This window comes from Aythya fuligula, chromosome 4, assembly GCF_009819795.1.
Source record: "Aythya fuligula isolate bAytFul2 chromosome 4, bAytFul2.pri, whole genome shotgun sequence".
Lineage (NCBI taxonomy): Eukaryota > Metazoa > Chordata > Aves > Anseriformes > Anatidae > Aythya > Aythya fuligula.
The window spans coordinates 47,339,216-47,627,573 of record NC_045562.1 but is presented as its reverse complement, the minus strand read 5'-3'; the positions used below and the strand labels follow the sequence as shown (position 1 = coordinate 47,627,573).

Genomic DNA, 288,358 nt, shown 5'->3' with positions numbered 1-288,358 from the left:
AAAAAAATAAGTGTGGTGTAGATGCATGCTTTTTGTTTTTATTAGGAATTTCACAGGTACAAATATTAAAAATACATAGAATGGGTAATGATAAAGATAAATTGAATTATTTTGGAAAGAAAGTAGGATTTAGGATTAAAAGTATTAATGCTTCTGCATGACAATTTCATCATTCAATTCATGACACTTGCTGGGAAAGTTTTCGTCTAATCTTGTCTCTGTTCCTCCGAGACCCCACCTAGAATAGTGTGCTCAGGTCTAGGACCCCCAGCACAAGAAGAACATGCACAGATCTAGAGGAGCACCTCTTCTGTGAACACATGCTGAGGGAATTAGGGTTGTTCAGCCTGGAGAAGAGAAGGTTCCGGAGAGACCTTATAGTGGCCTTCCTGTATCTAAAGGGGGCCTACAGGAAAGTTGGGGAAGGACCCTTTGTCAGGAGTGGAGTGACAGGACAAGGGATAAGGGCTTTAAATTAAAAGAGGGTAGATTTAGATTAGACATATGGAAAAAAAATGTTTACTGTGAGGATGGTGAGGCCCTGGCACAGGTTGCCCAGAGAAGCTGTGGATGCCTCATGCCTGGCAGAAACCTGGTCTGGTGGGAGGTGTCCCTGCCCATGTCAGGGAGTTGGAACTGGGTGGTCTTTAAGGTCCCTCCCAACACAAATCATTCTGTGATTCTATGACAGAATCTGATCCACAGACCATGGAGCTAGATGATGCTAGAAGAAAAATATCTGGCTTTTTTTTCTTCTTTTCCCTTCCCCTAACTCCAGGGAGTATTAACTCCAGCAAGTATTAAAGTGCAACTAACTAAAGAAATATATCACATCACAACTGGTGGTTGGTACTGAAACCTCAGAATGATGGGCATCAGAAATCCATCACAGGCAAATCCATTTGCTTCGTATACCCCACTACCTCCCTACAGCACTGTTTGAGGTAATCTAAGAGTAGTTTCAAAATACAAGTGTGCCAGAAGCACAGAAAGCAATGACTCAAGTGTGAAAACATTATCATAGTCTTTCTAGTTATCAGATGGCAATTAGAAGGACACTGTGATGAAAACAAAGAAGCCATCAATAGCTGCAGCATTTTTTTTTTTTTTTTTTTTCCAAATATCTTCCAACAAGGAATAGGACAGGGCTCTACAGGGACAGTGCAAACACTTAATGAAGATTCTGTAAGAGGATCAGGGCATACACTCACTATAATAGATACAAGGATAGATATATCTGCAACATGAATGCCAAGTGGATTAGGAGATCACAGCCATACACTGCATACCAGTGCAACCACATTGCATACATCTCAGCTTATTGTTGAACTATGTATTTCTTAGAATAGCTTTTTTATTATTTTTATTTTTTCAAACCACACACACACAAAAACATTTTAAATGAAAACTAGAGACTTTGGTGGTTTCCACATTAATCTGCTCCCAGATCTCATTGTGAAAATAAAATGCAAGTAATGTCTTCATGATCCAAAACAAAATATGAAACGTAACTGTTCTGATAACTCAGAATTTATCGTTTCTGCATAGCGTTTAGCTAGTTCACTAATTCTCCCAAACGGCAAGTTACTCCATGAACAGCATGGGTAATTAAGTCTGATTTTCATTTCCATATAGTTAGATTGTCACTGTATAAAAGGATTTGAGCTGCCATAGAACTATCTCTCAGCAGCATTTGCTCTCATTCAAGTTGCTTTGTGCCTAGTATTCCTAAACTGTCAGCAACTAACCAGTAGATTCAAAAGTTACACAGGACAGACTTACTCAGAGTTACACACATCTTGCTTATTTAAGAAACTGACCTTAAATAGAAAGGGACTTGAATGAAAAGCTAGGCCAATACAAGTTGTTTTTGAAAACAAACAAACAAACAAAACAAAAAACACAATGAAGATTAAACAGCAGAAACGCATTGATAGCGTCAGGAAAAAAAAGCTGAAAAAAACCATCCATGTTTTTCTAAAATGAACATTAGGATTCTTTACTCCAATTGGTCTCACTTTTAAGGAATCCTTCCATATTAGTTTTTTACATTATTAGCAGTTAAATAGAGATGTTTTGATTCAATTCATATAAAGCGTTATGCCCATACAAGTCCTCTTCCATTTTTCTTTTCAAAACTGCCACTGAGCTAAGACCATCAGATATTCACAGAGCTTTTCATGTAACACTTACTGCACCAGTGTGTACTTGATCTTGCGATCTATTTAGTCTGGTCTTGGACCACAGTGCTTATGTCTACATTTGTAAGTAGTGTAAAAAAGAGTAAACCTGTAGAGGAAAATAGCTGAGAAAGTGAGGTTTACATTATATGCATTTCAGAGGTTTGTTTCTTTGAACTAGTGCTGGTCGGGTACCCTGAGCTGAATTTATTAGGTATGCTCCATGCAGTGCAGTTTAGTATCATTTCCAAGTGGGACATGCTTCTTGAGTCTGCTCTGTAATGCAACCCAAAACATTGTGAATAAGGATGACTGGAAGATTTGCATCAAATTATGCTCCTGATTTGCACTAACCTGCTAGTGTAGATGCACCAGAAGTGGGAGGTGCTTGGAAAGAAAGAAGCTCAAGAAAACTCAGTAAAGGAATTTCTGAAATAAACTGTCTCAATGGAAGACTTGTTCAGGGAAGAAAGAGCTTACCCTTGTTGATCTTGATTGGACATTAGGGTGGCTTGCTAATCTGACTTTCAAGATGCAATTTATTAAAACCATTATAATTACCATTATAACAGTTCTTCACTAAAATTGCATTGCTAATTCTCTGTAGAAAATGTCACATACTGCTTTAATCTTGAAGAGTTTCCGCTTCCATTTCTGTGGAATAAATATTCTATTCATCCTTTGCTGATGCTTTCTTCCTCTTTCCATGATATTTTCATTGGAAATACTTGGTTCTTGCATGGTATTTTAAAATAGAATATATTTCTCCAAATTTAGCTTAGTAAGACATTTTTTCCCCCTCTCTCAGATTCCCTACTTTTCTTACTCTGACTACCTTTATTGTTCAGAGCTTCCCAGCTGCTAGTCCTTCTAGAAATGGCAAAACTGACAATGATAAAGACTGTTTGCACAGCAATTTTTTTCCAAGACTGTTTGTTTAACTTAAGCAAAACCAGGATACTCACAACAGCAGGTTCTGAGTTTTTGTAATACTTGAGGAACAAATGACTCTTCCTCCAAGAGGATTGATCTCAAAATACAAGGGGAAAATAAAATATTGGAGAAAATAACAGTATTGTCTCCAATTTATCAATTTATTTCTCAGTAAAAGTATGAAACTATTTAGAGATTTGAAGGCAATGGAAACTTCAGATAAATAGCAAAAATATCTGTCCAACTCTTATACTCCATCATTTATAATAGCAACTCCAAATAGTTTTTCTATATAAACATTAATATTTACATTAAAATGAACCTCCCAGCTCAGCTACTTTGATAACTGTAGAATTTGGTCTTTCAAACAGAAATTTGTATTGATAAAACAATCCAGATTAAGAATAAAATGACACTGGCACACAATGCAACTCAGCATTGCTTGCAAAATCCTATTTTATTTTATATAGCCTATCATTAGCTGCTTTATTAATTAGATTTCTCTGAAGGACAAAACAAGCAAGGAAAGGAAAGGAAAATACATTATGCTGTGAAAGTGGGGAAAATAAAGATTGTATCACATGGCTTGGGACAAGATAATTAAAAGATATCTGAGAAATGGTAAAGAACTATACACATCAGATATTTTGAAGGATGATCAACAGCTAACACATAGGGGAAAAGATTATAGTTGCATGTTTTTAAAAAGAACCTAGATGATCGTAAAACAGAAAGGAAGGGAGAAGGAGCATATTCTGTGTTAAAATCCGAGGACTTCACCAGTTGTGCTAACCTAAAACAGGCCTGAACGCAACCTGAAGATTCAGCTGATGACACATTCAAGGTAAAGCAATGAAACTATTTTCGCTCTGCTTGCCATAGCAAACCAATGGTTAAAAGAAACATCAGAAGATGTGATATGCTTTACCCATAAGTTAAATTTAACCAAAAGGAAAATTTTAGACATGTTTTTGTTGACCAAGTAGTTAAAGAAGAATACCGCAAGATTATTGGTTTGATAGGTCTACTTTCATGCCCTGTACTAGATTTTTAAAATTAGTTGAAATCTGATGGCTTAGATCCCCACTGAAGTGAGCCCACACCCTCTACAAACTAAAGAAAATATAGATTAAAAACGGCTAGTATTAAATAGAATGTGTGATTTATAGTTTAGTAATTCACGGAAAATTGACAAATCTGAATTTTTTTTTTTTGAGGCAAATATTCCAAATAACACAAATCCTAAGATTTGTCAGTCTTAGAAGTTCAAGCTATGCTCTTTAGTAAGGGGGAAACAGAAAAACCTTCTTAAGAGTCAGCTCAGTGGTTGTCATCAGGTACCATAATGCTTGGAAGACTCTCCTCAAACAGATGTAGCCCCTTTATCATTTCTGATAGCACAACAGATAATTTTTAAATCTAGAAAGAAGAACGCAGTCTTATACTATAATTTATTTATATCACAGTTATAAACTAATGCAGTAAGTGATTTACAGGGACTACTACTCACAAAAAAAGTTTTAAAAACAAATCCAAAATATTTTAAAGTAGATTTATTCAGTTAACAACATACTTACCTGAATTTAAGCTTGTACACTTACAGTTCAGAAATTTAAACTCAGATGGAAGCAATCATTTATCATATGTGGTCTGAGACAACCTGAAAAATGAGCTGGTTTGCAGGACAAAAAATTTTGAGAACTGATTTGTTACAAGCTCAGCAATTGAGGCCAATTTCTCAGCTCATGAGCTTTTACTCACACTGCAGTAGGATTTTCCTATTCCAATGAAATCTGAAATGAAATTCAGCACGTATAAAGCCTGTTTATAATGGGAAACTTCTGGAAGACTTGGAGATTCATCCTGATATATAGAAGTTAAAATGAACTCCCAGTATTTTCTCTTGACAAATGGCAATTTCCAGGAAAGCTTCCATTCTGAAAGTTTTTTTTCACCTTGATCTCTTTTCTTTGTAGGTTCCAGATACTGCTATTCGCTGTTTAGAAGATTAAGTCTCTGCTTTTTCTAAGAATTAAAGTTTATTCATGAAAATACTCTGCAGTTTGCTTCCTTGCTTCTTTTATCCAGTCCAAAGAGGCCCTTGCACTCTCCTCCCTCTCAGTAGTCACAGCTGCTTGTCCTTCTTCTTGCACAAGCAGGCTGAGACCAGAATAGATGGAGATCTGTCTCCATTGGTGACTTGACTTCTGCAGCCTGACAAATCAAGATGCTGGGTCAGCACAGAGCTTAAGCAGAACACAGGAACAGGGTAGGAACATTAAGGAAGCTCCTTCAGTCCTCAGGGTTAATTAACAATGAAGGGGCAAAGACAGAAGCTCTGCTCTTTATGGACACTCCAAGGATTAATGAGACACACTACAGAGGATAGGGCATGGGGTCACTCACTCACATCAGATGCACCTGCAGATTATAATTTCCTCTAGTCATTATTTATACCATATATTTTATACTGCAAACAGATTGAGGAAGGAAAGCCTAAACACACCAAACCATAATTACTGGAAATAGATACCAAATGTACATCCCCTCACCAGAACTTTTTACCCATCTAACAGTCATGCCTTGGAATTATTGACTTGTTTCAAGATCCAAAATTCATATTGGTACAGCGTGCTACATTTACACATCCTAAAGGCTGGGTGCCCAGCAAACTTAACAGAGGAATGTAAACTATGTAGAGGTATGTTGGATTACACCCAATAATAAATGCAGATTCCTAGGACAATTTTTTATTTTTATTTCTTAAATCAAATGGGGTGTAAACCTAAGCCGGGGCTTTCATTGTTAATTCATGGCCTGATGTGGTGCAGAACAGCTGTGATGCTGGCCCAATTTTACTGAAGAAATTGTTAAAGCTCAAGTATGTAAGTAGCAGCTGTCTGAGAAAGTACATAAATTGGAGCCATGCAAGACATGAGAAATAAAACTCAGAAGCATAATTGTTTTACTAGTTAGCAGCTTGGGGATTGAATAGCAACAATACTGACCTAAAAATGGATAAAACTCTATGCAAAACCAAGAATCTTTGGTCAGGTGATCATCTCCAGAACACAAAGGATCTAGCTGGATCAGAGGAGCAAAGACCACTTCCCCAGTGCTGCCTGATAATTACTTTGTTTGAAAAAATCTTCTGGTTTCTTATCAGGGGGCACAACCGCCATACCAACAAAACTATAAGTACATACTTTGTATATTAGTGGAAAAAAATAATTTCTTTACACTCTTCACTTGTAAATATTCTTGTTGCAGGGTCTTTTGTTACTAGAGAAAGATACTTTAGAGTGATTCAGTGACATCAATCCCACATTTCCAGTGAGGTTTATGATATTTCTTTTTGTGATCAGTTGTCAATTTGGCACATATTCAGCAAAGAGGACGTAAAGGTAAACACCTTTTGAAAAAGAACACAATGCAACAGTGCAAATAATTATACATTATGCACTTTAATAGATCGCATAGATTGCACTTGTCATATCTTAAAATATATTTTCATGACTTTTTCCACAAAGTTTTCATTATCATTCAAAATACAAGGTTAGGAACACAAATTAGAGTAAGGTATCATTACCAGTTTGGGAGCTAAACAAAATCTACAGAGTTCAGTTATAGCACAACATGTAGTGTTTCATCTATCTGCATAGTTTGTTCTATTACTAGAGCTTTTAAGAGAGGTAAGAACAATAACTACGTAGAAGAAGATACTGTTAGCAATGATTCAGGCCTAATAAGGTAATTTCAAAAGGAAACATTTTCCTATTATAAAGTTTAATTACACTAAAGACCTACAGCAGCAGTTCTATGCAATTTTCTTATTCAACTGAAATTGTCTGTGGAAGAGTATGTTCCTGGGCCATTTAGGAAAATGAATTAGTTATTATTGCAAACAAAAGGACTATGCATAGACAAATTAACTAAAATTGTGTCTTCACAAGCTTATCTCCATGACCCATGCTTTTTAATCACACAAAACCAACATATATAGCAAATGGGTACAATACATAGAATAATGTTCTGTAGCTCTGCCCCTGAGTTAGAGTTTAGTATTTGATGAGTTTCCTGGTAAAGCTCTGCTGACTGAGATCTGTGACAAGATGAGTCAGTGACTGATCCTAAATGAAAACTTGGATAACGTCAACTGGTATTTCTGTATGTTAAGGAGGCATAAGAGTTTGATGAGGAAAAGATTAGAGAGTAAGAGTGCCAAATGAATACAACAGCCACAAAAGCAAAACCAAGTGAACAAGAAGGGTTTGGTCCTGAGGCAAAAGTAGAAGGGTTTCAGGAAACACCTGTTTGGTAAAAGGTCTCTCTCAATAGATGCTAACTTGTCTTTTCTCTTGGATTTTCCTGCTTATCAAAGATGCTTGACTCAAGAAGAAGAAGTCAAAGATAAATTACAAAAAATGGCAATTAATACTTGGTTCCATTCTTATTTCCTATCAAAATTTCTGTGGCAACTCCAAACACACATTACTAACATTGGTCCCAATTAGTATCAGCTGTACTAATGTTGTCAACAATAATGCAGGTTAGTTACACTGAACCCTGCTATTTTTTCAGATTGTTCATAAGAAATCATCATGAATAATGTTCACATCCAATACTTTTGAAAGTAATTATGGAATGGTGCATTATTTTTTTTGCATTAAACTTGCATTATGAGAGAGTTTTAGCACATTGTCACCAATCATTAAAATGACTATCGAAAAAGATTAATGCCATTTTATAGTTTTGTCCACTGTGATGGAACATCTGAATTGTGGTGCATGACTAACAGTGAGACTTGAACATTATAATGAAAAGTAGCTACTATCAGGCATTCACAGTTGAGAGGGAAAAAAGCACACATGCAAAAAAAAAAAAAAAACAGCACACAGAAAACAGCCCCTGCTCCCCTCAGCACATTTATTCCAAGAAGAGCTTTAATATTAAATATCCACCCTTTAAGTATGCCAGTGTGGTTTTGTGGTTTAATATACTATAGTATATGAAAGGTGAAATAGAACTATTGCAAATATTTGTCTGTATGCTCACAAAAAGTTAAACATACCTAAATATAACTGCTTCAGTAAATCTTCCAATCACTGAAAAATACTGGATGATGAGCTCACTCACACATGAGCTTTATATATATATTTTCATTCCCCCCAAATTCCTGCAATTCGGACTACAGGAGCCCAAAAAGCTCTTGTACAAGCAAAACATGGGCAGTGCCCCTGCTCACCATGAAGCAGCACATACATCTGTGACTAATATCCAGGTCATTCTATTTGTTGGACCCAGGACAATAAAAACAGCAGATGAAGATTTTGTTGAGGATTTGTGGGTGGCCAGTCAGTATGACTAAAATACAGGCAGTTTCTAATTCAAAGAGATTTCAGTCTGACTGGTCAGAGTCCCTGTGGCCAGCAGGGAAAAGTGGAAACCACCAAAAAAAAAAAATAAATAATCATACATTAAGCATGTTCCCAGTCATACAATCAAAGTAGTGGAGAGTAGCACTAATTTAGCATTTTTTGTCCAAAAAAATGTTAGCAGATTGAAGGGAATTCAGAGAAAAAAAGGTAAAAACAAAGGTAACTTGAAATACTATGAGAAAATCATAATATGTATCTTTGCTACATGACAAATGCATGAGTAACATATCTATAAATACTAGCAACAAAAAGCTAAGAAAGCATAAGGGCGTATTCCACAATGATTATTTATAAGTCAATTTATTAATAAAGGTGATGACCTCAAGAAAGATGGAAGCCAGGAATAGACAGACACCTATCATAAATAAAGTAGAAAAATCTGAAGCTTCATTCTCAAACTAGACAGCCTACTATAATATGCCACAGTCAATGCTGTTGTAATGATGCAGTTGGCATTTGAAGCTGAATTACCCTGAAATCAGCAGAAAGCTCAAACTGATTACCCATATGTATGCCGTAACACTTCAGCTGCTCTGCAACTACACCCCACAACCAGAAATCACACAGGAAAAAAAAAATATTCTAATTATATTAAATTAACATGAATATTTAGACAGCCAGGTGTGTGCCACCCAGATTACCTTCAGTTCAGGTATCAGTTTTAACATCCATTAATAAATCTGAGTATCTGAAAGTGGAGGAGACATGAAATTGGGATGAATTGATGTTTGCACATACTGCATGTCTTCCAATGGTTCTTTACATCCCTGTGGAATGGATTAATCTACATACCAGTGTAGTCTCTGCTGTTTGGGAATCAATATATTTGGACATCACCTGCTTGTCTACAGTCAGGACAAAAAAGCAATGAGGGTACCTGTTCCAAAATCAAGCATAAGACTTCAGATTACTCTGCAAATGCACTTTGTATACTTAACTGCAGATAAATTTCCACACAGCCTAAGAACAGTCAGATTCAGTAAGCTCCTGAAATGAAACAGAACAACCAGAATAGATTGAGAGAACTGCTAAAAGGATGGAGTCACAACCAGGTTATAATTTATTGCCAAATCAAAAGCAACAATTTGAACAAGGATGAGAATCTAGCCTTAAAAATGTTCACACAATCCACCCACATTAAGATTTCGCTGTGAGACACACTGCAGGTTGAGGTTTGGGCAGATATTACCAATTTAGGCAAAGGAAGAAAAGACGAATACAGCTTCTCCTGACTCTGAAGAAGAAAAGTTGACTAACGGCCAAGACTTCTTTGCTATGCATGAGACTGTACCATATAGCCCAAAGTGGACATGACTACCCAGTTTCCTGGATGTGTCAGCTAGTAGCTATTTATCTTTTGATTTAATAGACTTTATAGTAAGTAAGTGGTATCCTCTGCTAAGGGAAAGCCTCTCATTTACTTTTCCAATTTATACTCTGAGAATTACCACATTGGATTCCACACGGTAAAAATAACAACTCGATTGCAGGATTTATATAGAATCTAGTTCTTCCTGTGTACACCAGTGCCTCTGCCTGAAACAAAAGCCAGCTTTATAAAGCTCGCTAATCTTTTCTTACCTGTTTTCCTGTCATTTCTACAGCAACTCTGCTGTGCTCCCACTTTTTCACTGACAAACCTCATAGTAGTAATTTATTACTGCCTTGTACATCCTATCCATCCCTTTCTTTTTATCAGCAAGCTCACAGTTACACCATCTTTTTGTTGCATCTACTCAAACAGGACCACAAGATGTGTTTTGTGCAGAACAAAAACCAGTTTTAGGTAGTGAGCTTGGGAACTACCATTTTACAATATCCAAAAACCATGACAGAATCCCTCTAAATATTTTTTCTTGCATGCCATAACTAAAACATTTCAGCTGTACAATATCTCTCCACCCCAGTTCCAACTATAGAACTTGCATTTGCATTATATTCCTAATAAAACTCTGCTTAAGAAGCCTGCTTAGAACTGTAAGATCTGGTTGCACAAAACTCCAAATGTCTGAAATAAAGCAGTTCACACATTGCTCTCAGATTTCACCAATATAACTGTGATTGTTTTAAGAAAAAATTATGCATTACACACAAAAAGCATGAATGAGCATGTTAAGGATTTTTTTCATTACTTCAAATAGATTGTGATGCCCTTCTAAACATAAGTATCATCACTAGGACCCTATGTCTACTTCAATACATTTGCTGTGAAGCTCTGTTCAGCCTTCCATGTATCTCAATAAATTTTCAAGTATCTTGTCATCAACTCTTGAAAGCTCCTGGTGAAGTTTAACTTCTTGGTGAAATAGTTGTTTCTCTTAACCTGAGTTTGCCAAGGACTGTACAAAATCCAGTCCCTGTTCTCCCTTTCTCAAACAAAACCCTTGCCAAGGAGCTATTAGGAGATGCAGACAAACTGACCAGCACTGTATCGATAGGTTACAAAAGACAGTCAAAACTCAGACATCTAGAGGTTATATACAGAATTTACTGCACCAGAGATTGAAAGCATATGGAAAGCAACATATTGCTTTCAGTCTCTCACCATTAGGAAATTGTTATGTGACAACTTAAGGCTGAGGAGAAAACTGTTAAACAGAGTAATCCATGGTAATTATTTTCTCACCTTACATAGGATCCACACCTAAGTAGTTCACTCTGCCACGATTTTTATCTTATTTGGCAAAGTAGAGCATCTTTACACAGCACACATGCTAGAGAACTATTCTATCAAGTGGTAGTCATCCATCACATCTACTACTGCCTCACGTATAAAGGAGCATGGAACTGCCTGTCCATTTGACATTAGGACACTGTAACTTCTGTGAGCCCTCATGCTCAACAATGTTACTGCACAGTATACCAACTACTTGCATTTCTAAAGCAAGGTTTAAAACAAAAAGACAAGCCTAAACCTCCTGTGATGGGTCTGGCTTGGATGGAGTTACTTTTCTTCACAGCAGACCATATGTTGCTGTATTTTGGATGTGACTAAAACTAGGCTGATAATACACATCAGTGTTTTGGCTGTTGCCAAGCAGTGCTTTCACAGCACTGAGATATTTTTTCCCCACTTGCCTCCATAGTGAGTAACTGGTGGTACACAGTTGGTAGGGGACGCAGCTGGGACATCTGACCTGAATTGGCCAAAGGAATATTCCATGCCACATGACATGTTCAAGAATAAAAAGCTGCAGAAAGTAGAAGGAAGGTTGGACACTTGTGATAATAGCATTTATCTTCCCTACTAACCATTATATGTGCTGCTGTCCAGAAAGTGGCTAAACATCTGCCTGGTGATGGGAAGTAAGGAATTAATGCCTTATTTTACTTTGCTTGTACACTCAGCTTTTATCAGTAAGTTCCCTAAACATAACATTACATTTGTCTAATTCATCAGTTTCCATGGATCAACAGCCTGTTTCTATGTCTAACCCATAGCCATTAACTTACTGCTAATTAGACCATCCCCAATTTCCAGCCCCACTCCATTGAGTAGCTTTTAGCATAGCAAAGGTAGACAGTAGGAATTGGTTCCATGCTTTTGGAGAGGTCTTAAAAGTAGAGAAATTAATAATAGAAGATGCAAAAATGTCTTTAAAAGATTGTCTTGAATTCTCAACTTGGCCATAAGAATAAAAAGCACTAATGGAGCAAGAAATACATTCCTTATTTTGGTATCTAACATATGCTAATATGCAAGTGACTTGGGTCAACTGCAGCTTCCCACCCAGAATAGGTGTAGGTGCATTCAGAACTGCAGCATATCAGATGTTTCACAGAACAACGCAGTCCATGCAGAGAAAGTACAGGAAAAAAACAGAACATTGTTTAAAATGCTTTGCTTTCTCCTGCATTACTTCCTCTAGCTTGTTATACCAATCACCTGAAGCATAAATCTGTCATCTTCAACATCTGTTTTTTCTTCTAAAGCAGTTCCCCATTGCCCTTGACTGTTTCTCTTGTATACAATTCTTTATCAAACGTAATTGGAAACAGCATTGAAATCAATGCTCATCATCTTCCCAGGCATACTGCTTAACCCTTTTGCATCCAGAACAGTGTTGAACATTGCATAGGATAGAGTAATCCATTGAAAAGCAAAGGATTTTCTCAAGTGATGAGCTAGCCTCCTCCTTACCTGAGGCTACGGAGTAATTTAGGTGTCCCATGAAGAAAATATTAGAACTTCAAAGCTTCTAGGCTGCCAGCTATGAACAGAGATAGTAATGTCCTATAACATGAGATATTAAAGAGACAACAAGAAAAAATAGCAGAATTTGGTTTCATATCAAAAAATCATGATCACCTACTATGACAGGTGTGAGTGTTGAGGGAATAATTAGAGACATTCCTTGGAAATAAGGAAGTTTCAGCTAGCAGGGCTCATACCCTAGAGTTTGATTCCAGCTCAGGTAGAGTCCCTCCTCCCCTTTTAATTCTAGCACTGTCATTAGTTATGGCAACATTGCAAGAAAAATAAAGCATTTTGTTGCTGTTTGAAACATAGTAACAGGATTTATTTTGCATAAATTCTGAGTTCAATGCTTGGCAAGCATAACTGATACACAAGGTGCACTGCAGGATACAGAGGAAGCACACTGCTTTTCATTTCCAGGCATCAGTTTGTTTTTGTTTTTGCTCCCTGATGATACATCTAAATCTTTAAAAGCTTTAGATTTTGAAAAGCTGAAGCATTAAATGTATTTAAAGAAGCTTCACACACCTTTAAAAGCAGATATTTCATGGTAGAAATAGAATAAGCTGTATTTCTGCAAAGAACAAAATCTTTGTAAATGAAATGACACAAACCTTCTAATTTCTTGATTGGTTTAGAGGTGCAACAGTATATTGTCATTACGTGCTTGATTCATTTTTAGGGTATTGTACGGCCAGGTACACAGAAATCCAAAATAATTTTTTATAATTTCAAAAACACATGTTTTGGGGCTACATGTTGTATTATCAACTGTAATAGAATGGCAAATAACTGATTTGCTAAGAAAGCAAGTTGCTCCCTTATAGAGAAGTCAGTCAATAAAATTTCAATTCACTTTCATATGAATATGAAGTGCCTTAAAAATGACTCATAGAAACCAACCAGCTTTTCAAAGTCAACATTAGAGGTATTCTTAAACCACAACTGCGGATAAGTCTATGACAATATCCTCCAGAAATTTATAATTTCCCTCAATTCATGCATTACATCAGCTCTAAGATATTCCTATAGGAGCTTAAAGCTTAACTAATGACCAGAAAACTATTCACTTTCTCCAAATCACATATTTCTGCTCCAAATCCCAAGTGCCAGATATTCTGAATGACAGAAATATTTTTAAGGCAAAGCAAACATATTAGAATTAGAGCTATGGTGGGTCCAATTTCCACTGTAGCTTCAGCTCAAAACCATTCCTTTTCAGTGTAAGCTACAGAAATTTGAAGACTAAGAATATATGGATATACGGATGGTGGTTAAACCTACAGTAGCGTCTCTGATGAACACAACGTATGACAAAGCTCAAAATATGCAGGTACCAAGAGGGTTACTAAGAGCTATAACTGTTGTAGATACCTAATAGCCTTCTGCTTGAAATGAGACAGAAGAGACAGAAATGAGGCAGAACACAAATATTCAAGTTCTCACTTTATTGCTTTAACAGGCTATTCATTATGTCCTCACCAGTTATACCTTAAGCATCGTTTTGACACCTTCTCCTGAACAAGTTTCTTCCTCAAACGTTTAAACATCTAGAAAAAGTGATATTTAACACAACATCCCGATTTCTACCCACATACCTGCAGGTTACATCTTTGTCTCTGCTTGTATGTATATATTCATATATATGTGCGTGTATATATATATATATAACCATATCACTCCTTTAGATATGAAAATAATTAATCAAGTTCTTCTGAACTCCTTTCCCCACATTCATACATCTAGCTTGCTCTTAACATGACATATAACGGATATTTGATGCAACAAGCCCATTGGGGATGTATTTAATGGAATTAGACATGTTTAGTTGAATAATCAAATAAATATTTCACTTAAATCACATCCAAGGAAGGAATTTATCTATCTCAAATTCACTCAACTAACAGCACCTAGTCTTCCACTGCATTTCTGAGAGGGGGCTGCCACAGAAGTCCCATGAAGTACATAGGAGTGTAAGTCCAATGTTAGTTTCCTTGTGTTTTCATGACTGCTAAATTGAATTGAGTATTAACAAGCTCCAAAACATGCATTAATTCAGACAGCTTTCTCGTGTTCTCACCAGAACTAGTGACTGGCCTTATCCTAATCCTTGCAAAAGTTTGTACTCCAAGAGAATTTTGCACACCTCTGTTCTCACACCCAATCCAAACATTCTTCATAAACATAGAAGTTCTTATAATTTTCTGTTCTAAAGTTAATTCCAGGTACATTGTCAAAACTATGAATGTAATTCAGTGATTTTCCAGCTTTCCAAATTAGGGTCAATATAATCTTAGTTCTGTTCTTAAAATTTAAGAACACACCTGGCTATACAGATAGATAAGAAGTAGCAGCATGACATTGTACCTGTATACCAGTTGCTCTATTTTTAATAGTTTTCATATTTCTTCTTGTTTAGGTTAAAAAGTTTGGACAATATTTTTGTCTGTTTCCTAGTTAGAAGTTGTTATAACACTTTCTAAACTTGATAAATAATGCATAGTGAAGCAAGCTTATGGTGGGTGAATATTAATGGCAGGAATTAGAGCACAGAAACTAATCTATAGTCAAAGAACACTGAAGCACAGAGTACTAAGTGACATAAGTAGGCTAATTGGATGCTTCTTACAGGAACTGCTTTTCTGCAAGCTTGAGATTCACCTGGCAGATTTACTTGATAACTCTTGGCAGGAGAAAGAAAGAAAGAGTTTCTCTTTTGTGTCAGATCTGAATCTTGAAATAAAGGGGAACAAAAAAGAGATGTACATAGTACCTTAGCAGCATATTATTCTCCTTCATTTATTTCAAGAATTAAAATCATCATTCTTACTGTTTCACTCCCTTCACAATCCTTTTCTCAGTCTTGACAAAAACAACTCAGGTAAATGCTCTCTTCTTATTGTGAGGTACAAAAATAACGACAGAAGTTTCTCCCAACTTTTTTGCTTTACATGTCTCCAGTGTTTGCACATGCTAGGCATTCTAGTTCAAGCAGAATTTAGTTGCCAAGAACAATTCCAGACCCACAAAGGCTGGAATCTGCTTTTGATTTGTGAATTTATTGACTTTTTAAGAATATGATAGCTACATCTTTTTCTGAAAGAGGTACTATAGAACTGTAGATATGTACTAGTTAGCACCACTACCCACAGATAATTTACAGCAATCTGGGTGCCTGTATGGCCTGTGAGTCTTAACTGGGGTAGAGTCCTCAAAGCTCATTCAGTTTGGGTGACAGAAGGAATACTGAAGCAGCAAGGGTAGATCCAGAGTACTTCCTAACTAAAGGTAGGAAATGCATTTGTAACATTTGACATTTAGCAATGTGCCCAAAGGATTTCCCACTCAGCCTGATCAAAGTCCTGAACCAAGCTGAGATGGAAGAAAAACTCTGAGGGAAGACCTTAGTACTGCAGTGTCAGCATAAGTGCCAGGAGTAAGCCCATGTTGTGCTGCAGCTTTGTCAAACAAAATCTGGCAATTGTATGCTTGATAAAACTCATAAATAACATGACTGGCAAATGCATAAAATCCAGTAATATATTTAATAGCCTCAAACCACCAACTTAGTCTTACACATAGCTACATCCTCTGTAGCACTCAAGAGTTCTATTGTCAACAGCTATTACAGAGAGAATAGAGAGTATAAGTTATGTTTACATTACTGAAACTTTTGGAGGCTTCCAAAATAGAATAGGAAAGTGAGGTTGAGGCACAGAGCCACCTCAGATTAAATTTATGAGCAAAACAGCCATGCTGGCAAGTGTTTTCATTTACTGAAAACCTCTAGATAAAGGAACTTTAGATTCAGTTACTTACACTTGGGCATCTACTGCTCTTTGCGATGCCAAAAGGTATCTGAAACTTTCCAGGAAACTCACTTCCCTTCTGGAGCCCTTCTGGTCAGGCAGGACACCCTTGGGACCACCAACCGCATGCCTGAGATCAAGCTCTTTCACCAGTATAAAGTTCTGGTACAAAATCAGTATCAGAGATCTGGCAGAAAAATATTGCCCTAGTTTATTCCAGTTTCTAGTGAGATATACATAGTACCATTTTTATATTTATGTGACTTTGTTGATATCAACAGAGCTCTCAATTTAGAGAATGTAAGCTCATAAAGGTGGATGTTTCTCAGTAGCACTAAGGGATAACTTCGAGGTGCAATGTGGAAGCCAAAATAAAATTAACTGTATAGATACCTTATCCATAGCACTTCTGTAGAAATGGCTGTTAAAACTATTAAGTCTTTTGAGAAGACTTTACCATAGGGAAGTTATACATAAAGTAAATAAAAATATATGGGTGAAGCGCTGCAAGTACACTAAATGCAGTATGTACATAATGAATAGCTAGCTCATTGCTCCCGCATGCATCAATACAGATTGTGATACATTAAATATCCTTTCAAAAGCACATCTTACTTAAGCAGCATTTAAGCATTGCATTTCAAGGACATCTTTGCATTTCAAGACTAAAGATTTATTCTTACCTTATGTAAACACATGAAAATTATCATATATAAAATAAGTTAGAATTTTCCATAGAAACATGAGTTGATACCTGAATTCATAGCTTCATACTTTCCCATGCTAATGTTTGCACTGCGAAAACAAACTAGAACTCTACATACATTTGTATATGTTTTAAATAGAATACAACTGCTTCTAAGCTTGCCAAAATACACCTGTTTATATATCTATATTACATACAAGGATTAATAAAGCTTAGGAGACAAGTAGCTCATTAGCTTACAGATGATTAGTAAGAAAAACAAGTGCAAAATCCTGTTGTAGACTTTCCCAGTCCTTTAATTTTCAGTGAAAATAAATCACCCATAATAGAAAATTTAGCCCTTCCATCCTAAAACAAGAAGAGATTTTCTTTGGTTGAAGTTGTTAGAACTCAAGTAATGTGTTTAGTCTCTTGATGCATATGCACATACTTGTACTATATGAACGTTTTTCATCGCACAAGAAAACTTTCTTAAAAGGACAATCAGTATTACTACTTCAAACTAACTGGTATGAAGTTGGCTCATGCAACAAAGAAAGGAGTAGGTGCCTGAAGTAGGAGGAAGAGGGGTCAAAATCCATTTGTATTTTCCTCACTGCTTCCTACTTATGACACTACATGCAGTAGTCAACTACAGGGTTATGTCTTATTTTACTGACAGTTTCCACTTTTAAGGGAGAAAGATTCCACAAAATATGCTTTAACTACATGCTATACCATGCTCTTCTACATTACTCGTCTCCTTTGGCATCAGAGGATGGTTTCTGTATGAGAAAACCCACTGCATTTCAAAGATAGATCTTGTCTCAAACTCTTATAAGACAACCAGGTATGAAAAAAAATACTCCATATTTGCGCACTGAAACTCGTGCACAATTAAAATACTCCACACTTGTGCAGATTTACTTGACATGGGTCTGGAAGTCTCCAGGCATCCAGTAGCTAATCACTGCATTTACAAGTACTTTCAGCTCTATCTTTGCTGAAATAATATATTGCAATATAATGCAATTGCATTATTGTCTCCCTAAAGATGAATCAAGCAAAGGGCATATGGTAGTAAACAACAAGACTGAGCCAGAGCAAGAGCAAAATGCTCCAAAAAGTGTTGTTTTTTTTTTTTTTTTTTTTTTTTTTAAATCCTAGATTAACTACTTTCCTAATTTCTTTACGAAAAAAAGACTTTTGGGAAAGGATTGTATAGTAATTTCAGATATATAAAATGGAATTCAGAATATTCAGCATAACAAATGGATTTATTTTTTTTCCTGGTGGCCCGGAATAAACATATTTGCAAGGACAAATTAGCCATCGACCAACCAGTTTGGACTGGTTAGCCATCGACCAACCAGTTTGGTAGAAACTGAGATGTGTTAAGATACCACCATCAATATATTTTCTTAAAACTGCCTGCCCTCGAGGCTCTGCACATGAACTACATCAATAGAATCTGTATTACTATAATTTCCTCCAGCACCTCCACTTTTCACACGACAAAGCTAGCAACAGGTTCTTTCTTACCAAGCATGAAAGTTTTCTCACTCCCCATGCAAAATGTTTGCAAACCCCCATGAAGTCACAGAACTTGTCTTTTCACTTCACAGTAACTCTTTTTGGCCAGAGCAAAGGACAGCGAAAGATGTGGAAGCAGGCATGTAGGAACTCACATTTTAACAGCTTGGGAAAAAAAAAAAAAAGTTATTTATAAGTGGGATAACTTCAGTTGTGGGTACAAGCCACAAGAAGGCTCTTCCTTTGACTTCCGCTGTTTCCTCCTCCCCCACCCCCACCCCTTCTGTTCCTTACTCTGGAAAGCCATCTCTGGTCCAAAACGTGCAAGGCACTTGTGTGTTGTCTGCTTTGTTCCACAGAGGAGGGTGGAGAAAATTTAGAGAATAAAGCAAAAAACATACAAACTTTTCACAGATTTTGGATATGGATGGCACTGAAGTGTGAAAAAGCAAAGGACAGGTTACTGCTCATTGTCAAATTTCCAGGGAGAGTTTTTATTCCACTGCAGAACTGTGAGATAAATATTCCCAAAGCTTTCTTACAAGATATAGGAATGGTGGGAACCTACCCAGTCACAGCTGTGCTGAGCACTAGATTATAGTACAATGAGCTATAAGACCCACAGGCTAAAGGCTAAGAAAAATAAAGTGATTTTGGCAACAGACAAAGCATGATTGCAGGATAAAGCCTGCTAAGGCCAGCACGCAGTCCTGTTGGTGTCAAATATGTCCAAAGCTCTACATAATTAAGAAACAATGAATACCTTCTTGCATATGCTAAGGGGCATCCCTATTAATATCAGATTCTGTATGACACAGAAATATATACCATGCTCTTGACTGGTATCTCTCTGAAAATAAGTAGCTGAAATGTATTCAGCCCATGATCAAGAGCCTGGGAGGCAGAGTTAGATATGGTAATAGTAACAGAGGTTGTTTGTTTGTTTTTATCTAAAACTTGTACAACCCCAAAACATACTCAGAATTCCTGTGCCAATAGCCATTTTCTGAACTTTGGTGTTACAAGAGAAACAGTTACTAGGTCCTTATCAATATTTTTTCCTATGGAATATTTAAACTGATAAAGTGAGTTATTTGTTTTTAATCAGAGAGCTGTAGTATACCAATGATGAACTGTCTTCTGGATTTGGTATAAATTAATATCTAAAAAAAACACAGGCAGCAAAGCTAACCTATGCATCATAGGCTGCCTGGCATATGCTTTATGCCACTGCACACTCTGAACCATAACACGTTTGGACTGGTCCAGAAAAGGTGCTAGGTTTCAGGGGTGAAACTAGGGCTGCCAAACTGTTTGGTGGCTTAGATTGTCATGAAACATGGCTGCCACCAAGACAATCCCCACCATGCTTTGAAGAGACACTGAAGGAAAACCGCCAAAAATCATAACAATTAACTTGCACCCCAGCCTGTGTCTTCAGGAAAGAGTCCATGGTATCACAGCATTAACTTTTAACACAGTAACATCAATATTATGACAAGCCCTAAGAATTTCTGGAGCTCTGTTGCTGTTGAGTACTAGAGACCACTTGGCTTTAGGTCCAGGCCCTTATCAGTTTAAGTCTATTTCTTTGTAGTCTCATTCAGATCTCTGTATTACAATTTTATCTGTTTTGGGCAGAGGTTCATGCTTGCTTGCATGGTGTCTTCTGCTTCTTCACTGTATCACCAACCCGAGGTAAAGGAGGTCACAGTTACCTCATGCCAAATGATCCAGATCATAACATAAGTGCCTGGACCACTGGCAACATGCAGTTCCTTGCTATTTCTCATGGCTATCATTTCACTGGACATTGGTTGTGACATTTGAACATGAGTTACGTGAGTTAGTGACTCCATCTATGCTTCTGCAGCTGAACAGCAGTCTTTTCTGAATATGTTCCTCTCCTTTCCCCACTCTGAGAAGAGCTTGAATCCAGACTTTCAGGGTGGAGGAGGAGCACTGAGAAGCCATGACATGGGCCAGAACTAAGTGACAAGTACAGGCTCTCATCAAGTGAGTGTGCAAGGTTAGCAGTTGAAAATGAAGGTGCTTCTAATCACTAACAAGAGACAGGGCAGCTGGAGGAACTACAGGAAAGGCAGCTGCCTTCCCAAACTTTTAGGAAACATGGATCACGTGAACATTAATTGTTAAATCATTTCTCATGTCAGAATGCTAACAAGAAAACTAATTTGTAAGCGTCTAGACCTTATTACATAGCATTCTATACATAACTAACAATGACGTCGTATACACTTTAGCTGATTACTTACACAAAGAAACCTGCTTCACTAATAAAACCCTAATAAAACCTGTATTTTCCCTCATACAGCAAGCAGTGTCTGAAACATGGAACATATTTAATAAATTGAGCTACTTCCCAGCATCCACTCACTCAGCTTTTAGAATTTGTGAATAGAAGAACATTTCAAGTGCAGGTTAAAGTGATCTTCAAGTCTCTTACAGTTACAAGTAGGTGCACTATACATCATATTGACAACTTAAATCTCCAAAGTATAAATGTCAAAGACCCTTGCCCTGTCTAAAAGCACCGTGCTGGGATAAAACCAGGGAATTTCAATTAAAGTAATTGCACATTCATCCTTAAGGAAGAATAAAACCAAACTGTCCATTAGGAATATATGAGCAGCTGTTTAAAAAATGCTGTCCGTTCATTCAATTAACTTCCAGCCTTGAAGGCCACAGATCATTTCATTTGTCACCACATCGATTAGGCAGCTCTGCATTTTGAGAGAGCTGCTATGCCATTATGTGGTTAGATCTGGCTAATTTGTTTTCTTAGATTTACATGAATACATCCTGCACATTAGCTAATTAAGAAAGTTGAAGATTCACATCAACCTCTTTTTATACACATTGCAAGTTACTATTATTAAAATACTGATGTAAAAAGTGTATTTATTTTTTGAGGTAACGTACAATGAACAATATTTTAAAACTGAAAATTGTCATTTTAATGCTGCTATGAAATTACAAGATAGAAATAGAAACCAAGGAAGCAATGTTGAGCAACAAAAAACCCTTAAGGACTCCCTCAAAATCATAAAAAAATAGCATATGAAGTACAAAAGCAATCTCCAGCATTCTTACATGTTTTTGAACATATTTCTGCTCCAAACAGTAAAGCAATCTTCATATCTATTGGTTGCTTGAATTGGAAATATAATATTTCAAACAAGATTTTTTTTAAAAGTAAATGTAGGTTTAGAGTTTTAAAGAGATGCCTTTTTCATAGAAACTGAACTGATAATACAATACCTAAAGGAATATTATTTACAGAAAAATAAATGAGAAATGCTTTCTTATTTTGTTAGAAGGTGTATAAAAATCATGCTCCTACCTTAGTCAAAGATGCTTGCTCCTGACTGACTGGAACAATTTTACTTGCATTCTAGTAAACTCTTGAACAGTAATCCTGTTATGTGTCTACAGCAGTTTCATAGGGGTGGGACTTCTGTGTAATAATGAATTCACCAGGGAATCTTCCTGTTCAGAGAACACTGCTGCAGACAAGGAAAAACCACTCTACATTTGCTGTCACAAGCTTTTGGATGATTAGGTTAAGGTGCTGGGAGCAAGTACATGTACATACATATAGTGATGCAAAATCAAGTATTTTGTATATAGTAACGCTGACAAATATGTTGAAAAATGCATTATGCTTCACAGGGGAATGTGTGCATATGTGTATATACACACAAAGTAAATTAGAAAATTGTTCATCTAGTCTGTATGGATGTGATATACCAACATGATTGGCATGATTATTATTTCTAACCATTTAATCTGAGAAGCAGAATCTAAAAATCATACTTTCAAATGCAAATTCATACTTTAAAACTTATTTTAATATTTCTTAATCCTAAATGATGAGCTGCATGAAAAGCAGATGCACATCCGCCCACTGGCAATCACCATTTCCTCCTGTACAGTGGCAGCACAGATCTAATGAAGAAAACCTATTCTGTGTTATGGTTATTATTATTAAGATTTAAGATTAAGATCTATGAGCAAGTAACTGTGGAGAGTAGGTGTGGTCAATTAGAACAGACGACAAACATGTGAGAGCAGATGTATATGACTGCTGAGAGAGAGATGTATCTGGCAAGGTTACAGCAGTGAATGACAAAGGTCCCAGTATCCAGTGGCCCACTTTAGTGAAGCTCTAAGTAAAAAGGTCATATGAACCCATTATGGACTAAATGAGCATATCTGTCTTTATTAAGTTAAAATCAAACATTTCTCTTATCTCATTTACAGATTACAACAGCTACAAAAGCAAAACAAAGCAAAATTTATGTCTAGATGTAACAACAATGCAAAACAAGTTAAGAAATGGACTTGGATAGATTTTAATACACCCAAATTAAAGCCAATCCCCATCCACAACCTTTGCTAATGTCTAAATCACGAAAACCTCTAAATAACATGATGTAAATACATTAAAGTTGCCTACATAACTCTAGATTTGTACATATTCATGGATGTTTGGTGGATGACAAGGTTCAGAGTTTTACCAAATAGCTCTTTCAAAATGTGGAGGTGGACCAGAAAATAGCTTTCCCTACTAACAATCATATGTTTCTTCCGTATCAATTCCTCCGGTACAATATTCATTCAAGGTGCAGAAAACAAATTCAGCTCCCCTGCCTTCAACTCCAACTTCCCAGCTCTGTGCAAGTGCCCTTAACATCAAGGTCATGAAGAGGTCTGAGTGTCTACCACATCGTCTTTTGAAACTGTCCAAACAGATTCAAGTAGCTCAGATTGAGTTTTAAGACAAACCAAAAGAATAAACCACATACTAGAAAGTTTGAATGTGAGCATAAGCTTAATAGCAGGTAAGGACCTTACCTAGAGGTAGAGTTGAGTTTTGAGGATTTTATTTCAAGAAAAGTGGAAGGAATTTACAGTTATTTTAATCATAGAGCAAAAATTGAAGAAGGAGCAGGGAAGGAAGAGAACATACTGAGCTACGTCAAAAGTCAGAACACAGTAAAAGGAATATTTTGTTCCCATCCTTAGAGCAGATTAGATGACATGGAAGGGGTTTAAGTTGTAGGAAGACTTTTTCCAATACATATTTATGGATCCACCAGTAACTACAGACTCTGTGGTCTGTCTGTAGCTTGACAGAAAACCTTTAAGAACAGATTGAACAAAACAATCACAAACAATCTGGGTGCAATTGGTTTTACATTCTACACAGAGATTTCAGTAAAAGTTTGTGTACTTAGCATGCAACAATAAAGAATGGATAAAATTATTTTCAATAAAAATGAAGTATAGAATATTTTTTAACTAGTTAAAAAAGTTCCAAAGAATCATCTGTATGAGTATCACGCTGCTGATAAGCTTAAGATAAAATGATAAACAGGTGTCATATTGCTTTTAATATCCTTGCTTCATTTATTCAAAAGCATTTACCTTCACTTTAAAATAGCTAAAAAATGAAGCTTACCTAAATTAACCTTGTTCTTTTCTCAATTTTATGTAGAAACCTGGACTCTGAAACTGATTCCCATAGCTCTATTCCCATAGCTCTGGGAAGAAAATCTTCATGTCAGGTGCAGTACTTTTATTCCACTCTTTGTACAAAGATGTAATTGCACCCCAGTAGATCCTAGAACTTAATTATTCTGACTTAACAGACTGATTTTAGTTAAGACCTTCTTTTATTGATCTACTATACAGTTGAAATGTCATTTCACCTTCTGGCTTGTACAGTGCTTGTATTAAATTACTGTCCAACTGTTTTTCATCTACTTTACAGATTACTTTGTAGAAAAAGTGATCCCAGAAAGCACAGGCATTGTCTTTTAAGGAAAAAAAAATAAATGCAGTCTCTTTGTTACTGTTGTATATCCAAATATTCAGTCACATTTTTGGTCTTTGTTACAAGTCCCCTCTATAGCTGTTTGTTGAATACATTAAATTGTATCACTTTGTACGTGGAATGTTTCCTTAGAGAAAATTAAATTTCATAAAACATATTTTTCTGCAAACAGAGATTTGATTTACAGGTACTATATTGGAGAAAAGTAACCACTGTTTAGCTATACCTGCACAGCATCAAACCAATCAATGCTTCAGTGAATGACACATAGCACTTCAGTTACTAGAAAGTGCATTTAATCAAGAAGCTGTAAAGAGAGACTCCTGCTGTCAGAAGCAAATTCAAATACAGTTTTCATTCAGTAGCATTTAACAACACTAAAGGTAACACAGGAGAAGGCTTATCTGCTCTTTTCCCCTTATCAGTCAGGAGAGGAGCTGAATATGCATCTATAGAAAACATGCAAGATGTTTAACAGTTTTCTTTACTTTTCCAAGCTGAAGTACAGACAATGTGGGAGACTCACACCCTAGACGAAGCTCCTGTGGACTCTAAATAAAATATTGACCAACCAAAACACACACCAAAACATTGGTGTGTTTTCTGTCGCTCCATTTTGACTATGTGTAGACCCCATAAAGTCTATCAGTAGAAAGACAGCAGAACTCTCTCCACTTCCCTGGGAAAGAGTGCTGGTATTTGTGAGGAGCCCACTTCAGATTTCCTTGTAGCAAGCGCTCTCAGAAAGTAACTTAGAGGAGTCTGTACAGTCACCTTGGTGTTTCTAACTAATGAGATTGCAGAACCTCACTTGAGTCTTCTTGAAAGTGCTTATTCAAAAAATAAATAAATAAATAAAAATCTTGTTCTACAGCAGAAGTACCTTAAAAAAAAAAAAAAGGATATTTTCTCTGCAGAAGTTTGGCTACGTAGAATGCTAAGCCTAACTAATGAAGTCTGTAAGGGACAGAAAGAATCACAGAATCGTTTAGGTTGGAAAAGACCTGAGATCATCTGGTCCAACCTTCAACCTAGCACTGCCAAGTCCACCATTAAACCAAGTCACTAAGCTCTATATCTATACTTATTTTTTTTCTTTGAAGACCTCCAGGGATGGTGATGTAACTACTTCCCTAGGCAGCTTGTTATATTAACAGTTACCATAAACATGATTTCTGTTAAAACAATTTCAGAAAGTCATAATTATAGGAAGGAAAATAAAGGGACTGCAAGACAGGTGTATTCACTACACGTACACTGGAATACATCGAAGATTGATAACAGTATTATACAGGGAAACATTTAATACCACTGTGCATATTTACTCTGTTCAGAGGAATCTTTTTTTTTTTTAAATTAAAAACTATACTCTGCTGACTTGGTCTTACTTTAAGAAAAGAGGTTTCAGATAGTTATATAAGCTGCTGCAGAGAAAGCTAGCATAGACTTCATCATTTTACAGATGACTTACACAATTGTGTATGAGTATTAGTTACTACCAGTCTAAGATTCTTAGAAATTTCCTCAAGTTAAAGACACGCTTTGCTTTCTACAGCATTTTTCTGGAGATGCATCACTGCACTAGCATCCTGCTAAATACAAACCACTTCCTCAACATTTATTATGCAGTTTTTAAGCCAAAATTTCAGTGTAAATACAACCCTTAACGCATGCCTGTTGCTATGATCAGTTCTTTTACAGCTCACAGATGAGATCGCTTATGCATATTTCTGAGGACACCCATTTTTCCTATTGACTAAAAAGTTGTTTTAAACTTTTTACCCTGCATGCGTGGGTAGTACTTCCTCTCTGCTGATCACGTGTAGTACTTCAAGGGCAGCATCAGTTTTTGCCAGCACCAAGAACATTGCACTGGTATTCTATTTGTATTCCAAGAATAAAAATTAACACCCTTTCTGAAAACTAGGGACTAAAATGCCACACGATACTTTACTGAAACTTCTTTCTACAGATGAGTTTAGTCTCCAGTGTCATTAGAGGAAACTCAAAATCTTTTGTTTAACTAAAAAAGGCATAATATGGCTCAATAGTCATTAAAACGAAGGACAGCTTTTCTTCTTTTAAGTGTGAATTGCCATAGAAATCATCTTTTTCTACCAACCCAAAGGAAAGCACATTACAGAATCACAGAATTTTCTAGGTTGGAAGAGACCTCAAGATCATCGAGTCCAACCTCTGACCTAACGCTAACAGTCCCCACTAAACCATTTCCCTAAGCTAGTGTTAGGGAAAATTAGGTGTCAGACTAGTAGAAAAATAACAGAACACTGCTGTCTTAAATAGCACAATGCAATAATATAATAGATAAAATATGGAAGAGTTAAAAAATATCTTTACTTATTAAGAACTCTGAATTTGAGTCGTTAAGTTGCTTATATTATTTGCACAAAGCTGACATTTAGTTACACTGGATTTATTTTCTTTTATTATAATCACTCAACATTTCAACACGGAACCACTTTGCTTCTCTTGGCACTAAGGAGGATCACCTTCGAAATGTTCCAAAAGTAGCTTCCAGGAAATCATCCTTACTACCACAATCTACATAGTACATTCTGGTGAATAAGGTAGGAAAGGAAAAACACAACAGGGAATGCCAAATCTCATGTTTACTTCTATTTTTTTTGCAGCTATTTCTTAATTAGAACATAAACCAGAACAGCTGAAAATTGCCAGGTACAGAAAAAAACAATTTCATATATAGAAGTATTTTTTAAAGACCAATGTTAGACAAAAACTTATTTCAGAACATTTACAAATCTAGAAATTAAAACTTTTAGTAGTGGAGACTCCAGATCAAAGGATATAGTTTAGATAGGCATCAGAACCTAGATTTCCTGTTTTCCTTTCATCAAGGCTGATGAGCCTAGACTAAGGTTTTCTTCAGGCAAGAGGCACTGAATATAGTAAGAGGGATCTGTCACAGCCACAAATCAAGGTTTGGGAAGTTCAAAGTGGAATTTAGAAAAAAAGGCTGCCTCCAAAGGGTGTGGCAGGTGGAACACTGGAGCAGGTTATCCAAGGACACTGCATAGTTCCCATCCTTGAAGTTTTCAAGCCTGCTGGATAAAGAATCCTATTCAGGCAAACACATTCAACTAGATAACCTCCAGAATGTTCTTCCATTTTTTTTTATTATTTTTTTTTGTCTGATCTAATTCTTCAGGTGAGAAAAGCTCCTAACTCAAATGAGTTTGAGACATACACTTTACAGACTACAGCTCTATCTGATCAAGAATAGAGTCAGCCAAGACACATCACCCTTTCTGCAAAGGAAAAAAATAATAATAATGTTTTCAGGCTGTTTCTTTCCCAGTTTACATTTCTGAGGTGATAATCACTAAAAATCTTTGCTGAGTTACACAAGATCTAGATGCACATCATGATGCAGAAAGTAGATTGAAGTCCAGGTCATCTAGCAAAATGAATCTTCAGACAGAAGTAGGGGAAAAATAAACCAGATATAATGTGGAAAGATAGACAAATTAAACTCAGGAGAGCCTATCTTTTTTTCTGAAGTCAAGTTCCACTTCTTCATCTTTAATTATACTGACTGTAGATGTATGAGAACTAATTACTGAATAAAATCATGACCCCATAATACTGACAAAGGTCTTGTCATTAATTTGAATGGCTCCAGGTTTTCAGTCATCGTGCTACAAACTAAGTACTTATTTTTAAAGAAACAAACCCACCTCATCCTTCCCCTCCTCCAAAAAAAGGAACAACACCTGAGACACAGGTAAACTGAATAATTATCTCATGGATTAAATTTAAACCCACATGTAACCACTGTGGCTGAAGTAAGAGCAGACTACAGTTTTTCTATCATGCTTCAAAGACAATGGAAAGTGTTCCTCACACTTGATAGTGCAGAAATTATTGTATTTCTCATGAACAACTAAGTAGATTATAAAATACTTTCAATTTGATATTCATAGACTGATGTTAAAATACTGTAACATTTCTGAGTTTCCTGTTTCCCATGACTTCCATCTCAAATCTTTCTAGTGACCTTTCAGAAGGGGATTTTTTCCCCACCTCTCCTGGTTTCTGTGAAAATGAGCAAAATCAAAAGCAGACTTAAGACTGGTATTTAGAGACTATTCTGTTGTTCTTCCATTCCTTTACTCCTCCTCCCCCCTTTTTCCCACGCTAATTTGGGAATTAGCTTCATCTTTTCATATTTAGATGAACTGTTTTGCCTTGCTTATAAGTCAAGATTTAACAAATATTTTGAGAGCTTCATACAGAAATGGTAAGTTACAGTGGCCTGAATTACTTGCTTTTAGTTGCCTTACTTGTCTTTAGTTGCTTTAGTTGTGTAACTGATAAAGTAGTATTTTTCCAGTGTGCTACAGCAATCTTCCAAGTAGCAGTAAGATATCTACAGAAAATATAAAAATTCATACCATGTGCCAACAGGGAATCAGAGAATAACTAATCTTGAGCATTCCACATGATGTAGTGACTAAAGCGTAAAGTCAATGGGGCTGAAAGAAGCCTGGTCTATTTACCTAAAACAAGAAGCAGCCAGGAATAGCTTCTTCATAGTTGAAGATGTCCAGGCCAAGGGCAGGGTGCAAATGTCCTGTGAGTGGACTGCAGATTAACTTTCCTTATATGAAAGCACAGCTGCTACTAAACATCTACATTTGTCTAGCCATTAGCTTTTGATACTCTGAAAGTAGGTAAATATGAAATCATTTTGTTTCTGAATTGTCTATTAGATTGCACCAGTCGCTTACTGAGCATATCAGGGGTTAAACTGTAGACGGATGTTCAGAGTATCCTCTTAAACCTATAGTATTTCTCCCCACCCTCACACCAATGACCCTAGAGATCTCTTCTGAAGGAGGCGGATTGTGTCTGTGGTTGCTCCTTTTTGGAGGAGCTACTGATGCTTCTCCTGTAAAATTAACAGCACTAGGAAATAGCTGCCAAAATGAAAAACATACACTTCGGTGGGGTGGCAGCTGGGTCCCATAGTCTTAAAAATGAAAAGATAAGCAGTCAGTCCCTTAAGCTCAAAGAGAATAGCCCCCCCATGCTCCCTCTGAGGCCTTCGTTTACACTATAGGTGGTCTTTTTCAGGTTCCCTCTCTTGGCTTGAGGAGATTTCAGGGTGGCAAAAGCCAAAGTCAATGGTAACTGCAAGAGGGGGATAGAGGTGTTTCAGTTTTTCTTCCCCTTGTAAACATCCTTTTAGAAAAAGATGCTGTCAAAACAAATATAGAAGTAAAACCCTCACTCCCCTTTTAATATAAGATTGTTTAAGAAAAGCTCACAGAAATTTGTTGTGCATGATTTAAAGTTCCCCTTTACAACCTTCTCTTTCAAGCAGGATCTTCCCGGATTTCTTCAGCAACTTGAGGTTATTTAAATAAAACAAATCTTCCTGCATAGAGGCAGAGACAGACAAGATACGTGTTGTGTCAAGTAAACAGATATAAGAACATCCTTACTTCAGAACTGCTTTTCGCACTGGGTAATTCTCTCAAAGCTGAAGTTTCTAGAAATGCATCTATTAACTTCAAGATCTACAAGCAGATAAGAACTCAGTAAGATCTGGGCTATCATAGTTAGTTCCCCAGCTTCTCATGTGTCCCTGGTGCAGACAACCACAATACACATAATTGCCATTTTAGTGAAATTGTTCTCATGCTTAAGTTTAAACTTAGATGCATGACTTGGTGTCATGACAATCTGCAGAAAGAAACACCTCTGGAGCAAATCTGCCTCCTTGGAACTATCCTGAATGACTCAGTTGAGCTGTCAGCAGTTTGGTCTAGCAGCTGGTTAGAAGTGGCATATCCTTGAAGATGGTAATGAGGTTAAAACTATTTTTAAGTCATAAAATTTGAAGAGGACACTATTATGAGGTTCAGCATGGGGAAGATGGCTGATACACTGGAGGAGAGCAGACTGCTTCTTAGTACTCAGGTACCCTAGAGGACCAGGTCAACAACCACCTCCTGATGTTCAAAATTAAAAGTTGCATGCCCAGAGGACAACCACAGAGCAACTGCATGCATTGCAAAGTAGAGGCCAGTTGCAGACTGGTCTGGCAGCTGAGGAGAACCCAAGGGCATAACTAGAAAGCAAGCTGAGAAAGGCAGCCACGTGCCCTTGCCCCTGCAATAGTTACGTGCCTACAGGACTGCAAAGAGTGAGAACAACTGATGGACCAAAATGGACCAAGGAAGTGACAAAGATTTACACCAGCTGCTAATATAACCATAAAGACAAGAGATTTCTATCAGATTTACCACTTGAACTAACCTTCACCTACTATGCTAAAGGGTAGAAAGTAAGCAAAAGTAACAGGGGTGAGTACATTGAAGTTTAAATAAAAGATACCTACTATTTCTGATAAAGGTTGACATAGATTAGGGAGGGCCATAAGTAACAGAAAATTGCTTCTATACAACCTTCATTATTTCTTAAAAACATGCCAAGGCAATGTTCTTAATGAAACCTGATGCCAGACAGGGAAACTCAGCCAGTTTCTCATCTAGATAAGTGCCTCCTTAATGTGTAGTATTTGTTTCTTTCATTTTAAGTGGTACATGGTAGAACAAGAACTCTATTAGCTACTTAAAAAATAAATGTGATGCCTAGTAAACAGCGTAGTTTTTGTTGACATTGGCAGATCACTTCCACTGGCTTCTATGGCAAAAATGGAATAATGTTCTTTTCCCAGAGGAATGATTGTCAAGATTTCCAGACAATTTCAGTCATTCTTCAATGTTAAATACTACTTTAAGTTATTTATCATGACTAATTACAACACCAAATTTTCCTTGTAAGGTATTGACATCAAAGCAATATAGGGGATCAATGTTAGCATTGACATAACTACTTTGAAACTAACAAACATCCAATAGGTATAATTTATAGTGTATCCCTTACGTGAAGAAAATAAAAGACTAGGACCTAACTTATTCCCTGCATAAATTATAAGACTGGAGATCAAGTCTTACCAGATCTTCACGTAACACACTCTCACCAGTCAAGACAGAAGTGTCAATAGGCTTTCACCACATTTTCTTTTAAAGTTAAAGCAAACAAATATTCCAGAAGGCAGTTACCTCAATAAGTAGTGAGAGAATACATTACTATGGTAAGAGACATGTGGCAAGCTATCACCTCTCTCTCCAGTTTTAGGGGAGAGAAGGGAATGACAGGAAAAGGGCAGAAGTTTCATACATTTGCATCTAATTGCAGCAAGATTTTTTTAAAAACTAAATATCAACATGGCATTTCTGAGAACAACCCATGGACAAAATTCAGGGGGGAGGGGGAAAAAAGTTCCATTATGAAAACTTGCAACTCAAACAAGAATTATATTAGATTTTTCATATATTGTTATTTTATCTTCTTCTCTCTTCCATTCACATTTCCTTGCAGGTATGGGAACTTTAAGTTTTAATTGTGTCCTGGACTTTTTTGGTAATGGAGCTGATCTGAGTGTTATTTTTCCCCCAATACTAAAATAAATAAATAAAAAGCACTAGGATAAGATTCAGGATCAGATCTTCTATTCTGCTGCTTCCTAGCCCCTGCTTCCCTCCTTCAGCAAAGAATCGTTAAGTAGTTGCTAGTGTTGAAGTTTTGATCTTGGATAAAAACAACAAAAAAGAAATTAGGTAGAGAAGTCCTGAAGTCTCACAGTAATGAGAGCACAACATTAGCCTATGTAAAGGTAAGCCTTGAAGTTCAAACTATTGATCTACGTAAATCCACTGCCAGAGAAACCATGCTGAGAGGCTGAACAGAGGCTCTGTGCTCCAGCCCCAAAGCTGCAAAGGGCGCAAGGACAGAACATGCAGTAGCACCTCACAGAAAGGAAACACAACAGGGTTTCTTCCCGTATTCACAGCCCATTTTGCCTATAGAAAGAGAATCAGAGCTGTAACATGGTGGTAAAATATAACAACATGATCCCACATTAGTTACAGCTAATCACAAGTAGCTACCTCATGAGTATAAGACTCTGATATTATCATTGTTATTCTCACTTTTGTTTAAATAGATGAGTAAAGACTTTATTAAGAAGTCAAAACGAAGTTTAAATTCCTGTTATATATGCTAGGTAACCAAGCTTTGGGCTAGAAATAGGAGGTCTGGTTTTCTTATTTGTTTTTACTCCCTATTTATTTCTTGATCTCAATTCAATCATTTCACAGCACTGCACAGAAGAATTATCTATTCATTTTTTAAGGAGTACAGTTTGAGGTGCCCTACGGTGAACTCCATGGTAATTTGACATGCAACTTCAAGCTTGCAAGACTAAGAAAATAGATGAAGCAAGCAAGATAAAGAACTTAAGTGAACACAAATGAAAGGAAATACTTTTATTTAGTGACAAGAACTGTAATAAGCTTGATTCAGCATTTATTCAGCCTGCATATTCTAATTATATTTTTTTCAGAGATTTGTTGCAAATGCACGTCTGGACTTTGTCCATTCAACCTCATTGTTACTTGTCCTGCTATTTATTCCAAGTTTATTTTCACATAGCTCTGTAGAGCATTTCCTCTTCCCAAGGGAGTTGTTCTTACCAGATGGTATTTACATGTACACACCATGCTTAGATTTCAGTAGTTTTTCCACAACTCTGTTTTTAAGAATCAGACTGAATTTAAATATTACCACACAGTCATGTTCCTGTTAGGGGATTCTGAAGGAAGAGATGAAACAAAATTACTGCTGTGTATTTTTGTTATTAGAACACTATGACTACCTCTCAGAAAGGAAAAAGTTGTTCCAGTGTTCCACATGTCACTTGTGATGATACTTTTAGATCTTTTAAGCTTCTATCCCAGGACATCGTACCTTACCTTCTTGCCCCTAGAAAACATCTTTCAGTTGCATGAGAATATACCTTTCAGGATCTCAAAATTAAAGGGGTCAAACTTGCATGGTATTTCTTTTGAGACTGTGAACATAGATACACAGGCTAGAAGAATTTTTTTTTTTCCCTAAAGAGTTTTAAAAAAGTCAACATAAATTAGAATATCAATTAATTCTGTTAATACATCTCAAAGCTTAGCTTCATTAAAAGTTATTTACTGTAAATATGCTACCCTGGAGAAGAAAAGGAGTTTTCTTTAGAAGAGAAATGCAAGAAGTATTTTTAGCAATAATTTGAGATGGTTCAGCTGCTGGATTTTCTTTTTTTTTTTTTCTTTTTAAATTCATCTTATATATGTCCTGCCAAGTATCTAAGAAGATTTATCTTGCATCACTTTCATGTAATGATTCAGGGATATAAACTTATAGTTACATTGGTTATTAATTAAAAACTATGTGTACTGGAATGTAATTTAATAGGGCCTAAGCCCAATTCAGCTCTTGGCTACACAGAATATTCCAAACATATCATATTTTACGCTTCATTTTAAAGCTAGTATTTCTTCATCCTATCAGTTTCCTTCTTAGGTTGGAGTCATACACAATGCAAGAAATATTGTTGCCTTACTTATACATGTATCTGTTGAGCCCGGGCTGGACAGTGCTATTGCCCAGTGAAGTGTGAATGTGTCACTACCATCCTGGTAGACACATTTTAAGAGAAGGCAGTCAAAATGTTAACCGTTTGTATTAAACATCTTTGAAAGGCCACTCAATGAAAATGAACTAGAAGAGCCATCTATACAGACTATAACAACAAGCATCAAATACACTTGGGCAGACTCTAGCAGCACATAAAGGACTTAAAGTTACATAGACATTAAAATGCCCTTTTAAAGTACTAAGACAAGGTTTAAGAAACAAACCATGAAAAATTTATCCTTATGCCCAGCCCTGCTATAGGCCCTTATCTTCATTTCCTTAGAACAGTTCAAGTCCTGTACGTAGTGGAAAACAACAGTGACACACAGTGCTTGATCCACTCTCTGTAATCAGTAATCCTTGTGTCAGGACACAAAGAGCATTTTCAAGACACCCACTGACACCTGACAGACACACTAACTGAAATACAAGGGTAGACAGTACCTGACACTCCAGTTCCCAGAAATAGATCCCACACAGAGCAATCACACAGTTGTCATTTTCACAGCACCCCTTCTTAAAGCATTTATTTACAGCTATTGGACACAATCACCATTGCAAAAAACAAACAAACAAAAAAACAATGTTAATATATGAAAGATTCTAAGGTGCCATTAATAATGCAGGACATACTCTGATCCTGTTAATCTTTCGATATTGGCCAGGCAGCTTTGTTACTGGAACACCAACCTAATCATCATTTGATGGCCAGCTACCACCAGTTACATCAAACTAAACCCAACAATTCTGAGTGTTAAATAACACATAAGCAAGCAATTGCTACTTAAAACGGACAAAATTCTGGCAAATTCTTTAGAAATCTATATTTGAAGAAGTATGAAGGAATATAAACCAAGCTCACCTCAGCATCCCACCCCTGAAAGTTTCTTGTTTCTGACCAAAAGTGTAGAACGCCTAGTAGAAGTCAGGGCAGAAATGTAGATCTTCCTCTGCAGCACCAGGCAAGAAAGTCCTCTTCTATATTGTCACTTCAGTGGTCCATTCCATTAGTAGTGCTTTTATAGAAAGAAGCTGATGATAAAAACAGTGTGGCCCACCTCCCTTCCCTTAAGAACTGCTACACCTGCAGTTATACCTAAGGATGAAGTTAAAGTTGGAATGATTACAACCAACATCAAAATATAGGTTTGTATTTTCCATCCTCACCAGAAACAAGAGAAGCAACTCTTAGAAGAACAGTTTCATCATCTTATATCTCTAAAGATGAAGTCATAAATGGCTTTAAAACAATTTTTTCCTTCTAACAACGCAATGCTTGTTTCTTGCATTTCAATTGACATCACTTCGTCCTGTTGTGTTCTACAGAACAATAGAGCTGGTTGTAGAAATGAGATGAGTCACAAATAACACGTGACTTGGGGTATGTAAGGCAGAACTGACTATATCATTTTGTTTCAGCTGCCAAAGGGGAACAACAAAATCATGTTTGTTTAGTACTTGCATTCAAACTTTTGCTGTTGATCTAACTATATTTTTGAGCAACATACACATTTTATTTTTAAAGGGGACATTATATTAACATGCAAAATTGCTTGTAACTATCTGTACTAACTTTCCCTTTTTATAGCTTTAATGCTTGCATTATACAAGACACTGGCCATGTATTACTAGTCATCTCGTAATATGAAAGCGAGAAATATCCCTGCTAGATCACTGGGTAAAGATTAGTTCTTGCATGTAAAAACAAGCTTGTTGTTAATACAAGACAGTTTTGGGATTCTAAACAATTACTCTCAGACTGAAGCCACATTTCTCCTTCTGTCCTAGAAGAAAGATCAATATGTACCTACATCGATGGGCAGATGAGTGGAAAGCCTGTTTCTATTGAATTTCCTTCCTTATTGATCTTCCTATCTTTGTCAGTAAGTCATCGAGGAAATAAGTTACAGCTAAATAATTTGAGTACTTGTCCCCATCTGTTGTGGTTAAAAGGTTAACCATCATCTTCCAAATATTTCTAGGCTCTCTCTTCTGAAATTCCTATTAAGTCCTGGGTTAGGAAAAAACATTTTCCTCCAACTACTACACTTTAAGCCAAGTACTCCGGTTCAAGAGAAGGGAAACAAGCCTTTCAAGCAGAACTTAAATAACCAAATGGAAACTCATGGTGCCAGTCAGGTCATGCCCATGACTTGCTCCTGCAATTGAGATTTCAATCCCACGTTCAAGAAACTGTGAGCAACAGTTCTCACAACTGTTTCTTCCATTGCTACCTGATTAATGTATGTTTCATTAAAATACTTCTGAAATTGAATGTTAAAAAGTGAGAAGTAGTGCAGGTATGCTTTTTACTCAAAGGATTTTAGCACGGTGTTTTTATGTCAAAGCATGGGTGGTCTCACACCAAAGCATTCACAGAACATCTCTGGCAGTTAGTTCAACTGACTTGATGTTTGTACAAGTCTTCACCCAATCCTAGTTAAAAAAAAAGGTAACCATGCAGAAGAGTATGCTGTACCAGATGTCATCTAGAAATTAGATATCATCCTATCATATTGGCAATATCAGAAGTGATTTTCTAACTTCATAATCTTTCTTTGGCCAAAATAAAGAAGTTTTTGAAGTTATCAAAAGTCAAGATTGTTTTCACTGTGGAGTAATAATGTAGAACACAATTGTCCATCATGCAGGTGTAAATGCACGCCTGAATAGCATTCAGTACAAGCTGCCCAAATTGTGGCAGTGAAAAGAACTTCACACCTCCGGCTGTGAAATACAGCAGTAAGACATTAAGCTAGTCTGTCACATTTTGCAGGCTACAGTCTAGAAGCATCCAGATAGAGTTACTGCAGTTCAGCAGGTGGATGCTTACTATACAGCTTTAATGCAATTCTGTAAGACTGTATGGCCATTTCTAAGCTGTCATTAAGAACATACATAAACAATACTTTATTTTATCCACCATGCACAGTCTATACAAATAAGTATTTGTATTTTTCATTACTACAAAGCTTAGCCCCAGGAAATTTCACAAATGGCCAAATTGAATAATCTAGAACAAAACAGTTTAGTCAGATCCATATGTATGTATAGTCCAGGAGACCAATAAAAAGGATTATTTCTACTGAAGTTTGTTATGTTATCACTTTCAGCAGTTACAGGTTACATTTACAGCAGTTACAGTTTCAGCAGTTACCTATGACTTGACTGTATTCTGTGGAAATGAGTGCTTCCAAGATTTTCCTGCATACGGAATTTGTGGTAGGGATTCATTACAGAAAGGTTTTTGAAAAACCTTTTCCTGAAAGACATTTTGTTCAGTAACTTAAGAAGCCTCACAAGTAAAATAACTCCATTTAGGTTGGCAATTCACATCAGACATTATTCTGATCAAGTGATATTACGTACACTTTATTCTACTAGGACCCTGGAAACTGAAAGACATCAGAAGACTTAATATTTCTTAACTGACGAAGTATAGTAGTTTATAAAATACTATTTCTTTTCTGGCCACCTCAGTATTACATTAATAATTGATACAAACATTGAAAGCTATGAAGCTCTAGATTGTGATTACTTAATGAAAGCTCAGAGCTTTTATTGAGTTACAAAAGAGCACTGAAGTATGCAAGCTTGAATCAGGTGGGAGCTATTAGGCCCCTCTCCACCATTTCTCTAGACAGTTCTTCCCTCTAGGTAAGATTAGGTTGATTAAATAGATATAAACTGTAAGAGCATATTTGTTTGCAAACACTATTATTTAAGAGAAGAGCTAGATGCCCAAACTTCTGAAGAAGTGTTTTAGTTATTAATTCATATTTGTTTAAATTCTTAAGCATTTCCTGTAACAGCACTCCAGTGAAAAAGACACTTCACCTACATTTGACACCTAAGAAATAGCAGAACACATTTTCAATTCTCACCTTCTCTGGCCAACAGCAGAGTTGCAGACAAACCAGGAAGAGCCTAAATTTCCAAATACCAGGTCTCCACCACATCAGGGGAGAAGTACTTAGTAATGTAATTTTGCATATTATTTCCCTGTGAATATGTAAACTGTGTACCTTCTGGTTATTGAGGACTATGTAAAAACAAAAAATATGCGATTTTGGTATGAAGACCTGTAGTTTTGCACTGCCTAGGAGCAGGGACAGAATTGTGTTGTACCAGAGGATGAATCAGAAACAGCTCCTGACTCTTCAGGTGGACAGAAAGATAAAAGGAGAGAAAGTCTCCCTTCTCCCCAAATCGATAGATTTAATCACGTCCACCTTCCCTATGTTTTGCACACCATTTGAGAGAAACTCATAATATTAGTGGCATGGATATGTCAACGGCTGAATCAACTCTTGTGTTGAGTGTACCACAATAAAACTAGAACAAACAGTGCCACCGAGTGGCAGTATTCCTACAACACACTTCTCAGAGTCCCTATTAGAAATCTTGCAACAGCCCATTTCTAAGGGCTGTAATTATTAATATTTAAATCAGCATAAGTAAAGCAGAAGCACTAATTTTGGTCTTACTTGCATTTGAACCTTCAATGTTTCATTGGAAAGTGTTCTTAAGGGAGGTTAGAAGAATCAACAAACCATGGTTCAGATAAGGAACAAGCTTAAGTAGTGACTTTAAAAATACCCTAACAGAAAGCCCAGCCAGTGTTTAGAACATTTATAAAACAGTCTCTTCTGAACACATAACATCACTAATGTAATAGAAAAGCTATTTTTTGTGGTAAAAAAAAAAAAAAAAAAAAAAGAATACACTTAAGCCACTTGAATGTTCCATCAAATCCTGCTTGCCCTCTTAGGAAGTTACCAGTGAGCTTAAGTTCTTGAAATTGTAATTACTTCACTTAAGTTCTCTCTCCCTTTCAGTCCTGGAGAAAAGTCTTCTCCAAATGACACCACTATCGTGAACCATGTTTAGCACTGCTCTAAGCTTGGTCTTAAAACATGCAAACTGAGCTACCTTACAAATACAGTCCTGTTCTTTAAGCAGTTATCTATGAAATGAGATAGAAGTTCACTATTTTTAGTCTAGTTTCTTTCTAGGAAATACTCCACAGAATTAACCGCTTTAGTGTTCTGTCAGGTACCTAGCCAGTGTGACAAGTGCCACGTGCCATATTTATAGCTTGAAATCTCCTAGAACATAATACCCAGGTGGGTAGTTAGTGACCTCAACACAGAAGAATAGCTTGTACTTCCTAGGACTGCAGCATCATAATGTGCCTAAGGAATGGTAACACATAGGGGATTTTTATTAATTCACAGCACAGGAGTTAAAAAGGGTTTATTCATGCAGTCCACAGATCTTAGACAAGATATTTTCTGGGTATTTCACAGTACATACACAGCTGGATTTTGACAATGTTGAGAAAAATACATTTGCTAGTGATGGATCTGCTCTTCTCCCCCCAGTATCACCATATTTGCTAGTTGCAAGCTATGAATTTTTATCTGTGTTTTCTAGAGGGCATGCACACAAGTTATTTTAAGGAAAGCACAAAAACCAGGCTAGAAAGAATGCTTTTCTGAACACCAAATGGGACAAGGGAGGAAAATGAAAGGTCAAATAGATTAACAAAAGCGTGATATTAGCAGACATGACAACTTTCCAGAGTGAAGCCAAAGACGATTTCATATTCTTTGATGGGATGCACTGCTTTCAATATTTGTCAACAGAAGCCAAGACACTTAGATTACCTTTAGAGTATTCATACACTGCATGAAACAGAATATTTTAGGTCCAACCAACTATAGGTCCATAGAGTTATTTCTCTGCAGTGCTATTTTCTCTGATGGATCGGAAGGCTGTATGTTGCCTAGACCTGTGTTTCTCACATCCTTAGTTTTCCATGGAAATGCTGGTTAGTGCATCCTTCCCCCAGCTCACTACTGAGTAACGAGAGCTCCTAAGACAGACAGTGACAAGCTTCATTTAATTTCCTAATTATTGTGTCAACTTAACCAGAAGCGATATAATGAAGAGAATCTGATTTTACCCTGCTTCTTCCAGGTTTCAGTTGTTCAAGAAACACACAGAAGAAAACCTTAAATTGGCTCATGCAGGCAGTCTCCCCCCAACTTCTGTGATTAAACCTCACTGTCGTATCATTTTTGTCATGCCAGGGAGCTGTCAAGCCAGATACCACAAGCAGAAGGGACAACATTGTTGTTCAGGAATTATGATATAAAGTGTATTCTAACAACTACAGTGAAATGTTGCTAATGACAACTCAGTAAGAATGTTGACTGCTTCTAAATTCTAGAGTTATTTTGTCTTTTACACTAATACTATGCATTGCAAATAGATCTTTTAGCATTCAAATTAGTATCTACTTGAGTACAAACTTTAAGATGCTTGTGTTGACAATAGTATTTTCATAACAGCACTTGGTGTAGAGATCGGTTTGCACAGTACTTCTGAAAATATTAGAAGTCCAGCAATTCTAGAAAGTTACACACACTCTGCATAAGAGACTTGTCAAACTTCATTTATATGTTAAGCAAACGATCTCTTCATGGAAGAGATAAAATGACACTGAAGACTTCCCTGATTTTTATTTATTTATTTTTAAAACAATCTTCTCCAAATAATAAGGTTAAAGCTTCCAGGGTAACAGTTCTTCACAAAGAAGAACTATTTATTTTTCTATTTCTTCTCATGTGGTTCAGTGCCTAAAGGTACAAATTCATTCATCTCCAAAATCCATGCCATAAAAGCTTCACATATTTTGTTATTAAGAAATCACACCAAAAGGTCCATGCACGTGATAAGACAATCATTTTGCACTGAACTTCTCATCCCTTAGTTTTTGCAAAGCAGATACCCAAAATTAATCATACCATATGGGCCAGCTGTTTCCTATCTTTTTCCTATCTGTATTCTCCACGTACACATGGAAAGACTTGTGCCTATTATGCATAAAGAGTTCTATTTTGTCCCAAACTTCATCCTCTTTGGAACATTTCTCACAGCAGATTACACAGTGGGAAGCCAGCTGGAAGCAACCAGAATTAAGTTTGACCTCCCAGCCCCTTACAGTTTTCCCATGACTTTTCTGCTATACTAAAGTTCGCTTCTTTTACACAAACCAGCATCAATTTTGGATAACTGTCAACACTATAGCACCAGAACATAGATCACAGAAAATCATTAATAAGCTGATAGAAATATATTCAATATTGCACCTTCAGCTGACTTTAAGAGATTACCAATTCATGTCTATAAAATCTTTATTACCTACTAAAACATTAAAAGAAATACTTATACCTACTTTTGTAACAGCACTTGTGAAATAATTTTGCTTATTTCTACAACCATCAGGAACAGTATTAAGAGATGTAATGATGCAGTTCAGCTCCGTGGCAACTCTTTCACATGGTAAAGTCAAAAACTCAAGCATCATTCAGCCCCAAACTACAAGCTTCAAAATTTGGTTATGATTAACATAAGCATGAACGCAATTCCTTTTTTTAGCAAAATGAAGGGAAATGTATTATGTGCATGAAATATATTGATTTACTTATGGAATAGCAATATTCTTTTAATTCCTATTCACTTACACTAAGTGCAATACATTTTTCTCAAAAACTAGGAAGACTAATCTTGCAAGAAGGATCTCCATTTATTTTTTTCCTCACCCAACTTCTTGCTAGCTTAAAATATAGGAATAGACTATAGAGTACCACAGTTGTATATCATGAGTTTATTACTAGTTTTTCCTAGCAATCCTGTCTACTCATTACTTGTAACCCAATGTTTTAGTAGGAGTAGAGGCTTCTTCTCAAGAACAGCCCTTCTTGTCTGGCTTCACCTGCTTTACATTACCCAAAAAACAGGTGCTGCTTTAGCTAAGTACTTACTGCTTGCAAACTAGCTCAGCAGCAATTTGAGAGTAGAGGAGGAGGAAACCTAAATTTGCATTCTTCCCTACTTCTTCCCACACCCAACAAAATATTTACAAACCCTCAGTCTCCTTATAGTTTTAATCATTTCACCAGTTTTCAGGAATAAAAATTGATATTCCCTTGCGGACAGCAGAATGCAGTGGGTGCTACCTTACCTTAAAAGGATAAGGATACAATTGTGGTTTGATTTTGGCTAAGAATCACCTAGAAGATGCAACAGCAGGAGGCATCCACAGAGCAGAGCTACTAGCAATATTGCAGATAATATGGGGAAATAAAATTAAGTAAACATGCTTCTCTGAAAGTTCAAGACCATGGTTTGGGTCCATTATTTCATCCTCTCTACACACTTACAGAGTAAGCGTCTTAAGAACCTTCAATGTTATTCTCGTAACATAATAAAAGACACACATTTTAGCAGCTTTTATAGCAAATGCATCTAGGTTCATGCAAGGTAAACTTACCATGTGTCATGATAGCTGGACATTGCAAAGCCAAGCTTTTCCCTTAGCAGCCACTCATTAACAACTGTTTTCTTCCCTTGTTGTCTGTGGAACCATAGCTGACTTCTGATGCAACAGTTTTTTCACATGCAGGAAGTGTAAAGTCTCACACCAGCTCTTCAATCTTAGGAACAGACTTAAGTAACTTCATTTCACTCTCCTCAGAGTCCTCAAGAAGAACTTGAATTTTCCTAGCATCTAGAACTAGAATCCAAGCCTGAGTTCAGACTCAGAGACACCTTCACAATCAAGATGAATCCTCCCATAAGCCTTGCAGTTTCTCTGAACTATATCTAGGAAGAACACCTGTTCAGAAACATCTCTTTATATGACCTTATCACTAGCACAAACATTACCACCATTCCTATAACCTTCTTTAACATCAATAACAAAAATAATATAACTAACTAACCAACCACTCTCTCCACAACACTAAGACCTCCTATGGGGACTCAAAGCTTCACTTCCTACAAAAGCCCTTCATTAATAACCAGTCACAGCTGTGTCTGACCTTTAATTGCCCCTGGCAGCTCTCCAGGTGCTAGGAGCTCACTATTTTTTAAATTATTTTGTGTGTCTGGTTAACTCTTCTAAGTTCAGGGATGGTTGTATCTTCCTCTCTCAAGGATTTATAAGTGAATTCTGTTATTTTGCTTTCAGCCTGGATAGAGGAATAATTTTGTGAAGAGAATGTATTTGAAAAAAAAATGCAGCACAATTACGGAAAATTAACATAGAAAGTATTGAGCACCAAAAATTTTGCAGAACATAAGGAAAAAAAAGCTTCTATTGTTTTAATATTAACTGTGTTGAAAAAAGAAAGACATGCCTGTAATCTACATCAATGTGTTCCAGAAATTCAGGCTTGGTTTAAAATCTAAAGCAAGCAAATAAAAAAATATTATTATGAAACAATATGAATAATTCCTCTGTAAAATAATTTAAGTGGTGGAAATTACTCTAGAGAATAAGGCCACATTTTAAAGACATTATGAAATTACTAATTACAGGTTATTTTCATAAAATAAGTTGCCATGTTACCATTTGTTTTGCTTTGCTTTGGCTAATGGATAATAATTTCCTTATCACCTATTTTGTACTGCCTAATTTTATAGATTTCAGAAGGGCTATTTTTGTTTTGCCCTATTCTAAATGTGGTCTGAATCCTGCTTTTTTTTTTTTTTTTTTTTTTTTCCCCCACTCAGTTGTACACGTTTCTTTTGCTGTTTTTTTGTTCTCAGCCCATTAGATCAGACATCTCTTTTCACTCACAGAAAAAGAAAACATCTGTCAGTGTTTGATTTTCTCATTGTCAATTTAATAAAAGTCGTATCTGCATCTTTCCTGATATAAGAAATGGAATGGTTGTTCTAAATTTCTTTTGTTTATCTTCTCTATTTATTGCTGATTTTTCAGTACTCCATTATTAGTGCAATACTTAATATTTGGTACAAGGCCAAGCTAAATTGTGTGCCAGTATTGGCTTTTTTTTTTTTTTTTTTTTTTAATCTTTGGCTAATGATCTTGTTAATGATTAATTGACTCAGAATCCCCTTCAGTATTATGGTTCATGTAGATCCAGTAGAACAAGTAAAATGAAAGCTCTGGACACCTGCCTGTAGACCCAGTGAAATAACCGAAACATTTAATTTCTTCTGCCATTCATCATCATCCACCAGCCTGCCTTGAATATAACAAATAAGGCTATTGCTTCTTGCATTGAATTTTTTTTTTTTTTCTAACTAAAGCATTTTTTCTCCTGTTGTGTGTAGCAAAACCAAACAAAAACCCTACTGCATCTGATCTGCCTAGTAATTCCCAATTGTAGTAGTTCTGATTGTAGTTCCCAATTCTCATCAAAGATCCATTCAGAGCTCTGCAGTGCTTCTCTTCATTTATGTAAATGTGCTATATCTACACTGTCACCATTATGCTGAGTTCCACCATCAACTGTGCTAGCTCTGCACCTACACATGAACATGAATTTGTACACCAGGGAGACCAGACCTTCCTTGTTCTTGTCAAGCACATTTATTACCTTCTGGCATGCTGTTACAGCAAAGGTAGCTTGCAATGACAGGGACTTTTAGGTCTGTACTTAAACGTTGATGACATAACAGAATGAAAGCCCCAACATATTAGTCCTTTTCACCATGCTAGCAAAGATGATGGGAATAAAATATAAAAAAGGACTGAGGAATTATCAACGAACTCTGCACTTCACACTCAGGAATCCTGAATTTTTGTATTGTTTCAAGGAAATCTGAAGTCATCTATTCAACCTGGAACTACATCACGTTTGGATCAGGTGACAGGATTCATCTTGGGACTGGCTGCTCTTCAGAAGATTGTGGGAACAATTTCAGCCAGCTGTCTGCACCAGCAGTTCTGTCTCATGCGGGAAAAAATATTTCCCTTTTTCTCCTCAGGGAATCCTAAGAATTTCCTTGGATATTTACAACAGATGTTGTAAATATTAATGACTGATATCAATGGAAAGAAAAAAGAAGACTACAAATACACATGAATATCTACAGTACACCAAACTAAAACTACTCAAGCATTCTCTTTCATTAATAAATAAATAAATCCTGGAATTCACTTGCTGAAATGTTTATTTCTGATAACAAACATCAAAAGAAGTTGCAGGGTCTTATTTAGTTGTTCCTAAATGTTTTAGATTCAATTTTTGAAAAGCCTGGAAAAGCCTGGAATTGTCTTCTAGACGAATTTGAATGCTATTGTGTCTCTCAAAAATACACAGTAAAATCATACTACCTCAAAACACGGTGAAAGATAAAAATGGCAATATACGTGGCTGACATCTAAGGTATGCTCCCTAACAGATTGTCTCTATATATGTCTGATTATGTGAGGAAAATTGATACTAATTAATACTAACGTCACAGGCATTACCTCTTACACTTGACTAACAGTAAATATCAAGGAGCTAGAGGAAACATACAAATAGTTAATAAAACGTGCAGTTTATATTTTTTTACCTCCTTGTCATTGTCTCTTGGTCTCCGTCTCTTCTTCCTGTGAAAAAAAAAAAAAAAAAAGAAAAGATCTAAGCTGTGCAGTAAATCCTTCTGAAATAGAGTTGTTTGTGGTGAGTACCTTTATAGTCTCTCCTGAGTATACTTCATAGGTGGTTACATTAGTTTCTAGATGAAATTCTGTTGTTCAGCAACTTCAGTGTGAGATATCAGAAATGCAGCCCATTTTCATGCTGATCCACACTCACAGGATATTTGGTACCTATTTAGGATGTCAACAATAGGAAGAGTGAAGCATGCCGGCTTGCAAAGGCTTGTCTGCTCTTCCTAACCAATGGCACAGCCATTGTCACAATGATTTCTCAGAAGCCACTTATCCATCTTCACTGCATTTCTCCAGACATTTGGCTTCTATTAGCTGTCTTCTTAGACTTGTATCCTGATGGTCATACTCATTTGTGTTGAACAGATAAACTGATGGGGAACATGACATTTATAAAAGTGGTATCCATAATTACTGAATTCTTCAAACTCCCCTACAAAATCACTTTAGTAATTACAACTCAAGACTCTTTTACTTCTCCATTTCCTTTGCATGGCAATATAAAGAATGATTTACTTCATTTTTGTGGTTCTACCTGTTGATGTTCCCTCTGCTGCCTTTATTTGTCAAACTCTTCACAATTTTGCTTTGCAGAGTTGAAAATATCTTGTTGTTTCCTGCAAATGCCTGCATTTTCTGCAGTACTGTTTGTTATTCTACTGACTTGTTCTTTCAGGCTGTTATATTTAAGACTGATGAGACATTCAGTCTCAGGCAAGAAGCTTTTAAAAAGTACACTGAGTTATACAGATAAATTAATTACCACAATTAAATGCTTGTATATATTTAGGAATGATTGTTGACTTTTCCCCCTAAGCACATTGTCTTTAATCAAAGACTGCAGAGGTGAAAATAATCAATTACTTGCTACCTACTTCTACTAAAAATGTCCTCATTTTTCAGACAGGTTAGCTGACTGACTACGAGATAATTTATTGTGCACACAATAGGTAAGCAGATACAAGCCACAAACTCACACTGGAAGAGGAAGTTTATGGTAATTTCAGATGTTTCCTCAAATGTGAAAAAAAAACAAAACACTTATAAAGTAAGAAGTTCATAGAATTAGAGTTTGTTTGCATGCCTAGATTGCTAGCTGCTTTTTAATTTGCAGCAAGCACAGCTATGTCCCTGAATGTGACTGCTATCACAACTCTAAAGGCATGTCTCTGCTACAGAGTTTAAATAAAATTAGAATAGCAGGCTATTTAAATATTAGCATGAAAATAAGATTATTTCAGGGGTTACTCTGTGTTACTGCTGCTGGGCTGTCTGAAACTTGTCTGGGAACTTCTGCTGCAAACTGCAGTGTCAACATGCCTTTAGTATGGAAAACGTTATATGCAGAGAATTTCAAGGAAAAAGGTGTATTTAACAAAACAAAAGCAAACAAAACCTCTGGGCAGCAATAAGGGATACTTGCTTAAATATTATTACAACTGTAAATTGTAAATCTGTCCCCAGATCTGTAAATCTGGTCCCTGGATCTGGTCCCCGGATCTGGTCCCCAGAATTTTTTCACCAGGAACACAATTCGACAGAGCGGTCAACTGTTTCTTTAGCTTTGAGGATGCTGAAATGGTCCCTGGCTTGAAAAAACAGCTCCTAGCCTGTCTCTAAAAATAGTTGCTTAGGGCTAAAATCTGAGTTCTCTTTCTGTTACGTGAACATCCAGAGAAACTCATCCTCCCTTCTCAGTTGAATTCAGTGCTACCTAGTCTCAAGATTTCCAGTACTCAGCTGGAAATTGGAGAGGAAAATGTTCATGTATACATAAGAATTGTACTCAAATGGCTGATTACACTTTTTCTTACAAGTTAACCAATGCTTACGCCTTTTAACTTTAAACCTGAGAAGCAAGAGGATGTTTCTGTTTCCCCTGGGGATAGTGTATTCTTCTGTGTTTTCCTTCTATACAAACAGTTCAAAATTTTAGAGTCATGTTGTCAGTCATACAGCCAAAAAACCTTGCACGGCATTACTTGTTTCCCCCCAAATAGATCAAGCCCTGAATGCAAGACCAGACAAGTAAATAATGCCAACAAGCAAAACTAACTTGTAAGTACATTACTTTTTAGCAGGTTTTTTTGGCAGCTTGTGGGGCTTAACTGTACTTCAGTGAGATGAGTGTCTTCTGGTGTAAACTGAAATTATACCTCTATGCCACAATGTCTTTTGTTTTTTTGTTTGGGGGGGGGGGGTGGGAGCGGAATTCCTTGTGGACACCTGAAGGAGTTGCAAAATAATAATAAAATAATAAAATTTAGGTAAAGGAAAAGTACCTTCTCTGTTGTTGTTGTTTTCGTTTTCTTTTCTTTTCCATACAGTTTTAAAATGAAGGTCCCATTTTCTGGTCTTTGGCAGATTGTAAGCATGCCGGAACACTTCACATTACGTAGATCGCATTTGTCTGAAATGATAATATCGTACCTATAGTCTGCCACAGGCTGAAAATAGGCTGAGCCTATGCCTCAGGTACTGTTTTATGCCTTAGCTTTTGTCACTATATCCTCATGAGACTTCCAAAGGGAAATGAAATGATGCTATTTAGAAGAAACACCATCCAGAAGAAACTTCAGTTGTTAGGGCCTGAATTCTCACTGAAACCAAAGGCGGGTATAGCATCATAGAGTAGCCTGAGCTTGAAGGGTCCCATAAGGATCATCGAGTCCAACTCCTGGCACCACACAGGTCTACCCAAAAATTCCAACCACCTGACTACATGCACAGTTCAAACATTTCTTAAACTCCGACAGGCTTGGTGCAGTGACTACTTCCCAGAGGAGCCTGTTCCAGTGTGCGACCACCATCTTAGTGAAGAACCTCTTCCTGATGTCTGGCCTAAAGCTCCCCTGCCTCAGCTTGACACCATTCCCGCAGGTCCTATCACTGGTGACTAAAGAGAGTAGATCGGCGCCTGCCTCTCCACTCTCCCTCGTCAGGAAACTGTAGACCGCAATGAGGTTTCCCCTCAGCCTCCTCTTTTCCAGGCTGAACAGGCCAAGTGACCTCAGCCACTCCTCATATGTCTTCCCCTCTAGGCCCTTCACCATCTTTGTAGCCCAGTATATTTCTGACTTGAAGAAAGAGGCTTTCATCTGTCCTGGGTTGTTTACTAATGCAGGAGCACGAAAGAGACGTATGTCCTTGTCTCTGAAGAGGAGGTGAAGGAACAGCTAGTGCAAGGAATACAAAAATCAGTTGTGCCAGACTATATGCGGTTGTATCTGAGCTGCTTGGAGACTGCAATCGTCTCCAAACTTCCAGATCTAGAGGAACATGCCTGTGGTATGGGGAGCATCTTGAGTCAGTACAGGTGAGGTATATAGTATCATGCTTCCAGGGGTAAGGAGAGTAATTTTCCAGGGCTGTCCAAATGTCGTCTTCTATTTGTGGCAAATTATCTAAAGCAAATCGATGTTGTCTCTTTAAGAAAGTGCTCAAGCCCATTCTACACTAGGAATGTGGATATTGTTTGAGAATGCTTGGAAATGTAATTAAGGAGCAATGCTTATTTGAATGGATTTAGTAGTCTTTATGTGTTGTAGATAACATTTAGGATGTGTATATGGATTTTTGGAATCCCTTTAGGAATTAAGATTAAAAAATGAAACACTGATAATAAGTCTGATCTTCACAGTGCTATTGAAGTATTTCAGTTAAGCATCTGTCCTTGCTACAACTCTGTCAGCAGGCAGTAGCCTTCCACATGGCAGTTTGCTTCTGGTAAGAGCAGTCAAAGGACATTATTTGTAAAAGCAGGATAGCTAAAACTGAGAGGCTGTTCATAATGGTAGAGAGGGGAATGGATGGCCTACAGAAAATGTATTCTGGAGAGTCTTGGTGCTCCTGACGTAGTGCTGTTCTGTCACTGCATGACCTCATTCTGCTTTACAAGAGTGGTTTCAAATGAGTTGAAACTGCAGACGGCAGACACCCAGACGAATACATGTGGTGTCAGCTTCCTATGCCAGTGACTGCTTTACAGTAGCATATAGCTTTTCAGACTGCTCAGGTAAATATGTTGTTGTTTCAGTTGCAACTGTGAAGGTTACCACAGAAAACTTGTTTGGGAGCATTTCTGACAAGAGTGTAATAAACTCAACATTTTGGTTGATGGCTTAATAGGTTTTTCCTTTTCTTTGAAGCACTCAGGGCAACAATGAAATAGTGTTAATGCTCTACTTAAAAAGCACTTAGGAAGATAAATGGTGTCATGGTATCTCATTTCCTGCTGTGTTCTCTCACTTTTCCAGCAGTATGCTTATGCCAACATGACGACTGTCTAGCAGCTTTTAATGCTTGTCCATGTGCATCTCAGTTATTTGCTGTATGCCTCGTGAAATGATTTAAGTGACATGAGTTCCAGAGCAAGCAATTGCTGCACACCTTTCAAATTCTTTTGGTCACAAAGTGTGTTCAATGTAAGGACAAATAGCTACTTTATTCCTGACATAGCCAGAAATTATAGCTAAACCAGAAGTGCAAAAAGTCTGAGAAGTTGGAGGACAAAATGTGAATTCAAGACAGTTTCCCAGTACTTTAGAGACCCTGTACTTGATTTGTCTTCCACTCCATTGTGCTTGGAACCTTTTCCTTTAAGGTTTTTATGCACTGAGAAACACTTCAGTGTCTCTTAGTTAATTCAGTGAGTTGTGACAGCTACATTTTGCTGCCCTGAGCTTAGTTGTTCAATCCTAGTACCACAGGGCTTGTACTAGTCTACAGTAATAGGGCAAGGCTTTATCTTTAGTAGGAATGTGACTGCCCATGAGGGCTGTTAGCTGAGAACACTGATTACTCATAGATAATTTTCTCCTGTCATTTAGAGGAGGGAAAAAAATAAATAAATAATAATATGCCCCCCCCCCCCCCCCCCCCCCCCCCCCCCCCCCCCCCCCCCCCCCCCCACCCCCAGTGGGTTTGACTGAGGCAGTTATTTCAATATGGAGCTTTTAAGAAGCTAATGTTGCTTGGGAATGTGTTGTTTGGTATATAGGTGAAATCCAAGCCTGTTTTCCTCTCTGGGTGGATATGCATTTACAGGAGTAACTACAGCTATATTAACCACTTAACTTTTTCCTCTAATGACCCAGCAGTAGCAGGTCTTTGAAGCCTGAGTATGAAATGAGTTGTGTGGTATAAGAAGAAAGATTAGGCAATATCCTTACTGCATAAGCCTCTTTCTCTACTGTTTGGTAAGGCCACAAAAGACTTGATTCTGCATCCCTGCAGAAACAAGCTCACAAACTCTTAAGTAGTCAACGGGCATGAGTCTGCTGGTCATTTGTCAGAGTGCATCACTGATGTTCAGTTGTCATTGCCATTTTGACCACCAGATGGCTACACTGAACTTAATAATGCAATGTAGCCTCAGGAAAAACATTTCTGGAAATAGCAGGAGGGTTAAGAGGCAGGGAAGGGAAGGAAAATGCAAACAGGTTGGGAAGGATTTTCTCCCAGACCTTGGGAGGCCTTAAGGCAGGGATGATTTTCAGGGCTTTCTTGTCATTGTCTTGTTACACAGTCCAGGGCTAGATTCACGTGACCTCTATATGCTAAGGTGCGTAGGTCTCACTGGGCAAAGTGGGAGGAGAAAAGACCCTTAGGTTCACAATAACAATGTGAACCTTGTGGGGTTCATTTTTAACAATGTGGCCTTATGGGGTTATGGCTATTTAATCCATAGGTGGCAACATGTCTCTGTAGTTCACAGTGGTCCAGGGCAGAAGGGAGGGGTGTGTTGGAGATACTTGCATTTGGTGTTTGATTGTGATAAGGAAGCAGTTGGACTGAAGCAAAGGCTTGCTGTGATAGATTTATTCTTATCTCAAACTGATGCTTTCTATTTACTTTTAGTGAAAAGGAAGCAGGCCTGCTCGGACACTTCTTGCACAGCCAGTAGAAGACAGCCCTAAGATGTTTCAGCACTGGTGTGAGCCCCACTGCTCCATCTGCTTCACCAGTTCTTGTTATAGACACCAGTCCTTTGTTCACCGTGCACTTGCTGAAATATGGAGCTGCACAGAATCATAACGATCAAGGTGAAGCTCATTTTGACTTCAAAGGGAACATGAAATGGGATGGGTAGTAGGCAGATGACAATCTTGTAGCAGCCAATCTTGTGCTGTTGCCTAAGCTGATTAATGTCTGTATTATTTTACAACCAGAGTATAGCAGTAATTTGTATTTAGGCTGTGGAATAGTTATTTGTCACTGTGTAATGAGATTCATGGTACTTCATGCTGTAGTGTGGGAGACTAGTCTAGTGTGACAGAGGAAGTATTGATAGATAAGGCATGCAATGCAGTGTGTGGTTGAGGGCTGGTAACAAAAGGATCACAGGATGACACTGGAGACCTTAGGTCTATCAACAAGTCATGGATGGTCAAAGTAATGAAAACCTGGGAGCAAACAATTTAAGGAGTTTCAAAGATATCTGATAAAAGCTATGTAGTCTGTACCCTTTTAGTATTTTTTACATGTGAGCTTTGATGTGATGAAGACAACTGAAGAGCGAGATGCCTTACATGTCCTCTGGTGGACAGTAAAGGGGGAAGATGGTATATCATGCCTTTTTTGCCAAAGGATTTGACAGCTTGGAATAACTTCTTTCCCAGTTAAAGTCAATGACCTTTGAACGAACAGGTGTAGTTGAAAGTAAGCACAACAGCGGAGGGGATAAAGAATTAAGATTCTGGACAGCAGTTAGTGTCCTCAGAATTCTCTCTGGATTATAGGGAAATATGGTGCCCTGCACTGCAGGCAGTGTAATGTGGGCTCCATGGCCTTAACTGAGAACCCTCACAGAGTCACCAATGTCCCAGAGAAATCCTGGTGATGCTCTTTATGGTGACTGAAGAAGCAGCTTTTGTCTGAAAGACTTCTTTCTAGTCAAAAGTATTCTGTGAAAGTTGCTGGTGCAAAGATGTTCATCTGCCTGTTTTATGTTGTAAACATAAGCCTTTGAAAGGGAGCTGTTCACAGCTTAATTTTCTGTTCAGATAATCCTTAGGAGCTTGATGTTTAGTGTAGAATTGGAATGTTTAAAATGTCACATAGCCCTATCCTTTTCAGTGAGTAGAAAAGATTTTTGTCACAAGTGAAGCTTGACAGTTGTTGTTCTGTGTAATTTATTTTAGGAGCAGAAGAAAGAATGTACTGTAGGCAGCACAAAGGATTGATACAGTTCAATCTGCAAGATTCAAGAGTTTGCAGGCTATAAGTCATCCATCAAATATCTTTATCCTTTTTTCCTTATCCTCTTGCATTTCAGGTGTCTGAGGTGTGTTCCTCCTTATCCTCTTGCATTTCAGGTGTCTGAGGTGTGTTCCTGAGAACCTGAATGTGATGGAGACTTTAGAGTTGTACCTGAAAAGACCTATGTTTCTTAGCGTAGAGAGTAGCAGGTAAATGTCAAGTCTTTCATTAGTTAATAAAACTCTTCTCACTTGTAGAAATCAAAAGTCTAAAGAAATTTTTCGGAGTGGCAAGCATTCTGAATTCGTTACTTAATTTTAGCTTTGATTCAATAGAGCTGTTCTCATAGTTGTCTCAGAATCTCAGGAATAAAATGGCATTAGTACAGCAATGTGGCTGTCCACTGGAGATGACTGATGGGATTCTGACACCAAATGTGGTAGCTTCATTTCAAAGTGAAAAGTGAAACTGCCTTTTCTTAGAAAGCCACCTAATGAGAGCTATTTTTGTATGCAGTGAAAATACTGTGGTGATGGAAAAGTGTACTACTTTGTGGTGTTTGCTAAAGAAAACTAGAGTGAACTATTGCTTTTTTTTAATGACTAGCCTTAAAACTCCTCAGATCAGAGGTGTTAATTGAGTCTCCAATTTCAAGCAAGTCCAAGATCAAGCAGCACCCTATGGGGTTTAGTATTGCCCGAGTAATTTTTTTGAGCTAAATTAATAAAAATGTGAAGTTCATCTTGAATTTAAATTGATGCATATGCCCAGGTGGCTATATGGAACTTTTGGTGTAATTTTTCAGACATCTGGATCCTTAATACTTTGATTTCTTCTTACTGCTTGGTGGTGGCTTCTTACTTCCTGATGGTGGACACTGAGATGAATCTTGATATATGTTCCAAGGAGCACAGATTCCTTTGAAGGCTTTGTGTACCTCTGATATAACTTGAGGGCTTCAAGTGGAATAGCAGGTGAGATCAAGGCTGTGTATGCTGTCCTGTCGTTTTATATCCATATCTTTCTATCTGACTGGTACTTAGGCAGGAGATGCTAAGACAGCTCTGTTGCACTTCAGTGCTATGTCTTAGTAACCGACATTGGAGAAATCAATGTCTTATACATAGCTTTCTTTTCAACCTTGCAGGAAGTAAATCATACATATATCAAATCATATCTATACTAGATCACTGTTAGGAGTCAAGCTGAAAAATATACCTTAAGCAGGTATCTGTGTTAGTTACTTATTCAATTACATTAGCAGATTTTTGAGACTTTTTCATGTCTTCAACTACCAACTACTCCAAAGTTTTTTCATGGAACTGGATATCTGAAACATTTTTCTTCTTACAGATAAAAGTCCAGTGTTCTTAGAAAACATTTGAGTATTGGCTTCAAAACCTGTCTGCTTATTGCAATTTATGAAGTCAAGACAATTTAATTAAAAGGTAAGGTTGTGGTTTTTTTTCATACTAGAAGGAGAGCTTGCTGCTTCCATAACAGAAAGCCAAGATTCTCGCTGGGTCTTGGACACAGTCCTGCACTAAACATGTGGTCATTATGTTTCTGCCATTCATTATTTTTATATATATATATATTTTGATTCTTTGCATTTAGCGTAGTGCCTTCTTTCCACGTGGGAACTTTTCCTTATTCAAAGTCATTGATACAACACTGGACTTGTATGGTGGATGCTGCTTAATTATCTCAGTACTGTATTATCCAACTTTAAACCTGACAAGCTATGTTAATACTTAAGTTAATTGCTCCCATGTCACATAAAAGTGGTTCCACTGCTTTGAAAAAACATTTGATGTGGGTTGTTCCAGAAGGTGTTTTTTCAGAAATATTCACACTGACTGGTAGCTTTTTGTAATTTGTCTTTACTTCAGTTGTTGCAGAAACCAAGTAATATTGGACTGTTTCTGTTATAATTCTATTAGCAAAATATGGGTGGGCAATTGCAGCCAACTCCACATGGCCATAATAGTTCGATAATTGGTAGTCCACATGATAGACGTGAAGTATAGTAAGACTCGAGTTTTAGCCCTACAAAGTTAGTGATAGCAGATGATCTTTAATGTCTCTTTGAATCCAAGCCATGGTATGATTGTGGTGTATGTGCAGGATGGGAGCCCAATAAGGAAAAGATTAGTTAATGTTTTGCAAGATCTTTTCCCACAATACAGAGGGCAAAATAGCTATGGTCTTCTTGTTGGGGTAACCTCACAGGATTGAGGTCTGTTTCTTAATACACTTGTGAGGCCCTGACAGTAGCAGTGTCCCTTCAACTACAATTTAGCACATGTAAGATGCTATGAAAGACACTTTTAACTGCAGTACTTACAAAAGCTCTAGAAAATCAAAGCAGAATCCACTGGAAACCAGGTGTTAGTAGATGTCCTTGGAAGGGATTTTTGATTTCTTGCAAAAATGCAGCATAAAGAAAAATATGGTACTTGTCAAAAATCTTGTGGATTTGGAAGTGTGTTGTTTTATTCTACACATTCATTCTTGGAGAGCACGAACAAGTCATTCATTAGAAGATGAGCTTACAGGATGAAGAGGATGAATGTCTTAAATAGTCTGGGCAGCCTGAGCACCTAATAGTGTTTTTTTGTTTGTTTGTTTTTTTGTTTTTAATGTAGACTACTCAGAAGCTATTAAATGCTTTGACTACAAAAATATTTATTTAGGAAAAATTTTGACTTCATAGGTCTCAGTCTTTGTGCTCTTGGAAATCTACTAGGAAACATATTCAACTGCATCCTGAACTGCACCCTGTACTGCTCAACACCCTTGAAATATCACCACCTACAGAATAATAAAGTAGCAGGAGAAACCTGCACGCTGGATTGCCAGATTTTGTAATATGCTAATGAAATGAGGACTTGAGTAGAAAGAACTGTGAATTACTTGCTGAAAGATGTTGTCAAAGGGTTTTCCTTGTCATATTTTGCTAAAATGTTGTTTCTGTGAACAAGCTTCCAATAAAAAATAGAGTGGGGAAATGAATGTCCTGAAGCTACATAGCTGAGCTGAGTGTTTCAGCTGGGGCCCCAGGCTGAATGGTGTTATGAAATAGCAGAGGGCAAGGTACCAGCATGTTATGGAGGGACGTTTTTGCTCAAATATCTGTAATTACTAGGAAATTCTTGAACCATTTCTCAGTGCCAAGAAGAACTGTTTGGAAAGAGGGGTCAAGTTGCTAGTCAATATGGGGAAAGACCTCGGATGGGAGAGTGCACAGGTATGCTGTGAGCTGTTCAACACTGAATGTGTTGTCTCCTTGCATAGGCAGCATGTTCTGCATTTAAGTAGACTGAGCTGTGCTTACTATGGAAATGTATTTTGGTACATCCAAAATACAGGAGTCAGTGACACGATTTTAAAGCCCTCTCAAAATTAGTGATGATCTGGCTGGTAAGAAGGTGATGAGCTGCACTGGCTGTGCTTGCTGTGTACTCAGTCCAGCATCCTTGACATCTGTTATCTCGTTAAGACAGCTGTCGTTGCCCCTCCTAGTGAAGATGAACTGCTTTAAATTAATGCCTAAGGCAAAACTGAGAGTAATTAGGGTAGAAGCTTTGTTTACATTGCTTCTCTCAGCAAAGAGATAAAGCATTCTGTGTGACCTGAAGGAAGTCAATGAGAACCAATTCTTTTGTCTTGAGGCATCCAAAGGGGCTAATGCTTTTGAGCATAATTTTAATTTTGGTTTTGAGAACTTGAAAATAGAAAGTAAAACTAACTTGGGCTGCTTTTCTTCAGCCTTAAAAAGGCTGAATAATGCAAGTATATTTAGAGGGGGGTTATGCTTAATGCTGCTCATTCTGTTGAAACTTGAAACACAAATACAGGACATCAGGCGTCATCGTTCTGTAGAGGTAAGTATCCTCAACTGCTACAGAACTAGAGAGCAGTGATAAGAGATATCCTGAGCATTGTGTTCAAATGGCTATTAACTGGGATAAAATGTCATAGAATGGTAGACTTGCTCATTGACATGAATACTTGCTCATACTTTAGTTTCCTTGATACTGTAATAAAGACCTTACTACTGTTTTCTAAGCTTTGTAGTGCCCTAGACTGTCTGTGCAACAGTTACCACTTTCAGGTATATGGCAGTGACTCCTAGAAATGGCATTCCAGCTGCTGTCTCCTTCTAAGCATTTACCTCCTTTAATACCAGATTATACCCAATCACAGATTTAAAACCTGAAAGCATGGCTGCACATCTTCCTCATAGTAGGTCTGGGGCTAGTCAAAAGAATATGTGATCCTTATTCCCTACATATCTGGCAAATTAAGTACGATAGTGCATGGACAACTGATGGGAATGCTGCTGAAATTAGTTGTCGTCTTCTCTTTGCTTGGCATTTGGTATTGTCATATCCAGTCTTCCGTTTATAGCCATGAGATTTAAAATCCACAGTTTGATTAGTTAAGTTAATACTCATCAGAAATGCTGGAATGGCAGGTTGTAGGCAAACTATTTGTATTTAATATTTGCAGTACTAGCTGTAATGCTAAGGGCTTTGTGCAAATTAACAGTGAGTTATGACCATCAAGGGGTTGAAATTAAGTCCCAGATATTCTAAAAATAAAATAAGATGACCTTTCCCATGCTTCTGAAAAACATTTATGTTCTGCTTTAAAAATTACTCCAAAAATTAAGTGCTTCCAGAGGTGTTGACTTTTCTTTTAATGTAGGTTTGAGCTATTTACTCAGTACTGTTATTTGAGCTGTTATTGGATGAATAAATGCTCTTTTTCTATCTGTAAAGGTCATAGTTATTTAGTCTACCATACAAGTCAAGAGAAATATTTCAATTCCAGTGTTACCTTCTAGATGACTTGAGGTGTATCTAAAACCAGTATTCCTGCATTGGCATTCACTGGTGAATGCAAGGTTTATACCACTTTACAACAGGAGCATTTTCTCTGCTCTGTACCCTCTAGAACCTTGAACTGGGCCTTCCACAGCTCTGCTTTGGTCAAGTGATGTTTCTAGTTGACCTTAGAGTCATATTGTACAACATTTCATCCAGTTGGATTGGTGCTCACAAACGGAATGTTACCAGTGGCAGGCTTGCCTTGGAATCCTTTGTGTGGCACTTACAGTCAGGCACTGACTCTCTCAGATGAGACTATTGTCTTTGATTTTCTGGTTGGTGCTTGCAAAGCACTGAAAGGGGCTTATTTGTCTAGGCACCACCTTATGAAGGAAGGCCAGTTCTCACTTCAGAAACATGATTTAATGGTTACTTTCCATTGTGTGTTTTGCTGGGCTTACACAACAGGCCATAGTTGCTCAGATTAATATATGGTTTTCTGAAATGATAGCAAAATGGTCCAAGATAGATAAAGTAAATGGGATATGGTATCTAGGGGAAACTGAAAGGAAGCTTTTTTTTTTTTTTTTTTTTTTTTTTTTCCAGAAGGGGAATAGGAAGTGTAGGTGAGGGCTAGCACCAGAGAACTCAAAGATTAGCATAGGAAGAAAAAAACGAAACTTTACTCATGAAAAACTCACACTTAGATGTGTGAAACAAAGGCAACCTGATGAGGTTTGTGTTCCTCAGCTGTCCTAGCTAATTACAAGCCTATGAAATGTACTCACAACATAAACAGTTTTTTTTCAACAGATTAGACCTAATTCATGTTAAACAGCTAATGGTTGAGGATTACTTGTTTCTCCAAATGGCAATTACTGTTACCACAGAAACTAACCTTTGCTGGAACTTTTTTCTTGATAAAAATATAGAAATAAGATTGGCAGAAAAGAATCTGAGCAATGGAAGACAAAAGTAAAACATGCTTGAACAGAAACAAGTAAGTAAAGCTTCAATACCAGTTGTTCTTCTAAAACAGTTTTTGTAATGAACTAAAAGGCCATTTTCTTGCCTCTAAATGGCCTGTGTATGCTACCTGAAGAAAATGTGTAGAAAGCACCAGACAGGAAGATGGCTTTTTAGATCTACCCTTTGATTCTAATGACACCTGCTAGGTCTGTGATCCCTGAAGAACAAAGATGCATCTTAAACTACTGATTTCTTTGTTCACCCTTTGTTTAGCTCAGTGATGTACTAAACGTCAAATTATAGGAAAGCTCTATTTCCTGCTATAATGGCAAGTGACATGCAGAGGAAGCTGTATACTGCTGTTTTGTTTACAATCTTAAACTCATGTGTTTTTTTGTAACTCCAGATCATCCATCAAGCTTGCATTTTATAGATTTTTAGTTTAAAACTCCTTAAACTTCAAAATATTTTTTTTTTTTGTGCAAATAAGTTCTTGGTTAGTTTCCAGACATATTTGGCTACTGTCTAGACTTGCTTAAAAGGTGCCTTGCCAGAAGAATGAAAGTTAGACCAATAGACATGACTGGGATGCAAGTGTGGTTACAGCAAAGTGGTTGCTTTCTGATATGTTTTCCAGAGGGCTGGTCCAGTGCTGTGTCTTCTTACTTTCTTTCCACTGATGTCTTACTTTTCCAGTATTCAACCTGGCTGGCACAGATATTCAAGTACTAGTTCAGTCTGGTAAAAGGTTGAGGGTCTTGCAAGATAAGATAGTAGTAACTTCAGCCCCATCCATCAATAACATTTGAGTAAGAGGTAGAAAATCCCACTCCTGCTGTAGTCAAATTGTCTGGATTTACTTATTGGCTGTGCAGGAATTCATGCTGCAGACGAAGTCCAGCCCTTGGGTTAGCCACACTACACAGCTCCTTTCCAGACAGCAAGGCTTTTTTCCCAAACGTTGTTCTCTGCCTCCTTAACCTGATAAGATCTCCAAAGTCCCAGATGCTGTTTTTGTGGTCTTAAACTCATCTAGTATCCTGTTCTGAATATCACTGTTGCAGCTTAATAAAGTCAAATTCAGTGCTTACTGTGAGTGATTTCTTGTGTAATAAAACAAACTCCCTTACTTGAAATTTATGTTCCTGTACATATACTTCAATGCTTTCAGTATACTTTGTTTTCACCAGAGGTGGGATTAAAAACAACCCTTTCTAATTGAGAATAAATGCATTAACCCTGGTTATCAGAGTGAAGTTTCTACTAAGAATCTCTTTCCTTTCTATTTCCTAGGATGGATAGAAACTAGTATTATTCCGGTCTGTCAAAATGGCTAATCTGAGCTGTTGAACTATCTCAGTTCTTGGGTAACTGGTAAAATATCAGCTCAAGGGCTGCTGGGAGTAGAAGAGACCAAAAATACATAAGGAAGACATGACTATTTTTGACAATACAGCAGCGCGATAAATGAGTCTGTAGTTCACTACATCAAGTGAAACAGGATAAGTAAATGAGAGTCAAAGGATGATTTAATAGTGCTTTTTTTTTTTTTTTTTTTTTTTTTTTTTGTATGTACTAGGGTTAGGACCACATGGTCATTTAATCTGTGTTAGGAAAGCAGCTCTGCTTCTGGCAAGTTCAGCACTGAACAAAGGCAGCAGCTTTCAGAAAAGGTGTAATTTAGGGTGCTCACCAGTCTCCTTAGTATTGTACAAAAAGCTAAACCTTGGGAACATTACAAGCACTAAGCATAAGGACATGTTTTGCTTGTCAGCTGCTTCTTCTTCCCAGAGCAATTTTTCCTGTTTGTGCTGTTTTTATTGGCGTTAGAGTTAAGGTTTAATTCCAAAACAGCAAGGAGCATAAATAATCTTTGGGTTCTTATCCTCACTCAATCCAGTGAAAGCATTCACGTAATGGAAGGCATTTACAAGCCACTGCATTCACAATTTATATTGTTCTTCCCGTGCTGTTACTTAACTGATTCTGGAGGTGGTGATACATTTTTATCTGTTTCTTTTAACCACCCCCCAGCCAAAAAAAATTAAAAAATAATAAAAAAATAAAAATAAAAATAAAAATAAAAATAAAAATAAAAATAAAAATAAAAATAAAAATAAAAATAAAAATAATGGTGTGGTAGCTGCCCAAGTTCTCCAGTAAAAATCTCAGGCTCCTTTTTTATTAGCTATTACCAGCGCACAATGAAAAAAAAAGATGGCAAGCTAAAATGATTATGGTGAGATACATGTAGTTGCTGGTGTGCAAATCAGACCTCCAATGCATTGTCTTAGCGTGTCATATTGGGTGATTAGATGTATTAGTTCTATTAGGGCATAATATTAGAGGAGACATAAGGAAAGAGTTCAAGAATGTTAATAGATAGGTGTTTTTCCCCGATTACTCCATGTTGGTATAAGAAGAAAGCATGAGTATGTTCAGTCTGACTGGGTTAGTAATGCGATGTTTTGAAAATGTGCCCTATTAAATGTGTCTAGGGCAGAATCATTGCCCTTGTTTTGATTAATATTTTTCTCCTTTATTCATGGGCCTTAGCATCCTACTTTACAGAGACAAGCAAAGAACTACTTCAGTAAAATAGCTAATTTGATCACAACACAGTGATGAATCAATTTAATGAAGCAAAGAGCATCCAGCTTTAGAGAAGTCCTTATAGAAAATAAGTGCCAATAACAGGCCTGGTTTACATGCATTTCATTTATTTTTTTTTTTTTTTCTGTTATCAGTTGGGCTGGAGGGACATGATTAGCCTCTTATTATTGTATAAGTTGATGTTGTTAAACTAGTCCAAAATTTCTGAAAGGCTAATCATGAACACTCTTTTTCAAACAGGAATGGCAATTTCAACTTTGCATTAAAAAAGCTCTTTGTGTTTGCTGTCCTGTATTAGCATCCAAATAAGTTTGTACTGTGTTTACCCAAGATAAATATGAGCATTTGCCTTAACTGCACAAATCAGACATGTTGATGTAGAGTTAGCATGGACTGACAAGACATCACTATATTTCTGTTTTCTGAAACATCTTGAAATCTTTCTTTGTCATGCTTTTGAGATATTTCTTTTCATGGTTCCTCCTCCTATACTCCATGTAGCTAGATTCCATTGGAGGTATTTTCCTTGTATTTTCTGCTTGCTCTTGTGGTCTTGCATGTTTGAGGCAGGAAAGGTTCAATCCAAAAAGTCTGGGACATTTCTTAAATGCATTGGTTGTAAAGACATACATCATCACCATCAGTCTCACTGAGAGAGTGTTTTTGTTCCATTATTGCTAAATGACATGATGACATGGAAGCCCCCTGACTGAACAATCTCTGCAGAAGGAGGTGAAAATACTTGCAGTGTGGTGGTTCTTGCACTGGTCTGTGACCAATAGGCAGAAATCAAATGTGTATGTTTTCAAAGGCTTGACAGCATCTACAGAAAGAGTTTTGTTTGGCTTTGTGTTTATGTTTTACTAGAGAGAGGACTTGCACATGACAAAGTTAAATTTGTGATTAAGTGTTGAAACAGTTTTACAGAAAAGTGTGCTTTGCTCATTAAGTCGAGACAAATTTATGGATGTGATGTCTTGTGCATGTTTGTAGCTTAGAAACAGAGGGATAGACCCTTTGTTCTTACAAATGATTGTAACATCATTATTTTAATGGAGTCAAGATCATTTATGTGAGCTGATCAGTCTCAAAATGTATTCACTGGAACTGTACCACCACCCCAAATGAGCATTTCTCTCCTCTTCCATTCCCATCTTGCTTGCACTACTGTTTGCATTTTGAGTTTCTCTGCTGTTTCCCTTCCCCACCTACAGCTGAGTATTGAAAAAAGACTACAAATTGCATAAAACTTACCGTACGTCTTGTTCCAAACCATCACCTGGAGGATGATTTAGAGACCTCAGAAAGAGCAGCATCATGGACACACTGAGAGTAATGAGATCAGAGCTGCATTGTTCTTTGCATTTTGATTGAGACTGCTCATTTATGGATGAAGGATTCAGCAGTAACAGAATTTGCACGACAGTTTTCCTGACTGTATCATTTCTGCCCGGAAGATGACACTGAGTGGAAAGCTTTCAAGGACAAAATGACTTCAGAACTTTTCTGAATATTTTATGTGAGAAAAAAAAAGTAGGAGTTAAAATTAGGTAATATTACACTGAACGATATGTCCAGAACATTAAGAAACAGTCTTTGTTCTTCCTGTCAGTAGTACCTGTTTGCATAGTAGCAGGACTTTGCTTCCTCTTTGTGAATGCTCAACATGTGGCTATTTTGACCATGTTCCATATATATGTACCTATTTATAATGGCACTATACCTGCTGGGATGATGTAGAAATTTTACCTAATTGTTTTTTCATTCTTCAGCAGACCCAATTTGGCCTGAGATGAAGTCTGCATTGCGTCAGTTTCACAGAGTGATTCTTTTCAGTTTCTTGGTGGGTGTTTAGGTCAGATTAAGTTAAGTAGGAAGCACAGATTTTTCACTTTTTTTTTTTTTTTTTTTTTTTTTTTTTTTTTTTTTTTCCCAAGTGAATTGAGACTTTGGGATTATGGAAGTCTGAGTTATTTATACATGTAAGTGGTGAAAAATCTGCATCCCCTATTCCTGCAAAAGTTTATCATTGGAGATATTACTGTTGAACACAAATTTTTACAAGTTGGTTTGGTGTCCTGCGCGTGCTCAGTTTCAGCACCTCAGCTGCAGATATCAGCAAAACATTAGGTAGTATTATACATAGCAGACTTTGCACGGAGTTCATTAACTTTAGATTGGATTTGTCAGCTCCTGCTACGTTACAAGCTTGAGCTGAGCATGGTAGTTGGAACATAAGTGTCTATCATTGGTCTTTGCAAAGTTAATTAATTTTTTTAATTAGCTAATCTGACAAATTAATTTAACGTGTTGTTTTCATTTGATTTATGCTGTTTTAAACAAGTTGATATTCTGGTGTTTATTATCTAAATATTTCTGCAAGCTTTTAATGTTTTCTTCTATGAATAGCTTATGTCATGCCATGACTACTTTGATTATGGGGTCAGGTAGAGATACGTGAAATTATTTTTGATTATTTTGACTCTTCCTAGATGGAAGTAGGACACTATCTCACTCCTCACAATAATCACTCAAGGCAAAGCAAGTAACTCAGTGCTAGCAGAGTTGTCCAAATAATTACAGTGCTCGAGCGACTTAAGTATTAATAATAACCCTGTCACCGCTTGACTGCAAAGAGTTGATCCTACAGTTTGAGGCTTTTGAGGAAAGAAAGGAACAGAAGCTAACCAAGGGAGAAAGAAAATGAATGCCCTGAAACTGTGAAAGGTGGTGTGCAGTCAGGGCTCTAATAAGAAACAAGATAGCAAATATAGCGATCTCATTAAAATCATCAATTACCTCCCACCAGTCTCTTGGCGCTGCCATTCTACTTGCAATTTTGCCATCTGCTTCCTTTGAGCAGGAAAAAACAGTTATCTCTTCCTATCCTTCAGAGGTGGGGAAGGGAAGGAAGGATTTTCGCTAAGCCATTTCTCCACTTCCCCTGATTTTGTGACTTTCACCCTGCCACACCAAAGCATTTAGAAGCAACTTGGGAATAATTGCCCAGCTCTGGTGTCACTGCAGTATTTCTGTTAATTCAGTGCAGTCAATGGATCTCTGGATCACCCAAGGGTGTTTGTTAATTTGTAAGTTTAGGAAGTTATTGTCAAAAATGTAATGAGTTAAATCTCTATGTTTTCCAGGGCCAACAAGAAAATCATGGTTTCTCTGATCTTTCTGTGAAACATGGTAACTTCATATTAGAGAATTACTGTTATTCTTACATTCAATATTTTTGTTTGTTTGTTTGTTTTCAGATACACCAACTAATTGAAATGGAAGAAGTGTTCTTCCTCATTGTTCAGTCTTTCAATTATATGATTTACTATGAAGATTCTTGTGTGAAAAAGTCCATGTTTTCTTTACGAGGCATTGTTGGCATGGCTCTCTGGTGGTATGGTAAGAAATGTGCTTCCGGCCAAAAGCTCTCACAATAGCTGCTGCTTCTTCATTTGTTGCACTTACTTGGTCGTAGTAACATTAAAATAATGAGAAAAAAAAATTAATCTGAATGTTGGCATGAACCTCTTTCTCCACTAAGTGTTTCTGTTTATTCTAAAGCCTTACAAGAGAACAGTTGGAACACTATTGCAAGCATGATTTGCGTGTTCTAAAATCAAGAACTGAAGGTTTCCATTACTGTTACTTCTTGTAATGCCTGTAGTGTTCAGAGAGACTCTGGGTCATGCCAAGGTCCCATCTACTCTGTCATCACTTTATCTTGTTGTAGAATTGGGCTTAGTGGCTGTGAGCCCTAGAGCTTGGGTGTGCTGTCCTCCAGTACCTCTTGCACAGTCAAATGATGTTATGTAATTTGGGGCAGATTATGATGTGCAAGTACCTTGCTTAACTGTAGAAATCTGGATTTCAGTTTAGAATTTGGGGTTTGGAAACAGTACACTACAAAACCTGAATGACTCTAGCAACGACTGCCTACATATAATAGCAACAGCTATTTATTATTTAAGATTTTACTGCAGCTATGGGCAGAAAAGGCAAGTAAAGTCAAGGCTTTGGATTAGGAATTCTGAAAACAAGGACTGGATGACCACTTAATTGTTTATGAGTGTGTATTTTAAGTCTTGCAGGACTGGGAAAAAGACTCTTCCAGTTACTGAGTTGTAACGAGAATTGTTGCAGTTTGGAGCTATCTTGTTATTTTAAAGGTATAATGATAGCAAATTTTCAAGGATATTTCAAGAGCTCCATTTCTAGCTGGATCTTGCTCAAATTGCAGCAATCAGTTGAGGGTTTTTATCAGTAAAGCTTAATGCTTTCTGGTCAGCTTTCTGGTTAGCATGTTCTGAAGAGCAGGGACCACAAAGTTCTTGTTTTTTCCAAGGCTGAGATGAGGGCTTGTAAAAGTAACAAAATTGTTATTGCTTTTTTCTGGGTACATGTTAGACATCTTGATGAAAGTGCAGCAAGCTTCCTGGTGGGGTTTGCTGTTACTAAAAGATAGCATTTGCTCTAGTAGAGCTTTCAAAGCTACAGTGCTAAACATGGGGCTCCCTGTTTTCTATTTTGCTGGGGGTATTTCAGAACTTTTCTCTTTTTAATTAAATACCTGGGTCACACTTGGAATCAGAAATAGGTTTCATGGTAAGCAGAACTGAAGAACTTTGTTGCTAAATGTTGCAGGAGCTATGCCGTTAAGGTGAAGTAGTAGCTGCAGAGGCAGATGGTTTCTGATATTTTTTCTTGGTTATCGCTGGGATGTTGTTAGTGCAGGATTTTAGTTTAGAGATTTCTTCTGGTTTCAGGCTATACAGGCTGAAGTGCCTTGGTTGCGGCAGCCTGTAAAGCCAAAGGATAACACTTAACAAAGTGGTCTTTATTATAATTAATTTGGTACAATCTCTTGGACCATCTTTAAGGTCACAGGACTGCAGGTATGCATAGAGATTGGTGTTAGGTTTTTTCTCTTTCTGAAATGAGATGGAACTGAATGTTTCAGGTGGGCTGTGTGCAGACTGGCCAAGTTGGTTAAAGGATATTAGTTTAAAGGACAGGGTTAGGTTTTATTTCAGGAACTGAGGAACCTTGCTTAGGCACAGAAAAGCTTCCACTAGAAATATGTAGATATTGTGGGCTCAGTGTTTATATTTAAGTGGTGAAAGGTTTGTGTTGATAGAATTGACTGTGCTGTAATTAAAACTGAATCAGGTAAGGGTTAAGGTTTAACTTGAAATTTAAGGTTTGGGTCCACATGCTGATTTGGACCAGAATTAGGATGAGTGGCATTAACCACACCGTTATTTTGTAAGTCAGAAAAACAGCGGCAACAAAATTAGGAAATAATAGGGGCTTTCAACATTTGAGACCAAGGAGAGACATTGCTTCTCATTTGACATAAGACATGATAAACATGTCTGTCATAGGCTAGACTCCAGCTAATGTACGATAACTCCCTGGCACAGAGGGATCAGTTCCCTTCTTCCTTTGTATTGTTGTGCTGCATGGACTGTGCATGGTATGCCTTAACTGCCAGGTTGACGTTTACACTCTTTCCAAACTGTACAAACTGTAGGATTTGTACAGATGTTCTTTCCCCCTTTTTATTTCCTTTTTCTTTATTTGTTTTTTCCCTCCTTATTCTGGGAAGGATAAGGATGAGAATTTGTTTCGTGTCTGCTGGATTCAGTCAGAGATTGCTTTTTAATGGAGAAGCTGAGTCAAGGATGGACAGCTGCATTTTGTTACATCCTGAGATTTTCTCCCTCACCCTGAGATTTCCTCCTGACGTGTAGTTGCTGTGGAGGAGGATGTTTGCATCTGAGCAAACAGGACATAAACCTGGACATTGCGTGGGTGTTGCTGGCATTTTTCTCTGCTATTTTGTCATCTGTGGGCAATTTGCTCTGGAAGAAAAAAAAAAAAAAAAAAAAAAAAAAAGGGACTGCTGAAAAATAAAGAAGTTAAAAACAGTTATCGGGAAAAGAAAAAAAAAAATAAATCAGGTGTTCTCAGAGGAAAACTGAACCAGTCTGAAACAAAGAATTTCTGTCCCCTATACAGATTTCTTCACAATTATGTATTTTTTTGAGAGGCAAATTTCAGATCTGTTTATGTTAAAGAGAATTGGGAAGAAGGGTTGGTTGCAAAGTAAAAAAATTCTCTGCTACTGAGCAGTGGATTTGGGCAATATTCTCAACATCCAAGTCCTCTTCTAAATGTGGTTCCAAATTATACTTTTCAGCACTAGCACCCAAACCCACAAGGTTTTTTTTGTCTTTCGTGGAAGACTTGCAAGAGTCAGGCAAAGTATTTGAGCTGTAACTTCCATCATACCACACTTCTTTTTAATTGTGTACTTCTTAATTGTGAGCCAGGGTTGCTGATGGGCTCCTAAATGGAATTAAATGCCCCAGAATGAGTCTGCATTCTTTTCATATCTGCAATTCCTCCACAGGAAAAGCTGCTAGTAAAATTCTGCAGGGAATGAAGAGAACAAATCTTTAAATTTTCCTATCTGGAAAAGAGGACGAAACGTAAGGCTTCCTGTGTCATTAAATTGGATACTTCAGGATTTCCTCTTGTCACACTTAGCATCCACCTTAGGCAGTTTGCTTTAACAAGCTCTGGAAACCCTAAAATTGAGGTGGAAATAGCAATTATGTCCAGAAGTGGAAGTTAACATATTCCCTGATTATCATTAGATTTGCTTTTAAAGTTCACCAGCTTAAACAACACTGGGGAAAAAATGCAGGGGAAATCTTCTTAAGTTCAGTTAAATATTTGAAGAAAGAAAATCCCATTTTTTTTATGCTTGATATACAAGGAAATGGAAATATCTGTCCTCTCACGCTTAGAATGTTTATTTTCACCGTCCCAGAAAAGGCATCAATTGAATGCATTAATGTGAATTGACTGGGTGATTTATTAACTGCACTGGCCTGCAACCAGACCTGTTTTTCCCCCTGTTACAGGTTACATTAGGCATTGGGTCAGTCTTGGTTGTAACCTGGGCAGTCTGGCAAGATGTGCTCAACTCCTACTGCGGATGTGCTTCTCATCCCCACCTCAGACTGACAAATGAGCCCTCTCCCGTTGATCTGAGTAGTCCTGGACTTGCCCTTTATGCTGCTCATTTCTGGGGACCTTCGGTCAATGTGAAGTGGTCAGGGCATAACTCTCTGACTGTGCCTCTGTCTGCCACCTGAGCCAGTAAGCAGTGACGCAGCTGTGGCTTCTCTCTGCATCTAGAGGTATTGTGGGCACATATCTAAGGGATGTTCTTCAGTGCATCAGCTAACACAGTAAAATGAAGTGAAACACACTGAAAAATGCAGATACTGACTTCTCTTTCTGAGCCATTAAAGAAATTTCTGTAGATGAGACTAGTAAGGAAGTGGCAAATGCTGAAAGAAAGATAGCTGCTGCTGTGGCAGGGCAGAAGGTGCAAGCTAGTATTGGTAAGTATCTAATAAAGGTACATATCAGATAACTTTGGTCAGAGCTAGGCTGAAACATGCATACTTCTTGCGATTCATGTTCCTAGCAATTATCAGTAATGATGTGTTGAAGCGCTATATTTTTCCCTTACAACTTTTCAATTTTAATTGTACAAGTACAGAAAAGGAAAATATTTATACTCAAGTAGCTGTCAGGTTCCTCTTGACTACTGTGTTAGAAGTCAAATGTCTGCTCTACAGGAATGGGCATAGTAGATGGTGTGGCAACTACTGTGTCAGCTGAGGTGCTAGAAACCAGCTGATGATCTGCTTTTCCAGATTTAATGTTTTTTCTCAGGGCATCTTTCAAGATGTCACTTTGAAGACATTGCACAATTACTGTTATCAAACCATTTATCTGTTTCTTAATGTGTGTGTTGATGCCTGGAAGCACAAGAACCTAATGCTTCCTATATTTAAAACAAAAACTGGCAGAGAATGTTGTAATAGAAGAAAGATGCTAGGAATCCAAGAGACAAAGCAAAACAGTGGAGAGAAAGAGCCCAAATGATTTGAAGGTAGCTGTGCAGAATTTGGCTTTTTATTCCTTTGGGTAAAGGAGCATTCTGGTGCTGTCCCCAAACCAGCAAGGGATGTGTATGGTGTACCTTGTTCTGCCTTGTTCTTACAGAAGGCAGAAAATGATTGGGATGAAAAAATAGACCATGTTCTTGTTGCAGTCTCTATCTGATGTTGGGCAAGTTGTGCTAATATTGTAGGTGTTCAGTGAAGACCCACTTGCATTTGCTAGATGCCTGAGCAAATATTCTGAGGTCTGAATGACAGCTGTGGAGGACAGTCACAGCTGAAAGCTAGTGGATATGCTCTGTCTAAACTACTAAAAGAGCAGTAACAAGTTCTCCAAAGAAAAAGCACAGACACTTCACTCTGGATGCTGAAATAAGTGTGTTTATCAAATACCTTATATATGTATGTATATCTAATATCTCAAAGCTACCACTGTGCTTTGGCTCCTAAACTATAAAATATTTTTATGAACATGAAATGATTAATGATTATGGACCAGCTGGATGGTGTGGTGCTCATGCTATCAGAAAGATGGCAAGAAAATGGACACCTCAATATTCAAAGCAGATTTTGTAATGGTGGGCAGAAAAGCAGACCTGATGCCATGTACTGCAAAAATTACTATTAGGAAAAGAATATATATATATATATATAATATATATATTTATATATATATATTAAAGAGAAATATTCTGTGCACTGAACATGGCAAAGAAAATAACCCAGATTTGTGACATCAAGTAGGATTATGGTACATATAAAGAGAGGCCATACTGAAGTATTAGGGGTGGTCCACTTGTAACCTTCCCTGATTTTTCTGACTTTGTGTGATTCCAACAAAATTAGGAAAGAGTATGTTGTACTCTGAGTGCCAGTTAGGTATGAGCAAACCACCATTTGCAGATGAAACCTTTCCCCTGAATTATGGGATAATAAATGTAGCTAGATGCACCCTGTAACAGATTTTGCTACAAATAGAGATGCTGTTCTTTCTATTCCCAGATCTGCTTATTAATTACAGGTGTATTTCCTTTCCCTGTGCTCCTTATCATCTTATTTTTGACTGATGATCTGTGGAGACTTCATATGCATGAGTCCATGTGTCAGGAAGGAGAAGGTTTTGCCATAGCCAGGTACGTGAACTTATTTTCCCTACTTTCTGAGCACATCCAGGAAGTGTTCTTTTCACTGTGGGAGGATCACTGTGGGACAACTACTCCTTCTCTACGTTGACAAAATAAGTCAAAGCCCATCCCTGATGTCTAAACAAGCCTGAGATTTAACCAGAAAACCTACCAACTATTAATCCTGGGGAGATGAGAACCTGATTTCAAACACCACAAATGGTATAGAATAGCAGTCTTGAGTGCAGGGCAGAACTCCTAAGGCACAAGTATTCCATACACTGAGGACTGCAACCCATGAGCTGTTTGGAGGGTGGGGAAATATTTCAGTTTTCCTTTGAAAGAAAGTTGATGACTTGAGCCTTGAGATCTTGAAGGTGGTGGTTGGATGAGTTCAAGGTAAACTTGGCCTAGAAACCTTGTCAGAAGCTGAACAGAGGCTGCAGTAATCCCTATTTTGGAGGTCATTGCTACAGTGCAGGGAACTACACTGCTACAGTACATGGGAAATTCCTTGTACTGCCTTCCTTCTTAGTGTTTTCTCAGACCTAAATATTCACCAGCCAATGCTGTCCAGAGTGAGATTTATATACTCAGTAATTTGCTGTTGAGAGTGTCATACATTCTTTTGAGTAAAGCTAGCTCTCATTAACTTCGCTGAAAATCAAGCCCATTTATGTATATATATATATAATATTTTTTCTTAAGCATTTACCTTAAGGTCTAATGTAGAATGTCATTACGAGAATTACAGTATCATGTCCATCAGTTTGAAAAATGTATTGTGTAGAAATTTTCTTTCTTTTAATTGCTTGATGTTGAAATAGAAAATATATATAATCTCTCACAGATCTGAACCTTTGGGCTATTGTGCACAAAAGGAGCACAAAAGCATTAGTACACATTTGGAGCAAATGAAAATTTCATTATTCAAAGTATAGGCTTTCTGTGGGGCCTCTTACTGAGGAGATAAATATTTAGATCATTTGTGAGGAAAGTAGCAAAAAAGAGTACAGAACATATATTTGATTTGCAGGGTAAGGAAGTAGGCTTGTTAAAACTGTGCTGATTTATGTGCTTGCTTATTTTTTGCAAATGAGTTGGTCTGAACTGCCTGGGAAGACACTACAGAGGGTATCAGTCTTGCAGCTCAGCCCTGGCTGTCATTACAGGAACACCTACAGATCAGCTACTCAGCAGTGCCCAGGCTGAGTTGCAGAAACCGCTTCCCAGGCAGTGGGAGGGTAATTATGTTTCCAGCTGAGGCAAAAACTCCAGCCGAGATCAGTGCCCCTTCTGCATATTCTTAGATATGAGAGATGTCACAGTGGCACTGCATGTCCGCAAGCTTGAAAAGAGCCCCTGATTCAAGGAGCTGGCAGCTCAAGGAAACAAAACAGGTTGGTGTGTGAATCGCTGGCCCAGGCTGACACAGGCAACACGAAGGGTAGGGAGTTGAAGCAAGACGTTGCAGCTTGCCTGCCCATCATACTCCATCTTCCAGTGACCAGGGGATTGTAACCTATGAATGCATCCTGCATGCCATGACTGTTCCTGTAAACAAGGCTGAGACAAGTCATGCTTTTCACAGCGAGGACGAGTTTTCAGCATTCTTTAGACCACATGGGATTGAAACATGTTGCATAGATGAGGAAAGCACCAAGCGCAAAATCACTTACTGTTCAAGATATGACACCTCTGGTTAAACTGCTCTCTCATGTTGGAAGAAGGTTCCAGGTTTTGCATGTGAATCAGCAGACTGAGCTGACTTTGTGTGCAGAAGTGCAATGTATGGAGTCCCATCTCCTTTCCTGTGTGCATGTGTGGTACAAGGCTTCCCTGTGATACTGTTGGGCTGGTGCTGAACAGCCCAGATCATGAGAAGACACTTTTCAAAAAGCAGCTATAGAATGTAGCAGGGACCGCAGAGGTGATGAATAATACTGGGGGTATTTTCCACTGAAATATTCTTTCCACTCTTGTGTTCCTTCTTTTTTTTCCTGCCCTTTTGAGAAGGCTTTATCATTGGAGTTGAATGCCCTGTACATTTTGTTGATGTTCTGGCATGGATATCAGTGTGTACACATTAGTATCTAGTGCTTGAGTTCTCCAACAGTAAAACTGAGATGATTATCTCTACTTTTCCCAAGTACCATTCTGAAGAACTTTAAGAATTTGAATGCACCTTGCTGGAAAACAAAACAAAATAAGCAAACAAAAAATAAACAAACAAACAACAACAACAACAACAAAAAGCTTTGTAATTGTCAAGTGGTGACTTTCAGCCTGTGGTTTCTGGATACCCAAAGGTTTTTGAGATCTTTGTGCCTGCTTTGTGCCTGCTTCATGAAAGGTAGCTAAGGAAAGGCAGCGTCTTGTCAGTAGGGTTAATTTGACATTAAGAGCGAGGCACCTACACGGTTCAACATGTTTGGACTTAGTCAAGGAAGCATATGATGGATACACCTTTGAATTTGATTATGTATCTTGTGTGCACTTTCATGCATGAAAATTACTCTCTTAGTAATACTCTCTGTAGTAATACTTGGTGCAGAATCATTTTCGTGTTAGTAAGGCTAGTGTGATTATGTACATGTTATAGTGGAAATTTTGGCCAATGAGAAGCCTGGGCTTTTATGGACAACAGAAGAATAAAAGGTACACCAGGGAGGATGGGAAGTATGTACAAAGGCAGGAATGGACAGAGTAAGAGGGGTTCTGAACCCTCAAGGTTTGTGCACACAGGACAGGGTCTCTGGGCTGCCCATTATTTACATAGGCCACAGGTGCTTTGCAAAAGTGTATGTGCATGTGTGTTTGCCTTTGGGAAGACAATAAAGCAGCTGTCTACTGACAGTCCCATGCCTGAGTGCATAATGACCCTTTCAGGCCCCTACTCTGTGCCTGGCAGTGGCTAGTTCCACTTGCACGAGAGGAAAAGCTGTGAACTCAACTGTAGAGAACCGCAGGCCACCTTTCTCACAATGGCATGATCTTCCGCCCCCACAGAACCCAGGGAAGGCTAACCACATAAAGGCAGTGACTTGTGATATGATACAATTAGAGCTGGCTTTTCACCTTTGCTGATGTAACTGTTGTGATGGGGATTTGACTGCTTGTTTAAGAAAAGTTTCTGTGTGACAGTATTTCTCAGTGCTGTCAGTATTACAGCAGGTTGACTATCACGTACCAAGAGTTCCACTGGGGGTAGTTGGCTGACAATAAGCAGTGAGTAAAAGCAATGAAAAATTTCATAATGTTTTCCGTGTGTCTTTTGGAAATGGGGAACCCAGAAGGACTCACAGTTTCAGTGTTCAGGACCAGTTCTCATCAGCTCCCCTCACAAATAGTGTAGCTCTCTCGGGATAAAGAATGTGACTTTAGCTACAAAACAATCTTTGTGAAAAATTATGTACCATTTATTCAGTACTTTAGAAAGACTATTAAGCGTTGAGGAGTTGTTGAATTCACATTAGTGTTGTAGTACATGGTTCTGAGTAACAGCATCTGTTTGATTTTCTACTTTGCACTGCTAACATGCTCAGCATGTTTCTCATTAATGGATTTTCTTTTCTTTTTCTAGCTGTACTTACATTCTTATTTGCCCACCATGCATGACAAGTTTATAAACCACCCACAGGGTGTTGAAGGAATTGACTCCTTTTTTTCCTCTTTCTTCATAGGGCTTTTTGTGAGCTTTTGGGGCTTGTTAGGTAATGTGGTTTTACCTTTGTGAGGAAATTGTCTTTGGTAACTTTTCCCACATACAGGTGAGCTGTGTGAGCTGATAAAATTAGCATACAGAGGAAAATATGCCACAGGTCCACAGTTTCTAGCCTGACTGCTGCACGGAATTCACAGAACAATGGAAAAAAAATCACAGAGGGAAAATTGAGAGCAGTGGGAAGAAGAGCTTTGAGCTTCCCATGATGTTTTATAGCGCCAGTAATGCCCAGATGTGAAGAGAGAGCCTCAGGGTTGTGTCTGCATGGGGGTCAGCAAAGCGGCTCTGGCAGAGACAAAATAACAGCTCTCATCTGAGACAATACGGACCTTATTCCTTGCAGGAGTTCGTGCAGTGTGGAGGCAACTGTAAAGAGCCTAGTGGAAGGATGTGCTCATGTCGTGCTTCCTTTTTCTGGTGAGAAATGCAGCCTTCCTGCAGCCTCTGTGCTCCTGCTGAGCCTGGTACCATATTTCACAGGGCAGTCACAGCATCTCCAGAAATTAACCACCTCTCTGCTCTCCTGGCAGTGTGTTACTAATGCTGTGATGCTTCCCAGCAATGGGCACAGCACCAGTTCCTGTCTGCACAGCTGATTTCCTAAGGCTCAGCTTGCTGAAGAGTACCCTGGTGCAAGGTGACTTGAGAACTAGTTTTAGAGTTGGGTGGCATCTCCTCTCACCTGAGAAGAAGAACCTCATGCTTGGTCCATCTGTGTCTCTCTCTGTCCCTGTCATTTTCCTTTTCTCCACATTGTTTGTTTAGCAACCCCGAGTGATGCATCTGCTGGCCAAACTCCAAAGCATTTTGAAAATCCATTGGAAATCCAGCTTATCCATGTGTAAATATACCAGTGTGTGAGAGTGGTAAAGGGAAGACAGCATGATTTTCTCCAAGTCTTAACCCTGACAGATCAGTATCTTTTTTTTTCCCGTGTTGCTCACTTTAAAAAAAAAAAGTGAAGATTTCTCATGTGCTATGTCACATAATCCTATCTGCCAAGAACTTTGCCTCATAACAGTAGCAGCTATAAATGCATAGGAAATAAGTGCTGCAGATCTTGTCAGAGAAACCTCTCCTGATCTGTTAAAGAAAGATAGGTCTGTGAGGCAGATAATTAAAAGCCTGTTCTGGTGTCCAAGGTAGGCAATGGGAAGGCTTAACTGTTCATTAGAACTTTAACATCTACCGTTAAGTCTGTAGAGCAGCAAAATGTATTGTATTTTGTGATTTTTGACTTGGAGCTAAAGGATTTTTTTTTTTTAAACCAGTCTTCACAGATCATGTGAGGCTTCCAAAAGTCTACTACAAGGCAAAACTCCTTTTGCCAGCTCGTTTTTTTTTGTGCTTGTGGGACAAAGAATAAAATGAAATGGGCCATATTGATATGCCTACTTCAGTGACTATAGGGACAGTTAAATATACAATTGATTTTAACTGTGTATTTCTAAGCAGTTTAAGAATGGAAAGCTTACTGCATCCTGCTCTGCAATTATTATATTTTTCCAGATAGCTGATGTGTCAGGAATGAGATGGACTCAATTTTAAGGCTTCAGGTTGATCTTAGCCACAAGGTATTCTGCTATTCAGAAGCCTGTGTGGAATCTAAGTCATATCTGGCATGACTTTACTGACTCATGTAGATTTAAAGCAGGCATTAGTTGGCCTCCAAGCATTTTAAAGCAGATAGGAGGACATCAGACTGAAGATATTGTGATAAAGCACATTAATATGTATATATAGCTCCAGTGCTTTAATTTTCCTTCCCTGAAAAATGCTTCTGTCTTTTCCACTTTATTTCATCCTATCTCTGTTTCTATGGATGTCAACAGCACAGTGCAATATAGGCAGAAATATCATATGTATACAATTTTGATGGGAGGAATTGTGATGAAGTTTACAAGCCAGTGGCATATAATACAGTCACAAGTCCAGTGTTTGGCATTCCTTCCCTGGTGCTTTTACCGGCAGAAAATACATAATCCACATACAAGCTTCTGTAATTGCAGGAAAGAGGACAGCAGTATGCTGTAACGTCTTTGAGTATCTTAGTACTCTGTGTCCGTTACCCTTACTGACACCATGAAGTCTGACTAGTCTAGCCTTTAAAAGTGCAAGTAACTGATGAAACTTCACTATCCTTTAAAGAAAGTCAACACTTCAAAGTCTGCTTTAGGAGACGCGGGGAACCTGTTTAATCAGAGATACTATCTTAACACTTCTTGAGTAAGAACATATTACATGCTTTGTTTTTCTCTGCCTTGTGAATCTGAAATACCCAGACTATTTCCAGAGCTGTTTTTCACCCTCTGATGACGTGAATCAAGGTGGTAGAAATATTCCCTTTTCCCTCTTTCGGAGTTTCAGTTTAAGAAGTTAACTGGTTATTCATCAAATTCAAATCCAATGGACTGAGTGAGGGTACTGTATACACAGTAACTTAGCTTGTTGCTCATGCATAGATTTAAAAAATGAAGGCCATACTGCGTATTGTGCCTAAATTGCTTTCTCATTGCTAAAGATGAAGCTGACGTTTTACTAAAACGAAGCTGATCATGCTACAGTTTTACACCATGCTCTCCTTTATGGTCAGGGTGTTGTCTACCACTCTGCTTACAAAATATTGTAGAAGAATATAACCTATTATTTCACAAGAAGGATTGGTGCATCTGTCTAATTTAATTAGATACATCCTGCACCCATTTACTCAGCTGAGATTTTCTGTTCGCAACTCTGGATGTGGTTATTTTGAAGAGCAGCAAAAGAAGTCATGATTATGCCCTTCTGGCCTGGAATGCTGTTCTTTGAGGATAAGGGACAGCATGATATTTAAGACCTCGGGAAACTTAAATGCTGTGTGTTCTCTGCTCACACTGCTTAGTACTTTCTTACTCAGAGACAAACTGAGTTGCTGTCACTGCAAATGCCATGCCACCTCATGTTTGGGGAGTTGTTTACTTCTTGCATCTATTCACAGCCTGCAATACAAGCCTACATTTATCCCTTCTATACTGTTTGAAAATGTACTTTTAAATGCATCATATGTGTGAATATTCTTATTTTTTCAGACAGGACTGAGCGTTGTTGAAAATTTAGCCTCATCAGATTAAAAGTTTGAATGAATAGTCACCAAAAAAAAAAATCCCTGTCAAACTTTGGTGCTTTCATGCACCACTTCACAGTCTTTGTTTTCTATTTGGGATTCTCATCTATTTGTAATGCAGAATTTTAACTTCTAAATTTAGTCCAACAAATCACAAAGGCTATTAAATTAATGTTTATTCTTTACTTTCAATCATGATTACTTAATTTCTCTTTAAGAAAACCAAATTACACAGACAGTTTGAAAGGGAGACCAGAATTCTGTTTTGAGAAGATAGTGTTGACAGATCAGCCTGCATGTGCAACCTAAGTATTGCAATATCCACATAGGCTATGAAAACGACTAGCCAAATATTATTAGATGAAGCAGTATTTATTCACTGAAAGAGGTTTTCTGACTTGCAAGTAAATCACCAAATATCAGAGTTTTGCTTCAAGTCTTTCCACAGTTTTCTGATGATTGTTTGGATTATTTTGAAAGTATAAATAGCTGGCTTCTTTTCCTAACTGATGTTTTAAATTTTTGCAGAATGAGAAGTGTGAAAATGGGGAAAAACATGATTGTCATTTACAAATACTAATAAAATCAGCAGATTAGTAGCACAACCATGGGCCAAGATGATTTGAGAATATATTTTCCCCTTTGTAACAAATTGGAATTAAAATGTGGTTTACCTTCTCAGAAATCAGCCAGGCAAAACACTGAGAAAAACAGCAAGTCCTTCCCTAGAGAGAATCATTCAAATCATCAATTTGTAACAAAATACCTGAGTTTTAACGAAACATGCATAATGAATTAGGCAAAATAATTGCCCAGTTCTAGGAACAAAGAGTCTGCCAAATAATATATATGTGGAGTTGGAATTTATGTAGAGAATTAATCTCAGTACAAGCAAATGGACTTTTTCATTTTTCCCCATTAATCTGCCAGTATCTTGCAGACAAATAAACTCTTTTTCAAGTATGACTATGCTTTTTAACCTGAGATGTTTCCTTTTCATATTGACCCACAAAATCCACAACTGTAAGTAAATGTAAGACATGAACTTTCTGCTTATACACGATAAGCATGTTAAAATCTTGATTTAGTTCACAGAAAAAAAAAAAAAAAAGAAGAAGAAGAAGAAGAAAAGAAAAACAAAACAAAACACCATTTTAACAAAATTTTCCTGCATTTCAGTTTTTGTTCAAGACAGCAATTTCAGAGAATAAAATATTTTATTTTTTTTTATGGCTAGAGAAACACTTTTGACCATGCAGTTTGTCTTTGTCTGTATAGGCTGCATAACTTTATCTCAAGGCTGTATGACTTAATCATAATTTAATCATTCATTTATCAGCCCTAGTGGTGTCTGATTGAGCTAAATTGGAGCATGGCTTGAAAAGCTGTGGAGGAACAGCCTCTCTGGAGGGGCTGAAGTAAAGCAGAGCAAACTGCCAAGACTGTGAGTTGCCAGGGAGCTGAAGGCAATCAGGCAGTGGGTAAAATTGACCAGGGACTTGGCTCCCAGTTTGAGGCATTGGCTGGGCTGGGCAGGTAGGTATTTTGTTAGTTTCTTGTAAAAATCCATAATTTTGACTGAAGTATTTGCATGTCAGTATCAAATTCAGCCACCAAAACCTGTTATGGCTTGTGTCCAGCAGTTATTATTCCTATAACAAAAATCAAACACAAGTGATTTGGGTAGAATAACTTTAAAATGTAAAATCACCTCTTTTTTTCTTTTTACTTCTTTTTTTTTCTTTCTTTCTTTTTTTTTTTTTTTCTTTTTTTTCTTTTTCCTTCTTTTGGATAATGAAATTCCCTCTCTGCTCTCTGAAAATGTGCTATGTTCTTGCTGCACGTGACCACCAGTCTGCTCAGCTGCAGTTCTTTAAACTACTGTGTGTGATGGTAAGTCACGTTGGGTGTGAGATAGGTTGCAGAGCCAGCTCTACCACCTCCTCACTGCTGAAAAGGCATAAAACATCTCAAAGACAAAATTTTATTGCTATTTTTGTCCTCTTCTTGACCATGGAATTACCTGAGTAGATGTCTGGGCAGTGGTAGCTAGGGGCACGTAGAGGTGCTTCTTGCTGCATAGACATTGACAAGCATCAGAGCCATAAAGTAATACGTATGGCACCAAAATCCTAGCTTAACTCCCTCCCCCCATTGCCTTTGAATGTACAGGCATTTCCTTATGTCATTTTACCTGCTGCATCAATTTCCACAGCTCCTAGCTTGTGGTTTGCCTTACACTTGTCTTTCCTCTTCTTCTATTCATTTAATGCAAATTTTAGCAAGCCAATTATTTTTAGCCAGTCTGACTTTCTTTCCTGAAAATGGACTTGTGCTTTTGGGTAGCGAGTTGAGTGTTTGTAAGTGACTATTACCATTACTTTCCTGTTTTCTTTTTTGAAACAGGTACAATTAAAACAGTAATATCTCTAGTATGTGTCTGGACTTCAGTATATGAAGATCTTGAATGTTGTGGCATATGCATGAAGGTTATTCAGGCTGTGAAACATTCTTATGTATCTTTTACTGTGAAAAATATCCTTGATGAGTACTTTCTGTGTATGTCTTTGGGGGTGTCATTTTTCATTTGTTTTTTGTTGTTTGCCTTGAATTTTGGAAAGGATGCAGCTCTTCTGCCTGAGTTGCCCACTTTATTGGATCCTTTCCATAATCCCAAGCTCTTTCTGTGAAATCAGCTTCACTCTATCTGTACTTTATAAGACTAAGTGGCAGGGTTTCCATCAGAATGCCTCACTCATTTTCTTTGGTCTGTGTGTTTGGTGAAAAGTTCTTTGTTTAAATGAAATACAATCTATCACAGAAATGAAGTTCTGTCATGTACCACGTACTAGTAACCCCCTGTCTCTTGATTGGTTTTGTCTGATTTGCTGCTGGTAGGTATCTATTTGTTCCAATGAAACAGAAGTCAGCTTTGAAAGTAGTGAGCAAAATGAGTCAGAGCAGGTTTCAATAAAAACAGCTCATTATTATTTGGATTTTGTCCTATGCATAAAGAAACAGGATATAGCCAATAGCCTGCCCTGCTGGGTCTTTTTGCCTTTTGGCCTCTGAAATGCAACGGCTGCAGAGATGACTGGTGTCAGCTAATGAGCTTTACTCGCAGTCAGAGCTCAAATGGGAAAGAGAATTTGCTTTTTGCACCCGTGAGATTGTGTTTGGATCCATGCATGCACATACACGAGGTCTTTTGCTGGCAGGACATTTGGACATGAATGTGCATGTGTTATTATGTTGGTAACTGACTATAATGAGTAACTATTTGACATTTCGTTTTTAATAGGTTATTGTGATGGCAAACAGCTGCAAGAAAGATACAGAAGTGCACACAGCACTTGTCTAGCTGAAACACCATAGAGCTTATTATCAATATTCTTCCAGGTATGTGAGTGGTTCCTAGCCAGGACAAAGTTGCTGTTTCTTTCCTCCTTCTGTCCTGCACTATAATGCTTGGTGTGTAAATTTGTTGACTGTTACAGATTCCTCTAGCATTAAAGGAAATACCTAAATACATAAATGGACTGTCACCTGAATGTTTATGGAGGTAGGATGGTAGATTGTAATGTCTGTTTCGGAGAAGACACCTGTGCAGCATGTAACTGAATCTTGACAGAGATAGATCCTAACAAGAGCTATCGCATTACTAATCTTCATTTAATAAAAAGGCCTAAGCTTTTCTAAAAGCTTATTATCTGGGTACGTTAAGTGACATGGCTTGTATCTTCTTTTTGTCATCATACTCTCTGTAGCAATTGTGTGACAATTGCATATGTTGTTGGCTATGAGGACTGTTTTTGAGAAAGGGGTTTAAAAATCAATAAGGGCAGCTTACAAAGCCAGGCTTCAGTGGAATATGTTTTTCTTTTGAGGTTAAGAACTTGTAAAGATATAGATATTGTCCAATGATCACTTAAAGCAGAACTTTTAAATTTTAATTAAGGAAACAAAAGCAAGCAATGCAAAAGCAAACAGAATACAGTGATAGCCTCACCAGGGATTTTAAGACATTTATTAATGCATAATTTGCTTTACTCCCTTGATATTCTGCTGTTTTGGGATCATTTAATTTTAATGACCTGTTTTTTTCATGATTCCACAGTTGTGTTTACTTTTCTTGTCAGTTTAATTCTACAAATTAGTTTTGTTTGTTTTAATTTTATTTTTTAACAGCAGCTTATTTTCTATAACATTGTCTGTACCTTATGGCTCAAATTTTATCTGTTTGCTTTGTATTCTCAGCAGAATGGGAAAGCAGTGAACACTTAAGTGGAGCACCATGAATTTCTTGATTATGTTTCCAGATTTACAGGGTGTTTGGTAAGTGGTTTTGAACCATCTTATTACAAATGCCCATGACAGGTTCTATTTATGTTTTAAATGAGACATACAATGAAATATTCAGGTTTTGGAAGTAGACAAAATGGTCCTTTAATTCTTAGCAGTATAGTGATGAGTCAAATATTAATTAATATTGACAGTATTAATATTAATTAATATTAACAGTACATATACAGACATCACACATGATACCTTTTACTAGGCAACATACAGATGCCTAATGAGAAACAGCCCTTGCACCCAAAAGATCGCAATGGAAGGCAACAGGTAAATAGTGAAGAGAATACCAGAGGTATAAAGCCCAAAGCAGCACATCGGTGTAGTCTGTCCTGAGTGTGCAGAAAGGAGAAATATTGAGAAATCTTGTTTGTTTCTACTTGAAAAATGAAGAAGCACTGTGTTCTTTTTATTTGCCTTTTGGATTTTGAGCTCTTAAATGTGCTTTTGGAACTTCATCCAGATCCAGGAAAAGTGCAAAGCAGAATGTTTTTATTTCAAGTGTAAGAGATGTGGCATATTAAGGATTGAGGATTGACGTGGTGTATCACTCCTCCCACATCTATTGTTACTTGTCTGTTACTGTGGAGCAATGACAGTGCTGCTGAAAAACAATACATGTGCGCACCAAACAAACGGCAAACGGTGTGAGTTGCCATCTGTGGCATCTGCTGGTGTCTGATGCTCCTGCAGTCCCCTGGGCAAAAGAAATGAAAGTTGTTCTCTCAGCAGAATTTTGCTGTCAATCTGTACAACTGTACCTTTTAAGCTAAAGAAAGCAGTCAGTACCAGCTTCATGGAAACCTTTGTTACTGCCCATCTTTGTGGAAGGTCTAGAGTATGGGATAGAAGAACATTTCTAATACTGCATGAAGCAGTTTGTTACAGATGAGGACTGAAGAAAATGGCCAAAAATGCAGTTGGAGCCCTTGGCTGAACTATGGGGAGAGATGTTTTCCTTTCGTTTATGGAGCCAGGGTGCTGACAGCTTTAGAAGCACATGCCCAGAGAGATGAAACATTCATTATTTTCTCAGTGGAGAGGGGAGAAAAGAGGAAAAATAAAAGCAGACCCCAAGAGTGCTACCAAGTAGGAGATTAGAGTTATTTCTATGTGTCATCTGCTAGTCTGGCACATGTGGTTGAAGACTTGATTTCTTGTTAATCAAATAGCCAGGAAGGGCTGATAGCAGTTATCAGGTCCTGAACACCTGTAAGCATTGTCTAGTAGATCAGAGCAGAAATACTTCTCTGGAGGATTTTGTTCAGTCCTCAGAAAAGGCAAGTTTCTTTAAGCTCTTCTAAAGGTCTCTCTTCACCATGGCAGTCCCTGTCTGAAAATCTGGAAGAGCCCTGGTGTTGAGCAATGGTTTGGGAATGAGGCCTGGGGAGGAGACACAAGGTGCTTCACCTTTGGTGAACTCCTTGCTTCACCCCAACCGTCCTCTTCTACAGCATGTCCAGAGGGCAGAAGGAGGGAGTGTATGGTGAGGGGAAAAGAGGGGTTGCATGGGAACCAAAACTTAGGGGATTGTTAACAAATGGGAATTACTTCTAGGCAGTGCTGGGTAAGAGAGGGATGTGTATCATGCTACTGGCTGTTTGGTGACAACCAGAATAATTTGCTATCAATAGAACAGCCAGTGATCCTCTGTTTAGACTCCAACAGCTGTTGGAAAGCTCAGTATTTGCATACTGAGAGTGTTTGTTAAACCACAGCACAGAAAGGGTAAACCACATATGCTTACTGGCTTTCAGAAATTTCTCTATTAAAACTGTGAAGAGATAGCATAGAGGTAGGAAATATTTGTTCCTCTTTTTATTCTCCACATTCACAGAAAATATCTCTAAGGTCATCTTCAAGACTGTAGGCTCTAAGCAAGCTCCCTGCCGACAGAGTGGCAAATAATCAGTTTTTGTAGTTTTCAGTCATTTTTTTCTGGTTCTCAACTGCTGCAGCAGATTCAGACCAGAGTGCTATACAGTGTTTAAATGCCAGAATGTATACAGTGTTTAGTTCTGTTTAATTCAAAATGATATAACAAACATTTTGATTCATCCCTGGAAACTGAAGTTTTCCTAATGCTAAGCCTAAAGTACACTGTCATGAGAAAGCAGGAGGCTAGAGAATTGTGATCACGGCTGCTATTTCCATGCCTTGCTCATCTGAGAAGTTATGGGTTGACAGATGTGGTATCTTTTCCCAGTCATTAGGGACTTTTCTTTCTCTTGATACAGAGTGATTTCTATAATTCACATACAAAATAAGGAAGGTGGTGGACTGTTTTTTTTTACTCTCATGCAAGTTGTCAGCTCAGATTTCCTTATCTCTGGCTATACAGCTACTTTATGAGCCATCATCACCAATGTGCTCTGTGCAACTGAGCACCTGCAAGCAGTATATGGGAGTTATTTAGTAGCTTTTTAGTATTAGTATCAGTTTATTTTCTGAAGAACAGTCCACAGAGTTTCACGTTCAATCAGATTGATGGCTGTATCAGAGGAAAGCAGTTGAGGCATGGTAAAGAAGAAAAGTTCTCAGGTGAAAGATAGGCCAGGAGGATTCTGCCACAGGCTTGCAACCACTTTGTACCATTCACCCAATGTTGGCAATGGAAATTAAAATATTCTCTCTGGCACAATCAGCACAGACAGAGGACTTGGCTGTAGCAGTTAGAGACAGCCACAAGGAGTAATTTCCTTAAGCTGAGTACCACTTATGGTCAAGATGAGCACGCCCGTCACTGATGGACAGAGAACTCACTAAATGAGTTGTCTGCTAAAGGAATCCTGAAGTGAGAACATCAGAGGAGCTTTCAGAAGACAGGTCTTCCTTTCTGTCTAGCATACCACCACAGACAAGTGAAAACTGCAGGAACTGTAACTGACAGAACCAGTTTGCTGTCACTGAAGATGGCAAGAAGAGGGGAAAGAATATTGCAATCAGTTATAGACTCACAGGCTGCAAATCCTGCCATTGCAGAAGTGGAATGGAAGAAGTTCTGGCTTCAGTTGCAGTGGTGATGTTGGACTTCTATTCCTGTGAAGGACAGTATAGTGTGAATTCATGTCAAGATTTTCAAAAGCAACTTGTGGGTAGGCAGTCTCCACAGTTTAAGAGCCTGCTGCAAGTATCTAAACCAATGCTGAGGGAAAAAAACACCTAAGCATGTTTAACAGTTAAAATTAAAAAAAAAATAAATAAATAATGGGTTTGCACTGTCATGGATGTGAACTTCTTCATCATGAATCATGTCAATAAAACTGTGGCAAATTCATGTTTACAGGACTCAGAATTTGGCAATTACAGAGCAATTTCTTAAAGAGGTGTAAAGAGTTTTCTTCACCATTCTATTTGATTTAGCAGACTTTACCTAGAAAACTGCTAATGTGACAGAAATTCCTTGGCCTTTTTATGTAATTCAGTACTTGAGATGTGATTTATTCTACAATAATCTGTGTCATTTGATATGTAATATCACACAGTTTAGGAAGAAAATAATATCCATTACTATGCACAATGGACTATGGAGAATCATGTTTGATCCAGTAAGTACACTTCAGTCTTGCTTGGTTTTCTCTAGTGTGTTATCAAAATTAGCAGTAAATCTACTTTCATATGAATGCTGAGAAGAAGGAGAAATGTATTACATTGCTTTTGGACTGCATTTGGATCCTGAGTTCTTGAGGTTCATGAAGACTGCCTACAATTTCATTTTTGGATGGGAATGGAAAAAGGTTTTGGTAGCATCTATTTTCTTTCTTTTTTACTTGCATGGACTGTTGAAAAATATACTTGGTGTCTTAGCTCCCAGTTTTCCTATATCCTCTCTTTGAAATCTTTCCTGTCTTTTTGACTTTTTCCATAACCAAATGGAGTTTCTTGTTTGCAGTTACAGGGTCTTTAACTGCAGCCTACCTCGTCACAGACCTGTGTCATTACAGTTTTCTCAACACTTCCAGCCTCACCTCTTGTGCTTCTTTCATATTTTCAAGCTGTTTGGTTTACACTTTGTAAATATGAACATCTGCCAAATGCCTTCCCTCTGCAAAACATCTTATCCCAGAAACCATTTCCCTCTTTTATGCTTAATGCCAGTCCCTTTGTGCTCAGTTGCTTGTGTTATCTTCTGCATTGTTTCCTGTTCTTTATTCTTCATCCTGTCTTCATTTTGAAGTTAATGTCCCAATAGAGGTGAGTCACTACAAATAGGAGAGCTGAAATCCATCAAGTTCAAACCTGCCAACTCCTTCCATTATGGCAAAGCAAGGCTCACTAAACTGTACCTGATCTCACCCACTGGGGTAGGACTTTAGACTCTAATGTGTGTGCATTCATTTAGACTTGTCTCAGCTTTCTGCCTGTTATATATCTCTGCGTACATGCAGAAATTTAAGGTTAGCTTAGCCACTCCTTTTCTATACCCTCCTCCCCCCCAAAATAAATACGTTTTTTACAGATCTTGAAAGCCGATATCATCTTTTGCTTGAATGCTCGTCTCTCTGTGAAAGACATTTAAGATTTTAATATTTCTCAGGAAACAAATGTGTCCAGTGTAACCTATTTACAGTGATTTCCTTCATATCATAGTCTTTTTACTTCAAAAAAAAATAAAGCACTATAAAACATAATCACCCCAGTACAGTTTATACTTGGTTCCTTTTTCTTTTACTTCACAGATATGAGCAGGGGCAGAGCTGCACCAGAACAGAGGCAAGCCATGACACAAGGATGATGGCAGGGGAGGACCTCCCTGACAGGGGCACAACCCCACGCCAGCAATCAAGAAGAGCAGAGCTGGTCCAGTCCAGGGTCAGCCACAAACTGGAGACCTCCAGAGCAGCCTATAGCAATGAGGGAGGTCTGAAGTCAAGCCAAGAGGCCAAACCAGTGAAGCAAGGTCAGCAAAGCCAGGTATGACATAGCACAACTTCAGCACTGCTCAGACAGAGGCCTGGGCCTGAATTTACATGTGATTTCAGAGTGATTAGTTTGAGGTCGTTTGTACCTCACAAAATGCCACTAGGTTTTGGGAGGGAGGATTTCTTGTGTTTCTGTAGGGACATTATTACCCTGATCACACTTCATCTTTTTCATTAAAATAGAAACTGAGGCAATACAATATGTTTAGTATTTTATGCATACCTCTGTCATCTACTTACTTCTGTAAGGTACCTCTGATTCCAATCCAGTGCTTGTGTTAACATGACTTTTTTCCCATTCTGTGTAATTTCTTTTTAATGACAATAGAGGGCTCTTAACACAACCAATTTTGATTTCATATTATGTATCATAGGGAATGTTTTCTTTTGAACCTGTACTACCATCTCTTCCAGTAATTACTAAATCCCTTATACTTCTTTATTCCTGTATTTTTCCAAAGAGATGTTTTGAGTTCTACCTGTTTGTTGAGGTTTTGTTGAATATGAATGCAGTACAAATGTTTGTTCTGTGGAAGGATTCCCACTACTGGGGATCTAAGTTCAAATATCAGCAGTTTATTATTCTGTCTAAAGGGTCATACCCATGGAATTATAGAGGAAGAGAAATAAACTTAATAGTCTCAGTTTCTAGAGCCTGGATAGCAGTACCAAATTTGGTGACAACTTTGTTTTATAGCGGGTTTACTATGGCATATTACACATCTAGTTAGTATATAAAAATCAAGTAAAAACGCATAGATCTTAATAATAATTTAAAAAAACGCCATTCATTTGAACAAGTCAGTCCATTTGCACTCAGACTCTACTGTTTAAATGCTATCAGGCCCAAATTTAGGTGAAGAAATATATTTACAGATTTTAGTTAGGGATTTGGATTGGATGACTTGGATTTCCAAGTTATTTAACAATATTTGAGGCACTTAGCTAAAAGCAGAGTAGTACAAGAAGAAGCATGGATGGAATTTAGGCTCAAAAAGATGATGAATATGTGGGGATTGTAAGTGAGTAGGAATAATGTGTTCAGGAACAGGTTTTCATACCCTACATGCAGGGTGTAAAAACACACTAGACTCTGGAAACTCAGTACCTTACTTGTGACAAAAGATAATTGATTTTAACTCATTTTGAAAGTGGAAGGCGTATACTTATTTGTTTTTCATTGATTAAATTATAACTGTATCAGTAGTGCTTTGAGGTCTGTGGTCTTCTGAGCTGTGGGTTGTAACTCACAAATGCTTCTGGTTCCAAGGACAGCGAATTGCAAAGACAAGCAAGTACTGCCAAGATCTCTGTACTGATCTTATATAATAAAAATAAGAGCGTAACTAAGTACCAGATACTCTTGCTTTTGAATCAGTCACTTAGTGCTGATGAAAAAGTCAATTGGGTATGTCCTGAAAAGTCTGCTTGTGAGCATTCTGGGCATGTACAGTAGAAGAAGAAGAAACCTAGGTCTGCTCCTGCATTTATTGAAATAAATCAGTTGTTAGAACACCTCTTGCCTTGAACAGATATAAAAAAGACTTGGAGAGGGTTAAGGTAGGTCAGATTCTAAACCTGTCCTAAATAGCTGCTAATGTGGGCTTTCCTGTGTTCACAAAATGAGAGGAAATAAGAGCATCTCTTGAATACAACTCAGAATGGTAAGCCTTGGATTTTTATGGTTAAACTCTCAGCTACCAATTGAAGGTACCTTGATGTCTAAATGGCTGTATGGTTTTGAATCACATAACCAAATAGGTGGACTTCTCACTATTGCTACTGGAATCACAACAACAAAAAAGAAAGAGAGGAAAAAACAGTAAATGAAATAATTATCTAATCGTGGCAAGAATCATCAGGAATCTGGAGGATGAGATCTCTTCAGTGACATTGGATTACAATTATGCATTTTAATTAGAGGAAATGGGGAAAACGTTGATGGCTGTATTTTCAACTACGAAGTGTACTCCTAGCAAAATTGGAATACCTCATGAAATCCTGTCAGCTTGTACAAATTTCTCTGCCTTTTCTCTATATCCTTTCTGTTCCTCCCCCACAGGCTAATTACTTCATAAGGAACTGTTTGCAGAATGAAATGTTGCTTTTAAAAATACATTTTTTCTTTCACCATTTTGCATTTTATGTTATGCATAGTTCAGTGTCAGTGGGATGTTTTTGTTGCAGCATTCAGAGAACATTCTGAAATTCAGATTTAAAAAAGTAAACTTTATAGTTTATAAAAAACTTTAAAGACTATAAGTCTTTAAAGCTTAACTTCTGCTTTTAGCACAGGTGCGTGTCTAGGGAAGGCAAACCATTAAATGGATTATACTTCAGCATCCTTGCATAAAAGTGAAATGCTAAGGCTGTCTTGAGAATCACCACCTTGAGCCAGACAAACACCTGGGGACATTTTTATGCCTTCCTGGCATTTATTTTGAGCACGTTTTTCAGTGGGATGAATGCAAGCATACACATATATAAATATATTCTCAACAGTTTGATGAATCATTCAGAAGCACATGAAGATACAGGTTAGAAGGGACCTCTGGAAGTCATTTGATCCTTAGCTTTAATCAGAAAACATCTTTGGCAACAGCTTTTGGGGAAAGAAAAAAAATACTGCAAAAAGAAATTGTCTCAATTATTAGCATATTAAATGTCACTCTACAACCAACACATGACATGACCTGCATGTCATGAAGCAGCCAACAGGGTTTACCCATTTAATTTGATTTTTAAAGAGCACAGTTTTACATGACAAAATACATGATTCAAATTGTATTTCTTTTTGCGGTGAAACAATATATCTTTCAGAGATTTGGTAGTTGTTCAGATCTAGAACCCAAAAGCAGAACAGATTATATTATCAGACCCTGGATATTTTTCACCAGAAATCTCTGCATTTGAATCGCATATATATGAGCTGTGCCATAAGCAAATGACAGTCCAGATAGAGCCGTATATGGTTTAGCTTTTTGCATAAGAATGGGGAGACATAGCTATAAACTTCAGGAATCCAGACAAGCCAAACTTGGACAGGTAAAATGGGTCTCATTTTCTTAATGTACAAGTGAAGGAAAAAGGACTGGATGGAAGAGATGCAGGAGCTGTGGAATACCTAGGATTCCATAAACCCTTTGTAATAGGGTTTTCAACAGAGCACAGCAGGGCAAGGCATCCATATTTTATTAGATCCTTTGAAAACGCCAGCCTAGCTATAACGCATTGTAAACAAAAAACTGCAAAATCAGAGTTCTTGCTGTGGCTTTTTCACACATTACTTCTTGGATATTTTCCTTATTTTATGGTAGCTCAAAAAGGTACAAAGTTTGTGGCAGCACACCTTGAGAAGTTGTCAGTTTTCCTTGACTCTGTAAATCTGTCAGGATTGGAAAGGTACTCCAGTTTACTTGAAGGACTGCAGTTAGATGAACAAGGATGCCTCCTAAGCACTAGGAAATGACCTTACTTGGTAATTGGTACCCAGAAATCCTCACAGGCTAACACACGGTGATGATCTAATCTTGTGGCAGATCTGCGAAGGCTGATCCTTCCCCTAACCTGCATGCCTCCTCGATTTCAGGAGCCTCACTGAGATGCTTCTGGGGTTCCTTTTGTATGTGTCGAGCTCTGTCAGACTGAAGAGGCCCTAACACCATTTTCTCTCCTGCTACTATTAAGTATGATTTATACCCCCCAAATGATAAACAAAACCAAATTGACATAACCATAAAAAACATAACACAAATGCCATTTTTCATCATTTATTTCTCAAATTTTCACTCCTATTTATTTCCCAAGCTGCAACAACAATTAATATCACAGAATTAACAAGAAGGAAGGAACCAGAAAAGTGAGTGAAGAGAATGTGACTGAAGATGCTTTTGCCATTTGGAAGGGACTGGTTGGTGTTCAGAAAGTCCAAGTGGAAGTAATATGAGTACAACCATGTTGCAGGAAGCACGGCCGAAAGCACGACAGACACCAGTAGAGTCAGATCATGCTCCATTTTATTGCCCGAATAGCCTAACTTTTATAGAGAACTTAACAGGGGTGGACAGTGTTTCACACAAGATTATTGGTCAAAAGCACTCAGACAAACAGCTGCAAGAAAACAACCCCACCTGCAAGAAAACAACCCCCTTGTGATTAGCAGTCACATAGACCTTGTCCTTGAGGCCAGCTACTGGTAACAATATTTTCCTGAATTCCTCAATTGGGCGATGTGGGAACACTGTCATGGGAACTTCTCATAGTTGCCCTGGTAGCTTGGTTTGCTCAGCTACAGCAAGCCATGGGATTTTTGCTGTTTCAAGAAATCCCTCAACACAACCACATGAAGACCTAGGAACAGGTAAGCTAGGTTCAAAATTTCAGACTGTATCTCCAATACTTGAGTTACTAAGTGTAATGGAATAACAAATTGACAAGTTCTAGAAACAGGCTTATGCTTCACCGAAGCACCTAAAAGCATAGTACCAAGAGTCCATTGCTAAACAGAAACAGAGTACAGTAAATCAGTAAGTGGATTTATTGGATTAGTTTGGCTTTTAGTGGAGGACTTTTTTTTATAAATTTCATTAGGAGGTGTTTTGGCCTACAGATAAACATATTTCTTAATGCAACAGTAAATAAATATATTCTAAGGGAATAGTTTGGTCTGGGTGCCGCGAGGACCAGGTGCTCCCCACAGAGGCTGAGGGGTGTTGTGGGGCTGGCAGGGCAGGCTTCTCACCAGCCAGGGCCTTTCCCACTGCCCCCAGTCAGGGAGCTGGATGTGAAGCCAGGTTTGGCTGCGAGTCCATGTCATCAGAGAAGTTTATGGTAATGAGGCAGGTCTGAGATCAGGCTGGGAAGTCAGTCTGCAGGTTGGGGTTAGTGCCTGGACTGCTCGGGCCCATGCTAGGCCCAGGCAGTGCTGCGATGCAGTGAGTGCCATGGTTTCAGTGAAGGATGAACACTGGCAGTGTCAGAGCAGCTCCTGGTGTTGGCTGTGGTGTCCCCACATCTGTCTGAGAGCCTTTCTTCAGGGTCACCATTAGGAAGGGGGATGCCTTTGGCTGCATGGCTTGGAGCTGTCCTGAGCCCCAGCAGTCAAAACCCAAGGAAGGGGCATGTGCTCAGGGCCCTGCCAAGTCTCATGATCCCCACCGCTATCCAGCTCCATGGTCTAGCTGGATGCTACACTAGCAGTGATATTTTTGTTGTCTGATATCAGAAGAAAGTTGTAGACATTAGTAACAACTAGCCTTACAAGCTGAAATGTTACCATAAATATTGTTCAAACAACTCCGTTTTGGCCACTCTGAGAAATTCATAGAAGCAAATGAAGGAATGTTCTCCTCTCCATTGGTGAGTGTGGTATAATTGTGTCAGGGTACTGGGTATTGGTGGTATAATTGTGTCAGGGTACATAATTACATAGTTCTCTTTTTCCCTTACTTTGCAATAAAGGGAAGGTAATCCCATTTTAATCAGGTCTTTGCTGCAGCTCAGTTCAAGAGCGGTGAGTCATCACTCACTGCAGGGGGGTTGTCCCTGGCTTAAGCTGTTGACAAAGAAGGCTGAATTTTGCTTTCTTCTTGTATTAAAGTTCAGGTAGTATGCAAGTTGCTTATCTTTTTCCAAACAGAAACACCTTGACATTTTTTATTTTGTTAGAAATCCCTTACAAAACAGGAATTTCACATCCCAGTAAAGAAATTCTGCTAGGCATGAGTCTTTTAGAGAGTTCATAGCATGTTTCACTTAATCTCATCATTGCAGGCCTCTTCGAGATCCTCCATCATCAAATCTTGCTGGTTATTCATCCAATTTCCTTTCCGAACTGGCTTCCCCTCCACTTTAGCATGTTGACAATCTTGATCCTGGGGTGTCTGGTAGGTGGCAGCTGGCAAAATGGCATTGCTTTGGCCTCGCTGGGAATAGATGTCCCTGTGAATGATCTTCCTAGAGCAGAGCTGAAATTTAAAGGCTGCCTGAAAGCCTCTGCGAAAGTTTTCATTAAAGAAACCATAGATGATGGGGTTGATGCTGCTGTTGAAAAAAGCCAGCCAGTGAGCAAAAGGATAGATATAAATGTTGATGATCTGCAACTGGACATCTGACAGGTTGGCGTAGTCTGAGAGCATCATCAGAGTCCACAGGGGAAGCCAAGACAGGGTGAAAAGCAAAGCTACGATAATGAGCATTTTGATGACTTTTTGTTTCTTCTTAGACACGCTGTGTCGCTGCTCCTGGCTGTGCTTTCCCACTGTGGGCATTGCTGTGTTAAAGAGAGCAATGCCTATCCTAGCATACATGATAACAATGAGCAACAGGGGAGCAAGATAGATGTTGGCAAACAGAACCGTTGTATAGATCTTTCTCATTCCTGCATTAGGCCAGTTCTCCCGGCACCAATATACAGGGCGGGTTTCATTGGCATAGCCAAGGATCACCCTGAAATGCTTCTCTTCTTGTACCTGCAACATGACTGCAGAAGGACACATGATTGTGATGGCCAGAATCCAGATGACTGTTATAATAATGATTGCAGTTGAGATGGTCAGCTTCTGTTTAAATGGATAAACAATGCATCGAAACCTGCAGCAAAGACACCCAGGGGCATATATGGAGAAGATGTTTAGAGAAAGCTTAATTAAACAGGCAAATAAATTGTTTAAAAATCGCTTTTTTTTTTTTTTAGAAGTATGGGTGGAATCATCCTGCATAAACCAGTGGAGTTGCATTTAATTGTTCCATTTAAGTATTTTGTTGAGAAAAACAATCTAAAAAAAAAAAAAAAGTCAAATTTATTGTTAAAATTTCTTTGCTATGATCTGTCTCCTTATCAGCCTGCTGCTGCTGCTTCAGGTAACTGTGGCAGCAGGTACCAGTGCTTCTGTTATCTTTTCTATTAGCTTAGTAGCTGGGGAGCTAACCAACTCTAGGCAGCCAGGTATAGCCCAGGCGTACCATTTTTAAGAGATACCTGTTGAGGAACAAATTGCTGTGACTGCTCTTTAGACTTTGGCACACTTTTTTATTTATTTTTTTTACTTTTCTTTTCTAGATTTAGGAGCTAAACCAATTTAATCTATTGCAGGGTTGCATGAATTAATGAATCCACCTCAGTATGATTGTGTGGCCTGAGGAAGATGGAAGTGACAGTTTGCCATTTCTGCATCATCTTACCTGTCTACAGCAATTGCAACCAGAGTGAAGACAGAGGCAGAGACAGAGATTCCTTGGACCATCCCACTCATCTTGCAAACCATGCTCCCAAATGGCCATCCTGGAAGGAAACAGGCTATTGAAATTGCCTCCATTTCATTGCAGCACTTTTCTTATATGCATAAAAGGAAATTTTTGCCCCAGAACTAATATATTTATTTTGCTTTGGCAGGACATAGTAGGAGTTAGTGAGTCAAAAGTTATGTAAAAAAATGCTTTGCCAGATGCCTAGGTAAGTTTCTGATGTCCCAAAAAGCAGCAAAACAATATGTTGCTTTTCAACATCACATTAAAACAGGATGTCAAGATAAGAAAGGGGCTTGACCACTACAGTTGATTGCTCTCTTCATGTGGCTCATTGTATCCACTGAGTCTTCCTAACATAAAACCTAGTTGTGGGATAATCCATTGCTAAAGATCCTGGTTGTGGAAATCAGCAAGGACAGCCCCCGTCAGAAGGTGTGTTAGAAGTTTGTCTTCCTCACCTGTTCCATCCCCTAACTTGAAATGCCTATGGAACTCCCTCAGAAATGGTAGCATGCAAGTGGGGCTACTGATTTCTCAGTTTAAGGTGAGCTTCGTGCTTTGTCACTAAACACATTGCATAGTGAACCCCTTGAGCCCAACCTGCAAAATGAAGGCTTCACATTTCCCCCTAGCTTTCTCACTGGGGTTTCTATTCTGAATGCCAGGGACAGAATAAAAGAGCAATTTGTATTGGTCACTGTCACATGCACTTAACACTTGGGTTCCTCAGGGAGGACTCAGAAATTAAGGCAAATACCCCTCAAGCCCTTTTTGCTATATGGTGTGAACTGGCATACCTGCAATGATGTTGTCCAGGAGGGTGGTGGGCATACAGAAGATTCCCACTAGTAAATCACTGACAGCCAGGTTTAAGATGAAAAGATTTGTGACTGTACGCATGTGTTTACTCCGCAGAACAATATAGCAAACCACTCCGTTGCCAACCATACAAAGCAGGAAGATTAAGAGGTATGAGATGATGAAGACAGCTGCCACTGAAGGCTGATGAAGGTAGAAGTCCACGTAGGAGACGTTGCCTTCAAAGTAGAGGTACTTGTATGTCCCATTATAACTCAGCAGGTGAGGCCAATCAAATGAAGAATTTAAGTCCATTTTCTTACTCATGTTGTAATGTTCCTAGAAAGATATTTTCGAAAAGGTCATTATAGTATGTTTGAAATGGATTTGAGGAAATGTGACTACTTTGGAAATGCAGTGTGCTGAAATTCATGCAAAGCTGTATGTATACTCATCTCTCTGCACCTTACTTTAATGGTCCACGTTCTGCATCCCCATCTTCCCCAGATACTATTAGTTTGATTTTTACAATGCAGGCATATAAAAATGAACAGTAAGACTATTAAAGTTTTTTTTTTTTTTTTTTTTTTTTTTTCTTTCTGCAATCTCCATAAATGAAGTCCTTCCCTTCACAAAGAAGAAGAAAGCCAGACAGGATGTAAACAAGCCTATTGTGATGTGTCAAGTAAACAAAGAAACAACCTAAGCAGTTTATTTTAAGGAGAAAAAAAAATCAGAATTCTTGAGAAATCCATTTATTCAACAGCTTGAGTAATCTAATGCTTAGGGGACAGTGAGGCTGCTGAGCCATTAAGAACAGTAATTAAATTAAAGCTTTCAGAAGGCACCAACTTTCTGCCTGAATGTATCCAAACCCAATCCCATTTAACTGAAAAGAAGATGTTTATGTGTACAACTGATATTAGGCCACAAGTGATTTTGCTTTCCTGCTTACAATCTATGTAGATCAGGAGAAAAGTTGGGAAACACAGAATACTACTGTGCTTAAAATGTACTGAAGCATAAGATCTGTTTTCTAGCTCTGTTGCTGAATTTGTATGATTTGGGGGAATTCATTATCTCTTCATGTTGTGGTTTAATCATTAAAAAGCCTGGGTAATACTTTTCCCACATTAGGTATTCACTCTGTAAAGAAAATATCTTATTAGATTCGAGTATTACATTGCAGTTGGCAAAATCTACAGGCTTTTTCTTGGAGACACTTATTTTGAGGTCTGAACTCTCTTGAAATTGGTATCTTCTCTGTTTCAAGCCATAAGTATCTATATCTTTTGTGTTGTAGTAGCAATGTTTTTACTGGTGGGATGGTTCAAAGATAAGGGGTACAAGACTGCTTGGTATTGGTGCAAGAATCACTTTATCAGATACAGAATTTGTGTGCCTTGAACTTACTAACTTCCAAACATAACTCACTGAACTTAACTTTGTAGGCTACAAACTATTTTCTTGCCTTGTAAAACCTATAGCTCTACATGACACTGCACCAAAATTCTAAATCAAGTCTTAACCATGGCAAACTTTTAATGTGTTTATTATATATATGGCATAGAAATTGTATCAGCCTCCAGTAACAAGTCAGCACTGGCTTCTTGATGTTTACAGTTGTCACCAGGTAACATAACTTGCAAGAAGCATTTGAATATATTTTTCCATATTTATTTTATCTGCCAGATGGAGATTTTGAAACTTAGGTAAAGGGAGCAGGGAAAATGATCACGTTTCCATCTGCTGATGGCTTTTGGATGGCACTTAATTAAAATGGGTTCTGGGGTTATGTTTCTTAAATAGGTGTATTTATATAGATACCTAAAGGGGCAGAAGGAAGGAACTGTCCCTGACTTAAAAGAATAGCAAAACTAACTCCTGGCAAAAGGCACCAAATTAATGTGTGGGAGCAGGTAAGTTCAGAACACTTCCCAAAGTCTTCAGTATAAATGGCATTTAAATTGAGGCACAAGGATCCAAATCCTGATGAGGTTGTACATAAGGGAAGCAAAGTGCTGACTTTATCTCTTTTCTTATGAAAGAAAATTCAGAGCTGGCCCTTTTTTGTGCAACTATGGTTTCAGCTGCCTCCCCAGATTCCAAACGCTGAAGGTGGTTTTCCAGTATTTATGGAGTAACAAAAGAAGGTGATGTTCTGCTGTCATTTCTAGTAAAGCAGCCCTCTCCCCAGAAAAAGAAAATGAGTGTTAGGTAATGTTGCCAAAAAGATGGGATATTTTTCTTCATTCTTCTTGCTGGGTTTTACTTAAGACTTTCTAATTAAGATTCTGTCTCTGCCTGTTTTTCCCTGGTATATTTATTCACATCTGTTTGCCAGGACAGTATTGCAGTTTTTGTGTGTGTTTTTTTTTTTTTTTTAAATATATATTTTGCTTGTCAATGAAATTCAGCCACATCAAAACCTCTGTAAGTGCTTTACTTCCAGTAGCAAATGCAGTGAAAAAAAAATATTTATTCTGATACGCCCCATGTTTGGAACAAACAGAGTAGTGGAAAAACAACAACAACAACAAACCACAACAATTTTATCGTATCTTCTGTCTTTTTAGAAGTCAGTAACAATACAATGCTTACAGTGGGTCTGTATTTTTATATATTCTTTATATATTTTAACAAATCAGTATATAGAAACTAGTCATACTAGTTGTGTGTTCTCTTTGGCTGCTCTTATGCAGAAAGACTGTATTTTTGATTTTTTTTTTTTTAAATTTCAAAATAGTTTCAAAACAAATGAAAATATTTTTATTCAAATATTTAACGTACCTGATGTTTTAACTAGCCAGAGATCAGAGTCAGCTACTGTAGAAGGTTTATTAATGTCAATTTTATTATTCACTTAAGAAAGCAGTTACTAATGAATTTGCATACAAACATGCCCAAGATGAACAGTGAGAGCAGAATTCAAAAATAAACATTAGGCAATAGCTTACACCATTCATTTAGTCACAGATTTGGAGCTGTGCTTTATAAATCTCAGGAGATGCTATGTCACTGAAATCCCATTTAAAGCTCAGCATCTCTTGTGCTCCCTTTTGGCTCCCGACAAGAAATAGATTTATTGTTGCTCACTTTGCTCCTCTACCCCAGACAGCTTCTTAGGGTAGTAAAGTACAGGAGGCCAAGCTCTCCGTACCCAGGGAGATGATGGAGATGACAGTCTGGATGAGAGGCAGTGGTTATAATATGTGCTTCCTTCACCAGGAAAGGCAGTGGAGTGACCTTTCTGCTTGGCATGGCTATTCTGGGTGAGGCCCAAACACGTACCGGCAATCTAAAATGCCAGCATTTGGCCTGTAGCTCTAAGTCATTTATAAGGCTGCCATCAACGGTATTAATCAAGTTAAAAATGCAAGGGTTCTTGGGTTCAGCCACTGTTATCCAATGTCTATTGCTGAGAATAAGTAAGAGTTTGGTTTAACAGTGGAGGTGTAATAGTTACGGAGCAGACGGTGCCATAATCTGACACTTGGTATTTGTTTGGAGCAAACAAAGCAACAGATGAAGGTCCTGTAGACTAATTGCTCCGTTTCACATAGTAAATACAAAAGTGTGAGAAAATGGGAGTTCTACTCTACACGGAGCAAGCACGAGACTAGTAGGTGTCACACACAGCTTTTGGGTTTGGCAAACAGTAGCTATCCAATCTCAACCAAAAGTTTGGAAACAGTCAGGCCCCTTGTCAATTCCCATCTAACAAAAATAGATGTGTGTTTGGCTTCTTTATTTTGTTGTTTTCTCTGAGGTTCTTTGGTCTTGGGAATGCAAAACCTTGAGGGTCGTTCCTATGCAGTGGCAGGATTTTAATGAATTCAATTGAATTCCGTTCATTAATACAACTGAAATTATCCCTTTTCATATTAAAAGCATAATTTTAGAATACTTTACATATTAATTATTCTTTGGATGCTTTTCATGGATTTGGTCTCTTTTTGACAATGTGTTTATAAAACAACCACTTTCAATCTTTTCAGTAAGGAACTCTGGAATAGTTTTTGTTTGTAACTGGTGAACGAGAAATTGCAAACAACCTCAAGGCACAATTGGAGTTGTGCCTATTTGTCTTACAGAGACTGATTACACAAATGAAACTTTGTACCACTGAAGCTGTACCAAATACAATGAACTTTCCATACAAATACTGTGTCTTACAGGAGATGGCAAAATACACAAATTTTTATTATATTCAAGCTGAGGGGGATAGGATTGGCTGAAAGAAGAAATGAAGGTAGTGCATTGTGTTTTAACAAGCTAAACAGACAGTGATAAATAATTGAGCGAGGTACAGAAGATAGCAGCACAAGTCATCTAAGAAAAGGGAAAAAGTAATGTAATGCATAAATATCATATGATGATAAATAAAAGCAATTTGCTTCCACATGGTAATTTGATAAGGGCACGGCCTCAGTACTTTATTTAATACGCCAGAGGAAAATCTGCAAAAAAATAAAGCAAGAGCCTCAACTATTGAAAAACTGCCCACGCATTGTTTTTAAAACATGCTAGAGTGATAACACTAGTGAAATGTCAATAACGTCCATAGACAAATATGCAGGATTAAGTCTGTGCAACCAGGAGAGTCTTATGCCATCAAATATGGAAAATTAATTTTCCTGTGTAACAATAACAATTCAAGGTAATTATGAAGTCAGTGTAATTACTTTTATGTTGACCACACAAGAATTCTGGCAACCATGGGAGCCAGCCAATACTGTTTCACTTCTGTGTACAACCATTTGTTTCTGTTATCCTAATTTGTGCATGTGTGAAATCTCATCACAGAATCCTCTGAGGGCTTAGAAGAGGAAAAAATAAGGAAACACTGAAGAACTTAAAGACAGACATTATGGAAAAAGAAAATGTACTGCAGTAAGTGCTAAAAAAAAGTGTTGTGTCTTTGTCCAGAGCTATACACTTAGTGATGGGTTAACTGCAGAAATTTCCTGGAGACCTTTTTCCTGGAAAATGAGAGCATCTCTGTTCTGCTGAAAAATGAGAAAGTCCTTTCAAAATACAGACACTGTGGGATGGCCAAAAAAAAAAAAAAAAAAAAAAAGCAAAAAAAAAAAGCACCTCATTCTATAAACACATTGAAAACAAAGGTAAGACTAGTGCACAGATTATCCTATACCTCAGTGGATCAGAAGTGTTACTGACAGAAGTCCAAACTGTTCTTGCCTATAAAAAACATGAGAAGGCCAATTATGGACATTATTAGTAGTGAGAATGGCAAATGGTCATAAAATCTTTGCCTTTACGACAAAAGATGTTTGGAGTAGGGGGAAAGACACCTATCAAGGCAATAGCAAGGAACAAGGTCTAATCGCCAACCAGTCACTTTGGCTGCATGTTACCATTTCATATGGAAAAAAGCCTAAGTTCAAAAAGCTGTTCAACAAGGGTAACTTACAGAGCAGTATTCAGTGAAGGAAAAAAAAAAAGTGAACAACCAGTTGCATGTCAATACTAGGTACAAGGATCTATGGTTTGTAGGAAGTTACTAGCTGAAAGTCAGGCAGTAGCAGCATGATACTGTAAAACAAATACTCTATAGAGCATAAGTGTGACAATAGGTGACTAAACACAAGATTCTTTTGGTGTTGTTGATTACCTATGGCTCACTTGATCTGTTGCATGTAGATTTGGTCAATTTAATTCAATGCAGACTTGGACCAAGTGGAGGAAGTCTGGAAGAAAGCTACATAAAAGATCGAGGGGCTCAAAAGTACAACAGAGTGAAACAGTGGAAGTTATAGGGCCATTTCATCTAAAGAAAAATATTTACAAAGGGATATCACCACATCGTTTCATTTTATTAATGGCTTCAGAAGCACTTCATAGCATCTTACATTTCAAAAAGGTTGGATGTGAAGGGCATGAATCTGCAATACATTGTAAGCACGACTCGTCTTTCCCTTCTCTTTCGAAAGGAAGAAGTCCTCAACAACTGACCAAGTTCCAGCATGCAACGGGCAAAGCGCAGAAACTGTTCCCGATAAAACAGAGCATCTGGATTTGCCAAGTTAAATGGCACAAGTGTCTTTATCAAGAAAAGATTTCATTACAGAGTACAATTATTTTCTTGGAACTTGTTACAAAGTATGTTTTAACTTGATATTGCACTTAATGTCATTTTCCTCTACAAGCAGAAACGCTTAGTCTGTACTAATTCATAAATACCTTAGTCTTAATTCATAAATACCCTTAGAGTTTGTACATGCAATTCCAAATAGAGTCCTCTGGAAGTTAACATTTCCTTAACTTTTTCATACATCTTAATTTCACAGTCATTTGTACAAAATACATATGATTTTATCTCAAATTACATACTGAGTATGTCACAAGGAAAGGGCAGGCTTTCAGCTAAGAAAAAAGCTGTGATAGAGAAGACTAAAACCACCAAGTTACAGAAAATTAATTGAATCTTACTGCCATATACTTCCAAATGAGAAATTTGTTTCTCGTTGCATAAGTGGACAATTCCTGGGAGACATATCAAGCTTGAGATTGCATGCAGAGCTCTAATGAATGGGCTTGAACTGTCTGTCTTCTCCTAACAGTCATCTGGGAAATCTGAGTTGGGACCAAAGGAAATATTTTGTCAAAGATTTATTGGGTTTGCTGTTTTTTTTTCCTTAGTGTTGTTTTTCATCTTACTTTTTCTTGCCCTAATTACAAAGAGCAATGCTACCAGTAGGAGTGCCGTAATAGACAAAACTTAATTGCCAATTACTCATCCACTTAGGCAAGGATTATAAAACCCTTTGCCGAAAACCCAAATTCAAATGCAAATCAAAAGGATGGTATAGCAGGTGAGGCATTCACAGCAAGTTTGTTGTGTGTCTTGAGCACATCAAATTTTCACTTTTTCAAGTTTCTAGCATTCAAATACTGCACAGCTTAAATAAAATTACTTTTTCATTGCCACACTAAATGAAGAATATGAATACTGAAAATCTGCCATAGGAAAGCCTTGCTCTAACCAACCATTTTCTGCCTTTTGCTATAAGGTGACCTAAGGCACCCATGTGCATTCCCTTTAAAAAATTCCCTTTACTTGTGACTTCCACCACTTTGCCCAGAAAGATTCCAGATGTGAAGTTCCCAGTTAGAGTACAGGTCAAACCTGGGATAAAAGCTGGTCAGTTAACTTGTTTGGCTTTTTTATCCATCATGAAGCTGCATGCCATGCCACACAGGAGATAACAGGGACTCTTAGGATAAACACAGATATGGTGACAGGGCTTTTGTGTTAGCTGATATGGTTCTTGGTTACACAGTAAAATGTGATCACTTAATGCTTTGATAGCAAAGGCACACAGAGAAAGTATTTTCTGTGTACATGTTATATTTGATGGCTGTACATTACTTGTCCATCAATTCACATATGGTAGAGTTTAGTTGAGCTAAGTTTAACTATTGCTTCTCATATCTCTGTTGCTTAATGCTTAGTCAGCCTTTAAGGTTCGGAGTTTGTAGTGTTTCCTCTTGATGTCTCACAGGCTGTTTTACATTTGAACTAAAACCTCAGCCAACTGTTCCCCAAAACAAGATTAAAGAAAGATTTCCCTCGTGTAGGCACATTTATCCAGCCACTTTATTAAGAAGTCTAGCAAGTCCTGAGATATATTAGCTCCCTTATACTTGGAAATGACTTTTGTCATTTTCTCAACTGTTCCCTTAAGACCACTCATATCCCCAGTCTCAGTCTTGAATTTATTTGCAGCCTCTTTGCAACTAAGGAGTCTTTTTACCCTTAGTCCTCTCCACTATCAGCAGGATGAGAAAAAAGGTTGACACTACCACTACTGTCAGCAGCACAGGAGAAAAAAAAAAAATCAGGTAAGCACTCATTAAGTAAACTGCAGGGAAGCCACATAACCCATTCAGTACAGGACATAGCTTGCTTAGGATAAACACGACTTATGCCCAAGCCCTACATTGATAGCTAGGGAGTCAGAAGCCTAGCACATATGGGAGAGAATATGCCTAAGAGATGCAAAATAACTAATTGAAAGCTATCAGTTTGTATTGAGGCCAAGTTAAAGCACACACTTGGTGTGTTTTCTGTTATGCCATGATAGCATTCTCATCCTCTTGATGCAGTGTTATACAGAAAACAAGGATTTTAAAAATAGACCTTTGTAAGTTCCTGCAGTTTACCTGGTGCTTAGTACAAACACCTCTCTCACTCAAGAGATGACCCCTTCAGAGGAGTTCCCACCACCCCCAGCTGTTATCTAGGACTACCAAGAGGGGTGTTGGACTTACTATATGAATGGAATGAAGGTAATTCAAATCATGACTGCAGAAAGCAAGAAGTGTACACACTCCTTACCTTTGGTCAGAGACGTGCATTTAGTAGAGACGTAATGAGATTCTCATTAAATTCAGTGGGTCTTTGGGGCTCTTAACAGAAAGTGCTGCAGAAAAAGACTAATATAGCAAGAGCAACATTCTCTGTGATCACCAGTGCACACATAGCAACCAAGTGCAGTTGTGTTAACAGTGTTGTGACAACAGGTAGCAAGCCTTTCTGATTGATCTCTTCTCCTTAGCTAAGAAGAACTGATCAGAGCTGTCCACTGCTCCTGCAAGTCAAACATAACATGCTTGGTGCCACCTGAATATTCCCCTCACAACTTGCTCTATTTGCCACATTTTTGTTAAGACATTACTTGAACTTAGAAGAGGGAAATAAGTCCCTCAAACACACTGGTAGAGAAGCTTTTGATAAAATAAAACTATTTTAAGTCCTCCTGAGGTCTAAGCAGCTTCCCATCCATGACGGGAAATTGGCTACAGAACCCAGTAAAAGTAGCCTGAACCAGTCTGAGCTCTTTCACTGGAAAGAGACTCCTGTGAACACTTAACAGTGAGTGTTTTAAATTAAGCTATACTAACAGATGAATACTCACCTCTAGGCTTTTTGCAATACTATGTTGCTACTGTCAGGAGATGTGCCTCCTAAATAACCAACTGTCAGGCACAGCAGCTGACTTATAACATCCCCAGACCTTCCATATGGGCTGAATGGTAAGCACAAGGCTGAATCATCTCATCTTATGTGCTGGTTGAGGCCTATTCTTTGCTCCTTCAGCCTATCAAATTCCTTATTTCCCAGCTCATAACAGAGTGACTGTGTTGCAGTTGAAAGACAGAGGTTCTAGTTCTGCCTCACATTTGATTATGAAATTATGAACTGTGTCCAAAACATCGTGTTTGATGATGTGGGGCTTGACATACCAGCACAGAGCAATCTTCCCTATTTCCGAGCATACAGCTTTCTCCAGTTGACAGTGTGCTTCCTAGATGTATTGAAGGCAGATTTCTCTTGCAGCCAAGTTTCACTGGTCCATGCAATGACATGGTACTCAAAGTGAAGCCTTTGGCCAGTAAAAAGGTTAACTACGCAGTTCAGTAGTCTAAGAAATGAAAAGCAATTTGTTCTACAAGTTTTTCAGCTGTCCATGTCCAATACTACTTTTTCCTGATGAGTTTTTCTGCTGATACATTGTAGTAAAAAAAACTCAGGATCTGATTGACAGCTGACAAGTTCCTCTTCCTCTAGCAAACAATGTAAAAAGCAGTGTTAAGTCACAAACCCTTACTCTGTGCAAACAAATTAAGAGGTTTAAGCTCAAAAATAGTGCTTGGGGCAGCTTTCTAAAGTGCTGTGTTGAATCCAAAGATACAAGCTTTTAAAACTAAACAGGATAGTGCTTATTATAAAACAAAAGCCTTGGACAATAGAAGTTAGCCATATTTATTACATCAGCTCATACCTGGCTTGTTGTAAGACACAGCTTGAAAAGATGCAAAAGGCACTTTTTTAAAAACGTATGTACTTTCCCATAAAATTAGTTTCTAGCTGGAATTTTAGAAGTGGAATGAAGCATCTTATCCTTCTCCACCTGCTTTATTCCCACCCAAGAACATGTGAGCTGCCAGTCAGCAGTCTGAACAAAAGCAATACTAATACAAATAGCACATCATCTTGGTGCCCTGCCCCGTATTATATCTGTACTTATTTTAAAAAACAAGCAAGAGCTGTAATTGATTTAAATCTCCTTTTGCATAGATGTGCTGTTGCATGATATAAGGTAGATATGAAAGCACACAGAGCCCTGTATCGGGAATATATTCCTTTCTTCCCTGTAGCTGAAAGACCTATCTAAATACAATACTCATGTAGGTGGTCTAATTAGTCTACCTGCAACAAACACATAGTTCATTTACAAATCTGCAGAACAGGCAAGAATTGAAGTCATCCTACACCTTCTCAGTGCCAACAGTTGGCTTTCAGTTAGCAAACCAACACATACGTCTTACCAGTTACTGTGAATAGTCACTGATAGATTAAACACCTGAATCATTCAGTGACTTGCTCTAATCCTTTGAATCCATTTATTCCTTCAAACACCACACAGTAAATTGCCTCAGTGAAAATAGGTACCAGAAACCACCAACAGATATACCTAATCCAAGTTAATCATGCAGGTGATTGGAGCTCCCCCTTTGAGCTCTAAAACTGTTGATTACGTTTTGCAACTGTACTGAGGACTCCATCGGAATTAGCTTGAGCTCACAGACAGAGTCCTCTCTACCTCTTAAAATAATTTTATCTGAGGAGTGATAACAAACTGAAATATAACAATTGCTTCTGCTTCACAAAAGAATAAATTGATCCTGTAAAAAGGCAGAGTTAAAAAAAAAAAAAAAAAGATTCCCTCCCCCTGCCAAAGACTGAGTTTTCCATATCCTTTTGCACACTTGATGTTCACTCTGAATGCAGTTACACTGGTAGCACTAACAGCAGTGCAGCATGGACAAGTGCAGGTAGAACAACCAGAAAACTTGCTCCAAAATACTATAGCAGGCATGCAGCAACTTCATTCACAGCAAAGTAATTGTACCTGATTCCTGGCATCGAGAGCGACTAGACTCAGCACAGCAATTGTGAGCTAGCAGCACTGACAATTGCCCTGTGAAATATTTTCAGCCCTTTAAAACTGTCAGATATAGCCGGTCAGGGAAAATAACAGGTCCAGTTATACAAATGGCTTTAACTGCTGACCTTCTTCCCCAGGGGTGCTGTTAGTGGGAGCAGGCTTTTCTCCATAAAGCCCCAGAGCTGTGCACAAGGATTAAGTGGCTGCCACATGTAGGTATACACTTCCAGCAGCAGCTACACAGATGCTCCCCCTGCCCAGCCATCCCTGCTGGGGGTGGTGTGGGCATCCCCCACCTCCCTTTTGAGGCACAGAGCTGTTGGTGTCAGATCTCCACTGTCAAGCTCTGTACTCCAGCGTCCCAGTGCTGACCAGTACAAACTGCTCAGGATGGCTGCATCACCCTCCCTGGCACCAACTGAGGCAGGCACCACCAGCAGCCCCACGCAGCCCGTGCCCCGTCCCCACCTCAGGCAGCAGCATCAGCGTTCCCCTGCACACACACACAAGACCTGTTGCTCCCACAGCGCTGGCAGCTCCACCTCAGCTCCCAGCTGAGCAGAGGGGAACATCCCAGCCCGAGTCCCAGCCAGCCCCCTGCCCAGGATCCCCCACTTACAGCAGGGAAAGCTCTGCAGCAGCCACCGGTGCAGAGCTGCGAGGAGAAAGGCTGCAGCCTCACAGCAGAGAGGGAACAGCCCCGGCAGTGCCTGGCAGATGCAGGGAGGAGGCAGAGAGAGAAGGAGGGACTGGAGAGAACAGCCCAAAGCCAGGCTGCTGAGCCCTGGGGCCAGGGGGCTGTCACCTGCAGCCATCGCTACCCCGGGGCAGTGAGGGTGCCTGCTTGGCACGTCAGGGCTGTGCTTCTTTATAGAGCCTCCTCCTGTTTTTTTTTAGGCATCATTTCCACTTGGAAAGCCCTTTAGCAGAGCTGGGGCTAACAATTGTCTCCCCAGGAGAGACCTAACTCTACCACCCCCAGCTATCACACCTGAGGGGGCAGCAGCAATCTCTGAGCCATCTCTGATGCACTGAGCGCTCCTCAGCACAGCACCACACAGGCTCCTGTTCTACATGCTGAGCTCCAACATCTAGACCAACATCCCTCCTGAGATAAGGCAGGGTTAGCTTTTAAATCAAGAGTGGGAAACTGCGGGAAAGAATAACCTGTACTGTCCTGGTCAAACTAGTTGGGACATGGACTTTGGATTACAGTTTTTAGCTTTACTTCTTGCATTCCCTTCCCTGGGAAACTGAACTGCCCTTGAGCCCCATAGCCAAAGTGCCAGTACTTATCTCCCTGGGGCCACCACAGCTGCCTTCTTCCTTGGGAGTCCAAAGTAAGTCACAGGAAGGCCAAGGAGTGCTCTGATCTAGCACATAGAGCAAGAAATCCACCTCCAGGGTTCTGGCTTAGCCTTGGGGTAAAGGCCCTTACTCTGCTGTTAACTTTCAGGGGGTTCCTTGAGTGCCACACTATGGGGACAGGTAATAGAAAGGTGCCCTTTACACTGTACTCAGCTGAAGTGGATAATAGAAGCCTTGCCAGAGATCTGGAAAATAATGATCACTACTAAAATTCATTACCAAAATAAAAGTAGAACACTTCTGAGATCAATCACAATGACAAAAACTATCAGGCATGTTTTGAAATGAACATGTCCCAACCTTATTTACATAAGCTATCAGAAAGGAAGTAAGTATTCAGTGACATACTAACATGTACTTAACTAACAGAGACAGAACACACCAAAACTGGTCTGCAAAATAATAAAAAATAAAGGAAGGCTAAATCTAAGGACAAAAAGAAAAGCAGTGCTTCCACCACCATGGGTAGCCCCAAAGCACCCACACAAGGACTCAAGTCAGCCATACAACATTGCTCAGACCAAGGCAGAAAAGAAGAACAGCACTACAACATCCCTGCTACCAGGGCAGAAGAGCACTCACAGCACACTCCCTACTACAGTAAGAAGCCAGACCCCCCTCAGCCAAAGCTTAAATACAGCACTGGGACCAATGGGGAGGTGTGTGTGGGCAGCGGCGGCCCCAGGTGAGGCCGTCAGGGTGAAGGCCTGGATCAGCAGCCACAACCCAGCAGCTCTGACATCTCCCTGGTGGCTTCCTGGCAGTGCATGGGTGACACAAGCTGGAAGCATGCTTGGGACCGAAGGATGAGGTGGAAACATCATCCCAGTTTAGGAAGGGTCAAAGCGTCCTCTGTGCAGTGATGCACAGTGAAGGCGAGCAGCAAGAAACGCGTGTGTTAAATGTGCTGCTGACACCCTGCACATGGTGGTCTTTGTGATACACGCCGTAAGATCTCTGTGGTAAGTTCAGTCCTCTTTTCTTTCCTGATGGTAGGAAAGCACAGGCTACGGACTGAATGCTCACCACCTGACTTGCTTGCTTTCCCTCAAGGCAATCAACAACAGTTGAAATGAGAAGGGACCATTTCATGCAGTAAGTGGGGACAGCTGGTCAAGGAAGACCCTTTTTCAGCTTTTCCAGATCCCAGGCCCACCTCAAGCTCCAGGCTGACGCGATTTGCAGCCAGTGACATAGTTGGCTGCAGCAGAAATGAGAAGGTCTCTGAGAAGTTTGCCTGGCAATGGGAGCATCAGTCTCACACTCAGGTGTTTATGTTTTACTATATGCCTCAGGATAGATATCTCATGAGGCTTGTGACTGTTGAGGAGTCCCATCTAACCTGAGGAAGAAAATAATTCCCCTGAAATTTGAAAGACCTCTTTCTAAAGAAGCCTGTTCCACCAGGAAAAAAAAAATAGAAGCATCCCTCTTCAGCTGTGAGTGCTGTTTTGTGTGTGTGTGTAACTCAGATGTGCCACTCTCAGGTTGGTGTCCCTGAGAGGTGCTCACACGCGATGGTGTGAATATTTGCTGTCTGTTCCTCAGAGTGGCTCACGAAGGGTTGATGCATTGCAGAGCTACCTTATGATCTAATTTCTTCTCCTAATCTGAAAACCTTTGTGTTGTTAAGGGGAAGTTGCCATGCAGGACACAAAGTATGCTTGGGTTTGCAGTTACTGAGGTGGCTTTGTTTTTGCTGGTCCTGAAGCAGCCTGGGACATTGCTGTTGCATGGGATGTGGTTGCAGATGCTCTTGATATCCTTAGAGGACAATTGTCTTCCCTTCTTGGGATATTAGAGCAATGGTTCCCAAAATAAATCCAGCTCAGGGTAAGTGCTGTTTTTTTTTTTTTTTTGTTTTGTTTTGTTTTGTTTTTTTGTTTTTTTTTTTTTTTTTTTTTTTTTTTTTTTTTTTTTCCAATACCAGTGTGTGCACACACACTTCAGCTCTTCAGCTGGGGTGCTTTTGGTCTACCACCAGACCCATTAGAGGGGGTTGCCTGTCCCCTCCAGCACAGTGTCCCAGGCATGTATGCAATCAGTGCGTGTTGTGTGAGGGATGGCTGAGAGGATGGGATGTCACTGGCAGATGAAATCATAAAAATGGTTACAGGCTTCATACTGAGCGTGAGGCCATGATTTAAGTTATAGCAGAGATTTGTGACTGCTTAGTCTGGGAGCTCATCGGGAAGAAATGTCAGGAAGTAAGGAAGCTCAGGGATTACAAACCCACCAAAAGCAGGAGTGATTATTAACTCAGCAGGATCTTAGGACAACATGACAGGAAGTATTTCTGATAGAGGTGGTGGCTTTGAGAGTTCCCCAGGATATTAGAAAGGACTTGAGGTGGGATAGTGTGTATTACTCAAAACTCACACATCCAGGAAAGGTGAATTTAAAATCAAACTCACAGAGGTATTGCTGAAGGACTGAATGAGGACACTCTTTGTAGGAGAGAAACTGTAAGGAGCTCCCTGTTGTGCAGACTGTATGGCACATGCCGAGGCACAATCCCAGTTTTCTGTGTTCTTCAGTCTCAGAAGGAAAGAATGGGAAACACAGTGAAGATATTTACCTGCAAGAAAATATTGAAAAAGTACATGTTGGGTATAAGCTGGCAATGAGCAAATTTAGTAGGAAATTGGAAGTCTTTTCCATGGGAAAAACAGAAGCCAAAAGTACCCGAAGTGAGACTCTTGGGAAGCCGTCGTGGCACGGGGATATTTGGTGGGTGTCAGCAAACAGACTCTGACCTGTACAAGTGAAAAAGAGCTCGTAGTGGAAAGGTTTGTTTGAATGATATTTCAAAACCTGGAATGGCCGGCTCTTAAACTCTGTATGGCCTCACTGCCCTTTCTCTCCATCTTTTATTAGATGAGAATTTGCAAGGAAACTCTAAGGGGGATGACGTGGTACATGTAGCAAAGTGAGTCCAGAAGTTCAGGCAGGCTCAGCGGTGCGTGTACACGTGTGTTCAGGATGTAAGATGTGGGGCTATTTCAGAACAGCTGAGTTCGATCTGAGAGCCTTTAGACCTTCAGCATTTTACTTCATTACCCTGTTGTGACATTATGCTGGACGGCCTTGAAAAAAGGATTTGAGCTATAGGGATTTCAGTAGACAGTAGATTTCAGCTACTGTCTCAGAGGTGTGCAGACCTGGATGCTTCTAAGCATGTGTCAACATGTAGCATTAAAAAAAGCAGCCAGGCTGTTAAGGTGTTAGGTGTTCCTTCATTCCTGCCTTTGTGTCTTGCAACAAAAGATGCTTTATTTGCTCATCAAGGCTTAGAGGGGAATGACCACATTGAGGTTTTACACATAACCCCACTTCAAGCAGACCAACACTAGTCTGTAGGTTGTACATCTTTCTCTTGTTTGCAGAATGGATGCATCCTTCTCTGAGGGATGTGTCTTGTTCTCCCTTAGTCAGTACAAAACTTGACAAAAATTCAAGGCCAGAAACGGGCAGCACCTGGAGACTCCCTCTGTGGGGACACCCCCGTGGGTTCTAGCTGTGCTCTGTTGGTGGGCCGTCGGCAATCGCTGCTTGGCAGCTTCAGGTGGTGGCAATTAATTTGAGACCTGATTCCTGTCCCCCCTGCAGGAAGATGAGCAGAAGCAGCCAGGTCTGGAGCTCCCGCAGGAGTTGTTGGAGTCCCCTGGGAGGAGCAGGAGGCCCTGGTGCTCCCAAGCATTGAATGAAATGCCTTGGTGGTTACTTTTTCTTGCCATGGTGCTGCTGCTGTGTTGCCCAGCTGCAGGCTGGTGCCAGCATAGCCCCAAGGGCATAGCCACAGTGTGGGGCTGGGGCAGCCGCCCCTTTGTGGTCCACTGGGCTTCGGGTCCTCCACGGCCCCAGAGGTGTCCCTAGCACAGCCCCTGCAGTGGGCCAGGCCCTGCTCACTGCTCTCTTCACATGCAGGTTTTGGCACGGATCCTCTCAGCTCCTGTGGGTGGATCAGGAGGCGCTGCTTGGCTTGTGGGGGCTGGCAGCTCCCAGCAGAAGCCAGGAGCTCCTGTCCTTTGCAGCCTGCTACAGCCATAAAGATGCTGCAGAGGCCTTGTGCACCTTCCTGCCCAGTGTATGAGCCCTTCGTGATGCTGCAATCTAGCCAGGGGCTCTTGGCTCGGCTCTGTGCTGCAGGAGGGCATGGAACAGGAGGGAAGGGGACCGTGTCCCTGGGCCTGGCCCCAGAACTTGAAGGTTTCCCTGGGGCTGGCACCTGCCTGGTGGAGAGGGGCCTGAGTACTGTCCCCCCAGTACCTTCCTTCGGGGTCTTTCTTCTCCCAGAACAAACACTGTGTTTGTTTCTTCTTCACAGCTTTCAGAGCTGGCTGTGGGATGGACGGACACCCAGATGGCTGGGGCCTCTTGTGGGCACTGCTCATTGCTCTTTTGTGCTGTTAACTTTGCTGATCAGATGGGTTTTTGCACCAGAATCCCCTCTCATCCGCTCTTCTAAGTAAAACAGGGCTTTTCTGTTCCCCTGCTCTCATTCCTCCTTCCTTTCTCGTGTGTGGTGTGCTGCAGGGCCGTGGGGCAGGAGCTTCTCCCTCAGAGGCTGCACGGAGCACGGCTTCTGCCCTGAGCATCTCCAGCTCCAGGTACTTACAGTCCATGCTTGTGGAAGCGCTCTGGGCTGTGGACAAGGTCGTAAATCAATTGCTGTCATAACCAAAATATTAATATTGAATGTCCTAGTTGTGCACTGTATGGATATTGACAAATAAATTTGTGTTTATTGATCAGCTCACCCTGGGCAAGTGCAGCTCACTGTGCCTCTGGTTCCTGGACAGCTCCAGCCCTGGAACCCCAGCTCATGGAAGTCTCCAGCCCTGGGTGTCTCCTGGATGTCTCCAGGTAATTACAGCTTGTGCTTGTTACAACAGCCTGGGCTTTAGGCCAGTTTGTTAATCAATCGGTAATGCGAGTGTGAGAATTTAATTTCATGGTGGTACGCTGCCTAGGTATTGACTAATTGGTTTTCATTTTATTTATTGGTTAATTAGCCCTGGACATATCTGTCTCCCTGTATCTCCCCCTTGTGGATGGCTCCAGCTTGTTAGCAGCTCCAGCAGGCTTTCTGCTGTAGATAAATAAACACAGCTCATACTTGTTAGCCCAATCTGGGCTTTAGATGAGGTCATATATCAATCACTTTTGTAACTTGAATATTAATATTGAATGGTGCAGTTGTGCTTTGTACAGAGATGGATTAACCTAGTTTGTATTGATCTGTTAGTCCTGGACATGGCTACAGTTGGTGGACATGTCCAGCCCTTGATGTGTTCAGTTTGTGCTTGTTGCAACAAGGGCTTTAGACAAGGTTGTAAATCAATCACTGTCACAGCTTTAACACTGCACGTGTTGTGTTTGTATGGTGTAAAGTACAGGCTTTGGTATATGGTTTGTGTTTTTTCTTCAATGAGCTTTTTGTGTCTACAGTTCATGGATGGCTCCAGCCCTGGTTGTCTCCCAGATATTTTCAGCTTGTTCCAGCTTGATATCTTCTAGCTGTCTCCAGCTTGTTGCTGTTTCCAGCCCCATATCTCTTGGATCTTTCCAGCCCTTGAAGTCTCCTGGCTATCTCCAGCTTGTTTCTGGCTCAAGCTCTTTAGAACTTGTGCTTGTTTATTATTATTATTTTTTAAGTGCTCTTTTGACAAAGCTATAAATCAACAAGTCATAATTTGAATACTAATATGAACTGTCATAGTTTTCCAGAAATTGCCTAAATATTGCACAATTAAGGGGGTAACCATTCTGCATGGGGTACAATGAATGAGCAGTGGAAAGGGAAAGGCACCATTTTGCCCAGAGACTATTTTGAACACTTCGGCCTGGTGTGTGCTAGCATCCCAGACTTTGGGGACTGCCACGACTGGACCCCCCCCTCCATACACCCAACCCACCCCCCTCCCAAGTCTCCTCCAACCCACCCTCGAAGCCCCCCAGCCCCTGGGGTGTAAAGTTTGCCCCAGAAACAGCCGACATGGTCTCCCTTCCTGAGCCCAACCACACAGAAACTGGTCCATGCTGCACACTCCAAACCGAATCACCCGTTCTCCATCTCTGAGCCCCACAACCGGCCAAACGAGGCCGTTCTGAGCCCCCCAGCCATGGCACTGGGTTGGTGCATTGGGAACACGGAGGTGGGCCTGTGACAAAGGCTGGCACATACCCAGCACTGTGCCTCTAAGCCCCCGACCAGCCCACTGGGCCCTGTCCCCACCCCACATATGGGACTCTGGCTCTGTGATGTATGCACCAGGGGGACTGTGGGGGGCTGCAGGGACCCCCACACCCCAGCTCCCACCTGCATGCATCTGCCCTGCCTGCATGGCTGGCCCCAGAACAGCTGACATGGGCTCCAGCCCTAAGCCCAACCTACAGCAGCTGTGCTCTGTGCCCAGCCCCAAACACACAGCTTGGTCTGTTTCTCTGAGCACCAAAACAACCGAAATGGACCTGGTTCTGAATCCCCAAAATGTGTGATTTCGCTTTCGTTCTCAATACCACGCAGCATCACACTGAGCCTGTTACAAAGGTTCGAGAAGGCACAACTTGGTCTCCATTTTGAGTCAAAAAATGATCCTGGTTTGAAGCCCCTAAAAGACAGTACTTAGTTTTCAAATTTGATCCCCAAAACAGGCCAAATGAGCCTGGTTCTGAGTCCCCAAAATGTAGCATTTAGCCTTCATTTGCAAGTTCCCATTGAGCCTGCTATAAAGGCTGAAGGGTGCACAACTAGTCTCCACTTTGAGCCAACAAATGATCCTGTTTCGAAGCTCCCAACAAATAGGACTTAGTCTCCATTTCTGAGCCCCCACGAAGTAGGACTTAGTCTTTTTTTTCAGTCCCCTGCAGCAGCTCTCTGAGCCTGTTATAAAGGCTGCAGAATGCATGACTTAGTCTCCATTTTGAACCACCAAGTGAGTCTGGTTTGAAGCCTCCAACATGTCGGACTTAGTCTTCATTTCTGAGCCTCAAAACTGGCCAAATGAACCTAGTTCTGAGTCTCAGGAAAGGAGGACTTAGTCTTTTTTTTTTCAAGGCCACACCTGCCACCACCACCCCCCCTCCCACAGGCCCCACTGTGAGCCTGTTATAAAGGCTGAATGATTTGTGACGGAGCCTCCATTTTGAGTCCCAACAGCGGCCAAATGAGCCTGGTTCTGAGTTCCCCAAAAATGTAGGACTTAGTTTTTGGTTTTGAGCTTCCACTGAGCCTTTTGCAAAGGCTGAAGACTACACAATTTTTGTCTCCATTTTGAGTGCCAAGGGTGGTTGATAGAGCCTGTTTTTGAGTCCTTCAGAAACATGTGCAACTTAAATTTCCATTTCAAGCCCTAAATTAACCAGTTTTGAAGCCCCCAAACCACAGGACTTGGTCTGTTTCTGAGCCTCCAAAGCAGCAAAATAGCCTGGATCTGAACCCCAAAAACATAGGGCTTAGTCTCTATCTCCAAGCCCCCACAGCAGCCTGTGAGCCTGCTGCAAAGGCTGAGAGCTGTGGGGGCTAAGCCGCCATTTTGAGCCTTTTTCAGTTGAAACTGTATTTCTGGCAGTGCGAGGCATCGGTTGGAGGCACGCTGGGAAACACTTCCTTCCTTCAGGAGCTGAGACACCTCAACCTGAAGGAGAACTCATGCCTCTTTAATCTGCTGCTGCTACTTTAATTGTAATTGACTTAATCACACCACAGTTCATTCTGATTCAGGTACAGGATGTGATTTCTCTCTCAGAAAAGTCTTACAAAATTGAAATGCTCGTTGGGGGAAAAAACAGAAACCTACCTGGAGAGATGGAGGGACCTGGGGTTAGAAATACAAGGCAGGCTGAGCTAATTCAGCTCCTCAGACATTCAGCTGAAAACATTTCCAGCTTCTCCTGCCCATTTTTCTGAGCAGCCCTAGCAAACTTCAAAACAAACACAAATATAGGGCTTGTCTCTGGTATGTGTACTTGCAAAATGTAATTTCAAAGCTAAATACTGACATCTTACCTTATTTTTTTTTTTCCCCCAGCTGAACATCCAGAAAGTATGTTGTCTTTAAAGAGTGAAGGATTATCCTCATTCGTAGTTCCAACATCCAATGTCCCTGCAGGCATGGTCTGTGCTCCTGTGCTCATTGTGACTGATCATCAAATACTGACAAGGCTTTCAGGTAGAATTTATACCAGAAGTGTCATTCTACACATTTAGGAGCAGTCACCCCCAGTAACAATAGTGCCAGTTCTTTTTGAAACCATTTCTCCAGAAAGAAAAACTGGGATTCTTTCCTCAGTGTCTTCACAATATTAGGAAGATTTTCATTTCTTGTTCTTTTAAGTGTGATTTGGGTGCTTTATGAAAGTTAATATATGTCTTTAAAAGTAATGGATAGTCTGTAAGCAATATCTCAATACTTGTATGACAACTAAACATGTTAGTGAGGATACAGGCACACAGTGCAGAGCAATCGTATTTTATTGTAGCATTTGAAAGGGAACCTCCATCCAGTATCACAGGCTGCACTAATTACATGTTGATTTCATAGTTGTTTTCACCTGCATGTACCATGCCTTCCTTACAAACCAACCCACAGTGCCACATCAGCAGGTAAGATCTAACAGTTCTTCTTCTTCTTATATATTATTATTATATTATAAGATAATATTATTATCTTATTATTATATATTATAATACCTTATTATTTCTGCTTTGAGGGAGTGATGCAAAGGCAAATGTAAAGGTATTGACCCTTCATACATGTGGCCAAGGGGAATAAACACCTCACAAGGACAGGCTAACCACAAACTGCAGAGGACGTGTGATCCAGCAGCCTGGCAAGTGGGAATCGTGGTCTTTTGAAGTGTCACAGTTCTGAACAAGTAACGCCTCAGTACGTTTTTCTTCCACTAGTTTGTGGCATGGCAGTCACAGAGCAGTCTCCATGAAAAGGAAATATGCTGATTTGTATTCTGGAGAAATCCTCTAAATTGATCGAAACCGACTGCTCAGTCACCAGTCCTGTTCTCTCCTAGATTATTTAAGCAAGTCAGCTTGTCCCAGAACAGGAATTTGCTGTAACTCATTGCAGATGGAGTTCAAATGTGGCACTGTGTGACAGGAACATGCCAGAGTTCATGGAATTGATTCAAAGGAGAAAGCAGCCAGCAGCAGACCTGTTATTATTCACCTTTCTTCTTTTGTGTTCCAGTTTGGTCGATGCAACATTCAATTTCGCACCCACTATGAACTTCCCTTTCCCAATGAGGGCTGGCACCTCATCCCTCACAATGTCAGATCCTCTGCTTGATCCTTGCTGCTCCATCCTCAGGGAGATCACAGCCTCGTAGTGCCTCTCTGTTCTATCCCCCAGTGCATATATCTTGGAGAGGAAGAATATTTATTATGTTCTTGGGCACTTACTGTACAACATCGTAGCTTATTTGTGTGTCCAGCTTGCTGGCTGCCTGCATGGGGCAATAAGAGGGGATGAACGCATCTGAACACTCCACGGAGCTCAGCAGAAATGGAATGTGTAGAGGATGAGATGAGGGTGTGTGTCCTCAGGAGGACAGGCTGGAGGAAGGTCTCAAGAAGAGGTCAGGAGATAGCCAGAGCTGTAAAAGGCATTTTGTAGCACCCAAAAAGGAAAGGCTAAGGCTCCTGTACATCCATTTTTGGCCTTAAACGTGCTTTTCATTTCATGTCCGAGAATCCTTTATGTGCCTGTGACTGCAGAGGCCTGGGTGAGCTGCATATATGTATCTGAAAGTTTACTTTTAATAGCATTGCTTTTAGTTTCTCCTTGATGGCGACTTGTTCCCCTTCCTAAGTGCATCAAGAGTCTTTGGAAACATTTGAAAGTGTTTAATATATTCTGAATGGCAGGGGAGATTAAGCAAGCCACTCAGGACTTTCAAAATGTGTTTACTTTGACTCAGAAAGCACTCTGACTTTAAAGAAATTTCCTCTTCTGTTGTCAGTGATTTTTAGTAGTACCCTTTTCCCAAGTCACAGGAACCTGAAAGTGTGTCAAATATAACTGCCAGAGAAAGACATGGTGATGGCAGTTGCTTTTCCTCAGAAAAGAAGCATGAACTTCCACAGTGGGCACTGAAATACCTTGAGCCACTTGCACTGAGGTAAAATTTGTGGAGTACATAGTATAAAACAACTGTGCAATGAGAACTCAGTTCTGCATGTTCAGTTTTGTTAATTGTAAATAACAGAAATTTTGTAACAGGTTGTGAGGACACAACACATGGAGCAGAAAGACCATCAGGGAACAAACCACCTGATGCTTTCTTTGCTCATAGAGTTGTTCTTTAAAGAAGAACTAATCTTTGAGAAGGACTATCTCGAAGCATTCCTTTTTAACCACAGCCAGAATGAAGATGTTCCTAGTGCCTGTTCCTAGGAACTAGGTTTCTGAGGAACTAAAAGGGCAGCTTCAACCTGTGGCTTGAAGTTGAGTCTTAGAGTTGGGCTGTCTTTGAGTTTTTGTGTGAAGAGTCCTAAGTGTCTCCTAGAGGTGCTCTTGTCTGGGGTCTGGCAATCTGGCAGTGGCTTGGGACAAACTGAGCATAGGAAGCCCTGTGTATTACTTGCCTTAAACTCTGCAGAGCTGGTAAAGTAATTTGGGATTGGTGCAAGAATGTGAGAGCTCCTCTTGTACCCTGCTGAGGGCAACCATAGTGTAGAAGACTTGCTGTTTGGGTACAGGACCCAAGTAATGTGAAACACCCCAAATGTATATCGTTTACTTAAGTAAGCAATGAGAATTTGATTTCAGGAGCATCTGTGTAATCATCCTTATCTCAACCATATGTAATCTGAACATTCAATGCAAAGCAGTCATCCTGAAATGAGCTGAGACTTCCCCACAGAGTAAGTCACTTTTCTTCCTTTGTGTGTGTGTACACAGATTGATCACCCCTCTGATTTCAAAGGTGTTTCTCCTTTTACTTACAATGTGAAGCAAGGGTAAAATAACAGACTGAAATATCCTGCATTGAACCCCACAGAAAAGGTACATCTGTGAAATGAATACCAGGTGTCAAACAGAAAAGGCTTCTACTCTTTCTGAAGTGCTGCCTGCCTCTTCTTTGACAGTATCTCAGGCATTATATCTCCACTACTGTCATGTGTTCTGGTGTGTGGCTCCCACTGACCCCTTTGTAACCCATACACCCTGGTTTGAAATTTGGCTCAGCATGAGGGCAGCCAAATTCTTTTAAAATTGTGAGCAACTCTGTGTGCTGTAAGCATCACTGATGTGTGGGTTTTTGGCTCGACCCCCAAGGAAACAGTTTGTGGAAAAGCCTGAGAAGCCCCCCCCCGCCCTGGACTAATTGATGCATCTCTCAGTGAAATGCACAGCATCTGTGTGGGCTGAAAAAAATGGGACAAGAATAAAATGCAGTCTCCTCCCCCATTTTTTTTTTTTTTTAATCAAGTTTACTCGAGTACTGTGTGCAGTTCTGGGCACCACGGTACGAAAAGGACATTAAACTGTTGGAGAGTGTCCAGAGGAGGGCGACAAAGATGGTGAAGGGCCGAGAGGGGAAAAGGTATGAGGAGCAGCTGAGGTCACACTTATAGGCTTGGGGCATCAACCACCTCTCTGGGAAGTCTATTCTAGTGTTTGACAACGTTAGTGGTAAATAAATTTGTCCTAATGTCCAGTCTGAACCTCCTCTGGTGCAGCTTTGTGCCATTCCTGTGCATCCTGTTATCAGTTAGCAGGGAGAAGAGCACCTCCCTCTCTGCTTCACCTTCTCAGGAAGTTGTGGAGAGCAATGAGGTCATGAAAACAAGTGGCTTAAGAAGCCAGTTTCTCTGGTGTCTATGTAGAGATGAAGATCTCCCTTATCAAACTAGTTTTACTCTAGAAGTTCTACTTTGGATTTGCTTTTCTTGAAAATGGGCAACTGGAAATGGAGAAAAATGTTCATAAGTCTCTTAGGACAATCCCAAAATGACCTACTTCAAGCAGTGAAACCAGAGCATGGGGTACTATGAAGACAAGGCAGCTTTCCTTCCTTAACCTTCAGTGTGATGCTGTTGGACTATGTGCCTGCCCACAGATACAAAAACCCATGGAGCATCCCCACTTGCCCCTGTATCACACCATCTGCTGGTCACAGAGAAGTTGTGACGTTAGGTAATGCTAACTATACATGGAAGCCTGTACTTGTCAAGTGAGAAACAGCAATTATATCAAAGGATGCGTTCTTGCAGATATATGGTATCAAAACTGCTTAAAGGCAGATGGACCAGAAGGCTAGAACATGCACCTGTACTAAAATAACATGGGTGAGGTTTTTGTTTTGTTTTGTTTTTTAAGCCTTCAGTGGCTGGCTGCTGAAGTCCTCTCATCTACTCAGAAAACATTTCTAGCTAAAGGAGAGGAGAGCAGATGCCTCCTGTTCAGCAGATGCAGAATCTCTTAGATACCATTCCTCATAAAGCAAAGCCCAAGGTGTTACATGTTCCTGAGAAAAGTGTTGGAGCTGCTATCCGGACATATACACACGTACCAGGAAGACTCTGGATCACAGAATATTCACTCCTTCCTTTCCCCCAATTTCCCTACTTATTCCTCCGCAATGGTAAAAACAGGACATATTTTTAAAAATCAAAATTGTAAATCTTTTTCAATTTTTAATTTTCAAGGGAGTGAAGCTTTGGGATGTAAGTGTTCCTTCATTTTGCAAAAGGCAAACTAATGAAAAAAAAAAAAAGACCCTTCCATATGAAGCAAACCAAAGAAAGATTTGTTATGTTAAAGATTTTATTGCTACGTGCTCCCCAATACAACAAACAGGATCAGTAGTGTACACTTTAATGAAAGTGAAATTAGCTTGGTAGAAAAGAAAGCAAAAAGGTACAAGGATTATCTACACCCACACTGTATATATGTAGAAGATAAAGACAGAGAAAGAATTTGACATTTGGGAAATTTCCAAGGAATAAAACACACCCTATTTGTCTGTTTGAGGCTCAGGGATTGTCTGCACAATCTGTTTAATACTAATTTCTTTGACCTTCAAAAGCCTTGCAGAAAGGTAGCAGCAATTCTTTAGAGGTGTTGGGTCAATACTTTAGTGGATTAGATTATGCACATCACAATACAAGATGCGTCTTGCATGGCGACCCTATACTCCCCTGAACAGGATTCATCTACTTAAAAGTTTCATTTACCTTAGAAGTCTTCTGACAACAGTTTTCATCCTTACTTAATCGTAGCGATTCTGCATAATCACTACAGAAGTTTATTTCCAGAATTTAGCCTTTGGAGTCCTACTATTTTATAGGATGTTAGAGGTTCACAATCACTGTCCTTATAAATGGGTCAATCATGAGGACCTTTTATGGGGAGCCAAAAATTGCACATGAATCTTTCATAGCCTATTTAGAAATTAAAGATGCCTGTAACAAAAAAAAAATAATAAAATGTCATAAGACTTTTTTTTTTTTTTTAAAGAATAAGATCAACAATTTCTCTACAGTAGTTTAGTTAGCTTAAATTTCTGTTCTATCCGTATGACATAGCATGTACAGGTATCTAGTTACATCTCTCTATTTTATCTTGGCAAAAAGAATAGTCAACTCCCCTTAGTGTAAATATTTAGTACATAAAATACTATCAAGAATTCAACTTTTAATAAATATCTTTAGTTCTCAATCCTATATACAAGTACTTTACAGCAACACACAGGAGAGAGTGTGATTGGGTGGACTGTGAACAAGATGGTTATTGACATAAATTACTAGTACATTATTGCAGTCAGATGCATTGTGGTTGTGGAGATTTTGAGGTGAACCATGCTGAAAAATAAATATCTCTCTCACCTTTAAATCAATGCTTCCAGTAGGCAAAAAAAAAAATCTATTTTAAGTCTTGCCACAGCTATTTCTTATTAGTGCCTATTCTACCACTGTGATGCTTTTTCAGCTTCATAAAAAACAACCGGATCATCTGGAAAACACAACTCATTTTTGACTTGTGAATATTACAGTACTTACAGTATATACATGGTTTCCTACACTGGTCTGACCTCGTAGGCAAAAGGAGACCAAAGGGACAGCACTGCTACTCCTAAACTGAAGCAGTGCCTGCTCAGCATGGGCCATGGGTGTCAGTGTTCATTTCACAGGCACATACAATTGTTTTCCCAACCTGTGACTAGAATTACACTAAAATTTCTAAATCTACTTTTAATGGGCAGGTGGCAATAAGTAGACTCATACCTTGAGGATCACACTTTTTTTCCCCCTATTTCAAAAGAAAGCATCACATTGTTGACATTAATAAAAACCAAACTCTTTCCTAGTTTCAGTAGATGTAATTCATATGAAAATGGAACTCCTCCTTTTATGACAATGCTGCTTAAAAAATCAACTTATGGAATGTAAATAAGGCAGTACTCAATGGCAGGCACCTAGCAATTGTCCAGAATGTAACATAGGTAAACAGTTGTCTGACAGCACAAAACTCTTAAAAATAATACTGATTTTCTGCAATATACAGTATTTACACAACAGCTGCAAATTTGCTCATACAATATCCATTTATATAGATAAATTAGCAAAACAAGTCTTATGGATTCGGTTGTTCCATTGCAAAAGTATTTTGTATAGTGTAAACGTTTGGTACCTCTTGTAGTGGGGCGTTTTCTATATGTGTTTAAAAACAAAAATAATGAGGTGAGTGCTGACATCAGGGCCGCTTTCCCTGTACTAGAACTTGACCAATGCCCTCAGCAACTTTTGCTCACTGTCAGGAATATTCTTTGGTGCTTTCCTCCAACGCATTCACGCTACCCAGATGACGCAGGATGGGAGGAGGATGGGAGCGACTAGAAAGTGAACCAGCACTTCTTGTTCTTTGTATTTACAAGGAAATGAGTTGATGATCTGCAGCGTCCTGCTCGTGGAAAGCAGCATGCACCATAGTGTCCAGAAGTAAAGAACTGAAACACAAAGCCAAACAAAGCCTCTTTCTGCTACTATCCTCCACGTGGCATTCACATTCATCTTTCCACAGTGGAGGACCTCGAAGGCCATCTCTTGTCAACCTGCTTCTCACCCTTCCGTGAGGTTCTCAATGAAGAAGGAGCACCCACCATGGTGTTATTAAGTGGCACCACAGGAACTGCTGCTGCCAAAGCAAGGGCGTTACGAGGGCCAAGACTGCTGCTGTTGGCAGGTGGCTGGTGTAGCAAAGCAAACAGCCTAGAAGTCTTGCTTGCCTCAGGAACTCTCCATCGCGGAAACTCAGCACCTTTAGGCTTAGTGTTTGATGGGGAGATGCGTGTATCTGTGTCCTCTTCTGCAAAGCGAAGCCTGCCAAGAGAACTTCGCCCAGGCAGGAGCTCTGCATAGCGGGGCACTGACGGCGTTGGCATCACCAAAGCCCTAGGCAGGTCACTGTGATCGAACAGCGCTTCCTCTTCAGTCTCAGCAGCCTCGGTAAGGAATGGAGGTGGGAGGGTGCTGCTGCGCTTGCTGCAGGACTCACAGCAGAGCTTGTTGTAGCCAGGGATGGAACAGTACCGTGCAAGCACTTCCATCTGACAGAAGATAGATTTGTCTCCCATACAGGGTTCATCTGCAAAACAAATCCAATGCTGATTACAAACCCAGCACCGAAGAGTGCCTGGACGGAATTTAGATGGGCATTGATAAAGTTCTGCCCATGTTTCCAAAATGATGGGCTAGTCTGAGATGCTTCATCCATCAAAGAACTCACCAACCCCATCCCCTAAAACTAACCCAACCCCTTCAAAGAGGCCTAGCTGGGAACAACAACAACAACAAAAAATCATTGTTCACTCCGAAAATGCTGGATTCTGTGCACACCAGTCATGAGGAGAGGAAAGTCATGCTCTATTTCTGGAGGGCCACAGACAGCAATTTCCAATGATAACCTAATAACTCCCAAATACCCTACACTAGTTGTCATTCTACCCAGCCCAACTCACCTTCCCTTCTAGCCTAAGGACATTGCATATCAACAACATTAAAAACAATTAAATTTTCCCTTAAATAAATCCCAAGCAGTAACTCCTGGAGATGCCTTTTATATGATCTATTAAAATAAAATGTTAGATACATTTCTTAGTTTTTCAGTGTCCTAAACGTAACTAGAGAACCAATGGAAAGCTCTTAACAGAAGTTCAGATGCCTTCAAGTTGTGCGTGGCATTCCTTTCAGCCAGAGGAAAAGATTTTAAAGAAGTCAAAGATGTACTGGAGGGTCTCAAAAATGTCAATGTTTCTTTGAGCGTTTGCTGGATATTTGTATTTGACACATAGAAATGCAGTGGTCATTGCAAGAATATGAAAAAGGAAAAATAAGGCTTTTATATTTAGCTAAGAGCACATCTGTATCCGGTCTTTTAAATGTACAAATTTTATGTTCTTAACCTGTTGTACCAGTACCTAAATCTGGTGCTGAGGCTCTAGCAGCAGTTCAGAAGCAGACCAGGAACATAGGAATGTGTAATACGTCACAGGACAGAAAACCAGCACTGAGGACAAGTGAGTTGCTCAGTGCATCCAGTAACTATTCAAATACCTTTGGAAGAGACCAGCAAAACAAAACATTCCCATTAACAGAATTTTCCTAAGATATCACAGTTTACTTGAAATAGTATTGATGGATTTTACTTAAAATAGAAGCATGCAAAATTATAATGTAAAAGGCCAAAAGCTAACCCCAACGATTGAGAGTATCTGTTCCATGTCTAGTCCTCAATTCATAGTTAGCAATTATGGAGTCAACATTTTAACGAGCAACAGATGCCATGTTTTGCCACTTATTAAGCTCTGAAATTAAATTAGCTTTCTGTCCTGTGATATTTTCTCACTGGTGTACAGATGCTGTCTCACCACATGTCAACAGTACGTTAGGCAACCGAGTTTTCCTATTTCAAAATATTAACTGTAGCCCAACCCCTCAATCAGTGTAAATCAGCTTAATTCCACTGAATTCAGTAAAATTACACACATCAGTGGGTTCGCGGGATGTTGTTTATAAATAGCAAATTATATGACTTCAGCACGTAATATAATTTTTTTCCTTGCTCCTAGTCCTGATGTGCTTCCTTGGACGGGTGTTTATTGGTTCTTGACAAACCTAGCATTAAATCTGCAGCTTTGCCTGGGAACGTATGTAGTCCATGGAGGCACTATAAGACTATTTTCAGCAGGAATTAGCATGGGAAATTCAAGGGCTGTATTCATAATTCATCTAAACTAGAAAAACTAATATTGAAACACAAATCTTTGCATCATATGTAAAGTAATAATTACGCCTTCATGGAAATGAAAGCACCTTATCTGGAAAATTATGGCAGTCACCTTATTAACGCACTGTGATTTATATCAATATATAAGTGAAAGCAAACATTATGACCTAAAATGACAAACAAATCAAAAATTATTTTTGCCATTCCATAAATGCATCTTATTTAGTCCTGTTCTCTCATGGCTATTTTTTCTGGTATTGGTTTGCAATGGTTTAGATTTTGTGACTCACATGGTAGTGCAAAGATTTGGTTTTATACTTATCTACTTTCCGTAAATACAATCTTGGAGCTAGATACTCACATAATCCATTTTTTTTAATTTTATTATTTTTTAGGTTAATTCTGCACAACCTAGTCAACCATTTCCTATTCAGTACTGAAGTGCTTGTATCCTTCTGCTGATGTTCACGGTAAAAATTCTCCTTTTCACAATTTGTTACTTGCTTCACGGTAGCTAAGAGTAGAAGACACAAGAAAGTGTATCGGCTCCCTAGGGAATTTTTAGAAGATGAAACTACTAGAATAGAATTTAAATTAACTCAAATTTTTCACATTAGATTCTAGATTTGACATATCTCTTAAAAAAGGCATCACCTTGACTGTACATCCAATGGGATGTTTGCTGACAGCATCCCATTGAGAAATCTTGCTTTGAGCTGGAAGTTGGTATTTAGGCTCTAAAATTTAAAACAGGAGGTGGGTACTTCTGCATGCATACCATATCACATCTGGCAAAGTAGGGCTTCCTCAAACAGAGTTCTTACATGAAGCTCATCAGTTCGTGTCAGTACCACAAGATCAGTTTTTTAATTTGGGACAGATAAAAAGGAAATTTGATGGTAACATTTGCACAGCCACAGAAACATGACTGCTGCTCAGATTACTGCTATGGACCTGAAGAGTAAAATCTTGCCTCCTTTTTCCTTCTAGTCATAGAGAGTTAAGAAGAGTAAGTGAAATATCTATGGGAGGTGTCCTCATTTTTCTACACTACAAAACTCAGCTCCACTGAGGAAGAGCTGGTGACTCTTCTGTATGCAGACATGTTTTTTCATGAAATGAAAAAGAAAAGCTTTAACATAACATAAAAGGAATCACTCCAGCTATGAAAAATGTCCATCCCAGCTCCATTAAGATGAAATTCTCAGCAACTGTGCATTTATACGGTAAATCACTGGTCAAAAACACGTAATATAGACTAATGTTTTGCTAAGTCTAAAGCCCTGAAAATCAAAATAATAATCCAGGCTATACAGACTTAAAAATAAAGGTCTACCACACATTACATAAAGGGTTTATCTACATAAATGTTACAGAACACTATTTATATATTAGCTGCATTCCCCCAAAACATAGAGTGTGGTAGAAACCACATCAGAAGAGTGTGGCAAAAAAGATAGACTACTTGGTCTGAAAGAATACTGGCAGCTACTTAGTGCAGAGGTTGAAAATCCCAGTGCTTGGTAAAAGTTATGGCCCTAATCCCTGAGCAAAGTAGAGAGGTTTGTGCTCAAAGAGAAGAGTCTGGCTGAGGAACAAAATGCACAGGGCCCCTGTGGTTTTTTCAAAAGGATGAAGGACTTGGCTGGATGCAGCTGTACATGCCCTTGTAGTTAGCAGCATTTTCATAAAGCCCACATTGTGCTGTAGGTTTGCTACAGCAAGGCCAGGTAGATCATTGCATTTCCCTGGCCATTACTTCTTTTTTTAACAGCTATTGCAATGTGTGCTATGTCCTCTCTCTTGAGGAAATGAACCTAGGGCTTCAGAACCCTGTAAAGCACCCCCAGTGCCTACATGTGACCACAGAAATCCTTCATTCACCAGGGCATGTGAGATGGGGTCCATATTAAGTATCCAAAAAAATAAAAATAAAATAAGTATTAACCAAGATGATTCAACTGCAATTTGTAGAGGGTCTGTACAAGACCATCTATTGCTTACATTCCATATTAGTGAATCCTAGGTGTTGCAGGTCAGTGGCACTGAGTATTGCTGTGGGAGAACATAATACTCACATGGAGAAAAAAGACTGCATGATACTTAATTTTGAATGGCTGGAATTTAACAGTCTGTTACAGAAAATCCCAGGTGATACTTAAAGAACAAATTCTTTAAGCTAATGCTTAAAGCACAAGATCAAATTTACCTGAATAGTTTTTGAAGATGTAACCTTTATTTATTTTAGTTTCGGAAATGTTTCTATCACCAGTGAATAATCAGTCCTTAATAAAATTTGTTTCTAAAGTCACAGATAGTGATTTGCTCCCACCTAGTGGACCCACCATTTCTTAACAGTTCATCGCTCTGAGAATTATTTTCTCCTGAGTTCCTTCACTAGCAATAGCAGCAGAGAAAAAGAGCAAAGTAGAAACTTTTACCAGACTTGTGGCAAGCAGTTAAATTCAATCTGTGGGAGAGCATACTGCATGTTCTAAGAACTCGTACTCTAAAGAGTTACTAAATTACTAAATACTAATTACTAAAGAATTTTTTTCTACCAGCCAGTGGTCAGAGTATTAGGACTATCATGAGAGATTGAAAAAAACGAATAAATTGTATTATATTTTCATTTCCTTTCAATTGGCAGGGTTGTAAAACTCTTCCTGTGATCTAAAGGTCAAGCAGGGTCTTCTTTGGATTGACCTTCACCTTTGGCCCAATTTTTGCAAATGCAACTTAGGCTAACATATCTAAATGCCCTTATTTCAGCATGTTTACAAGAGAGAATAACCCTGGTGTGTGAGAAACACCAAACCCCCTGGAGTTAAGGTATCAATAATAGTCTGGACAACAGGGTGCCTCTAGCTGGAAAACAGCAGGGCAATCTCGAGTGAATGATGCATTATCTAGAATGCAAGAAGTGAATGGTGTTGTGTGGTTGTCACCTGACAGTGTAGGGTCTTTAAAATATGGCACAGTACAAACTTGGTGTGTACACTATGTCATTATAAGCATGGGCTCTGCCTTGTCTTCGAAACCTGTACATGGAAAGTTCACCAAGTAAAACTAAAGCTTTAGGTAGGATTAAATACAGGTCTAGTATTTTTCATTGGAATTTAATGAGTATGAAAAGTCTTAACCATCTCTATCCCAGAAAACTGTTATGCCCTGACATGCTGCCCTGAGACAGGGACTGTTACCCTCATCTGATGCAGTCATATTAAGCTGTTTGCTTACCATTACAGGGAGCGAGTTTACAAGTCCTCACTGATTCTGGCTTTTCTCCATCACAGTGGTCACCAGCACGGCATATGATCTGCCGGGTCTCAGTGCCCTCCCCACAAGTCACAGAACACTATGAGACAGACACAAGACAATTCAGGATATTTCACAGCAACATGCAATAGTTAATGTGTATAAAATAGCCCAAGGCTGTCTTTCACATTAGGCTATACATTCCAGTAGCTTGTTTTGAAAGCAGGCTTTAGTGAAGGGTGGCATAATGGAAAAATAAGCAAAGAAAGAGGATGGTATTTTCTGCAGTTCTTCCTTTCTGTAATGTTAAATTTATTATTAGAGCATATTATGAATTTTTCTACTTCGTCTTCTTATAGCCAATTCCTGATCTTGACAGTATAACAGAAAGAGAACACAAAGGGCATGGAATTCTAACTCAGTACCTGCTGAGTTAGCTGTAAAGTTCAGCTGTTTGTTCCAAAGACATCACAACAATACTGACAATTGCAGAAACTTTGAGATTCTACCACAGTCCAAGTTGGTCAAACAAACAAACAAACAAAAAAACCTATCTATAAAGCTGTCCTCAGAGTTAGGGAAATACAAAGTTGGAAAGTTGGAGAAAAACAAAATTTCAATATTTGTTTTGCAGGATTGTATATCTAATATTGTGGATGTTTTCCATGTTGGTTTCTAGGATGGCATTATCTGCTGCCAAATTTCATGTCTTGGAGAACTCTGACAAAGTGCAGTCAGGAGCTTTCACCCCAGGCCCAGCTCTGACATTGGAGGCACGAGGTGTTAGCGGAGGTATGGTATTTGCTCATGACTGCTGCTCACCTACCTCAGACCAGGGTCCAGCCTTCCACTGTGCGGGGCACGGTACACGGTTGCACGGCCTGCGACTCTCAGGGCGATCTCCACTGCAGTACTTGAAGTGGACAGAGCGATTTGCGCCATCATGGAGGGGTTGAATGCAACGCACAGTACGGATCTGGTAGCCTGAATTCCCACAGGTTTTTGTGCAGTATTCCCACTCATCTGCTGACCACCTGGAGTGTAAAAAGAACAAGATGCCATCAGAACTTTTACCCATTATCCAAACTGCTGCCAGCTCAGGCAGCCCTTAGCATGCAATTTTTTTTGGTGGTGAAACCACTCAGGTCAGTAACCAGTCTTACACAGACAGGAAAAACATCCAGAACACAGGAACTCCAATCTAGATAGCTATCGGATAGCATCCCAAATCTAACATGGGTTGATTTCCACACCTACCACAGAAGGCAATCGTTTGTATCTTATCTCTAAGACACACTTACAGAGGCTGTGTGCATTCCTGAAGATTGCACATTCTACGAATGGGCTTTGGCTTTTTACTGGCTTCACAGAAGCTGCGATGAACCATTTTGTTATCACTTTTCCTGCGGCACCCGTATTTGGTATACTGGAACCCTGGAACATATTTCAGAAAAGTCAGGAAAAACAGGTTCTTGTTAGATTTTTTTGACTTAAATATAAGTTTTATGTTCTATTAAATGGTTTTACATGACATATATTTACAAGGTATTTAAACATGCTCACAGTTTGTTCAGTTTTCAAGCACTACATTGTTGCAGAGTGCTCTGTGAATGTTGTTTAAAACATGGCACTAGGGTAGGTTTTCAAGGCCAAAAGGGACTGTTAAGACCCTTTAGTCTAACCTCTGCATTGCACATACAGATTTTGGCAAAGAGACAGTAGAAATTACCTCCTTACTGTCAAGTGGCAGGTCACTGACTAACAAGGGAATAAATCCATGTTCCAAATCTTATTTTAGTGTTCTTGCTGCTGGATGACATCACCCACTCATTTGCTGTACAAAAGTCTTAAAGTGACTTAGAAATTTACATTCCCCGTTATTTGTATAGGAGTAGTGTGCATTCCATAAGTAAAGTGAACACTCAGTAGCATAAATGGCTGGGTTTGTACATCCAAAGAGGCTTTGGGTGCTGCATTTAAACACCTAAAAAGGACTTTTCTTTCTAGGCTGAAGCATTACACTTTTGAATAATCAGACACTTAAGATATTTTAAGATTGGCCACCCCAAATAACAAATAACAAGCTGTTTTTAAAAAGGAAGCCCAAGATTTTTAAAGCATTCACTTCCCCCACCTTCTACTCTTCTACTTTTGGTAATTTGTCATTTATTACTAGAATGTGCTACATCATCTGTTTACCTCCACCACAGGGTTTGGAGCACTGCGACCAACTCTTTAATGCCCACTCAAAAGTATCTATTTCCTCCTGTAGGACGTTGTTGCTGTTGATAGTTGGCACTGAATCCTCGTGAATGATGTATTTATAAGTCAGGCTAGATCTTGTGTCATTCTCCCGAGGAATGATCTATTAATAATCAAATGCAAACAGTGGTCGAAAACCAGAGCCATTATTTATTCTGTAGTGTAAAGAAACTATGGCCTTTTAAGGACACGTGGAAACTGCTGGTTAGCTAATTGGAAAAAAAAAAAAAGTAAAAGTCTTCTTTTATCTTCACAGTTAGAGCTAACAATAGTAAAATCAACAGAGAGCTGTTTAAAATGAGATGCCTTTCTAAACTAGCTTTCTAGGCTGGCCAAGTAGGACACCATCATCTGGGATGAAACGATGCAGTGGCCCAGTCATCTGCTTGGCAGGAGACCAGGGTTGGTCTCAAATACTGTTTGACGTGCAGTGACTTTTTTTGTCCACTGAAAGTGTCCCGTTGAAGTCAGAGACCACAATATTTGGCTTGTGACTGATACTTTACCACTGCATGAACAGGCAGCAGTTTACAAGGGAGGGTAACAGCTAGTGAGGAAAGGATTTCAGCCTGCCAGCTGACTCCTCAGCATATGTCTTTCTGACAGGCGTTAACACAGCAAAGTTTGTCTCAGCACAATCTCTGTGCTGACTGTGCACTTTTACAAAAGACAAAACCACCATGTTCCCGCTGCTTGACATACAACCTACCAGCACAACCACTGCATCATGCAAAGGCCCATCAGTGTGAAGAGTTTCTATGTCATCTTCTATGTTGTATTCCCACTCCACGCCCAGGTCGATGAAAGATCGGGATCTGGCTTCCTCCCCTTTCCCATTCAGAATATAGTGTCCTGTAGCCTGGTTCTTAATTGCTGAAAGGATTGAAAAGAGTGGCAGTCGTGCCTTCCATCATAGCGTCTGCAATCGTAGTGGCTTATGTGAAACTTGATCGGAGATATTACAGAAAGCTTTTTACAAAAAACATACAAACAAACACTAGGAAATGCTATAGATGCATTCTCAGAAAAAGGCCCTCCAAGACCATCTCATTTAGCCTCCAAATTCCACTCTGATGATAGACACATTTGCATGTTTGATTCAATTTTAGACCTCCTTATCCATATGAGTTAGATACAGATACAGAGCTAGAGATGGACTGAAAAACTTCTTCCTGTGTAATAATACGCACATTTTCCATATTGGTTTAGTTCCCAGGAAGCACGGGTAGTAGCAAGAAACTCAGGTCAAATCTTCAGAGTTTCCCTTCCTCCACATTTGCATAAGACCAAACCAGCATCACTGGGAATACACACCTCAGGAGACCCTAAGTGCATTCCTTATATTCCTCGGGTTATAAAAATGACAGCTTTTTTCTGTATTTCACTGTCTTTTGCGTATGTATTTAAGAACCAGATGCTAAAATCAGTAAGCAAAGAGCTGAGGCATTTGAACTCCTGGGAAACTTACTGGTTTTGGGTTCCTGCAACACACCTTGGAAGTCATGTAGTGTGCAGGTTATTATTGTGCTCTGATGACAAGCCATTACATCAGAAATCTGAGAGGTGGGCTCTCATTTTTTCTTTTGCAGATCACCATAGAACATGATAAAATATATGCAGAAATCTCACATGTTCCTATGATTAATGAAACTACTTACTGCCAAATCAAAGCTATCCCCTGAAAGGTATGAGCAGGCTGTGCTTGGTCCACACAAATATCTTGGACCTCAAAACCCAGGAGTTTTTCTCTGACATTAGCACAGCCAAAACTATTGTCTCTTCTTTTTATTTTTTATTCTTTTTTCTTCTTCTTTTTTTTTTTTTTTAGTAACTGACTTAACTTTGCCTAAAGAGTTTAAAATTCGGACAGTGCCTTCGCACAAAAAGAGCTGGCTAAAAGAATGTTAGAAACAATGAATGATCTCACCCCTCTAGTGTAAGCTAAAACTCCCTTAAGCATTAGGAAGTGGTAAGTAGCAAGACACAAGCTGATTAACAACAATATGGTATTTCTTACATAAGAAAAATCTCAAATGAAAGGGACTGCAATTATATGACAAGTTCTCCAGTCTTTCTTTCCATTAAAAATGCTGTTGCTTACAATCTGCAGCAAATAAGAATAATTAAAGATAGTGAATTTCATTCACAAAACAGAATGCATCTTTTTTTTCTTTTTTTTTTTTTTTTTTACTCTGGCAGCGCCTGTTTAAATTTGAGCGATGACAGTCTTTTATTAGTAAGCATGCAAATTGGATCAGTTTAATATTTTGAAGAATTCAGATGAGAATTAAATTTGATTGCTAAGCTTATGCTGTTGAACTCAGTCCTCAACATGCAATTCTGAATGCACATATTTACCCTAAATACTTTAATTTGGTTATCTCATTTCTCAGGTTCTTTTGCATGACTGCCCCATGCTTCTCATCATGCCTCAAAGCCAAACCTGAGGAGAGAAACACTTACCAAGAAAGTGAGGAGAAGCCTCGTCTTCTTGGATAAACACATGTCGAGCACCAGGAGGGATATCAAACATCTTAAGGTACCCTTTGGCATGTGTAGTAGTCAATGGAGAAAGCAGAGGAGGAAATAAAAAGTAATAGCCATGGTTAGGAGCGCTCTACATCATCCAGCTTCTACTTGCAGAAGAGGGCATCCATCAACTGAGAAGCAGTGCCACAGAGAAACTGATCAAATAGTTTTGTAACATGTTTGGCAAGACTTCCTTGTGCTTTTCCTCTTTCAGGGAGAAAAGAGAAACCAGTTACAAATCTATTTGTCGCTGGATTAGCTACTCTCCTATAGGCCATAATGATTAACAATTCAGGCAAAAATATGTTTCCTATGTTTCTGAGCATACAAAGGAGAAAAACAAGATTATTTTTTTTTCCAGATCACCCATCAGCCAGACTGTTAGATTTGAATTTATTTACTGTACTGTTACATGTTTATGTCTTAAGTGTGCCTATTTACTTCTGAGACATCAACGACTCTGAAGAAAGTTGGATGTAGTACAGAGTGTATTATTGCTACACTTAAGGAAGGCCTTGTCTATGTGGAAGTTCATTACTGACAACTGTGAAATGTAAAATGAATCAATTCAAGTATTACTGCTGAGGTGAAAGGGCTGAACTCAACTCTCTATAGCTAAGAGTATGAAACAGTTCCCAAAGACAAGAATTCCTATTTTCAATTTTAATTATTTATCAGTCCAAACCACAAGTAATTAGTGTGATGTTAAACACGTACTACGGTAATTTAGGAAGACTAAAATCTGTCTTCAGAACCCGTCAACAGGCACTTCTATTTAAAGTTTTAAAGAAGAGCTACACAGGTACCAAAGTGAATGTATAATTAATTGGATGTAAGGATGTGAAACTCTGAGTTCATAGCATTTTCATATTCCTCTATTTTCCCTATAACACCTGCATATTTAATTATGATAAATCTTCTTGGATCCATTTTTAAAGAGCTGAATAAGTTTTTCCTCTGATTTGTACTCCACAATCCAATTTCCTGCTACCAAAGCAGTGTAGATGTGACAAGACTTGTAGTATTTGTGCATTGCAAACAGAAGATTTAGCATTTAAGTAACTGTTTCATCTGAGGGATTCTAAGACTAACCAATAAATGTGTAGTTTGCCATGCGTCTGACATAGTACTGCTGCTTGGATAACCAAAGAAAAGAAAATGAAGAACTATGAGTGTGTAAAATCATGGTCTTGGCTGATGAGTGAATGCAAAAGCAGCATTTGCTGACTTTTTTACTGACCATTTTTTGAGCATATGAAACAAAACTTTTGCCTGATTTTGTGTTATCTATCAACATCTAGATGAAGATGAGAACTATAGCAAGAACTCTCGAGTTGCCATGGATGTCACTCTTTCTGCAAGCACATGAAACTTACCCAGAGTATTTTTAGACTCCTTTGTTTCAGAAAGGGAAATATTGCGAGCTCCTTTGGGCAATGTAAATGCTCCTCTTGTCTTCCCTTAAATAGAACGTCTGTAATTAGTGTTATGGGAGCCAAGCCCTGTTATTTCATTGACTACATTGTCAGCCAGATGGTCTTAACAAATATAAAGTAGAACTTACGTTCTGTGTTCAAAGGCATTTAAAGCAGTATTAGACACATCTAGCAAATTTTAATAGTCAATGAAAATTAGACCAGTGAAAATTCAGATAGGTGATTTTAAGTTGGATACTTGCAGATTTCATTTTCCAGAAACTTGAATTCTTTTTGGCATCTCTTGCTTAAATGTTTTCCTGTTGGAAGAGGTCAATTAGTCCTTTTAATGACTAGATTGCCAAAGTTACCATAAAACAATAAACATTTCACAAACACTTTCATCACTTTCATTAACATTTGGAAGTGGCTGATCAACAGCAGTCTTTCCTGAACCATATCCTAGCACTGTCTGTCACTTTGAATTGTAGTGCTTTCCAGGCACTGAGAACATTGTGAAAACATCCAGTCACACACTATCACCCCATAAGACAATGCAGTATTACTCAGGGCCCCCAGGCAAAAATGCTGAGACAGAGCATGATGAGGTCAATAGAACATTTTGCCCTCTGCTGGCCTCTCATTTGCCCTGTTATCTCCCAGGCAGTAAGCCAAACCACAGGCGTAGGTACACTGACTGCAAGCTGTGAGCTGCAAACCACTGCTATAGAAAATAGAAACCAGACTCATTAGAGAAAGCTCTTCCTGGACTGGATCCGAAGTTGTGACACGAATATTCCCTCTGCCCCCCAAACTACATTTTCATTTTTCTTAGTGAAAAAGATTAGAAACACACTTATAAGGCTGAGCACTTATTTCTCCTGATTACAGGAGGTGTTTTGTTTTGTTTTCAGAAAAGCATAGTAACTCCCAGCTCAAGAAATACACAGGTCTATACATGAGGCTTAAGTTATAGTCTTAAATTTGAGTAATTCTTACATTATTCTGTGTCTAATGCATCAGTCCCCCTGTCATCCCTTTCAGAAAGGTTCTCTACTGGCTCGGATAATTACAATCAGTAACCTTTTTCCAGTTGGTTTGTAATAATTACTAAGTATTTTCTGCAGAATATTTCATATATTTTATTTCCATTCACACAATAACTTGTCTTTGTCCAAGTTTAGTTTGGTTGCTCACTTACTGTCCAAAATTAGTTACCAATGCTGCAGCAATGCTTTCTTCATTGCAGCAGTTACCAGCCTCTGAACTGTTAAAGAAGATATTCACACTATCTGTCCCTAAGTCTTTCTCCACTCTGTCTTAAAGCACTTAGTTCTATCAAACAGGTATTACTGAAATAGCACCAAGTCATACATACTCATATCCCTGAGTAGCTTCCCTACACTGAAATAAAAGCAATAATAGGAAAGTCCTGAAATGCAAAATATTCTCAGCAAAATATACAAGATAATGCTGCCCTGGCTTAACAAATAACTGACTAAATATAAATTTCCGAGGAAGTCCAAGGAGATCTTAAATAATTATTGATGAGATGTGCTGCAATGTACTCCAGTCTAGTCTAAGCATTTTAACCAGCACATTCTTAGTTCAGAGCTGACAGAATGCTTTTATATGTTTCACTGGATGTCAGTTATACAACTCAAAAGATGACAGAAATGAGGGTTTCTTCCAAAATATTTTTATATTTGGTTCAGAATTAAGTTGAGCTTATTTTTCATTTGTTTATTTAACTAAAAGTCTGTAATTCGTGATGACTAATTTGATATGAGGATCTATATATTCGTATGCAAACAAGTTCTTAAAACTTGAGTTTAGGTTTGAGAATAAAAACTTGTGAAAAGCTTCAAAGGGAAAAAAAGTATTTCCTCTAGTCATCCTACATACAAAGTATGTTACACTTAGCATCAAGTAAAGTACCTTGATTTCTTCTGAATTGCACTGTTAAGAAGAATAGTTCATTTTTGTTTGGCAGAACTCGGTGTATCCCCACTTAACACAAACATTGTCTGTTTGGGCTTCAGCATTTACAAAGAACTAAACATGTTCTGCCTGGTGAGTGTTTCTGGATACACCAGACTTTCAAACTTTCTTCTAATTAGTCCTTCAAAAGACAGAAACATTCCAGTGTTTTAAAAGTTTAAAAGAACTAAATTTATAGGCAAGAAAATGCTATTCCTACCAAGCTTTTTGGGAGTGCGGGTAAAGGTTCCTTTCACAGTTCGGCAATGAGAGTTATCTCCGCCACAGACACCACACTTATCTTCAGCCTTATTGGAGCCAATTTCCTTGTCACAACCCACCTTCTGCAGAAAGAAGAGCAAAAAGAGACATGGCTTTATTGTAGGCTGTAAGTTTTTGTCATAGAGGGAGCAATCTCAAAATCAATGCATTCAGGAACTTGCCACCCAACACTGATCTATTTTATTTAAACACAAATTACTTGAAAACCTGGTGCCGCATGATGGTTTCCTAGGTGAAGAACAAGAACTGATTGTCATGTTATATCCACTCTACGTCAAGACTAGGAAAGATGGGAAAGATGGAAAAAAATATCTTTTCAGACAGGAAACTTAAGTGTAAATGAGGCAAATGAAACCATTAGTTGAAGAAAAGCGGAGTATTTGCATGGAACAGATTCATGCCACTGCTCTAATTTAATTTAAATTTCAAGTAATAATGAGGAATGTGATGCTGCAAATATTTAATTTCAAAACATCTGCAAAGTCTATCTCTGCACTATTTACAGAGTTCTGATTGCTGCTAAACAGAGTTGTTAGGTAACAGCACAGTTCAAATTCAGTGACGGTCTTGGGAAGGTGCCACTCACCACACATTCTCCACGAACACAAATGCTGTAGGGATCTTTATAGGAACAGCGAGTCCCATCATGTGCCAGCTGTTTCATATAAGCAACATCTCCTGTTTCTTTGGATTGGCAGTACAGGTGGCATCTCTTATTAGCTGCATAGCAGAGAAACAGAAGTAACTGCATAAGTTAACAGAAACCCAGATGAGCTTCAGAAAAACATCCCACTAAAGGCAGACAGAGAATAAGACAGAAAGGACCTTAAACAGACAGATGTGGGGAAAAACACACAGCAAGTTGCTTTTCTCTGAACTATGGGCCTATCGCTTTGAGATATTCTCAAAGAAATCAGTTCCCTTCCAAAGAGGCTCCTAGAATTGCATTCTCCAATACTCCGCATGTAGCTTCCACTTTGATCTTATTGGGAACAGGGCTGAATTTAGGAAATGATATCATATGAAAAGAACAGAGGGTATGTGTCTTTTAACTTTCTTTAGCCTTTTTGGAAGATACCAGCTGAATGTCGCTATCTGAATCTGACTCCCTAGACAAGCATATAAAGGGTTTCTCTGGAGATACCTGAGGAAAAAATGTCAGCAACTCAAAGCAGCTCTGAAACACCTTTCAGTGAGCTAAGAAACTTTGTGCTTGAGCTGTCCTCATTACTCAACGTAGTTACTGGGTTCAATTAGAGTTAGGAGTGAAGAATCAGGCTCTGGCTGCTGGACCCATACAGGAGTGGGAAAATACTACGAAAGGACTTCTCCAGTAGTGCCATTAGAACAAAATACTACTTCTGGTGCAAATTACTAGTAGTGGTAGCATTCATGTTTTGCACTCAAACAGACAAACAGCTGCATGGGAGAGAGGGCAGGAAGAGTCTTTCAGGACCTGAGCACAGCTTTCTACACTTGGCCCCAACAGTCATGGGCATTAAATGCAATGAGCACCCATCAACTATTCCAGCAGCTGCAAGCCTCAGCTTTCACACTGTGTTCTCACTAGGAAGAGGATGAAAGTTAGGGGAAGCTACCTGGGCTAGGGTTGGAGAAAGTACAGAAGTTTCAAAAATTTCTTTCTGGGCCATTCTTTTTTCCCACTTTTTAGTCTCAGCTATGCTCGCTCTTACCCCAGCTATTTCCAGTCTCTGCATGGTGACTGGAACGAGACTGCCACAAGCTCTGCAAGATTTGAGGACTGACTTGTAATAAACACAGAAAAACAGAACTTACAGTCGGGGTGTTCGTATGGCAGCCAGTGGTGTTTGCTGTTCTGATACTCAAAGTGGGAGTTGCGTTGCTGACACTGCTGCGCTCTGAAGTCCTCAAAGTGCTTTGGACACTCTTCTGTATTGCAGAGTTGAAACTCAAAATTGACACCAGCACAATCTTCACCTCCATTAATTGGCCTGTGAGGAGAAAACATTCAAGAGATTCTAAAACCCTCTGAACATTACTTCTTTTTTTTTCCTTCTACCTTAAAGTGAAATTCACACTCAATTGTAAGTAACAATTCAAAAAAAAGGGAGTGTGAACTGACAGAAATGGAAACAGAGCAGTTACACTGCACGGATATGCACTTGCAATGTAACCTCCATGTTTGCCCAAACATCCCAAAGGCACGTGCTGAAATGCAGTAGCAATGCATGTGCACATGTATGCTGCCAATTGTTGATTTACAATTAGGGATCATCTAACAGTTTATCCTGCAGCTTGCTGAGCTTGCACACTATGTTCTCTTCACTCTTACACATCAGCTAAATCCTTCACGGGATGTTTTTCCACAGGCTTTCCTCTGGAAATTCTTGAATTCTCCAAAAATGATCCTGGCTCCCTGCAAAAAGCCATGTTTTAAGGGGCTTGAACAGAATGTGAAGTTTGGCAGACTCCATCCCAAAACATAAATGCCATTTCAGCCAACACCTACAATGATTACCAATCAATGTAACTACCACCAAGACAGAAGACCTACATTGGATTGTTGCACTGGCGTGTTCGGAAACGAACTCCAGTTCCACAGGTTCGTGAACAGGATCCGAATTTTGTCCAGGGTCCCCAGTTGCCATCCTGCTTCAACTGGTTAGCATTCTTCCACATGCAGTGACCTTTGTAGCACCACTGAGAGAAATAGGGCAAGGAAAACAGAAACCAAAACAAATGTATAATCACAGTAATGTTAAAAGTCCGCAGAGGTGAGCTCATGGGGCTAAGAAGGGATGCCTCAGAAAACAGATGGCAAACAGAGACTTTCCTGGGGACAAAGTGGGTGAGGGTCTCTGTACTCTGGGCCCTGCAGTGCCTGATCCCCCTCCTCAATAAGCAGCACTGCCACACCTGAGCCTGTATCCTTTCACCGGCAGATGCACAAAACATGTTATACTCTTTTCACTTGATTTAAATAATTCTTTGCTTCGTTTGAGTTGCTGCCATCTTTTTAAAGGAATTTTCATGTTCTCACTATTGTATCACAGGATGAAGTTCTTGATGAGGATTAGTAGTTTTTTTATTTTACTTTTTTTCCTAATACTGGTCAAATAAAACACTCATGCAAATAAGCTGGAACAGAGGGCTAGTCACTGGGCAGGGTATTTTTTTGCTGCTGGCTAGGGCATATCCAGATAGTATAAGTGGCTCTGTTTTACAAGGAATTTGTTAAACAAACATTTGCTTGAGTATAATTGTATAATTAAAAATGAATTAGCAGCAGGACATTCACTAATGGGGATATTAAAAGGCAAAAATAAAAACTAATCCTAAGTCTACACAAACATTTACCCACAGGATGTCTGGACCACAAACACTAAGAAGAGTTTGGGATTAAATACTCCTGTCCTACAGTGACAGCATCATTTGCTGCCAGGGATTCTTAATGGTGCTTTATGGGCACTTTGCAGATGGGAGAAGAATCAGAAAAAAAAAAAAAAAAAAAAAAAAAAACATAACTAAAAGGCCACAGTAGAGGATGGGAGTGGGCTACACCTGAACTAAGGGCTAAGTGTCCTCAACCTCCAAGATTTAGTCTGTATTACAACCAGATTTGAACAGTTCACAGAACACCACAGTGGGAAAGCACAGCTCCTGCTTTTCCCTTCCTCTGGCTCCACCCAGGGGATGCTGGCCTATTTCCTATTTTCCCTTCGACCCGAATGAATGCAGTTGATTTTGTTACTTTTACTACAAACACAGCAAAAATACAGTACTCACTTTCCCAGGGGCACATTCTGTCCCATCGAGTGGAGGCCCTTTCTTAGTCTTACAGAAGTACGGGTTATCTGGATGGCTGCACCACAACTGCTTGCATGGGTCAAACGTTCGGAACTGAAATGGAGAACATTTATGAGATGAAACTCAAAATTAGGTTACTGATACGTTTTGGATAAGGGTTCAATATCTACTACAGCTATCAATAAGTAAAGTGTCTTCAGAAAGGGAACGGTAGTGCTTATTCCCTGCATCCCCTGGTCCTGAACTGGTAAGAAGATGGAAGGAGGAGGCCTCCAAAGTGGGAGGAAGATGATTTTTTTCCCTTCTTCCTCGGGATCACAGGCTTCATGCCACAAGTCTGTGTCTTGTTGACTGTGCTGCTGTCTACCTGACCATTAAACCAAACGACTCAGATGACTAGGTTTCACCCATAAATCTCTCTCTCCTCCTTGTATATCTGTTTAAACTACTACATTAACTGCTCTTCAACTGTGAGAAAATGCATATTTTGCAGCTATTACATAAGGCCAAACACCAACTTGCTGAACGAATGTTTGTCTTCACAATGACTTCCCTGGACATACCGCTGTGCACATTTTATAGCCAACACCAAAATCAAAGCGGCACTGTTCATCCATGGAATAATTGATGCCTGGCAGCTCAGGAAGCTTGGGCCAATCGTGTTCAAAAGGGTCATCGAGAAGACAGTCATAGGAGCTGTGGAAAAATGCACAGGAAAAAAATGCAAGAAAATAATAATTACTTTTTAAATCAGTAAGATTAAAGTATTTTTTCTTAGATGTCAATATTGGCAATATTCCTTTAACCTGTTTTCTGTCCTATTTATATATGGATATTATTCTCTGAAGTGCAGACAGTCCCTTATGTAAAAACACTGCCTTGCACAACGTGACTGGGCACTGGATGGGAAGATCCAACAGCAAAATCCCCACATTTGCTAGTGGAGCAGCATCTTAGTTCAGTACATATGGAATTTGTGCTTTATTTTCCTGTCACCAGAGGCAGAAAACAAACACTTCCAGTTCTTAGTGCCAAAATCTCTCAGTGTGCTCTGTTTCTCAGTATGCTCCTGCACGAGTCCAAAAACAAGGCCTAACACAAAGCCTGCTGGAGTCAACGGGAGCCTTTCCACTGACTTCATGGGGCTTTGAAGCAGGACAGTAGTCTGAGAACAGGCCCTGAAATCTATGGTATACTGCTGTTGCAGTGAGTCACAAGGAAGCCTACTGGAATGCCTTTGAATGCTGAATCCCTGTCTGGAAGCAGAGAGCAGCCCCCATCAGAGGATCCCATTCCGCAGTATCAGAAGCCCCCGTATCAGTGTGTTTATAACAAGGGGCTTCGCAGACAGAGGTCCCATTTATGACAGCTGTGTCTGCTCCTGGTGGGCCTCTCTTCTTTGCCATCTAATGGAGGGCCCCCCACTGGCCCCACATCCCAGGGAACTGCATAGACTTCTGTTCCCTTTAGTAAAACAACTAGATGAGTGCTGACAGGTCCTTACTGTATGTATCTTTTGAGTTCTTGGCCGCTGCATCTGGACCAGTGGTAACGATGAAAGGCAGCCTGCACCAAGGGAGCCATAACGCTCCCCATTGCTGTCTCATCCCCACATCTGTTCCCTTGACCATCGTGCTCCATTCCTAGTCTGAAACAAAGGATGAGTATAAGAGCTCCAGTAGTTTCTGCTTTGCAAATGGTAAAACAGCTGTAAAGAAAACAGTTTCTCATGCACACGTAATCATTCAAAATGAAATTGTTCTCTGCGTTCTAAAGATAGCACCTGCATTTCAAACAGATCTTCTTCTTCTATGAGGACTCGCTGAATACTCTTCCGTTTATACTTCATTTTATTTGTTAATACCAGAAATGAACTACTAGATGGTGATTTCTGCTTCCATTTCAGATAAAGGAAAACAACACTTCTGCTATTAGATATCAGTTCATTCAGACATTGAACTGTTTGTGTTAGTATACTCACTTATCTAAAGCACCTATTTATACTTAGAACTAATGTGGTTATCATGTTGCACATCCAAAGAGCTAATTAGGTTAACACATTAAATTTTGAAGTGTGTATCTGGTGCAGCTTAACATGGAAATGACTTGGTCATCTCAAATTCATCTAAGTTCCTCCTATATTATTTCAACACTGGCAGAAAAAAAAAACACAACAGTGAACTGAACAAGTACCTGCACTAATTAAGGAAGACAAAAAAGCAGAACCTCAGTGCTTGACATTAATTCACCCAGCAGCTAACAGAGATCTTTGCTTGATCAGTTATTCCCATTTTATCATTCTTTACAAAGTGCCAAATGAACACATTAGTACAGACCTTTTAAAATTAAACCACTTCAAATAAAAAGAAGATGGAACACCATTTTGCTGGTAATCTAATTCTATAATTTAGACTTACACGTGACCAGTTTCATGAGCAACAACAAAAGCTGACGAAAAGCCATCTTCATGGTTGAGAGTGCAGCTTCGAACCGGGTGACACATGCCAGTAACAGGAGCATACCCTATTGAGAGAAACCATGTCTGATTCTTTTACCCATTACATTTATTTTAAACTAGACACCTCAATAAATTTATTACCTGAGAAGAACCTAGAATTCTTTTTCTTTGTCAATTTTTCCTCTGTCTTTGCAATTACTGTCTGCAATTATTGTCTCTGCAATTACTGACAAACTAGGTTTGGTTCTGCAAATTATCTGGATTACTTCACGTACTCATGCTCTTATCACCAAAAATGTACAGGATTCCTGTTCAATTAAACATTAGAGCATTAGGCTGTTTTGATTGGTTGGTTGGTTGGTAGTTTTTTTGTTTGTTTGTTTGCATGTGTTCATAGTAGTACCTTCATTTGCATTCTGCTTCGTGCATATTGCGTACCTTTTCCTCAGTAAAAGATGAGATCTTTCTGAAGACAGGGAATTCTGCCTAACATCTCATCCTAACCAGTTTCACTCCAGGCATGCTAGTCCAGATCTGAGGGCAGACTCAGCACCCTTGCCTCATCCTGAAAGGTGAAGTGACTGAACACAGACATTTAAGACATCTCCAGCTGGACAGCCAGAACACGGTACATTTTTCATAAAACTATGTGGAGAAGCAGAAATGTACGTCAAACAGTAAGGGTTCACCAGCATAAAACTGAAAAGCCTTCTTGCTAAAGGGCATTTCTGACTGAAAACATGTCACTCTTACCATGTGCTAAGCAAAGACTGGTAAACTTTGGACATTTGACCTGAACGTACTACTGGTACCATATTAAATTATATATACTACGCTGCTTCTCCATGACTGGATAATGAATTGTGGCCTTTTCTTCTGAGACAAGTTGCAGGATTTGAGTCAAAGGCACAGAAGATAGGCACAGCAAGCACTAAAGGGGACTGTGGTAGCTGGCAGAAGGAATGGAACCAAAGAACCATTTGCAGCGCTGGAGCTGGGCAGGAGGAGCTGCAGGATTTCATTATGACAATCTCTGTGGACTGACACAGCGAACATGAGAGAGGAAGCAGAACTGCTAGTGGGCTTGTGGAAACTGAGGCATTAAAGACAGAGGGCCTGTTTGACTGTCTAATACTGCGTTTATTGTGGTGGAGGCCATTACACTTAGCTGGACAGCTTTGTTTCAGAAATTGCTCAATTTTCTAATCCTCTTTTCCACCTGCAAGCAAAGTAAGAAGCACACAAAACCACAATGTCTCAGTTAAGAGGAACCCTTGGTCCTACCGCAGACCACAGCACAAGTGATGAAACTGCTTGTTTGGTTTGGATAAATCATTACGAGGTGCATATTCTGCACTGTAACTATGTAAAAAACAAGGAAATAAAAAAGGGACCAGTTTGCAGAGCTGCACAGAACAGCAACATTTCAGAAGCCTCACCCTGACTCCTATTTTTCTGCACTGACAAGTCACACTGAATTTCTTTCCCATTATCCTTAGTTCCTTGAGTCATAAGGACTAATGCAGTATCAAACTATCTGGTACACTGTTGTAACAAAATAAAAGCAAAGTGGAATGCAAAGTGTATTGAGAGTTCCTAATATTCCCTGCATGCATTCACAAAACCACGAATTGTTTGATGAAAGTAAACAGCTATTTACTTACATCTGTAAGGTAAGAAACGCCTGCTGCTGCAGTTAGGTATAAACAGCAAGGTCTACCATGGCAAGGACTACTTGATTTTGAAAAAGTATGTAAAATGAAATAGAGGAAATAATTTCTCTCCAGAACACAGTAATGAGTACATGCTTACATGCTATGTGGGCCTTTCCTAAAGTTAGGATAGGAAACTGAAAGTTACTGAGTACATGCTTTCCTGAACAGGACCAAGTTTCAATATATAGTTTTAAAATGGAACACTTAAGTACTTGCTGAGCCAATGCCAATATTCCTTATTGTCTCAAGATCATATAATAATGCAATTTTATTATTTTTTTCTCCTTTTTTTTTTGGACAGGCACTAGACAAAGAAAAAAAAAAAGAAACAACAACAAAGCAAACCAAAAAAAAAAAAAAAAAAAAACCCCAGGTCAGCAGTGTTACCTTGCATACCAGCAGGCCCAAAATCTTGCCTGGTCAAAAAGATGGCATGATCGTGGTGCTCCGAATGATTGGGGTCTGACTTCTGCTGCTGATACGCCCAGCGACAAACATTTTCCAGACTTCTCGAGGGATTTCCCCTTTCAATCAAGCTAATGGACTGAAAAAGAAACACATTAGATCCGGGAGCTCCTAAAGGTAGGAAATTCAGGCAAGTTTTGATTTTCTTGGAGCACCAAACAGGTTTCTATTTCTTCTTCCCTATTTCCCTATCACTCTAACTAATGGTAGTCCTCTATCCTATGAGAAAAGACAAAACAAACAAAACAACAACAACAAAAAACAAGTACAGCTGGACATTGATCTATAACACAGAACTGATATTCCTTCTTGGCCTCATTGTCTTTGATCCCCAGGCAGAGCCAAAGGGGTGTGCATATGTAATAGTGCATCTTTAGGATATTTTTTGAGGACAATATAATGAGTATTTACATCATCTACAAACTAATGGCCTTTCTGTGTATGGCCTGTAACGTGCAGGAGAAAAACACAACATGATGTTAGCATTGAATAAGGACATTTTTATTTCCTTTGTTGGGACTTGCTTACATTCTTGACTGCCAGAAGACAACATGACTCGTTTGAGTTAAATGAGAGCACAGTGACAACATACACAGCCTGTACGGAGGAAGTGAATAATATAAACACAGAGGACAATGCCTCACAACTGGTGCAAAACCCTGTAGCGCCAGCAAATCTGTACTGATTAACACAGATTAACCATCTGGTTCTGTGAGATTTTTGCTACAGAGCATGCTTACAAGCTCAGTAGTTGAAAAGGAAGTGACCGAATTTAATTACAAGACCAACATCATATTGGTCTTTTGCCTTGCCCAAGTTCAAGGTCTAAGTTAAGTGGAAGGGATATGCAGCAGTAGCACTAAACAGCACTAGCAGTTTTCTCTCATCCTGAACAACTTAACAAGCATTTGTTTGAAAACTCTCTGAATGTATTTTACCAACAAAATAACATTGTTGTACAAGTACTATCCAGGGCAAAAAGCAGGGGAGTGTGCTATGACCCAGTAAAAGGAGTGTACACAACGAGAAAAGGAGATGGTTTCCCTAGCAGCCTGCTTGCAGGTGTGGCACCAGCAAGTTGTATTGGTCAGTCAAGATGATTGCTTCTACTAAACTGACTTCACTACCTAAGGTAATTCTTCCTGAGGGTAGAATTCAGGTTGCAAGCCCAAGCAGGCTGAGCTCTGCCAGGAGTGGGGCTGCAGTGGGTCAAGGTGCTCCCCACCTCCTCTCAGCCCATCCTTCAATAGCATCATCAGGGGCACATCAGCAGGACAGATCCAATCACTGCAACCTTGCATTTAAATTTAAACACAGATACTTAGTGACATTACAAAAGGAATACACTGGAAAAGTGTTCCACCTGACTGAATCTATCTAATATGACAAATATTTGGTTGCTGCAGTCTTTCAGCTTCTATGTGATAAATCAGCTGCAAAGTGACTCTGCAGCCGGTTGTGCACCTGCGTTACAGAAGGGACACCAATAATCAATCTCAGGTATAAGGGCACAAGCATATTTAGCACATGCCAAACAGGGAAGGCAGTTCTCTGCAACCAGTGGTTCAGTAGACCTCTGTCTCTGCACTTGTTCACATAGTTCCCATGGACTATGGTTACAAAGAAGGTAAATGTGAAGAACTGGGTCAGAGGCTTGCTTACCTTTGCGTACCCCAACATGATCATTCGGACCAATACAACATTTATATGAACACCCAGGGATTCATCATGGTAAATTTCATTCACCTGAGAAAATAAAAGGAAAACTTGAAAAAATCACCAATGATAGGGAATCTTCCAAGGCCATGTATCTGTCATTTCAAGTGCTTATATTACTACAGTCTTCTCAGAGAAGGATTCAAGACTGAAATCGTTTCCATGCAGTAAGAAATGTAGGCTACCCTTCCCGTCATCATATACCCCCTCACTGAGAAGTTTCTGAAGCATGTTTCAAGACTCCTCTCAAATATAATGGCCTTTGGAGCAGGGCCAATTGAAGAGTTGTTTGGGAAAAGAGAGAACTCAAACCCTGAAAATACTTATCTCAACACTCAATTTCACTTGTTTGATAAACATAATGAGGGAAATTAAGCTATTCCTGAAAGCAAGGTTATAGCAATGTGTTCATAGTCACTGAGGGATTTAAAAGCAGATAAGAGTTTGTTTTAACAACAGATAAAGCCATCACCATCCAGCCCGCATGGTCACCACCTCTGCTATGCCATCTGGCCACTGTAACTCTGGATGAATTCCCAATCCTGTTTCTATTTGCTTCGTCAACCATTTGTCTCTCTTCAATCAGTTTAAACACATGGGATGAGTATTTTAGTGGGAAGAATGAGAGCATATTTTTCATTTTGTAAAAGACTCTGCTGCCAGTAGCTCTCACTCAAGGAAATATGCCATTAACTTGAGCATAGGTTTGTCCTCAGAAAATACTTGAGGATTTGACTTTGAGCCATTTTTGCATTCTGAAGCTCTGGAATATTCAGACAATGACACGATCAATGAGGCTCCATTTCTGCACACATGTAGGCATGTGTTTAGCTTTAAAGATTTGAATAATACTCCTGATTCTAAATCAGTCTTAAAATTAATGGGCAAAGTGTTTCCAAATCCCAGAAATGCTTTGGAAGTTCTCATCTGAAAGTTTTACAGTCAACAGCGTTGCCAGAGACATAAACCCTGTAGTATACCTCACAGAGTAATGATATCTCCAAATACGCTTGATTTGTGCAAGTCAACACATTCCATTTAAAAAGTTCACCAACTGCATGAAAGCATGTAACATTTATGGGACCTGGAAAGACTTAGTACAATAAAAACAACTGCTAGCCTGAGAAAACACCCATACATAAGACAACCTCATGAGACATCAAAACTTATCCTCAAGGGCTGCAGAAAACACACAGGAAAGAGCAAAATTAAAAGCTCACAAGGTTCCCCCACAAAAAAGTTCATGGCACTGCACCAAACTAGGTTTGCAGAGGTCTACAATAAGACCTGTACACATCATTTAAAGACAGAATTTTGCTTTCAATGTTTTCAGTCTGGTTTCCAAATTAAATAAAGATTATACAGTAATTTCCTGTTAGTTCTAGTGTCTCAATAAATTTTGGCCCTTTCCAGTAACAGTTGCAAATAAAGATCTCAAAGAAATCAAATATGTAGAAGTTTCTGAAAATAAGCAGCTGATTGGAAATAACAATGCTAGTCCTGCTCCTATGGAAGCAAAGGCTGCATATCCTTTATCACACACACATGTGGAAGCCCAGATGATGCACAAGCACAGGAGCTCCTGATTTCTTCTAGCATGAGAGAAGCTTATATCCCATTAGAGAGCACAGCCATAGGACAGAAATCCAGAGGTAACATGGCAGTTCCACTGCTCCCTGAACAGATGAAATTTTTCACTGTGTTGTTTTGAAGACTTTAAGAAGCAGCTAATACTCATGCCCTATTTTTTAAAGATAAATTAGTACAAATGTAACCACATAATTTTAAAAAGAGTATTTGTAGAATTTTTTTTTATTTTATTTTATTTTAAAAAAAAAAAAAAGAAACAGAATTGTGCAGATGGGCCAGAAATTGTTCTTCTTGAGGACCTTCTTTGTGCCTGGGAAGGTGAGAAATGTCCTTACACCAGAGTATAAATTAGGGGACAAAAACATCTGCAGTTCATCACTGAAGTTACTTATTTCCATCAAAACAAAATAAATATTATATGATGGGTAATTGGTGAAAAATAAATACCACTGTTCAGAGTAAGGATGGTATATTTGAGCAGTATTTAGAGGTTATTTTTTTTTTAGTCATGCTAAACAGAACTTTCCCCTTCCCCTCAGGGAAAAAGGTCATTCTGAGTTGTCCAGACTGTGGGACCTGGCACAATGACTTCAGTCCATGGTTTTAAAAAATGCAATCCCTTTTAGGACCAACCAAGAACAGACTGTCAGCAGGATAGTTTTACAAGAAATGAGCACATAACTTAGACTGCCTGCCTTGTGAAGCAATTATACCAAAGTTCAATTATTCATCTCATATTTTCTCCTCAGTAATGCAATATTGTTGCTCCCACCAAAGTTTATGTCAGAAAAACGTTTACAATTTCCCTTGTGCCAAGAAGCAACAAGCTCCCCAGGAGTTACTTTCATAGAGACGTAAAGGGTCCAGGAATTGACCTGAAGATTCAAGTTTTCTTCAAGATTTCTCCACGACACCTTTTGTTTTACACCTCTCCCTGTGGACTGCTTCAGAAGGGTCCACCACAGGATTCCCATGAGGAAGCAGCAAGTTCATATATACTCTTGTGACCTAGATACAGGAAATTTTGGAAACCTGCAACCTTGCTAGAAGGCCACAAATCAAAATAAGCGCTGAAAAGTGTCAGTGTAGACTGCAGCACTTTCAGATTGTTGTAATTGCATCTACACTGTGGTTATACTGGCAAAACAAATTACATTCCAAGGTACTGGTACTGGTACAAAATGCATATATAAATCACGCCCCAGGAAACTCGATTTGTCTGATGTGAACTTGGGAAACACATCACAGATGTCCAACTGGCCATTCAGCCTCTGGTGTAGTATTTATGAGAAAAAAAAAAACAGTTAGACTGAATTCAACAGTAATATACACATCAAGAAGTAAATCAGCGCTCTCACTGGGACAGCAGTGACAGCTGGAAGACTCCACATACAAAGTGGGTTAGTATCTGTTTACTGAGTGGATAAATAATTATTCAAGCAGACAAAATAAATGCACCTGGCAATGAACCCTACAGCTGCAGCAGAGAGCACTGGAAAAGGAAGATAACCACAAACCAAGGGACTTGAGGGTTTCTGTGGAAACTCACCTATGTTGACACAGTACCTGTGTCATGGGTGACCCCACATTCCCAAACTGATGTACTCATAAAACAGCAAAGGTGAAATTAAAGACACACCCGAGCCAGACTGTGCTCCCTAAAAGAAATGTGTCTGGATTCTTACTTGACACAGAAATTGCTGCCTCTTGACCTACAGCCAACCAATATTCCCTGGTTACATTGGGTGATTCCTCTGAGTACCTCCTGCAGCACAAGCTCATTCAAGGTAGCTGGCCTTTCAAATTTGGGACAGACAGAAAGCTGCAGCTGCACAGCAGCTTTTGTGCAGGTACCTGTGTGACATGATTTAGGTGTTCTTGCTCCAGCAGGGGGACTGGACTAGCTGATCTTTCAAGGTCCCTTCCAATCCCTAATATTCTGAGATTCTGTGATACCATGCAGTTCCTTTTTGGGGTTGCCCATGGACTGACCTCCATGGTCTGCAGGTGGGGGCTGTAAGCTAATCCACAGCAATATGCTGGTATTTTCCTGCCTCTGCTCACTCACAGCAAGCTCTTCTCTGCTTACAACAGATCTTTCATTTGACTGTCCTTGGGTTTTGGAGACCGTAAAGCCTCAGTGACTCTGTTTCTGCCTTGATTAAACTACTTACATTTTTAACTTGTGCAGAGGAAAGTGCGTTTTTTTTTATTAGCATTCTAAACTGAAGGAGAGTCGAGTATTTATGAATGTAATGATCAATACCATCATCTGCTGTACTGTTTGCATCACTGGAAAGAAAATGTCTTGAAAATAAAGTCCATATTGGTCTACAGACCATCCACAGGTACAAACCACTAGATGAAAAGGCAAGGAATGAGCTGAGCTCTTTTGGTACACTTTTGCATGCCATTATACTTTAAATTAGATTAAAACTAACAAACTAATCATGCCATTATACTTTAAATTAGATTAAAACTAACAAACTAATAATACATAGAAGAAGTGAGTATGTAATGGTTGCATTCTATAGAAATAGCTCTCTAGCTAGTAACCTTGACACACACTGAGGTAAGTTAGAACCCTGCTGAAACTGTTTCTGTTAATGCTCATGGTTCTAGGACTAGAAGGTGTGGGACTTTGAAAGAGGCTGTCTTAGCCTCTTTAGTCCTGTAATAATGGGAGAGGGCCTGAGACATTCTCAAAGCCACCCAATTTAGCTCCACAGTGTGTAACCCAACAGCTGGATGTCAAACAAGTGCAAGGACTCTCAAACTCCTAAGAAAATGTCAGTATCTACAAAACAGGCTATTTGCCCATAAAGAATATCCTTCAGTGCTCACCATGATGTGGAAATGTGAGGAAATAAAGTAGAGAGATTCTTCTGAACTGTGCCTCTCTAGCACACCTGTTTTCCAAAGAAAGCCAGATTGGGAGATGACAGTTCAAAGGTTTCAAATGAGAGAACAGAAGCTGCCTCCTCCCCGTTCTCCTCTTCCAACTCAACACCCAACCCACAGCCTGGTCAGCAGTGAGACTCCTGCTGTGAGATTTTTGTAGGTATCCAGGTTCTACAAACACTCAGATGCGTAGGTCTGCAATACAAATAAGCCTCCTGGAATGTCACTCAGCAAAGGCAAAAGAATGGGCAGGAACAGTGATCAACTTGGGCTTTTCTGGCAACCTTTCCCTTATGATTATTTTCCCAGACTTTATTTTGTATAACATTTTTCTTCTCATTTCTTGTTTTCCCTGTGTGCTGTTTAAGTCTTGTAACAAAGTTGTTAAAATCTTGACAGAAATGACTAGATAGTCATTACATCTAAAAATGGTAACAGTCTTTACTGTAATTGAACTACAGCTTCTCATGGATGCAGTGTTTCAGCTTGCACCTGCTCTGTATGACACATACTCCAGTAGATGGAGCCATTGATGTATAAGAAAAGCATTTCAGTTCAGTTTATCAGTTCAGCTGTTTACAAAGCTAAATGATTTAAGAGTAAAAAGCCAATATTCTGAAATCCTCCTTAATGAAGTTTTACCACAGACAGGAAAAACAATTGAACAGATTATTTTCTGGAATTCATCTCCTCCCAACAATGCAGTGCTTTGATACATGCAAAGAACAAACATAAAGACAATGCTTTATAATACTTCAGCAATCAACAACTAGAATTATTAACTAGAATTAATTAGTTGGCCAACAACTAGAATTAAGACACAGGGGAGATGCCAACTTCAAAATACAATACTCAATGATTGCTTATTTCAAGATTCCTTTCCCAGTAAAAGAAAGATAAGACAATTGCTCAAAAATCATGTTTGTGTTGATATTCCATGAGATATCTGGTAAAAAAACACAATTCCCTGCAAAGTACTGTATCAAGGATATTTTGTTGCTCACACGAATCATAACTTTTCATCTCAAACTTTCTGGATTCAAGTGTTAACTTACTTCCACGTTTGCCAAAAGTGCATTAACTCCCATTTCACATTCTTCAGCAATATAAATTATCTGTGCAGTTTAGCGTAGTCACAAGTTACTGCTCAGGGAAAATCTGGAATTAGCATTTCTGAAATGCTGCGAGTAAGAACAGTCCAGCAGATCTGCACAGAAAAATGCTGCAGATTACCTGCTACTTGATGCATGCTGTATTCAGTTGCCAGCATTAGCTCTTGTTTCCACACTGAACTGCAAAGAAAAGAATGAGCCCTGATCTGACTTTTCTCCTTTATCTGAGATAATAACATCCAGGCAAGTGATCATGTTAGAAATTAGAGAAAGTCAGAAGAGATCTCTCAATTAATGTGTTTGGGCCCCACTTCTAGCCAGACTGAATGAGAAAGACACTAAAATTCATGGTTATCCTATTTCTATTTTAAAAAATCTAAGTGAGATAAAGTGGATAGATCAAAAGCTGCAGGTATAGTGTGTGCATGGAGAACTATGGCAGAAGGTTTAGACATACCTGGCACTGTCTCCCTGATGAAGTTAATCATAAAGCTCCTATTGACTTCAGAAGTGAGCACTAAGCAGTCCTGACATTCACCTCCTTGAAATACTATTTGCACCAGAACTGAAATTAAATGTGGACATTTTTTCTGTGCTCAATTAGCAGTGTTAATGGGCAACAATCTAGAAGTATTATTTAGGAAGAAGGTGGTACCACAAACCTGCAGTGCTCTGTGGGTAGTGATTGCCAAAAGCAGAAGTCTGTCAAGCAGCTTGCAATTTGAGAATGAATGATGCATAAAGTATCACTCTACTAGCTAATTTTGGTTTATTCTCAAGAAGAAAAAATGGAATGGAAAGATGTAAATATTGACAAGTTCAAACGTGCATAGAACCCCCGAGTATGACCTGGTGTCTCTGTGTTATCTTTCTGGTCTAAATACTTTAATCCAGGGAAACTTTGTCTTAAGTAACCACCAAGGGAATAACAAAGGTCACTTTCCTAATACAGGAGACCTTGAATTTCAGATCTAACAAAACCAATGTTAAAACCCTCCAGCTTACAAAGATATGGCCTGGCTCTGGAGGGATCCACTGATTCAAGGGAGGCTGCCTGGCTCTGGGGCATGACTAGGGTGGGGGAACAAAAGGAGAGAGGGAGGAAGGAGAGCAAGGGGACAGTCTCGGTCCTGCAGTACCCCATTTCCCACTCCTCTGCCCATCTTTGCTCTATTTGCTTTCCCCCTGCAGATTCTCCAAGGGATGCACAACTGGGGATTATGAATGGTGCCAGTGCTATAGCAGGGTTTGGGAAACAGAGCCTAGAACCCCTCACATGCTCCTGGTAAAGGTGAGAACAAGAAAATAAATGTCAGTTGTGTCACCTCAAGAATTCAGCTGAAACTGCTCAGTACTGGCCAGGCCACAGAGCTAACAAAAACAACTCCAGGGCAATGACATTCTCTCAAGTGGGTGATTTAGCCATCAGCCCTTCTGGAAAGCAGGCTGTAAGTAACTTCAACAGTTTATGTTGTGAGATAATGGTACAGCGTCACCTACAAGCTAGACACCACACTAGATTTTTTTGTTTTGGAGTAGATGAGCCCACTGGGGCTTCTGACTTCCAGCTCTGTCCCTTAACAGCTGTTTTAGATGCATCTCTGATGCTGGCTTTTCCTCCCTGTTTCTAAAGCCAGAAGTACACATAAATATTGAATACAGGGAAACATTTCAGGCATTTCTTTAGCTGAAACTGAACCTCTGGCTCTGGAGCTCCCTGTGACATCTCAAGACCATGCAGTTCTTGGTTCTCAACAAGCCACCTCTGGCACAGAGAGCAGTGTAGTTGTGTCAGCATGGCACTGCGCTCAGGATAACCAGTTGTGGCACAGGGTTGAATGAATGCAATTAATACTGCTTTTTTGCACTTGAGCTAAATAGTGTTACCTTTGCTGCCTGTGCATACTATTTTGAAGCTGATCTGGAGCTAATCTTGCACATACTGCATGACATATGGCAAAACAGCCCTTAATTTCCCTGCTTGGGAAGGCAAGTTAGACTCAGCAAGTTACCATCAGCCTTGCAAAATCCCCAAGAATGCTAGTAACATCACAAATTGTCTTCCTCCTCCCTTCCTATTTCTAGGAATAGTAAAAGATACAAGTTCAAATATGCAAAGTTCAGACCTTGAAACTTAACACTGCTAAATCCAAACCTAAACAATCTGAACCCAAAAGTCGGGTTCATTTATGTCATGCAAATTCAGCTGTGCTGAATTGTATCTGTTGATGTCAGCAGTGCAGCACTGGACTGCAACAGCTGCAGTCCGAGTGGCTGATGATCTTCTAGGAACAAGCAAAGGCTTGCTCATGTGCTTTCTAACTCCCTCAAGCCTAAAAAAGAAGCTTCTGCTAGCAACAAAGACACACATTTACTAGACACGCATTCACAGCCACCAAAGCCTTGCTGTCAATTTCCTTCTGTCTCAGCGGTAATCCACAGAGCAGCCCAGGTTCAGCGGCTTGTTTCTCCTCAAAGATCTTAACACTCAGCTTCCTAACACACCCGAGTCAAAAGCCTTCTGTGTGCATGTCAGGGGAATGGAGGAAGTTATGATTGAATGCCTTGGGCTCCAAAACCAAATGCACAGACACTACTCAACAGACCCTTTTCATCAAATCAAGATTCTACAGCATCCATTTGCTTATTGTTAGAGAGCAACTCCTTATGCATGCTGAAATACCACTAAAACACTTAAGCTCCCAATTAGAGAAACAGTAGGAAAGGCGTCAGTCTGAACAAAGCGCCAGGTTGTAAACTTAGCAGACTGAATTCTGTTTTTCTGTTACAATGTGTGTGTTATGTCTGGAGTTTCTTATTCTAGATTTATAGCAGAGTATAATTCTATACAGAGTTGTTACAGTTCTACACAGAGTTTCACTGGAAAAGATATCAGCTGGTTTAAATTCTTACCAAGGAGATTTTTTTTTCCTGTCAAATTCTATGGATTAGATTTTTAAATTGCTAGTCGTCATTTTGGGAGCTCAAAAGGTGGAGCAGATTTTCAAAGGTGCTCTTGGAAAACTGAGACAGGACTGTGACAGGTGCCTGGTGTTGAGAACTGTTTTTTAAATGCACCTGGCTCTAAACATCTAAAAGGTAAATGGGGTCTTAATAACAGCGTAACTATAGGAACACTCCGATCCTGGCCCTACACTTCCTCCCCAGTATTTGAGAGATTTCCTCTGCACCTAGGCAGCACAGTTTTTCACACATGTAGGATTTGTGTTGTTGGCAGCACAGTTCATTATGAAGAGAGAGCTTATTTAGATGACTGAGGAGCTTATAAAGGGAGCCAAGAGACATTCTCTAGATACTGCAGTTCATTTTCAGTCTGAAACACAAGAGGTAACATTTTCAGCCTCAGCTTTCCATGCTTCAGCAGCAGCAATATGACACAACCATTGCATAGTGCACTAAAATAGGAGCTGTAAAGCTGCTCAAGGCAGGACATATTACAATACAAGCCATGTGAATCAAAGCTTGGACCAAAGGGAGAGGGCCTGGGAGAGAAGTAACGCCTTGACTATTCTGAGTGCAGTGTTATCATTTCTCTTTTACACGAGGTCTACTGCGAAGGTAGTGTCCAAGTCTAGCATACAGTGCAGAGTCTTGCCACTTGCTTTCTAATCACTTCATATTGTCACCGATCTCACCTCTTTCATGAACTTGTTAGGAGGAGATTTTCCCCTGGCCTGATTAGTGCAATGGGGTTGAGCATGTTATCCCGACAATCACCAGTCATCCCTCACATAATTCAGGCTTAAAAGAACTAAGTGAGAGGGTGAACCTCAGTTACTCTTTTTATGTGCAAGAACCAAAGAGAAGCTTCACTGCCTGCCATGGCAGTCAAAATAGTATTAAGTTTGGAGCAATTAAATAAATAGCAGAAAATGTGTAAGAAAAAATTTATCAGCACTAGCATATGAACTAACCATAAAACAAGGAATGAAGGCCAAATTCACGTTGGCTGTACCTCCTGAAGTGGAATGATGTGTACTCAGGAGAGGTGAGATTGTTCTTTTTTGATAAGGGAGAGTAGGTTTTTCTGATGCTTTGCACTAGTGAAAGGATTTAATTCTCTAATTCAGGAATGATGGTGGCTGGTGTGACGCAGAGGAAAGAGGATTTGTATGCCTTAAGAAATCATTTTGAAGTGACTTCCAGAAATAAAACGGTGAGTGAAAAAAACCCACATTGATTAATTTATATATTGATCAAATCATTATTAATTGTAAACCTGGTTTCCAAATCCTGTCTTTATCTTTTCTTCTTTCCTGGAAAACCTTATGACCCTCATAGCTTCTAAGATGGATTCATACACATCTGACATTGACATGCATTAAGGAAAGGCCAGCTGTTGCAAGGGATTACACATCTCCCTTTATATTCATTTCATACATATATATTTTAGATTTCCTAAGATGGAAAAAACAGAAAACATGAAAGCTTGAGCAATTCTAGTGTTCAGTTACGGTATACTACGTGACTTCTAATGTACAATGTGAACTGTGCTCTTCTGTATTGTGCATTTCCATAGAATCTGATAGTATCTTGCCACTAATTTTACAGCCTGAGATGTATATCTAGACAAAAAAATATTGCTAACTATAGGATTCACTATAAAAGAGTTCTGTGAGTTTGTTTCTTTAGATTTTATTTGGAGTTTCTATTCATATTGCCACAGCATTTAAGCAAAAGACTTAACTAGAGGGTTTGCTTTCTTTTTAAAGTGACATTTATTATTTAGAACAGTTCCTTGTTCTGCATGTTTATTCTTTAACCAGGTTTTCCTTCAAAACCGTGCTGCAGCAGAAGCTAGGAATTATTAAGGATATTAGAAGACCTCTTTCTTCCCACTGGTTTTCAACTATATCCTCTCACTGTATACGTACAGTAGGAATAGACTCATGTCCAGAAGTCCTAATCCAGGTCTTTCACACAAAGTCCCCCTGAAACCAATGGCAATTTGTCAGACAAGTACATCTTTGCTATAGTTTTGTTGACTTTGAGTCAACAGGATAATTAAAGGTAAAAACCTTCAAAAACTTTAAAATAGTTTTGCAAGTTTACACTACTACTTTTTGAACTAGTAGTATTAGCAGAAGCAACAGCACTGTTAGTACAGTGATATGTGTAAGTTGACATATTCCAATTTAAAATCTTTTACTACTGTAAAATCATTTAAGTATTATACAAAGACCTAGTAGTAGATCTTTTTAAACAAAAAGTTTGCAGAACCTTCCTGCGTGAATAATCTCTCCTGGCAACACCTCCCCCACAAAGGCAATCTCATAGGATGCCAAAACTCTAATCCCCAAGGCATCTCCTGAAGAAATGGAGCCCAAACGCATGGTGTCACTGCCCTAGTTCTCTCGCTTTCCTCTGCTTGGGCAGTAAGAATGAAAATAAAATACTCAGGAGCACTGAACACTCCTGACATGTCTGCTTGGCCTGCTCCCAGAAAATCTAATTTACAGAATAAACATCTTGCTATCTGGAGTTCCTAAATGGCAGCGGACGTGGCTCATGTGCTAGAGAATATTCACACCCTCTTGTTTAGCCAAGGAGCAGAGAAAGAGTGTGAGAATAGAAGCTGTCTTGTGATGATGACTGCCTGCTAGATATCATTGCTGTGTTTATAACACAACTAACACAGGAGTTAACTAAGCTTGTAGAAGCCAAGAGCGTACCAGTTTAATCACTATCATGAACTCCTTCCAAGTGCACTCAAAAACACAGAGAATTTTGGCCAGTATGAGCTCACATCACCCAGAGGGCATCTATCAACCAAAACCTTTTATTGGGAGTGGCAATTCTATGCCTCATGTATGGGACAATATCTGCCATCATCCAACGAAACAGACATTTTTCTGTTTGGACTTGAGGTTTGGGAGAGGATATGGGCATGTTTCTGTTCTTAAATGACCCTCCTTTTTTTTAACCAAACCTCTTCTGCCAAAAGCATCAACAGAACTGTTAGTACCTGCCCTCTTTAGTTCTGTATAATCAAATTTTATGAAGGAAGGAGAATGTGACACAGCACATTACATGTTAAAAGGATACATACTAATAAGTCTCACAGAACTCATCAAGCTTTAGCTTAAAGAGAGTCTGTTTGCACACCTTGAGTTGTCGTGGTTTAAGTGTATGGGTTAGTGGAATTATTCCGTGTGACTCTGTAAGATGTACAAAGGACTCTGCTTTCACTGAGGGTCAAAGTTGACAAATTCTTGGAATTATCCTAGAATGTGCCCTAGAAAACTGATGAGCATCTTGAGAAGAAAGAAGCAAATCCAAGAGCAGACAAATTTATCATCTTTATATAGGTATCAAGCATGGTCTCCTGGATATTCCTGCAAGAATTTTAAAAAGCCTTTAACATTTCAAAACAAACAGTGCAGCACTGTGGAAGATACTCACTATGTTCATGAGGGTGAGGAGGTAGTTTTGAACATGTTCTTTGCCATGGAACCGGACGACAGAGTCGTCCACACCTAGCAGCACCTCAATGTTGTAGTCGTCATCTCCTGCATGCCTGCGTCGTCTCAGGGTTTCATTCAGTTGCTGCTCTACACTGCTGTACAGGGAACTCAGGTCTCCAAGGCCCCCAAGAAGAGACTCTACAATGAAATAGCAAGATATAAACATCTACTCCAATTCCACTTCAGAAACATCCCCCCGTATAACATCCTTGCCTCTACAGTCACCACTTTGGAAAAATAGATCAGGAAGATGGAAGAGGAGAGATTATTCTAGGTGCTTACAGGTAGGGGAAATCATCAGAGACACAATGAAAAATATCAATCACCATATGGTTCTATAATTTACTGCACAGTTCATTTCCAGCATAAAAACCATCCTTAAGTACAAGTTAGACCACATGCTTTACTTCCTAACCCAGAATTTCTCCCTTCCTTTTCTGCAACACATCAGGCATGTGTTACAGAGTGCCTGTGCAATACTTAACTTGTGGCCTTAGCGTCCTCACACCCAATCCCTCAAACATCTAAGCAAGAATTTATCTTTTTTTTTTTCTTTTTTCTTTTTTTTTTCTTTCTAATAGTGTTTTAAAAAATAGATGTTTGAAAATCCTATCCTGTGAATATAAGAAGAATCCCTTGAAGACGTGGATCAATGGGCAGAGTTAAGAAGAATAATTTTGAATTGGCTTTTAAGGGGATATATTTAGTTTCTTGTATCTGAAGACTCAAAAGCTATTTCTTCCCCTCAGCACAATACAGCAAAACATTATCATGGATTTTTGTCAGGAAAAAGTCACAGCTGTAGGCTGCTTAATTCTTCCAAAAACCAAGCCAACACATCAACAGGCTCTAGGCAATAAACAACAATAAAGATGTCTGTTTGGAACATCTTGCATTGCAAATCTTTAGCTAAATACTGCAGTCCTCACTAGGAGTTGCATTATTCTTGAGTCTCTGGCTCTGCGACAGAGTCAGAGAGCATCACTGTTCCCCCAGGTCTTCCATTCAGGAGAAACAGACAATCCAGCCCTTAAACACACAGAGATCTTCCAGCTTTATGAACCCTGCAAAAGCAACTAGCTTCAAAAACACTGAAAGGAGAAGAAGGTTTTGCTGTCCACTAACACTGACTTGTATCAGAAGGGGGCATTTCCCCAAATGATGGCACAGCTTTCAAGCCCTATTTCTCTACACTGGAGCTGATGAAAGGCAAGGTTGCAAGTATGTGAAGTAGATCTTCACACGCTTTCCAGCAAGGCTCCCAGTAAACTGCATGCAGGTTTTGCTCATGGAAGGACAGCTGGACCAGGGCCAATGTTGCAAAATGTGCTGGGTGGCCACGATGAAATTTGTAATTCATCCTGAGCAGATTCAACAGCCAGCTCAATTAGCTGGGCAGCCTCTCCCTCCCAGGTACCACAGTGGTTCACAGCAACACATAAATAACTCTCCCCAAACCCCACATCAAATAGCAAGGTTGTCCCCAGTTGTTTTCAGAAGCTTAGCCCGTCACTGTGGGTGAGAGACCGGGTCTGCAAACAGCTTTACAATTCAACCACAAGTCCTCACACACTCAAGAATGCAAACCCTGTGATAGCACACAAGTGGGAAATTCATAGACAAGCTCCAATTCTAAAAATTGCTGCAGCTGGCAAAGCTGTGGAGCGCAGTGTCCAACGGAAATATACCAGCAATGTCATCATATCACTACACCCGCAGCATGAATGGAATAGCTTGAGATCACTTCAGAAAGAACCAACTATCTGCGCTGTGCAGCACCTTGGGTTTGGCTGTCACTTCCCTTACTAAATAGGTGGTTTTGTGGTTCAAAGAAAGAGGAGAATCTCTTTTTTGTGTACGTGTGAGTGGGCAGGAGGAGCCAGAAAGGATTTCTCCCCCCCTACACTCTAACATGGAGCTACTTGGTGCACACAGAAGGTACACTTAATATGCCAACATTTTCCATATACGTATCCAGAGAATTTTTTCATGTGCAATCCTAACAAAGCAAGAAAAAATAAACTCACTCTAGGAAGAAATCTATTGACCTTTTTTGGTCCAGATTTGGGGGAAAAAAAAGTACCAGACACGTTTTGAAGCACTGAGCCTCCTGCCCCCTAAAATGCAACTTGCATACTTCTTTGTATTGAAGACCCCAGTCTCCCTCTAACTGGGCTGTGGTAAAAACAACCAACCAACAAACACCATTTCACTCACCCTGGCATGCAGCATTTTCCATGAAATGCACCAGGGCTTTTCTGGATATCAAGCAGTACCCACACTCTCTACATTTTTTTCTGGTGCTAACTGGTTTTTAACTTTTTGTCTACTACTCCTGACGCTCGGTTGTCCAGTACTCCTTAACAGAGAACTGCTAACGAAGCACAACAACTGCCAGCTTTAAAGCTGATCTGAGCTACTTATCAGCCAATAATTAATTAGCCTCATCCTCTGAGCTGCCATTCCTCACATCTGTGCTGGGAAGCAAGGCTGGAAAAGATTCTTCACTGAGAGGGTGGTCGGGCGTTGGAACAGGCTCCCCAGGGAATTGGTCACAGCACCGAGCCTGCTGGAGTTCAAAAAGCATTTCGACAACACTCTCAAACACATGGTCTGATTTTTGGGTGGTCCTGCATGGAGCCAGGAGCTGGAATCAATGATCCTTGTGGGTTCCTTGCAGCTTGGGATATTCTATGGTTCACTGATTTCATAAGTCATCTCCCTGAACATGCTCACTTTAAAGTGCTGTACCCTCTCTGAAAAACCCCGGCTAGTAAAAGTGATTTATCTGTTCTCTCGTTTGCCTAGTTTCCATAGTCGGGACGAACGAATAAAGGGGATGTCGTTGTGGGAGTCTATTACAGACCGCCTGGCCAGGACAATAGCGCCGATAAATTATTCTTTACAGAACTAAGAGAGGCCTCGAGATTAACTCCCCTTGTCCTTATGGGGGACTTCAACTTGCCGGACGTTAACTGGGAGTGCCACACGGCTGACACGAGCAAGTCCAGGAGGTTCATGAAGCACCTAGATGATAACTTCTTGGTACAGGTGCTAACGGAGCCAACTAGGAAAGGTGCCCTCCTAGACCTGTTGCTAGAAAACAGAGAGGGTCTGGTGGGAGATGTGGTGATTGGTGGCCGCCTCGGTCGTAGCGACCATGAAGTGGTTGAGTTCAAAATTTATGGTGACAGAAGGAAAAGTGCCACCAAAACCTCATCCCTAGATATGGGGAAAGCGGACTTCAGGCTGCTCAGGGAACTAGTCAGTAAGGTCCCCTGGGAAACTGCTCTTGAAGGCCTCGATGTCCACCAGTGCTGGTCACTCTTTAAGCGATGCCTCCTAGAAGCACAAGATAAGGCAATTCCAAAATATCGCAAGTCAGGCAGGCGGGGCAGGAGGCCGGCGTGGCTGACCAGGAACATTCTAATGGAGATTAGGCGGAAACAGAGAGTGTTTCGCTACTGGAAGGAGGGCCAGGCGTCATGGAAAGAATACAGGGATGCTGTTCGTGTTTGTAGGGAGAAAGTTCGAGTGGCCAAAGCACAGCTAGAGTTGAAGCTGGCTGTGTCTGTGAGAGAAAATAAAAAGGGTTTTTTTAGATATGTAAATGGAAAAAGGAGAACTAAAGAAAACATAGGGCCGCTCCTTGATAGGGAAGGTTTCCTCACAGACGATGACGTAGGCAAAGCAGAGACGCTTAACGCCTTCTTTGCCTCTGTCTTCAATGCCGATGATGGGCTTCGGGACCCAGGGTCCCCTGAGCTGGAGGACCGGGACGGTGGGGATGACAAACTCCCAACTGACCCTGAACGTGTGCGGGATTTGCTACTCCACCTGGATCCCTACAAGTCCATGGGTCCGGATGGGATTCATCCCCGGGTGCTGAAAGAGCTGGCGGATGTCATTGCGGAACCTCTATCAATTATTTTTCAACGATCCTGGGAATTTGGAGAGGTCCCAGTAGACTGGAAGCTGGCAAATGTTGTGCCAATTTTCAAGAAGGGTCAGAAAGAAGACCCTAGCAATTACAGGCCTGTCAGTCTCACGTCAGTGCCTGGTAAAATCATGGAGAAGTTGGTTCTTGGACTCATTGAGGCGCACCTGGGGGACAAAGCGGTTATTGGTCCCAGCCAGCATGGGTTTGTGAAGGGTAGGTCCTGCCTAACTAACCTGATTTCCTTTTATGATAAGATCACCCGTATGGTGGACCAAGGGAAACCAGCTGATGTGATTTTTTTGGACTTCAGCAAGGCTTTTGACACGGTTTCCCATAGGATCCTACTGGACAAAATGTCCACCATAGAGCTAAATAAAAACATCATACGATGGGTGAGCAATTGGCTAACGGGCAGGGCCCAAAGGGTTATGGTAAATGGGGCTGCGTCAGGCTGGCGGGCGGTCACCAGTGGGGTCCCTCAAGGCTCCATTTTAGGGCCGGTACTTTTCAATATTTTTATAAATGATCTGGATGTAGGAATAGAGGGTATTTTGAGCAAGTTTGCTGATGACACCAAACTTGGAGGAGTTGTGGACTCAAGTGAGGGCGTAAAGGCCTTACAGAGGGATCTGGACAGGTTGGAGAGCTGGGCGATCACCAACCGCATGAAGTTCAATAAGAGCAAGTGCCGGGTCCTGCACCTGGGACGGGGAAACCCTGGCTGCACGTACAGACTGGCCGATGAGACGCTGGAGAGCAGCCTAGAAGAGAGGGATCTGGGGGTCGTGATAGACAGCAAGTTGAATATGAGCCAGCAGTGTGCCCTGGCAGCCAGGAGGGCCAATCGTATCCTGGGGTGCATCAAGCACGGCATCGCTAGTAGGTCAAGGGAGGTGATTGTCCCGCTCTACTCTGCGCTGGTGCGGCCTCACCTCGAGTACTGTGTGCAGTTCTGGGCACCACAGTATAAAAAGGACATGAAACTGTTGGAAAGTGTCCAGAGGAGGGCTACGAAGATGGTGAAAGGCCTTGAGGGGAAGACGTACGAGGAACGGCTGAGGTCACTGGGCCTGTTCAGCCTGGAGAAGAGGAGGCTGAGGGGAGACCTCATCGCAGTCTACAACTTCCTCGTAAGGGGTTGTCAAGAGGCAGGAGACCTTTTCTCCATTAACACTAGTGACAGGACCCGCGGGAACGGGGTTAAGCTGAGGCAGGGGAAATTTAGGCTGGACGTCAGGAGGGGGTTCTTCACAGAGAGGGTGGTTGCACACTGGAACAGGCTCCCCAGGGAAGTGGTCACTGCACCGAGCCTGTCTGAATTTAAGAAGAGATTGGACTGTGAACTTAGGCACATGGTCTGAACTTTTGGGTAGACCTGTGCGGTGTCGAGAGTTGGACTTGATGATCCTTAAGGGTCCCTTCCAACTCAGGATATTCTATGATTCTATGATTCTATGATTCTAGTCTAGCACTCCAGTGACTTAAGAGTTAAACAACCAGATAAAAACCCAGTTTATACATACTAAGGATAGCCCTGTTTACAAATGCTGCAACCTGCATCTGTTGCCAAACACTGTAGAGACTGTAAAGGCAAATAGGATGATGGCATGACACATGAGGGCGACAGCACGAAGTGAGAAGATGCCTGTGTTCCCATAACCCGCTCATTAAATCTACTCTGTTATTCATGATTCAGCTGAGTACTAGTGCACTTGTGGAAATTTTAAAAGAGCTCTCAGACTTGGTGAAGCTTTGCGTGGGACTGAAGACTGTTTGAAATACCCCAATCAACAGGAAGTGTTTTACCGTAATTGGATCATTCATTCTGGCTAATTCTAAAAAGCTATAGCAGACACAAAGGGAAGGAGGGTCACTAGACATCCTTTGTGAGCAGCACAGAAAGTGTCCTCAGATATGTCCTGTTCAGGAGACGGCACTGTTATTCTTAGAAATACAAAACATACGCATGTAATTTGGAACCTCCCAGGCAGGTGGACGCAGACAAACACATTACATTTTTGTGTCTGATCTGCTCTACAGAAAGCAGAAAGGTTGTCCAAGTTATTCACATTTGGTCTGTGCATTGCATTGTGCCAAATGAGACCCGTGACAAAGCCAAAACCTGTGTTTGCAGTAAAGTTTTAGTGAAAACCATCTTTTATCTCCTCTCAGTATTACTGAGAGCTTCCCTACATTGGAAAGGTGACTTTTTTAGAAGGCCACAGCCCCTCTGATTCACAGTTCTTTGAAAAATTTTGATGTAAATGTCATTATGAAAGCTTCAGGAGGAGGAAACGTTATGGAAAAATGTTAATAGAGCCGTTTACTCTGCAGTATGATTGCTACAGCCAGGGAAGACCTCAGCATTCTCCATTCAGTTCTTTCTGTAGGTACTAACAAGTACTGGCAATCCAAGGGCAGAGTTCAGCCTGAAGGCTTCTTGCACAAATCTTGATTAATGCAGAAACAAGATTGTTGTCTGTGGCTCAGCAAAGCTTTCACAGAGCCCCCATCAGTACTGCAATAAATAGCAAACACAACCACCTTTTTCCTTTCTAACCCCTTCTCCACAAACACAAAAGATATCTACACTGCAGGGAGCACATCATCTGCATAGATCTAACCAGGGGTGGTTTTGGCATTGAGATAAAACAGTTAACACGTAGCATAGCCCAGTAGATTTGCTAGCCAAGTGCTAGGGGAGTGCCTTTGGACCCCCCGCCCCCCCCCCACCACCTGCCCTTAGGAGCTGCTGTCAACAGCTAACGCAGAAATAAATCTTTCCTAACAAAACTCTTCCAGAGCACAGAGCAGGTAATTCAGACACAGTGAAGTGGGAGAAATAACCCCCCTTATTACGATGAGCGGGGAGTGGGAAGAGATCACAGCAATTCTTACTGAAATGAGTTATTTAGATTAATCATTTGAAGACAAAGGTCCTCTGCAGGTTAATCTACAAAGCCTACCGGGCAGCTTTGAATGCATTGTCTAGCACACTGAGGAGGCAGGGCTGTTGCTGGATGGCAATTCTTTGTTACGCACAGAGGAAACTAGTCTGTTTGTTTGCAGATTTGTGCTAGACAGACTAATCCTTCCTAATCTCATTCTGGAATTAGCTGGTTCATTATCTCTTCCTTTTTTTATTCTGCTAGTCACCTGCATCTTTTACTTCATGACTTTACCTGTCAGGAAAAGATTAGTCCATGCTCTTTCACCAAGTGAAATGGTTATGTAAACATTTGGGTAGCAAGACAAAACATACAAGATTGTATGCACATGTGCAGGTGTGTATTTTTATTTTATTTTATTTTTTCCACAGGACACATCAAAGCCTGTCTACCATGCATCATGCAGCAAAAATGAGGAGAGCAAAGAATGACATCTTTCTCCAGTCCAGCTGGGGTTTCTCTGCCAAGAAAAGGCAGGAGGAGTTCTGTGGATGTAGCGAATGAAGTAGTGGAAATGGAACAAGAACACACCAGAAGGGAATCACCCCCACATGCTTTGTCATCGCATTTTATTGAAAACCGCGGCTGCTAGCCTCGCCTTGTGCCACCTCTAGAGACTTGGAACCATGCTGCTGGAATCAGAAGGTAAGTTTCTGTCAAGCACACATATATCTACAGAGCCTCTCTTTGATCCCAGATGGGTGTGTTCAAAAAGACAACTCCTTTGCAGACCAATGAAGTCTGCCTCCCTTCCAGATCCTCTTTCAGAAACACCGAACACTTAACATAAACACCTACGTCAAGTCAGGCACAATTGTACCCCTCCTGAATGCTCTCCCATATTGAAAATAACATATATTCTGGGTCACAGAAAGAATCTGTTCACTTTTTCCTAGAGCATAACTTAGAAGAGTGAAACTATAGCTGTGTCCCTACTATATTAATTAAAGCTGTGATCTGCCCAAGTCCAATTTAATGAATGCTGTTATCAGTCAAACCTCTCTATACCTAAAGAGAACCCGAAGAGTTTTTCAAATGGAAGGTTCTTACAATATTATTTTATACTTTAAAATATGTGGGCTGAATTCTATGATACTTGCACTGCCTGGCAATGCCACTGAAATCAGCAGCATTTCTTTTACGTATCTGTGTACATACGTTCCTTATATATACTTGTTTAAGGAACAACAAGACACAGCTGGAATCACACACATTTCGCTTGGTGAAGTTGAGCTGAGTGTGACATACCAACACTTCACTCATTTTGAACCAGTACTAGAGACCTCAGCTAGCTGAGGCAAGAGAAAGAAAGCTTGAGCTGGACATGGTCAGACTGAGTGGGCAAGACTGTCATAACTTAACAGTGACCTACACCATTTAGGCATAGGTTTAATGCTTAGTATTAATAGCAGTGCTTTTAAAAGGAAAAGAGAATGAGCAGAGAAGAAAGAATTGCATTTCAGTGAGGATCCTAAGCATGAAAACAGTGATCAACATAGATGAGATCTAAGGAGAGAAAGGAAGTATGAGTGAAGATGCAACGGAGAGATCGGGGTCCTGCAAACATCTCAGTGAGGTTCTTCTGAGTTTGGTGAAGGCCCAGCAGTGGTGCCAGAGGAGGAGAGCTGTACGTCAGGGCACACTGGTAAAATTGTGTGTAAGGCCAGTGTGTGAGCTCCCATTGTGTCCCCACACCCACTGCTGCACAGCAGGTATGTGGGCCACACATTTAGACTCTAGGAGCAGGACGATGTCATGGAGTCAGCCATAAGTTTGAATTTCTTTTTGCCAAAATATTACAACCTACTGACAAATTTAGGAGAAGCAAGCACTCACTTGTCTAATTTACCTTTTCCTGAAAATACACTTGGCAGCAGAGTATAGGAGGCTCCACAAATTCATAATGAAAATAATAAGAAATCAGTTTGGAACAAATTGGGATCAATGTATATCCCTTCTTAACAGGTGTGTTAACACATAAAATGTCCCCCAAGACAGCTGTATTCTGTAGCAACAGCAACAACAAAAAACCATCCATTCATTATGCTATTTTCAAAGAAAGGAAACCAGGCCAACTCATAATATCATTTCTAAAGTTGCATTAAGTAGCCATTGCACATTTTTCTACTTGTTAAGGGCTGGACAACAGCCCTTAATATTTGCATGATTGCTTTCTCCCCTAGTTAGAGTTTCTTGAAACTCTGTATTTCCTTCAGCTCTCAAAACCTTTGCTAGCAGGGTGGAGACAGGCATTCACACTTAATTTTTTCTCTGACCCTTTTTCCCTGTCTCAATGCTCGAATCTTTCAGGCTGCTACAGAGCTTAGTCAAGTGCATTATTTTTCTCTGTTGAACTTCGGTGCGTCTGCAGGCAGGACAAAAACAGCTACAGCTTCTGGCTGACTTTGAGGGAAGGCCTTCAGTATCTTTGACCAACATGTCAAAAACAAACAAACAAACAAAGGTAAAACCAGGGCTTGATCACTGAAGAAACAAGCTGAAGATAACCTTTCACCATCTTGATCTTAGAGCGAGGTCAGTAAGAGGGAGATCTGATGATTGAAAAGCTCAGGTTGGAAAGGCCCTCTGGAGGCCACTCCGTCCAGCCTGTTGCTCAAAGCAGGGACAAATTCACAGTTCCAGCAGGCTGCCCAGAGACTCATCCAGGCAGTTTTGAAACTCTTGGTGGATGGAGGTTCCAGCACCTCTCTGGGCCCTGATCCAGGGAACCACCCTCCCAGGGAACAATTTTTTCCTAATATCTACTCTGATTTCCTGTGTTCCAGCTTGTGCTTCTTGCCTCTTGTTCTTTTGTTACCCATTTCTGAGACATCTTCCATATATATAACCCCTGTACCTAATGTTATTTCCAATTATTTACACATCAGTTGTCTTTTTCCAGGGGTCTATACAGCACTCAGACACGAGTGCCTTCAAGACATAAAAAAGTTGTCATGAAAAAGTTATTCAGTAGCTTCAAACCTATTAAAGACTGAGATTTTATCTAGATTTCAGCTATGCTGCATATACAACAGATTGTCTTCAGCAACTTGGTTTATACAAAAGCTCAGCTCCCATTTAAATGCACCAGTGAAACTCAGTCTGATTTAGAAGAATTTCAAGTATTACAGTGGATTTTTAACAGTTGCAAAACACACTTTGCTGACTACTTGGTTTGTTCCCTACCAACTACCTCTACAGAAAAATCTAGGATGTTGGTACCTTCCAAAACCTGATGCTTTAGACAGGGAACAAGAGATACCAGGAGGTGATGGCTCATCTGGGAATACAAGAATACCAGCTGGCTTCTGCAGAAAGTTTACCAAATAATTACCATGAGAAACAGCAGGCTGCTTATTTATAACAATTTATAACAATATATGCACTTCAGTCAATCTATGAAAGCCCATGATTTTTCTGCTTGTTAAGGCTTATCTTGAAGTTTGCCTTTTGAAAAGCCAGGGAACAAAAGAATCGTCACTTGGGCAAATGCTGGTTCCAAAATGATTATGATTTCTAACTTATTTCCCCACGAACTATGTAAAAATTATTTTATTTTTTGTGGCACTGCTGGTATACTCCATTTAATAGGGATCAGTGCTTGCAAAAGAAACCACCCAGATTGTCATGTGGAAAATATTATGGCAGGATGTTCTCATGAGATTCTGGGATGTGCTGAAAGTTGTGTGCTTTGATTTATTAGGTCCTTCAAAAAAAGTTCTATCAAGTTAACCACGCTCCCTTACCTTTTTTTGAAGAGTTGCATGAAATCACCTATTACTCTAGAAGAGTTAGAATGACTTTCTAACAATATCACAACCATTCTTTTCACATGCAAAGAGCCCATCTGTAAGCATCACTGCCCTGAACCCCCCTTCCCACACAAAACGCAAACACTGGGACTTGCAAACTTGACAGAGAGACAGTTCCTTAATTTTGTTATTGTCTTTTTGGAATGTGTGTGCAAGTTTGTTGCTACTCTTCACTGCTTAATTGTTGCCAAAACTTTTGCTTGTTTGTTTTTGGGGGGCTCAGCTAAAGCGAGAGTTTGTATCTGCAACAAGTATTACCAAGCAAGCCAGACAAAAGAACTACATGGTAGCGTATGTGCTTCTAGAAGCTAATGGACACCCTGCAGGGTGTCCCTCTATGTTATGTCACAATAAATACTGTCGATTAAATTTTGATAACACTTAAACAAAAGCAGTTCTATTACTGCAGAAACATAGTGCGGAGGTACGGAGCAGAGAGAACCAGATTTAACCTTTTTCTTAAGGGAGACATAATCATTGCTCGAACATTAAAAAAAAAAAAAAACAACAATGCAGAACAAAGCACAAGTCATTCCTCCTCTTCTCTGAAGACTTCTGTAAATTTGTTGGAAAAAGACCGATGGGCCTAGTAGAAAAGCAAGCTATCTGAAAATTACCTGGATGTGACTCCCAGTTGTGCTGCTCTGTCAACCACCCAACAAAACCAATGGGAAGCTCATACCACGTTCAGTCAATTCTGAATAGTACTGTTCAGGCAGGTGTTCAAAGGCATCTAAAACAAGTTGCAGTGGGAGCTAGGTATTTATCTGGCTTTTTTAAGTCCTACCCAAATAAACATGAAATGGTCATAATTGCCAGGCACTCTCAGATCATCAGGCTAAGAAGGTACATGGGTGAGATTTCCACTGTTTCCTGCTTTTCAGAGCTGCTGTCAGCACCACGTTAGACATGGCTGGGAAGAGAGACAGGTGCTGAAAAGTCTTAGAAGAGCAATGGGATTTTTCTTCATCGGAGGTCGATTTGTGCATGAATGACAGACCAAGTCTGAGAGGCACCAAGACGTAGAGGATAGTGAAGAAAACAGAGCTCCTGTGGGACCACCAAGGTGAGAACCTTTTCAATTAAAAAAAATGGCTTGAAATGCTCAACTTGCAACGGTCACGGTCTTATTGTCTGCACTGTGATAAGTGTAAAGATCTTTGCACAAAAATCAGCAGGTGAGAGCTGCGGCCCTATAGTAAATATAGCCCAGAATCTTTAAACACATAATTCCTCCAGGCTTTTTGGCTACTTTTTGACTGAAATTATATTAAATTCAAAAGTGAAGTAAAAACCCAGGGAAAGGCAAATACAAAAAATACAAATTACAAAATACTTATCTCTTAAAAAGAATGCGAATTTATTTGCATCCCAAAGCCTAACAGAGCCAAGAGGTACTGGAAATATATTTACATAAGATAATCTTCATATGAGGGTATCCAAAGGGATGGTGAAAATAAAAAGCTGGTCACACAGCACAAACACAAAAATAGCCTGAAAATACCAAAAACCTACAAAACCATAGGTATCACTTTACAGACTAAATAATACAGTGCTTAAATATTAACTGAAGATATTTAGGAGTTAAAGAATTAAGAAGAAAAACTCAGTAACATTGCCAACAAGATGCCAAGAAAATGAAGGCAGAGGAAAGCAAAATTAAAGAAATGACCACGCATCAGCTGTTCTTTCTACTGTATGTTATACACCTTGTATGTATCAAAGTGAGCATCTAACAATGTGACAAGCAAGGTTTGTTGATAGATGTCACATCTTGTAAAGCAAGCTAGCAGAACTGAAAAATCCTGACAGCAAGCTTTTTGAAACAGAAGCAACATGAGTACTCATTCAAGAGTACATGCTGGAAACAATTGTTCTGAGTTTGATAATACTCAGATCTTCAGATTGCATGACAGGAAATGGAATTGGCATTTGTGGACCATTAGCAGAGGAGAAAGATGCTAGGGCATTTCTTAACAAAAATGGAGTGATAGGTAATTTAGAGCTCTTAGGAGTGAGGAGAGCCTAGGGGAAGTCTCGGAGAAAGAAACATCAACAAAATGGAAGAAAGACCTCCCAGCCTACAGGACGACTGCTTACACTTCCAAGCTAATGGTGACCCTAGTCTGATGAACTATCCTCTGAAATAAAAATAGCAGCTAATAGGTTCATACACAACTCCACTTGCACAGTACATTAACCACAGTGAGGAACTAAGGAAAAAAGAGAAAAAAATCCTGTGAATTCATATTCATTCTGGTTATCTTCCAACTTCCTCTGATGACTAAGTGAGCTGCCCCTTGGAGCACCAGCTCTGTTTATACCCTCTTCAGTGGGATCCTTAGAGTGACAATGGATCAGAGAATTACAAACAAATGGGAATTAAAGGCAGGTCTGAATCTCTGGGTTGCAGAATTATTCATTAACTGCATGAGCTCAATGGGCCACAAACACAAATTATCATCTTACTTTATTGTTAGACTTCAAAGAGAAACGGAAATGAAAGTGCTGACTGACTCCATAAAATACTTGCTTCTTTGGTACCTTAGTAAATCTAGTTTCAGAATTCCAGGAAGGAAGGAAGATTTCCTGCACTATATTCCTTGTAAGCTCTGCAGAGTCAGCATTGCCCTGACACAACAGGAATCATACCATCAGTGAAAATGTTTCTTAGCACTTGTTTACTTGACAGATTGATGCCAGCAGCACACTTAGGAGGCCATGCAGAACCACCAAATTCTGTATATATTTGAATTTGTTTAGAGCCAGCTTGGGATACATCTTCCAATGCAATCTGCTAGAATTTTACCCCCTAATTTTCTTGTCATCAACTCCCTACTTGGCACAAGGGTTTGCTAGAAATGTAGGTTATCCTTACCTGACAGCAAATATACACAAAACAAAGCTAGAAATTAAATGGGATTAAGGAAGCTATAATTAAGTATGTCTCAGTTTGAGTCAATTTTTAACTGTTTGTTTTCTGTCCTGTGACCAGAAACTGGTAATACCAAAATCAAAAGAAGAACTTTCTCCAGTAGTGAGTACTCTAGAACCGGATGGTGTGAGTTTGCTAGAGCGAGCTTACGCTTGATATGCTAACATTGCAACAGTTCTGTGTTCAGATGATTCCTGGTGAAAGCAATTTTAGATTCATCTGTGAACTTGCTATGCCATGGGACTTAGAAAGCATAAAAGAAGTGTTGCTAGAAATGCAAATGTCATTGTGAGGCTGTAGCACTTACAATCATACTAAGATAAGAAGCAGCTAGAAAACATTTGTGGGTGAGGGGTGCTGGCAGGCACAGTGCTATCGTAAATAATTGGATGTAAAAGTTATGGAATAAACCTGTAGCCTTTAGCTTGCAGAGCCAGAGTGAGTCTGGTTCATGTAAAGCAAGCAGGAGGCATACTTCTGAGGCATGCCAACTTGAAAGACAGGAGTTGTTTTTAGAAAAGAATGAGGTCCATAGCATGTGCCAGATCTGCACCAAAGAATGCCTATGAGATCATTTCTCAAAAGGCCTTCCTTCCATAGTCCTGACATGATATAAACTGTTTTGGTATTTACGCATGCTGGAAACTCCTTCAATACATTTTACAGCTTTAAGTAAAAACAGCTGTCACCACTCTGAATCTGCTGTTAGAAAATACCACAAAGACACACACACACGGCACTATGCAGGCTCTCCGACTTGCAAAAAAATAAAAAATAAAGTGCCACAGGTGCACTGGGATGTGAAATACAAGTCTACTCAGATACCTCAGGGTTTAGCAAAATGCTGTTAAAAAAATGCCGCATAAGTCTCAGAATCAAACTGAGCTCAATGTGAACATGCTGCCAGTCTTTGCTCAAGGACCGTTGGCTTCTGCTTTGGCAATCAGATGCTTAAGAGCACAGTAAAGACACTCTCCACATCCACTACCTCAGCAAAGAGGAGAAGTAAAGCTAAAAATCCACAGCCTACTTTCTGTATAGCCCTGTGGCCTAGGGAATACATTAGCACCTTGCCTTGCCAGCACTAACACGAGATCACAGCTCTGCATTAGCTTAACACGGACCTCAGGACTTGTCTGGCCTTGCCCTGGCTCATCTGCTCTTGACCTTATTTTTAGCTTGGTTTTAGCTGTGACAACGCACTGCCCATCAACAGATGACTGCTGCCTGGTTTGTCTAATGGCGACATTAAAGCTATCCAAATAGCCTGATGATTAATGGATAAATTGTTTTAGCTTCAACTTCCCCCTTCACTGTTACTATAAAGACTTATTCTATATATAGAAAAAAGCTAACAAATCGAAGTGATCATGGGATAACGATATCTGCAGACCTGTACCAAAGAGTTAGAGGCAGACTGCTTGACAACCTGTATCAGTGACATCAAGAGGGCCCATGACCAACAAGGAAAAAAAATCCACCATCAGCAGCAGAGGCCTCCAAGTAAGGAGCTCACACCACTGCAACTCAGAGCAGCGAAACACAGCAAGGGGGAGAAAACCAGCAAAAAAGGGGGCAGATGTTTGCAGGCTTCCATGTATTAGTTTTAGCTGCATTTTTTAAATAATTGGGTAATTTGAATTGCACATGGTAGTAGGATTGTTACTGTATTTGAAGTAACAGCTGTATTTTGACCAGGTTGTTAAAACATTAATTGGACTAACAGTAATTTTTAATTGTTTTGTACCCACACAGAAAGTGTATTCTGCTTGCCCATCATGATAACCTGAAAGAGAAGTAGAGCTACAGTGCCTGGGCACAGAGTCAACAGCGACAGAACAAACTGCTAATGGAGAAAGGTTCTCCCATCTTCCTGAAGGAATAGCAGGATCCCTCCAGTCACCTTCCAGAAAAGTAGCTTCCCCATTTAAAAGCTTAGCAACAAACTCCTGCTCTCCAAAAAAGAAGCTCTGACTAAAGAAGAGATTTATCCACCCACAAATCCCACAGCAATTATCCCTAGGAGAGGAAACAGTAGTTCATTTTAGTTTCCTTCATCAGAGAATGAGGTAAGGAAAATATATATGTAGTTTTGCTAGTCAAACTTTGGTGTCATTTTGAGTAGACATTCAGTGCACACTGGACTATGGCAGGCAGGCTGTTGGCATTGCCTAGCGGAGCTGGCAGCTAATATATTTAACTTGCACAAATGACCTCAGAGCAAGAAATGAAACTGAAGACTTGAATCAGGACAGATCAGGGGACATGAGAGGACTTTCTGGATGAGCTGTAACCTCTCTGAAGCAGTAAGAACTGCTTATTTATTATTCGACGTTGCTTAAGTCAAAATGACATTTATTCTCTTTTATTTCAACCATGGAATGTTCGATTTTCTTGTAAACTCAACTCACTGTTGAGGCTAACCTGACACATCCATGAAAGGACACGAGGTAGCCCTATGAGGACTGATCGTCACTGCTGCTTTAGACCTCCCACTGATCACTTCCAAGGTCACTACAGGCAGTGGCAGTTCTAAACCTCTTATGTGACAGAAGGCAGCAATAATAGAAAAATTTTGCCATCAGGTTAAAACAAGAATCAAAAAAGCAGTAAATCCTATTTATAAATAGATAGCTGCAGGTGGCATGAAAAGGGGAAAAGCAAAAATCAGAAAAACAAGCCAACCGATTCCTTAGTCATAAAAGCCTAACACAATTCTTCTTGGAATAGACTTTCTTCATGATTTTTCCTTATGTATCATTTTCCCTCATTAATGGGGCTCTTACATCTTCCCTTTTGTTGGACATCTAACTGCTTTGGTTGTTCATTTCGCTTCGATGAAGCGAGTGATGTATTTATATACAGTTGCTTAGTTTGAAATGCTTTGAAAGGAATTTGCTTCTAAACATGTGGAACCTGTTATTGCAACAGTAAATGTGTAACAGGAGCCTGGCGTGGCCTGTGCTCATCTGTACTCCCAACCACAGTCATTATCTGGACTGAGAAGCTCACTGTCTACTGTCAACAACAATTAAATTCTAATCATCTCTTTATCTGCCTTAAGCCTCTGAAAGTCTGCAAAGCCTGCTACAGTGGCCAGACAGAACAGCAAGACATCAGCTCCATTTGATAGGGCCTTCTTTGGAATGGGGAGGAGCGCCTTGCCAAAAGCAGGGAAGCAGTAAATAGACAAATTACTCTCATGGAAGGTGCTGAGCTTGGTAACTAACTAGAGGGCCTTGTATATGCCACCAACGTGCAATTGAATGGTCTACCTGAAAGTAAATAGCTCAGAATCTGTGCCATGACCAGCTTCCTAAATTACATAAAGTCATTGTAATGGAAGCCTGTCAGTTTGCCCCTTGCAAGGGGAAAGCTCTCTCATCAGCTCAGGAAAAAGTCTGTGTCATTTTCCAGGACAGCTTTTGTACTCTCTTGCCTACAGAGAAGCAGAAGGAATGATTCCCTCACTAAAATGCTTCAATAGAAGAGCTCCATGGCTATGCCTTACTAACACGGACTGAGCCAAAATTTCTATCCAGCTGGAGAGGAGAGCTGTGAAAAGCTGAAGATGATGCAGCTAAGCTTTTCCATTAATGCAATTACCAACAGTGAAAACACATCATAAAAATCCAAGGAAAAAATGTCAGTTGTGAAAAGGTGGGGCACGGTAACCTGCTACTTCAAAAATGCTGAAGTACAAGAACATTTCACACGGCAACACACTGGAAAACCCAGAATATACTTTTTCTTTTTTTTTTTTTCTGTATAAGAGACAAACACATTTCTCAGTAACTTGCACTGCTCTAAGTTGTAGAGCTTAGGGAAATGGTTTAGTGGGGACTGTTAGCGTTAGGTCAGAGGTTGGACTCGATGACCTTGAGGTCTCTTCCAACCTAGAAAATTCTGTGATTCTGTGATTCTGTGAAGTTCTCTTGAACCTCTGAGTCCAAACAAACCACTCACACCACAAGGTTTTAAGAAATGACCTGCAAGTGCTGAGCATTCTCTGCTCTGCTGCAATAGCAACCTTTCCCTGATCCCTTATCCACCTGTACAGATAGAGCTATGAAGCCTGGGCAATGCAGTTGGAGGACACTGGCTGTAGTAGACCTTCAGTTTGATGCAATGAAACACCTGAAGTCTGAATGAGAATGAGAAGTGGAAGAGAGAAGAGATGAAGCTCTGTCAAAATGCCAAAGCTAGAAGCTTCGCAAATAAAGAAATGAAAGATTTCTCAACTTACCGGGATCAAAATAAGTTCTTCTTAGCTCCTGCATATTCATGTGTCCGCACAACAGCTATAGAAGGAATAGCTAGGCCTGTTTCCCTTTTGAACTAAAGGAACCTCTTTACAGGTATAAAAAGGAAAATTATTCTTCAACATCCTCAGTATCTCTTCTGATGTGGCTACAACAGATGGAGGGCTGCAAATTTTTCTTCAGACCATATCCAGGCATCAGCTGATACTGACCCAGACACACAGACATGACACTCATCTTTCTTTCTTACAGAAAGGCTGATTTGTCTGCAAGGGTAGCTTGGGTAGATTAGGTCATACATGTAAGGTCTTGGTCAGAATAAATGAGTGTCGCTGTGTATTATTATACTTCATATTTTGTTTCAGAAGATATATTTAATGTTGGCTTTTTAACAAATCGGCACTAGCAGAAGTGATATCATATTAAAAATGAGGTCGAATACGTGATATCCATGCAGACAGCCTACATGGTTATCCAGCAGTGTAGGAGGTAATCATACCACAGATTAGGAAAAAATACCATGTTTGACCAATAATTTTCCACTTTCATCACACTTCAGATTTAGACTTCGTTCTTGTGCTAGTGAAATCGATGAAAAGGATTCAGCTTCAATTCTAAGAGAAACTGTTTACTCTTAAGAAAAATAAGAATGAGAAAAACATTCAGCTAAATCTGAGGAGCTGAAAGGACAAAATATTGAACCTAAATACTGAAAAAGATTTTCTCATAATTTATGGTAATATGGACCACAGGAGCATTAAGCAAGCACTGTGGGTTGGCTTCACACCTTCTTGCATTCTTATTTTAAAATGCAACTTGACCAGGGCTTAAAGTTACACTCAGGTAAATGTTGCAAACAGTGCTTTTAACTGTTGCATTCAAGTCATGGTGAATGAAAAAGTTATTCTAAAAGCAAGATACAATAACAACTAAGGAGACAAAGTTAAAATGCTAAAGCATTTCTGCTACAGATAAAAACTGCTAATCATACTTAGTCGCTAATTTATTAAAAAGACAGGAAAGGCAAGAAAAAGCGGTAACATCCATTTGACAAACTATAAAACAATGGCATGGGAAGTGCATTATAGGGCTTTATTCAATATCTCTCCTGTTCAATCTTTGTCCCTTTTTCCTTGCTTTTCAGTTAATTCTATAAAAAGTGTTGAGACACCACTTCGTGTGCCTTGCTGGGAAACTCCAGGTCACAGATGGGCACTTCCTGCCTCAGCAATGAACCTCATCTCCCGAAGCTAGATGTGCCACTGCTTTACCAATCACAGCCCCACGACAGAGCGTTTTTCCAGAGGACATTTCAGGGAACAGCACTCACTTCATGACTCCAAGCACGCTTTAGTGCAGCCAAAAGCCAAGGAGGTGAACATAATGGGCAGACTCAGCTGTTAGATGGCTTATGCAGAGATAAACATTTAAAGGAGACAGAAGACAGGAATTCACAGTATTCAGTTGGATAAAAGGAATAACTGAGTGTACGACTGGAAAAGAATGTGGGAGAATATTATGGGCCCGTATTACCAAAACAAAGAGAACTTCAAACACCTTTCTGATGATACCATGAGTCACGAATTACTCCAGTGTTCAACAATGGGTCATTTCCTTCCAGTGCCTTACTACCTAGTTACTTGTTAATGTAGCTGAAAGCATAATTGTCCTGAATTGTTCAGTTGTCACTAAGTGGATTCCAGCCTTCTGACATTACAAAGCCCAACAGCTGTTTTCTGGAGTCTGGCCTTTCCACCAGCCCATGCACCTGCAGTGATACCAGCTGAAGTCCAAGGCAAGGTTCCTCCACTGCTAGCAACCAACTGCCAGACAGCATCAGAAGCCAGCATTTAGATAAAGGTTTGTATGCGTGACAGGTTGCTGAAGGGACACAAAGCTGTTTGCTCCAAGCATGTACCCCAGCAGATTACAACAGATTGCAACTGGGGATGATCTTGGCAAAGGGTTCCCAGCAGCAGCTGGAGCGTGGCAATTTCTGTTTTAAAGTCCCCAGCAAACCCTGATTTTGGCAAATGTTAAAGGCTGTGGATCTACTTGACAGCCTGGTAACTTCCATGTAAAGACTCCTGATGTGTTTGGATGACAGATCAAAACACACAGGGGCTACCTAAGATACAAAGTGGTGCATTTCAACATCTGAACCATCTTATCTTCTAGTAAGTGCTGCACATCATCATCGCATCGTAACAAAGAAACTACATAAAGGAAGTTATCTTTCTTAAACAGCACCATCTAATACACACACACACCTGTATACACAATACATATATAGAGATATGTTAGAATATAATGTTTAGATATTAAGGTGTACAAAATGGAGATTTTGAGGATGGTTTCATTTGCCCACCAACCCCTATGTCAAGCTGAAATACTTTTTTTATTATTATTTTTATTTTTATGTAACTTGTACACAAGAACTGTCTGGAATGATTTAGACTGAATCATTTTTCAACAGCAACTGTAAGGTTTGATTTGGTAAAAAATATATGAGGTGGGGGATTATATGTATATTCCAGATAGCCTTTCTGGCTTTTGGAAAGTTCTGATTCTTCATTACAAACTAACATCCAATGTCACACATACACACTAATGCAGATTTTGTGAAACCATGGCACGTCAATCAAAGCCTCCCCAAGAGATTAATTCTCTGTAAGAGAAAACTTGAAAACTGGAAGGGCTAAAAAGGGGAGGGAGCTCTCCTGAATTAGAAGCCAGTTGTCGATCTCACAATTCCTAATGAAGCAGAACCTCTCCTGCCCAACTATGGCTATAATTATATACACTGCGACCCAACAGTGCTATACTTACAAAAAGCATACAGTTTGACGTTACATACATACTGATGTCCCAGTATGGTCAGTAAGGAAAGAGCAAATAGGCAGCTTATGAATTTTAATTTTGATTGTAATACTACAAAACTGGTTTACAAAAAGAAGAGAATCCCCCATTAGCCTTCTTGTTTCCTTTCAGGGAAGGGAAAAATCTGCAAGGCCCAAAACACCATGGCCTCAGCAACTGGAACAGAAATTATTTCATTATGGATTCATTACTCTTCGATACTTTCCTTTTTTCATATAGATTCTTACACAAAGAGGCACTTTTTTTTTTTTTCTTTCCATCTCACCAAATTCCTATTAGTGAGCCAACCTTGACTGTACCTCGCACAGATGTATTATGAATATAACTCCCAGTGTTTCCACACAGGATATTTTGATCATTCCCTTCTCTTTCCCCCCAACCCAATCCCATCCAAAATAGCACAGAGCCATAAATTCTCCCGTTCTGACCTCCATCTCTTTCTGGCCTGAAAGACAGTGCCATCTCCGTTTGCTTGAAAAAGCAATAACTAAACTCAGTTTTTCAGATAAGTTCATTTCTGCACTGCGTGTGCTGTCCAACAGTGAAGGGGAAGTATGCTGAAAACACATTCTGTATGAGATTACTATACACATTGTTAACTTTTTATGCTCAGAACTGATTTTCTGCCTCCTGACACTTGCAGTTTGATTTTAAGACTGCTCGGATAACACCATACCCTTCCAACAGTTACATTCAAATTAACATTGAGGGAATCTCACCCTAATGCGTGAGTATCCACAGTGCCATTTATTTGTGGAATGGCATTTAAGAAACATTTCTTGCCCTGTATACCTCTTAAATAGCACTCCCTCTGTGTGAAGCTGTTCTTTGAAGCCAAGGAATTTCCCTATTAAAGGAGAGTTGCCAACTCTCCCTCTTTGGCAAGAAGGGTCCCATTCTTGCGCCTCTCTCGATTTCCTGTACAGTATGCTTTAATGAGCCCTGCAGTCTGGTGGAAAGCTAACAAAGACAGTGAAAAAAAAATCAATAATAATAATAATAATGGATAACCTGAGATGGGAGAAGATTTAGGAAGAGTTTTCCATGGAATATACAATGAGTCTGACTAGACATATGACAAAAAGGGACAACTCGCCACAAATGACTAAATGCTACAGAGAAAAAAGCCCCAGTGTGCAAACTGCTTGGGGTGGGCAGAGGTGAAGAAGGGAAACAAAGATGGCTAACACATCACAAGAGCTGTTTCAAAGTGTACAGAAATGATGTCTTGGTCTTAAGTATATACGTTTCACTTTATCAGATGGTCTGGTAACAGTCCTAAACTGAATGAGGCTGGTTGAGATGTCCAAGTCATATCAAGGTGAAGACTCCTGAGGATTATCTCTGATTTGCAGGAACAGGAGGTCCACATTTGACCACGTTTTACAGTCAAATTTGGTGCTGAATTTTTAGTCTTCGTTTTGCCAGTTTTAGATACATAAAAGGAACTCTTAAGCTAATGTTAATCAGTAACTTTTCATATTTTTTAAACAAAATTACAAAGAAAAACTACTTAGTCAAATATTATTTGTCTTGCAGAAATACTTCACAAATACGAGCTACAAAGACAATCCGAGGCACCAAAAGAAATTAACGGCATGGTTTATGGAAAGCTGAAGCAGGTGTTGGAAGAGAACACAAGGTATTTAGAGGATAGTTTCTTTCTGCACAGCCAAATATCCTGATAGCTTGCACAACTGAGTTACATCATTGGACATGTTTAACAGTACAGCAAAAAGTCCTGATAAATTTTGTGGTTAGTAAAGCACGGTGTCACACATAAAGTGACAAAAAGCCATGTGTCACATGTAAAAGTAATAGAAGACGTGTAGAGAAATCTAACAACATACATTGATTAGGCAGATACTGGCAGCTGACATTCACTGCTGATAATTACAGAGTAGCTCAGAGGAGAAAAGTGAACACAGTGAACACATATGCACAGGAGTGACCTGTGTATAGCCAAAAAGAAGCTTGAGCATCAGGTACTTGGTCCACACACCCACACTGCAGCTGGTTGGATGTAATTGCCCAGAGCACAGATGTAGGACTCTCACTACCAGTCACTTCACTGGGCAGCTCTTCCCCCATTCAGCAGCACTACTTGCTTTTAAGAGCACTCCACCTTTCAACTCATACTGGAACTTGGAGACCTGATCTATCAAAATGCAACAGCTGACTATTCCATCCCCGCCCCTCACCTTCCAAGTGCTGACACGGGCTCTGCCTCGTTGCCTTTCCAGACTCTGAGCCATCTCAGACATAGTCCCCTACTGCATTTGCAGAGACCACTGCAAAAGCAAGAATCTTGCCTTGCACTTTATCCCATCTAACAAGTATCTACACTGTCACTTCCAACAAGAGCATGCTTCTTTTTCAACTGTCCAGCAGTGAAATTGAGGAAGAAAAAGCAGAGTTGTGCCTCTCCTAGTACATTTAACAGTGATGTCAATCAGTCGCTTTTTCACAAGGGTTTAGAGAAACACAGAAATAGAAAAGCCTTTTAATTTGCACACACATATACTCTTCTCTAGGAATTCTTCTGGGAATGTTAGCCCAGTTTTTAATCTTCAATTAAATTCTAAATAATAGACTGGTATATGAAAAATCTCCTGTGTTTCCAGGCAGTTGCATATTAACGTAGATGCAAGCAATGGACTGTCAAACCATATACCATAAAGGTGGCCTATATTTGGAGTGATGAGCAATGTTAGATTTAAAAGTGAACTGAGATTCTAAGTTACAGGAAACTCATTTTTTTCTGTTTTGATTTAAAAGTTACTTTAATAAGTGGTAATTCTTGATCTTGGAAAATATTTACCTTGAGTGAGTAAGGCAGATAATGAACTTAAAAAGGTCCATATGACATTTCTGCTCTTTGTTTTGAAGAATTCACATAATTTCAGCACTGTCATCCACAAATCCAGACTCCAGCTTGGATTCAATTACTGACACAAAAACAAGTTTATCCCTACTCTGGATTCAGATTTGATAGTGCGGTTGCACTAGATCCCCAAAGGAAGATGGCAGCATGAGTAACGTAAGAGTAACAACCAAAGCCAGAAGAAAACTGTTTAAAATGATGAAACAACAGAATCAGACAATGTAGCAGATGCGTAAAAGTGGCATAATTGCAAAAAATACCAATTAAGAAAAAAATCTAAGTGTTGATCACAGATAGTAGTCCTCTTTTCCTTGCCACATGGAAGTTTAACCATTTTTCAAAATTCCACTGGCATAAATATAAAGCAAATGCTCCAACTATAAACTATCACTGAATGCTGTTGAACTCTGGTTCCTGCTTTTTTTCCATGAATGCACTGTAAGTTAGCATTCCAAGACTAACAAATGTCTCCAAATCCAAGCTATTTTCCAAACACCATGATAGTGTCCAAAATAATGGCAAAAATGTGTATGAAGCCATTCTCCTCGAATGCTACATAAAAAGAGGAAAGGGGTGCACCAACAAAACATGCTGATCTGCACATGCAAGGTATTGGGTTTAATCAAGACAACAAAAAAGCTTCAGTAAACAACTAAGCAAAAACATTATTCTATTTCTGAACTGAAAAACAATATCAAAATCAGCTCTCAGCTATGCCAGCTGAAATTCGATGTAACCATTAGTGAGAAAGGCAGTGCAATTTGGAGGACCTGGGACTCAGGCAGTTTGGATTGGGTTTTAAGCTCTGCCACTGATTGCGGAGCAGTCTCTCCCTGACCTCGGATATCAACTTACCCGCTTCTAAAGTTGGGGTAATAATTTGCAGTGTCCTTGAAAATCCTACCCGAAGTGTAATTATTATAACAATCCTAAATTAACCTTTTTAGAAGGTGGTGAGAGCAGCTTATTTTGTCTCAAGGAAGTGAACGGTTTCATGGAGGCTCTTTTTGTCCAACTTGTTGTCCAGCTTTTCCAAGGAAAAATGGAAAAGAGAGTTTCCTTTTATAAAGAAAAAAGAGACCTAATATGGAACAGGGAACACTTGCTAAGAGGAAAATGACTGAAGCCTTTTCCTTGTCGAGACAGCTCCCTGCCCAGCAAAGGAATTGGCTTTCCTTCTAGGAAGCTGGCTTTCCTTACTTCAGAAAGCCGGCTACTGCCTCGGTTTCCCTCACATTAGAGCCAGAATCCTGTCTTTCCCCCTTGCAGTAGCTTGAAATGGGCCAGGAAACTGTTCGCTTAATGTAGAAAATGGAAAAGAGGGCAAATGTCCACCTCCTAAGGGAGAGACAGATGTTTTTGGCTTGAGGATAACGTACCAAGAACATTGTACTGCTTAGAAGAAGACCAGATCTCAGTCACTGGACATGTGCTTTTTTTTTTTTTTTTTCTTGTAAAGTCACTCAACAAAATCTTCCTGCTACTGCTGTCTCTCATTTCACCAACACCCCCGGCTCACTCGAGTCCCGGAGGTTCACACACACACATACCTGCCTCTCCATTCTCTGGGTTGATATGCTACTGCTAAGTCAGCAGTATCAATAGGGACTGGGGTTGGGATGGGACGGTACATTTGTTAAACACTAAGACACTTGAGGTCCAAAGGTCCCTGCTATTTATGCCAAACAAGTAAAATCTCAGTCTTCTGATTTATTGTGTGAATACATTTATGAACACCTGTGTGTGTGGACAAACGCTTGTTCTCTATAGGGCATTCTGTCCCTAAAAGGGACCTTAAGGACTTGAGGCAAGTAGAGCATAGAGATACAAGCTGCTGGAACGTGCCCCCGGCTACCAGAGTGTTACAAAAACTGTGTGATGCCCACAAGGTATGGGGATAAACAAAGAGGGTTCGAAATGCTCTACTGGGTGACATGCTGACAGCCTGTAATGACAGCTGTTAGTATTCCTCATGGTGCGAGTCAGATGGAGGTGTGTTTTTATCGAGTAACTTAAAGCGCTTATGTTTAAATATTTAGAAAACCTGATTTCAGTGGCACATAAACGTCGTTGCAAAATCATTCCACATGCTTAAGTTCTTTCACACTGTTTCTAAAGTTATTGCAGTCTGTTCAGACTGTGATGCGGAATAATGGTGAAAAGCGGACAAAATAGGGAAATATATAATTGCACACTACCTGACAGAACACTTGAGTGAGAAACAAACAAACAATAAAAACAAATAAACAAACAAGAAAACAAACAAACAAAAAGAATTTACAGGACCTGTAAACATCATGCTTTTGCTTCACCAAGTGTTACTTGCTTTGAGTAAAAGGCAAACCCAGTGACTGTTTTGTGAGACTCGAGACAAAACTTGGACCATGTTGTAGTCTCCTTGTGAAGAAAGGTTTTCTGGCTATCTGCGGGATGACACCACAGTAAACACAGAGATGAGCAGAAGCAACCTCTATGTTCAATTGGAAATAGATTTCCATTTTGTAATTCTCACCTATGAGCCCTCAAGACAAACTTAATTCTGGAGGTAATTGCTTATTGATCTTCCCTCTTAGGAGATAATCCCCAAACAAACGTTATTTGTACATCTAACAAATTAAGGATTAACCTTCAAGCAATGAAATAATTCCACAAATAAATAGGTCATTTCTCTTAGGTTAATAAAGGACAGAAAGAATCAAGGAGACAAAAGCTAACATGAAGCAGCAGAAATTTTAAAACTTCATCCAAACAGCAAGCAGCAGTCAGGGTAGCCTTGTCCACAGAAGTCTATCTTCTGTCTTAGTAACACAACACTTTACATTTCTTCTTGACTGTAACACAAAGAGCTTTAAAGAACAAAAAGAATAAAATACCTTCTCCTACAGATGTTGTAGAAATTCTGAACACCAGAGAAAAGGAAGAAGAGTTCAGAAGCCTATTTGTACTCATTACCATCAGGCTTCAATTTGTTCCTGCTATAATTCTGAGTCCAGTGACTACTGTAAGCAATCCCCAAGTCCTCTTCTCCAAAGCTGCTTCCTGTCAAGGCAGCGCAGCCTGTACATGTGGTTGTACATGTGGTTGGCCCAGTCTAGGTGCAGGTTTTGTCTTTTGCCTTTGTTGCACTTGATGAAGTTTCCCGCAGCCCAATTCTCCAGCCTGTCTGAAGCCCCCGTAAGAGTAACGGATCCCCTTGCTTGGTGTCCCTCTGAATTTACTGAAGCTGATTTCTCTACCATCACCCCAGCAGTGTCTACAATACCTTTCTCTAAGAATCTCCACTGGACTTTGTATAGGCTCATAATGATAAAGTACAATGTCCTAGTCTGAAAGAATGGCTTCTACTGTTCAGTACAACACCAGTCACTATAATGTACTCTGGTATACTGGTTGCATTTGTGACATCTATTAAGTATATTCCATTTGTTCCTCTTACCTTTGACATCAACATTATTGTGGGAAGTAAGTGGTATACATGTACATTTAGTAAATACCAAATGAAATGGGAAAAAAAAAAATGAAATGAGATGAACAACTACTTGGGAATTTTTTTTTTAATTTTTTTTTTGTGACTTGAGATATCCTACTCTCTTGATGGTACATACCTTAAACAGGATTTCTTTTCACCGTTATAATGCTATTTTCAATTCCCTTTCAGTATTTCAAACATTTTAAACTCAGACTCATGTATTTCATCAGTTGTATCACAACAGTTTTTTCCATCCAGTCTAAGTCCAATTTTAGAAAATCAGTACATTGCCAGTTCAGTGTCTTACTATGGAAGGAATTAAGTCAACAAAGTGAGGTCATTCTAAGTCAAAGGGAAGTTACCCACAAATCATACTATGTATATTCACTATCAAACCTTCTAATTTTTTAAAACTAAATAATTAGTTTGCGTTCTTAAGCCCCAGCTCTTCATTCATTCATACAGAATTTCTAGGTTGGAAGAGACCTCAAGATCATCGAGTCCAACCTCTGATCTAACACTAACAAGTCCTCCACTAAACCATATCCCTAAGCTCTACATCTAAACGTCTTTTAAAGACCTCCAGGGATGGTGACTCAACTACTTCCCTGGGCAGCCCATTCCAATGCCTAACAACCCTTTCGGTAAAGAAGTTCTTCCTAACATCCAACCTAAAACTCCCCTGGTGCAACTTTAGCCCATTCCCCCTCGTCCTGTCACCAGGCACATGGGAGAACAGACCAACCCCCACCTCATTCATTCTAATAAAACTCCTCCCATGTTAACAGACACTCTTACAAGGGCCATACAAATCTATACTGGGAGCTGCGCACATCAAGATATTCATTTATACCTGGACAAGGTAATAGACAGCAAGGCAACAAAGTTTTCTGATTCCTAAAGCAGTCACATCTAAAGCTAAATGAAGAACTTACATGGATTGCAAAATACAGAGTTATTAGGAAATGCTGACAGCTGAGAATAAACTCAGTGAAACATGCACACGCAGTGTCATTACCTATGGTGTCTCAGAAAAGGGACGCTAAACCCAATGCATAGAGTTCTCTGAAAATGACTTTGATCAACTGAGAATGTGAAAACACACCAATTGTTACAAAAAGGCACAGAAGCAAACCACAATTGCCACTGCACAAACCCACACCCTGGGCACTGCACACAGGCATCCATCTGTACTGCCATCTCCAGGGGTGAAAAGCTGTGAAGAGATAGCGGCAACCACAGGTAAGGAACTGCTTGCAAACTGAGATAAACTAAACTATTTTCCTCTGGACTGGTAAAGAGATAATGAGGAGTGACAAGCAAGATCAATATAATAATATTCTCCTAACACAGGAAATCAGATGGATCAAATGAAATGGACAGGTAGCAGGATTAAAATGAGCAAAAGTGCTCCACAGCATCTAATTGAATTGTTTAAGTCATCATTGCATGAAAAGGTCAGAAGGAATTAAACAAATTAAGGTAGGAACGATCCAGGGGTGGCTGGCATATATGGCACCCTGGAAAACCTAACACTGCTGAAGGATCCAAGGATGGCTTCATCTGAATGCTATTCCTATGCACTGTCTTTCCATCAGCTCCTGGCCAATGTCATGGACAGGTTACTGAACTGAAAAGCTCTTTAACTCTGGATGGACAATCTTCTGTTCCTGTAAATACATGATTCAGTGTATGTTACTCTATCACTGTGAACGCCCAGCTTCATCAATGTTTTCCAGTTGTAGCCACTACGGTTCAGCAGTTCTTCCATATTAAGCAAAAAAAAAAAAAAGGATTTTTTTTATATTAATGCAGACTTCTTAGGCTTTAAAAATGAAGGAAGGGCAGCTCGAGACAGAACTCTGGGTTTACAAGGAGCACTACATCTGATGAACAGCTGTGAATGAACCTGGCATGGCAAAGATTCAAGAATACAACTGCTTAGCTTTTTAAGTCCTATAGATAAAGCCAATGAATAACCTGAGGGAGACAATGCTTTTCTCCACTGCTTCCTCCCTCTTCCCCCTCAAATGCCACAAGTTATTCTTTACACAGGAACAAACATTAAGGCATCCTAACTATGTGGTATTAAAACGCCTGGCCAAGAAACAGAGATTTGGTTTTTAGTGCCTATTGAATTTCTTTCACTACCAGCAATTAGCCTGGAGAAGGAAAGAGAATCCATCTGCTCGCTGCAGTGCTACTAAGAAGTTCCTAATAACGATGCAGATGTTTCCAAATAGAAAGTGGATGGGATGCCCAGATGTCTTTCATTGTCATATTTTTCCAAGCAGCCTGACAAATCTCAGATGTAAAAAATAAATATGAATGATGCGTCTGTCTCGCCAGCAAAAATAAAAAGCATGTTTGACACAAAAAGCAAACAAAGCAGATCTGAAGAGGTCAGAGCTTCACCGGTCTCTGTCCAATTAAGTTAGCACATAATCAGCCACCGAAACGTTGCATGGCATTACGAGAACTGAACTGCTGGTCACTTTGATACCAAATTCCTTTAATTGATTTATTTCACCTTGTGTTCCCTATTAATGAGCAACTGTTAACTACAGGAAGACGTCTTTTTTTTTTTTTTCCTCTAGTAGTTAATGTTCTGAGCATCAGAAATTTGGAATCTCTCAAGTGCTGGACGTAATGAGAATATATCATTATTCATTCTTGGCAGGGAAACTCTGCAAACTGATTAAGAAAGAGAACTTGAAACAAACTGAGAGTCAACCCCATGAAAGCAAATTGAGAAATACCATTAAAATAGCAAAGCACAGATATAAAGGCATCTGTTTGCAAATTCACTTGTGATTAGTGATAACATAATAATAATAAAAAAAGCCATTTATTTGGCTTTGGAAGAACCTAAGCAGAACAGAGTTATACAGCACTGCCAAGGACAAATAGTTATTGTAGTTAATTACATAGTTTTTGAATACTTAATGAACATTGGTTAAAACTGAGAGTTTAAAAAAAAAAAAAGTGAACTGGGTTTCTGTCTGCGTCACAGCTCTAAGAAAGAAATCAACAAAAGTTCTGATGCTATTAATTATACAACCTGTGATGATATTAAATACACTGTATTTTCAACCCACCGAGCATTCTGAGCATACTTAAATATATTTTTCAAGGAATTTTCAAAACAGTTTTTGCCACAGATCAAATTAAAGCAACAGACACACCTCAAAGTAATCTCAGTCTAGAAGTACCAGGTCAATTTTCCAGAAATGCCAAACTGAGCTTTGGTGAAAAATAAAGGAAGCTAAAACAGGTTACCGGGAGAAAACACCAGGTGAGAATGAAACACCGTGAGGAAAATTTACAAGCGTGCTATAGCTGGCACCTGAAATTCGGATCAGCTCAGTACCAACACTGCTTCCATATGAAAAGGGTCATGGGTGTAGAGAGCAACAGACATTACTTACAATCTGGAGAAAATCAAGTGCGTGACATTTGACTCTCCCAAATACATGGGTGCAAAGGACCAAGTATTTTGGACATATGCATCAGGAAATGTTCAACAACATGATTAAGTTAAGCTTGATATGTGTACTCAATGTTACGAGAAAACCTGGAAGATATTGATGTTGACTTTAACCCTTGAAAGCTCGGGAAGCAGTTTGACTTAACCTGAATACTTTTCCCCCTATAGCATGGAGTATTTTCCAAGCAGAAGGAAGCTTGCTAACCATCCTTGGCAGGTGTCCCCAGACTCTACTAGCTCAGGTATTGCTGGCAGAGGCAGCAGCACCCAGCTCTGGCCTGGATGGCTCGTGCAACCCAGCTTGGCTGGCTTGCATATAAGGTTTTCAAGTAGGCTGTGGTACACACACCGCAGTTCGTACATACCGTTGAGGAAATAAAAAACTCCAGTTCTGCTCCAGGATTGCTTCAAAAAGAACTGGTCTTGCAGAAAAAAATGCTGAAGGCCTCCTTTCCATTCTAAGCAAGTTAAAGAAAATGAAGATGCTTTATACAGGTACTTGAAAAAGACGTAAATGAAAACTAGGGACAAAAAAAGTATCAATTACTAAATGCATTTTATATTCTAAGAAGGTAACATTGACTTGATTTAAAATGTGTTCTTTGTTGTGTTTTCAACTACTTTCAGTTGTGAACATCCTAAGTTCTCAAATTCTCAAAAAAATGATATTGTTACTTTCACGATTTTTTTTCAGTGATCCAAAATCTTCCCCATGGGAAAATCACTTCTTAACAACCTAAACTTCAAAAACATGTTAATAAAGTGGCAATTATTTCTTTTATTCGAGCTTCTTTGGGAAACTGGCTTCTCTGGGACTCATTCTTTGCTCTCCCTTGAGAAGCTTTTCCGGTTAACTCCCCCACGTCAAAACATGACAATAAATGTCCCAATCACCCTGTCACTATGCAGCACTAAGTAGTGAGAGCAGAACAGCTCTAAGCAGCAGGGTGAAGACCAGATCCATCCTTGAAGTAACCAAGCCTATGCATGTCATTGCCAGTTCCTGCTATGAAAAGTTTGTGAAGAATCAGACTTTATTCAGCTATCTGAAAAAGAGAGGGACAGAAAGACCAGCTTTGCTTCTGACAGGACAGTTGTGGGGGGTTTTTGTGTGTTTCTTTTTTTTTTTTTTTTTTTTTTTTCTTTAAGGGACAAACCACCTCAAAACCACAACTTCCTCAGGGCCAGTCATCGTTCTTGGCAACGCTGGCCTTTTTTTTTTTTTTTTTATTCTTTCTTTCCAGCAAGGACTGCAATATTCATCCAGATATTCATTCAGATATTCATTCATGGAGAACCACTGTGGTTCTCCTCACGCCACTTTCCCAAGGAACCTCGTCAGCAGCAGCTGCTGTTCCCCAGAGCCTTCTCTAATCTATGTGCTTTGATATCTCTTTCTCAAAAGGGCTGAGCTGCTAGGAGAGGCAGAGTTGGTATGACTCAGCATGCCCTGCCGGACAAAGGAGCCTTCGATTTTGAGAACATTTGCTCCCAGCACTTCTGTATTGGCTGGGCATGCAAGCCCTTAGCCAGAACTGTTGTTATCCTGCACATGCTGAGTAGCAGTCTGGCCAGTTTTGCATGGTAGGTGGACGGTGTCTCCTACATATCTGGTTCGAATTGGGCCCTAAAGGCTTTTCCTGAATCATTAGCTCATTCCCACTTGGTCAATTGTTGCAGACACAAATGGTGGACTGCCGGAACCAACATCCTAAAAAGTAAAATCCCTGAGTATCTGTTTGTGTGGATCCTCTCAATTAGAAGGATAACTAACACTTTGCACAAATTTGAAACACATTCCAGAAGAGATGGAATCAAAGGAAACAGTATCTACTACATCAGTAAACTATTACCACCTTTACATAAAAGGGAAAAACAAACCCAAAAACTTCAGGCCAACATGATTAATAAGATGCTCCAAGGCAGGAAATAGCCACAAACCTGTCTCTGACCGTCACACCATTCTTTGACTTTCAAAAATAATTAACAGAGTTACTACCTGTTCTTTAACATTACTAACAGGTTTATCATTGAGGAAGTAAAAGCCCAACTACATTTTTTCCTGAACAAAAGCACTTTCTATTACTTACTCCTACCATCAAGGCAACAAACAACCATGTTATATGGAGGTCTCAAATGCTTTTGAATACACAGGTCACACTAATTTGGACCACTGCATTTAATTCTGTAAGACAATTTCATTAACACAGGACTGTGGCAAATGGTAACCCTTTTTAGCTTAGCTGCTCCATGATTCACAGTCTACTGGCAGCCTTTACAAAGACACAAGCAGAATTTCTCCTGCTGTCCATTAGGATAAAAGCAGCAAGCAAAAACAAAGTTTTATTCGGGAAAAATATCCAAACTGTTCTGGTCCTGCAGCAAGTAAAAAGTTAGGTAAAGAGCCAGAATCCGTCCAATTTTAGCAATAGCTGATCAGTTCCCAAGCAGAAACAGACACCAGAGCAGCTGTCCATGCACTGAAGTTAAGAAAGACCAGAAACAAGGTCTTGAAGGTTTATGTCCATTGGGTCTATGGAACTGTTTGAAGTGGATGAGCAGGTGCACCACCTCACACTTAGATAGCTATGCTTTAATACACAGCATGTTCTCTGTACACTTTCTTGTAAAAGAAGGTGGGGAGAAAAAGAGCATTTAAAGGTATACAAAAGGCCTGGGTTAGATTAAGACATGTTTAAGAACTGAGCAAGATTTTTTTTGGCAGTGCGCCTATCCCAACACACCCCAGAGAACCGTGCAATGGAGAAGCACATGGGAGTCCTTCACACTTCCCCTGCTCCCAGAGCACGGCTGGTGCCAACCTGGCCCCGCAGTACTTCATCTGTCCTTTGGTCTGGCCCAGCTAAACGAGCCCCTCAGTGCAGCCCGTACCCACATCGCACCCTTCCCTGCTCTCCCTGGAGGATAAAAGTACATGAATCCAAGGTGCCTGGTTAGGTAGGCCAGGCAGAAATATGGGAGAAGAAGGAAAATCTTACTGTTCCTTGCCACCTGATGGACTGAGTTGTTTGCCGTTAACAACAGAAGTGAGAGCTTTTCCTTGTACAAGTCATGCATGAGCAAATACTTGAGTATGAGAAAGGCCTCTGAACTGTGTCACGTGCTAAGCGGGCACAATTATTCTTTCTCGACTTACAGAGGGCGATAAGAAAGGGTCAGAAAAGTGAGCGTCAACTCTACCTTCATTAGTCTCAGGAGTCATTTAGCTACTTTATCTTGGCCTGGGATAAACCTGCTCTCTGGCATGCAAGTCACTAACTTTGCAGCTAAAGCAGCCTGTGTTTTATCTGTAGGAAGTGCTGAGATTCCAAAGGATACAAACAGCCCCACCGAGACATACCAGAGCCTTCACTTGCATCTCTCCCGAAATGTTCTCATTTTTCCAGGGAATTTTTAAAAAATGGCACTGCCAGTCACACTAGAAAGGAAAGCACACAAACAGAAAGCTTTCCTTAGCTATTCCTAACAGCACAAGCCAATAAACCTCTTCCTCACGCACCCTGCTTTCTTCCCAAACCACACAGTATTTGACGGAGTCTAACCCAGATTTCCCACAGGTCAGCCCCTCCCCGTCATTACCGCAGGAGAAGCCAACTTCCCTCAGATAGCAATTTTCTCTTTTCCAACTCAAACTGCAGACTCAGACTTGTGTGTCTTTCAGTAACCTCCAGAATCCTATCTTGACATTCTTATCCCATGTTATTGGAATACTCAGAAGAATTATTAGACAAGGCATTCTGGAAAAAAATAAATTAAAAAACACTGTTTTCACAGCAAACAACAGCTGGGTCATGCTGTTACTTCGTTATGTTTTACTGTTGCATTTTGGAAAGATTTACGTATTTCTGTAAACCAGAAATGGATCTGAAGAAACTCAGTCCACTGGGAGCAAAATTAACTGCGAGGATGTTCTCACGTTAGTCGTTTCTGTGCGCATTCCGATCAGCTTCAGTTGCCCAATACTGTGTCACCCCGCATAAGACAAACAAGATTACTTACTCATCTACATAGTGCTTTAGAAGAACAAACAGAAGCAGTCAGTGAACTCTGAAGGGCATCGATGCTAAACACACAGTACTGCAAGAATTACTGCGCTTGAACCCCATGTGGCTTGAACCCCATGAGGAAACCGGAGGAAAGGTTCTACCGAAAGGAGGAGCATCGGCTGCCAGCCAGTCTCTGGGAACCTTCAAAATTGCTCAAAGTACACCTGAGATCAGTTTTCCTTCTTATGCAACACGACGATGTAATATCCAGAAATTTTTGGAGATTTTAACTGAGTTGCCTAGTTTCCCCTAGGTTTGGATTCTTACCTATGTCTGTATTTCTAAAATCTTGTAGAATATACTGAGGAACAACCAGCTGACATGAGATATCTCACAATGGGAAAAAATGCAGTAACTCCATAAACTTCAGAGGGAAAAAATCCAGCACTGGTCATGTGGTATGAAAAGTACAATTTTGTATTGCACTACAAACTGCTATATTCTCATTATTTGTCCCATAAAAGACATAGGCTGAAAAATCGACCTGCAGACTTAGACTGATTAAAAAAGAGCATTTTCTTTAGGTGAAGGAGAGTGTCTTGGTGCTTTCATAGTATCCCGTTTCAGTACTAAATTTTGTATGATGCACATGTAAAAACACATAAACAAGCACAAGCCCCCGCGAGCTGTAGGAGGATTCATTTCCTCATGTTCCTGACCTTAATTCACATAAACTCATCTGATAAGGCAGCCCTTCTGCTTCCAATTAGCGTGTTTTCTCAGGCAACAACTGTCCGGGTACATATGCTGAGGTTCAGTGAAGCTCCTCCTTTTTAACCCAGTTGTAGAGCTCGAGGTGAAGGGCTGGGGAAGGGCAGATGACTGGCCGGAGCTGGCAGAACAAATCCCACATACACCACTGGGTAGCCCGACCCTCACCCCCCTGCTCTCATTGTTATCTTACCTAGCCAACTTCAAAGCATTTTTAACTCTCCCATGTGCATCTTTCTTATCAAACTCATGAAACAAGCTACTTTGCATCTGAACTAGGGAACTCGGTTCTGCAGTGCTGTCCAGCACTTGGAGTTTATCTATATCAATATTATCCTTTCCTTCGTAAGGGTGGTCCTTACTTTGGTGTGACTTCACCTTAGAAATTGCTGTGAGAATATCATCTGTAATCCAAACAGGCTCCCCTCGCATGGGAACTGTTGTTTACAGAATATTTAAAAAAAACTCTGCTGTCCATTACCACCACCATTTGTCAAATGTTATCTTCTTCCTGTGTAATTTGGGTGCATGTGTAATTTTTATTGGGAAGCTGCACAATCCTCGGAATGGCTGCATGTACTGATCTTTCTCTTTTTTCATTTTTCCCTTCATACAGATTTGTGTGTGCTTTACTATTCTGGCTTTGGGTGCCTGTGGTGGGAATCAAGCCTTTATCCTTGGTTTTATTTAAGAATAATTTTCCTTTGTTATTGCCAAGAACTGAAGACGACTTAAACAGATGGATGTCCCTACTCCCATCGTCAGGAGGTAAGCGTAACCTCCCTCAGAGAGACAGAGTATATAAGTCACTTTCTAGCACCTTTTAATCCATTCCTGCTCAAGTTTTTTTTTCTCAAAAAAAGTTTTACAAGCTTTTATTCAGCTCTAAAAAGTCTGGGTTTTCTTTCACTCATACACATTTCAGAGCAACAGGATAAAGCCTGCACAGCAGAGACCAGGGATCGTATATCTATTTATAATTTTCTTAATTATCTTGCTACCTTGAAAGGTCTCTTTCCCCAAGCTGTGCATGGCTCTGAGCCTCTTTGTCACAGCCTTGCTGACAAGCAGAGCGGCAGCTCTAAAGCAGGGCACTTAATTAATATAATTTCTTGAATGTACCTGGAATACAATTTCAATACATCTCACTATGTCTTATCAATCTTTAAAAAATGAGGAAAAATATTTATAGTACATGTTTCTATTCCTTGCTTTGCCACAAATCTCCTGTTTGGTTACAGTAGATAATTTTCTCTGCGAGTTAGCTACTACCTACATGTACAAATATTTTTCATCCCTGCTAATGTATCATTATAATTAAAGCAAATGCTTTATGTATATTAACACAATCTTTAATGTATAGCAATTGTTCAATCAATTTTGAAAAGGCAAGGGCTGGACGGTGACTATACAGGAACATCCAGCTACCTCACTGCGTACTGAACTTCTAGACACAGTGATAATTTCTTCTCAAAAACTTGTTGTTGGATGATAGGTCGTGAATATTAGTCATAATTAGGGAAACTCCAACTACATATTAGGGGAAAAATTGTAATGAGGGTAACCAAACACTGGAACAGGAGCCTGGATAGGTTTTGGCATCTCCTTCTTGGGAGATTTTTTATTTATTTATTTATTTTTAAAAAAGAAACAATTACTGAGCTGCTATGCCTTGATCCTATGAACTTTTGAGCTACAGAGGACAAACAGATAAATGCACCAGGGAAACTGAGAGGCATCTCAGAAGACAGCATCTAATGAACAGCCTACAAACAAGCACCTTAATTTTCCTCCATTCACGTCAGAAACTTTGGATGTTCACATAAAGCAAGAACTGTTTTTGTTTATTTGTTGATTTTTTTTAATTTATTTTTTTTAAGCTAGGTGTAAATAGCCTGCACACATGAAGACACGAGTGTTCATCACTGAACTCTGGCAACAGGATGCTAAATTGCAGTGCCCACCACATTAGTGGAAATACACCAAGTCCACTAGCTCAGCCTGAGAGGAAAAACATCTCACTAACTCAACTCTGCACCCAACTGTCTGGTTTCCCTATGTGTCTCTGATGACAGATACCACTAAAAAAGAGGAAAAAACAGGAAATACTAAATCCAAGACACTTTCCAAGAACAAGATAAATCCCAAATTCCATCTGAGGACAAGTGGGCCAAGCCCAACTGTAAACTTTGAGGACACAGAAAGCAGGTCTGAAGCCTAATCAAGGGCTAGACACCCATACCTCAGTATGAAAGCATACAGAGGATGGACATCCTGGGTCATAATCACCAGGAGCATTCTGGGTTGAGACCAAAGCAATGGTGGCTCTGTAGAACCCACTCAGCTTCTTAGTTGTATTTGCACTTAGCAGTTGACTCCACATTTGTACCAACACTGATATCCATGCAAGTGAGGTTAAATCTACTTCAGGTTATGCTTAAGCAGGATGAGACTACACTTCTGTCTGCAGTGCAAACACACCCACTCAAACCCTTGGAGAGGGCTCTAATTCCATTGCAGACAAAGGTATTTCTTGTCTACTTCTATTTCTAGATGTGCTTGATGCTTTTTTCATTATTTTTCCTCCCACTCTTCCTCCTCCATAGATCCTCTCTCTTTTTCCCCCCACGTATTGTAAATACATCCATCACCATTACTCATTTTCCTTTGTACCACATGGTGCTGCTCCTGTTTGAAAAACTACTTTGTTGACTACCTTTCCCTTTGATTAAGCCAACTGTTACCTGAGCAGCTCTGGTTAAAGAGAAAGGATGTCTTCAGATGAAGATATACAGAGGTTATTGCCACCAATACCGCTTACAGAAGAATTCTTATATGGTAACATGTTACAAACAAAACGTGTTGTACTGAGTCTCCACAGAAATCACTTCCATCTTTCCCATTATTGTGCTACAAGCTTGTGTTGTGTGCTGTGCAGTATCTAAAATATCCTCCATCAGAACACAGGTCATAAGAAATTCTGCTAAGAAAGGCTTTAGACACCTTCTGGCACAACGGTTCTAAGAATTTCTAATGTGCCTGGGGAAGTGCTCAGGGAGGTCTCTGAAGCAAGCAATAGTCTTCCTATTCTTTTACCTTCTTTTCCAGGGTCTCATTCCCCAGCAACCAGGAGCAATTCCCAAATCATTTCTTCCTCCTACATGTTTCCCACCTGGGACAAAGACACTTGAACCCAGTGCCATGGCAACCCCATCAGCCACACAAGCACTTTGGTTCTTTAGGGAAAATGAAAATTCTGAAAGGAAGCTGGGAGATAAAGGCTCCTATTCCTTGTTTCCCACTGTTAGGAAGTAATTACAAAAATACTTTAATCTGAAGTGCTCTCTGGGTGAATAGGTTGTCATTTAAAAAAATACTACAATGTGAAAGGGAAAATAAAATTGGAAAACTTTGAGCACATTAACATGCTGTGTAAATTCCAAGCTAAAAGGTTGGTTGTCATCATTATACTATATAAAAAGAAAGTGCATGGAAAAAATAATAAATGAATGAACAGGAGGAAAGATAAATCAAACTCTTTGTGATCAGCTCAAATAGAATATGATCCAAAACCTGCCTCATCAGCCCACTGACGTAAATCTGAGTCTTCTCACTGACTCCACTGGACTTGGATCAGGCTTTTACATTCTTGAGAAATACGATTTGGATTTTATTTTTCCCATAATCCTGATCTTGATTCAGAAGAGCTTGCAAAGAAGGCCTCCTGTGTGCAAATTTGATTCTAGTTCTTCAGTTCTTTGCTTGTTTCTATTGTTTCTTGAATGCTTTCAAGGAACAAAGTTAATGATCGCACATCTCAGTGATGTTTGTCAGCTTATTAAGAAAGGAGGACAGATTCTATTCATCCTGTCCAGACAGAATGATATCATCATTATGCTTTCAAAGCCTTCCAGCTCAGGTCTGTCCAGAGAGCAGTTCTTTCCATTCCTAAGTGAAACAGTATTTTGGTGATAAAATCTTAAAAGATTTATTTAAATAACGTTTTAACATGACAGTCTCATATATTCCTGTTGTTTTGTTTTGTTTTTTTCAGTTTTGTATGCATAGCTTGCTCCCCCTCTTCCCCCCTGAACCTTCACCCCTCTACGTAAAATCTTTTTATCTTTGTTTATTTTTGCCCTTAAGAATAAGTGTTTTTTCTTTAACAAACATTATTTGGGAACAACACTCATGACGTGAACACTGATCTTGAGTACCTGTAGTATTCAACTAAAATGAGAATCACAGATGTTCAGTATCTTTAGGATCAAGACTTATATTACTGGGGAAGTGGAGCTCACAAAATGTCATCCCAGGGCAATCTAATATGGAAAAGCCGTTAAGAGACAATCAGGCATATTTACACCCATGAAGAACTCTAGAGATCGTCCTGCTCTATGATAGGATTTCCAGACTATACCTAAACAGACGCTCATCTCAAATGCTTAAAAACAAATTTCAAGTGCCTTTAAAAAAAGTTTCAGAAGCCGTACTCCCTCCTACTGGTCCAGCAGACTTCTTACTGAGCATCAGCACTACACACAGCAAGCAGAACATTTTCTGCTCCCCAGCAACCCTGCCAAGTAACCAAATGCTAGAGCAGAACGTGTGCTTGTGTGGCATCTGCAAGATGCTGCCCCACAAGGTACGTCTGCATTAACCAAGTCACAGAGCTTTCCGTATGCTGGATACAGGATATCAACTACTTAGTATTTCAGAAACAGTGTGGAGCCTTGCACAACCACCTTCAAGATAAAGTACCAGACATGGATAATGCCAACGTAGTCATATTTAGGAACAGAATTATTCTCTAAGCAGCTTATTCATTTCAACTTAAGAGAACCGGTAAGTTAAAGATGGTAACCCATTATAGCTCAAACTACATGTAGGAGCTGCCCCTTTTTCCACCTGCAGAGTAATGGATGGTCAGAGGCTGCTGGCTGTGGAAATCATACCTCTTCCTCTCTTTGTTTGTCATCTTTGTCATTATCTCCTTTTCTAAAGCTGAAAAGATTCATTAAGATATTGGGCTATAAAGTCCCCACTGTCAATAAATGCAATTTCTTGGGATGCCTTTTTCCCTAGCACAAGCCAGAGGGAAAGCATGCTACATTAAATGGAAATTTCTGTGAAACTCAGAAATCCCACATATCCTTCTAAACCTAATTAGGAGGTCCTCTGCAGTCTCAGCAGCCTGTCTCAACTCATTGACACTAGCTGTAAGCATGTACTTCTCATTCATATTCTGCTACCAGGTGCACGGTAGTTGATTCTACGTCCCTTCTGAACACTGATACAAATTTTCAGTCATTTTCTCAAATTCAAACAAAAAAAAACACAGGACGGTACATGTATTCTGCACATATGGTATGGGAAATTCTTGTTCCAGGTCAAGATGACATTAACATATAAACTGACCAGTTTATACATGGTTTTCTGTGTAACTCATCTGACCCAGTTGTTCGCAAGGAAGAATAGTTAAGCCTCTTTCCTATTCCCAGGGGAGAAATCCACTTGATGTTTCTGATGCTGTATCACTTCCTCCCATATTAAAGTGGTTTTCAATGGCTAGGACTCCCAGGGGAGGCTTGGCTACCATCCTGCTGAAGAAGAAAAGCTTCCGCTGTCCAGCAGCACTAACCAGAATTAACTGGCTCAGAATTTCAAAGCAGCAAACTGGCGCACCCAGTGCAGTGGAGACTACAGGTACCAATTCATTTTGATTTTTTTTTTGTACTTATGTTAACACGAACTGTTGGGGTCATCCTACTAAATTCCATGTGAGTGTCTTCGTTTGCCTCACATTAGCAGAAGGAAAATCAGGCTCTGACAAATAAAGCAGGAAAAAATCATTGAATTAGCAGACAGATATCCATGAAATAAAATAAACACTCCATGAAATAGAAATAAAACACTCCTGCCACCAGGCTGTCAAAAAATGGAGAAATTATCCACATTTCCCTGATCTCACAGGGTGAGGGTGTAGGCAAATGGGCATTTTCTAAGCATAAAACAACAACAAAACCTGCCTGCCATATGGCAGATAAACATCATTCCTTAAACCTGTGAGTTAATGCAGTTAATTGAAAACGATCACTCCACAAAGCAACCGATGAAAACAAACACAGTGGTGCACAGCAGCCGTCATTCCCTAAGAGGCTATAGATAGCCATGGATTACGGTAAGTTGGAATCAGCACCGGTGCTGCTTCGAGGGTAAGATTACTTTGCTGCATAAGGGGGAACGCTAACCCCACAGTATCCAATAGCTTGAGGCATCCTAATATCTTCTCCAGAAAGCCAGATTTATGGTTCCCACCTTTCAAGAAAGCTCACTGAAATTTTATCACAAATAATCGTAATAAAAAACAGGAAAGAGAGGTAGATAGATCATACATGTCTATCTGTTTTCTAAGAGGACACAGTACATGAACTGATAAAAACTCCACTACATTGCAATCACTGCTAATATCTTGATCTTAAGCTGGTAATATTTTTGACTTAGAATTCCTAACCTCATTCTATCTGTTTGTTTGAAAAACCGTCCAACAAACTCCCAAATGTTATAAAATCCTGCAGGAATACCAGACGTCTTGTGAGACTGAAAGCCTCTTCTGTATAGCTGGGGTTGAAAGCTTTTATGGTAATAGTATCTTACAAATAAAACTGACTTCTTTTAGAGGGAACACAATGCAGTATATCCTATTTCATTGTGGTAGAGGGATTTTACACAATGTTTCCCACTTCACTGATAACAACAATTTTATGTACTTTTTTATCTTAATATCTAGTTTGTTGAGTCATCTGTCATCTATTACTAAAACTTGGATTCTCATCTGTGTTGGCTAAAGATGCGGCTGAACTTCTAAACTGCCAGCAGACTGTACTCTTCATTTCTGCCTCTGGCCTGAGTGGAGGACAGGGGCAGGAGAGATCGAGAAAGATTTTCATGAATCTGTATGAGCTAGACTGATTAAACACGGCTGTTTCACAGTGGTATAATATGCAGATGTATTTCCTGAACTCAAATGTGCATAAAAGCTCTAAGCTGTCAAAAGTAAGTTAGAAAGATTTCCTGTGAACTTGAGTAATGTTTACTAATTATTTAGTTAGAAGAGCTGCTATGTTAACCCATCATGTGGGCCACGCATTTCCTCGGGCTCCACAGGCTTCAGCAGCTTGCTTTTACCTTGGTATTTGCATCTCAAAGAAGCATTTTGAAGACATAAGGGTAAAGCCAATATAACTTACTGCTTTCCTGTGCCTACTCCCTGCCAAGATGGAACTACCAAACAACAGTGTAGACGAGGATCCAGTTTACCTTATACAACTAAGGATAACAGTGTAATAAGGATCAGTCTTGGCACTATTGGGAATAGCTATAACTGGGTATAGCTAGTAATTATGAAATTAAAAATTATGAAGTTAAAAGCAGAGAAATCATTCCAGCCAAAAAGAAACCAGAAGGGAAAATTTGGCAGCCTCCATCTAACATCTTTCAATGAAACAGGAAAGATTGAACAGACTTGCAGTTTTCACAGCAGGACTGGAAAGTGGCTTACATCCTGGCACCATGAAAAGGAGACCTTTAGACAGATTTGAAAATTACAGATCAGTGGAAGCTCACCTCTAGAAGAAAACTTATTTAACACATAAGAAACCCTCTTGGGAGAAAGTTCAAGATACCAATAGCAACTGAAACACCTACAGCATTCTCACAAAAGCCCAGGCATATCATTCTCTTATCTACGCCAGGATTAGCAAGGGAGTCAGCATTCTTATACATGGACTGTCGAGAGGTTCTCTGACCACTTTGGATCTGCAAATGAGCTGTGTAGGAAGTACACTGAACTGTCTGGCAGGGCAAAAATCAAGGGGAGTTTTTCTGTGTATATTACCGATTAGAAAGGATGCTAAAAGTGTACTATAAAGACACTTACCAAGACTTGCAAGCTTGTTCTAGCTCACAGGGACAGGTAAGGACATGATGTTTTCAGTCAGCTCACAGTAAAGGAATTGATCGGCAAAACTGACATTGTGGTGGATTCTGTACACATAGAAACTAAAAAGTCCATATAACATTGGTTCTTTGGTAGTGGAAATTCCTTTGCGTTAGGTCAAGCGTTACCTGGGAATATAACTTTTTGGAATGGAATAGTCTGGGTGTCTTAGAGGAACAGAGCTCTTTTAAAATATTTTAAAATAGATCTGCTATGAGGCACCCCCCCCACTCTCCCCACTCCCCTTTTCCTACCCCAATAAGCTGCGTGTTCTACAGGACTGGGCCATACCTTGACATCACCAGGCACTTTCACCTAGGTATAGTTACGTGTGTGAGTCATCCAGGAATCTGTGGCTGTTACTTCTAGGAACTTCAAATTCAAAACACATCAATCAACAAGTCAGTTGCAAACACAGTGGTAGGCAAGTGGGCGAACAAAAGTTTTCCTTGGTTTTGCATTACAAATTATAGGAGAAAGGGGAGGGAAGAGAATATCTTGCAGATGGCCAGGAAGCAAATGCTAATATATCAGTCACAGAAAGAATGACAAAGTGATAGCTTTGGTGGAGCTCCCTCATCAGAAGACTTTACATCAGGCAAGCTGAAATACAGAAACATTTGTGTAGTACATCAGTAAAGCACCTACCAGAATTTACCACGAACACAGGACTGCTGGATCATACCATAATCGAAGGTTTCAGCTTGTTCATTTTTGCCAGGAGCGAACAAGTTGGTAGCCCAGGATCTGCACCGCCCAGCTCTCTACAGCACCAACCAGGCTTCAGAGTGCTCCCAGAAACATCACGCTGCACTCAGCTGTTTCAGTACAAGACTGACAAGCCTTGTACTCCAGTGGCAGACACAAGCAACTCTTCTCTCCTATCCTCCATTTCCATCTGAAGCAAAAAGCTGTACCTTTTTCAGAATCATCCAGTGGCATAGCAAGTTCCCTTAGTCTGGGAAGCATGTCTATGTATCTTGATCAAGTTCTGCTTCATTTCATGATGCTTCTTTTTCACTGAATGCCCTCCAGATATCCACATCTGCCTTTGTGGTTCTTGGTTCCCCTTGCCAAGAAAGGCTCTGTTATGTACTGCATAGATCTTTTCCAGACAAATGCTAAAATAACAACGCTCAGCATCATAGAAACAGATCTCCTTTGCCAAAGGATGGAATAAATGATCCACAAGGAACAGCCTGAACTTCTTGATCACCAAGAAATCAGGCTACAGACACAAGGCTTTGACACTAAGAGGATCACGACTAGTCACAAAAAGGTAGCTGCTGTTCTTAAGTGCTCCCACTGACCAAACAAGAGAAAATGAAAAAAAAAAACAAAAACAAAAACAACAGAACGCATAAGACCCTCAAGACACTGACTGCATGCCAAACAACATTCAGAGACTCTCAGGCAGGACTCATCATTCACTGTCTCCTTAATCTACATATATTATGAATCACGATTTACAAATTCTTCCACAGAGCTGTGAATACTTTGCCTCAGCTATCACATGTTCCAGTTAACCTTCCTCATGTCACAGCTACCTGAAATTTGCAAAGGCTTCTGTGAGTTCAAAGCATGTACAAATAAAGCCTGTGAGCACATGAAAAATTGTAGAGGAACAAGATGTTGTGTTGACCAAAGCAGACCCAGAAGCTCCATCATCAAAAACATACTGTGGTGTGACCGGTCTGACTCCGCAAGCCTAACCGACAAGGTGGTTTCAAGGTAGAAACGTAGCACTGAACCCATTGTCATTGTAAAAGCTTTTTTTGGCATTGTTCAGTCAATCATATGACAGAGGTGCATGAGCAATGTTTGAATGACCTCATTTGGGTACCAAAAGCAAAGTACCTTTGACAGCACAGAGCTCAGAGAAAAGCTAGGTCGATTAGCCTGCATGGTACAGACTGCTGCTGGTCTCCGGGCCTGCTGTGATATTGCCATGCCGTACCGCTGTCAGCAGCGTGGTCTTGCCTTCTGATGAGGTAACAGAAATGTTACAGGATTTTATTTGAAATGGCTGGCAATTCCTACCTCTTTTTCAGAAACAGGACTACAAAAACACACCAAATAATTTAAGTCCCTAAGGACTGATGATGAGGAAGTGCTCACTACTCTCCATTTAATGTTTGTATCAAGTTCTAATTCTGGTGTTGTATTTGTTCTCAAACCCTTTTAAGTTGCAAGAACATATGAACACAAGGAAGTACAAAGAGGAATCTGAGAAGCTAAGAGATGCTGAAAGAAGGTAAACTACTGAAAGGGAGACGAGCTGCTCTTTAATCCATAGCATCAAAAAAATTCTACATTTACTACGCAATGCAATGGCTTGTAAGGATTTGTAGAAAATAAAAAAGGAAGGAAAAAACATGCAATGGAATGGATTGAACCACATGGTAATTATTCTCAGGTGGATCAACCGATCAACCATATGACCTTTAAGACCCAGCAGAACTCTTGGATATGTCAAAGGATATATTTGATCAAGACAATTGCTTTCAAACGGTATTAATTGCAGCCAGTAGTAGTAGGAAAACAGTTATCAGTCACTGGCACAATTTAGCTATGCTTGGAAATAAATAAGACCCAGATTTTAAACAGAAGTTGTACAGACAAGCAAGCCTTAATAACAACGTAGAATATTGAAGTCATGTGAGCATTTCTATTAACACGTCATGTCCCACAACACCATAACAAATTAGGCAGAGCTCAGACTAGTTCAGCTGACATCTGTACAAACTTTGCCCTTGGCTTAAGGAGCAAAAAAAACAACAAGCATTTTGCAGCATTTCTTGAAGAGAACACCACATGGCTAGGTTCTGACCTCCTAGATGCATGCACAAGTGCTGCTCTTGGCAGAGGAACTGTGTACCTGACACTGATGTCATATTTCATCAAAATATTTAAACACTGTCTTTTCAAACAGCTCGGTCAAAACTGCCTCTTTCAAAAGCTACAGTAGGCTACAGTTACCTGGAAGGGATTTGTAAACAAGCACACAGGTGTACTGTACCTTCTCTGTGGACATCGGGGAGCATATCAGCGGTGTGCTGCACTACAGCTGATCGCCTGTACACCATATGGATTCTTCCCTTTTCCTCTTCCATTTGTTTTCCTCTTTCCAAAGGCTCAATGAAGTATTCATCCTTATCAGTTCTTATCATTCCAGCCTGGTGAGGAAGAGAGAAAGCATACACATAAGTCACTTGAGAGCCCAAAGGCCTGGCCTGATGCTTTAAAAACAAATCTCAAGAGGAGTGAAGTATAAAACACTCAGCATATTCCTGTACTGTAAGAATCAAATTACTGCTGGGAACTTTGGTAGTTCCTCTGGACTCCTGGCCAGAGGCGATATCCTCTGCATTCTGACGCTGTTCATCTGCCTGAGGCCCATGTTCAGAGGCATTAAGTTAAAATCTTGTATGGGTATGATAGACATTACCCCTTCAAAAACACAACCAAGACCAAAGTCACATAGGAGTTTATCACTTGCACATTATACACAGTTAATTTGTAACCCATGTACAGTATGCTGAGCACTGTGTGCTGCAAATCCTAAACTCGGAGGTATTCTGAACCTCTCATGGCTCAGACCCTTCATTTTACTTAATTAAAATCAGTAGAAGCCATATGGTTTCCTACTTAAACACATATTGCTAGGTCCTGTAACCATGTAGCCATTGATGATCCTTCAGACTATTTTCTTTTTATGTCTTCCGCCTGAAAAAGCTGTGCAACAGGTTTACAGAGAAGGCAGATTGATCCTGGTGGTTACCACAATTACACTCAGAGTAGTCACACCTGCCTAAATCCAGTGTAAGGGAAGAGAGACTCAAGCTCAGGAGGGAAAATTTCTTTTCAGTATTTGAATATAAATCCCAGTAAATAACGGAGAAGGAAATCTGGCAACACGCTCAAGGAAACAGTCACTTAGGAAACCCTTAGTAAAGGCCTTCAACTCTGAAGCTGTCTTGAAGAGCAGTACGACTGCACTCATTCCGACACAGCCAGTAAAAGTGGGAACATCACAAAGGGTGAAAATCAGGTACACAGCATTTGAAGAAATACAGTGGAAAACACCAATGGGATACACATTTTGAGCAATCTGCAAGCTGATTTCAAAGGTATTAACTTACAAAACATGAACCTGACTATAAAATGCAGCAGAGCAATTACTGACAATTACCCATCTGGCCTTATTTTTATACAATGCTGTTCTCCTCACAAGGAAATGATATAGGGATGGCTCTCAGGGCACTTCTCCTCCATCTCCACCAGATCCTCCTGACGTGTGTGCCTGTCCCTTTGTCAAGGGAGGGGACAGGAAGAGACGATTCTGCAGCCCTGTCCTTGTCCATTATGGCTGTTCCCTGCTGAGGGGCAGAGGAGGTGGCAGTGAGGGCAGAGTGGGACTGCAGGGTGCCAGAGTCATTTTCTGCACAAACTTACATAATTTGTCAGACATAAGTAGACAGAATTATGAAAGTATATAACAGCGCATTAAAATGAATATTTTAATCAAGGTATCCAAAATGGCACAAAGGGTATTGCACCACAAGCTTTCCATGCTCCGTGCCTTTTCTTACATCTGTGTACTTTTTCAGTCAATAAACTTCTTCAAATATTAGCTAAACTGCATAAATCTAAATACCATATTTTCCCTTTCTTTTCATTACATGAATAGCAATGAGAAGTGAGATCTTTGGTATAAATAACTCAGGTTAGCATCACAAGTCAGTTTTTCATGTAAGTACACATAATTAGACTGGGAATTAACAAGGCTCCTTAGCATGTTAACGGCTTATTTGCTTGGCATTTCTCTAAGCAGAACTAAGTTTTGTATGCACAGTTGCTATGTTACTGATGTAAGACCTTATCTTAGCATAAAGACTTTTTGGTTAAAAAAAAAAAAAAAAAAACGAGAAAAGAAGGAAAAAAGTGCTCTATGAAGCTGCTGCCTATGAGTTGAATGTAGTTCTATCCAAAGTCCTTGGTGAGGAAGTGAAGCTTGGCTTCACTTTCCAGCTTTAATGTATATACTTGTCATCTGCGTTAAATCTGCAGAGCCTACAATTGTATTTTTGAGAATGGGTGTGCCTTTCTGTGAAAGGAATATAAGGATAATCTGCAAGCATCAAGTACAGTTTCCATTTTTACAGCTCTCCATAAAACACTCTGACAGACCTAAGACATTGCACACACCCCCCTCCCCTTAAGCCGCAAGTCATTATCTTCTACTGAAAAGGATCCTACTAACTTCACAGATACTGGTAACCCTGCTGTATTAATATCAGATAGAAACAGTGGCTATTTTACAAGTCTAATTACTAATTAATAAGAGAAGTACCCCAAGTGAACAACCTATTTCACTTAATCCTGCTAAACTAATCATGGTTCATGAGAAAAAAATGCAAATTGAAGAAGTATATACTTTGAGATTAACAGCATGCACAAAGATCCCTTTCCCTGCAAAGGCATCTGGCAGAAAAGACTAGCATCTAAATCTACAAAGCACAGGGCTGCTTGTTATCTGGCACAATTGCTGCAGCACACGATTTTTCTGTAGAAGATGCAGCGCAGTCTCTTTAGCCTTGGCACATATCTGGAATCACACACAGGATCAGGTCATGCCCCTTTTCCTCGCTAGATGCCACTTCAATCAAAGGGTAGAGGTTTCTTTTAGACTTTCTTTTTTTTTTTAACCAGTTGTTAGAGATGAGTATTTATGCAGACAGACTGCTTATCTCTACCTGTTGTTCAGTCTCATGGAAGAGGATAACTCCATTAATTTCAGTGGATTGGAAATCCTTTGAGGAGCTTCAGGCCCACAATCACAAATGAACATGATGCAATTGCTCTGCAAAATTTGCAAATGGAGCTAAAAGGCCGGATTTCAGACTGGTCACCAGCAACGTGGGTTTCCTAGAGAACGATAACTCCCACAGATCCAGAGCAAGGCCAATGACCTGACCTCCAGTACAAGTCACAACCTCCCCCTGGCGCAGCAGAGAAGTTAATTAAAAATACACAGCGTCAAATGGCTCACAGAGGCTGAAGGCAGCATGCACAGACCATTTACCACATGCAGCGTTGTGCTTTTTGGAAGAACGGTGTTCCCCACAGTCCCAAGAGAGAAAGGAGGAATTACAGTGGAAAGCAGGCAATTGTGGCTTTGTCGTCAGAGGGCCAAACCTAAAGGGCTGAGGAAGGAAAACTGAATGTGGATTAAAAAAAAAAAAAAAAAAAAAAAAAAAGTTACATTAACAGGAACACATTTGGTTTTTATTCAACAACATAACTCACTGACTTTCTTCCTCATCCCTTCCACACTTCTCAGCCTTGTTTTATACTCTGCTTCATTTGCAGGCTTGATTTTTTATCACTTGTGTGAAAGTTCAATATGTTTTTTCATCTACTTTTGACTACAAAATTTACCCAGTTTTGAGATACTCATCCTTGCTGTGTTTTACTACTACAACAAACAGTGTAAATACTAACACGCTCTGTCTGACACTGAGTACACAGGAGTTAAAATTACTATCATGGCATTATGTTACACAGCACACTCCAACAGCCAACACATTTTTATAAATAACCTTTTTTTTCCTTTCATTGGAAAATGAAGCGTAGAACCAACAGGAACAGTTTTGGTCCATTTTAACAGCCTACACCAAAGTGTGAATGCAAAATCCATCTTTCTTTCCATTCCATTTTTTTCTCCAAAATTTCATCAATAAAGAGTTTTAAGTTTTCCAAATGAATGGAGAAAGAGGGGCATAAGCAGGCATTACATTTCCAAGTGAATCTTCACTGTAAACTCTACTGTCAACCCAGCATTTCCTTCCCCACCAGCCAGAAAAGCAAGCAGGTGTTTAGAGCACATATTTTTAAAGGCTCACTTGGAGAAAAGATTGTGGTGGATTTTCAAGAAAGAAGTATGTAGTGGAATTTTTTTTTCCACAAAAGCACATTTATGGAGCAATACAGGAAAGCACAGTCTGAAATCTTGGAATGCTATTAATTTTACTACTTTTTCTTACAAATTAGTAATGTTCAACATTTCCATCAACCGAAGGATGCAGTTGGAAATCTGTGCTTCTGTGAAGTTTATCTAGAACTGTCCTCACTAGTCTAAACAAGAACACAACAAAGCTACCAAAAGCAAAAAGAAGCCTTTGTGGCACAGGGACTGAGAAGGCCTGGAAATAAACCCGCCTGTTCTCAGCACTACTTCAACCCTGACTGAGACTTGGGGAAGTGGATTAATTTCTCAGCCTTTTCCAGACTCACTTCTCCCGCTTTTAAAAGGGCAGCAAATACCCCTCCACTGAAAGGTCCCACAGGGGAAACAGGCTCGAGTTCTGTTTAGCACCTTCTCTGCACCCCCACTGCTGCCTAATATCTATAATTTTGTCTTCAGCCGGCTCCTGACCAGTAACGCACATCATCTCTGCAACTCTCCTCGCCGCCCTCCCCAGTCCAGAAGTAATGGTGCATAGCGAACCGAGGGAAAGCCTTTCTGCCGAATTAAGCAGATGCAGGAGCAGGTCCCATCTGAGTTCGTAATAAAAGGTGCCTGGGAGCAAGGCCAAATCCAGTGTGGCACAGGCAGCCCACCCAGGAGGATTTCCCAGAGGACAGTAGAGGACATGTTCTTACTGGAAGATCCTGATAAAACAAAACCTGGAAAACTGGGGGATTTTTTTTCAAATGCAAAAAGACACAGACGATAATAATAAGGGAATTACAAATGATATAAAGCCTTGAGAAACTAGCCCACAAAGGCAGGTTAAATAAGGAGTCGCTGAGCCAAAATCAACAGCATTTAAGGGGGAACATGATTCTGTATAAATATGCATAGGGTATTAGCTGCAAGAGAGGAAAGAACCATTCATTCAGAGCAGTACAACAGACAACTGTAGAGTGACCCTTAAGAATGGATACATTTAACTTCAATATTTGAGTAAACATTACGGGTGGGATTTTCAAAAGTATTTTAGGAAGTTAAATGCCCCATTTCTAGTGGTTTGCAAGGAGGGCAAGTCATTTAATTCTCAGGTGTGTTTTGAAAAGCCCACCCTCAAATGTCAGAAAGTGAAAGCATTTGTTCAGCAAGGCAGCCGAGTCACAGTATTGGCCATTATCAAATCAAGTGCTCCTAATACTCACTCCTGAGCTTTACCGGAGAGTAGGAAATGATTTGAGTTCTTAAAACCTACAGTGCATTTATTTTACAAAATAAACCTGTGACAGTATCCCCATCCCACCTATCATTTCAGGGTGAATACCTAGAGGTCAGTTCTTGGTGCCACTTCTTGACACTCACTTCTTGATGCCAGTCTCCGCTGCCCACCTCTGTTTGCAAGTTGGTTCTTTTTTTTTTTTTCTTCTAATTGTCTTCACCTACTGGAGAAATGGTGTTTCCAAAAATGAAAGCCACAGCTTTTTTTTCCTCATGCAAATCCCCCTACAAAACACTCATTTGCCAAATTGCCCATGAAAAAAGTAGGACAAAAATTACGTTAAAAGTAGTGCCATTATGTTAAAAGTAGTGCTAAGACCTCTATTGTTGCACTCATCAATAGCGTCTCATTGTTCCCACCTCCTGCCCTACCTGCATTGGTTCCCTGCCACCTCTCACTGAAATCTGTAAGTTCTTCCAAGCAGGAGTTGCCTTCACATGCTGCGTTGCTACACCGTCTAGCATGGAAGGATACCTGACCTGGTGTAGATGCTGATCTACACCAAATACACTACAGGCACACTGTCAATAGAAAACAAGTATTACAACCACCTGCGTATAAATACTTGGAAAGAGCACAGAATCTTTAATGGGAAACACCAAACAACTGAAATGATTCAAGGAGTCCATGTTTAGAGCAGATCCAAGTAGGCATACTGTGCTACCAGCCTCCATCGGATCTTCTAACTGCTTCAGCACATACTGCTTTCTTGCTAATTCCACATGCAGAGCATTTGGTGAACTGGGAATGTGAATGAAGGGAGGTCGGTACAAGGAGTTGAGCTCCAGGAGAGTCAAGCACCAGTTCACAGATTTTCCTGGATCTCATACAGCAGTGGCCACCGTGGGCTCCAAGGGAAAGAGCAGGGAAAGCAAAACACAACACGGTGCCTCTTCCCTAGAGCAACCCAGGAGCTTTCTAAGCAGGAACCCAGGCCTGATGCAATACCCCGTGCTGCAGGAGGTGAGCAGTTCCCTGGTAGCAGCAGGGCCAGCACAACCACAGCTATGCAGCGCTGGCCTGCCTGCATGCTCCTTCCAACTCCGTTTCCTTAGAGAGGCCGCACCACTTAACCTAAGCAGCAAGGAGCACTTAGAGGGGAGCAGGGTGACCGTACTGTGCTGCTCATCAGAAAACACCGGTGTATTGATCACCAAGAGCGTGAGCAGAGGTTTCAGTGACCAAGTGTCATATAAACCCCTCCTGGGAAAGAGTTCACTCTTGCTTTTTCTCTACAAGTCTCCAGCTAGAGCAGCTATTGGCGGCATTCCCATCCGGCCATGCTCAGCAGAGACAGCTGACTCCTGAAGGACATAAACCTGCAAGCTTTAGGTTTCAATCAGAAGGGCTCAAAGTTAGAGAAAAAAAAATAATAAAAAAAAATAATATATATATATATATATATATATATATTAAAGGATACAAGTGGGAGAAGTCTTCAGTTTTTCAGTTTGGGCTGTAAAGGTTCAGGACGCATTTCCCAACACTGTTTGTAAATGAGTTGCTACTGGAAACTGAAGCCAGTATCACGGACATCTTCCTGCTCTGCTCTTGAGGAAGACATCTGGACACCAGCATCGTGATCACCAGGAGCACTACATACTTTCAGCCTCAGGGGTTTTTGTGCCGCCCACTTTGGTATCACTAACACTACATACTTTTAAGTAGAAAATGAATTCAGCTACAATGAACTGTAGCTGAATTCAAACCAGTTTAACTATTTTTCCATTGACTTTAAGGCCAGTGAATACATAATATATTGATCACTTTCAGTGAAGAATGCTTTCATCCTCATGTTTTTGTGGTTTTACTGTTATTTTCATCTATGAATCCACTTACCTCCACAATATTAGATTTCAGCTGTTATCTGTATTTTGAAAACCCTGGAGTTGCATGCATTTTTTCTAAGACATAACGAATCTGCCACAGCAAAGGTATAATACCATTTATGTTCTGAACTTGCCCCTAGTGCCTTGTACTATGCAGAAGTAATTTTAAAATGTTGACATGATACTCTGGGGAACAGAGGCATTAATTAGCAGCCGTTTCTCCCAGGCCAGATTTGAACAGTGAGGGAACTGAACACATAAGGCTGCCTTAAGAAAGCCAGAAATATAATATTGAAGTATTTACAGATTGTGACATGGCTGCTCCCAGACCAATGCGGCATGCGTGGGAGTCAAGTGTAGAGTAAGAGCACTGATATTGTCAAGCTGCTTTGAAAGGCTGTTCGCATTAGGTTTCTCTCTCCCCCTCTCCCTCTTTTCTTTCTCTCTCTTAATTTTTTTTTTTTTTTTTTTTTTTTACTTAGGTGAGAAAGAAAAGATCACATTCTTAAATGTCCCTCTCAAGAACAGAGTATTTCTCACACTATACCTGCTCTCTGTGCTCAATTCAGACTTCTCTAACCAACTCCTTTGTCTCCAGGCTTGTTCGAGACTTAAAACCTCTATTTTTATTATATTTTTTTTATTATTATTTTGTCCTTTATCCTCTCCCTACTAGAAGCTAGGAGCAATATGTAAATATTCTTCTGGCAGTTAATTGGGATTACATCTTTAGTCAAAGTTTTTTACCAGTTGAGGACAAACAGCACTGCATTGTATTGGATACAGCAGGTCTAATAGATTAGAGTTAGCTCTGGAGACTGGATGCAAATACCTGTTCAGTGGTGCACTTGGTGCTCAAGTGGGTCTTCAGCAGATAAACATCAAATGCCACTCTCTTGTGATGATACTGAGTATACAAACACAAGCCATGCAATGCTGACTAGCTTCGTATTCCTCTGTATGAGCTCACACTCCTTGATTAAATGCTTTATTGTCTGCTTTCAACGGCTTTCATGAAGACCCAGAGCTTTGCACTATACTGAATACAGTGAACAGAGAGATAAAATCCTTCCTGGTATCCTAAAATCAAATGTTTACCTACTCAGTGTAGCTTTCTCACCACTATTATATAGGCTTTTAGCAAAATGGCAACTGCTCCAGCTGAATACACATTGCAGACCTACTTTATCTGTACCCGAGGCAGAAAACTTTGTGATCTAAAAAAGTCAGTCATCCAATATATAATTGATTACACTGCACCATGAGGGATACATGATCAATAGAGCTTCACTGTGTTTTGCTACATAACAATCTTCATTTGTATTACAGGCATCTTTTATCCAGCTTAGGATCCTTATACTCTTCTGTAATATAAAGAGCAACTTAGAAATACCACATACTGTGTTCGTAGTGTGAAGATTTCAAAGAGGAGAGATTAAAAGCTTACAAAATTGAATTTTACCATCATGTTCAAGGCTCTGCTTTCATCTCTAAATGGAGTGGGCTGTCAATAATAAAAGAAGCAGATTAAAAAGCAGGTTGGAGTTGCTCAGCAGAAGGAGGCTTGCCTGTATGAAGTCAGGCTGCGGTAACAGTCCTCGATAAGAAATGCTCAGACCATGAAGAAAAAGATCAAGCACAGGGATCTGAGGATGCAAAAGTCACCTTCCCTCTGGAGGAAAGTTTCAACTTTGGACCCTTCAGTAGCTTACAGTTGCAAATATGGAGTAATGAGAAGAAGCTACTCAGTTGGACTCTGCCTAGGAGGGAAGTGGAAATGAGAAGGTAACAGCTCTCACTGCAGCACACAGGGAAGCAGCCACGTGCAAAAGAGCCAGGACAGTTACCTTCCAGCCCAAGGACAGCTAAAAATTCAGTGGGAAAGGGGAAAACTGCCTGCACAATCAGCTTCCCCTGTTTTTGGGGAGACCATGCTAAGGAAGATGACCCATCTGTTTGATTAAAAGAGTAAGATCTAAATCCAATGTGAGGATAGTAGTGGGGACATCAGGAAACACACTGACGTGTTGTCTGTAAAAAGTATGATAGGACTTTTGGAGCCCACAACTGTTCAGATCAATTGCCATCTGAGTGGGAGCAAAGGGACTATTAGCTACCCAAGGTCAGGAGAGTAGGGCCCAAATATTTATAGAACTGCCTAAGTACATACTTCACTGTTTGGCAAGCTTGTGTGACAGCTATCAAGTGTGCAGCTTGTCTTCAAGAGCTGACAAACCTGCTTAGGAGGCAGTTCCTCCATCATTCTGACATCTGTCCTTAAAAACAGGGGAAGGAAACTCTTCTTTCACATGACAAATACACAACCTCTTAGGCAGGGTATCAAGTCCATGCTACATATCAGCCCTCCTGTCTCACCTTGCATGCGTCTTACCTCCAAAAATCAAGGTGTTTCTTCAAGTAGAACAGTACAGGCAAACAGACTCTTCAGAAATCCTCTCATTGAATGAGAGAGAAATAAGACACCAACAAAAAGCAAGCCAAAGAAAGAATAAAGACAAATGTTGACATACTGCTCAAGCGTGCAAAAATATAAAAAAAAAGTATTAGTCCTTCCCCATTCCCTCTGGAGATTTCTCCAAATCTTTATATTTTTTCCTTCAAAGCATTTGATGGGGTAGGAAGGAGGCTTTATTTGTCTGAGAGAAGATGAGTATCATTCTCTTGTATGAGTGCCAACAGTGTTGCTATCTAGCAAAAAGGGACACTGCATATGCCAAGTCTAGTTTGCCTTCCACCAGCATCACCTAAGAGTAACCAAGCTGGAAACCCGACACTTCGGTTTCCTATGCAGTAAAACAAATGAATCCATCACCGTGCACATGCCCTAGAAACGAAACGCAGAAATATGCACAGCATTCATAAGTGTCAGAATTGGAACATCTGGATCTATTCTCACTTCGAGCCACAAATTGCTTGTTCGGCTCTTAACAAAATCTCTTAACACATTCTCCACACGTGATAAGTTAAATGAGTGCTGCTTGTGCCAACCCAAGTAGTTTGAGCTAGCGTCCTCATTTGTTTCACCTACCACTGATGCTGATGAAGCCAGAACCACAGCAGAAGGACTCAGAACAGTTGCACATATGGAACTCAATGAAAAGTGAACCAACACAAAGCTGCTACCTTAAAAATGCTTTCTTCTGACTACTGTATCCAAAAACGTGGAAAATGTTTCCAGGGCTCTCCCCCCACCCCTTTTATTTCTCCCTTTTTCCCGGTTGGACAATCGCAGGTGGCTGACAGCTCTATCCTGCCGCTAACTAAATAGAAGCCCTATTGAAAAGCATCAAGAGCTCTGTGTTCCCTCAATTTAATATCCCAGCACCCGCCAAGCAGACACTGCATCCTGCCAAGACAAACATATGGGACTTGGCAAAAGGGGAGGGGGGCAGTTTCTGGAGACAGCCCTCCAGTCTAAACTTCTTAAGGAGTCGATATAAACATGCTTTTATAAAAAAGGTGCTGCCTCGTCTAAAAACACAGATTCAGCGCAAAACACTGCTACCTTTCACCCTCTCTGTTAGTTTAAGGTGTGTTCAGTCAATGACTGTGCAAAACCTGCGTCACAGCTACCTGCTGCTCGCTTTTTTAATCCAAAGACGAAAACTTTTTGGAGCCGCACTGAACACTGGTTGATTTATTGGAAGAAAAATAAAAGCAAAGAAGGATGCTTTGCCTGCAGCACATTTCCCTTTGCCCGCCTCCACCAAAACAGAGCTACGGTAGGTGGGAATTGATTATAAGTTTCCTACATGTGTAGCTCTTCAATGCACTGTGCGGATATTATTTCTCATGCCACATGACATGCAGATTTTGTCAAGAATCAACTGATCCTCCAGGTTTCTTTAAGAACATTTAAGGTAAGAAGAGTGACATTTTCTAGAAATTTCTCCAGTTGCACAGTTCACCCAATGATGTCCCTCTTCAGTTCACAAGTACTAACTGAAGTGTTATTTTCCAGAATGTCTTTGTGCACCACAAACACATCCATTTTGGTAAGAGCGCACAGCAAAACACATCACACCACATTACCTCGTGCTAGCTCAGCGTTACGACAAGTACAGGCGGTTGCCTCGTGGTACGTGGCCGGTGGTGTCTTCTTTGAGCCTCTGCTGTGGACAGGCACCTGATCTCAAAATTTGGGCAGACCAGCTAACCTGCAAACCTGAGAGGCCTACATGCACCCCTTGCTGTGCAGACAGGGACCCATATGCCCAGGCATGGAGACAGGCTGGGGAGGATGACATTTTGAGAAGCTTAAGGACATAAACACAGAAAGGTGCAACCGTTCACATAGATACATCAGGGCTACGCACACAACGTGGCAGGATAATTCCCCTGGCTTGTGAATTGACTCACTTCCCCTGGCTTCTGTCAGTGGGCATGACTCTAGATTCCCGCAAGGAGGCAGGAATTGGGCTGGGATTCTGACAAGTCCTCCTGGTGGATGTGGTGCTGATGGCTGGCCTTAGCTTTTTTGCAAGAGTCCCTTCTGTCTGCTTGGCCCATCACACCACAGCCATGCACCGCTGACCATGGGGAAAGGCCAACCAGCTCCTGACAAAAGCAGAGACAAAAAGCAGGGGGCATGAGGCACTGCAGTACAAGCAGGCCACTCCTGACACCAGCTTTTGATGGGGCAGTTCAGCGAGGTGCTTTACCTGATCATAGGTGCTGTATAAAAAATCACAACAAGTATCACACCTATTAAATAAACACAGGAGGACAAGCCACTAATCCTTGCTGGAATAGCTGCATATCACTGACAGACACAGCCAAGTCCTGACACCACAGGAAAAGGGACACAAATTTTAGCTAAAGAATGTACCATACAAGTAAAACAGTAATAGCAATTTTAAAAATTCATATCAGAATAAATACTACCACTGAAGAAGACAGGCAAATCGAAGCACATTTGTATAGCACCATGGCTTCATTTATTAAACTAGCACAGAATCACATATAACTGATACCAAAAAACATGTCCATCATCTGCAAGGGCTAAAATCTGTGGCAGAATGCCTACAGATACATTTCTGACCACACAGATGTATTTTCCTGCTAGATAAAAGATTTTGTGGATAAAGCCTTTTTTCCCTTCCCAAAGTATAATTGTTTTGTAGTCACCGTCTCCTAACACCCTTACAGCGCAAGTCATAAATCTCAGTTTGGTGAGACTTGTGTGGATAGTTGGAGTTAAGTAACTTAATGCATACACGAGTCCCATTACTTATGTACAAAATACATTTGGCAAAATAGCATATAGCTCCCCTTCTGTTCATAATGCTACTGGGATCTCCCTAATACCTACCTACCTACTTCTTGCTCTTTTTCCATTTATTTTACCTCTAGTCACTGCTTGCATAGATCAACATAGCTCTTTGTCAAAATAAAGTGAGAGCAATCAAATATCACATCTTTTATTCTATTTATGACATTGCTCAATAATTTAGACTGACTGATCCATATTACTGTACTGCAATGTACTGCCTTGATCTGATATGTTAGCTAGATACACAGCCTCACTCCTCCATGCTGATTGAAGCAGGTCTTTCCATCAGACATTTGCTGGTGCAGGGTGAAAACATGATGTACCGAGGTTGTGACAATACCACTAGAAATACACTGCCACCGCATGCAGTGGTTGTGAGCGGAGCAAGACAGACAGATCGAGGCGGTCTCCAAAGGAATTAGCGAGCCCAGGCGATGCAGAAGCACAGCCCAGTAAGTTTCCTACCTTGGTGAGGGCACGGGCTGGGCTGCCCCAGGGACTTGCAGCGGGTGGCACAGAGCTCAGGCTGCCACCCGTGCTCTGGCAGAGCCCACCCCTCAGGCACGTCAGGGGATCCAGGCCCCTGCCGAGGTCCGTCTTGCGGGGCTGGCAGGGAAGGGGGAAAGCCGTCCAAAAGGACATATTTCTCTTGCTGCACATCTTCTGCATGTTAAAGTATTTATGGCCTCGACATACTTGGCATATAAAAAAATACTACACATTAGAAGAATGCTGGAAAAAAGTAATATGGCAGTGCTCTGTACATTTTGAGAAACAGATGTTATTGACACAATAGCTGGGTGCCTACAGAGGGAGGGAAGGAGGAGGGTTGCACATGAAATCTGTTCGCACCATGGATGGGCCTCCAGTCCCCACATACCCCTCCGAGGCTTCCTGGGCTCTAGGCAGGCAGTGAGGCAACACATCCACACTGCTGGCTTCTTCAGGACTGACCCCTTTGAGCTATTTCTCGTATAGCAACAGGAATTCAACAAGCAACTTTTCCCATTTCAATGATCAATGTCATATAAAAATCACTGTTATATCAAGTCTTATCTTTGCAGAACTCCCCGCAGTACATTTCAGAATTAAAGCGAGCTCTTGCATCATTTTGCTCTCGGTTCTTGAAGGCTACTAAACGCAGACAGCAAAGAGAAGGGTAAGATTTTTTAATTAAGATAGTTCATAGAGTAAGATAGCATTTCTTTTAAAATATTGGAGATGCTTTTGAATCAAATTAAATATTCAAACAGTACCTGCCGCTCAGGTATCATAACAAGCTGAATTATTCAGTTAATCATTTAATAGTAGTTTTTCAAAAGCAAAAACATCTGCAGCTACAAGGAAAAATATTACTTGTTTGACTAAATATCAGGATGAAAACTCAAAACCAGGATGAAAACATGGGAATATTTACTATCCTCTTACAAACAATGGACATGATTTAGGAATAAGAAATTAAGATAATTAAGATTTAAAGATGATAGGGGGCCTGGAGCATCTTCCTTATGAGGAAAGGCTGAGTGACCTGGGTCTGTTCAGCCTGGAGAAATTAAGACTGAGAGGGGATCTCATCAATGTGTATAAATACCTGAGGTGGAGGGGACAGAGGGATTTGGCCAACCTCTTTTCAGTGGTTTGTGGGGACAGGACAAGGGGCAATGGCCACAAGACAGAGCGCAGGAAGTTCCGCACAAACGTGCAAAAGAACTTCTTCACGGTGAGGGTGACGGAGCACTGGAACAGGCTGCCCAGGGAGGTTGTGGAGTCTCCTTCTCTGGAGATATTCAAGGCCTGTCTGGATGCCTATCTGGGCAGCCTGCTGTAAGGAACCTGCTTTGGCAGCAGGGTTGGACCCGATGATCTTTCAAGGTCCCTTCCAACCCTTTCAATTCTGTGATTCTGTGATAGCATGCATACTAAAATACCAATGTCAAGCTGACCAGAAACAATATACTGATTTCCTTAACTAAAAGTGGAGTTCTTCCTGTGGTTAATAAACTAATTTTCAATAAATACATGTTATGTTCTTCATTTAAACACATCCAGGGCACTCTATGTAATCTGATAATTTAAACGTCATTTTAAGTTTATAATCTAATTTAATGCTGTCCTGTGAAAAACTGCATAGACAAAAGCCATGCACAACTGACCGTTTTGCAATTTAGTACAGAAGGAGGAAGTTGGAATAGAAGGAAGAGATCATTATCTCTGAACAGTCCATTGATAAAGCAAAGGAAGAAATAAAGACAGAGGACAGAGAATTGAGCTGCATGAATTTGGATCAGAATCATGCACATCTTTCATATCTGTTTTTAAAAATGAGATAATCATTCAGTGCCATGCCAAACAGGAATAGTAAGTTTGAACCAAGACAGGCGTGTCTCTAAACCCCACAGCTTGGTGCAATTGGAGGCCTTGGCTGCTGGTGAGAGTCTCTTGGCAATGCCTGTGACCTACCAGGCTGGACTGTAAAAATGAACTGATGTTCCCACAGAAATCTGCAACCACATTTAAAACGTATGCAGCTTAGAACTACTCCATGTCTATGTCTGCATCTGATGTGAGAGCAGAATCTTCCCACAATTTCTGCGTCCTTCTCTGCAGAACAGAAGCTCTCAACACTCTCATTGATGCATCGCTATAAGGAGCAAAACACATACAGGAGATCCACAGAGCTAACCAACAGTCTGTTGAATTTGCACAGAAGAAAAGAAGATGGCAATATATTACTGGGTCATTGCGCAGGACTAAAATTAAGCTTTTTAGTCTCCTCTATAAACATACATAGGAAAATTCCTTTATGCTGAAATTTCTCATGCTTGGTTTTAATCCAAATGTTGGGTTTCTTTTTCCCCCCTTTCAAAAAGCCTAAGAAAAAAAATCAATGGAACTCCTTAAGAGTTATATGAAAGCAAAAAGAAAAAACAAACTTTGATTTTATGTGGAAAAATGTGTCTCTATTTTTTGTTCTTGGAAAGCCTACACAGATTCATTTTAACGGCGCAAAACTGGCATGCAAAATGCTTTGTCCTTAAAGAAGGAATTGTGGTTTTAAAATATCAGTTATTAAAAACTGAAAAGTATGCGTGGAACACACTCAGCACAGTCAGGCATCTCCCTGAGCACAGCATATCTCTGTGGAAATATTTACGGAGCACAAGTTTTTATCTTTGTGGCAAATACAGCTCTATGCTAGTACCTATTTTATGGTGAAAGGCTATTTGCAATGGCAAAATTCACTTCTGTGAAAGCAGCTTGAAGTAGGTGTATGACAACAGATGCTCAGGCCCATTGCGCTAGTAAGTTTTGTATGCGCGAGGTTGACAGTGCTTGCTGTAAATTTGGTGTTTTCTCCACTCCTGGAGTCATGGCATTACATAAGAGTCATAGCTTCCTTCAAAAAGTGGAAAGAAAAACAAAAAGCAAGGACATTTGATAGCTTTCAAAGAAGGAAATAAGAGCTCCAAATCAAGTGCTGAATACTCCAAAACTACATAGAAAATGAAAAGAAAACCGTAATATTAACATCTCATGATCTGGAGAACAGAAATGGGGACACCTGAGGTCAGCAGCACACGCCTGTTACGGCACACACCAGCAATATTTGTCTGTCCTGCTGCCTGTACGCATTAGCCAGATGATGCCACAGAGCTATCAGCAGGTACCCAGCATCCCAGATGCACAGTAACACACAAATTACTGCAGCGAGCAATGCTGAGGGATCTGTGTGGTCCACCTGCCCACACAGCAGTCACGAGTGAGCTGACCAGGTCCCACACTGCCATTTCCCTCCCACCCCAGCTCTCATCTGGCAGCTCTCCTCCTGCACCCCATTACAGGCCGCTGCGCCTGCTGGCTGTCTAGGGAGGCTCAGAAGGAATGATGATGTGATTCAAACACACTCTTGTCACTGATATATGTGTTATCACATCAACGAGTGTCTGCCTGTTCTGCCGCTTACCTGCACGTGTGTTTGCAGACCTGCAAATTTGTGCTTTTGCCTCTTCTTGAGAAAGCCCAAGTCATGCAATGAGTTTCACGTCACAGAGCATTCAACACCATGGAAGACAAAGCCATTTGAGGTGCTCCAACACTGACATCACATCTCTAATGTTCTAAGACAGGAAGTATCTCAAGCCCTAACACACACCCAGCATGAATCCTAAGACCACACCTCCCACGTGGCACCCGTCAAATTCCAGCAGAAGGGTACTCCAGGTGACCTCACAGACCCCTCCTGACTCTTCTCTGCTGTATTTACTAAGTAGAAACTTATTTTTTTCATCATCTTCACTGATTTTAGAGATATGCATTCTCATACAGAGACTTTCCTGTGGGCTGCTTTCTGCATAGTTGGCTGTAGTTTCTCTACCCATGGATCTGTTTTCTTCTGTGGGTCATTTTCAGAAACAGTACAGAATAATAATTACATAGCTCTAGACAAGACTAAAGGTAATGAACTCTGATAACTCACATGCTCCTGAGAAAATGGATAGATACTGGAGAGCTTGGTTCAACCTTAACGATTTCCATTTCCACAAATATCAGCTTACACGGTTTGCTAATTTACGTTGTAAGGAGCACATAAATGAGCTTTGCAAAGCACTTGGCCTTTCACCAGGGTCAGCTTGGCTGCACTCACTTGTCCTTTGCTACATGGGTCTCAGTGCTACTGGCAAGCTATCAACACAGATAACAAAGACTGTCCCTATATAAAAGGCTCTCCAAGATAATAGAAAATTTTGTCAAAACTAAGGTGAAATGCAGAGATCTCCTTAGACAGTTACTGTTTTTCTTAACCAAAGAGAAGAAACAGCAAATTGATGTATTTTTCTCTGAATGGAAATACTCTGTTGATCAAAATCTAGGAAGTGCCATTTCAAAGTACTGAAACGCCAAAGCTAGCAATACTTACAACAGGCTCATTCTTTTCAATTGGTTCTACATCTTTTTGCAAAATAACACCATGCTAAAATCTCCCAAAGGAAAAGCAATTTTAGACATTAGCAATTTAGTCAGGTATGAAACATGAAATGCAAATGACTGATTTGTGTAAGGCTAGAAAGTTAATTTACTGCTGCACCGATACTGCTTTAAAAAAAAAAAAAAGTCAATTTATTAAAGTTATCAAGCAGATTGCAAAAGTAGTCTGTGAAAACTAGGTATCAGTTATAAATCTAAGTGAAGCAAATATTTCGCCCCATTAACAAGAACAATAGTGTTTTAGTTTTATCCATCATTTCAAGAAACTCCCGATGAAGCACAGGGTCAGGAGGTCGAAGTGACTAACTTTTATTCCCATAACTCTTTCAGAGCCTGGATCAGAGAGTGACGACTAGAATTCCAGCCTGACCTTCCACATTAAGGTACGAACTTGTAATACAGATGACTAGTTCCTAGAGCAGACAAACCCATCTTGCCCGCTTTCCGCTTTTTCCTTTTTCTTTCAGTAATGCTGCATTGTATTTTCTGTCCTGTCTTGCTTCTTCTTGCCTTTGCAAACCTCAGACCATGCAGCTCTGAGGTCAAATTCCAGATACAAGTAAGTACGGTGCTGAATAAACAAGGAACATCAAAAAAAGGCATTACTGAATATGGCTTCTGTATCTCTACCCTGCAAAATGCAGTTTCAAATTCAGTACAAACACTACAGTCAGTAAGAACTTTGAGAGGTTACAAGGATTAAGTTTTGAGAACATTGACTATTTCAGTATCTATTTACCTTTTTTTTTTTTTTTTATTTTACTCAGACATACTTTACTGCATGTGATATGTGAAGGCAGAATGTGAATGAGTGCCCAATTCATGTGTACTATGCGTGTTATCAAGGGTCCACAGAAGTCACACAATCTGTTTTTTATTACTGAAACCATAAAAAAGGGTTGTACTTACTAATTTTAATAAGCTTGGGCTATTTTATAAACTGTTAGCTGTGAGTCTCCAGGAATAAAAAAAATTAAAAAGCTTATGTTACTTTGGTAACAAAAAGCAAAAATCCAGAAAGGAAATTATTTGTCAAACTGCTTTAAAAACACTGTTTTGTGAAAATACATAGCCAAGACTAAAGGGTGTGATTCAGTAACAGCTACAAAACAGATATGCAGAGCAGCACCAGCCACTGGTGATTCGTTTCAGGCCATTTTAACCACCTACACTAAGGACATTATCATTTAACTGAGCTCAGATGCACTCACTGGTACGTCTCCACCTCCCCAAATGTGGGTCTATCTTCTACATGCTAAATACAGAATGTAGTACTGGATACTCCTCCTTGTTTACTTTTGAGTAGGTCTTCATACGTTAAATAGAAGGTATCGCTAAAGCAGCAGTACCTAGAGCAGAGCAAATGCAAACACGGGCAATATGTAAATCCCCATTTTTCAGCTTCACAGCACGTTTCAGTCTGCCCTTGTAGCTACTGTTTCTGCTCTTATGTCTCATGAGATAGGACAAACTGGGGAGCATTATACTGACTTACACACAGCAGCTTGAGCCTCTAAATCTATTGTTTAGAATCTATCAATTACACTTAAAACTGCTCCACCTTAAGGAATATTTTTGCAAACTCAGAAGTAAGCCAGAAGTAAAAGTCTAGAAGTTTTGGCAATCAAAGCTGGGACATTTTAGTTTAACAAAAAGTTGGAGCTTTTTCATGCACACTTTCTCCAGATTCATGTTCTTAAATCCCTTTCTAGAGCAGGTTATCTGAGGAAGACACCCCCATCTTCAGGATTATCAAAACCAGAGCATCTCCTTGTGCTGCAGCACACGAGCAATCCTTGGCCCATTTGGTGTCAACACTTCTGCCCATCCTGTGGCCAAGGTAAGAGTTGCATCACCTGGTGCAGCAACAGCTCATGCAGACATTTGCTCCCCTCTGATTCTTCACTCAGACAAAGAGGCTTGCCAGTTTGTTATACACAGACCTCCTGGAACTGCAACTTTCTACAATCAGATGAAATGTTCTTCAAAGTCAGTTGAACAATTAGGCCTTTCTGTGCATTCCAGTCAAGGCTGTTTTCTAGTTTCCAACCTGCTTTCTTTTTTTCTCTGGTATCATAAAACACTTATTTTCACTCTCTTCAAATACACTTTCATGCAGGACATTACGTTCACTGCTGCTGCTATGGCAAAAGACATACAGAAAAGCCTAAAAAAAAGTCAATGGTAGTGCCTAAAAGACACAAAAATAAACAGTTTGGGCACCAGTCATCTTATCCACGCTTAATTGAAGGATGAGGAATTATGCAGAAACGTCAGATAGAAGGGAGTGATTCCACTTTCAGTCTTGCTTTCAATTATTTAATATCCTGCTGCTGCTTTCTGCTGACAGGACAATTGAGACCTTGTTTTATAAGACAAGTATCAAAACTCTGTTTTCAGTCTCCGAAAAGTGTCCTATATAGATGCTTCCTCATTATGAACCCCTTCCAAATAAAAAAAAAAAAAAAAAAAAAAAAAAAAAAAAAAAAAAAGCTAAACCACCCTCACCTTTTTTGAATTGATATAGTTGAAGGGAGAAGACTGCAGAAGACCTCTGGAAACTGACTTCCTCCAAAACCTACGGAAAAGCACGATATGGTACTAACAAGACACTGAAAGCAAGCCTTTCCCCTGAATGTAGCAGAAGGAAAACACCTTGTTCCTAAGACACCAGGGAAGAAACGTCTTCCCTCTTCTCCTCTTAAGTGCAGCCAGGGCTGCAGATCCCACACAGACCAGGAGGTTGATTTTCAGCATGAAGCATTTATCCATAAAAATTCTCAATTCAGGTAGAAGAAAGGCTTATTGACCTTCCAAGTGGCTATTGCAGCTTACCAGTTAGGTGAGAAAAGAATCAGAACTTGTGCGGATTTGGAAAGAGGCTTTGCCCACAGGATAGGCTCTCTCTGCTAACAACCAAGAAAATCTCCTTTTTGTCTCCAGCTGCAAAGGGATTGCTGGTACCAAAACTTTTCTAACAGTTAAAATTGGGTGATCCTTTAACATGTGAAAAACACATTTGCTCTGCTAAGCCTCTAGGCATTTACTAAATGGAGTCATGCTTCAGGAAATAGGGTTGTCCCCCTTTGAGGTGCCAGCAGATGGTGAAGGCTTTCAGTTCTTATTAAGGTCAGCCACAGCAGAGCAGGGGCTCAGAAATGCAGTCAAAACATTTTAACAGACATTTATTACAATTTATGTGGACTTTATGAAACTTTTAAAAGACAAATGGAAAGGCAGCAATAGCAATTGTGAATATAAATCAAGGGAACCGACGCAGTGCGATAAAGGAAGCCCTATGTATTCACAAATGTTTTTTTCTGTCTGTTTCCCTTAATTTTTCTCCCAGACCCACAACACCTGTTTCACAAGCAGTCTTAGTCTCTAATCTTTTACGCTACTGTCAGTCTTCTGCACTGCTGGTGCACCTAACTTCCCGTGCAGTACAAGGATGAAAACAATCCTACCTGAAATGGAATCCTTCAGTAACACTTTGGGAAGGTATTCAAATAAAAAGGTCTTTCTCTAGATAAAGATATATTTGATACAGTCGCTTATGGATAAAACAACACATTCTTGCAAAAGATACAGGCAGAAGAGAGACAAAACAGCTGGGTTGGGCAGAAGCCCAACACCATCTCAAAACCTCAAAGTGTTGGTAACTTGAAGAGCAGTGTGCTGGAAGCTGTTCCCTTATTCATTCCAACTTTCTTTCATACTGCAAGGAAGCATCTGCAGAAGGGACTCCCAGGAGGACAATATCCTTTCAGCCTGCCAAGGAAAAGGCACACGAATGCCAGCACCTTGTATACCACCCTACAATCTTAGGTAGGGTACCCTACAATCTGTAGGGTATACAACCTTGTATACCCTACAATCACTCCATCCACAGCCCCACTCATTCTGGTGATCTTTCAGAGGGAGCTGGAGATGAAGGAAAGCAGCGGGCTGACTAGATATGCAGTCTCTCAATACGGTCCCATGAGAAGTTTGCAGTTTTTATCCCTGCTATGTTCTGAGTTTTGCCCGGGACTGAAGAAAGGAGCTCCAGGTAAGGAAGAGAAAACAGGAAAGTTTGGAGGCAGCAGGCCAACAAGGCAGGATATTCCCAAGGCTGTTTTACTTCTGGAGCACATTTTTTCACTCTAGTGCCATCGGAAGAACAGGGCAAACCTCAGACAATCTTGGCCCTCAGGTCTCTGTGTCAAGCTCTGGGTCAGGAAAAATAATACAGAAGTCTTGTAACCACTGCTGCCCTGAGGTGACATGAAATACAGAGGCAAAAATATCATTTTGACCTAATTTAGTTATTTATTAGAATTTATCATCAATTCTGAAAAAAAAAAAAAAAAAAAAAAAAAAAGTGCCTGGACAGTCATTCCTGCCATTTGCAGATGACTGCTCCCAAAGAAGCCTGGTGTGCCAAGGAATTATTTTAGTCCAGTAGGAAGAAAATACCACAGGTGAGCAAGCAGTTCCTGAAACACAGAACCTGCACAAGGCCATCATCAGGACATCACAATCTGCTGGCACAGAGGTGCTGACGGAAAGGTATTCTTGACACAGGACTATTTCCAAAAAGGTGCTGCAAGACACGCATGCAGTGGTGTCTGTGAACACGCATGTGTAGCCCTTGCCTGTTATACTCCCTGTTTCCACCCTGAATTGCACACACACCATGAAGGATCATCATAGCTTCCCAGCTATCTCATTTTGTGAGCAAAGTATGGGTCGTTCCTAACAGCAGTGCCTCTGACAGCAGCAGCATGCTCCAGCAGCCAAAGGCTCCCACTGCAGCACTTGGGTCATTTGGCTGCAGCCTCCCTGCAGCGAGGAGATGTGTCCCTGAGTCCTGCTCTGTCACAGAAAGTAGCAGATGGCATGGGAAGACTACCCAAGCACACATCCTACAGTACCCTTCCATCGCTACTGGTACTGAGGAGGCTAGAAAGTCTCTTTTGGGATGCTAAAGCAAGCCACAGCTAAACCCTGAAAGCTTAAGTGAACCTCTTGCAATATCTGGAAGCAGCACAAGTAAGTCTCAACCCAACCTCACTTTTCAGCTATACACAAGCTAATCACAAATGACAGCAAAAGTTTATTTACTAGAGTGATCGATACTCATGGAATAAACACTGATGAAACGAGCACTGAATCTCACTTGGTTGCTACTCACAAAACAGGTTATTTAGAAAAGCAAATGCCATGTTGAGGAAACTCAAAATGGGGAGTTGAGGACCCTGACACTGATGCGATGCCAAAGTCAGTGCTGGTGAGGCCACCTCCATCACACCCACTGCTTCCTCCGGTGTGAGGTGCTCAGCACCCGCACACGCTCCACCTGGTCTCTGCAGAGTCGGGGGAAGTCCAGACTCAAGAGCAGACTCAGTGGTATTCTGAGGGTGAAATGAAGGGAGACTGTTTTTGTTTAATTATACAAAAATAATGGCAACTTTTTTTTTTTTTCCTTCTGCATAGCACACATACCAAAAAAATGCTAGTATACGCATACTCTAAATGTAAGGGCAAAGAAGCAGTTTAGCAAAATTTATTTTCTGTCAAGTTTAGCTCAAGAAGGGCTGTAAAACCATAACTGTTCTGTAGGGACACACTGTTGGCATACAAACTCAAAACTGTCCAAATTATGCACGGGAGATGTTTATTTTCACATATTCATAGTCACAAACAAGCATCCCTTTCATACCTTAACCGCTTTCTCGTCTCTGAGAGCCACTCTATCAGTGCAACGAAGAGTAAGTAAAGACAGATGATAAGAACGCAGTCATTCTGCTTTACAACACACACAGCACCTCCAGACGGGTACACACAGAATTAAAATATATTTTAGACAGACTTCCTTCCCTTAATATGCCACATGGAAACATTCAAAAATAAACTAATAAACTAAGATAATAAAGGCTATTCCCAAGTTTTACTGCTACGCTGCCCTCAAATATCAAAAAGGTTTTTCTCTCTCTCTAAAATATTCATACATGCACATCTGCAAGCACGTGCCCACACATTCACCCTCAAACACTCCAGTAAGGAAGCTGGAAGTAAGCAGAAGGCACAAAGCAGACCCCACAGCCTTACTGGAACAGGGCAGGGGAATTGAGTGGGGAAGGAATTCAAGAACAATTAAAGCACCAAAAGATGGGAACGGAAATTGAGCAATACGTTTGTACTTAAAATAGGATCTTTTCTGATAAAGCAATGAAGTTTCTCCCGCAAGAAGTCTAGGAAGCACGCTTGTGATGTAATGCTTGTGTTCAATGTAAAAAACATGTAACGAAGCCCGGGATCTTGGTAACATATAAAGTGATTTTAATCAAAGCAGGCTGGGACAGTGCTTTAGAATTAAGACAGAGACATACACAATATTACCTAGTAGGTTTAAACACAGTTTAAAACTGCTATCTTGAACTTGTTCGTGAGGCTGAATGGACTACTCTGAAGCCAAATACATATAGCATTAGCTGTTGTATTCAGGCATGTTTTACCTGGCTAATAACATGGAAAGATTCATAAATACATTCCTTTTCAGAAGGACGTGCTGGTAAGTACGAAAAAGCTCCTTTCTCAATCAAAAATAACCTTAAGTACCATTAAAGCAGACAGCTTTGTAAAGTTGGCTGTTTTTAAGTGAGCACTGGGTTTTTCTTCCCCTTTTTCCTGCTCAAGCATCACTCACACCATGGCATAGCCGAAGAAGGAACTTCAAGCATTTAAGCTTTGGATAGCTCATAGAGAAGGCTGTCAAGACCCTTGGAAAAAAGAAATAGCAGTGTCAAGTACACTGCTGACACTAATACCAGTGCCCATATGACAGCGGTGCTGCACATGGACCCTGGCTTGGGCTCTGTAGGAACCACGTAGGCACCAGAGGCCCAGCGTTTTGTCAGGAATCACGAGGCCCCATTCTGAGCACGGAATGACTGAAGTTAAAGTGATGAGGGGAAGGACTGGGTTACTTCAAAGGTAACCTTCAACTATCCCACTCAGGTCTGCCTACAGTCCCAGATCTTGCTCTTTCCTTCTCCATCTAAGAAATCACACAGGAGAAGGCTACAGGAGATGGGAAAAAAAAAAAAAAACCTCAAATTTGTCTATGATCCCTTTCTCAGAAGGAATGTTTTTTTAAGGTTCTGATTCATCCTCCAAAGCTCAAGAGATCTGTGATCTCTCTGCAGTCCCCTCTCTCTTTGTCACGGCAGCAGTTCTCTCTGCTGCATCATCAGTTGGACAGACAGGGACCAGGGATGTGTAATATACTTCAGTGTTTTTTTTGCATTTTGGTTTTAACCTAATCTGCCCACGCTCCCATTTTTTTTTTTTCTTACGGGGGATTCTTCTCAGCACCTTTTGCAGAGGGCAGAGGAAGCAGATAGGGGTGCTTCTGCCCCTTTCCACGCAGGAGGAAAACAGCTCTTGTAGGAGGGATTTCTTCAGGTCAGTGAGACTGCCGGGCCTTTCGCTTTTGTGCTCCATTTTAAAAACACACGCCATCTTTTTCCATTTGGAAAACCTATTACCCAAACTGATCGCATATTTCCGTGCTATGAAAGATATTTGTGCAGCTCCTTATATCCTGGCCTAACTTGATCTGCATTAAGTCCATAGCAATACTACTGTATGTTGATTCAGTTTTTCCTATGACCACGCAATTCTTGGAACAACAGGGAGAGAGAACTGCAACCCATAGGAAAATGATCATTTCAGAGGAGGACTTAGCGGGTGAATCAGCCCTGAAAACATGAAGCATACAACAAAGTGGAAACTCTGAGCACAACCCTTTTTACTGTGTACAGTAAGCACAGAGCATGGAGGTTTCCCCACTTCACCATCCTCGAACAGGCAGGCAGGAAGGTGGTATGAGCTTCCAAAACTACCTGCTGAAGCAAAGAGGTTAGTTAGCCTTGCACCTCCGAAAAAAAAAGAGCTTTCATTTTACTTGGGTTTGATTTTACTTTGGTATTAGGCTGAGGTAACAGTCCCAATGTACAGGGAGGGGAGGCGGAGAGGGATTCCTGGTGCTTGGAAAGCCTCAGGTCTCCTCCCCACTCTCTCATCTGGTTCTGTCTCTTTTTGCAGATGCTCTCCCAGCGATTCATGCATCTACCTACAGTATCTATAATCTTGAGGACAATGCAGGCACTTATTTGGCATTTTCCTCCCACAGAAGAAAGTTGACAAAAATGAGTTCTGTTGAGGGCTTTGGAAGAAGAAAAAGGTACATCTTGCATGGGAAAAGGGAATTTGTTCTAAGCAAGAATGGGCCACCTGTAAGACAGGAGAGGATGACACACATGGGCTGAGTCAGATCCTATGTGAGGCAGAGGCAAACCCATTGTTGGCCCAAATCCAACCCCATTAGAAAAACTTGTAAAATCAAACAAGAAGTGAATGGAGCTTGAGAAAACACCAGCATAAACTCTGACTATATTACACATGGTAAGGATGAAGTACCAGCTTGTTTTGAGTGACAGCCTCAAGGAGACACAAACTAGGAATATAACAAATCTTCCACACTGTATTATTTGGCACTACATCAACATTTTACTTCCATCACTATCACTTCCCTTCTCTATACTCCTACCCTCAGTGTTTTATGCAAGAAGCCTTAAATCCTGAATGGACAACATGATGGCACTGCATTTTTCCAAGTTTCTGAACTTTGAGAAATCTTTTTTACTGGGGATTACTGTGTCTGAAAAGGCTGCATCAGCCTCTGGGAGGTGCTGCGTACTGGAGGGGTGACAGGGACGAGCTCCAAGCCCAGCCTGACGGCGACTGACCGAGACTACCAGACCACGGCCGTCAATCCGAAGAGGCAGCTGCAACGTATCAAGCCCAGTTAATAAGTCTGCAGGGCTGCCAAGTACAGCAAAATGTAAGTGGTAAGAACAGGCATGGCAGGTCAAGGGAGTTCACGGCAGGGATGTAATTACTGTGGGAAGCAGGCGATACAGCAGGTAGCACGAATGTAAAAACATGAAGTTGGGTTGACACTGCTGCCGTCTGCACGGAGCAGCGCACGGTTCCATCTCCCTGTAGCTGTTTGTTTTGTTTCCCTGTGTTTCATGCTCCCTGAAGGTGCCGGATTGCCAGATGTCCACTCAGCCACAGCGGAAGTGCACAACTTCCCCTGCTGCCCTCAGGGAGGAGAGACTGCTAGGAGAGACCTCGAGGGGCCTGGGGACGCATCCTGACCCTCCCAAGAGCACCCACACCCACGCCTCCCACCACATGCTCACTGCCATCGTGCTGAGGCTCTGCACTCGAGGCGCTCTCATGATCCCAGCAGCAAACACAGCACACACAGCCCTGCTTGATGATGGGTCCCTAATAACATCCTTCTTAAAGACACTGGTATTAAGCAGAAGAACTTCCCACATGCTGTAACCAGATGCTCCTCAGTAATTCATTTGCCTCCAAAATGCTTTTCCAATATGCTGAGAGTAAAGGATCACCAGCTCCTAGAAAGCCAGTTCTTCATTTAGTAACGTAACCTCACCAGTGTGGAGGAAATCACGTTGAAACAATACATTAGTGCCAATACGTGAACAAGAAACCCGCCTTTACTCAAGACTTGGTGGAACAATGGGTAATAAAAAGCATTTGAAACAAATCAAAACACTGAAACTGCTTAGATCTAAGTATGCACTTAACCACCTGCCTTAACTTCTGCATATTTTATGGGTTTCCCTGAATGAGACTTAAGTCTTTGTGCAAGTCTCTCTAGCCTGAATATCTCCAGCACATTTGCCAAAGGAAACCAACTGTGTGCATCTCTGCACATTCTTCCATTCAAATACTTCAAACACTTTAAAACCAGTAACGTAAAGAATGCCAAAACCACCAAGGGTAGGAAACTCTCATTAGCTTCCTTTCATGAAGGGTGAAATTCAGGCACAAAGTTAAAGACTAACATTTAAGTTGTTCCTCCTTTCAAGAGATCTGTGCTAGGGGACTGTAATGTCAAATATTCAAAACCAAACACTCAGGATATACTGAGACTCCCAAAATACCAACAGCTAAACATAAACTTGCATAAAAGTATTGATTTGTAACAGCTTCAAAGACATACACAAGTTCCTTCATGCTTTGACATCCTCACAAAAAAGGGATGACAATAAGGGAGGAATTATCTGTCACAAATAATGACAGATCCTGACAGTTTGCCTGTCTTTAAGGATTCCCCCTGTTCAACAGCTGCACTTGAGAAGACAGGTAGACTACTGAAGACCTCCCATTTGCAAACAGTCATTCTTTCAAATGAGAGTATGCAGCCCTGGACCTGAAGGCTGACTGATAAAGCAAGTCAGATTTTGCTTGGTAGTCAACAATCAAAAATCTAGCATACTGTGTCTGGCCCTTTCATTTAAAGCAAGTAAGCTTAATGCTCAAGTAACAAAAGGAAGACATTCACACTTTTCTGGCATTACATAATAAAAATATAAGCTAGATCACAACTCAAACAAGTAGACATATGTCCATAAAGACAGATCCTATAGTGTAAGTGCAATCTAATGCATCACATACCAACAGCTGTTAGGATTTTGTTACAAAAGGAAGAAAGCTAATTGAGAAATTCAAGTCGTTCTTTAAAACAAAAGGCAGAGACTTACTTAGAAGTCTCTGCTTTCTTATTTCTAAACATAAAGTCTGCTGTGTTCTCCTTATTTACAGTCTCAAACATCTGTAGTGGTTGTTTGAAGCTCATCATTTTCTGCATTTTCCACAGCAGCACTGTACCAGGCACAAGCAATATGTGAAACTGCCTTGTGTGAAATCTGCTTTGAACTGATTTACTTCCACCTGCTTTAACATCTTGCAATTATTTTCCCACTTTTCTAAACCACATGCTGCTCTAGAAACATACTTCCTTAGCAACAAAATTACAAGGCCAGAAACTTCAGTAACTCTTGAGCAGTTAACTACTCAAAACCCTTAAGCCCTTGTAGCATCTTAGAACAGGAAACTTACCGTGTAAATCAGACACCAGAAGGCTGCCCTGCATATGCTCACCTGGGAGCAGATTAACTTCAGCTACTCTGCTTGGGTGTATACATTAATTATTAATTACTAATTAATAAATTAATTACATTAAATTACTAATTTAAATTAGTAGAGATACACAAAACCCATTCCCACAGTTATCGAGATGAGAAGGCACCATTAATGCCGCCTGTCAAGCTGACTGGAATATATGAAGCTGTTTGTGACTGTGCACAATCTGATCTTTATAAGGAGGACAGAAGAGAAGATGCAGCTCAGATGTAAATAGGAGGGGGCTGTGCAACTTGTGCAGGTGAGCTGGAACCCTTCATAACCCTGGCTCCCCTTGCTAAATCCATGCCTGACGGGCCAGACAGAAGAGCACCGAGGTGACATGTTGTACAGGAACTGAAAGGAAGGAAAAGCAGGCAGGAGACAGAATGAAAAACAGGAATGCAAGAATTGAACTGTGAATGTGTGAGGGAAGGAGACACGGCCCACAAGCTCTGTTTGGGTAAATGGAGCCTCCTTCCTGGCCCTGCCAAGCCCCTGCGGTGGTACGTCCTTCCAGTGCTGCAACACGTTCTGCCTCTGCACATTTACTAAGCCAAAGCCAAATAAAGAAAAGGCAAAGGATCAACAAGTGGACTTAAGTCTAGGCTGCTGCCTGTGAAACTGATTTCATCATCTGCAGATCAAAGTTATTAAGAGCTTTTCTTCTTTTACCCTTCTCTGATAAGAGATCACAGGCTTCAGTTTCTCAAGCCCACAGAGCCAAAGGGTGCTGTTATTTTCAGCTGATGAATGTAAGAATGATACAAGAGTAAAATAGAAAAAGCATTAGGTTTTTCATCAACACTCTTCCCTTCCCAGTGCCAGATCACCAGTGCTGCACTACAACAGCACCATCTTAACTTCAAAAGGCTGCCACTGCAGAGCAAGCTTCATACAGAAGAGACAAAATTACTGTGGTGAGCTACAAACTACACAGTCCTCCTGACCTGAGACAAGCCAGGACTCCTCCAGGTGCTGTCTAGACTCTGGGAAGGATGATTTTGCTTGATGTCTGCAACTCAGTTACAAGTTTTGCTACAACTAGGGCAAATATTTGACAAACTCTATACATAGTTTGACAACAAGTACTGCTATTGTGATGAAAATAACTGGAGAAATATACCCTAGAAACCCGAGGAAACACCAGCTTTCTTAAACACAGCACTACCCTTACAACATCAAAGTTAGAATGAGCCTTACAAAGCCATCCATCCTGAGTTTTACCGACGGAAATTAAGAAGTGCTACTTTGCAGGGTTTCTTTTATTATCATACTTTGTCAGTCACATTTCATAACATTTGTCAGTTACTCACAAATACATTTTTTTCAACGCAGTAATGAAAACGAAGGGCGACTTCTACATGACTAATTAAGTGTTCTTTTGCCATGACAAGTGCACGCACATGCATGTGATTTTTGTAACAAAGTTATTTTCAAGGGATATTAAACAGATGTGAAGATAGGAATTTGCAAAACTTATGGCATGCAGATGACTTTTACTGCAAAAGCAGATACGTAAACTGCTTCATAACAAAAGTGTTCATGTATCTTGGTTTTTAAACCTAAGTTTAGATTCAGGAAGAGACATGGACAAAACCTTGCTGTACTGGTGTAAATGCCAGTAATTCTGTGTATTTGAAATCAAGGAATAAAAATTGAGCACTGCTGTGTTCCTCATAACCTCACACAGCTAGTGCTGACAGCAAACCCTAAACAATATGAAATTGAGCACTCTTTATGAAGTATAGGTTAATGCAATACATAATTTTGCCCAACTATAAGCAAGTGTCTTAAGAGCCATAATTAAAAATCTCCTCATGCACAAAATAAAATTTATCAGGGCTTTTGCTAACTGGTGGCAAGCCAAGTGCTCTTCATCTGTCACTGATGATAACAAAACTGCTTTATAAGCTACACACCAAGTGAATTGCAACCATAGTGATTCCTTTTTCTTTTTCCCAAAAGGTAACAACCTAGCTGGCTACACTGGCAAGCATCTAAATTCCTCTGAAGTCGAAAATAAATCTTTCAAATAGACACATGGCCCTAGAATTTCTCACTGTTGTTCCAGTTTCTGTTAAGCCATATCATCTCACCCTTCACATCTTGAGGATACACTGAGGATCAAATATTCTAGCTTGGTTGAGAGAGGCATAGTACAGCAGCAGAGAAGCCAGAAATGCTAACTTCAAGCTATTTCTGCTAACCTTGGAGCTGGTGGGAGAAAAAAAGCCAACAGAAATCCCATCAATCTTGAGGATTATTTATTTCACACGCACTTGCTTAGAGCTCCTAAAGACTGCGACAACAGCTAGGTGAAGGAAGCAAGCAAAAGCTCTCCAAAAAAGATACTTTCCAGTATATGATCTGTTCTCATTACAGTTGCCCAAAACATGGAGCAGTAAAGCCACTGCAGCAGCTCTCTGCCAGCCCAGCAGCCCCCTGGCAGCAACGTGAAATGCAGCACAGCAGCTCAAGTGGCAGCTGAAGTCTGGTCCTGGCAAGAGGGGTGCATAAGCAGGCAGGTCAGGGAGCAGTCCTAGCAACACAGTTTGCCACAGACAACTCACCATGTCTGTGCTCTGATGGTGGTTTCCAACCCTGCTGTGTGGTGGGTGGCTCAGGGGCTTGAAGAAGCCCCACAAAGACTGTACAGGACAGCTTGGGTTGAGATGACAAGAAACAACAGAGAGTCAGGAGCATTTATACACACTCCTCCTCAACAAAAAGCACATTTTCTCCTAGTTCAGTTCCTAATACATTGGAAAGCACCTGAGGGGCTTCTCCTGTGTGCTGTGGCAATATGACACACAACTCAGAAACCTCCTGCACTTTATTTAGGATCCTTTTGGTACCTGTTAGCTGCTTCTTAAATATGTGGAAGTTTGTGAAGACAGTAACTACCTCATTTCAGTTAACTGAAAGCACGCCACAAAGCAGCTTGTCAGCCACATGGCGATCTCTGCCGATGTTGCTGTACCCCTTAATCTAATTCCATTTAATCCAATTTGTTGTCTTAAAGTGCTCTGTCACTTAACGCAAGAACTTCATTCAGGATTACTGCTAAAATACAGCTCTCGGGCCAATGGTCTCATTCATCATGAGAGCTGCGTCTGAGGCTCTATCTGTCCAGGCAGATGTCTGCATGATCTCTGTAAACACAGCACACTGTCAACAGATTCCACTTAAAAAAAAAAAAAAAAAACTGCCAGTAGCTGATAACCTCAGATGTAAACACCACCAGTTTTGTTTTGTTTTTCTTCAAGTAAGGAAAGTCAAGGAGTTTTGGTTGTGCATAGCCCTAAGTGTTGAATCAGGAGTTTAAGACATTTATGTGGATGCTCATACAGTGAGTGCTTTACCTGAAATAAATTATGTACAGCAGAGGCACGCTGCAGAAGCTGGGAGCTTTGCTAGCCAGCACTTATCATAAAATGGAATCAAATCATTAACAGCTCTGGCATGTGACAGGAAGGGGGAAACCTAGTTCCAAGAAGGGATTCTTGTTGCAGACTTGTTCATATGATTCCTCTCCTGAATAGCAGTAGAGTAACCACTACATTAATCTTCCTGGATGTTGCAGTCATGTTCCACCATTGCTCCTGCTACTTAAAGAGTACAAGGTAAGTATTGTTAGCTTTCTTTACCGCATGATTGAATTAACGAATGGTATGTGTACTCAATATATTCCCAGTCTTTCAATATGGGATTTGTGTACCAAGCCAGTCATTGCATCTGCTGAAGCCACAATCAAATATCACGCGTTTTTAACTAATGCGGCAGTCAGGCCGGCACAGTTTTGAGAACAAAACATTTATAGATGTGAACCAGTTGATTCTCATGATACCTTCAGAGAAAAACAGAACTGCATGTAAAAATAAATAAATAAATAAATAAATGTTTATTTTATTAATAAGCCCTTTCAAATTTCAATCTGTTGCTATTCTTGGGCTACAGGGCAGCATGCAAATTTGCTGCCCAAGAAGCAAACAGTGATGATTTCGACACCAGATTCTATGCTCACTCACCAAAAGATCTTATTTTAAATGTTAAAATACCTTCATTATTCATTTTCCCATTTGTAACACCTCATGAAAGTAAAAAGGAAAACCAACAAATAGCAGGTTTGATTTCTTTTCTCTCATCGCGCCAACATTATGGACTTCATTCAAACTCCAAGCAATTATCCCAGAGTAAAGCAAAAGACTATATGCATAAATGTATACTGAGGCATTTTCTAAGGGATTTAAGAAAGGAAGCTTTTAAAATGGTATCATTAGCGCTGTGTACTCAAAAGCAATAAAAGCTGTGTGCAAAGTGCTAAAACACCTGACATGAACACCACTGAAGAAGCCTTACCAGACCATCACAATTGCTAATTGCAACAGAAGCTCCAGGGATGTCAGTTATGTCTCCCACGTAGGCGCAGTTGGTCCACAGTGGCTCTCTTTTCCATAACCTCTCTGTAGCAGTTCCAGTCTGACTCGTGTTACCAGCATCGTTTCCATTTCCAGTTTCCACAGAGTCTTCATACCACTCCACTACCGCCTCGGGAGCCACTAAATGAGTGTTGGGTTTCAGCCGGAGATGGAATTCCCTTCCAAATGCAGTGACGTTAAAATACAGCTGTTTGGGGCTTTGGGATACCTCCCGCGTTGATCTTCTTTGATGGCTTGCAGAGAGTATATTGGAGATATAGCTTCCATCTGCATTGGTACTAATTGGAATCACTAACCCATACGGTCTTGGTCTGCTTTTTGGTAATTCTGCCAAGAGAAATACCCCAAAACAAACTACAATTAGAACAAGAACATGGAACGAGCCTTAAGACTGAATGCAGAGCTGCAGAAGTGTATGTCAACAGAGCAAAGAGTGATGCAAGGATGCAACAAGCTGTTAGTCAGACTGCCATGGGTAACATTCAAGCAGAAAACACTCCAGCAACAGCCAATTTATTATACAACATACAACTACTGAGTTTTTAGGCCTAACATCAAATGCAGTGCATGTTGGATCCCTCCTACTCATACCTCCACTTCCAGTATTCCCAATTTAGGATTCCTGTTAGAGCTACTCTAAAGCACTCCACTGACAGGTTCAGCTGGAGACCAATACAAACCTTTGCATAATTTTTAAAACAACGGGAGCCAATGTCACCACACCAATGTGCATTAGATGATGTGCTAGATAGTTACTCTGGATATAAACCAACCAATCTAACGTAGGCGAATGGAAAATACGCATAGCTGCTCTCTTTATTTACCACGCTCGAGCTTATAAGATCTTCACTTGGGTACCTTACAGCAAGGCCTTTAACACTTGGAACACATTAATTGTTATCATAAAAATGCTTTGCACAATCACATAAACACACAGAGGAGATGTAAGAAAGAAGTGTATTTACAGATCATCATGTTATCACAGTGATCATTAGACAGGAAGGACATTTCAACCTTAGGAAAAGCATGTGGACCATGCCAAGGTGGATGAACACAAGGAGCTGTGCCCAGGTACACACCTCAAATAAACACACACCACAGATGCTAGGATACACATTAAGCACATGCAAATATCCTCCATATGCCAAATTTTTCAAGAAGCAGGTCTTTCATGACTCTATTTTCATAAAACTTGCAGAGAAAACCCTGAAATATTCATTTATATTTATCTGGGGATTTTCATGGGGTTTAGGTTTGCTTAACAGCCAAAGAAGAGGCAGCAACCCTTCTGAAATCTCTTGTAAGAAATTCCCTACAACTCCATCATACACCTTAAACGGACTTGTTTGCCCCTGCATTGACACCTCTGTTAAGACACTCAAAATCAAGGGGCATGTTTGGTATATAACTGCAATTCGTGTACACATTTATGCAGTCCCAGAAAATTGGAACACAGACAAGAATCCAGTAAGTATCACATACTGCCGATAAATTATATCAGTTAGAAGTAGTAAAAGCAGCAACTTTTCCCTCTGTAGATCTCCTCTAATAAATCTCCATACCCAGCAACTTGCTATTCCCCTTCCTCTTTGCATAACTTGAGCAATGGAGTTCAAAAGCAGCAGATGAGCTTTTTTTTTTTTTTTTTTTAAGTTACAAATTTCTATCTAAATCTTGCATCTTCCTGCAATACACAAAAGCTATAAAAACAGCAGAACAACTCTTGTCGTCTGCCTAAAGAAATCCTAAGGTAATACTATAGTAGCTCAAGGGCATGACCCTCAGCTAAGGCAATGTGCCCTAAACACATGGTATGTTTCCAAGGATAGGGCATTGCTGTAATTACCTCTGATCACTCTCCTATCATTTTGGCCTGATTACTACAGGTCAAATCAAGATTCCTATCTAATTAGCAGCAACAGTAGCTGACTTGTAAACTTTCCACTGGGTTCTGAATTTGCCTACGTGTATATAATATATGTAAATACAATACTTAAGAAAAAACAAGGGGGGAAAAAAGCCCCTTTCTGTCTTTCTGTGTAGTCCCTTACCACATCATCCTGAAAATAGCATTCTTAGTGCTTAAGAGAAATCTCTTTTGGTCAGAGAAAGGTCTTCTGCTGTTATCGCTTATCATGCATCAGGGGACACACACACGTTTCCCATTGTCCTAAGGTAATTTTACACCACTGTAAAACCAAGTTTATCTTTTCTGTGAGACCTTTGTAACCTGGATTAATCAGGGATATTCGGTGTCCGATTTCATGCTGTAAAAGGAGAAGGAGACATTCCCAGGCCAGGCCAAGCTGTGGACCAAAATGTTGCTGAAAGCTGCACCAAAGCTGAAGTCTTACTACATTTTATTATACTACGTCAGAGTGAAAAAGACATTCAGGACAGAATTATTCCCTAGATCTTCTTCTCCTGAGAGAAGTAGCTAAAGCAGTATTAGAGTGATACTACTGATACCTTTTGTATTACAGAACTCCAGGATTGAGTAGCTCAGAGGGTACCAAAAAGTACCACTGAGAATTCCTCCAATAAATATAACAAAATGAATTAAATTTTATCCATTCCCAGAGTGAATTGCACTTGAACTGAAAATTAATAGATAAAAAGCTCAGTACCTAATTCATCTCTCCCAGAAGCAGTGGCTGCTTATTTTAAGAGACTTTTGTAGGAAAACATTTCCAATAGCTTCATATGGCTGTTTTTTCTCCAGTTTCCTTTCGTTCCAGTTACTGAGGGACTTGACAGAAAGATAATGTGTAGTTACAGTGGAAGGTATAGACATATATATTTCTGTGCTATGAGAATCTTTATATAACATATAAATACTATATCCCAGGTGAGAGGAAAGTTCTTTATCATTTTTAAGTTTCTTGTTCTGAAAACTTACTCTGTGTCCCACTGCTAGCAGTAACGGTGTGTTTCTCAGTAGCAGTGAACTCAGCCTTTTTTTTTGCCATACTCCTACAAGATTAGGTTCTAAAACTGGTATCCTAATTAGGATATTATCCTTAGGATAATTCCCATTTTAATCACTGGGAATACTGAGTCGGGCTTGCTAACCCTCCTCCTTAGAGATGGTAACAAATTAAAACTCTACACTCATTTTTTATTAATTAGACATCAGGCCAAGAGCAGGAGACAGAGCCGCTGGGTTGTATATCCTAACTGGGTCAAAGCTAAATTCCAGATCCTCACACTCCCTGAGCTTCAGTGATGAGATTTCATTCACAGACTGACATTACTGCTTTTACCTCACTGAGATTCTTCACAGTTTTTCTTCCTTTTCCCCCCCTTCTCAAAGTAGGGCATACAATGCCAGAGACCACAGTTCCAGTGATCAAATTCTTTGTTCACTGTACAATTCAGAAGTTGCTTTGCAATCTTGCAGCAGTATCCACAGATTTCTTCTTGCAGGGGCACAAAAAAAAAAAAAAAAAAAAAAAGATATTTTTGCTAATAACAAGAACAGACAGCTAGCCACAAGAAGGTAGGAACAAAGGGTGGAAAATAAGAATTGTCAAGCTTTTGAGTCAGCAAAAGCCCTGTCCAGAGTCTCTAAACACAAAGCTAGAAAAAGAAATGCTTTTTGTTCAAAGGCAATTAAAATTAAATGTGACATGACTGAAGACATCTAAAATCCTCCACTGACTTCTATTACTCTTTTTTCCACAGACTCTATGGTCTTAGGAAACTCTATGCCAGCTGTAGGTGTTTCCTTTCCTTTGCTAAAATTTCAGTCACTCTCTACTGCTAATTCAGAATTTACAGGAATGACTGGAGAAGAACACAGAGAAACAGAAAAAGCACTTAACCTCAAGTTTTTCTTCCTTTTTTTCATCTGGCTTTTAACTGCTGTTCCAGTTGCACAATGTTTAATTGAAAGGAAACACTTGTGAAAGAACATCACATTCTTTCATTGTGTGCCAAAACATAATTAGTTAGAGAATGCCTCTGAAGAAGTCTATCATAATTTTTTCCCCCAAATACACATGAAACTGAAGAATTAACACCACTGGCTCACAGTAGTTGTCTCTGCACTGTAAAACTGTTGGATAATTGAGGTTCAAAGCCCTTTTTTTTTTTTTTTTTTTTTTAAATCAACTGTATTTAGAAGAGCAATTTTTGGCAAAAGATTTTTGAAGTACATTGATCAAAAATTGTGCATTTGGATGTCAAAAGCAGAATTCCAAATTCATAAATATCCACTTAAGCAAGATTTCAAAAGCATAGTCTAAATAGAAATCAGTGGAATCAGCAGAAAAGCAGGAATTTCTGAAACTCCAGACAAATTATTTCCATGTCTAGACTCAGCTACACAACTTTGAAGACATTACTTCTCTTCTTTTAACAAATACTGAAATGCCATTTAACATTCATTATTCGGATGGGGTTTTTGCTCACACTGCATGCAAATAAGTGTAGATAACTGGACTCTCCATGTTCCAGCCTTTTGCACTGCAGAGGACCAGATGCCACAAAGGAAGTAATTTTCTGATTGTAGGGGCTCCTTCACCCATTACCTGTGAATTCAGGTCCACTAACTCAAGTGCTGGCAGCATAATTTTTTTTTCCAAACATTTTCTGTGCTGTGGCAATGAGATGAATTGCTATGTTCAGTAACTACCTGCCACATCACATTGCTAGGATATATTTCAATCACAAATAGCAATGCGTAAACCCACAAAATTATATCAAAAGCACAACTGTTTTGGCAAAGATGATGCTGTGGCTGGGCACTGCACAAGGAAACAAATGTGCAGGAACTCCTGATAACACTGGGCTGCATGCCAAGACCCAGACTCGCCCAGACTGACAAGATGATGATGAGACAGCAACCGTCAGCTTCCAGAGCTCCCTTTTCTTTTGGAGGATCCATCTGAACATGGGTTGTAGAGTCAGGGAAGATCAGCAACCTTGGCAAAAAGCTTGGAGCTAACCTAACCACCTCAAGAGCATTGCTGCACCCTTCATCTTCTGAATGCAATTCAAAAACTTGTTGCCAATTGGATGATGGATGTCAAAACCATTCAGCTTTCCAACAGAAGCACTGGGACATAAAATACTACCTGCTACTGCAGGAGTTAAAAGGGCAGTACATAAGTGAAAAGACTGTCATGAGTTCCTGTGTTTTGAGAGATTACCCTTCCATTCCACAGATAACCATAATGGGATGAGCACAGAGCTGCTTCAATTACTTAGCCAAGTGCTGCTCAATAACAAGAAAGGATGGTGCTGTAACAAAACCAGACAATTCCAGGCAGGGGTTTTCATCATCAGCCTTCATCCTTGGTTGGTGGTTTCCAGAAATGAAGTAGTTGTTCTGGTCCCTCTCTTCAAACGACCAGAATCAATCCCAAGCTATCGTTCACTCTGTATTTGACTGCCTTTAGGTGGCAGAAATGTCCAAATAAAAAGACAGACAAAGGGGGAGGATGGACTTCTAGAGGATTTTCCCACAGTTTTGCACTTAAACAGGGATGAAGCTATGCAGCATACATCGGTGCTAGACATGCGAGTTGGATGAATAAAAGCAAGGGACTGCAAGAATCCAGGCTCACACGGCATACACTTCTCTTTGGTGTCCTCATTCCTTTCCTTCACTGTCAACTTGTCCCAGGAATACAGGCAACTCAAGAAATTCTTCACGATGTTTTACAGCAAAGTCCCTTGGCACAACACCAGTGAGCCTTCTTTTGTCCAGGCTCCGGGGCAGCCTGGCCCTACTTTTTCCAGGTTAGACATCAGAGAGTTTTCTTCCAAAAGCAGCACAGAGCAGTGCTGAGGCTCTGCTGTGTGGGAGGCTGAGAGGCACGAAAAGTGAAGAGGTAGCACCACCCTGAGTGCCAGCATCTTCAGGGCTTACTATTTCACCAGTGACAACAGTAAGGTTTCCTCTTGACAGTTTCCAGGCATTTGCAGTACATTATGCATTAATGCAGTTAATTAAGCTCGGGTAACTCCCTATCTATATAATACATTCTGTACTAGCTTAAAAAAAAAAAAATCCTATACGCTTTAATTTGTCCTAAGTGACTTTCCAGGCTACAAAAAAAGATTAGCTGCTGACAGCAGCCAGCCCTGGGCCAAATCAAAATATACAACACCAATGCAAAGTGACACTTAATAGGGACTTAAAAGTAGGACGGCCCATTTGGAGGCAATCCTAATGCAGGTTTTACTGTAGTCATTAAACCTCTAAACTGAGTAGGCCATGCTTTTTCAATCAGAATTTACAGGATAAAACATTACTTTAAATATTAACAGTTAAAAAACACAAAGCAGAGGACATATCCCAATGTCTGTGTTTACTAGACAGTTCTGCTTTCAAAATACACATTTTCCCTCAGCAAAATGTTATCAGTGGCTCAAAAGCCAGTGCTAGTCATAGGCAACCTGGTCTTGGTAAGACACAGAACTCTCCACCATGCTGGACTGGACAAAAAGCCAACAAGATGCCGTGCAGTTGTGCTGAGGAGACACAGCAAGCTCTCCCTTGCTAGGCACCAACCAACACTGAGACCCATCCTAAGGAGGCCCTGTGATGCTGAACCACACCAGGGGATATTTGAGTCCACAGACCTGTGGATCTGTGAGCAGACAGACCCTCCAGCCCACGTCCATCCCATCTTCAGCTGCCCCTCCTCAGGCAGAGGAGGGTGAGATCACATCAACTGCATGGGCTCCGCTGCGCCCTGAGAGCTGTGCCCGGAGCCTGTCCCACTGGCAGCATGCAGCCCTGTCCCTGTCCCTGGGGAGCTTTGTCTGTGGGCCTGATTCATCCTCTGCTGTGCAACATCACCTCTCTCCCGTGGTTCCTGCATGCCTCAAAGGTTCCCAGACTACAGCAACACTGGGACCGTGAAAGAAAGAAAAGACTCAAAGGGAAAAAAAGTACTTTTCCAGGTTAAAGAATTTCATCTGATGTACTGTATAATTTAAAAGATGCATTCCTGTATAGCTTATGGTTTCTGAAATTCAAATACAATCCATTTCTCATGGAAACGACCAGAAATAAAACACAGGATCAGCATACCACTGGAAAAAAAGTTTGTTTGCCAGCTAGGTTTAAATGTACCTAACTGTCTCAACTCCCATTATTCACTGATCACAGTGGAAATCAACCTAAGCCCGTAAGGAAAACAGTGCCAGAAACTGGAAATTGAGACAAAACCTCCAGAATTTAGACAAATACTTGAAACTCTTTTCTGAGCAAAACCTCAGATCAAAACCTGAACCGAAACCTCAAAAATTGGAAGTCTGATGGCAACTGGAAATAGAATTGCGTAAGGTCCCTTCCCACGGCTACCGCTCCTCTCATTGAAAAGCTCCAGAGCACTGTAAAGACACTAGCGCTTGACAACAACTCTGGCCAAATGCTGAAGAGGCTCCTTGCACAACCAGGTGAACTACAGGGCAGGTGAAATGGCACACCCTCACTCTGACACTCAGAGAGAGAACACTGACTGCGGCATCGTTCCATAACCTCTTCCATCCCAAACAGCACTAAATTATCTGTAGTTTAAATCAACACAGATTTACAACAATTTCATTGTGTGCACGTGCTCCTAATTATACGAAGCTTCCAGTTTGTTTTTTTGTTTGTTTGTATGAAAGAGTCAGGCTTAAAATTGCAATACGAAGTACCCCATGGGCACTGATGAGCACGTTCATTTCAGTACTCTCATTCATCATGGATGTCAAAGCCGATGCTACGCTTCCTTACGTGTGTATCAGTTATAAAGCAACTACCACCATCGATCGGGCTTGCAGCCAGCACACTCTGCCATTAACAAAATACACAGAGACCTCGGCATGAAACAAATTTTTCCCACTAAAGGATGAATGCTTCCAGTACAGAAGAAAAGTGGTACAAAGACTTGGACTGCCCTGGCCAAATGGAGTAGACATTTCCTCCTTGATTCAGAAAGACAGAAATGAAAACAGTGTCTGACCCAGAGCGCCATGGCATTCAGAGAACTAGTTTAAGCATGCTGCAATTCTGAACTTTTGTTGTTTTCTTTTAAAAAGGGAAGCATGGAGTTATTGGGATGCAAAAGCTTGTAATGAGAGGCATGCGAATTCAAGTCATGCCACAGCAGTGTGAAACTACAAATGCTCCTGGGTGGTAATGGTGTGGGGATACACAAGGGAATGCTTGCCTGCATACAGATCATTTCTCCAGAAAATCTACTAGTTTGTTGAGTTTACTTTTTTCATATTTTTTTCAATAACAGCAATAATAGTTAAAAAGACTTACCTATTTGGATCTGTTGCTCTTTACTAGCCTGCAGAAGAGAAGAGACACATGCACAAAGTCGTTAGTGTGATTACAATGCAACGTGTGACAGATGAATGGTTCTAGAAGGCTGAAAAATTATTTGCTTTGCATTGCACCATTTTTTGCAATTCTACTGTTGGTTTTCAGGGATGGCACTTTTCCTCAGCCGAACAAACAGCTGTTTCCACCAATATACTAACAGAGCCCTTCATAAGTCTAGCATAAATCGAGCAGCTAAGGAATCCTGATTCTGAATGAGCCATTCTATCTACCGTGCAGCCAAGTAAGTTCGGTGGCCAAAAAAGATTTAAGGTCATTACAGGGGACAAGTCCTGCGGGGCAGCAGGGCAGGCGTGTTGACACTTCTCCTTCGGCGCTTTGCCAGGGGAGTGCGAAAGCCAACAGCAGGGACGGGGCCACCAGCGTGGGCCCGGGGCTCGGCGAGCTGTCCCCGGAGCTCCGGTGAGCAGGGGACGAGCTGCTCTCTGCAGCGCTGGGGATGCTCCGCTCCGAGCTGGCTGCCGGAGAGCCGGGGAGCGCGCTGCGCACGGCGGAGGAAGGGAAAAGCCGCGCTCGGGACGAGAGAAGGGACAGAGCGGGCAGGAAGCGCTCCCCAGCGGCCCCTCCGGGCCGGGGCTGCCGGAGGGACCCCGGGGTGCGGGCAGAGCCCGGGAGGGGAGCGAAGCGCCGGAGCCCGACGGCGTCCCCCGGCTCTCCGCCGCCCGGCTCGGCTGGGCACGGCTCGGCTGGCCGCCCCGCCGCCACTCACCTGCCGGCCGGCTGCAGCGCGGAGCCCCAGGAGCGCGGCTGCCGCTACCCACAGGGGCAGGAGCACCATCACGAGCCGGCGGCCCGCCGCCCGGCGCGCTCTTCCCCCTCCGGCCGCCTCCTCGCTGTCCGCGCCGCTTCCCCTCCTTCCCCTCTCGCCCCCGGCTCCCGCCTCGGCCGGCCCCCGGCGGCAGCCGGGCGGGTTGGGCTGGGCTGGGCTGGGCGCTGCGGGCCCGCGCCGCCTCCTGTTGCTCGCTGCGCCCTGCCTGCGCCGCGCATCGCGACCTGCGGCGCTAATAAAGCCGCACCGGCCCCCGAGCGCGGCTCCGCCTTCGGCGCAGCACCGCACACCCACGGCGGGGCCCAGAGCCCCGGCTCGGCTCGGCTCGGCCCCGGGCTGCACCTGAGGCGGGCGGGCCCCGGCCGCGCTCCGCTCCCCCTCCGGCAGCGCCGCTGAGGAGCGGGACCCCCCCCTCCCCGGCCCCACAAAACTCGGCACAGCCCGCATGGACAGCGAGCCCCAAGGGGAAACGGGCCAAAAGCTCGACAAGCGGCTTGTCTTTGTAAGGAGCCAAGGTGAAACGCCCCTGCGGTACTCGAAAGGAGGACTGAAATTTGCCAGACTCAGGATTATCTCCTGCAGCTAGAGATGGGTAACACGGGAACAGCTGGATCCAAATTAAAATCGTCCTGTTCTGACAGACCTTTAGGATAACAAGTCCCATTTCCTACTCATGGGAAACTCATGACTGACCAAAGTGAGCCTGCTGGCCTCCAGCTAGCACAAACTATCTGAAGGTTTTCGGAATAAATGTGTGAAAGCCTAACCATAATAATCATCTATTTTAAAATCGAGCTGCTTGTCAGAATCCATCACATCTACATGAGAAAGCAAGTACTGTTTCTCCTAAACCCAAGTTGCCTCATAGCAGCATGTAAGAGAGCCAGACCTGCAGCCTTTGACTAATTCAAGCCTGTGCCAGGCTGTGGAGCAGCCCTGCTGCCCCAGAGAAAACAGTTCCCCAACTGCACCCACTTCATTCAGGAAACAAAACAAAACCAATTTTCCAAGAAAGTGGAAATCTAATGCCTGTTATTACCGAGACCATTTCTGTACACAAGGAAATGAGGAACGCACAGCAGCTGCTGCAATCAGCCCACTATAACTGGGCACATGCACACTGCACAAGAGCCACTTTTTGGAAAGACCACAATCAGAAAGCTGAGATCCTGTAAATGCCAGCTACGTAATTATCCATTAAAATTGTCAGTCACAACTGACAGTTCAGAAATGCCAAGCTAATGCTTTCTTTCCTCCACAATATTATGTGCCATTCCCTTAACACACGGCTGTTTGACATTTTATTTCCCTCATTGATGTTAGTTATGTGACCTCAGGCCTTACTCATTGTACATTATTCAAACCCTGAAAACCACTGCATTGATTTCCTTGTGGGTTTATCTGCACCACAACATACCTGAGTGCTTTGCAAGCCATCCATTTTCTGTGGTGAATTTAAGGACCAGCACAATCTATTTTGCAGTTAGGCTAATTACAGGAGCAATTCCCGACTGGATCTCTTTCTCCCATTTTATCTAGCAATCTGAAGTTCCAAGCCAAGTTCTTTCTGACAGTTTTACAAATGCACAAGGTCAGGTTCCCCATAGTGGGGAATACCTGTGAGGAACTGGTGAGGGTGATGCCTTCTGCAGGAGAACCAGTTCTGATTGCTTCCCTGTCACCCAGGCGCTGGACGGGGCACTGCTGAGCAGAAAGCTGCGACACAGTGCACACCAACAGCCAAACTTCAGGCATTTTGTAATGTGATCCTAAACATGGTCTTTCAATAAAGTTGGGTGTCCTAGGTAGTTTCACTTGCCTTTCTCAATTAGCTAAAAACATTTCTAAATACCAAAGAAATATAAAAATACATCAAAGACAGATCTGGAGACCAGAGCAGATATTCTGTTCTGCTGTTTTTGAGAGCAAAGAACCAAGGTTTGACGGACTTATAACAGAGCAACAATAAGGTGTTAAAATGACATCTTATCAGGTATCTCTAATATGAAATAAGACTGAGTATCACAAATATACAAACGTAAATCAACTTCCCAAAATTGTCTTAATTTGTTAAGACATTTTTCATCTCTAACAGCACAGTTGGGACATACCATTATCAAAGAAATCATATATTAGACGAAGTATACATAAATACATACATTTTTTGTGTATGTGTGCACATAAATATTTGCATCTTAAAAATCCGTTACGTATTTGCAGTTCTAAAATTCTTCCTGCTAACACTACATCAGATAGGCTTTCTGTGTTTGTGCAGTTTCTGTGGATGCACTGCACTTACAGTTACAAATATTATATGAATCTGAGATTAAGCTCTGAAGCAAAGAGGAACAGAAAACTAAAGTTTTGTATGGGGCCCGATTCTGGAGCGTGAAGAGCACAGCAGTATTTGAATAGCAAGAATAATATTTATGGGAGCAAGCACTCAATGCTGAAGTAAAATGTGGTATTACCTGATTAAAATGGCTCCAGGACATGGTTTCTATGAAATCTCCTCGCTTCTCACAGCAGAAGAGCCTGCAACAAAACAATTTCAAAGCAAGTTTTACTTGGAACATTAACTCAAACAGAGAAACCTTAAAGAACAATATTCCCTATATGAAACCAAGAAATGAACCATAGTTTTTTCACTCCTGTTTAATATCAGCTTTCAAATATTAACATATTTTGAGACAAGCCCCTGGTAAACCTGAGTATAACATCTGTGAATAAATCCATAACCTAGACAAATCACTTTCTCTTCACTGAGCATGTACTCACATGTTGTCTAATATTCCGTTTTGCAGTGACATTTCCTGAAATTTAGGAATAAAGTTCTTCTCCACATTATAATTTATTGACTTTCTGACCTACTATGTTCTTTGCAGTCTGTAAGTTGACGACCTCTCTCAATAGTGGCCAGTTGGAAAGCATTAATTCTATTCTTTCCAAGATAGACATATTACTAAAAATTAGCCAGGGATAAAACAAGCTGCTTATTTAAGATGACAGAGACATCTACTTTGAATGTCTGTTTTAGAAAGCTAAAAATATTTTCTAAGCATTGTGCAGATGGTTGCCTATTTCCATAGGAGTAGCAGGCCATGGAGGACATCTTTCTAGAGCAAATGTTATTGCTGGCTGGTTCAGAAAAAAGGCATAAGATCATCTAGAGAAGGTAGTTACAGTTTCATTTCCCTTCTTTGTCTCCTGCCACAACCTGAAGATCACAACTCTTACACAATGCTCGGACTTTTCTCTTTGTTTCATCTTTACCATTAAAAGCAGTGTTTGCTCTTAACATCCAAATACCAGCTCTGCTGAAATTCAGCTTTTTTGTCAAAGTCTAATTTGGGTTCTCCTTTACTCTGAGGCATGTCCTGATCTACGTGTAACAAAGGGCATGATCCTCAGCGAAACAGGGAGACAAGCCCCAGACTGTGCTCCCATGGAACCAGAGTACCTGTGCAACTCCTCTGTAGCCTGCACCAGGTAAGTGCTGTGGGCAGAGCTGGCCACAGGCAATGGATTGCAGAGCGTGCAGGAGGGCACCCTCTTTGGCTTGTGCTCATTTCCAAGGTTCCTCATGGCTCTCAGCCTGCAATTCTCTCACTGAGAAAAGCTGTAGCCCTCCTCAGTAAGACTGCACCCCTCGTGCTTATAAACTCAGTGTTAGTGTGGATTAATTTTTCCTCCCTAAGCTCAACAACGACCTCATCAGATTTTCAGTCTGCTAAAAGTTTGCTTAATGAAAAGTAGAGTTTATTTTTACTTTTTTCAAATTAGAGACACAGGAGGCCTAAAGCGCAATCTCAAAACCTAAGGCAGTATAAATCACTTTCTTAGAACAGGATACATCTGAAAAGAACGCCTGCGCCTCATTTTTAAAATACGTTACTATTTGCATTTCAGTAATGCCTGAGGTCCTATTCATGGGCTGGAGCCCATTGTAACAGGCATTGTGAGTGCACACAATAAAAAGGCCACGCACAAAGACCTTTCAGTCTAAGGACTGTAGTCATACTACTGCAAAAAAAATACCAAACCCCAAAAGCCAGGGGTATACAAGAACAAAATTTTAAGTTCTTATACAGAAACCCATCTCTTGCTGCAGGTTTGTACAATTAGTCTTACAACTGTCCTCATGCAGCAGGGTCTCAGCTGCAGCTGATGTATCTTTTTCTGCTCTGCAGGCAATTTGTCAGGATCATTCAGACAACAAAGGTGCCAGAAGCAGCTCCAGACCTTGTCACTACCATCACACAGGAGTGTTAATATTGACATTAAATTCCAAAAGACTACCTCCTCTCTGGCTCCTTGACATGACAACCCTAGTCATGCAGCCCACAGCTGCAAGAGCCATTTTTGCTGAGATGCCACATTTAATATTACAGCCTAAAGTGCCACCCAACCACTCCTGTGCTTTGATTTCCAAAACTGCACAAGAAGCTTTTTTGGATATTACACTTTTCATCTGTTTACCAGGGTGTCAGACAAGAATTGCCAGACAGCACTTGAAATGGAAGCACTTTATAAATGAAAATGGCTATAGTTTCCCCTTCATGGTGCATTACATTTGGGAATATTAAACCATGCAACTGTATTTAATTGTTTTAAATACACTATTAATCTAGCAGATTGTTAAATGAAGAAGCATAGTAGACCTATTATTTTTAACAAAGCAGCGTAAGATTTACAGTCAAGATTTAACCACAGGACATAGGAAACTGGAGAGAAAAATGTAAGACATGAAAATTACAGTTGTAAAATATGTTATGAAAAATAAAAAGTAGTAGAAGCATAAGAGGCAGTACTTGTGACAACTTCATATACTAGACACATTCCATAAAATTGTTCCTATTTTAAGGTGGTTCATTTTCAAATGATGTGCCAAACAAAATGCAATTAAAACCGCCTCAAATCCTCAAAAGAAATGAATAAACAAATACCCATAAATCACGCTAAAAACAATCAGACCAAACTTTCAATGGCCTGTGGTATTGATACAGAAACCTGTGGTTCTGGTGTTGCAAGAGGTTCCTGGAAGCGCTGAGGCAGTGACCCTCACAAGTTGCATAGACTCCGATAGGGCCAAAGGCCCATTAAATACTTCTGCTTAAGTTAAGTCCTCAGAAGAAAATACAGATGGAAAATACTTTATCATCCTGTACAGTTAGTGCATTTAATATGTGGTTTGCATGTGCTCTGCCTTAAAAACCCTAGCGAATTGCCCATACATAAGGATTTTACTTACTTAAATTATACCTGTATGCTGGAGGTATGGAAACTGTTGTGTGTTATCCGTGCTTATTTTCATTAGCATTTTTCTGGTTGTGGAAATTCCCGATTTATGATTTTATACATACTCCCTTGTGGACAGCGGGGAGCTGTGTAATCTCCTTGTGTATATAGACACATGATATACACATATAGTGCTCAGCCCCACTGGCTGGATGCACTAAGATGGACACTCACACAACTCGGTAATTTTTCCACTGACATGAGAGAAATAGCAGTTATTGGCTTCTGGGAATCAGCCCTCCAGGGTCTTAAAAAGGGATTATATTTTACAGAGGTTGCTCTCCCACCCCCCTGCCCCCCCTCTTTCCCCTTCATATATTCAATTGACTGAGCAGAACAGTGCCTTCTACTGGCAAGTGCACAGCCTGAGGACTTAAGTAACGCAGCAAATGTCCAATCCATTCCTTGAAATCTCCATTGCAAAATGTGAGAGATGCTATAACTCTTATGACCACAAAGTGGCCGTTCTTTCCATACCATTTGTTGTAAGTGAAAGTGTGACAGCATGTTTAAGTTTCTGGAATTGTCAAAGTAAACCTTTCTGCTAGGGCAGCCAACCAGGCTCGAGGAACTGGATTTCAGTAACATTTAATTCCCAGGGCTTCATAACCAATGAAGGTCATAAGTAATGAAAGTATGACAAATGTTGCAGTCCTAAGATAAGCCTTTAGGCACTAACATTCATTATTTCTGTAGCCAAGCACTGCCCCAAAAGACATATATTGAGTATATGAAAATACTAGTATTTTTAAGCAAAAGTGATTAGCAGCATTTTACAAAAACAGCACATAAAACAATCACTGGACAGAACAAGGAATACATTCTCAGTATAGGAGCAGGTAAAGATAAACTTGCCATAAGAAGAGAGAGGACAGAGAAGGGGAAGACATGAAAGAGTTTAAAGTCCTCTAAGAATTCTGTGAAAAGCAGTGCCATCAATGCTAGTTTACTATAGAAGAAAATTATGCTGGGAGATGTTCTTTGAGTGCAGCGTCTACCCTGCCACAGAGATACATCCCAATTTTAAATCTCCTTATGGGCAAGAGATTTACAGACAATCCCTCAAATGTCTCTTTCTTTCAAGAAATTTGTGTACAGCTGAAGCAACTGTGCTGAATACAGTGCTGGCCCTTCCCTAGCCATTACCAATAATCAACATAAGACTTGTTCCCACTGAAGAAGGAAGATACTCACCTACCTACCATGCTGCTGAGAAGAGTGACTGCAGCTTCTCATTTTACACAACTTTTTACTTATCATTTGTGCACGTCCATGTAATTTATTTTGAATCAATCCCAAACCCTAAAAGCACACACTGCATAAATTTAATTTGTGGCAGGCCAGACATGCTGTTGATTGACAACAAGAATACCATAACACCTTCCAATAAAGGCCATATACTCCATCAAGCCCCTTGATTCGTGAGTAATCCCATAAAGCCATAAGATTAGCCAGAATATAGCCAGACCAGCATCTTGCCTTATTGCATGTACCCCTTCTGTTGGCTTCATGAACTCAACACTCTTCCCTTGTAACTTGTTAACAAGTGCTTTGGTTTCAGTCACATTCTTACAGAAATTTTGGAGGAGATGGGTAGCTGCACAGAGAGAAGTGAATAATTTTTCAGTACTCTGACTCCTTTTCTGCCATGGATTCACACACACACACAAAAAGTTTCCATAAGGAGAGACGGAGGGTTCACACTTAGGCATTCCCCTACCTCTCAGAAACACAATGATGATTCTAGCTTTTCACCCTAAAACCAGATAAGACAAAAGCAGCACCACAGAAATAATAAAATGAAATATAAAAATCAATAATATCTTGTTGAAAGACTGTTCCTAAACCAAGCCACTGAGAATTTCTGATTCAGCTCTAATTTGAAGCTGCCTACGCCAAAGCGTTATGATGTTATCTTACTACCTCACAAAACACTACAAGTCAGTCATGTCAGTAGTTTTTGTTATTTCCATTTCCTTGATTCTATTACAAAAGGTCATTCTATGTCATAAGAATAAAAATAACAGCTTGAGGATGGTTGCCAGTAGTGCCTTCTTTTGTAAGCATTTTAATAATGACCACAGTTGGAACCCAAGAGACACCACTGTTCCTGTAAACTGCCAATAGCTCAAAGGGCATTTTAACTAGGACCATGTGAAATTTCAGGCTATCTCCCGTCCCCTACACATCAGCTTCAGAGTATATTATGCCAGCACTTATAAAGAAAAGAGGCAAGTACTTTATGCTGCTACCTTTGCATTGAATGCATTTTGCATCTTAGTTGTTCTCTCTAAAGCTGAAAGAAAATTAGAATAAGCTCCAAGTCAGTTTTAATTCTTTTCTATTAATTCTCCCCACAGTTAGGATGAATGATTCCATATACAACCTCCATGTAGACTCAGCGTATAAAGTACTCACCTAGAGTGAATGTCAAATTGCCTGCAGTTCTGGGGAGGGCTGCTAGAGCTCTGAAGAGCTAGCACATTTTCAGTGTTAAGTGATTCAGACAACTGTCCACTCGCTGCATGGTGGCGGTGTTGGGTAGCTGACACCTGGAACAGTGTGAAGTTTGTAAATGCATACTCAGGACAAAGTCAGCTTTCTCATCAGGTGCTTTAAATGCTTAAGGTTAGTTTCCATTAAAGAACCACCCCACTTCTTCCCAGCGTTCAGTAGGCAGGAGCTGTGTTACTGCACATACATATGCCATTCATCTCATCAATATCACACACAAACTACTTTCATCTGTTAATCATTTGAACTACAATTCTCTCCAGAAGGAATCACTGAGAAAACGAGGAATTAAAATCTCCTTCAGTCAAGTATCGCATCTAAAGCACTTATCTATGCCATCATACATACTCAAGTCAATAACACCAGTAAAAAGCCGAACCACGATCCTGTGATAACGAGTGTGGAAAATAAAGGAGCTGTCACTATGGATACAATGGCAGAAGCAGATGAATACTGTTATTTCTGGACAACCCCAGTTCTAGATGAAAGCAGGAAAATTGTCTAGTGCAAATAAATATAACAAAACCACAGGACAAAGTTCTTGCTGTAAATCTTGTAGATATTGACCCATACAATAGGTTTCACATACAAGAACACAGCCTAGATCAAAACCGGATGAAAAATTAAAAAGAGAAGAAAGGCTTCAGAGCTGTTAGCACATCTGGCCACTTCTAGCAGAATCTAGGCATAAATTCGAAACAGCATATCAGAGTAAATACTTTTGTATATATTGTTGGCATAGGAGAACCTTCAGTAATATAGGTAGGTTCAAGCAGAAAGTTGAAATGCAAGTATTATTTTTACAGTGTGTACGTGTTGCATATACACACCTATCTAATCACTTTCTTGTTAACTCTTTTAATTGACAGAAGATACTAGTAAGCTTCTGTTTTCAATGAACATACGCGACTACATTGGAAATACATAATTTTTATTCAGAAAGCCTCACGCAGGCTCTAAAACTGCTAGAACTTTCTAGGTGTTGTTACTAAAGAGTTTGCGAAGACTACCGAAGTTCAACACTCTTAAATCTTGATGAGTTTTACTTTTAAATTTGCAGTGGAGACGAGTCTTTCTGAAAGTTCTTCTTGAATCATTATGACTGAAATATGGAATGAGTGTTCATATTTACTGCTTAGCAGTCTATTTGTAATAATAACGGGCCTTAAGCCAGAAGTACTGCCCCTACTACTGGTTGATTTATTGGATTTTTTTTCCTCTCTAATATAGGCAGGCTTATAATAGGACAAGAAAATGCTATTTTGCACTTGGAATTTTTCATCATTGTTGTTTTTGTGCCAACTTAGACATTGCACTGTGAATGTTATGTAGACCAGATGGTGAAGTCACAGTCCATCTCTAGCACTGTATTAGATGCATATTTTATCTAAATAGACAGTTTTATACACAAAATCACTGAACTCACTCTAGTACATATTCTACACTGCACACTGACCCCAGTGCACATGGAAGGCTAGCACAGGCAGGATTTTCAAAGAAGTTGAAAGAGGTTTGACCTCAGGCTCATTTAAGTGCCATACTCAGTTAGTGCTGAGGCCATCACGACAGAGACACCCAGCTTCCTTATGCCCTCCTGAAAATCCCAGCCATGAGCTTCCATTTCTTACACTGTGTAAGCAGATCATTCAAATTCATGGCACTTCATGGGAAAGTATACAAGTAGGCAAGTATTGCCACTTTAACTTGAATTTGCTGGGACACTTCCAAATCACTTCCATTTCCAGGAGGAATTAAAACAGGTGCTTTGTCTCTGCAAAGCAGCTTAAGCTAAAATCCTGATACCACTTGCTGCTCTCATATGGGGTCATGGTCGTTAAATATTTAAGCCAAAACAACAAGAAGTTGAGATGAGAGAGCAGCAATGTTTAAGCAAATAAACTTCAGCCTCTCTGGACTGCACTTCTCCACTTTCTCTTCATGAGGATCCAACTGCTTTAAGAGATCATCAAAAACACAAGGGACACCTCCAAATACTGTTTAAAAACCATGAGAACTGAGCTTCTGACCTTACCTAGGGTCGTCTTACCATGTCAAGGCTGGGGTTATTTCCAGGGCAGCATGTGAGAGCTTTCACTGCAGCTGCTTGAATAGTACTTTGCCTGTGGATTAATGGATGGCTTAGACTTCTCATTCTTACTAGCCTTTACAATTCAGGAGAACACACAGAGGATTTCTTCTGAAACAGCTGAAGTAAAAAGACAAAAGTAAGCTAACCTCCTGACCTGTAAAATAACCTTGTAGGGAAATCTATTCAATATAGCTGCTCACTGTTTCTGGGAAAAGGAAGAGAAAGGCTTTGCAAGAGGAAACAATAACTTGTATACTGTTTAAGAGGGGAAACTACCACAGCAACCTGTTTCTAATGAATTTACATAGCATAGAGGCGAGAGTATATCCAACAAGGACCAAGCTGTGATAAAGAGTACTGCAAATAAGGATTTAACAGATTTAAAGCAAAGGACTTCAACTGTCCTTACTGGCATTTAAACCAAGGAAGCACTCCAGTGACATGCAGAAGCAGCTTTTTTTGAAGACAAACTTCTTCCTTCATCAGTGGCCTTCTGTTTTTAAACCTCTATCTAATTAATATTTATTCACTTGAGTAGGTCCATAATAAATACTGCAAATAACATGCTTAAAGGAAAGTGAGAGCAGTTCAGGGTTCCTAAGGAACACAGAGCTCCCCACAAAATTTCGTTTTCTGAACCTCATATCTGTTCTGAGAGATATTATGAGATTAAAAAAAAAAAAAAAAAAACACACCAGAAAATTCTATTCACTGGCAATGTGATAGCAATGCAATTCAAAATGCAGGAACAGAAAATGGCAAATAAAAATATGGCAACATAGCAACAACTGAACACGTGAGACCAAATGCCCCATATTTTGCCTCTGTGTGTCCAATAGCCAAGGAACACTGAATTAATAGAGCAAATTTATATAGAGAATGCTTTCCCAGCTGTCAGGCTGAGGAAAGGCAGTGAAAAGAGAGTGATTCTGAAGCAGCATTTGCGCTTAAGTATGACATCTCACAGGCCCACCTGCCTGAACATCCACACTCTGGTGGGAGTGTAACACTCAGGCAAAGGCAGTCAGTAGTTCATGTGCAAAGCACACACCAATATTTCAGCTCAATTTCTAAGCAATTTCTAGCAGAAGTTCTAATCCCATGTACCAAAGAAGAGGGATGAAAAGTATCTGAAAAAAAATAAACAAAAGGAGCTACAAAATCCAGTGTTCACCATCAAATCCAGATATAAAAACAGCGTTGTGCTGACAGTCAAACAGTATGAATACATTCTGAAGCATCTTTTTTAAATCAGATGATTGCTGTATGCAGATTTACTTGAATTATTCCCCTCCCCCCCTTTCTGGATTTTTGAAGTGCAGCACATTCCCTTCCATATGATAACAATATGGAAAAACAACCCCCTCTACCCCCTCCTCAAAAAAAAAGTTATTTACTCCATTTTACTCCATTAATTCGTTTTGCACACATTCATCCAGTCTGGATTACTTACTTTTATTGGCCCCTGGTTACAGGAAATGCCCTACAGCATTGTCTGACTCAGCAACATCCAACATAATTAAAAAAAAAAATAATAAAAAATGGCAAAACATCTGAAGAATAAAAAAAAAAATCACGTTTACTTATGTCAAATATAACTTCTAATAGGACATCATTCTATCAAGATCAGCAATAATTAAGGGGCATCAATCTGTCCTTTTTCCATCTTTATTTCACAAACAGCACTCAGACAGCAGGAAGTGATTACAAAGTCTGGGAGACTTACTGTTCAGGGGAGATCAAAAGCTAACATGTACCTGTTACTAATACACGAAAAGCTTGCTGGATCCTTACCTCCATAAACATTTCTCCATAAAATCCCATTCAGATCTTAAGTATTTCACAAGTGAAATCTCAATTTTGCAATATCTAAACAGTGCAGCATTTTTACCTGATGCCAAAGACATTAGTGCATTAGGCTTACAACTCACTAGACTTTATCTGCATTTCTTCCTAGCAGTTTCATTTAAGTTCAAGCAGTTTTGTTTAAGTTCAAAGTGCTACTAAAACAACTAGAAAGAAGAGACCTCGCTTTTAAATATAGCCCTAATCTCAAAAACTGTCTTGTAATGTTCTTATTTCTCCATTCTGCTGAGAGAACATGAGAGAAACAGGAGAGAAAAGAATGGATATAAATACAAGTAATTGCCCAAGCACTGGAACTAATCAAGCCTGATTTCCTGCAGGTTCACATCACATGCTTGCGTGTACTGATTGCAGCTTTTCCTTTGACTGTAAATGTAAAAAGGCTCTATCTCAAGTCCGTTCTTGTGTGCAGTTATGTGTGAACTTGCACAGCAGCCCTTCTCTTATACTGTATCACTTGTAGAAACTTCATTATTTCTGATACCTGTATTGATTTATTAGATTCAGCTGGGTTCAGACAAAGAATTCAGAAGTTGTGCAGGAACATGAATAAGCATGAGCTCAAAAGGAGTCCAAACATTCTTCAGTGTTTAGTGGACTTTCTTAAGTAATAATGAAGAAAGCATGATTAAATCATATTGCTACATTTAAAACTGCTTCCTCGGATGATTCTTTACCTCAGTTTCCCATATTAAATTTAATATCTTAGGTTTCCCAGTGTACATTCTTCAGTTTCTCTTCAGCTCCACATTCAGCCGAGCAGATTTTGACTTCAGGACAAATTATAGGAGGAGGTCCAAAACTCAAGTGTCATATTCAGCCTCATTCAGATAAGCCCATCACCTAAGGAAATTAAAGACAACTTTACAATAATATCAGTAATTGCTGCCATCCATCTGTTTCACTCACTGCCATCATCATTCACCTAGATTTCCCTTGTCATCTCCAGAGCAATAACATAATGCCCTTTATTGAATATATGAGTCATCAGACTTTAAGAACTTGGATCCTTATTAGCAAAGAATTTCATCTTAAAGTAAAAAAATAAATAAAATAAAATAAAATAAAATTTCAATGGCAGAAAAAGGGCTTAGCCTATCACTATTCTATATAAAATACCATAGGAAAGCTCTCATCTAATGATTCTTCTAAAGCATCAACAGCTTGCAACATACACAATGATCCTTTGTCTATTCTATTTATTTGCTATTTGCTCCCTGCTGCTTTGTTGGAAGAGACATTTGCTATCATTGTTGAAACATGGGTTTCATTCTACACTCTACTAGTACTCACCACCTCACCAATTCTACATTCAAAACAGAACAAGTGCTGCCATGGTGGAATTGAAATGCTACCAAATGCTTGATGTCTCTCTCAAGTTTTCTGCATTTAGGGAATAGTTTTTGCTGTGTTTCTATTTGTTCAAACAGAAATGAAACTAACTCAAACACACGGTGAGGCTGGAGGAAGAAGCTTACAAAGCATATAGACTTCAGAACCATCCAACTTCACTTGCACAAAACATAACAAAAAAAAATCAGTGTTTCAGTGTTCCCCTAGTTGTTTTAGCTTGCTGTGGAAAATGCTTCTTAATTTTAGCAACACCAGGGGCTACTATGCTCCCTTTCACTTACTACTTACACAAACCACAGAGTAGGATACACCAGGCAAGTATCTGAGCCCTTCAGTCTTGTTCTTGCAACGTAATAGCATCAGAGCAAACTTAGCTAATTAGATTGTCCAGCTCCAACTGCTGGAGCATGTTCAATACTACCCAGCAAGTGTATTGCAAAGAGACAAGAGGTAATGAAGGAAGGGAGCAAGGACAGAAAGGGTTACAGACAGCCGGGCACATGGTGAAGGAAGAGAAAGACAAATATTTCAGTAGTCTGTTTAGTAGGGGGTGCGATCAGATACCTACTTGCTCAGCCAGGCAAAGCAAGAAGAGTTAGCGCTTCTGAGTGGGAACTGCTACCTGATGCATCCTTTTCATTCTGCATCAGAACAGAGGTCTTAGCTGGAAATAAAGAAAGCAGCTGCTGTAAAATTTTCTTGATGTATATAAAATAGCAAACAACATGCCTTTCAGTCATCTCAGTGTCAGCAAGTCTCACAGGACATGGTGTTTCTAACTGTCCCAGATGAAATACAAGCATAGACTTTCAAATTTACTTAAATAAAAATCAAAATACTTTCTGAACTTCAGGCTTATGTGTTACAACTTGAATATTTAAAACCCGTGATTGCAAAGCCTAAAAATCAAGAACATAGAATTCTAAAAGATGATGGGACATCTCAGTACATTTTAGTCTCAGTATGTTTTTAGGTTATTTTGAACCGTTTTGGCTCAAGCAACTGTGCATTTTCACTGACTTCCTCTTTAAATTCAGTGGTACATTGTCCCCAGTCTTTTACAAATGGTAAAGAACTGCTTCTAAGTGTCCCAAGTACTCTCCCTCAACAGCTTTTTCTTCTTTCAGTAGTGATTTCTTCAATCCATTTTGATTGCTTTTATTTCACGAAAGCCATGTCAAATTAATGGAGACCAATTCTGGAGGACCACATGGGAGCAGACAATGGAAGAAATTTGTATACCATCATTCTTAGACTCAAAGCCTTGAACCTAACGTCCTAAATCACATATTCTTCTCCTCCAGCTTAGATTACAAAAGTAAAAGGAATAACTATTATCACTTCGTTTTATATCATAAATACCATAGCTAGTTTTAATTCCCCTTGTAATTTGGCAAATGCTTGCAAAGTATTTGAGCTTACACACAGTCCTCCAAGGCAAAGGAAAACCATCAAGTGATATGCTGTCAAACAGTTAATTACCTCCAAAATCATAATTTCTATCTTCAGTTCAACTTTCTTATTATCAGCTGAATCTCTTTAATTGTTTCAGCTCCTAGAGCTCCCACTCATCTTGCTGTAGCACAGTTTGGAGAGACTTGTTCTGACAAATATTTGCTTTCCATATAAACATGCTGTAATTTACTCTCCTCTTGCTCTTATTTTGACAAGCCAAATTAATCCAATGTGTTAATTTGCTTGCTGTAAGGCCAGTTTTTCAAACATCAGCTAAGCCTCCTAACTGTTTGTTTGTTTGTTAAAAAATAAAAAAATAAAAAAAAGCAAAACAAAACACTCTTTTACTTGAGGTTGGAACCATCTGGGCTCTTGTCAGCACTGGAAACTACAGAATGTGCAGCAGTGGCTTGGTGAAGGTTTACCTGAAATTTAAAGAACAGATTCTCTGATGGAACTGCAGGTCTACACAGATCAGCATTCAAGCAAGAACCTTTTCCTTTTCAAGAGTTTTTCAAGAGTTTTCACACCATCTCATATACACACACAAAACAACAACAACAACAAAACACCTTAAAACTCCCTCATACACCTCAGCTTTTCAGTCTGAGATGACTGTCAATAGGTCTGCTAACTCTACTTTACAAATGGACTCTTTTGCTTCGTAATTCTTATGGGCTATCTCCGAGCTTTTTTCTGAGCCTGCTTTCACAATCTCTTTTCACAATTCACAATTTTCACTTTTTCACAATCTCTTGTGAAAGCAAACAAAAAAATCCAAGATATTATACATGCAACGGTGGAGCCTGGCTCTTTCCTGCATGTAGAGACAACGGAAATAGAGTGCACAAAGCATGAACAACGTGAACATCTATAAAAGTATCTGTACTTCATGGAATAACTAACAAGTGTCATGGTCATTGTCTCCCTTTCTTGCCTTGAATTTCTCCTGATCTGTAAACCTCAGGGCATAACTAAAATAACACATTCATTGATTATGCCCTTTTGAATTGAGTTCATCCACTAGAATGCAGACTTCCGCAAGACCATTATCTAGAGGTAAGAGTCCCATCACTTGGAGTCACCTCACCTCATCTCTCTTCCCCTTTATTCTTCCCTCTTCTATAACTACATGCATGTTCTGGAGAAACTGAGACATTAAATTATGCTTCTCCTGAAAGTTAATCCTGCTGCCTCCGAACACTTTATCTTTTCTTGAAAGTAAATATTTTTGGTTCCATATACAGATGGCCCTGATCCTGAAGTTTCCTGAGCACACACAGTTTTCTGACTGAAACCAGAAAGATGCCTCCTCTTTTCAATGCACAAGAATGAATGCAATGCAGCACTGTATCCAAAGTAGCTTCACGTAACTCCGTTTTAGGTTAGAAGTCCAGCTGTCAGCACATAAAGACTAGATAAATCAGTCTGAGCTGAGGTTCAGACTCTTCTGGTGCCGAGATTGCTCAGAGCATCACACTTATCCAGCTTAAAACTAGCTCAGAATCTTTACAATACCTGCAGTCAATTCTGTGACCACAGCTTATGCATTCCCTTTAGAATACAAGGAATTTCTTATTACATGGTTTAGGGAAAATAGACTATAACCAGCCCCTATGTCTTACAGATTGCTACAACATGCAAAAGTGTGCCAAAAAAGACTTTTGGTGGTGATTCACACGGGTTGGCATACTTCAAGCTTTATTTGAATCTCAGGATCTACTGAATCTGACACCTGAAAAGCAAATATAATAAAAACTGCAGGATTTTATCTATTTTGCTTTACAGCTGTGCAGAGCTACATATTTCATACGATTTACACAGCAAAACCACTCATCAGCCCAGGGCATTTAAAAGGTCTTCAAGTATTGGACCAAGTTTCTAAAAAAAGCTTTGCTAAGTTGAGACCATAAAGAAATCTGAATGCAGTATATATATGATTCGTGGTTTAATTGTGAATATTTTGTGTAGTTCTAGTTACTACCAACAAGTGGTGCAGGATAACATTTCATTTTACATAAACCAGATTCTGTAGAGATACGAAGAGTCAAATGTTCAAAGAATTTCTCTTACAAACAGATGAACTTGAAATTGTGCACACAGACTCCTCAGCCACCTTTGTATATCAAACTGAATCAGTAAATGTCTGATATACAAATACAACTTCTGCTAGTGTAAAAAGAATAATAAAATAAAAGGTCCAGATGCAAATTTGGCCTATGGCCAAGCAAATGATGCTGCATGTTCAGCTGACCAGTGAAAATGGAAGAAGCAAACATTTTCATAGTTAACTAATATGCTGGCTTTGATAAGCTTGCCCAAAGACTAGTCTTGAGAACTGGCTGAAAAACAGATCATGAAATTTTGGGTTCCAAACATATGATGAGTACAAAATCAGCAGACAAATTTGTACACAACTGCTCACCTGAACACCGGACCATTATGACAAATGTCCCTTGCATCTGTTGAATCCTAGTGGTAAATTTCCACAGGATTTTGAATTTTACCTTGCTAGCATAAACAATAGCAAAGTGTCCTTCCCCAAATTCTTTCCTGCTCCTATATAAATGTAATATTCCCATAGATGGCAACTTTGCATTTTTGTACAACTGAGAAAGCAGTAACCTGCAGTTTAATGGGTCAGGAAACGAGGGCAAGAAAATCCTCATACACTTCTCAAGGAATAAGTTTCTTTTCTCTCAAATGACAGAACTATCTCAGTAGGTTTGTAAAACATTGGTGGTATCTGCCTTGGGCTGGGAGAGAGCACCGGTACATCAGATTATAAGAAAGAAAGTCAGCTTTGTAAAAAATCATGAGCAGTAGACCAATTACCCTAATTTCAACCACATCTAAGATAAATAGGAACAAGATTCCACAACCTCTCTGGGCAACCTGTGCCTGTGCACTGTCATCCACACCGTTTATAAAAAATAAAAAGTGTTTCCTGATGTTCAGATAGACCCTCTTGTATTTCAGTTTGTGCCCATTGCCTCTTTTCTTATCACTGGTCACCACAGAAAAGAGCCTGGTTCCATCTTCTTCACACCATCCTTTCAGGTATTTATATACATTGGTAAGATCCCCCCAGCCTTCTCTTTATGCTAAGCAGTCTCTTATTTACCAACTCTGCATCTTCACATTTTGGTCGTTTTACCAAGGACGCAGTGACACAAGATGTTTAATGAGACACCACCTGGAACTTACCCTGTAAAAACAACAGAAATGCAGCTTTTGAATACTCTGGCTTGGGCAGCATTACAGTTTACCTCCAAAAGGAGCTGGTGTCTTTTCTTAATGATTTGGTTCATATGTACCACACGGCTTCTCCAGTCAGAAGCTCTGGCAAGGCACCTGGGGATGATGTAAAAGCTACCTTCCTTGGTCTACTTTGCTAGGAGTGAGCTGTCTCCCTTTGATAAGGGGCAGAGTGGAAAGCAGTAAACAGGAACCTCTTAAACTCACCTCAGCAGGAGCTGGTAGAGGTCAAGAATCACAGTCCTGCTACTACTAAAGCCCTTCAATTACTGTCCAATGTGTGGACATACATAGCATATGTGTGAAGTGATTTAGTGGTTGCTCTGTTTTGCCTACTGAGTCACTGTTCTATATTTAACACCTTACTGTATAAAACACTTTGGGATACCTCAAGTATGACAGGCTCCATGCAAAATTAAATTCTACCTTAAATCTTCCTGGAAAAGCACCCCACTCCCCAGTTCTTAGAGTACTAATTTTCTTCTCGTTGCTCAAATCCTCCTGTAGGCAAATATATTTTAATGGTTCAGAAGAGAGACCTGTGGTTCCTTCCTTTGCACCAAGGATTTGACTGTACTGCTTACTTTGACATGTTTGGTCTCCACCTGCATTTCACATAGTTACACTGTTCAGCTGCAGCAAATTACTCGGCTGCCAGTCAAAACCCCAAAGAAATGAAGTTATGGTTTGGCATCAAGATAAGTGGTGAACATAAAAAAACTGTGACAGTGTGCAGAAACACTATCCCTTCAACCAGCTACAGTAAAAAAGAAACCAGCATTGAAAATATCCTGAAATATTCTGGACTGACAATCACATTTGTCTAATAAAATATTTGTCTTTTTGCCCAAAATAGCCTCTAAAATAACTGAGGAATAAGAGCTGCCTTTATACCTCGTTGCTGGAAACCAAATTGAGCCCACTTGGTGGGGCCAGTCCAAAGACTGTAGCAGGCAACAGGAGGCTGTTAAACAGCCCTGGACTTCGACTTACTTTCTTGATTGCTTTTAAGTGCTGACAGTGCAGTGATGTTTTTATTCTCATTTTTATTTGTGCTGTAATATCATTCACAGTTCTCCTCTTGTCCCAGCCCAGCATATTTGCATTTTTTTTCATCTAAGCTTCCACTGATGTTATCCATCTGCACTTGTTTGTATCCAGCTGGCCCTTGATAACTGCAACTGCCCACCCTGGATGAGTCAGCAACTCATCAGTTACATACTGCTCTTTTTCAGATTACTTTTCCAAGTATCCATGTGGTTATTTAGGTTAACACCACTATACCTAAACCAGAGCATTCAAATTTTGTATACCATTATACAGGAGGACAGAAGCTCAGGTAGTATAAACTAGCATAGTTCCTTAGAAAACAATGGGTTTCTACCAGGCAGTGTCTGACCTCTTCAAGGAGTTAAGAACCTTTAAGGGGTATTAAAGGTCTTTAGAATCCTAGAAAACAGTTTAAAAAAAAAAAAAAAAAAAAGTTATTGCAGCTAGAAGAAACAACAGGAAAAGAGGCACTGAGTGAAAAGAAGTACAGGAGGAAAGAACACTTCTCCACTTCTCCGTAGGCCTTCAAAAAAGCTAACTTCTGGAAAACCTTCTGCTGATTGGTACAGCTGATTGGTACAAAGAAGACCTGGCCCTCTTGGCTTTCATCTCTTATTTAAAAGAATCTCTTTAAGGTGAGAAGGTTTCCTGCCAGTTACCATACAACCCAAAGTATATTTTTGTGAAATTATTATAGCAGAGTCCAAACCCTTCCTCTTCTTGGAGATTCACATTTTGCCTACCATCTGCCATTAGTAGAAGAAAGGTCTTTGTTTGTTTGTTTGTTTAATGAAAACATAGACTTCATACAGTCCTCTAAAAGGAATACTTCGTCTAGGAATATATCTTACAAGGACAATATTAGTATCTAGGAAAATATTTTCCAGTATCTCCCAGTGACTGGAAAACTTCAAAACATATGTACTAAAACCCCAGAGCTCCAGCATTTGTCTAAGTAATGATTTTTGCCTTCAACATTTTGTGAAGGGAAAACTTACTTCTGTTCATTATTTTAAATTGGAGAGGTCTCTGTCTCACATTAAGGGTGGCTGTTATTGCATTCCTATTAATCTCTTTCCATACGCTACTGCCAACATTAATTCTTCATTCCTTCTCCTGGCCCTCTTTTTCACTATTTAACATTCATGCAGGCTCTTGTGTGGGCATTAAACTTGGACACAAAACACAGACGCACAAAATGATTCTCTAGATTGATTTTCTTTTTTCTAATCTGAGCTATTAGGGCAGACTCACGTCATGCAGAAGCCTCAAGCTAGCTAGAAGAGGTCACTCAACCACCTTAAACTCCTATGTAACTCCGGCACAAGTACCACACGCTAGAGATCTGTCACTATAGGCTAGATTTGAAAGTTCTTCATCTTCACAATGGCCACCGGCTGTTAAGGGAAATCAACATATGGACAACTAAGACCTCTTGGAAATCTATTACATGTAAGCTAAATGACTGAAAAGTCCTTTTTTTCTCCCTAATTTACTACAGAAGCAGGATCTATTTTATTACTGTCTGAACATACGTGCTTCCTTAATACATCTTGATCTCCTCATACAATTTTAACCAAAATTTGGCAGATGAATAGAGATCTGCAAGATAACTAGGTTCTTGCAAATTTTGTAACATAGGCAGTAAGGTAAAGGAGAAAGACCAACTGTCCTGAAAGAAAAGCTGCAACATCACCTCACAGGGAAAGGAGTCCTAAAAACCTCCCAACCACTGGCAAAGCTTCAGTTCAAGCATCTTCTTAGCCTCCGAAATCAGTCACCAGTGAGACAAAAAATTTGTTAGAACACCAGGCTTGTGATGCTTGCAGAACTACTTAATTAATGATAAATTCACAGACAGAACAACTGGTGAGCCAGTTTTCCTGTGGTTGTGACTCATATGTTTATCCTCAAGCATTTGGCTGCATGTCCCTGATACAGAGTATGCTTCAAGGTAAACACTATGCTGAAATCTTACTGTATCCCTATTTATATATATATATTCTTACATATACATAAGTCTCCCTTTTTTGTTTCTACTTACAGGCTTAGTTATAACCTCTTCACAGAGAAAAACAACAGCCTACTTTAAGAAAAAAAAATCACTAAACTAAAAGTGGTGTGGTTGTTTAATGCAGATCCAGATGCAGATTTTAGAAACCCTCTAATTGGATTCTGGGGCACACCGCTGATTTTAAATATACTTTAGTTACTTCTTTTTATTTACTGTATCATATCCTTTAGTTACTGTATGCACTGATTGTACAGTGTAGTTTATAATGGGAGTTTATAAAACTTACTACATTGGTTTTCAAAATCACATTGAATCATCCTTCCTGAAAGAATTAGAATCATCAGTCTGCTTTTTCTTTAGAATTATAATGAAGATACTTGAATTACTGTTTGCATTTTAAAAACCCCAAAAGATAGCATTTGGATTTTAGTCACTAGAGGGAAGGATTTAATTTCAGTGAATGTCTGTAATCTTAAAAAATGAAGATACAGAAGACCACATCAAGAGAATGGAATGCAAAAGTAACTCAACATATAATAGATTGTGCTGGGCTTTCCTGATCATCATGACTGAAGAATATAATTTTAGTGCTTTCAATAACCATATTTCTCAAGTGTTGTTAAAAGGAGCATTCAACTCTTCCCTACAATGTAGCTACTGCATGAGGAAAAAGTATTATATTTCAGGCTAAATCCAGTGTAAAGCTGGAACCATCTCCCATAGTCGTATTTGAAAAGCTCAGGAATGAATTGAAAAAGAGGAGTGTCTTCTGCCTAGTGAGGTATCTGTCTGCTTTTCTCCTGAACAGCTGTGTTTCGTCTATGTAGCTGAATAATAGATAACAGAAGTCACTGTCCACTTAATTTAGCTCATCACTGCTGAATAGGAATGACTCTATACAAGTCTACTTCTCATACACCGCAAGCGACTCCCCAGAACTCTGCCTACAAATCTGTGTTCCTTAACATTTCTCCTGAATTTACCACCCAACAAAAAGAAAGGACAAGGATCTCCCCTTTACTGTCATTTTCACAAAACCTGCACGTTAGGTTCTGTTGATAAAAGACAGGCACAATTATTTTCTTACAACGTCCACATCGTTTCAGCATCTTTCTGCATCCTAATAGTACATGCGGCAAGGCCAAATCTTGTTTATGACAAAGACAACAGCTATAAACAACTCAAGTACTGCAGTCAAATGCTCAAAGGACATAAACTTACACTTCATCACTCATCTTCAGCCACTCTGTTTGTCCTGAAGCTTTCTTCCTTGGAAGATGAGACACTATTTTTAGCAGACTAAGTGAAAATATAGCTTAACTTCTTTAAACAACAACACAAACATAAAAAAGGCCCAGTGGAGGCCTTCTACTTGAACGATGCTACAAAGATTTCTTTCTCTATTTTCCACTCTACTCTAAAGCCTTGATATAAATTGTTTCTTCTTTAGATAGCAACATTAAGCCACATTAAATTTTGTCAAATCTAATGTATCTAATGTTGTTTCTTTTCCATGGGAGAAATCTATGTGTTTAAGAAACAATTTTTTTTTAATTGCATCAACACACACACAAAACAAACAAACAAAAAAATAACAAAATCACAACAACAAGGGATTCTCCCTCACATGCACTAACTGGGTGAACTTCCAGTCTCTCAACCACCTCTATGGATTTCAAGGCAACTGTCTGAATTTGGCTGAGAACAGAATTTAGGATCCAAGACTGAGGTTTCCTCAGCTATTTACTAAAATACACTTCTCTGAGCCATGACGTGTTTCCCATTTTTCCCCCATGCATACAAATAAATGATACCTACTTTGAGATACTGAAGAAGAAAAGAAAAATCTCCTTCGGTCATTGAATTAGGGACCTACATGAGGTACAAGTTAGGTTTTCCCATTAGGGCTTTTATTCACTCCCAGGCATATGCCATCTCAGCAGGCCACCACAGACTAGACAGAAACATGAACTCCCTACTATCATACTGTTGATGTTGGCTGTCAGGCTACCATGAAACCAGCTCCACAGGAAAGTCTAATATTTGAACTTTTCACTCTTATTTCATTTTATTAGACAGCAGCGAAGGTTAGCTTTGTAAAAAAAAAAAAAAAAGGCTGAGCTAAAAACTTGAAATGCTGGCATTTGGAATGTAGCATTTTTACCCTGCTCCTTATTAGAAATGGCCTTTCCAAACAGATCTGGGTTTTTTTGTTTTTTTTTTTTTTTTAATGATTATTTCTGATGGACAATTCTAAACTTGCTGAACACACAGGTAGAGGTCTCTGTTTTCTAGAGTGAAGCTGTAAGCATAAAAAGACTCCACACAGGACAAATCTCAGCATATTTTTCTGGACTTTACTGTAATTCATACTGTAATGCAAAACTGAAGTGCAGAGCTGGCACTAACTTTTGGAGACTTGCATGACAATGGAAATTCAACTCCACTCCTCTGAACACTGGCTTGAAGAACCTAACCTACATACAATGTTGTTCATACGATGACATAATGTGCTCATTAAAGAGACATACACAGGTTCCCTGAAAGAAGGCCCCGTTTCGGAAGTAATAAAGAAAAGTGAATATTCATAACTACAGTTTGGGACAGTAGAAAGAAAGTTTACAACCAAGCTCTTTAACATATACTGTATTTCAAAATAGGCATCTAAAATCAGAAGTCACTTTTAATAATCTTTGGAGAGATGCTTAATGTTTCTACAATACAGTTTAGCCTAAGCACTGAGTATATTTTAGTGGAGCAACGATGCAAACCACATACAAAGAAACACTTCCCAAATGAAATCTACAGAGATTCTGTCTTGACTACTCAGATAAATGTTGAATAAGAGCCTGAACATAAATTTGTATTAAATACTAGAGGTATTCACCATAGACAGATGAAGGAAAGCAGGATGAATACTATCAACATGTGTTTACACTTACAAATATCCCAGGAGCAAAAGTACAAAAAAAAAATAAATCAATTAAGTCTTACTGACTTGAAATCTTGTCCTAGTGACTTTAGTGACTAGTGTCACTTAAGTGACTAGTGTCACCACCACAGTGTTTAAAACAGGAGCTCCAAATTGATCATATACATATGATCATATATAATATATATATATGATCATATAAAAAAATATATATATATATTATTATTTTTTTCAAAAAAGAGTTGGATGTTTTTTCAGTTTCAATTCTGGTTAAAGCTTGCTCTTAGACTGAAATTCTAACTTAGGGCTACAATTTAGTGAGAAGGAGCTGCAATGAAAATGCAAATACAAACCTGCATGTCAGTAAGTGATATATTTTAATTAGGCATTATCCTATGCCTAAAGTTCTGATAAAATTTACAACTACCTTTCCAGGAAACTAGTTTTCATTACTTAAGTGCAAAGCTGGCCTGTCATTACCTCACATATATGCACTACAACATGCTCTGCATTTTAAAATAGGATGTGTCAAATACTCGAGATAAAATCACAATGTTGGGTGCAATCCAATCTATGAAGTGAAATTTACCACATTTACATTTAGTACTAAAACCATTACTTATGAAAATCCTAAATTGAAAACACTGCTTTAGAAAAGCGGGCATTAATTGTAGCAGTTGATTAGGGAGTCTTGGTAGGGTCTGCTTTTTGAAATGAATGGTCCTGGTTTACACTGCTGTGACAGCAAGACCCTTATGCTAACTCACAACAGGCATCATTCAGGAAGATCTGACAGCAGACTAAGGTCTTCTGGCTTACACCAACCATACAAAGGGGTACACACAAACTTATGGGGACAATCGTTGACTTATGTCAACCAAATGTCCATGCATAGACCAGACATAAGCAACCAGCTTGGTTTGCTAGTGTTAAGTACCTCACAATTTCCTATTGAAATTAATACAGAAAGATATGGTGCCAATCCTTTCGAAAACTTTTTCTACAAATCAGAGTCTAACTTTATTCTCCACAGTAGCTAAAGTCTCTTCACTTCTCACCAAACTAGAGATTATTTAAAGCACCTAATGCCCAGTGTGAAAGTGATTCAGCTGCTTCTGCAAATCGTGCCTTTAAAGGCACTCAATTATCCAGTCAATTATCAGAACAAAAGATAGGATGTTACAAGAGAGATATTTTGTCTCATGTCTCTCTGTGAGGGTGGTTCCAAAAACAGCACCAATGATGGCTGGAATTAATTTGGTCAAGATGGCGATAGTTTTCTGAAACTGGAAGAAGCCAAGAGAGGACAAAGGCATGTCTGATTACAATTCTGCCTGAAAAACTGCCAAATCTGTTACAAATCTTGTCCCTCGGGTTACTTATTCTGTAAAAACGGCAAAAAAAATGGCAAGTCAGATGCACTGCTTCTTTTTTATTGCTTCAGTCACAAATCAAAACTTCCTTCTCTCTCCTTCTGTTCTCCCTCCTTCCTTTCTCCTCTACCTTGGTCAGCAGCTGTATTGTACACAGGATAAGTTCCCAAAGCCAAGATTCTTCATTTTGGACTGGAAAAATAGTGTCTGCGCTGATTAATGAGACATTGAAAAACTTACCTGGTGACTTTGTGTGCATGTGACTTTCCTGCTGCATCCTGTTCCAGCATTACAAGAGCTATCGCTTAGCAATTCACCACAACAGAAGACATTCCTGTCCCTGGGGGAGAGGCTACTTGAAAGCCCTTTTGCATGTCTGGACATGAGATGCTTTTCACCCATTTTACAATCTGTTATGGAGAAAGGAAATAAATTGTTCAATAGTACAAACACCTACAGAAAATGTCACTTATTAATATAACCTGTAAATTCTGTTTTTTAGGAAGACGATGTATGTTATCATGCTTTCTGGGAAGCACTGAACCTGTGTGCTGCTGTTAGGCAGCACTAGGGTATGAAGAATTGGAAGTTGATGCAAGTCATGTTTAGACATAGAAGTGAAATGCAAGCAATCTACATAAGCAAAGGGAAAGCTGTAGAGATGCACTATCATCACAAACTTTCAACTTAGTAATTTTTAGTGGCTTTGAAAACTCCATCAATACATGACATTAGGCAAATTTATAAAAAATCATTTTCTTTTCTCAACTCTTGAGCACAAGAAGATTGCAAAACTTAATAACTTGGGAATAAGCAATGAAGCAGAGAATGCACTATTAAACTTGGCTTTCCTCAGAGACAAGATCTCCTGCTGTTTTATTCTTTTTCTTCTCTAATGGGAACATTCAAAACCAAACTGTATCAAATGAACACAAGTCAGTGATTTAACTCTAGACTTTTTGCTCTGTTCCTTGAGCTGTTATAATTCGGCAATGCCAAACTCCATCTTTTAAGAAGATGACCCTTAAGGGTTAGTTTTTGCCAAGTCAGTGCAAGTGCTCACCTCACCTCAGAACCAAAACTCAGAGAGGGCCAACAAAGAATCAAGAGCAGTCATCACAGGTGGAAAAAACATCCTTATACAGTCCTTATACAGTCACAGACACTTGGAAGATTCAGTCCAGTTCTCACCAAAACTGTGTTTCTATCATGAAAACTGTTACTGTAACTTGAACCAATTTGAAGGCAGTCTCTGAAGGGAAGTCAGTGACTGAATTGGAATGGATCCACTTCTAGTCTCTCTGCCCTAAGGAGAGGGAGAAACATTTTTAAGTTCAAGCAAACACTACAAAGCAGAGCGACTAATTTAACTGTTGCAATCCTGCAACACACCAGTAGACTCACTTTAAAATACATTTAAAATTGAGTCTAAACACAAAAGTAGAAAAAGTAGCATAAGTATGGGAAGTAAGCAATAATTTCTCTAAATGCATTGGGTAAATTATAGCTTTGCCATATAAGAGGTAGAGCAAAGCGGTTCTACCTAAAAGGCCAAGCAGGGTTCAGTTTAAAGACCAGGCTGTTGACTTGAAGAAATGCTCCCTCCAGCCCATGCGTGATAGATAACTTCCCTCCCTGTCTAAGGTCTGGGCAGGGGTGAAGAAAAAGCTGCACACATTCACCAGCGTTACATGAGTAACAGTCTACAGCTCCATCAAACTGTTCTACAGCTCGGTAAGAGGCTTGAGATTTCAGCTCAATGCGAGGAGTAGCCAGTGAAACAGACGTTTACGTTTTGCTTCCAGGTTCAAACTTGTCAGCATGGGGGAACAGCTCGTGCTGTTGAGTGCAGAGAGCTGAGTCAGCTACTAATTTCTGGACAAAACCCTTGTTGGAGATAAGAGACTCTATGCTTTCATTGTGGTACTGCAGAAGGGCAGTGTAACAAATTACTTCTGTCCTCAATCATATGTAGCATAACAACATTATCATTACAATTGCCAGGTGACATCTACTTTCACAGTGGCTTACTGAATGGCAAGCAGTAGATTTCAATGAAATAAGGTGGCTACTACATAGCCTAAGGTACTGCTGTGTATTTCATAGTAATATTTTGTAATAGGAGGGCCCTATACACTATGCAGAGATGCAAATGAGTATAATTAATATTCAACACTTCCAGAAAAAAATCAAACTGTTAAACCAAAGTACACAAATCTTTCCAAATACCTGCCATGATGCATCTGGTAGCCTCTCCTCTGTGTGTGTTTTTAGAAGTACTACTGCAAATGGGAAGGTACGTATTGCTGCATAACAAATAATTGCACCCTTTGGTTTCAAGACAAATTATAGCCATATGTTAGTTGCTGGCCTCCTGAATTGTTAATGGCATGTACTGGAAGGCCAAAAGAGATGAGAATCACTTAGACATAGCAAAACTTAGAGATGGTCTTCATGTTTCTTTCAGTCTGCTGGATACTTCTCAGGGTATAAGAACATTTCAAGTGCAAAGCTTAGCCTCAGGACAACACAGATGTTCTGAGCAACTTATAGCATACAGTTCTGATCAGTAATTAACTTATGTTCATCAGAAACCTACTTTAACATAGCAAAGAGATATGAACACAGATTTAACCATGTCTGAAGACAGCAACAGATGGTTATTCACCTGAATTAGCACCATGGTTGGAGGTGCGAGCCAAAACTATGCCTCTATTGTACAAGATACTGTATGTAAACAACTTAAAAGAGACACTCCTGGGCCTGCAAATCTTAGAGGTAAAATACACAGAAAAGAAAGAAACTGGAATTAGAGATGCACAGTTTAACTAAGTGATCTAGTGCCAGGGAGCTGGCATAGTAATCTAGCTCTCAATCCACATCCATCTGGTTTTCCAATTGCTGTTCCTCCAGAAAGGTGTCTTATCAGTAGAAAAAATAAGCATGTTATTTTCTTTTTTTTTTTTTTCTTCTTGGAAGAGAATAGTCATTGGAAGTTCATGTACACAGGTCACTGAATAAAAGCAAATTACTCTGAGTTCAAGTGACTTTTCCTGAAATGTCACAGCAGCTCATTCTCGGAAACTACTGATAACAGACTGACAGTGCAGGCATTGGGAAGAACTGAGTGTATCTACAGTAAAAGAAATACTGACCAACATTTCATCACACCATCTAAAGGAAAGTGAGCCTCAAAAGGCCACACTAGTTGCATAAGAGACTTAATGTCCACAGACTAGTAGTGAAGGGGCCACTGTCACATTCTGGTTGCTTTTGAAAGCAGAGCTCCAAACTATCAGAAATGATGAGAGGAACAATGATGTTATGATCCATCACTATACAACTTTGGAGAGGAAAACAGCCCTTCTTCCCAGCTCAAATGACCTGGGGAAATTCTTTAAAAAAATTTACATATTTCAGGGGACAAAAGAAGATATGTTATCTGAGCAAATGGTCTTCAAATGAAACGTGGACTCACATGGACAAAACTGAAACTATCTGGGCATTTCATGAAGCAGGCCTGATGTAACAATAAGGCAAATACACTAGGTTGCTTCAGGATGCTGGTTGTGATATGGAGAGAACTGCATTTGCAGAGGTTCATTCTAATCCCATGACAGATTTCAGCTCTGTTACTGTGCTACCCTGCTCTGCCTGGACCTCCCATTAAAGTTACTCGGATGAACCAAGCACACAGAGTGACCAAAATGCCAAACACAAAGAAAAGTCTGCTCTAAATAAAACACTTCAGCATACTTTAACCACTTACACTAACAAACCCAGATGTTCCCCCAAATTGGACCCTCACCGAGTACACCATCTTTCTATTCCTGTTTTAACTGTGGTTTACTACTTGGAACTGAGAAGTGGTTCGTTCTGAAGAATGTAGTCTTAAATGGAGACTGTGCATTTTTTTAAGTGTATGTTTCTGTTTGGAAAGAAAAGCTTCAGTAAATGAGGTGAGTCACATAATGGAGAAGCACTTATCAAATGGCTAAATTGATTAGACCACAGCACGAAAGAGCAACACAGCTGAAAATAGCCAACATGCAGAGTAAATAGGAAACCTCTTTGGGCTGTTTGACATTGTGGTCTGCTTGTGGAGCCAGTTAATAAACCTAGGGGCTGGGAATGCATTATCCAAACTCTGACCCCAGCTAAGTATAATTATTTGAACAATACAAATTGGAAAGAGACTTAATCTAAAATAGTTTTGCATGAGATAAAAAAGGATTCATAGTTCATAAAGCACGTCCTCTGTAATGAACAGGCACTGCTTTCTCAAAAGCACTATAATCAGCAGCTTCAAGCTGCTCAGCAGCTTTTTCGTTCAAAGATGGTGCTATTTAACCTACTTGGCAGCATGCTACTTTTAAGCATAGCAATCTAAAGACATTATTACATTTATCTGCACCTTTCTTTTTTCCCATATGTCTGTACATCAATTGTTTCAATCACTTCAAGCATTTTTAGAACAATATTTCCAGCATGTAATAAAATTGAGGAATCCCTCTATTAACTTGGTATGATTTCACAAATATATAGCTTATGTATAAAACAGTATTTATAGAAAATACAACATATTTTTTCTACCTAGCCTTAACATGTCAAAGTTTTGTCATGCAACTGCATAGTAAAAAGGCATTTGCTTAAACGTTTTAAGACAACCACTTAAAATGCACTCAACTTGGTATGTTTAAAACTGCATTCTACTCTTATTAACATTTTTATACCACTTTAACCCCATTAAATTCAGGACAGTTATTCCACTAAAAGGTGCCCACCTTTTTTCAGTTTGAGTTTCAAGTTCCAGGCTGCTGAATGGTTCATTTGCAGGACCACGTTATTTTAGGAAGAGGAAAAATCCAGTATGAACAAAAGACAATGAGAAAGTCAGGCACTCAGTCCACAGAAAACCGCTTCAGTTGCCCTATAACAGACAAAAGATAGGATTAGCAAAAGCTAAAGAAATTATCTGCAGCTGTACACCTTTCCCCAAGGCAGCATCTAAACCACCTACAGGATATCCATTGAAACCATTTCTCACAGTTCAGAAAATCTGCAGTGGTTTCATGCTCTTACAGTCTTTTATTTCCTTCTTTACTTCTGATGTTGCAGTGATACAATCCTGCACTGAAATCAAGTGTCTGTTCTCCAATAGCAACCTTTTCCTTGTTCTACGATGAGCTCTTTTAGTCACAACAGCTATATCCTATAAAACAGTGCACCCAAGTATTTCAACACCTGTTAAAGTCTATTGCTATGTTACCAGAGACAGACAAATTTATGGAAATGTTAGTCACAGAGAATAAGAAAAAAAAGTCTTGTCACATAGAATGTGACAAAGATACAATCTATATCATTGCATCCCACTGTGGTTTAAACTTTCCACAGTACAAAGAATTACATTCCACACTGGAACAAGAATTCTTCTAGTTCCATTCAATAATATATGTCTCAGTACTCCATCCTCCTTGACAGATTTGTTGAGTCTACTTTGCAGTGGAGTTAAGCACTCAGTTCTTGATCTCATGCATATGAATGGATACTAAACATTGTCTTTGTTCTAAATCAGGAGACACGATGACTTCAAGCTAATACTCAAAAGATCTCTCTGGCCTCTGAATGAACAATTTCCTCTTTTACTTTCCCCCACTGCCTGCTGACACCAGTGGATCTGAAGGCAAAGAAAGAAACATTTAAATATCACTTATTAGCAAGCATTCTGCAATCTGCTTTGACAAAAGGGCAGAGGTTAAGGGCCTAATGGTTGCTATATTTTCCCACTGCAAGAAACTAATTATTTATATTTTTTAAAAGCTTGTGTTTGTTTTCATGTTGGTCAAAAGACAACAGTTCAGCCTGATACATGTGATCTGAAGAATCAAGAAGAAACAGACTGAAGAATCAAGCAGGTACCTTCCTTATTTAGAAAGTAAGAAATGGAACTTCTATGTTAAGTTTTGAATGAAAAACTGCTCTATCCAACAACCCTACATGGAAAGTCACTTGAATCTTCAAGTGGGTTTCAAAAGGATTAGTTACCTTTCCAGCTTTTATATTCATCTTTTTATTGCTCTCAGAATCACCATAAATCAACAGATGGATGTCATCAACGTATGCAGTATGTAAAACATCATAAAAACCTAGCTAATTTTGCAAGGAAGGAGGTGCCAGAAGACTAATACTACAGCCAGGGACACGGTTCCGGTACATCAGGAATCAGTTCCAGGGCACCACTCCAGGCTGTTCTAACTCCAAATGAGTGCTGTAAAACAAGTAATACATCAACTGTCTAAAATGCTTATCAGTGTCTGAAAATTGAGAAAGAACTGGAGAGTAAAATTTGCATATCACCTCATAACAATACCTTCTAATTTTGAGGGGGAAGCGATGGCAAAGATTATTTGAGAATTGTAGCTTTTAGTGTTATGAAAAAAGGGCCTGGTTTGATTCACTGCTATATGATTTATTGCCACACCTGGCAATATAGGGCTAAGGAATTTTATGGGCAAGGAAATGCCACTTGATGCTTTTATAATTAAAAAGAACAATGTTTAGATAGTTTACATGATGTGACAATTTTCTTTGTGAACATTTACTTAAAACCTTGTGCCAGGAACACTGAGGAGACTACATTCAAAATTAAAAAACATATTCCTTTGGACCCTCACTGCTATGATTTAAATCATCCTGAACAGTTCACAGAGACTAAGATAGGATTTTACATTCCCACTGCTCACCTCTATGAAATTATTAGAGGTAGAAAAGTTCTTTTTCAGAAATAGTAATGAGACCAAAGGTTTCTGAGCATGTGTGTCCACGGAGGCTGATTTGCTCCAGGAAGATGAAATGTTTCACATATTTTATAATTGCATCTTAAAGCTGGAGGTTGAGAGGAAGTTAGCTACAGTAAGGGCGATACCTCCAAGTCAAGTCAAAAAAGCTAGGCTGAATTGTCCCAGTGGAACCTGCTTTGCACACAGCACCTTCAAAACTCTGTCCCCAACTGTAATTGTTAAGTCCCTGAAAACATAGCTACAAGATCTTTAGAAAATCTAACTGAATGTGCCAGAAAACCACATGCCACTGCTTAGGATCCAGTGACATAAGTCACAATTTGCTACCATCCAAGTGCACAAATGCTATTTCCTTTGTCCTACTTGAATGGAAACCAAATTAAACAACAGAAACATTCCCTGATCACCACTAATCTAACTACCTATGAGTTTCTAGGTTTACCAATTGTTGTTTTATTCTCACAGGACAGTTTCTCCTGAGCCATACTTATTATTAGAGACAAAACCAGCCTGATGTTGCTGTAGAAAATAAGCCTAGAAATAGAGTGTAACAATTAACGTAATTAATGTAAACGACTAGATGTTTAAACTAAGACTTAACAGAAAATTAAATGTATGAGAATGAAGACTATTTCAACTCCATTCTGCCTAGATACTTTGTGGGAAAGAAGATAATAGCAGAGTATTATTTAGATTTTTGGGCATCCTTTGCTAAAGTCCTTCTTGAAGAAAAGCTGGAAAAAAAAGGAAGCAAGTAAGAGGTAAATTTTTTTAATGTGGTCAGAAGATAATAACAATTTTGTGATTTTTTGTGCTCTTTAATTTATCTGTTAAAAACCTGAAAGAAGATACTCAGCCAATACTGTTATTTTGTTATTTGGATGTGCAACGTAAAATAAGATTTCTGTTTAAAACAAGTCAGAGTAACTTGGAACTGTGAAATAACCCTCCACTATCAGCAGGAGGACAACTATCTGAAGACAAGGATATGTATCATACTGAAGAATTGCCATAACACAATTCTAAATCAATTTATTTAATTAATTATGATATAAAAACCTAAGAACTACCTGGAGTAGATAAGACCAAGCTAGTGAACTCCTTAAATATATAAATGAAAGAGGAAATACCTGAAGAGGGAAAATGGACTCCTGAGAAAGCTGAATAGGCTGACTGGGAGAGGCAGAGAGCAAAGAAACACAATACTTACCTGATAAACTTGGAGAAGAAACATTTTTTTTCTTCAGAGGGAATGCAAGACCTTGACCTGTTTATGTTCATTCTCTGTTTCTTCAAAGAACTTTACAGTATCTTGCTTAGCTTTCTGTAAAGAGTAACAACTCATCGTGACACGATAACAATTTAATGCATTTAATTCAGCTTTTCTCTATTCCTCTGAACACTTAAATAACTTGTTTCTAAAATCAATGTTATATTCCCCTAGGGAATTCCCTAGCTTGTTTGTCCCCGGAAGAGAGATGCCCAAAAGAACAGATCACAAAAGAGTGGTTTCTAAAGGAAGGCACCCATTGAACTCTGGTTTATCCTTGAAAGGCTAAGAAGGTCTGTTTCTGTGCAAAAAGTCAGAGAGTTCACCACTTCAAATGTACAGAACTAAAGCAAAGCCAAAATAGTTTCTGCTATTACCTAAGCTTTTTTTTTCTTTTTTAATGTTATTCTGCATATACATCTACCAGAGACAGCACAGCACTGAAAGGAATGAAGATGTGGGCTTTTTTTTTCTATGTATAAGCTCAGTTACATCACTTGCCTTTGCTGCACTAGCTTTCCTTTGCTGTTCTCTGTCTTGGTAAGCAGGCATGCAGAAGCGAGGCAGAGAATTCTTGTCCTGAGTGTGCACAGGTTTAACATCATTGGGTTCTTAATCACTGGTTCTTAATCACTGGTCCTTTGGATGCTTCTGTAATGGCCATTATAACAGTGAAAGACACTGGCACCTTCTGAGCAATTTTATGTCTGTGCTTACGATCGCTGCTTCTACAGAAGCATAGGCAGTGTTGGACCAACCTCATACTTCTGCTGTTGACAGAGGTGCTGTGGACTGTAAAGAACCTGAAACCAGAGTACTTATTAACAACGTTAATTGTTTAGCCAAGACAGTGTTTTATCTGGACAGAACTTGGCCCTTAAATTTTTGCAGGTTTGGGGAAAAATCCAGATTAACTGAAGCAGTTTGAGCTGTTAGACAGAATTCATGCTTCTAATTTCTATAATTCACAGTAATAGGCCTCTTTAGGTTTTCAATTTTTGGCTAAGTTCTTTTAATGAGACTCAAGTTGGATCTGTATAGGTCTCACATCTTAAAATATTTAAAAAAAACACACCATATAGACATCTTATTAATTTTAAGGAGAAAGAAAAAAAGAAGAAAAAAAAAAAAAAGCATTTGTTAAAACAACAAGCCCCAAAACTTGCATTAATATAACAAAAATGTAAACATTTGAAGGACGATATACATTATCCTAATGAATATATCTTTTATATACTGTCAAAGCATCATCTTTCATCTGGGTTTTCCTATTAGGATGATGGGGAGGTGTGCTGAAGTGATAAGACTGTGGAGTTTACTCTGGATATATTAAGAATGCACACTGACCAAAAGCAATCAGTGAAGAATTTGACCAAACATTTAACTGACAATAAATCTTGAAAAGTTTGGCTAAGGAGCGATGTGCTTGGATGAAAAAGCGTGCATTCAATGCTGACTTTTGTGGAGGTCAATGGCAGAGAAATCTGTTTTTTAATGTCAGTTTTCAGAAAAGAAAATTATCTTAGTAAGCTGAAGAGTTGAGTGGAAAATTAGATCATCACAAAATCACAGCAGAGTCAAGATCTCTAGAGGTCCCTTCCAGCCCCTAGTCCAGCTCCATGTAGAATCATCTAGAGTCAGTTGCTCAGGACTTTGTCCAGTTCAGCTATGACAAGATGAATGAAAAAAAAATTAACACCCAATTCCACAGTTATGCTAAATAATCAGATACCTTGTGATCAATGCAGAAAATCAGAAAGAACTTATCAACAGGAGTAAAGCAAGGCAAAGCTTCAAGTTTAAGATCTGAAACCACGCTACTAAAAATCATTACAGTACTAACAACTGAATTTTCATGCTTCTCTTTGAAGGGTGTTTAAGAGCAGAGAATATCAAAGGGAACAGAAGCATCAGGGAGTGAAACATGAAAAGGCAGAGACATTTAATTAGAAAAGAATCAAAATGAGGAGATGAAAAGAAAAAGCCCAAGAAACACAAAAATTTATGATGGAGACAAGTGTTACTTCCAAAATGATTTCTACTGGAAATATTAAAACTTAATGTAAGTTTTCTGAATGGCCCTTACAGCATTATTTGTAACTCATGGGCAGAGTTTTCTTAAGTCTTCAACATCTGACTTCATTCAGATTCCACTAAAACACAGACATTGTCTCAGCAACTCCAGACCAAAAGAAATTAGAGAAGACAAAACAAACACAGGCACTACTGAACCCTGATACCTGAAAACTCTGAAATTTGCAATACTTTTCTCAGGGTCTGCTTATGGCAGCACTGGCCTATTGAATTAATGTATTATATATGTCAGTAGCAGACTACTTTCATTCTCATCAGACTGGAAAGGACTCACTTGTTCTTAGTCATATATTATGTTTAGTTGCAACCTTATCCAGAGTGAGTGGAATATTTAATGAAAACATCCTGTCATTCAAACTGGGCGTTGCTTAAAGATTCAGAGCACTGTCACAGTTGCTATTAACTAAGCACTTCTACAACAGCAAAAGGAGGTTGGCATTGGGATTGCTATTTCTATAAAGATTTCAGTGTTTATGCTTTTAATGATTCACTCTCCTAACTAAATAAAAGCAACTCTTGTCGAGGTTCACTTGCAATCATGAACACTCAGAGCTGTATGTTAATATACTAGAGAACTCAGATAAAAGATAGTAATTTCTGTCAATTTTGGTTTCACGCTGTCAGTGAATGGATTCCTGACTGCTCCTGCATCTTTGTTTTCCTTCCCATTTTGGTGATTATTTCAGATATCCTTGCATTAGCTCTGCAAAACTAGGTTGAATTCCACTGGTAAAAATTCAAAGAGAAACAATATTGTGAGCAATTCCCCTCCTTTCTTTTCCTACCAAGGCCCTCTGTATTTTGAGTTACTCTGGTAGCTGAATTTGGATTCAATCCACTTAACTTCAGTAACTTCTGGATTTTTTTTTTTCTTTCCCAGATCTACTGGCTTCCTCCACCCCGACTGAGATCACTATTACTACACATACTCTCATGCACTGGTATATCACTTTTTATATCACAGTGCATATGTTTTTGTATTGCCATAAACTAAAGGAAGACAGCCCAAGCCAGTCAGAAGACAAAGATAGCACAATCAATACAACAGTACACTATAGATCAACACTGCCTAGAGTTGCTGAGGCAGCTTTGCTGCTCCTACCTCTTTCCTTAACACAAGACACATTTGATTTTCTCTCATTTCTATCGTCAGCAACGATTTCTTCTCCTACTTTAATCATTTAAAAGAAAAGCTCTAATGCTTCCATCAATTCAGAACAAATGAAAGCAGAGATAATCTGGCCACATTTGCTCTTCTCACAAGAAAGGCAGAAACCAAAAAACAGATTATTTCTTGCTGTGGAAGGCCACAAGACAACTACTGTGCAGGGCCTGGGATGATGCCAGTAGCAGAGTCCCTTTGCAGCAGCTGACTGAAGCCTAAGGATGGAAAAGGGACAAAGATGAACATGCCCCGACTGTCCCACACTTTACAGAAGTATTTTACTATGTAACCTGCAAAGTGCTTTCTGTCCCAAGATAACATCCCTCCATGACTCCTCTACAGCAGCTGTAGGCAAACTTCATATATCCCATCCACAACTCCCAACCCACTAATAACACAAAATCACTTATATTAAACAATTTTTTAACTACTAGTCCTTTATTATCTCTAAGTCAGAATTAGCCAAGTGGAATCAAATAACTTGTTTTCCTAGTCCCCTGATAATGCTGGCTGTTACTAATGTTGTTCACAATATATTCTCCAGACAAAAGAAGGCAACCACTCTTCAGCACACATACCTTAGAATTAAACTTAGGATAAAGCTGAGATGTAACAGTCCTCAATAACACTACGTTACAGACATTGTTTGTAGCCATCAAATTATGTAGCCTGTCAGCAAATCTAACCTCAGCATTTCCTTTTATTCTATGATGCTTAAGTCAGCTCCTCAACATGCCTAAGATGTTTAGTGGGCATTTTTTCAAAGCCCACTGTCTTTTTACTATATCAGGTAACTCTTTGCTTTCATCACCTACGAAAGGATGAAAAAAAAAAAAAAAAAAAAGTAAGCAAGGATTGCTTTACGTGTATCACTCACATCCCATCTAGGATTTATCCTTTCCAGACCAGCTAGGTAATTACATGTTTAAATTCTCTTTCACCCACTCTTCCACAGTATTTATAAATCCTGCTCTCCTGGCTGTACCCCAGCAATACAGAACAGAAGTAGTCTCTACAGGTTTCGTTGCACTTCTCTTTTGTAACTCATTCTGTCACTTACTCCTCTTGGCCATGCTCTGGAAGTGAATTTAGACTCAGCCACAGTAATCACCTCAGAGCCTGGGTGGTCTGAGCATCAAAACACAGCTATGCATGGCTGTATGAGACATGAAAAAAATATTTTTCTATTAATACATAAATGACTCTGTCCTGATCGTTATTAGTACCAAAGAATTTCACTCTTTGTCTGACAGCCAAAGCAGAAGTGACACCTCCATTTTTCCACTGTAACAATCCAATCATCAGCCTTACATTTTGACTGCTCCTGAAACGAGTTATTGCTCTGCATAAGTTAAGTAGGCTCCTGCTGTTGCTGTTTGTTAATTATTGTCAGTTTGTTTCTGGAAAAATATTGTGCTGTCCAACTATAAATGTATCAAAGAAGTGTTTTACTAAGGTCTCCCCATAGAATCAAATGATTTAATAAAGTAACAGACAGGAAGGATGAAAAAGAGCCCTTGGGGGGCTGATCAGCTTAGATAGAGCCAAGATCTTCACCAGTTTCAGCAGTTTAAAATTAGAACTTTCCAATTTTAAGGACGGCTGTACAATATTCTGAAATTTAGCACTTAATTGGAATTCCTTTTCCCAGGAGGCCAATTCCAGCCTGTTACTCTTTTTTCATACTACTGCTTTCTTTTAATAGGTCTAAATGTGCTCCTACTAAAAGCCCGGGCAAAACTCCAAAAGGGTTCTAACAATGAAGATGCAGACAAAATAAGAAACACCTTTAAGCAACCAACACATTAAAAAATTTCTTTTTCCAAGAGATTCCTCTCTCTGATGTATTCTAAGATAAGGGATTGAGCTTGTTAGGTTTGGAAGATTCTTCACCATATTGCCTTTCAAAATAAATGGGGGAGTGGGGAGGGGCAGGCACAGAAAGGCAGAAGGGTTTAACTCAGAAGAAGCCTGAGATGGTAAGAAAGATGGAAGTACCCTAACAGAAGTTATCACACATAAATACCCTTTCTAGAATTTTTACTATTGTAAACGTATCGTTTCCCCACCATTTGTGCTTCTCCCTTTCCACTTCTTTCTTGCAGCACCTGATTCTCATTTTTCTTCGGTCAGTTCCTTCAGTCTTCCATTCACACTCCATATGTTTCTTTCCTAGGCTTGTTCGTTGCCCTCTCTTCTCCACTTTTACCCTCTTTTGCCATCTTCTGCCATTAGATTATTACCTTCTCAATCTGTGTTACTCTAGTCATCCTCTTAACTGAAATTCAATACCCTTTCTGAACTGGAAAATAGACTTCCAAATGCATGGTATCTGGGTGGTTTTGAAGTTGGGCAGAAACACCTTCACATTTAGACAGTTCAGAGAGAGCATTATCATTTTGCACAGATAAGGCAGTGCTTTCAGTGGTGCCTACTGGCTTTGTTTTCCTTTACATTATCTAAATTAAACCATGCAGTACGGAATGTCGGTGCGTGGAAATGATGTACACATTTGGAGTATGTTAAGTGATAGTATGAAAACAAAAATAAGGGAACATTGGCTTCTGGACACCCAAAGCCTCTGACTCAGGAGGGAGAATGGCTGATGTTCTCACACCATTGCTCCAAGGAGAGCAATCAATTCCTGGGATAGCAAGGTAGAAAGGAACGTGGATAAGAGGAGGAATTGCCCAAATAAAATAAAAGATGAATTCAGTGCTTTTGCAGATAAAACTATCACAGTGCACGCAAATGTAAAAGAAAAGAAACTCCAAGGCAGAGCACAGAAAATGCCAAGCTAGAACTGACATAAGCCTGTAAGTGCAAACCACAGCATCCAACTTGATCACAGCTCCAAGATGCTCTGCCAAGAGCACCAGCTTTCCTGCTTGAACCAGGAAACTGGGCAGAACTGTGGAAACCATGTATGCATGACTTACTGCTTTCCCTTTTCCATTTCTGGAGTTATCTGCTAGTACAGGTATTGTGCTTTTGCATACCACGGAGGATTATCGCCTTCTCTCTCCACGCACTCTTCCCTTCCCACCAGTGAGAACCATTTCCTGAAATCCTGAGGCGGAAGATTTTTGCACTCTGATTCCATCTATTGACATTTCTTATATTTCTTCCTGGAACAAAGAGAAACATAGTCCATATATTAGAACTTACACAATTTTTAAACAGTAATGTCTCTGAAGCATGGTAGTATGTTTTCAGTTTGCTGAGCACAGCTCTGCTCTTAAACCCTAGTTTGGACTGAGGTATGGATATACCCAAAGTGTCTCACTCTGGCCTTTCAAAATATTTAAGTCAAGAAACTACTTGGCAGTTATTTTGTCAGAGAAAAAAAAACAACAACCCTTTACAGTTTCTCCATCTCATTGTTTCACCTGGCAATTTCCCTTTTGACTTTGTTCCTTCTATCCTCCCACTCCCTGACCTGCCACTTCACAACTATTGCACGTGAACTGTCTAAATTTAAAGCATCTGTCTATTACAAGCAAGGAAAATATATTGAAATTAATGTTTTGTTTGGGAATTTTGTTTTTGTCTGTGGTAACCAATTACAAAATCATCTCCAACAAAAATACCTACTTGTGTTTTCTCCATTAAAATCAGTCGTATATTCCTCCAATGCAGAATGTAATGAAATAAGTCAGAAGTATGAGCCTATGAATCATTTCCAGCATGCTGGCCTTTCTCCTTTATGGAATTAGTTAAAATAATTGTATTTATTGATTCCTTAAAGCCTTTTGGTAATAAATGGGCTAATTCTGTGCTATGTCTTTCAGTTTTTATTACAATGATGTAAAACATCTTCTTTTTTCCATTTTGGAAGATTTGGGGATAGGCACTGAGTTAAGTACAAGAAAAGTAAAGAAAAAAAGAAGAAACAACTAAACAGAACACATCAATGCATAAAGCAGTTTTCTCGGCAATTTCTGTAGGGTAATTCTATTTAAACTGGTAATTGATCATATGCTATCCGTACATGCTGCTTTTTAACAGTTAAGTGCATTTTAAAACAAATGCTATGGTCTCCAGTGACTTGCTGCTATACAAATCAAATCCATGGCTGCTGGCTACAGGACAGGGAAATTCAAACCATGTGACAAGGCCTTTTCTACATTTTATTGCTTTTTTTTTTTTTTTTTTTTTAACCTTGTGTTTATATTATGTACCTCTCTGAAGTAAGTACAACTTGCCTTAGTATAAGAACTGTGTTTTGTCATCAATAGACTTCACCAATTTTTAAAATAATGTCACACATTTAATTTGATGAATTAGGATTGATGATAACTGGAATTACATATGAGCTAAGATGAGTAAAGAGTTCAACAGCACTGCATATTTGACAGACTCTCTTCATAAAACATAAGAAAACAGTAAGTATCAAAGTAATTGGTACATCTGTTAAGACACTCAGCTAGTCTACATCAAGAAAAATTCACTGACTTTAGTAGAGTGATGCATTACTGTGATTATTTTACATCATCGTTTTTGCTATTTGGGAAAGAATTGTTGCTGGGTTATTATTCTAGGTCTTTTATATGCTCATTTCTACAAAAATGCAAGAGTCCAATATTTTTCATCTTATTGTTACGCATTTTAATGTGACCTCGTAGCCTTCTATGAAGGCATCACCAGCTGGGTAGATGGGGGCAGAGCAGTGACTTTAGCAAGGCTTTTGATACTGTCTCCCATGACATCCTACTAGCAAAGCTGAGAAAGTGGGGGATAGATGAGTGGACGGCAAGATAGGTTGAGAACTGGCTGACTGGCCGAGCTCAGAGGGTGGTGATCGGTGGTGCAGAGTCTGGCTGGAGACCTGTGGCTAGTGGTGTTCCCCAGGGGTCGGTGCTGGGTCCAGTCTTGTTCAACATCTTCGTCGACGACTTTGGTGAGGGAATAGTGTCCACCCTCAGCAAGTACGCCAATGATATAAAGCTGGGAGGAGTGGCCGACATGCCAGAAGGCTGTGCTGCCATTCAGCGAGACCTGGACCGGCTGGAGAGATGGGTAGAAAGAAACAAAATGAGGTTTAATAAGAGCAAGTGTAGAGTCCTGCACCTGGGAAGGAACAACCACATGTATCAGTAGAGGCTGGGGGACGACCAGCTGGAGAGGAGCTCTGAGGAGAAGGACCTGGGGGTCCTGGTGGACGACAGGTTGACCATGAGCCAGCAGTGTGCCCTTGTGGCCAAGAGGGCTAATGGGATCCTGGCATGCATTAAAAGGAACGTGGCAAGCAGGTCAAGGGAGGTGATCCCCTCCCTCTACTCTGCCCTGGTCAGGCCTCACCTGGAGTACTGTGGCCAGTTCTGGGCTCCCCGGCACAAAAA

At 39.8% G+C, this 288,358-nt stretch overlaps 2 protein-coding genes across 3 annotated transcripts; both read right to left on the bottom strand.

Moving 5' to 3' along the window:
• Positions 1-92,275: 92,275 nt before the first annotated feature.
• On the bottom strand, positions 92,276-94,904 carry NPFFR2 (neuropeptide FF receptor 2). Its single transcript, XM_032187289.1, has 3 exons — positions 94,571-94,904; positions 93,708-93,807; positions 92,276-93,116 (listed from the first exon to the last, which is right to left on the bottom strand). Exons 1-3 carry the CDS (start codon positions 94,896-94,898, stop codon positions 92,276-92,278), a joined length of 1,269 nt encoding a protein of 422 aa, XP_032043180.1. The 5' UTR covers positions 94,899-94,904.
• A 24,797-nt stretch (positions 94,905-119,701) lies between these two features.
• Positions 119,702-253,296, bottom strand: ADAMTS3 (ADAM metallopeptidase with thrombospondin type 1 motif 3). Of its 2 annotated transcripts, XM_032186726.1 has the most exons (23): positions 253,277-253,296; positions 248,957-249,020; positions 245,636-245,663; positions 237,287-237,693; positions 204,538-204,694; positions 158,063-158,262; positions 145,983-146,066; positions 144,243-144,399; positions 142,100-142,205; positions 141,187-141,330; positions 140,246-140,378; positions 139,662-139,775; positions 138,430-138,575; positions 137,691-137,866; positions 136,480-136,613; positions 135,832-135,955; positions 132,151-132,231; positions 130,397-130,560; positions 129,625-129,790; positions 128,727-128,859; positions 128,252-128,459; positions 127,408-127,525; positions 119,702-122,526 (listed from the first exon to the last, which is right to left on the bottom strand). In XM_032186726.1, exons 2-23 carry the CDS (start codon positions 248,978-248,980, stop codon positions 121,949-121,951), a joined length of 3,582 nt encoding a protein of 1,193 aa, XP_032042617.1. In that variant the 5' UTR covers positions 248,981-249,020; positions 253,277-253,296; the 3' UTR covers positions 119,702-121,948. The 2 variants fall into 2 exon arrangements, with proteins under 2 accessions (XP_032042617.1, XP_032042616.1); XM_032186725.1 differs by lacking the exons at positions 248,957-249,020; positions 253,277-253,296 and adding an exon at positions 246,426-246,534.
• Positions 253,297-288,358: the final 35,062 nt, after the last annotated feature.

Excerpts from the sequence above, each read along its gene's own strand:
- NPFFR2 (XM_032187289.1), bottom strand. The coding sequence starts at position 94,898 with ATGAGTAAGAAAATGGACTTAAATTCTTCATTTGATTGGCCTCACCTG. Across the intron at positions 93,808-94,570 it reads CCTGGACAACATCATTGCAG|GATGGCCATTTGGGAGCATG; the intron begins GTATGCCAGTTC and ends GTTTCCTTCCAG. Across the intron at positions 93,117-93,707 it reads GTTGCAATTGCTGTAGACAG|GTTTCGATGCATTGTTTATC; the intron begins GTAAGATGATGC and ends TCTTTGCTGCAG.
- ADAMTS3 (XM_032186725.1), bottom strand. The coding sequence starts at position 246,494 with ATGGTGCTCCTGCCCCTGTGGGTAGCGGCAGCCGCGCTCCTGGGGCTC. Across the intron at positions 141,331-142,099 it reads GCTCATGAAACTGGTCACGT|ACTAGGAATGGAGCACGATG; the intron begins GTAAGTCTAAAT and ends CCTTTGTTTCAG. Across the intron at positions 139,776-140,245 it reads GCTATAAAATGTGCACAGCG|TTCCGAACGTTTGACCCATG; the intron begins GTATGTCCAGGG and ends TCTCCATTTCAG.